A 238,747-nucleotide genomic window follows, 5' to 3' on the forward strand; every position below is an offset into this window, starting at 1 on the left:
TACGCACATCAACACACAGGGTCTCGTTCTGGCATGCACCGACAAACTCTCGCAATCACTATGGCCGGGGCGGAACACATGCTCGCCACCGCAAACACACACAAACCGACACACACACCTTGTGCCCAAGGGCATCTGTCCGCAGCCTAAGAGCTCCCAACTGTTGAGGAAAAACAGCTCAATTAAGCTCAGTGGAGGAACTAACGAAATACATCTATACATGCGCACACACACACCACCCACTCGCGTACACACAGTCGCTTTCGCATTGATCCTTTCCCAGTCTGTGGCTCTAATTGGTGTGTTGATGATACTGTGAGAGTGTGGGATCCTTCAGGCAAACATAGAATGACTTCCAGCTCTTTATTTCTCATTTAAAAGTTGAAATACACCCACAAACCTCTCCCGGTCGCATGCTGCAAACTATATTCCACCTGATATTTTTTCTTTTGAGATTCCTTTTCGTGTGTTTGGGGTTTAATCTAATTTCTCCCAGTATGTGATAATGCCAAAACCTGAGATCACTCCAGGATCACAAAAACCAAAAAAAAAAAGAAAAACACAGCACAGCAGCAGACACTCGGCAGCCTTCAAATCAGAGCATTCGTGTGCCATAAATATCTAATAGCTTGATGATTTTGTTGCTCCCAGTAGATTGAAGAGTTGTAAAAAAAAAAAAAAACATCTATCCATCATGTGCATGTCCATTAAAACTACACATGCCAATGTTTCAGTGCGCAACTTCGCTTTGAATGCACACACATGCATGCGCACGCAGAAGGTTGCGGTTCAAGTTATCGAGAGCAAATGGGGTATAGTTATTTCCATAAAGGGTCTCAGTGGGTCTCAAGGATCTCTACTCCCGCCGACTGGGAGCGATTTAGCGAAGCATACACTGGTATATTAGTAACTGAAGATGTCTGGGGACGAGGCTGCGCTCTCTAAAACCCTACCCCTCCTCTGTGACCTCCAGAGCATTCACAACTGGGACCGGGAGGCACTCTCCATCTTTTTGCCTTCTCTCTTTCGCTGACTCTCTCGGTTTTGTTCTCTCTTTCCGCTTTGACTTTTGGTTCCCTTTTTTTTTTAAATTCTTTTTTTTTACTTTCTTGAGAGGAGGGTTATCTTTTTTTGTCCATATACTGTATATATATTATTTTTCTCCTTTCTCTCTTTCCAGCCCAACCACCTTATTTTCCACATTTCTCTCACTCTCTCTTTTACATCCATCCTCTCTCTCTCTCTCTCTCTCTCTCTCTCTCTCTCTCTCTCTCCCTCTCTCTCTCTCAACCCCCCTCCCTCACTCCCTCCTTGGCCCCAGGGACGGACTGCTGATAGACTGTGTACACCAGCTGCCCAGGGGCTATTTTTAAGGAGCATTTGTCCTTCTCCTTCCCTCTGGAGACTGACTCAACCCAACAACATCTCGTCCGCGCACGCTCACATGTGCACACTAACGCACACACACACACACACACACACACACGGGCATTAACACATGCACTCATTAGCCCATGAGCATGCATGCCCCACACTTTCTCTCTCTCACACACATCCTCCGTCCAAGGGCATTCTGTAAATGTGGGGGCAGCTTGTAGCGCCGTAGCCTGCTGCTTAACTGCACAGGAGCCCAGGCGCTCCCCGGCCGGCCTCAGAGGGCTCATAAAGCTCCCCTCCTCCTCTTCCCAGGGCCTGGCTAATACTCTCCCTTGTTCTAACCCTGCCTAACAATAGTTTGTAAAACAATACTGTAAAAAACTGTTGCCGAGTATTGCGTCAGGCTGCTTTCATCACTAAACCCACAGCAGCCAATAGGGGCCCTTGAATAATGCATACAGGAAGTCGGAAGATTCGAGTTCCGCGACACCCTGCAAACAGCAGCTTTACACCACTGCGCGTCTGTCTAAATTGATCCTGCCAATTTAAAATGGACGGAAATAGACTCCTAAAGCCTAAAAATATATAGCAGAGAGAGTGGTCGAGGAAAATGTTCTGATTAATGTAATTGCTGCCGACACAATCCTGAAGAATTCAGAATTTATTTTTCGATTTTCATTTGTAACCTCGGTGATAATAGTAAAGGAATTTTGTTAACAAGCTGCTAAATTATGTTCAAAGCCTTGAGATCTAGGCTGCGAACCTCACTTCTCTTTGTGTCGTGTTCAGCCGCCGCCGCTCAAAGCAAATGTAAAATGAATCCTCAAACAACTGCTCCAGCAACCTCGTTAAGGCATTATTTACTTTCATCGTTAGCCAAAGAAGAGGACACTAAAAATCTGTCAGCAGCCCTGAAACGCCTGCTCGAGTGTCTGAGTACTGTTTAATTGTGCCATTTATCAGCCAAAAAAGCCTACACACTCATAAATAAACACAATGCCCGTGCAGAGGAATTATAAAAATGTCACGGCGAGCCCCACGAGTGAGGCCAGCGTTGATGCATATTAAGCGATTTAGTCGGTGAAGGAGTGGAGCAAAAAAAATATGATGGTTAATTTAAGAGTCATTAAAATTGTATGAATGTGCATTGCGCTTGCTTAGAGTGGGATTTTCTCTGATCGGTAACGAAGAGGGAGAAAGAGCAATACAAGCTGCCACACATTGTGGTCTATAAACTCACTGATTGATCATGGTGGAGGCGAGCGAACCTGAGAAGGAGGCCCAATCAATGTTTCTGAGACTGGGGAGATAGTGTGTGTGTCTGTTTGTGTGTGTCTGAGCATGTGTGGGTGCAAGTATGTGAGTGTTTTTTTTTGTGTGTGCACTGTTTTGTCTGTGTCTGTTTACAACCTTGTGAATTTCATGCATATTGAGGCGCATGCTTGTGTGTGAGTGTGTGATTGTGTGTGTGTGTGTGTGTGTGTGTGAGATTGTGTGATTGTGTGCTTTCCTTCATTTGAGGAAAGACAATGTTCTACATTCCACAGGGGAACAGAGTCATTACCGAAGCAGAAACTCAAGCCTGGAGGCCACGGCTCTGCATGTAGTGTGAATAGATCGAGCTAGTTTCTCGCTGAGACGTGCTGTAGAACACACACTCCGCCATTACCAGTGCCCTGCAGTTCAAACCTCACTCCCACCTTGTTGCGGCTGGGGGAAAATAGGTAAAGTTGACGGAAAACAAAGTCTCGCCGTCGCGGCTCTCTCGCTGAGGTTCAGGAGCAAACACCGCAGACTCCGTAGATTATTGTAAATCAGATCTAAAGTGAGTGTTGAGTGGACATTTGCGAGGTGACATGTAGATCCAGACGAGGATGTCTGTGGGATTGTTTGACCCACCTCCGAGGGGCAGCTCTGAAGCCCTCTGCTGCCCTCTGTTGGTCGCCGAACCTCTCCCCACACACCCTGCCCATGCAGCCAGCCAGCCAGGCAGGTATGGACATATGGCAGCTGTCTATCAGCACATTAACAGGTGTGTGAGTGATTCCTCCCTCTCCCTCTCGGCTCTTCTCCCCTTTGTGAATTTCCCCTCCTGGCATGAAGCAAACAAAGTGTGGCTTGGGTTAATTTCCCCTGTTGCTGACAAACACAGAATATTAGCATGGCCCACAGTAAACTATTGTTCCATCATAATAGATGGCAATCAGAGGTGAAGTCTGATAACGCCTGCTGTCACCTGATGCTCCGTCTGTTTTAGCTCTCGTTCCCACTTGCTCACTTTTTCCCATGTGTTAAAACACGAGTGCAGCTGCTATGTGATCAACTCACACTCACACACGTATTGTACATTTCTCAGTAATTTGTAGTTGTTGTTTTTTTCTTCTACTCTTGTACTCTTAGCCACTAAATTAGGCATGACATATCTGGGTTGCGATAGCCCTATAACACAATAGTTAATGCCTCTATACAGCCCTGAATCTCCTTTGGTAACACACACACACACACAAACACACACAATCACACACACACACACACACACACACACACACACACACACACACACACACACAGAGCGACTTCCTTTTATAACCTCCATCTGTGCCTGTTTTTAAAGAATTCTCTCTTTCCTTTCCACATACATCCATTCACATTTCAGACCTTTTTTTTACTTCCTTGGTCCAGATCCCTTTCTGCATTTTTCCCGCATCCTTCTAGTAGCACAGACGTGTTTCCAGGACCTGCAGTCAGAAAACATTGTTATAGACTTCCTGTATGCGCGCAGTGTGGCACAATAAGAGTTGATTTTGATTGACACCCTCGGTGATGTGTAAAAAAAAGATATGAATATTTACAGTATTAGTATTAGTCATGGTAAAAATTCCAGTCACATCACATACGTACGCTTAAACCACCCTTGATCTATAAACAGACTGAGAATGAAGGGCCTTGATTGGCTGAGGGGATGATTGACAGCTGAACGAGTGGAACCTTTGAATGTGAAACTCAAAGGAAAGATGGGAAGCGTGTTTGTGCGGGTCCCAAGGGGGGAAAAGCCTGGGTTTCACACACGCGCACACACGCACGCACACACACACACACACACACACACACACACACACACACACATTGTGATCTTGCTCTACTTTGGGCTGTGCTCCACATGAAAGCATCGATGCTTCCTGCTGTTTGAGACGAGCTGTGTGTTGCTCTGCAACAGAACATGCAGGTCTGTATATACATGTAGACGGACAGGTCTGTGTGGAGACCAGAGCAGGTGAGATTGTATCCATACACAGCTCCTTGGCCTTTGTGGAATACCTCATTTCCTGTTTCTCTCATCCTCTGTGTCTGTCTTTTTATATTTCTTTTTCCTCTCTCCTTCACTCTTCTTCCTCTTTCCTTTTTATCCTCATCTTCTTCTTCTTCTTCTCTCCTTTTCTTCCTCTTCTTCTTCTTCTTCTTCTTCTTCTTCTTCCATTTTCCTTTGCTTCTTCTTTTTGTCCCCAGAGAGAAACGATGAATGAGTTTCATTCACATCTTCGGGTAACTCAAAACAGCAAAATAAAATGTTTCCATTCAGCTTTTAGCATGTATCTTTCTCATGCTCATTCAAACATGAAGAAAAATATCCAGATGTTGTATCTACAGATTTAAAATCAGTAAAATTTCCTAATGCAAGGTTTCTCTCCGTCAGCCTGCTACTGACTCATCATTCCCTCAAAATACTATTTAATATAGGAAGTGAACGCATCACCGTGTTCTACAAATGGCCCTCCACAAATATGGAGGCTCTGTGCCCTTGACTATCCCCCTGCTGAAAGTAAGTCTTAGCCAATTAACAACGTCTTCCACTAGGTCTGCACGCACGCAAACACACACACACATGCACTCGCGCACACCCAAAACCTCGCAGCTCATGGGACTAAACCTCATTAACTGCTCTGAGACAGACACTCTCTCTTTAATCAATCCTTTTCTAAGACTTGCGTGCACATGGAGGAACGGTGACAATACAACACAAGCGTGCACACACACACACACAAACACACACATATGTGGGGAAAGAGAGCGATGGGGGGGGGGAGAGAGGCTTGGATACATTCACACCCAGATCTCCCAGAGAGAAAAACATGGTCATTTGCCAGGGTGATTCAACTCTAAAACACCCTAATTACATCGACAAAGCCACTTTGTTTTGGTGCTGGATAAAATGTGAATGATTTAGCATATTATTATTATGCCTCTGAAATATTAACCAACCCCGAGGGACTTTATCTGCTCTTTTAAATATATGCAAATTATTTTATTTTGGTTTGGTTTGTTTCCAGTGACTTTTGTGAATTGTGTTTGGATAATTAAATGAGTGCGCGCAGATGTAGAATCGCAGGCAGTGCCGGCACGATATGATGATCTGCCAGATTAGCATACAAAGTAGGAATGTTGCACCTCGACTGCTAATCGACTAACTTTTGTTTTCGCTTCAACCTTGACCTATTTGAAACATCCACCCGGCGTCTGGCCTTGGAGTGGGAATGTAAATACCGCTTCCCTGACTTTTAATTGATAAGACTCATTTGATATTGTCCTTCATTGCGAGCGCCTCTCATTTCACTTGTGTCAGGCTCTTCCAATTATGACTGTGCTCCTATCTCTCTCTCTCTCTCTTTCCCTCTGAGCTTTTTTATACAGCTCCACTGGAGATCTACTACAACATGCACTGACTTAGCACTCTCAACGCCGAGCGAAACACTCTCTGTGAACCAGGTACAATCATCTCCCATCCGAGGTTGAGAAGTTCTCTCGAATGACGTAGTGGACCTGGAACAGTTGATGTGCAGAGCGCCAACATTTCAGCTCTGTCTTACTTCACTGATTGCCTTGTGAATCCCTGATGGGTTCCGCTTCGTACATAATCATTTCCCTAACATGGGATAATTTGATTCTATTACTCTAACAACAGCGCAAACAAATTGCCTACGTAATTTATTGTGCCAATAATAGCAAAAACAGATGTGGTAATGGCACTGCGGCTTTCCAACCTCACATTTATATGGACTTAAACCAAACTGGATGTAATCGTTAAAATACATTTATGAACACATGACCTCAGGTTCACACGGAGCATTTTGTCTGTGTCCGAGCATGCAGGATTATGATTTTTGGGAAAAGTGGTCATCTTCAAGCGTCTGTTTCTTGATTCTTGCACCCAGGCAGCTCCAGGTCTTTTTCCCTAACAGCCCCCTTCCAGCCCGCCTTCTCTCCAGGTCTTTTATCACAACTTCCCCTCAGCTTTTCCACAGTTTTCTGCTTATCGGGATGAATTTCCTGTGAGGAGGTTCAAGGCACAAACAACATCCATGTATCTCCGCGGTTGCGTTATCTTTGCTCGTACTGCACTCCACTTCCTACCGTCCCTCTCCCGCACTCTCCCCTCTACCTCTCCATTCACTGGTGTTCCATATGCCCTCTAAAGCCCTCTGCTCTGTCCCATTTCTCCCATTGCCTCAGGTCCTTTTTGACACCCCTGGCACGTTAATGGGCCAATCAGAGACACTGTCCTTGAGAATCTCACTTTGGCTCATTTTCATATCCCCCTCTTCTCTCTCTCTCTCAGATTTATAACCTCTGCTGCTTACAGCTCCAGATGTTTTGTTCTGGGTTTTACTCTCTGTAATTGCTAATTCAATCTGGTTGTAAAGGAGCAGATGCTCTCAGGACTTGAGCATACCTGTGTGGGTCTCTCCGCGTGCATGTTCGTCGGCTTTCTCGCCCCTCGTACAAAAGCAACAGGATTTACTGTAACGTCCCGACTCATAAACATAAGCCATCGCAATTACACCGAGCTCATTTCCTCATGTAGAAGACAACGGCGGTTTCGACTTGCAAAGTATTGCACACTGGCATCAACTTCCATTATACTCTGAATTACTGTCACCCTTAAATCACCGCCACTGAGGTTTGCTGGTTTAGCAGGACTGGCAGTTGGCTTCGGAGGTCTAAACTGTGGTGGGAGCCTCTCTCATCAGCCTCCTCATGTTTTTTTTATCATCTTCCATCCTTTTTCTCACCAGGGAAAGTGGCAACCCGGTCCAGTCTGGAGAGAAAAATAAACAGACTGGTTATCCACAAGAATGTGAATGCTACTTTAGCCCCATTAGGAACATCTGTGTGTGCGGTTTGAGATCACAGCGGGTTGTCTGCGCGACTTTGAACGTATGACAAGTGGCCTCATTGTTTTAGCATAGTCAATACATACTGCGCCAGATATGCTCACACACATATTTACTTACACATTTACATGAAAGCACTCGCACTCACACATCGGTCTCCGGCTCACATGCCCACACACATGCACCGCAGTGGACCTGTCATGTGTCATGGAGACAGGGGTCAGATACTGTGTGATGTGTGTGGGGGTTATATCGCTTGGGAAAAGGACTAAAGATCTCACCGAGGCTGCAGGAGGGCCAACAATAACAGCCTGAAATATAACAGCAGCGAAAGAAGCCTCGCTCTGACAGGAGGGAAGCTGGGCCCCAGCGAGTGACTCCACAGATCTGCGGGCACAGAGATGGGCGGGAGCGTTAATTCATAGCTAATGTGCAAAACAAAGAACATTGTTTTCTAATGACATTGTAAATCTGCAAAGAGAGAGAGAGAGAGAGGCAGAGAGAAAAGAAGTGTTTCAAGAGATTGGAAGCACATGTTCGCGGAGGGAGAATAAAAGGGCCCAGTCTGTTTTGTGCACATTGATGTTCTGACCACATTTGTCATGGGAACTTCAGCCATGTAAACACACAGCCTCGACCCAGCGATCACACCGACTGACACACACACACACGTACGACATTGAACATGCTCACCCCTCCTGTACCAGAGAAGTCAGAGTGCCCCCTAGTGCTGCTTGTGTTACCATTACATCATGTTTATGTGGCTTACTTTTTCATCTCCTTCAACTCCAAAGTTGTTAGTGACAACTTGGTCTCGGTAGACCAAATTGATGATCAACCAAGGAGCGAGATGATGAATGGAACGCAGTTATAAAATATGAAATATCAAGGAAAGGCAGACGTTTTTGTTTTTTTTCCCCCCCTTTACAAAGACAGAATGTGGGTCTACAAGATTTCTTACAGAGAATGTTTTTGCTTCCCTCTTTTTTTTCTAAAATTAAAACTCAGCACAATTTAACCACATAAATATTGTTTGAGATCAGGTTTCCAGCTCGGTTGCGAAGGACCGTGCTATGTTCAAAACAACGGCCGGCCGCGGCAAACACACACACACACACACACACACATGCGCGCGCGTCCCATACATGAGTGTACAGAATTCTGATCTTTAAGGACACTTGGGGGTTTTTCAATCAAAGCTTTGATTGAATACTTTGCCGTCCTCAGCACTCACACACTCACAAATACACGCACATTGTTGACAGAGAGTGTCTTGAGCAACATCATTTGCCACTTAGGCCCCTCCCCGAGGACCGTGCCATTCTTAATGCGTGGCAGATAGGTTGATAGCTCTGGTTTCTGTCGAGAAGTGCACGTCAATCAACAGCTCGCGTCAACGTCACTGAGGCAAAGTGTTTCTGAAAGATCTTTTTACTGAGTGCCTTTTCCATCCATCCTCCTCCAACCCACACACTCACACATGCACAAACACACACACACACACACACACATACGCACACACAGCCATTTCCATCTCTGCAATCACTTCTCCTAGAGTTCTCCTCTTCGGACGTGTAACAGTAATTGAGGTTGCTCCCTTGGGTGCGGTGCATTCTGGGCCGTTAAGTGCTGTTTCTTGTTGTTTTTTTCTCAAATGGGTTGTATTTTGGCTATTGTGTTGTTTCTTCCTGCTCTCCTATAGAAGTGTAAGCCGTGGGCCATATTTACACGTATCATTAGAGAATAGAGACACTGTCAGATGCGAGGCCATCCAGGGGGCTTATCTCACCCACTGGAATATCAATCAATACGACAAAGAGTCTTAATACTACTTGTATACGCCCAGTCACAGGAGAATCAGGAAAACATCTCTGCCAGAATGAGTCGTTTAATTCTGACTTTACAAAAATGGACAATTGTGGAAAAACTGTTTTTTTCTTACCCGTGTTTACTTAAGATGACACTCAGTCAGTCAAGGGTGTTCTCTCGCCACGCTGACCTCCCTGTTCACCACATCAGGCCTGGCTTGAGTACACCCCGTGACCTTTGAGTGCGTTGATGACGTTGTCCGTCCAGAAGAGGGAGTGATTGATCTGGATTGACACAAACAGCCAGTGCCCTGCCTGGCCTGTCACACAGCATCACTGGGTCATTGTAGCATGCTTGAATGCCAGATGAGGAGGGATGGAGAACACACGGGTTGGCGACCCGCTGATGAGGATGCAAGCCCGCCTTCAGTTTCTGGAGAAACTAGAACACATTTGGACAAAAAGGACAGGTTTTACTGTAGAGCACAATGAGCAGCATGGAGGGAAAGTCAAAGGAACGCTGCTTCTACAGGGAAACAATAAATACAGAATTAAATGTTAGAAAATTGGCTGGTCTGGATAATACAGCCTAATAGGTACTTTATTTTTAAAGCAGATACAGATCTTAATATTTGAAAGTGTAAAAATAATCAACCTTTAAACATAACACATTTCTGATAAGGTTAAATGTGTTTTTTCTTATTCTCTTTAAAGAAAACATGACACTTTGAAATATAAACTTTTCAGTGCTCTTTGACTGAGGAACTAAATATTGTCATTACCATTTTGAAACTACCTAAAAATATATTTGGTTATTTCTGTTCTTCATTTTCATGTTATGGATCAGCATTTACAGCTGATACCAACGTACCTGCAATAACACAGTATCACTCATTTTCTACCGGCCACTTCATGCATCACTAGCACGCAGATAAAACACAACACCTGTACTCTGTCGTGTTAAGATCTATGCAAAACCACATCACGACTGCCTCTTGGCCTACAAACAGGTATTGCTGGCAGAAGCGAAAGAAGTTCTCAGATATGGTAGTTAATCTAAAGTAGCAATAATGTAGTGTACAAATAGAGCTCAGGCATGTACATTTTAAAGGAAAAGTACAAAAGTGTCAGCATCAAAATATACTTAAAGTACTGAAAGTGAAATTACACAATATGCAGAATGGCATATTTTAGAATTATGTATTTACATGTGTACAGTATTTTATTGGATTATAAACAATGACGCATTAATGTGTTCATCATTTTAATATTGAAGCTAGCAGTGTTGTTTAAGATATCCAAAAGTCATATTTGAGTACATTTTCCGTATATTTACATGTAAGTATATACTATTATCAGCCTGGCAGATTAAAAGATACGTTAATTTCCATTTTCTTTTCTGCAAAATGCAGTATAAGAAGTAGCTCGTAAATAAAGTTATCAGATGAATGTGGTGAGTAAAACATACAATATTATATTATAATTATATATATTATAAAAAATTTGACTTAAAGTACAATACTTACATTCCATTACTGGAAGATGATGAAGGTGGTTTTTTACTTTAGCTTAACTGCTGGGTAGCTTGAGAATTCCCCCATATGGATCAATGAAGTTTTATTGAATAATATTTTCTATCAAAATTTTATTTTGTATTATTGAATTTAATCTCCAGTAAATTACACACAGTACAAAGTACAATATTTGCCTCTGAACTGTTGTGAAGTAGAAGTGCACAAGTACCTCGAAATTATACTCATTACTTGAGCAGATGTTGTTGTTTACTTTCCTCCACTGATGCTAAACCTACTTATTCCAAACAAAAGATCCATGACATTGATTTTATAATAGGATATTTCAGTTTTTAATTAATTTTAATGTACATGTTGTCTAATCCAGTCGACTCCAGGGGTCCTTGATGGGATTCCAGGAGCTATTTAGAAAGTTTAATCTCACTATTTCTCTTCCAATATGTTAATCTCTCATGTTTTCATCTCCCCATGATAGGTTTAAACTGTTTACCAAGTTAGCTGAGCAGTTTCCTTTATGTGTTTCAACAGGTTAATGTACTTACAGTATGGAGGCACCTGAGTACTAATTAGAAAACTACAACTCCAATGCTGCTCTACGTAAAATGACGTTGCAGCGGCATTTCCCGTAGTAACCTTTCCTGTCTGTCTGCTGGTGCGTTTGCGCCTCCTGTCTTGAAAGAGGTGAAGAAGAGTTTACTTTCCAGAGAGTTCAAGGTTTGGTTTCGGTGTTCGTCTGGAGTAAAAGGGTTTGCCGAGGCAGAAAGCCCCTTTTCACGGAGCCAAGATGCTAAACATGTGGAAGGTTAGGGAGTTGGTTGACAAAGCGTGAGTATCACCTGACTATATTACCCACCGTGTGTTTGGTGTTGTTTGTGCCCTCACTTTACCTGTTTGAAAGAGACACGTACCCAAAACTTTGACGTCACGTCACTCTAACAAGTTAGCTAGCCCGAATGCTACTAGCGAGTTAGTTAGCTGACTTTGACAAATACTAGTTGCTTTAAGTGTGAGAAACTGCTCCTTCGCTCTCACAGCTATTACGATTGGTCTTGTGGTCAGTGTGAGGGGACATAGTCACTGCTGTGAGATTAGTGAGCGTGTTGTTTGTGTGTTTTTCGCCGACACTCCAAGCTAACACACTTAGCTAACAAGCGAGCTAATTACCTAGCCTTCTGGCGAGGTAACGTTTGCTAGCAGACCAGGCTAGCCGGCTAAGCTAGTTTGACAGCTCTCGAGCTGAACAATCGGCGGAGAATGTTTTTATCTTAAATTATTATACATCAGCGTACCTATCGTCCCATCTAGCTTGGCCACCACCGTGTGGACATCATTTTACAACTTGATTGAGTGTAGAAATGCTAAAGGTTACCCTCCGGTATGATTGTTATGACACTTGTAGCTAGGTTACACTTAACGTTACAGTATCTCTACTGTAAAAGTCGGTTGTTAAACCTATGATCACACCACATGTCTCTGTTACAGTCAAATTCTTATTTTTGTCTTACACCCCACACTGCTTGTCAAGTGCAACTAGTTACTCAGACAACAGAAACTCAGACTCGGGTATCAAAATGTCTGACTTTAAACGATACTAAAGATCATTAGCAGCGATTTCAAACGGCGACTACACACCCGTTAATCAAATCCACAATACATCTGTCTTATCACTGTTTGGTTAATCAGTAAGTGATATAATATTTGGTATGACATCGTCATTTTATTGTGATATGCGACATCTTTGAACGAGATAAACAGCATTGCTACAACAGGCTAGTTATTAACCAGTGACCCTGCAGTGTTTTGCAACTTGTTGATAGATTTCCAGCTGCTGGCTTAAGTGCAAAAACTTGATGATATATGTTTGACTAAAAAACAGTAGTTACTGTTTACCTTTTCCACACGCTGTTTGATCGGACTTAGGAGCTAGATAGTCATGCAAAATGTACAGGAAGTGACCAAAAAGCATGTGTACACTTTCCACTGAGTCTTTGCATTGTTTGTTGGTAGTAGTTCTAGTCAATGCCTGCGTATCTGGAAGCAGTAATTCAACACCTGAAATCATGTACCAGCCAGCAGTGTACTTTGGCAACACCTCTGGGATTGTGCATCTTTTGTTCTGCTGTGGTTTACTTTTAGCTGCTGACTAAACGTGAGCATGCTGTCTTGTACTGTAGGGCTGTGGCACACAATTGCACAATGTTCCTCCATTCAAGGGCTTAATAGCTAATTCTGCACACCCAGACAATAATGTGTTCTTAAGTCCATCCAAGAACACATTCCTGACGAACGCACTTGTCGTCCTGGAGTGTGACCCCCCTGAACATGGGTCACTTTCATGAGAGGGAGACAGAAAGAGGGGCAGACCTGGAGAGAAAAAAACAGGAGATGGACAAGTTTCAAATTTAAATTTTCATTTTCCGAAATGTTTTTTCAATGTCAACAGTGATGAAGGAGCTTGTGTTTGTGACATTCTGAAAGTTTTTTGTATTTACGCAATTCCAAAGATGATTTTCATGAAGTACCACCAAGCTGTAAGTCATTCATCGGTGTTGCATAATGCAACATTTCCTGTTATATGATGAAGGTTTTTGCTGAGTTAAGACATGAAAGCAGATGTTTTGTCCTGTTTTAAAATGGGTTTTGCAGTGAATGAAAGCAACACGTACTAAACTGGATTCATGAGAAACTACTAAGCAAATTATTTGTCAGATAAAGCACTACAGAAGTTTAACGGAAATCTGTGTGGTAGTGTGTCACTGTGAAAGCATCACAACTTCCGTTTTATCAAGCTGATATCTAGGGCAAGGCCCAATGCTGTGAAGAGATAAGAGTTTGCTTTACCACATCATTTCTTCTTTTGTTTTGCCTGCAATTCATGCAAACATTAAGCTCTGTGCAATATCGATGACATAGCTAAAGAGACTCGGTATGCATGAAGTTGACCTCAAACCTGAACTAAAATGTGACAGCCACTTACCTAAATGCACATTAAGTTTTCTGTGGAATTAAACTGACAGTAATATGAGGAACATTACCATCACAATTCAGTCTGATTCAGGATAAGGCTTCATGTCTGTCCAAGATCTCACAGCACATGAAGTTACTGTATGCCATGGCTCAACCTGGAGGCTTATTTTAATCAGCTGTGAAAAGCTACCTGGCATGGTCATTTTCAAATAATGTTGTTGGCATAGACTAAATCTTACAAACAAGAGTATGTTGTACAGTGGTAACTGTACCCTGCAGTAATACAGCCTTTCTCCAGAACCACAGAGACTATATCTCCACCCCTCAAATCAATGCTGCTCTTTCAGGCCCTGTGCATTTTACTGCTGATGTGGCAGCAGTGAGGGAGCGATGAGGAGGTGCAGGGTTCAAATGTTTTGGCTCACCATGTTTTGGCTGATGCTGTGACAGGGTTCATTTAATTATCTGGAGTAATAAGATGCTTGTTTGGTTATAGAGTACACTTCTGTGGTCCTGTAAGAAACCGTTCCTACTCAAGCTTACAGACAACAAATTCAAATGCACCGTGCTCATTTGCTGGAGAAAAAGGCTTGGCTATACGCTACACATGCTCTCAGGACAATGTCCTGGAAGTCTGCACGCTTTGCAGGAATTGGCCAGATAACCACCTTATTGAGTCATTGCTGAATAGATGTCAGAAAACATATTAGTTACGGTAAATCTTTTTTCAGGAATAGTCCAAGTTAGTTTGAAAAACATGGTTTAAGTAAACAGTAATACACCAGAAATGTTCCGCATCCTTTATGGTTTCTAGTATAAACATATAATCATGTGTTCCTCTTTTGTGACATACCTCCCAAACAGACTGGACATTAAATGGGGGGGGGGGGAATTCTCTCCTATAATAAGTTCTGGTTGTGACAGTGTATATGATGACATATTGTAGACCTACAAATAGAAGCTGCAGTTATTTTCTGTGGTCAGACTGAAAAGTAAAAGTTGGTGCTTAGTTTGCAGTATGTTGTTGCATAATCATCATGATCCCTGCCTAACATGGTATATGCATGATTTAAAAATAAATAAATATAGAAGCCCAGTTATTTAGAAAATAACCTCTCTATTAACAAGAGAAGCATTTCTTGTGGCCTTCACTTTTGAGTTTCTTCTTTCTTTTCTAGTCAGTTTCTTAGAAAGTCAACAAGCAAGTAAGAGCTCACCCATACTGAGCACAGCCCTGTATTACTTAGTGCCATTTTACGTCTTTTTAATGTGTTTATGGTGAACACAGATTTGTATTTGCTTGTTTAGTAACTTGTTTTTGGTGGTTTGGGGGTTAGATCAAGAGCACAGATACACATGCACACACAAAGAGCACTCCCCATTGTCCCACGGTCCATTTAGACTCTAAAAGGACAAGTGTCTGGGAGTGGCTGTAATGAGAGTACCTTTCATCTATTATTCTCCATGTTGTTGGTCTCATTGGAGGCCACATATTTTGAACTGAAATGCTAAATGCCTTGTAGAACACCTCACATGAGCATGATTAATGAAATTATGTTTGTATTTTTTCTTTCCCCCACTGTATAGAACCAACGTTGTGATGAACTATTCAGAGGTGGAGTCTAAAGTAAGAGAGGCCACCAATGACGACTCCTGGGGACCATCAGGACAGCTGATGAGTGAAATCTCAAGGTAAGAACAACACACAGTGTTGAACAACGTGCCCTGCTGAAAATTGCCTCCATTTCAACTATAGGAACTTATTTTAAGTTTAGGTTCCTGGCCGCCGCCCACAAAAGTCCAGAGTAGAAGTTATATGCCAGCCGGAAATCACGGCACTACTGTAAAGCAGTACTAAACACAAGTCTCACAACTGCTACAACATGTGTACAGTATGTCCAGCAAACTGCTGCATCACTGACTACTCATTGATTTGGACATTACAGTCACACAGCAGTAAATTACTTAAAATAAGACAATGACCTGACCTGACCTACTAAATTTACAGACCTGTTGTATTTACTTTGTCCAAGGTAAAGTAAATTATTAACTGATATCACTTTTTGATCTTTTATTGGTCTGATTTGCGTAATCCTTGCCGTTCTTTAGATTCAGTGGATATACAAACACAAATGTACTAAAGGAACCTGTAATTCCTGAAATCCATCACGTTTCATTCCTGGGGGTTTTGTTTGTATAAGAGAGTCGTCTGGTCAAAGGTTTTAAAAGAGCTAACAAGTCCAACTGTTGGTTATTGTGCATTGCAAGTAAAAATCTTGTCACTGAAAAGATGTCCCCCTCTTCTGTTGTAATCAGAGCCACCTTCATGTACGAGCAGTTTCCAGAAGTGATGAACATGCTGTGGGCCCGCATGCTGAGAGATAACAAGAAGAACTGGAGGAGAGTTTACAAGGTCTGCCACAGTGCTGTTGCGACATCCCACAAACACACATGCTTAATTATGACACAATGCTTGGATGCCTAAGCACTAAGTACAGTCGTGATTTGAGCTAAAATTTTTGGACCAGACCCAACTCAAACCAACAGGGCTTCGATGTGACCTGACTCAAGCTGGTACACTTTTAAATGAGCCATCTGTTTATATTTAACTTTAGAGTTTGAGCTCATTACTTACAGGCAGAAATTGGGTATCAACAACAAACTCTAATAAGAAAACCTTAGGTGAAGAGGGATGTTTTAATTGAAATTACATTTTTTTTATATATATATAATTCACAAAACAAATACAGTTGGCCTTGAACAGAAACAGCGAGACACCTCATGTCTGAATTAAGGGGGGAAAAGTTCTGGTGAATAAAATCATACCCGTAACAGATCCAGTTCAAGGCCATGGGAGAGAAAAACAGGTCAGATTGACTCCAAGACTGAAATTAAGAATCAAACCTCCAGCACTTTTTGTTCTAACTACTGTTATGTGTCTGTTTCTCAGTCGTTGCTACTGCTGGCCCATCTAATCAGGAACGGATCAGAGAGGGTTGTTACCAGTGCCAGAGAACATCTGTATGACCTGAGATCATTAGAAAGCTACCACTTTATAGGTAAGGTATCATTCTTTATTTTTTTCTCCAGTATACCATCTTTTTCTTTGCATGTTGTAACCAAACAAACATGCTAAACAAAAAGCACTTTTTCAGTTTTAGCTTTGATTTAGTGAAGCCCTCTTTTCACTCGAGCAATGTAGTGTTTCGTGTTTATTAACAAAAGCTTCAGTGTGAGCTCTGATGAAAGGACGGGGGCCCTAAGCACTGCTTAGTCACCAAACCCTTCACTCACACACACACGCTCACAGCCCTAAAGCTGCTTTCACTCCTCCCAGCCATGTGTGTAATCAAGGTGCAGTTTACAAACAAGAACATTCAACTTCCTCGTAGGGCAGTTTTCATGTTATTGCCTATGTGTGTGGTTTCAATACATTTTAAAGTTAACACAAAACATTGCTGATTCGTTTGAATAATTACATTAACGTCTGTGTTTCTGTCGCTAGATGAGAATGGGAAGGACCAAGGTGTGAACGTGCGTCAGAAGGTGAAGGAGATGGTGGATTTTGTCCAGGATGATGACAGGCTTAGAGAAGAACGGAAAAAAGCAAAGAAGAACAAAGACAAATATATTGGGGTATCCTCAGACAGTATGGGATACAGAGGTTACAGTAAGTTCGCTGTACAATGAGTAATATAAACCAACTGATAATTAACAGAATGTTTAGATTTTAATTCAATTTGCGTCCTCTTCTTTTTGCTCCTGTCTCCTTTACCTCCAGCGGGGGACAGGTACGACTCCAGCGATAGCCGGGGAAAGTGGGACGATGACTGGGACAGGAATAAAGGACAATTCCCCTTCAGTGAGAAGCTGGGGGAGATCAGCGACAAAATTGGGAGCACCATTGACGATACCATAAGCAAATTTAGGAAGAAGGAGAGAGATGACTCGCCAGATCGATTCAGGTGGAGAAGGACTAACTATCTTCTGACTATAAACAAAACAGAAGCCCTTGCAACCAAAAATGAAAATTGGCATCACTCTCACACTGTTAATCATTAAAGAACGAAGAGTAACTAGGCCAAAGTTATTTGTCTGATGCTGTTAAAGGTTCTTATATCAGCACAGCTTGAAAACACAGCAGTAACTGGGCCTTTATTTTCAGAGACAACTGGACAAAATGATTTTCTTAATCTATAAGGCTAAACTTTTCAATCATATTTTGATTATACCTGTAAATTAAGCAGTCTGACATGGTTCAGATATTTGCTCCTTTGGTTTTTTGATGGATATCTTTTGCACAAAGGAAATGTAATGTGTCCTCACATAACTTGTCGTCTTACCGGAACCGTTGTTGTCTCCATAGTGACAACGAGGAGGAACGGGGTCGCTCGTCTCACAATGGCCAGTCAGGAAAAGAATTCAAAGATGAAGAGGAGACTGTTACCACCAAGAGTGTTCACATAGTCCAGGCAACAGAGACCACAGCAACACGGAAGAGAGGAGTCCCGTCCAGGAAAGTAGACTTAGGGGCCGCAGCCAACTACACAGGAGACAACAGCCCAGACACCGCCACCAAACAGGTAGCAAGAGCACATGTGAGCATATGAGATAAGACTTCATTGGTATTTGTGTAGTAATGTATGCGCAGTGCCCTGATCTTTTTGTTCCTCCTCATTCCAGCCCCAGCCAGCAGCCCCTCAGCCCTCCAGCACAGGCCTAGCTGACCTCCTAATGGTAGACACAACGCCGAGTCAGCCAGCTATGACAGGTATAATGTAGTAATCAAGTAATACTTTGTCACTTTGTGAAATAGGAAATGGGAGCTAACTGAGAATATTGGTATCAGTTGCATTTTTGTGGTTCAGCATAGAAACTGATCTAAAACATGTGCACCAAAGGGAAATGACTAGTCTCTGCCTGAAAGGGACAATTTGACTTTCAAATAGCAAAACATTATTAATCTCCTTATATTTCTAGCTTGGAAGCTAGACTCCAGTAAACTCATGAATAACCTTTTTGATCAGCGGTACAACATTGTACAAAACAAGAAACTCCAGAGTGACTGCAGGACTAGACTAAGCAGTGACAGTGCCCAGCTGCTGATGCTAGCTTCACGTTTTGGGGACAGCAGTGGGAGGGAGTTGATGTATAGGAACTAAGTGCACCAGATGTTTTTGGAGCAGTCCCTGGTGGATGGAGAGGGCGGGAGCGCTGAACAGATGTTTGGTCTTCTCCACCTATCTACTGACACCACCCCTCCCCTCCCTCCTACACTTGTGACACTGAAGGAATGCTAACTATGGTAGAGTGACACCTGGAGCACACTTGTTTAAAATTGAGGTGTTTATGTTGATTTACTCATTGCAGACTTGATCGGCGGGTTCGCTGACTTCTCCTCGCCTGCTGCGTCCACCGGCCTCTCCTCGGGAACTGGTTGGTTTCAAGACTATTTCCTTTTTTTTGTTCGTGTGTGCATGTGTGTGCTATGCTGTTGCAGCCATACTGCTAGAATATTCAGAGGGATTCTGGGAGGAAGCCCTTGCCATATGGAGCCTGCTACCTGCTCTGCATAACAAGAACAGACACACATCAACTCCTGTTATGGATGACAAGGAGACTGGGACAGAGTAAGAAGTTGAAGGGGGTGGAGGCGGCTGAGAGATTGAGAGGGCGGATAGAGAAAACAAGCAGGGTTGCTTCAATGAAAATTTAAAATGTGGCACCAGTGGTCACTGTGCATGCCCTGGTTAAAGCTAGACTGGCCTCACTGAACACTCAGCTGCTTAGTCTTAATTGTTATGACAGGTTTGAATTTGCTTGCGTGACTTTTGTCTGCAACATCTTGCAATTATTTACACAGCTCACAATACAAACATCACCGTGTGGATGGCAAACATAAACATCCATGCTATTGTCTTAATGCAGCAGCACCAGCCTCTAGCAGCAACGGAGAATTTGGAGAGTGGAACGCCTTCCCTGGAGGTCAGATGCCAACATCTGCTCAGACTGTTGACAACAGTGGAATTGACCTTTTTGCAGCCATGACAGCAGGTCCTGCCACTGGCCCAGTCTCCTCTCCAGGCTCTGGTCCCGCCTCAGCAGACCTGTTCGACTTGATGGGGCCAACGCAGTCTCTCACCTCCTCCCAGAGCCTCAACTTTAGCATGAGCAGCACACAGAGCATGAGCTCCACAGTCCTGCCCCAGTCTAGGTCACAGGTATGCATGATTGCACTCACATACACACGCATCTGTTTTTTAATAATTTATTGATATACATATCATTACAAGACTCGAGAAGGGGGGGCTTAAATGATACAGGTGGAGAGAAAGAATCCTCAGGGAAATAACGACACACTTTATGATTTTACATTTCATGGATACAGAGATAGACTGATACGTTTTTAGAGGTTTTTTTTTTTTTTTTAAACACAGATATGTCTTGGCATGGCAAAACAGTTAATTCTATTGAAGTCATAATGGTTTACCAGTTGACAGCAGTTTTTAAGATATCCAGCTTAAACTTGTGCATTTAAACAAAGCAACGTTGAATGTGCCACTTGTGCATCATGTGGTGAGTAATACACAGCAAAGATGTTGGAGGTGTTCTGTGGAAGCCTGTTGGCAATCTCAGTCAGCCACTTGGAAAATGACACAGTACTGAGATTATGATAAAAATTTCAATGTGACAAAAATATGCATGAAATGCTTCCAGTGCAGTGGCTTTGTTCTCAATGAATCATTGAAAATAATAAGAGTAAACATCTACATAGTTTGGATGTTCTATGGATTTTTATCTAAATATGGGTCCAATGGGTGAAATGTACACCTCGGTGCATAGCGTCCACTGGGGTTTGGCAGAATTGCACACCTCATTTATCAGGCAAGGGAGGCGAAGGGATATTCAGGAGGAGTATTGTGGTCTGAGTGGTGTTTTGTAGCATCTCTCGTTTAGTTTGGGAGTGTTGTTTTTGCCTGTCTGGTTTTTGACATCTGTACAACTCCTTTAAAGTAATGTATATTGAAAAAAAAGTTATCTGCATGTTTTTGTGTAAATTTAAAAACAAAACTTGAAAAATGGATCAGACTTGGTCCGGGCACCTTGATTAAATGGGATCTGGGGATATATGTATATCTGTGTGTGTGTGTATATAAATATATTTGTAAATGTATGTATGTGCATCACCATACTAACTTATTTTCACTAACTTATTTTCACTAATTTATTTGATTGTCATTTTTATGATTATTAGTAGTATGAGAAGTATTAGGTTGTTTTTTTTTATCTTCACTATAAAGCAAAAAAACAAATTGTAAGAATGAACAACAGTATTGCAATATTAGATATGTAGAGTGCCTTTAACATTGGAGAATATACCAGTTAAAATGATTTATCAAATACAAGGGTGTTGTGGTTACAAGCTTTAAATACATGACTATCAGTATTTAAGCTCTGCATTTTGCTTGGAATATAATTACAGCCAAACATCAGTATTAGGCCAAGAAAATTACTCAAGTTATTTGTACAAATCTTGTCATCAATTTCAGATATCGGTTCAGAAATATAAGTGCTATGAGTAACCTTCTGGCATGTACACACAGAGACCCTTTTACCATTCCAAGCATGGAGTGGAAAATAAATACATTTGAACCATTAAGATACTGTAAACTTAAAGTAGTATTCAAATACAAATTGTGAAAGATTTCACAGATGTACTCATTTGCTCTGTTCAAACTCGCTCTTTGACCTAATCCATCAGTTTGCCAGTGTGATGAAGACGTAACTCGAGTGATTGAAAGATGGAGGACAAGCCTGATGGTAGAGGGTTAACATGAAGCCTCACCAGATGCTCATCTCCCCCAGAGACCACCTACTAACCACCCACTCCTCCTGTTACTGACATACAGAATGAGAAGAATAGGTTTTGAGTTACAAAAACATTACAAAAGCTTCTGGATGTCGACTTTATCTCATGTTAAAAGGTTGTTGACCTACTTAAAAAAAAAAAACTCAGTCTTTGTTTCACTGAGAAGACACCCACCACTGCTTTTTACTGTAGTTGTTTAAATGAGTTCAGAAAGAGACAGTAGATTTTCCTAAGATTGTACTGAGGTTAAGTGGGTCAGGCTTAAGGTTTAAGCCCTTGAATTAAGAGAAGGGACTATATTATGTTTTCATCGTGTATTTCAGGTTCACTGTATATTTGTTATTTTATCGTGGATTAGCTCTTTCTCTAACAGTGTATCTGCATTTGCCAGCCCCTCCAGAACATGGGGGGTTCTTTACAACCGCAGTCTGTCATGCCCCTCCAGCCTGTGCAGCAGGGAATGGCCCCTCAGGGTGTCGGAGCCAAAGCGTCCCTCCCCTCCACCTGGTCGGACACCTCAGTTAACATCAACCTGGATTTCCTGGGCCCAGGCATGCAGCCACCCAAGCCTAGCCTGCCCACCCTCAACACCCTCCAACAAGGTGAGAGGAATTGTAGAGCTGGCATGAGCCGTGACACTGCAGCCAGGTTCTCCTTCAAAGCACCCCGCCGATCAAATGTGATTTAAAATTTGGCACTTTTTGTTCATTGAGTTTGTTTGTCCTTTACAGGCAACCAGGTACCCGCCAACATGCTCTCCCAGGGATTTTCAGCCATGAGCCTTGGACCTGCAGCAGGAAGACCGGCTGGAAATCCCATGATGCACCCTGGTGCTGGCATGGGAATGGGCATGGGGATGGGAATGGGAATGGCCCCCAACCAGGGCATGATGGGGATGGGCATGAACATGGGGATGCCCGGTGCTATGGGAATGGGAATGGGAATGAACCCTGCAGCGACCCAGCAGCCCAAACAAGATGCCTTCGCTGACTTCGCTAACTTTGGAAAGTGATGGAGCCAGAGAGCAAATATAATATGGTGGAGTGGTGTTGGTCTCTCTCTCTGTCTCTCTTTCTCTCTGTCTCTCTCTCCGTCCATTGGTGAAGGATTGTTATGAGCTGCAAACAAAGAGTACTTGAATAATGTCAACTGTCACAAAACCAACTTCCCACAATCTCCTTCATTTTTTTAAAAGGTAATGCTGTGTAATAATCTGGATCTAAATGAATGTGTGTGTGTTGTGTTTGAACCAGTGGTCTGTCTTGTCCGGGGCCATGGTCAGACACACACTGATGACAGTGTGCCTTTTTTCGGTTCTTAAGCCAGTGAGAGGAGGGAAGAGTGTGCCACCAAGAGAACGTCAGGGGGACTTTGCTTTATAACCTCAATCAAGTGAAATCACCAGAATAGCAAAAAATATATAAGTAGCTGCATAATTTTGTTTTGACATGCATTCTCAGTAACTTTACTGATGAAGTTTGAATAACATGATCAGCCATTTTAACTTTCTAATGTACATTTAAGAATGTCAAGTTACCTCTTTTCCTGTGTCCTTGCTCTTCCTTTGACCTGTAAATAGAAATCTGGAGCCCTTACAGATAAGTTATGAAGTTGCTAAATGAGAGGAAGTGACGGTGTGAAGAGTTGTATCATGCAGACCAAATCTGATATGAATTAAGACCTATCACAAAGCACATTGACACCTTCTCTGTGTACATAAATGTCCACACACTCCACATGTGGCTTGACAGTGCTGCAGTTGGAGTGAAGAACGAGTGTTTGGAGTGAAGACGATTGATTAATTTGAGGAGTTTCTCCTTCAATAGACCATCATTTGTGGCCTTTCTTATTGGTATATATATATCTATATATTTTACTTATGAAGATTATAATCAGTTTGCATCCAAATGAGATAATCAGTAGGTAGAATAAGCCTCACCCAGGTTGGGGTTGTGGGTTCTTAATTACCGCACACAGAGTGCCTGAATGACCTTTTGCCTTTTCTCTTCAGTTAACCTCTTTGAACGAGACAATGTGACTGTGCAGTGTTGAGGACGGACCACTGTCTGTACTGTGTACAAACGTGTGTTTGTACTGATGCCTCAAGCCAAGCGTACTGTCTGTACAGATATATCAGATGCAATTGTGTAATTATTTCACTCACTCAGTTTTGTATTGTCCCATGCACAGTTCAGTTATTTCCACACTGTCCAGATTGGTGTTAACTTCAGAGCTTAAACAAAACACCTAAGTTCTTTAAATATATTTAAGCTCAGCTTAATCAACACCTCAAGACTGTTAAGATTCCACCATGCGTCTGTCTGTTAAATGTGCACCAGTTGTCTCGGTAAATGCTGCCTTCTCGTCCTCCATCTTTTTTAAAGGTCCCATACTTACACATTTTCAGGGTCGTACTTTTATGTTCTTTTACTGTTCAAAAACATTTTTTTCCTGCTATGGTCCTTTGCTGCAGCACCTTTATTCATCCTCTGAATGCTCAGTTTTAGTGTCTCCTTAAGGCCCCCCTCCTAAAAAGCCCAGTCTGCTCTAATTGGTCAGCTCTCACAAGCCTGAGCAGGATCCGCCAATCAGGTTCCTGCATCAAACCCTGACATTAAGGCCTTGCTGTGGGCGTGGCCAACGGTTGTGACTGTATAGTTGTGACATCACAACCTCACAGAAGTCCTGACAGCTCTTTTGAAGCACAGTTTCTGAAAATTGGCAGTGTACATTTGTCAATTGAGCGTTTTTATATTTTCAGAGTATTTATACATCAACTAAACATTTTAAATTAGAAAACAAAAATCATGCAGGAAATCTCACTTTGTACAATATGGGACCTTTAATGTCACACGTTATAAAGAGCCATCTCAAACAGTCTTACTGTCCTAACCCTCATCAGTCCAAGTCTGACTGTTTCTCAACTCATCAGGAAGATTGTGTGAGAGGAAGCACTTGAGAAGCAAGTCTGTACACACAAACTGTACATTATGGTGGCTGGATGAAGATGTGGTGTGGGATTTCGCATAAGCCGCGTTCAGCTGACCTGTTAGATGTACAAAATATTGCTCTTCAGTGGTTCAAGTGCCTGCCGACGGTTGTAATTAAGTGATTGATAAGTAAATCTCAGCTGCCTGGCATTTTTGGTTTGTCACAGATTGGATAAATAATTCACTGACCAGAGGAGAAGGCAGTGGATTCTGCAGCCCCAAGAGGATTTTAAGTTGTGTTGTCTGACTCTCCCTTACCCTCAAGAGGCTGAGCGCACTAACACGTAGTAGCCTTGCATCGAAAGCCTGGAGCATTAAAATGACCAAAATCTGTTTGCTGTTTTTATTTTATTTTTTTCTGAATTATATATCAGTAGTGTTTGTTTTATGCGTTTGTTTTCTACTTCAAATTATTTTGATCTTCTCTAAAATGGGATTGTTACTGAAACACTAGCATATGCAAATGTAAAGAGAAAAGAGATCCTTTGAGAAAAATGATTTTTTTTTTTTTGCATTATTCCCATTTTGATTTGATTTACACATCGAGATTCTTTATCTACAACATTAAACAGTTGATTGAAATGTGTTAATGGTGTGTGTTATGTGGTGTGCTGTGTCATTAGCCTCATTCAAAAGAGCTTCAAGCAGCAAAAGTGAAGCCACTGCCCTCGACTTTTCAAATTACATTTAGTTGACACGGGCTTGTTAATTTTATTGTTTGAGGTAATAGAGGGAGAGGCCCTTTAATAAATATATTCACAAGGCGGAAGAGTCAAGAGATTGAATACAGGGAATGTAAACTCTTAACACATACTCATCAGCTGTAAATGTGTGCGAACCTGAAGATCTGTGCAGAGAAAAGGCAGAACAAGTCAGCTGGTGTAGCGCTACTTAAATAAAGCGATACCTGATTCTTACTGTGACAGCTGCTGGGGTTGATCGAACGCCTCAGTGATTCAAGCGTTCATGTAACAGCAACTATCATTACCAAAACAGCTACTGGTGTTGTATTTAAAAAACTGTTGATACTCCGTGTCCTTAATGCTTTAATATTCCATCAACTGATTAAAATTACAGTTTGTCCCAGTGAGATGGATTGGCCTGATTACTCCGCTACAATACACTAAAGAGAAAGGTTGTGTTGTCTAATTGTGGCGCCGTGCCCTTCTCATATCGTGTGAAGGTTTGTAGGAGCACACTAGTGTGACAAACACCACTAAAACACAGCTTGCATTAAACAATTGACCCGGTTTTCACTCTCTAGAGAGGATGATTGTTAAATGGGCTATACTAATAATATTCTGTTACATTATATGAACAGTGTATAGATGCACAACAGCTCAGCTACCGCTAGAATTTGTCCTATTTAGAGATATATAGAAATAGGGTCAATTAAACTCTGCAGTCAAATTAAGAAAAAAATTTAAAAATTAAACTCAAATAAGCTACAACTCTGACTCAGACCCAGAAACATTGCAGCAACATATAATCACTCTGTGCCGCTCATCATCCAAAAGTAACCTCTGCCATTTAAAACAGGGGGAAAAAAAGCAACATCTTTACAACTTCCATGAGATGCAGTAAATTGTGCTTTTATGGGTAATGTGCCCATTAAAGAGTAAAAGCAATCTGAGACGTCAAGACAAATGACAGCTTTTGAGTGCCATCTGCAATCTCTAGCTTCACAAACTCAATTATTCATAATGCATTTATGAAGTCCGCTGAGACTGCGCTGTCATTCCTGTTCAAACTAACGGGGAAAAGCAACATAAAGGGACAAGCTCTTTGAGATGACAATGGCCTCTGAGATGGCACTAATGTGTTTATGCTGCCACCTGCTGGGTAATAAACATAGCACAAACGCTGCTATTAAAGCGGTGTCGAAATAAATATCCTTTAGTGGCTGTCGGACAAAAGAAAACAAGACAAAGAATTAGTGTAGTTAGAATTGAGAGGCTTTTATTCCTCAAAATAAAGAAAATGTCTCTGGAGTGCAGAGGAAACCTCCATATCAATGTGATATAACAACAGTCTTTCTTTGATTCTTCTGAATCTAAAATCATATCTATCTAGCAGTTCATCTTTAGCATGTCACACCTATCACCTTTCTTTTATCCAGGATGAATATCAAGCAGAAAACTAAAGTCAGAGTGGCTGTGGGTTAACCAGGAGGACGTTCTCACCCCGGATGAAAAGCTGGTTGATGTGCCGCGTGTGGATCTTGCCATACATCTGGGACTCTTTCTTCCGACAGACCTCTGGACCCTGAGCCTTCACCGAGACTTTGTGTTTAGTTTTAACAGAGTCTGACAGCTTGGACGCCGTCCTGCTGTGCCCTCTCTCGCTCGTGTGGTCAGCGGGCTGCTGCTCGGTGGCCTTTTCCCGGGCGTCGTGCTTCTTTTCCGGCTCGTCACCTGCTGAGCTCTCTTGGAGCTTTAGCTTCTCAAAGAGCTGTACAGAGATCAGAGTCACATTAATATTTGTGGATTCAATTCAGAGCCTGAAGTTCTACTTTTCATCAAATCAAAACAAATCCCATATTGATGCCATTCATGGTCAGCATCTTTCAGCAAGAACTGTTCAACATGTTTAGTTTCTGTAGGCAGCGTCCGCCATTCCCTTGCAAGTGATAACAGACTTGCAGTTTACTGAGCTGTTGTAAAGGGACAACTTATCCCAAAATCAAATATGCATGTTTCCTGTCACCCGCGGAGCTATTTATCCATCTAGACTGTTTTTGGTACAAGTTGTAGAGTTTCTGTCTGTCTGCCATAAGGATGTCTGACTTCTCTCAAATACAGTGGAACTAGATGGCTTGTGGCTTATTCAAAAGAGTTGTGAGCACTGTCATGTAGGAACTATTTTCTTTTTACCAACCGTATCAGCGCACTGAATGGGACGTGCATCCACTTATGGAAACGAGGCCTGAGTTCATCACAGCACAGTATGTAAACATTAGTAACGTCTTCCTCGGCTGAGCTGTAATGTTAGTTAGCATAGTTAGCTAGCTTCTCGTCCATGAGTAGACGTGTGCATCCTTATGTGCTGTGATAGGGTTGGCTTTTGTCAATGAGTTTAAACAAAATAGCTCCTAGATAGCTCCTAGTTTTTTAAATGTATTTTTTTTATGCAGTAGAAGGCAGATATCTTTAGAGCTCCTTACTCATCTCCAAAACTCACATCAAAGCAATTTGGGGGCATAAATAGCACCCCAGGTAAGAGGAGGAATATGTATTTTTGATTTTGGGATAAACTGTCACAGGGAACCTTTTACAGGAAACCAAATGAGCTTGTGTGGTAAGAGCTGACAGAGCGACCGCTAAACAGGCCAGGAGTTTCTGGTCTTTTTTGACAGCAGATCAATTTCAAATATTTCGGGGCCTAATGAAACAAGCTGCTTACATCAAACTCCTCAGCAAGGTGTCAAACTTTACTGTACCACCAAATCAAACAGGACTGGAATCTTACAGATTGTAACTTTATTCAAGTAGGAGGCATGAGCGGTGATAAGTAAAGTTCATGGCATGAGGTACAGCGAGTCAATTTCAGAAAACCTAGCATTTGTTTTTTTCAACATATTACCCTCCTGCATTTACACACTTGGTTCATGGGTCATACAGACCCCTTCTTCTTGGTCCACAGCAGGAATAACTTCATCATCACAGTCTAATTGGTATGGGCTTGTGGTCTGATTTAGAATAAGCGCTGTTGAGCAAGTTCAAAACTGCTTTCCTAGATGCAGCCATTACCCCCTGGGGAGTTGTGGGCTAGAGCATCATCACAGACAGTGATCACTTGCAGTATTCAGTCACAGTCAAAGAGCTGAATTGCACATTACGAGAGCTGTATAACTCCTACATGAGGCAATGAGCATATCACTCACCCCTTGTACATTTCAGTCAGATAAACAATGGAAACTGGTCCCTACCCGTGAAATGGTGAGGGCTTTCTCATGGTAGAATGCCTCTCCCAGCAGAGGCTCTCTGTATGTCTCGTCTACATCTACCATCGCCTGACAAAGAACAAAAACAAACAGTGAACAGATAATACGAAGACATCAAATTCATGGAAACCAATTCAGCATATGGCAGCTGTCATGTGAGAGAACGTGAGTGTGAGAGCTCACCATGTTCCAGAACTTATCGAAGGCCACGACAAAGCCAGAGCAAACTCCCCTCAGCCCCTTGAAGGTCCTGATGTGAACTTTGACCCTTATCCTCTCCTCGACGCATCGGTACAGCTCCCCCAATGGACTGCCTTTACATACTGAAGAACAAACAAAATACACAAATTACACAAGGAATTCACCTGAGGCACAAAATGACTTCTGCCAAGAAAAGGCTAAACATGCAAAAGACACTGCTAGATTTGAGATGTGCGAAGTCAGAACGTGAACATTTCGATGTGATGATGCACAAAAGTGTGTGGAGAGAAATGAGGGCGGCACAAGGGGTCAGTGAGTAGGTTGATGAGTATGAAAATCAGCACGAATCAACCCACTCATTGCCAATAGAAAAGGTTTGGACCAACATATTTGCCAAAGCTTTCAACCAACATCTTCAAAACACCAAATGAGGAGAAAAAGGTTCATTAATGAACAAATGAGGCATAATTTAGTTGTCCTAGTATTCATCATCCTTTATCTAACCTATCATTTATCTGTGAGGTTCCTGGTGAGGGGAATTAGCTGTGTTTTAGGGTGGTATGGTATTTTGAGCAAAGAGGACAGATATGTATGTATCTACAGATGTGTTGATTTGAATGTTTCTGATAAACTGAAGACTGAAGTGTTCTTTGAGGGTTGAGAAAATGTCCTCCTTCTTCAGATAAATAAATGCAGGGCTGTTTTTCTTACAACACACCTGTGGTTCTCACAGGACAACCGTGCTACAAATGTACGATCATATAGTATATGATGCATAATTGTAATTGAAAGTAGTTTCATTTATATACAATTACAGATTAATGACTTGTTTAGTCTAATGGTAAACATCAGCCCTGGTTAGAGTGACTGTATTCTGACAGGCCTTCTCAGCTTCATGATAATAACTGCAGGCATGGTAGAAGAAGAAGAATCAGTCAGTTGACAACTACACAAGAAGATTAGAAAATGTTTGATTTGAAGAGGAGGACATGCTCCCCTTCAATACAGTGACTTTATAGTGAAGAAGAGGACATTAAAGGTTCAATATGTAAGAGTTTTAGATGAAAACGGTTCAGACATTATGTGTTTTCTATTGTGTTGCAAAGCTTCCTGCTGAAGCATGCTGACTAGCTGGATCCAAAGCTCCTGTGCCAGCAGTGTAAACACCACCCCTGCTCTCCTGATCTGGACCACTAGCTCATCACCAAAACCCCTTCTTCCCGCCACATTACCCCTATCCTACAGCAGCTTCACTGGCTCCCGATCAAACAAAGAATTCAATTCAAAATCCTTCTGTACACTTTCAAAGCTATTCACAACCTTGCCCCTCCTTACTTGCCTGATCTCCTTCGCATCTCCAATCCAGCACGCTCCCTCAGACCCTCCTCTTCCCTCCGCCTCACTATCCCCCCTGTACACCTCCGCACCATGGGGAGCCGAGCTTTCAGTCACTCTGCTCCCTAGCTCTGGAACTCCTTTCCACCAGACATCTGTAATACCAACTCCCTCCCTGTTTTCAAAACCAGACTCAAAACCCACCTGTTTAAAATTGCCTATTCACTCCACCCCTAACTGTTACACCGCCCTACCTCTATTGTTGTTCTATTTAATTGTTGCACACTGTATGTTCACTGATGTTTTGAAATGTTGTTTATTGTATGTTTTTCTTTCTTTGTATTTGGATGTTTGAATGTTGTTTTATTGAATGTTTTAAATTGATTTTTTTTTATTCATTGTTTTATTCTGATGTCCCTCTGTAAAGTGTCCTTGAGTGTCCTGAAAGGCGCTTCTTAAATAAAATGTATTATTATTATTATTATTAGCTGCGCAGCCATTTGAGCTAACCGCTAACTACTGCTGCCAGTTAGCGGTTAGCTTACTGGCAGCAGCAGTTAGCGGTCACCCTAGTGATAAACTGCCCCCCCCCCCCCCCCCCCCCCCATTTGCTTTGAGTATGGATATGATAGGTGGCCAATTCTTACATACTGCACCTTTAAAATCCCCATTAAGGAGTTGTCACGTATTTTAAGATGTTTTCTTTGACACTGTGTTACTTCTGTATATTAGCTGCAAGTTAGTAAAAATACCAACTGTTCCTAAATATTGAAAAATGAGAAGTCAACCCACTTAATGACAGTGAATGGTCCCTCTACCGAACAACAGCACTAAGTATTTAGGTATTCATGTAGCAGCAGGAGCGGTGGTGGTAGTGATAGTAGTTACTGAACCTACAGGGCATCCTCGTCAGGACATTTTTCTTGGGCCTCTGCCTCCTCCGCGCGGTGCCGCTGCTCTCGCCCTCCTCTGACTGAGGCGTCGGGTTGTTTACCATCATCTTCTTCAGCCTCTCGATGCGCTCCGGGTCCGCCATCCCCTTCATCGCCTTGAGCCGCTTTTTCTCCACATTCTCCGGCTTGGCTCTGCCCCGGCCACCCCTCAGAAAGCTCTCGTAGGCCGAAACATTGTTAAAGCACTTGACATTTGGAAACGGAACCTGTACGGTGGGCGAGTACAAGGCCAAAAGAGGGTCAAACTTATCCGAGCAGACATCTGTCTTGTCTGCGTCATCGTCCCCGGTTGCACCGCCTGCCTCCGGTCCACGCTCCGGTACTGATGGCGTGCTGGAACAGGATGGAGCTGCCGTTTCTTTACGGTTTGATTTGACACTTTTTCTTTCCCTCTCCTCCATGTTTGAAACAACCGCAGATGAGCACACGGCGAAGCGAGGGATTCTGGGAAGGTTATGTCGCCGGTAGAAGCTGAGGTGTCACTCCGCACCAATTTCAAACACTTTAAACATCCTACAATACATCATGTCCGTCATGTGCTGCATTTTAATCCCGGAAGCGCTGTTTTGTGTTTTGTTTGTTTTACTCCAGTAATTTCATGAGTAGTGACTCATTTATGCACACATATCTGTTAAAACTCAACGAAAATCCAACAGAAAAGAACCAAACCCACAACCGGACTACAAGTTTCGTGTTTTCTGTCATCATCGCTTCCTCATACACGATCTTTGGTAACATTCTCTCCTTCTTCACCACAAGATGGCGCCGAAACACAGACCGTGGTTGTAGCTTAAATGTAAATCGCCTCGTTTTGATAGATTGTCGAATGTAGCAGCACAATAATACATGGATTTATAATAATAAATGTTTAAAGATGGCGAACAATAAGCTATTTGTGTATCATAAATTGTTTGTTAATTTTAGACACCGGAACTTATGTTCGCCGAGTCTCCGGTACCACTACGACATAACTCATTGACGGACTGTACACAAACCAACACATGTGAGCTGACAACTGTCTTGATTAAATGTATCTATCAACTGATAATTTATCTTTCATACCTTGTTAATCGTGCTAGAAATATTGGTCTCTGCCTAACTAGCGAATTAGCTTGATACAAGCGCATAAAGTGGCAAACTTACTGGCTGGTGAAGAGGACAAACACAACACATGACATCTAAGTGTAAGTAATAACTAATGTTACAATAGGGCGGAAGAAAATGTAATACTAATTATCCCTTGTCATGAGTTAGACTTATTTTTAATTTAGCTTTAACGCCCCAGTAAAAGAAGTTATGGTCCTGTTTTGTCCGAAAATATGACCAATCAGTTCGTTCTGGTAATGTGTTAGCTTAACTTCCATATTGAATGTTCTTTTCAGGAGCATCCTCATGCTGATTGCAAGAGCCTGCAGATTTGGTGGACGTGTCAGGTCTTGTGTTGTCAAATCCTTAGCTTGTTTTTCCACTAGTTCCAGCATGGCCAAGAGTAAGTTTGAGTACGTCCGCAGCTTTGAGACGGATGACAGTTGTCTACGAAACTGTTATATTGTCGTGAGACTGGATGGACGCAACTTCCACAAGTGAGTTCCCTTTTTCCCAGCTACGCATCTGTCATGAGTGATGTTGTGAATCGATAGGTTGATGCATCATTAGTTACCTTACTGTTGTTGTTATTATTGTTGTTATTGTTTTAGGTTTTCAGAGCAGCACAAGTTCACAAAGCCCAATGATAGCAGGGCCTTGGGCCTGATGTCCCGGAGTGCACACTCTGTCATGGCTGAGATGGAGGACATTATCATCGCCTATGGTCAAAGTGATGAGTTCAGCTTTGTTTTCAAGAGGACCTCCAACTTGTTTAAGAGGAGAGCAAGGTACCACAATGATGTAATTCTCACACATGTGTTTCACGTGTCACTAGATTTTGTCTCACTTTATTTCTCCTTGTCTCTCTCCGGACAGTAAGCTGATGACCCACGTGGCCTCCCAGTTCTCCTCCTCATATGTGTTTCACTGGAAGGAGTTTTTTAGGGAGCAGCCTCTCTTGTACCCGCCAAGCTTTGATGGACGTGTGGTCCTGTATCCTAGCAACCGCAACCTCAGAGACTACCTCAGCTGGAGGCAAGCAGATTGTAAGTGCATACTGTCCTCGACCTGTTTCACACATTTGACCTTTAGGTGAATACGTTCATTAAAAAGTCCAAATGTAAAATATGTGAGACTGTTCATGTGTTTCTGTGTCTTTCAGGTCACATTAATAATTTGTACAACACAGTGTTTTGGACGTTAGTACAGAGGGGAGGACTCACCACCACCCAGGCAGAGGATCGCCTAAAGGTTAGAGCAAAAGACAATCTTCAGTTAATTAATGTGAGTTTGTGTTTACATGCATGGATGCATGCGTTCATGCAAATGCGCTGCATGTTATAATGACATCACAGGGTAATACCACCGCCTTTGCATTGTTATTTATTTTGTGTAAAGAAGTCAAAAAGCTCTAACACTTCTGGAGTAAATAGAACAACTTTATTAGACCTGTGCTTTTCGGCTTGTAGCCTCATTCAGGGTCATCGAGCAGCAAACAATATTGACTTAATATGTTTATGTATATGAAATACAATCAAACACATACATCGACACACATGACAGCTAATGGAGCACTCACATAGTTAGGTTGGTTATGTGGTCATGTGGCTTCAGGCCAGCCATCTTTAAAGACTGACAAAGTGAGGGAAGTGTCTCATAAGTAACATGGATGATACCATATTTGGTCCATAAACTGAAGTAGAGCAACCAAGAGGTGGTACTTAAATTTGTACCAAGTAGAACTTTTGATAAAGTGCCATAAATAGACAAGGTAGGAAGAGCAACAAGAAACTTCATTAAAAGCATGGTAAGATGTTCCGTGATTTAAAAAAATAAGTCTATTTTCATTAAACAGTTGACTGTAAAAACACACTACAAAACTACATTGTTAATGAATTATCTAAGAAAATGGAAATTAACTTTTTAAATTAAAAAAAATCCAAAAAGCTCAGATTTTTCCTGATAAAAATAACATTATCATCTCTCGACTGCACTTGATCACTTCTATTGGGGTGTTAAGATCAGGAGAAGATCTTTAAAAGATGATGAATTAATTAATTAAGAGGAAACACATATTGTTTATATACAGCAAATTAAGATGTTATATTCATGAACAGATTAATTTAGATGCAACTCTGTCTACTCATGATCATGAGCATTTAGTCCAGAGAGCATTTTCCAAAACAGATACAGAACAGTTCTCCAGATAAAGAGCGTTGTGGGTCAGGATCTCAATCACAACACGTTATAATTGCATCCATATGATTATAAACAGTTAGTGGGTACATGTTTAGATTAACGGGTGGACAACGGGGGAAACATTTTGAAGAAACCTCACAGATCTCAACGACATGATGTGTACTGTCACACCGCTTTTGGAGCTGCAGCACCGGAGTGCTGTATGAGTTGACGCACTGGTGGGCTTTACACCGGAGCTACTTGGTTCAGTGTGAACAAACAAAGGTGTAGAACTTACAAGCTGTCCTCTCAGCTGTTGGTGTGGTGATCAAAATGTAATTTCCAGAATTACAAAGACTTACAGGGAGATGATAACATCTATCTCTAGAACATCAGGCCTGGCCTATTCGTGGAAGCTGCCACTGACTGACACAGCTGTTCTCTGGAAGTCACCTCATTCTCTAGTGGGCTTTGAGGGAAATCAGATGATGTGATGACAGCTGATGAGTTGTGGAAATTTTCATTGTGGCTGGATGTTTGGGCAGCATGAGTCATTCACAGCCCATCAAACCTTTGCACTTGCTACTTCCTTTATCGCTATAAAAATAGTAGAACCTGTGGGTTGCGTGGTAAATTGATGGTTTTGTGGATGGTAGGAACGAACAAGTTGTACTCTGTGCGCCCAGTGAGGCATCTAAAATGAGCTGATGTGTGTATGATCACATCCTTGATACAATTACACGCATATGTCTGACTGTGTGGTGTCTCCTCCCAGGGAACATTAGCTGCAGACAAAAACGAGATCCTGTTCTCCGAGTTTGATATCAACTACAACAATGAATCTGCCATCCACCGGAAAGGAACCGTTCTCATCTGGGAAAAGGTGAGCTACTTCCTACCCTTTATTAGTGGATTTGGGAGGAATGACAGATGGACTCCAGCCCTGTAATACGTGTGCAGCCGTCCATGCTACCAAAACAAAGAACAGAATATGCTCGGATTACGCCACACACAGAGGAAGTTGGGCGTCATTCTCTGTCCAGGACGCCATTACTTCACTATATCTTCACATAGCAAGTAGTAATCAAGTATAGCAAGTATATCAAAGATACACTATGTAGTTTTGTGCAAGACATTTTAATCAGAGGAGAAAAGGTCTTAATTTCTTTATGCCTAAACAAACTAAATAAACCAAATCTTTCTTAAGTTATGGAAAAACAACTGTTTGAGTTTGCATTATTACTTTATTAGTATTAAAATTCTGAGTTTGAATTTCTTCACCAAAACTACGTAGGCTTTTGAGGTTTATTTTGTGTCGTTTTGGTCATAGACTGCCCTCTCACATTCCTGGATTTCTTGATTATGCAGGACGCCGTAATACATGTAAGGGATAATGCCCGATGAGGTGTCCATAAACAGGAGTTAATTGCCTCCGCAAAGTCCATTAACTCCTGTTTATGGACACCTCGAAGGGCATTATCCCGCTTATACCATGGTCACTTGCCAAAGAAAAGAAATTCGGACCATTAATTTACATTTTCATGCGTTTTACAATCAAAATATAAAGGTTTTCACAAGCCATAACTTGGTTTCCCTGGTAACGCCTGAGGGTTTGACTAATACCTGGAACAGTCATTACTCTCCCATAAGATTCTTATGCAACGGAGACGTTGTTCACTCCTCCAGTAAATAGGAAGGACCATAGATACAACTTGGCAACGGGAGATATTGTAGTCTGCTCAGCCATAAGCCAGAAAGCTAACGCTATGCTAGCAAGATTCAAAGTCAATAACATTTCATACGGTTGACAAACAGTAAATATAATTTGACAGTATGCTAGCTAACACAATTAGCTAGCTAACCAGTCATGTCATTGTCCCCAAATCAATATCAAGATTTTCACGAACAAATGACCGGCCGTGTGTAACGTTACTGTGACCGCAGCCTGAAGCAGAGAGTTGAACAGCGACCGGGATGTGAGATTATTCGCGTATCAGTAAGTTTAGAGGGGAAGTGAACTTTCTGCAGCTTGTGTGTTACAGTCGCAACCCTGTGGTGTTCAGAGGATAAGACACTGAAGGACTGACGGACTGCACTCAGTGTTGGAAATAAAATATTCAGATTTGATACGCTAGTTAGCACATTGATTTACAGCAGTGAACAGTCAATTTGACTGGAACTACTTAGTAGGTGTCCATATATCAGGGGTTAATGGACACCCTGCAGCCAACCAGAATCGAGTATTCCCCCAGACCATGGTATAAATGATTATAAGTCATGTCCACGTTGCACATCCATGCTTGTGGTCATGCATTAGCAACTATACTGTACCAAAGCACAGCTCTTCCAACCGTGCCAGGGCCAAGGAAGTGTACCGTGCATGGTACAGAGCACTCACATGTCAAACAAACTGGACTTTGGGGATATCGATTGATCACTGTGAGTGCGCTTTAACAGGGCAACCTTGCATGTGTGGAGGACAGCAATCAGCAGGAACTGGGCCAATCTCCCTACCTCTTTTTGTCCATCTGATTACCAAGGCCACAAGAGTTTTTATGAGCTACCAGGATCATACGAAAACAATAGATGCAAGCCATTCAAAAGCAGAGTACGGTGGGTCTTACAAGAAAAGCGTGAAACCAGCAGCAGTTTGTTTATATGGCTCTTTATGGATTTTTATTTTAAAGGAATTGTTTGACAATTTTGGAATAGCGCTTATTTGCATGATTAAGATTGACTCGACTCTATTAACTGTCTTAAACATGAAGCTACAGTCGGGAGACAGTTTGCTTAGCATAACTTAGCATATCTTCTTTGTTTGGCCCATACAAGAACCATCATGTGGTTGTATGAGGGTCATGTGCTGGACTTTTTCTTGGCCGAGTGCTTCCTATAGTCCGGAGGATTTCAGGCAACCAGCAGAAACACAAGACAAATGTGAAACCTACAGATGTTGGAGTGGTATATTCAATGATGATGATGTAACTGTTCCTTTAGTTTACCTTTAACTGTATTGATCATATTCCTCATTCTTTGTGTCCAGCGAGATGAAACTGTCACTAAACGCGTGAAGCTACCGAATGAAGAGGAGAAGGAAGTGCCTGTGACTCGCAGCCGGAGGAGGGTGCAGGACCACCACTGTGACATTATAGGAGATCAGTTTTGGGAGGAACACCCGGACATCCTGGAGGACGACAACTGCTAACGGCTCGTGTGCTGCTGGAGGAGAAGAATTCTGAACTGTGGTCGAACCAAAACGGTTGATGTGGATTCAAACAAGCAGTGGACGGCTAACAACACAAAGCTTAACACATTTGAATTCCTTGAGAGAGCTTTTTCTGAGACTGAAGCCTTTGATGATTGACTTTGTATGATTATTCTCTCACAGCCGGGACATTTTCTTACTTTCATGTATTATAAGCTTCTGTCATAAGTTTCCTTAAACATCGTAAGTTTTCTGCCTAAAATTGCATGATGTTGCCTGTCATTTTCAAAGGGAAGCAGATGATTTCATAATAAGCTGTAGGTATTGAGGACATGCACGTCAGTGTGATAGTTCATACTGTCACAACTTCTCAGGCATCTGCCCATCCCTCTCAAGCTTATTCTAGGATTGCTTCTCCAAATATATACCCTCATTTGATATCATGAATGACATTTATGATACTACCATCACTTGATCTTTCAGCTTGTTTCCTTTTGGCCCGCTGCCTGGTTTTGCGGAGGGGTTTTTATGTGTGTGTGTGGGCAGTCTGAGTCTCATTAGTCTCCTTTTTCCCCCAATGTTTTATTGATTCAGGATCTGCAAACTGTTCAGTATCGCTTCCAGTTTGACGTAATAAACAGCGCATCTGAGGGAGGAAAAGGCAGAGTGAAGCAGAAACCAATACCTTGGCAGTAACGAGTGGCCTTGTTTTGAAGCCAGGACACCTTTTAGAGATGTGAATGGATTTAACGGCCTGCACTGTCATCAGGGCTAAGAATACATCACGCCCTGCGTACACTCTATCCTCCTGACATGTGCTCCGTGGCATATTTATCATCACACTTATAAATGACCGGCTAAGTATGAATGGCTGCTGGGGGCTTGAAGTGGCAGAGGCCTACTGTATTTTGTTACTGTAGTAGGCTCGGTTACTGTCGGGTATTAGTGTATTTTTGGTTTGCTGTCCTTGTTAAAACCATGTAGCTTCTGTACTGTACTTTATATAACCAGGATTTAACTCTTCTATTCACATTTGGGATCAAGTTTCTTCAAAGAAGAGCTCTATAATGAGTTAATGCACTATTACACGGTAATAAACAAATTAATGACATAGCCTAACTTGTGTGCTTGGATCAGTTCACTTGGACCATCGCCAGACTCGCCACATACAGTGACTCAACATATGGCCCATGTATATAAACCATAGCCTGTTGAGGCAAGTGGTGCAGTTATTTAAAGAGAGCATGTGTTTACATGCAGGACCTAAACTTAAGCCAGTCGGATTACTGGATGGAATATACAGAGGAAGTAGTTTACATAACCTCAGTTTAATTATTCTTTGAAGGTGCTATTCGTAAGAAAAGTAGTGAGTCTCATTACCAACTCGTCAAGTAATGGCACTCTGGGATTGTAGGACGGGTCTGCCGCCATCCCGAGCTTCAGTTTTTAAATCTCTTTTAAAATATTTGTAGTCCTCAGTTGTAATTGTTATATAGCTGCTGAGATACATTATGCGCGCAGCGTCCGCATCATATTGGTCAGATGGCAATTACAATCAAACATCTATGATATTCACAAAAGATGGAATGAATTTCTGACAGCAGCAAAACTTTGTCGGAAGGTGATGCTAGCATGGCTGCAAAAACACTGTTGTTAGCTGTTAAATAAAATCGTCCGTACGTCATTATAGTTGATTTAGCTGATTAAAGCGCATATACTCTGTTTTTAACTGTTTTTACTTGTTAAAAAACTACTAATAAATACTTTACACAGCAAAAGTGGCCGATTGATGTAATTTAAAGGTGTTACTACTAAGCTAGCGGTTATGATAACCATCTATGTGAAAACTCTCCGTTCTGCCAGTATTGCGTTTCTATCCATACTGTGACAGTACAATCAGCCTCTACATGTTTAAAAGAGGACAGAGGTACTGTGATGTTCTGATCAGCCATTGATTACTGGACTACTTTTCTAAAGCCACAAGGTAGACCCGCCCTAAAGCATACCCAGCTTTATTTGTCTGTTCACTTCTGAACAGGATCAGAATTTACTAAATGAAAATCCTGCTGTGTTGAAGAAGACTTGAAACCAGCGACTAAGACCACAAACTCATTTTGTTTGTTGAGGTAATCAATCAAGTTGGAAGTAGGCTCATTTTCTCATAAGCTTACATGCAGTCAGACTTATTCTGGAAACCAGTAGAGTCACATCCCCCACTGGCCATCAGAATAGAATCAGAATTGCTCAGTATAGACTTAGAGACTACAACTTTGTGACATTAAGCTTGTGTTAAAGAGTGGATACGTGGAGGTGGTATGGTATGGGCATCAACAGAGAGCAGGGAGGTCGGATGGGGACAAATGTGGCATGATGGGAAATGTAGGATCCAGCATTTTTTTTTAGAGTTTAAAGCACCCCAGTGAGTAAAAGTAAGAATATCTTGGTCTCTGCTGCTTAAACGTGTTTTATACAAAAATGCTTGAGTGGTAGAAATAAAACCATGAATAGATTTTTTTTTTCTTTTCTGCGTTTTTTTTTTTTTTTTTTGTGTTTGTTTAATTGTCGTGTCGTGTCGCTCTTACATCTTTTCATCATATCCTGGCTGCTCTTGCCTCACCTCGCCGGCACTGGGTGTCTCTCCCCGTGTGTGTGTGTGTGTGTGTGTGCGTAATGAAGGGGAGGGGTTGAGAATGAAGGAGCTGTGCGCCCCGCGGTCTGCGAGCATCTCATTGAAGCAGCTTCTCACCATGTCACACCGGCGGCGATCCCTCCTCCCTCTGATGTGATCACACATCGCAGACCTCGTCCACTGTCACATTTATGTCTCAGTTCAGCGGATCTACTCGGAGCCTTTTGTTGTTAGAATGCGTCCAGGAGCGCGTCCTCTTCCTCCTTCTCCGCCTCCTCCTCATCTCGACGCGGCGCTGTCCTCCTCTCTGTGTCTGTGTCTCTTAGTTTTGCTCAGCTGTGTGGAGGCTGCCGTTTCTGAAGGCGGTGTTTACAATGGTGAGTGTGATCGTCTTCTCGTGGCTTTGGGATGATTGGGATGATTGGGATGTCTTTGGAGCGCGAGATCAGCATGGCATTGCATGAGAATACGGATCAATTGTTGTCTGAAAATGCAAACTTAACGTGTTTGCTGGGCATGCATTTAATGTCAATCAAATTGTTTTTGTGTTTTGTTTTTGTTTGTCTTAATAGCCTGTGATTCAATCACTTAAAGGGACACTGTGTGTCAGAATTTTACTATTTGCAATGTTAATGTGGTAATGACGCAAACATATTTATTGTTTCCATATTCCGCAGAACACTGTTTGAAGCTAGACAGGTGGCAGGGTCCGCCACACATAAACAAAGTGAAACAGTATGAAACTGTGTTGTCCTTTAAAATCAGTTTGTATATCCAGTTTATTCAGTCGTGAAAACAAAGAGAGTTCGTATACATAGTTTGTTTAGGCATAATAAATTAATAAATGTATTCCCCAAAACTACAGCGTGCACCTTTAAGTGCACATGCTGCAGGTCAGCTCTGACATGGTAGTTTGCAATGAGTCCTCCTTCTTGCACTACAATGCTTCGTTGTGTGTGAAAAATCTATTTGGCAATAAACCGGCTTCTGTCTCTGATTTTCATTCTTTCTGTTTTTCATTAGGAGAAAATGAGCAGGCTTCACTGAAGAGCATCCTCGAGCACGTTCACAGTTATGAGATCACTCGTCCCACATGGCTGCATCCTCACAGACGCAGGAGGTCCGCCAGCAAAGAGGTGAGTCCATCGGAGTCAAAATGATTTAAAGAATATGATAAAATATAAGTCAGCTTTCGTTTACACGATGGGCAATCTGTTTTTTGTCCTTGTAGCACCCATCAGAGGCAGTGGTTCAGATCTCAGCTGAGGGCCAGGAGCTCAGACTTCACCTGGAGAAAAACGAGTGAGTGCCTGAGTACACCACACAACACTGCAGTGAGTCATACGTATAATTAGAGATACTTGTTTAAGAGACTCTGGTAAAAGTAGTGCTTCAACCTCTTTACTTACATAAAGCAATAAAGTGACATTTCTACTAGCCATTTCTGTGCAAGGCCATCTGAGCGTCACGTCATGTTCACGCCATTCAAAGACTTTTAAACTCGAAGGTAGAATCAGCAGGATTTGTACGAGCTGTTCACAAACGCACCAGAAAGATGGCTGATTGTTGAGTCTCATTCTCAGGGCGTCAAATACCAACACTTTGGGTTGGTAAAGCGTCCCGAGCAGCAACAACCTGAGAAAATAAGAACAACCAAGCAGAGGGCTGCAAGTGTCTCTGCAAATACGAGTCACTAACACGCCTTTTCTCCCTTTCTCTCTGATTCCGTATCGTTACGTCTGTTTACACTGAAATGGTGTAAGGTGGCGTGCAATGATGCAAAATAAAAACAAACAAGACTATTGAAAATGTGAGGGGTAGAAAATACAGATTTTTCTGTTCACATTTAAGCAGTAAAAGTACAAAGTTGTCAGAAAGTAGTGATACCTGCAAAAAATATACACAAGTACAACTCTGGCAACTTCATGTGCTTAATAGGAAAAGAGAGACGAAACACCCAAAAGTATTCAAATCGTTATCTCTAACCAAATCTCAAACTCACTGTCCCCTGAGACGTCCACAAGATGCCCCAGCTCAGCCCCGTGTGTTTGACCAGATGTTAGCTGTCACATAGACACATTTATAAGGTCAGTGTTCCTGTGGGTGCAGAGAGGGGGATGAAGGGAGGAAAGCAGGGTGATGGTTTTGGGACGACAGAAGGTTGACACCCGATCCGTGCGCCTTGGGCAAACAGGAAGTCAGACCGTGACTCTGCACCTAACATCCTCTAATCTGACCGAGTGGTTCCTGCCCAGGAACAATGGGATGGCGATAGGAAGGGGAGCGGAGCATCTGACTCTTCTAATGGACAGTGCCATGGCCGGGTGGGAGATGTCGGCGGTGACAACAGAGCTGCGGTCTATCACTTTTGGATTCGAGCCAGCACACAAGTGGAACGGGAGGCTTTTATGAAGTCCATTTTTACCATCAGATAGGCTCTCTCTCTCTGTCGTCCATTCACTCACACATTAGCAGACCATGACTCCGCTGTGTCTGACCGACTGTCCCCCCAGGGACTTTGTTGCCCCCTCTGCGCTCCCTCCTCAGCAGGTGGTCACACTGTTAGATTTCCTTCTGGGCAAAGGAATTTTCATCAATCACTCACAGTGTTTAGAGAGAGTCAGAGACAAGGGGAGGACAGTTGAAAATATTATTACAGTTTTCTGAGTTGCCCAACATGAGATAGAGATGAATCAAGAACTGACCGTTTCTTTTGTTCTAAAGAAAATAAAAGAGGAAATAAAATCTAGTAGAGAATGTAATTCCTCGCACTCAAATAATTTTGAAATCACTTTTTGTGAAACTTTTCGACGGTTTCCTGGAACAGGAAATGTGTTAGTTTCTTCACTGGTGGGAAACACTGGTGCTACAGTTTCAGTACAGGATGAGTAAAGTGATGAGAACAATGTTTTTAATAGGATTTGAACAAATTAATGTAGAAATTAATCTTTTTAAAAAATGATAAAACATGAAAAGATTGAGTTAATACGAAAGAAAACACATCCTTAGTATTGATCCTTTAATGTATGTGTCTGAGAGCTTCATTGATCAGGATAAAAAGTCATGTAAATACTTATTTCTGCTCCAGTCTTTAAAAGGGGCCTATTAAGCTCATCTTCAGCAATATAATTTTACTCTGGGACTCTGTTAGAGTTATGTCCATAGACCACAGTTGATACAAAACGCTGCTGTCAGGCTTTTAATACATACAAAGAGAACTTGCGACCGCATTACACCGATCCTTACTGCCCCTCGCTCGTTTTATTTTTTATTATTTATTTATTTATTTATTCGGACACGTTAAAGACAAAATAAGACAATAAAATAAGTTTTAAAAAAATAATAATGATAATGATAATAATAATACAAAAGCAAACAGTTACCTGTGAGTCTTGCACCTTGAATGGTCAGGCTCCAGCCCATATCTGTGATGTTTTAACTAACGAGCCCGCTGGAGATCCTCTGTCACGGTCCCACTGATGGTCCCACAATATGGTTTTGTGACCGTTAAAGCCGTTAAACTCAGTATTTTCCTTAGAAATCACTTCTTAGAACTCACTTTCATCATATGGCTTTTTTTTTAACTGATGCCATTTATTGATGGTTTTATTGTTAGAGCACTTTGTAGCTTTGTTTTTGAATGACCTCATATAAGTAAAGTTTGTTTATCAGAGTAGCTTTACATGATGCACAGGTAAAAAAAACTCCTTATTTATCTTACGCTGGCCCTTTATGACGCCCCTGAGTTCATCCTCTGTCTGAAACACTCTAGCTGCTGTCTCTTTAAGGCCCACCACCAAGCCACCAGGAACAGCGCAGGGCTTTGAAGCCAATTTGACACAGAGGGGCCAGTATAATTACAACAGTATAATTACGTCACATGATGCAAACTGGCCAAATACGCTTTTTCCCTGTGAGCTTGCATCGTGAAAGGCTGTAAAACGCTGAATACATCGCAACCCCCATGGAATGAATCGGAATTTGAGCCGTTTGGTGTGATAACATTTGGAAAGTGTAAAAGAGCCATACCATTAAATTGTTTTATTGGAGGGCCAAACTGGAAAGTTAGTTGGCTCGACTGACAGAGGTCTTCAGTACGCATGCTCGATGGGATGAACAATGCAGAAGCTATGCAGAAGATCCGGGTAATTGAACAGCGAGGAAGTAAAGCTTTTTTTGTGTAATGCGTGTTTACAGAGTTGTCTGGTTGTCCTGAAAGCAGAGTTAAAAAAACATGGGAACCATAGGCCACACTTCATATGAATATCTGCGTTTGATATATGACCAAAACTTAATTTATGCCCTTTAGGGCCTCTATGAAAATGATTAGGTGAAGACAGGGGGTCAAAAAGGCGGAGGGTTATGTTTTTGTTCTCTTTTTCTTAATAATGTTTTTAGAAAGGACTCACTTTTATGTCCACCATAACTTCTAATATGCAATATGGGGCATATTATGAAAATTACAGTTCCATTATCATACTTAGTTTTTCTTTAATTGTGCAACATTTGAATTTCTGTGTGCACCTCAAGCGTTATGACCAAACAAGTTTAACAAGGTTATTGCATTTTGAGATTTTAAGGGAGAAAGTGTTTTTTCTTAGTCAGGGGAAGGATCCGTTGAATAATTTAGTAAAGCTTTTTTTAGGAACATTGCACCACAAGGGTTCAGAGCCCATCACTCCGTTATGTAAGTGTTTTATCGCAGTCAAAGAAAGAGCTTGCAGGCTTGTCGTTAGTTTGAGGTTCACAACCAGCCAGTGCTCTCCCACTGTTCGAGCCTAAACATCAATTCCCTGGGTTACTGTGATTCTTTCTCTGTCGGCCTCACATGGAGACAGATCTGTCTGTGTGAGACTATAGGGGGTCTGAAGAAGACAGCGGTTTGTGTCAATGAAGATCAATGGTCTGATCTTGGAGAGCGGCCAGAGAAAATACTGCCAGGGTCCATCTTTGAGTCCTGGCTACTCCCTCTTGTCCTCATTGCCCCCGCGAGTGTTTCTCTGACAGTCAGCAGATAAAGGAGAACCTAAACTCGCTGTGAGATGGTCTTGATCTCGTCTTTCTGTTTATTCTCCTGCAGCATTTCACATCTCAGTTTTTTCCCCCAATCTCCAGCGCACCTTATCTGCACTTCACTTAATCTATCACTTAAGCAAAGCCTGGAGAAAGACGGGGCTGTAAATTTTTTGCGGGCATCGGTACTCCCAGAGGCTGGAGTACACACTCAATCCATTTACGTCCTCCCCGGTCACACCCGTCCATGTACACGTGTGCTTTTTTGGGGGGGTTTTGTTCGTGCAATCCGTGCGAGTGTCTGCATGTGGCTGCTTGAGCTTTTACCTTAATGAAGGGCCGTGCCGGTGCCCGGGGAAGCTTGATTTGGTTAAGAGCCAGACAGAGGCTAGTGTGCTGACACAGAGTGCAGGAAAAGGGATGTGATAGAGGGAGGAAACAGTGTAAGAAAGTGAATGATGGACCGGAGGAGAAGGGTTGAGGTGAGAGAAGTCATGGAAAGAGGAAAGTGGAGACAGTTGGGGTCAGTTTGGGTGTGAGTTATTGTGCAGATACGAACCGCGTGGATGTCCTTGCTTCCTCCTCTGCATGACTTTCCCTGCTCCTCTGTTTAATGCCCCGCCGGCACAGCCTTAAGTGCATGAACCTGAATTAAGCACTCCCATGGGAAATGTGCACATCATTGTTCCTCCTCTCCTTCTCCTCACCTCATACGTCTTCCACTGTCCACTCTAAAAACGAGCACCCCGTCCTTTCTTTCCTGATCGGACGTGCCCCAGGGCCCTAGTACAAATATACATCTCCCACGCGCTCCCTGCGGTCGGGGGTTTAGCAGACTGTGGCCACACGCAGACAGGCGACACACTTGCAGACACACAATGAACACAAACAAGAGTAAAAGCGCGGACCTGATGGATCACAGAACCAGAGCAGGGATGTATTTGCTTGCCCTTGGTGTCTTTGTTTCTATGTTTAGTCTGCTTATATCTTAATCCAGGCCTGTGTGTTGGGGAAACACTGTCAGGGCTTCACACAACAGAACATTGGCCTCCCTGTGCAATAAAAGCCTCTTCATCATCCACTGCTGAGTGCTACTTTGACTTTGCGTCAGCCCCCTCTCCCTCCCTCCGCCCCGTGTGCGGTGATGTCATCCGATACTATGAGAGAATGCGACCCACTGACCCCGATGCATTACCCGACGTCCCCTTCTCCTCTGCTATCTCTCGAGTACATTAGCATTACTCCCCCGCCGCTTCTCTCCCCTCATGAGGCTGAACCGAGCCTTTGTCTCGGCCTCACTACTAGACAGTCCTGATTCAGCCAGTATTGCGCTCCTCAATCACAGCATCTGTCTGGACACTGGAAGACGTCCAAACTCTGTGCAGCACTCCCGCCATCCCACAGAGGCTTCTGCAGTCCCAATTAGAATGCTGTCGCAGCATTTACCAGCCTGTAATTAGACCCAGTGGCTTGGGATGTTCCAAAGCTGGTTGATTCAAAGGTTCAACATTTTGGGAAAATACACCAGATAAGAAAATTGAGTCCACTTGTATGTCTATTCCGTAAATATGACGCTACACCCAGCGGCGGGTTAGCTCAGCTTGGCACGAAGACTGGAAACAGGCAGAATCATCAGCCAGCTAACGTCTTATATTGTGTTTGTTTAATCCCTACAAGAACCAAAGTGTAAGAACAACATTTTTTTAGATTTACGGGCGGTTATTTGCTGGACTGTTTCCTGACAAAGTTCAGTTAGTTCCTGGAGTCTCAGCCTGGCAGCCTCAATGTGACTACAAATGCACCTCGCCAAGAAACAGTCCACAACCCCGATCAAACCGAATACACAATTACACTTCTTGTTTTTGTTCCCGAATATAACAAGCAAGATATTAGGGTTTTAATTAATGAGCTTTAGATATGCTGGTTGAAAGACATAGTCACCAGACAGAACCAGTCTATTCCTACTCTCTATTTCAAACTAAGCGACAAACACAAGTGTGCAACAGTTCAAGTACTGTTTTCACTCATTTCCTGTCCTTTAGCGCAGTCCTGAACATCTAGAATCATTTCTGCTGGTGGTTGGCTCCACCATGCAGAAGCATTGTCTCTTATTGATAAAAAAAAAAAGAACAGAATGCGGAATTTAACACATGTCATCATATTAAACGGCATGCGCATTTTTGTTGTCCTCATATTTTTTTAGCACCCAGTTACTCACCCATTTAGCTGAACTATATATTTTTTTTCTTGGTAGAACTTTTGAGGCAAATTGAAGCAATGCTGTGAGATCACACCTGCTGATTTTCGGGGTGGTTCCTGTGGTTGCTTCTTCATACCGGATGGCAGTTGCGTTGATTCATCTCTTGGCTCAGATAAAATTCCGGCACAACTACAGTGGTTATATAAAGAGATATCACTGAACCGACGAAAGCCGCTTTGAATGTGACAACAACTGTTGGATTTTTCATTGGCATGTTTAGTAATATCGCAATACTAAACTGGTATTGTGCCTTCAGCAGTGGTAATTGCCCTGTTAATGGCATGTTGTGTCTAAAATGTCACATGGTGGCAGGTCATCGGTCTAGCGTGCACAGCTGCTGACTGGCATGTGTGAATAAAGAAGCACGGAGTAGAGAAAGAGTCATTATGCATCTCCTCGTGGAAGAAGTGATTCCTGTATCGCTACTACAACTGCGAAAGAGCAGCAGGGTTAAGATGAGTCTATCATCAGCCTCTCTGCCATTAATCCTGTCTGTTAGAGTGACAGATAGCAACACAGATGAGAGGAGAACGTAGTGGGAATATAAGGGGAACTTAAATAAGGAAAGCTAAAGGAAAGCCGGATATAAATGAGGTTAGAGGGTCAAATCCCAACGCAGCGGGGGTTACCCCGTTTAGGGTGACACCAGCCGGATACATTACCACTGAGTGATCATTTTTAAGTTTTCTCATAGACTAGTCATGTGCGTGAGTCCCCTTCATCCCCCCCAACCCCAGAGTGGTAATCTGTTAAAGGATGAAGCAGCCGCCTTCTATCTCTGACTTGCTTTTCTGGATGATTGCATCAACAGGCTGTCATTGTTTCAAGAGGCTTGTCTCCTTCAGGGCATCTGATGGGAGAGAAAAGAAAAATCCCCATCTTCCTTTCATTCGTCTCCATCATCCTTTAAAAGAATAGTTTGACCTTTTGGGTCGCGTTCCTGCCAAGAGTTAGATGAGACAATTGATTCTGCTCTTATCTCTGTGCTCTAAATAGGCTATCTATAGCCAGCAGCCAGTTAACTTAGCACATGCTCGGCTTAATTGTTAATCCCTTTTCATCTTTGTTGGATATAATGAGTGTAGGTTAAAGTTTAATTAATACTGAGGCATTTTGAAATACATTGATTTGCTTTCCGGTGGAGAATAAATAGGACTGCCATGAGCTAGCTAGCTAAATTTAGCATTTAGACTGAACACAACGGAAAAGAGCTAGCCTGGCTCTGTCCGGCAATGACAAAATCTGTTTTTACCTTTTCATTTGTGTTGGATAAGCGTAAGTCAGTGGGATGAGGTTTGATAAATAGTTCAGCATTTTGGTAAAATACACTAATGCTTTCCTGCTGAGAGATGAGAAGACTGACCTACCACTTCAATGATCTTCCATTAAATATATTTAGGATAAGCTGCAGCCTAACTTAGTTGGCATCAAGACTGAAAGATGCAGCTAATAGCCTAGGCCTAAGTGCTAATGTTAACCTCCCCTGTAAAACCCACAACTTCTTGGTTTTACATTTTAGTTTTTGTATGAATTAAACCAAAGATGTGATCTGTTGGTTCATGGGCTTTTAAAGGTGCTGGCAGGTGTATTATTTACCCTCAGACAGAGTTCTCATCAAATTTTCAGTATCAAAGCAATTAAGTGTGTTGCCTGAGCTGTGTATTCAACTTCACTCAACTGATTTAGACTTATTTTTATCGATCATAGTTAGCTCAGTCATTACCCTGCGATAAAGCAGCAAGCTGAGACAGAAAATTATGTATGAAGATGCATGATAAATAATAAAATCCTAGCAGAACATCTTTGGTCTGTCTCATGTTTATTTCAGACTTCAGTTAAGTTTCGACCAGCAGCAGTAAAAAGGTTGACGTGTCGGTTCCTCTACAGCCTGATTTCACTGCAGTTACAGCCCGTTTAATGGATCTGAGTCAGACTGTGGGAGGAGAGATGAGAGGAGACAGAGTAAAAGCAACCCAGCTGGGAGGAAGAGCTTATGAATGAGAAACAGGAAGAATGGATTGAGACAGAGTTGGAGGAAGAAAGACAGGAAAATAAGCATCTGTACGAGATGTAAATATTGAGCCGGTACGGTGACAGAAGCTTGACAGAAACAGCCAAAGTCTGAGGACACTCACTCAATCACACACACACACACAGATGGAGAGGAAGAGGAACTTAATGTTTTCCAACAATGAAATAAATGTCTCTCTCAATTTGTGCCTGTTTTTGCCTTGATTTATCCGCCTCTCCTGTGCATGTCTGTAAACATATACTGATGGAGAAATTCCAACTTATACAGAAAAATGTGGAAATTGGTAAATGTCAAACAAAAGCAGCCTGGATATACCAAAGAACTTAAACTCTAAGTTTCCATATCCTACTTCAGCTAAAGTCAAAAGGGTCATTCAGGAAAGGTACATATGGATTTTATTACCGTCGCAACATTAGTCTTTGTATTCCCTCTTATCTCTGAGAGGATCTTTGTCTAAACCTTTAAAGCAGTCTGGTTTTGTAAAGTGTCTCTGTCAGACTAAATGTTTTACGACCCCTGAGCTGCTGGAGAGACTCTTCCATCTCCACTGTTTCCTGCAGCCTTTACTCTCCTATATTTTTCACCAATGCTCCACCATATTGCTGTTTCAGGAGATTGAATGTCTGGCGCTACATGTAATCTCTACAAATTGTCTCTGAGTTTGTGCCGTCTTCCACCAGGCAGCTGTTGGCCCCTGGATATCAGGAAATATGGTACACTCCCGATGGAGGCCGCAAGTCGTCGTCTCCCGCCAGCACTGTAAGTCTATTGGACAGTTTGATGTTCTTAAACTGCAGTGGGGAGTTATAAATGATCATAAAAGAGAAATAAATATCAATCCTTCTGTATAACGGGCTGAAAAATAACAATGTGGACATAAAGTTCTACATTTCTTTGCTTTCATAACAAGGTCCTCTGGGTGAATGACAGCCTCTGTTATCGCTGCCTCCCTACATGGAGAGCTGCATGTTGAGCTTTAATTGTTTTGGTCTTCCAGGGAAACTGTTTCTACCATGGGGAGGTTCAGGGCATCGAGGGCTCCAGTGTGGCTGTCAGCACGTGCTCAGGACTCAGGTATGTCAAACAAACATGTTGTATTCATAGGTTTCTATTGAGAGGACTTTTCTATCTCATCTCTTAAAAAGGAGTGAAGCGCTGCATGAAGTTTTCCATACATGCTCAAAAGCAGAAAGTTAGTGCTGATTGAATCACATCAGGGTGGTGTTATCGATCTTATTAAAAACTGTGTTTGCAACACACTGAATTGCTCACTGAATTAAAATCATTAGCCTCATTATGGCTAATTTTACAGCCTCGGTTTATTTGTTTCCAAGCTGACGTGCTCATTTTGGGCCAGCAGAACAAAATTAATGGATGCATAGCAATTTCCTCAGTGTTTTCTGAGTCGCTGATAGAATACCCAGGCAGCTCCTTTATAGTATACATAATTTACTGTTGTTCAATTGTTGTGTCTTGCCAAAGAGACAAGGAAATGTGTCCACATGCTGAACCATTTTTACTGCTTTGAACATCACCCCTTCTCTGTTATTTATGGTTAAAATGAAACCTGGTTACACTTATACCTGACTAAGACATCCTTTTATCCATGAGAAATGTAGCTGATGATCCCCTTCCCTGATTACAGAAAAAATATTTATCCTTTATACACAGCGTTTGAGACATCAGGTTGTTGCAGAAATCGGATTTAATACAAGCGCACTCTTTGCCCTTAAATAGTCCCATTTTCCATGTTGTGGAGTCATTCTTCCAACTAGGGTGTGTTCATGAGCTTTTAAGTCGTGTTGTGGAAACAACATGGGCGCAACGAAGTAGATGTGCCATATTTTATTGCCGTGAGTGTTTATTGGAGACCTATTAAGTTTAAATTTCCCTTTCTTTCAGTGTTCTTTTCTTTCTGTAGTTGTGCATGTAAACAGAAGCAACAGAAGCTCCTCTCTCCCACAGGAAACACGGCTCCTGAAATGCCTCGTTTAGCGTCCTACAGCTAGTTTGGAGCTTGAGATTTAATTCAACACAGCTGTTCTGTTGTTATTAGCGGTGCTGGCTCAGGCATGTGTGAGCTGACCAATCAGAGCAGACCTGGTTTTCAGGAGTGGGAGCTTTAAAGAGACGGAAGCTTAAATAGAGCGTTTCAGACAGAGTGCTGCAGCTGGACAGTCTGAAAAAACTGATGTGCTTTTTGAGCATTAAAGCGTGTAAACCTATTTTAGTAGTAACCCAAATTAAAAAAATGTTGAACCTGAAAAAGAGCCTAATATAGGAGCGATTTTGGCCGAGACTTGTTGCTGCACCAGTATATTTCCTCAAAGCACTGCTAAAACATTGCTTTATCTGACTTGTTATCAGGTTTTATGCTAATAAATACCGTTTCTAACTAATCCAGGTTAATCATACACAGTATGTTAATTAGTAAAAACGTTCTAACCATTGACTGGAGGAGGCATTCACATTAATTTTCCCAGTTTAGTTATTATTCTTAAGATTATTCTGACACCACGTGTATGCACTACGAATGTGCAAATGTAACATATTCTGCCAGTATCAGTGAATCACACTTTACAAGCTGAAATGCTATTGTGCGGATTTTGATTCCCACATGGACACGCTGGGATTTTCACAGTAGATGCCGACAGTCGTAAAATAAGGCTTAAGAGCTCTCCTAGAGAATCCAGATGTTTTAGATGAATGGAAGTTGTAACCACAGCCTGCAAAACTGTTTATCCTGAGATTAAACTGTAGCTCAATAGAAAATGTGGCAGGAAACAGTTGTGTGTAGTGTCTTGTGCTGTCCAGTAGGTTAGTAGGTCATTGAGTACAGCTCAGTATGGAGATCCTGTGTTGTCTTCCTGCTGTGGATCTAGGGCAGCTGATCTTTCCTATAGAGACAATCAGAGAGGAGAGGCCGGCAGCGGAGGAGGAACTGGCGAGCGCTGACAGAAATCGCAGTCATATGTGTGTTTTTGGGGTTTGAATTGGAGGACGGGTGAATGAATACGTCTTCCTACTAATGTAGATTCTCTGGAGAAATGCAAAGCAGCATAGAGGGACGCTGACATGTGGGCGTTCGACCTCTCCAGATGTTTTCTACAGCTGTTTGACCTGCTGCTGTGTGCACGCTCATGGGTTTTTGTATAGATGTGTTCATTCATGAGTGGTTTTGTGAAGGGGCCAGAGGATTGTGTATCAATCTGTCGGTCCCAGCTGATCTTCATTTATAAAGAGCAGTAAATCACCTGAGACACTTCCTCTGCTCCACCCATCCATGAAACAAGTATTTATGTCTGATGTGCAACCATATGGTTTTATCACGCTTCAGGACTACTATTAGAAATGGCTTTATGCTTGGAAAAGACGCACACTTTACGATATTGGCATTAAAAACAATAACTTCCACATAAACAGACAGCAGCATCATTAATCCACGTTGATTTCCTCGAGCTGTGATTGGATGGAACCATCAGCAGTGTCTTGTTTCCCCAGGGGACTGATTTCTCTGAACACAAGCGTCAGCTACCTGATAGAGCCTCTCCCGGCTTCCGCGGTTGCGCAGCAGCATGCCGTGTTCAGAGCCGAGAGTCTGCATCTACCCGGAGGTAGCTGCCTGCATCACCACGGCAACAAGGAGCACGAGGAGGGGCTTAATGGCTTCATCCATGGGATGATGTCGCCACAGAGCAGGAGGGTGAGTTCGGACAGGAATGACAGCGTTCACCTGCCTGTGATACTCCTTTTTTAAAAAGGCAAGAGTCCTCCCACATTTTCTGTTTTAAAGTCTTCTGTCTTCATTTTTAGGAAAAAAGGGACCTGAGCCAGAATATGAAGTATGTGGAGCTGCTGATAGTGGCAGACAAGGCCGAGGTAAAGACACAGATGTGGATGTGGACATATATGGTTACTTTATAAGCAGACAGAAACCATTAAATGTGGGTGTGCAGGATGTATCTTTGTGTGTTAAAATTATCATGAGCTGATGGATGGATGGATCGGTGTCATGAGATACATTTAAATGTGGTATAAAAAGTGTATATCAGCCTTTTTAAAGCTAGTTAAATTCAAACTCTGATTCACATCCTGTTTTTCATCTGAATTGTGAAGTTTGAGGTTTAGGAAGCCGTATTAACAAACGTGGGTGTGTCTATTTAGACTGTAAAAGTGCGGTTTATGTCGTTTGCAGTATGACAAACATGGGAGTAGTCTCGACAAGACAAAACTGAAACTACTGGAAGCGGCCAACTTAGTTGACAAGGTAACATTAAGCGTGAAAACCACAAACAGACACTCGCGCTTTTTATTTCGGTGTGACAAGTCTAATTCATTGTCTGTTACTCTCTCTTCCACTCCCACAGTACTACAAGCCTCTAAACATCCGTGTGGCCTTAATCGGTCTGGAGGTGTGGACCAGCGGGGACATGATCAGCGTCTCAGACAACCCTCATGGCACTTTGGCGGCATTCCTGTCCTGGAGACGCAAACAGCTCCACGCGCTCCCCAACGACAATGCTCAGCTCATCACGTCAGTCATTCCTCCTTCACTTTGTCTCTAACACTAGTCTCCCCTCTATATCCTCCAAGCCTCTGGTCCCCGTGGGGTAGAGCCCTTAAGTGATTTAATCTACATCGTGTGAGACAATAACCATCACCAGTTGTTGTATCCCGGTGAGCCCTTGTCCGGCTGGAACTAATCACCAGTGGCGTTTTGTGTCTCCAGGGGGAAGGGGTTCCAGGGCACCACCATCGGGCTTGCCCCTCTTAAAGCCATGTGCTCCGACTACCAGTCTGGTGGAGTGAACACGGTGAGAGACATGAGTCTAGACAAACAAGAATCCTCTGCATGCGCTTGAGTGGAAATGAAAACTCAACTCATATAGCAAAAAGTACAATCTAATATGGAACTTGAGTTCCTAAAATTTCAGTGGAATGCCAGTGTGTCAGATATTTAATTTGACATAACATACATTTTTAACCCATCTACCTAAAAGATCGAATTCCTACAGGTCTTAAGTTCTCTTTGACTCCTCTGTCGAACCAGGACCACTCGGAGTCAGCAGTGGGTGTAGCTGCCACCATGGCACACGAGATGGGCCACAACTTCGGTATGAGTCACGACAGTACAGGCTGCTGCCAGGCGAGGGCCGAGGACGGGGGCTGCATCATGGCTGCTGCTACTGGGTACGAAACAGACACCACTGTGAAACTTTGCCAGCTGATTACTTGCATCAAGACAATTATTTTTTGTATTTCAAATTTTCTGTGATTTTCTGTTTAAATACCCAAATTACATGTGCACCTCCCAGGTGATGAACAGTGCTGTTTTTTTGCTGTTTGGCCTCAAAGAGAAGGCAAAAAGGATAATTAAATTGGCAATCAGTGTCATTTCTCAACTTTTACACAGTATGTTTTTAAGAATTATCAACTTTCGTTGATGTGAATGTCTGAAAATCTGCAGTGTTACAAGCTGCATTCTGGATCTGTAATGTATGAATTTGCGTAAAGCCGTGCAGGCTGAGCTGAGTGTGCATGGTCATTCACTCATGAATTAAATCATATCTCTGTGCAAAGATTTACTGCTTAATTATAGTTGGAAATGTCTTTTTGGCTGTGTTAAACGAAAAAAAAAAAAAAGAGCACACAGCGGCAGCCATAATTTTATCTTTGCATTAATCTGATAGATCCCATGTGAGGGAAGCAAAATTGGCCGTGCAGGATAAAATGATATTTTCACCTGTAAAACAAGACATTTCTTACTAACTGTGTTCGTGCTTTTCCTCACCACAAACCAGGCACCCATTTCCACGCGTGTTTAACGACTGTAACCTGAAGGAGCTGAAGAGCTACCTGAGCTCTGGAGGAGGAAAGTGTCTCTTCAACATGCCGAACACCAGAGTCATGTACGGAGGGCAGCGCTGCGGCAACGGTTACCTGGAGGAGGGAGAGGAATGCGACTGTGGAGAAGAAGAGGTCCGTGTGTGTTGTGTCCCTTCGTTGTTGCAGTGTATATTCTCCCTTTATGTTCTGGCCAAGACTCACGGCTCTGCTCTCTGGTGTATGTGTTGTGTAGGAGTGCACCAGTCCCTGCTGTAATGCCAACAACTGCACCCTGAAAGCTGGAGCTGAGTGTGCTCATGGCGTCTGCTGTGAGAACTGCAAGGTACTATTCATCTAATCACAGAGAAAAGCAGAAATAACTTCTCTTCGTCTGGGTTATTTCCCTCCTAAACTTCCCCTTTCTCATCTTCTCTCTCTGTCCAGTTGAAGAGTCCAGGTGTGCTGTGTCGTGCTCCCTCGGGGTCATGTGACCTGCCAGAGTATTGCGATGGGAAGGCGGAATCCTGTCCTGCTAATTTCTATTTAGTGGATGGCACGTCGTGTGCTGGCGGGCAGGCATACTGTTACACCGGCATGTGTCTGACCCTGGAGCAGCAGTGTCGGTCCCTCTGGGGACGAGGTGGGTAAACTGCATGTTTATACTCTATAAATTGACTGTTCCAACATGGGATATATCCTCCATTTTGATCACGCAATAGCATATTTTCTACATTCATGCACACTTCTCAATGAATTCACTTTGGTCTGGTCTTTACAAAAGGAGCTTCCTGTTCTTCTTTTAATTTTCTATGCACAATCACATCAGTCAAAAAGGCTTTGATAAATATAATGTCACATCGTCTTTAAAGCAGTTAAACACCTGGTGCGTGTTGGAGCAGAGAGGCTGGGTAGAGTTAGAGCTGAGCCCTCAGTGGGTCACAGGATTAGGGACTGTTATTGGACAGTGTCCATGTTCACGTTGTGACAGAGCCTCCTGGAGAGCCTTTGTAGTACCACAGGAGCCACACAGAACAGTAAGGGACGCCATCTGGTCTCCGTCAGGTGGTCACATAACACACTGTGCGTGTGTGTGTGTGTCATTATTTGTGTCTGTGTGGCCAAACTGATGTGTTTCCTGTACATTATCTTCTTTGACCCGCAGAAGGCCGCGCGGCCCCTGACCTGTGTTTTAAGAAGGTGAACGAGGCTGGAGACATGTACGGGAACTGTGGCAAAGATCTGTTTGGGAAGTACAGGAGCTGTAAGGACAGGTGAAGATCGAAAACATTCAGGTTCATATACTCCAACAGATCTACGCAATCTAAACAACCTGATGATACCGTTTTTGTTATTTCTGCCAGGGATGCCAAGTGTGGGAAAATCCAGTGTTTAGCTTCTGCCTCCAAGCCCATTGAGAACAATGCTGTCCGCATAGAAACCACCGTCAGCGTGGGCAATAAGAAGATCCAATGTATGGGAACACATGTGTACAAGGTTGGGCAGGGGGACGAGGAGGCACAGGGAGACACTCTGGACCCAGGCCTGGTCATGACGGGGACCAAGTGTGGCGCTGACTCGGTGAGACTCACACTTATATGACGATATATTAAATGGAATTCATTATTGCATGCTTTAGATCTTTGTATGTCTTTTACCTGTCAGAAGTTCAACCTCTTATGGGAAGAACTCAGTCCTTTAAACTGTTCTTTCACTCTCCTCCTCACGCCCCTCCTTCTCTCAACAGATTTGCTTTAATGGAGAATGCCGCAATGCATCTTTCCTCAGGGCTGATGAGTGCAACGCCAAGTGCCATGGACACGGGGTAAGTTTCTATGTGCGTGAGGATGGATGCTGAGGAGAGGGATTTGGCTGCCAGCCCACTTTTATGGAGAGATGGCAAACTTGGCAGTGGCGCAAAAAGTATTTAGACCTTTTACTTAATTAAAAGTAGCAATACAGCACAGTAAAAAATACTGCAGTACAAATGAAAGTCATTGCTTTTCGAAATCTAACTTTAACTGGCAATAGACATGTTTTTTGCTTGAACTTGTCATTGTGAAGTTAAAGTTGTTTGCACGATGTAATGTCTATAGAATAAAGACATCATTCATGTTTAGATTTGTTCCATAAACCTTGCGTGCACCACACAGTCGTGTTCGCCACTGGTCTTGAAGTCTCCCTGGAAAATGATGTAGGCTGGCAGCCTGGCACCATATTTATCTGCTTTCATGTCTTAATTAGAGACTATATGAATGAAGAAACACGTGTACTAAAGTGTTATCAGAAAAAAGTATGTAAATTATCAAAAGTAAGAGCATTCATGATGCAGCAGAGTCCCCATAAGTGTTATTTCTGTAAAGTTACTACAGCTGTCACATGAATTGACTCTATTCTATGTAGAATGAGCCCTAAGATGTTATTCACATCAGTATTATGATACAAATCTTTACATTGTAAATTTAGTCTGTAATTTGTTCTTTCAAAAGCTGTGCAACAACAATCAGAACTGCCACTGTGACGCGGGCTGGGCTCCTCCTCTGTGTGACCAGAGGGGCTCAGGGGGCAGCGTGGACAGCGGACCTGTCATCAGTCAAAGTGAGACAGCTGTGTTTTTCTTAAACTGTTAATAGTTTCTGTAATTATGCACATTTCTGACTCTTGTCTTTTTTTCTATTTTCCAACAGGCAATTTCCTCCTCCTCCTGCTGGTCGTCCCACTGGTTCTCTTTGTGGTTTTTGCTGTCAGCCTGTGGTGCTACTACAGACATAAACTCCCAGTGAAAACCTCCGCTCCACCTCCAGTACCGATGTATGTAATTCTGATGGCTTAAAGGGGTCAAATTTTACAAACTGAGACTCCCTGTCCTCTTCTATTATAAAACTGTTCTGGCTGTCAACAAATGCTGTGTAATTTTTAGAACGCTCTATCTATGGAGAAATAAACAAAGCCAGTATTCAGAAACTGTGCGTTCATATGAGCCGTCGGGATTTCTGTTAGTTGTGATGTCACTGTCAAAAACAGCAACAGAGCTGATGCAGAAACACAATTGACGGTGCCTGCTCATGCCTTTGACAGCTGACCAATCAGAGCAGACTGGGCTTATCAGAAGGCAGGCCTTAAGGAGACAGGCACTTAGATAGAGGGTGAATATAGGAATGGACAGTATGAGAAAAAGAAAGTGTTCTTTGAACATTAGAGGAAACCCAAAATAAAAGTATGAACCTGAAAATAAGCCGAATATGAGATGCTGTATTTAAATACCAGCTGATGTTGTGCTTCTGCTTTAGTCTCTGTGTATGTTGTATGGATGGACCCATGACTGATGGTACTTTTGGATTTGTGTTTTACACCTCAGTGTTTCAGTCCCAGTCGAGGACAAGCCTCTGTGTGCCGACAGTCAGATGAACGGTCACGCCAACCCAACGTTCTTGCTGAAGAAACAGGACTCCAGTCACCTTGTAAGAAAGCTCTTCATGAACCAGAGAGTGCTGTAAATCTATATTGTTTTTTTAATATAAGACCAAGCCACTGAACTTTGTAATGGTTGCATTCTTGCCCAGGGGAAATCCTCTCCTCATCCAAGCCCGTCTTGCTCAACCCGGTCCAGACATGCCATTGTGCGTCCAGCAGTGAAGCCTCCTCCCGTACCTGCATATGCTGCAGAGCAGAAAAGGCAGATGGTTCATCCACGGGCGCAGCCTGCAGCCTTTCCTCAGAGGAAATACTCTCCTCAGGCAAACACCTTTAAATCTGAGCAGAGACGAAACCAGGCTCCCCCACCGCCCTCAGGACCTCCACCTTCACTGGACACCAAAACACAGCTGCAGAGTTCAACAGGACACAAACCCCTGCCAGACCCTCCAAACAGACCTCCACCGCCTTGTCCCGTCAAGCCATCAGTGGTGAATATCATTTGTATGTTTTCAAGTTACAAAAAAGCAAGTTCAGTTTTAGTGAACTAAAGGTAAAATGTTTGACTTTTGATTTTTTTGTAGGAACAGCAACAAATGAAAGGCCTGCTGGTGACTACTAACGCCCTTCAAAGCGGAAAGGCTTCTTTGGCTCCATCTGCTGGACAGAAAAGGCCAAACAGGTGAGTCATCTGCAGGTCATTTTGAATTTCAATGATTTCAAATTCTTTATTAACTTCTCTTCTTTCTTTTTTCTTTGCTTCTTTTAGATCCTAATAGCTCAGGGAAACATTGAAGAACACCACCTGCATTCAGTAATGGACTGCCTCAAATGTATTTTTATTAGCAGCGTTAAAAAGTAAAGGTGGCAATGTAGGAGATAATAAATACTTGACACTATGGATTACAATGTCTCGAAGGGTCGATATGATAGCGAATTATAGTACATATCACAAGGAGTACGTCTTAAGTCTTTAAGACTTAATCCATGTTTGGTAAGCAACTTGAAACAGCCCGAGCTGTGAACTTATGAACTTCATCTTTTGTTTTTATTGTTATTATTGTCCCAAAGGTTAATAGAAATGTGAAATTGTTCCATGTGTGCAGCAGTGTTGAAACACTGTTGCAGGAGTATTTATTCACAAGGAAAAAATAATGTTTACAATGTAGTCAATGTTCTAAACTTGGTGTCTTCTGAAGAGCATCAGCTGTAAAGGAATGTCTTATATTAAGAAAAGATGCCAATTATGAAGTGCTTACGCTTTGTATGTGTGAATATGGAAGGGGGTCTACCTGGGCTGATGTGGACCAGTGGAAGCCCTTCATGCATGCTTTGAGTATATGCTTATGATGAGAGCTACATGTGTAATATGTAGCAGGGAATGTTAGGGATTTTTCTGTCGTTTATTACTTGTTTTGTTTAATGATTTTATATTGGTTTGGTTTTGCACTTTGAGCAATCTTTTTAGTATCATGTTAGTATCGAATACCCTCTGATGGTGTCAGTCCGCAGTCACCTGTCAAGCCTACAGGACTTGCGTGTTTGACACCGTACAGATTTTGGGGAGACTTATCACTTTAAGGTCACCATTAAAACTCAGTTTAACCTTTAATGTGTTGTCATGTCTCTGACAATCAGTGAGTGGTCTTTTCAAATCATTTCAAGAAAAAGAATAAATCAAATGTCTCAAAATTGCAGCAAAAATATTTGACAGCTCAGTGGGAGTTTCCTCGTGACCAAAATGCTATGATGCTACACTTCTATCAGAGAGGACTATGTCATGTGACTGCAGGTTTTGTAACGGTGATCACTTTGGCATTACTGCAAGATACCATTAAAAATCATGCTCCATTTGACTGCTGAGGGGATGACCTGGTTTTATCTGTAATATGGAAATACGGTCTGTCAAGCTGCCATGTTTTACCTTCTTATCACACCTATGCAAACCCTGGCACAGTGCGACACTGTGTCTTCAACTGGAATTCAAATAAACACGTACAAAAATAAAAAATATATAATGTTTTAACTGGTTGTGTTTTGTGATCTTGTTCCCGCTCACGCAAGCTCACTGAATGAGCAACACTGGATTTGTTGCACTATTCAGTAAAGCTGCTGGAGAGCACGCTTTTCATTAAAGTCCGTGTAAACCAAAATCAGCCATTTTCTTCTAAACACATTAAACGGGTCATAAATGTGTTTACTTAAAACATGTAAAAGCCATTCGGCCATGTAGAATTTAATTTTGGAGCTAGGCTCACAAACAGTTTTTCAACATTTCTGTGTTCAGGATTTAATGGGTGGGTCAGAAATCATGCAAATCATGGCCGCGCTACGTAACGCGGCCATATGATTTGCATAAACCCCTCCCTGCTGCGGAAGTGGTATAAATACGTTCAGCGCATCGGCTTCAGCGGTTCTCCCACTCGCTCTCCAGTTTCGGTTTATTATTAAACTGCATTATCTGCTCTGAAATGTAAAAGTAGGTCAAATGGGAAAGAAGAATGATGTCTATTCATTATAACTGACTGTCATGGAGCTGCACGGCGTAACACTGGAATTTGTGTGTTTTTGTCTTCCCACCAAACGACCAACAGTCGTTATCTTAGGAACCTGAACCTTTTCCCCACATTTAGTCAATATTGGATCAACTTGTTGGAAAAGGCTAAATGTATTTGAAAATCATCTGAATTTTAGTTTCATTAATTTCTTAAAAATGCAACACCGACATATGGATGATATGCTTAATGTGCAAGCAGACAATGGCTTATTAGCACAAGAAGCAGGAATAGATATTAGCAACATTAGCGTTTATTTGGAGTTCCATTCTCTATCCATTGTCTAACAACTACTGAGGAAAATATCTTTGACTTACATTAAATTACCCATTTATCACCAGCTACATATTAACTTTTTCCTGTCTGTACCCGCCATACTTAAAACAGCATCCGACCCGTTTTCCAACAGTTGTTCAAATTACATTCTGCAACTGAGCCGACACGGTATAAATTGTTACCAACGCCTGACCTGCACCTGAAGGAAAATTAGACAGAATTATTAAAGTAAGCTAGCGTGGGGAGTGGGGGTTCTGGGAGTTCTAACCCATGAATAAGCTCGTATAAAATATAAATGCTTATCATTTTGAAATGGAGGCATATTTTTGTAGATGTGTCACTAATAATTATTCTTTTTTATTTTGCACATGACGCCTATAAAATGGCAATCGCAAAACCAGACCCGCGCTCTCCAGGTGTCCGACCCGATCCACACCTGTGACACAGTACATTATTTTTCACCCGTTTCATCCAGATTGCGCAAATTGCCTGCAGTTACCCAAACCCGTGCAGGACTCTGCTATAAGCCAAACAGGTTGTGTTTTTAGCCGATTGTTGGTTTGCAGTTTGTCAGCAGGATGACACAAAAACTACATAATGGACTTCCAGCAAACTTGGATGGACGATTTGGTCTCAGTCCTGAAAAAAGACCCCATTAACTTTTGGTTAGGATCTGGATAAAGGGACAGATCCAGGCACTCCACTCTATATGTGGTCATTTCATCCATTGTGAATCCAACCTTAAATTTATAGATCGAAGTTAAATGATCTTATTGAGCAAAACTGATAATGTGGTGAACATGTGTTGATGATCAGGTTTTTCTCCCCACTCAGATGATGTGATTGATGGCATCACCTCCTTTTAGAGCTGCAGTGATAATTGATCAGTCTATTAATAGTAAAATATTACTTCAGTGGAATCAGTTTGAGTACGTTCTTTAGGAATAAATCTAAATTCTCTGGTTCCATCTTCTTAAATGTAAAATATGTTCTTTTTTTTGAGGACGCCATCTTGGGTTTTTGGGAAGACTGACACTTAGACAGTGTCTTGAGGAGGCCTTTGATGTCGGTGCACATCCCTTTGCTTTTGAAAGTCATAAATCGATAGTGTATAGGTTTAAATGACACTCCCTCTTAGCACTGCTGGAAATGCTGAAAGGTGCCTGCCCTTTAATTCTCCACATCCTTCACTGAGATGAAAGCTATCTGATTTATTCTAATCAAAAGACTGCTAAATACCAAGGTCGGACCCCCTGAACCAACCTTCCCAAACACAAAAATAACCACACACATACACACACACAAACACACACACATTCACACACACCATGGCTGACTCTCTACGGACTGAATATCCAGGTTATCTTCCACAGGACCAAAGGGAGGGGAAGGTAGCTGTGACTCAGAGGGAGACGCAGTAGTGGCAGCCAACGGTTTTAGCATGTGGCTTAATTGCAGCCTCTCCTGCTGAGCATAATTAGTGTTCGCTGGCATGTCACTTCCTGTGGAGTTTCATTTATTAGAGATGATGATTGGCTGAGGGATAAAACGCCGGGGTGACACCCCCGCCTCCCCTCACAGCAGGAGGGGGAGCAGCCAGGAGGGCAGTTAGGAGAGGATCTCACCTGCTGAACGCTCCCCTGCCTTGTGTAATGACCCAATTAAGCCTGAGTTGTTTTTCAACTTGTAGTGTGAATTATCACACTCAAATTTGAGACCAATTGATTTCTCTCAATCAATCACTGCTTTCTCAGATGTTTCACCCTGAACTCCATTATCACCTCTTCATTATTACTCTGCATTTTTACAAGTCCTTTTTTTATTGGCTATGCTGCATAAAAATCTACACACTAATTTTGTTTTATAACAAGAGAAAAACTCAATTCCAGTTGTACATTTTGCATCTTAAGTAAGTCGTCAGTTTGTTTTAAGGGCTGTAGGCAGCAGCAGCTTGGGAAACTTGGTGTTGCAACTTGCCTGTAATGCAGAGAGTTGTTAGTCACACTTTGACCGAACGAGGTCAAGCTGGAAAAATGCCTCGTCACTCTGCACACCTGCACGGATGTTTACAATAATTCTGCTGATTACACTCAGCTTGTGTCTGGGCAGAGTCATGCTGAGAATGATATGAGCTCACAAAACTACATCGCCTAATGATTGTATCTGAAATCATTCCCTGTTTGCAGTTTACTTTCCATAGTTGCATCGACTGTTTGAAGTGTAAGATATATGCAACAAATCGAGGCAGTAAATCACCAGAGTAACTGTTAACGGCTGTTTACTCTGTTGTATTTGTACATAAATGACTGTAGCTACTGCTAGCTTCTCAGCTCAGTTAGCTGTGTGGCTAGCCTGATTTCCTAGAGAGTATTTTGTGGGAGTTAGTGAACACTGTTAACACAGGACCTCTGGAGCACTGCGAGGTTTCAAGCCTGGGTTTAGCTTGTTAGCATGCTAGCTTCAGTTGATATTTCTGCAACACATTTCTAAGATGTCTGTGACATAATGCCACTGTTGTTTCTTCAGATTCTGTCAATAATTTTTTTTTTTTTATAAAACAGATTTTTACCTATTGCACTTTTTAAATATCATGTAATAGAAGGTGTGATGTATTGTCCATAGCAGTGCCTTTGGTAGATTTGTGACACTACACCTGCCAGTGATGGTGCAAAATGATGGTCACTGTTATAATAAATCCTGTAGTTATTTATATTTATGGAGGTAACAGTGAGTGAATTATTTAGGACACAGCCAGTGTGTGGCTTTTCCTGCCCATACATGTGCAACCAAAGTATGAACAACGCGAGGAAGATGTCACTGTCTCATGATCAGGCACGGTATGTGTGACATAGATCAATCAATCAATCAAATTTTATTTGTATAGCCCTTTACAATATCCGGACGGTACCCAAAGTGCTTTACATCAAAGCAATAAAATAGTACATAAAAACACAAGAAAGTGCTACAGTGCTGCAAGAAAACACAAGAAAGTGCTACTAGTGCTGCAGGGTGTTAAAGGCCCTCTAAAAGTGCATAAAATAAAAACAGGCAAAATAAGTACACCTAAAAGCAGGACTACCCTAGTCAGAGTTAAATGCCAATTTAAAAAAGTGTGTCTTCAGCTTTGATTTAAAAAGGCTGAGGTCAGTAGTGGTGCGAATGTCAGGGGGCAGTCTGTTCCACAGCCTGGGAGCTGTGACAGCAAAAGAACGATCGCCCCACTGTTTAAGTCTTGACCTTGGGACCTCTAACAGGAGCTGGCCGGAAGAACGGAGGGCCCTGCCATGATCACGGACAGTTAAAATCTCTGACAGGTAGGAGGGAGCCAGGCCATTAATGGCATAAAAAGCAAACAATAAAAGTTTAAAATCAATTCTAAAACGAACTGGAAGCCAGTGGAGTGACGACAGCACAGGGGTAATGTGTTCACGCCTGTTAAAAATCGTGCAGCAGCGTTCTGGACAAGTTGGAGACGCGAAATTAAAGACTGGCTGAGGCCGACATAAAGTGCATTGCAATAGTCCAGTCTTGAACTGATGAAAGCGTGGATCGTGTAGGGGATATCAAAATCTTTGCTAACTGACTGAATCAAGTATATTCAAAACAGTTTGTATGCACACCATTATCCCATATTGCACTGTATAGGATATGAAATAGACAGATAAATAAATATATAAATAGATGATACCATCAGAAAATTCATGCACTTTTTCTGGCCTTTATTGTGGTAGAATGTGATATTGTGTTATCTCAGAAACCAAATAAAAGAAGATACTTTTGTTTTTAAATAAAGGTATTTATTCTAGTGCCAATGAATACATTTATTTAAAGGTCCTGTTGCTTATTTGTCAATTATGTTACCAGCGACTTACTCCATGTGCGAGGCATGGTCTGCTTTGGCACACTGATTAAGAACAAATTTGATTGGTGGATCGCTGTGCATGCAGAGCTGTGCATCCCCTATTGTTACGACCACGGCGTAGGGGAAACCCTGGCGCAAACACCACCAGCAGCGAGCGTTTTAACATAGTTTTTATTAGCAAACATTTTTTGTCCACAATCACACAAATGCTGGTAGTCTTGGACAGCAGAGGAGGAGAGCCCCCAGGAACTGGGTGGAGCCGGCCTTTAAACTTTCGGTTCCAAGGCAGCAGCCAATCAGCTCCCTGGGGCAACCTGCAACCACTCAAACACACCTGCAACCAGAGTCTGCATGCAAAGTGTGTGTCAGGTACCCTTGAAATTAGATGAGTTCATTTGCGTCCTACATCGCAGGCTCTGCGATGTGACTATTGCACGTACATCGCGATGGCGATGCTCAAAGGATATATAGTGCAGCCCTACTGTAGGACTACAAATCACTCATGTAAGGATAATCGTGATTATCCCAATTCACTAGAGTGTTTATCACTATAATATCTTTTTTTGTCCCATCCCTATTCTTTACAGTATATGATGATAGTTAATATGTAGTTGGTACTGTATATACGTATTATGTGGCGTTGATCCCACATTGATGTGAATGACTTGCCTTGTCTTATCTGGGAAAACACTTGGGCCGGTGTTCCAAATGTATGTAGGCGCTTTAAACACCATCCATTATGTTTTAAATAGAAGATGGCCTCGCCCCGGATTGCACCAGTTACCTTCCAGTGATTTGAAGCTTCAGTTCTTTCGACTGAAATCGGATAAAATCCTACTACTGCAGATTTACTGCCTCATTTACCAGAGTAAATGCCTTAGCCAGAGGGGTCAACCAGTCACAACTGTAAATAGTATCCCATAATGTATTTAAAGAAAATTATGTTAACAGTCACTGTTTTTGTGTTTTGCTGTACAATAACCCTTCAGTAATATGAAATATTATCTGTGTTTATGTAGTGAAGGTTACAATTTCAGACCAAAAATTAGTTCATAGCAGTTCGCCCTGCAGTGTTTATGGCCGGGTCAATACCTCTGGGACTGCTGGTGAGTTATGTAGTTAAGTAAGTGTTGCTCTGATTGAGGCATTTGCCTCTGGCAATAAAAGGTCAACATAAATGATTAATGAGAGGAAAATGTCATAAAGAGGAGGCGGAGGGGGCAAAGAAAGGTGTATAGTAACTGTGGTGCTTAAATTTTCTTCTGCTCTCTTCTGAATATATTCGATTCCTGTTCTTATGCTTACTTCATGAATATAAAGTAAATGTTAGATTTGTTTACATCATTACAGAAAACAAGTCATATTATTTCCACGTGGCTTTAATGTTCAGCACAGTCGGGTTGCTGTTGCATCAGACAGACAAATCGATAACAGATCATCTCAGGCACAGTTTCCTCATGTTGTTTATCCCTTTTACTGTGAGGTTCTGACCTATCGTGTGTATTCAGATCAATGCAGAGAGAATTCCTTATGAGACTCCCACTGAAACGCCTCCATCTGAGTTCACACCACAGCTTTTTACCTCTAATTAGAACCCATGGCAATTCTAATGGATGAAAATATATTTAATGACCCGATGTCAGCGGGAGATCATCCGTTCTATTACAGACTCCACTGTACGTGTGTGTTTGCGTGTGGGGGTCACTCATTTAACCAATGACAGGAACATTTGTGACATTGCTGAAAACCATACTGCAGTTGCTCTTGTATATTTCACTTCATCTTTCACATTGTTGACACCACAAAGACAAGTTTTATCACATACAGGCTACATTTTGAGAATTGTCTTTATTGTAAACACTGGTCTCACAGGAGGAGCACAAGGAACACAAACACGTTCATTATCCACAGGCGAAACACATTCACAGCTTTAACATCTACACTCAATTAGCATATCAAATTAAGATTCACATATTTTCCCAGAGGATTTTCTGCAGCAACATTAATTAAAGAGCATTATCATATCCATATACTTCCAGAAAACTGTGACTTACACTGTTAACCACATTATACTGAAGATATCCACAGTACTTTATTTATAGCCACCATCTTACCCTAATGATAATCTAGTTCGTCCTGACTACACAACAATAAGACCACATTATGTGATGTTTATCATATATACAGATGACACTGCTCTTTAGTCCACACTCATATTCCTAACTGATTAGACTTCTTACCTTTGAATAATATCATGAACACAGCTGACAGAATACAAATGATTTACAGTGGAGCACTCAGCCTGTCTGAAAATGGTGTATAAGATCATCTTGAAGGTGGTTGTTATTTTTTCTCTTCTTTGCTCTGGTGCTCCCATGGCACAGGATCATTCTCCTCCATGTGCAATCCACTCTCCCTCTCGTGCCAGAATTGCTCCACATCAGGCAAGACAATCCCATCTTTGAGGCTCACTGTGTCTACGTCTCTCCCTCCTCCTCCCTGCTCCGGCTCGGGCTCAGCCTCTCTGCTGGGATCCTGGCTCGATCCAAGGCTCCTCTCCCCCTGCAGCTGGCCAGAAGTCTCCGGTCTGGGGCAAGGCGACCGGTGAGCTGTGGGGTTGTGTGGTCCAGGTTTTGGCTTTGAGGGAGGTTGCTTGCGCAGGGTGAGGCGCCTCCACAGCCCCCTGTAGCCCTCTCTGAACTCCTCGGAGAGGGATAGGACGATGAGAGGGTTTACCAGAGACAGAGAGAAGGTGAGCAGCTGAGCAGAGAGGCTTAGAAAAAGGGGAAGCGGGGAGACGAGGGGCTGGGATCCTTCACTTTCCTTCTCTGCTATGTGACGCTCCCAAACCCACACGACCCACTGTGGAAGCCAGAGAATAGCCATGGCAACAGTCAGGCTGAACAGCATCAAGGTGAGCTTCCTGGATCGGATCTGTGTGCGCAGGTTCTGAGTCTTACTGGAGCGGCGCTGGCACTGCCCGTAAGCCTTCCAGAAATACATCAGGGCAAAGCTGAGAGGTGCACAGTAGACCCCCAGGGGGTATGCTTTGACGTACACAGACATGAAGTCCTTAGCTTCAGCAGGAACGATCATCACACACACCAGCCCGCGGATCCCTCTCTGCAGCCGAGCAAACAGCCACTGAGGGATTGTGACAGAGCAGGCGGACAGCCAGATGAAGAAGAACACCACCAGGATGGAGCCCAGGTGGATGCTCACCTGCTTTGTGGGGTTGGACACATGGCGGTAGCAAGCTTTGGCCATGACAGCAACTGTGAAGCTCTTTGCCGCCATACAGGACTGGAGGAACCAGTCAGCTGTTTTGCAGACCACCCAGCCCAGGTTCCAGCTGGCTGTGGAGTAGGAGGCAGCCCTGAAAGGCACCGTGAACATCAGCACCAGTCCATCAGCAAACATCAGGTTGAAGATGAGAGAATTGATGACAGATAGTTTGCCCCTATGAGCGTTGGAGAACAAGATCACCATCGCAGTGAGATTACAAGCCACACCCAAGACGCAGATGGTTCCCAGAATAGCCGGCACCAGCACCCTCAGCTCCCTAGGGTCCAGGTGTTGGTATGAGCCATGGTCACTGAGTGACCAGTTGTCTAAGGAGCTGTTCACCACTGTCGCGTTGTTCGCACTCAACTTGTCCATCTTTCCCAAAAAGGAAGGATCAGAAAAAAGAATCTGGGTGTAAGATCTCCAAAAACTAAAAAAGAAAGATTTGTTATATTGAATCTAAACACAACAGAATAATCGTATCAGAGAAGGGATTGATTGACGATCGATGATCACAGTGGAGCTCCTGTCTGTCCCCGGGCTTATCCTGAGACACAGTGATTCAGCTTCTGCAGCTGGTTATAAAGATGCTTTTTGATTGACAGCTGCTGTCCCCAGCTGACAAAATGTGCGTCGACTACAGCCTCATGGGGCCAATTAGAAAAACTCTGCATAATGTGCACAGTATGACAGATGAATGTATCGGAGTTCTAATTTGTGTAAATGTTTGTAAATTGGTGGTCATTAGAGTGAGGTGCTCTTAGATACTGACGCACAAATCTGTTTTTACAGCAAAGGCATTGAAGAGTTTGTTGCGAACAGAACATGACACGAGTCATCCATCAGCAGTCCACTCTGTGTTGTCTGATCATTTAAGGTTGGACAGCAGCCTTCATGTTGAAGCCTGATTTCTAATCTCAAAACGGTTCATTAGATGATGTGAATAAACATGGAAAATGAAAAGAGATTAAGAAAATTTTGACAGAGAGCAATTTGAAATCAACAACCAATTGTGTCCGGTCGATGAAAATCATGTTCCCCCCTCGCCTTATTTTTTTGCAAGACTTCCATGTGTCAGTCTTCATCCACAAGAGGGCGCCATTGCACCATAAGCAGCCCTTAACATAGTCAGGACATGAGTCAGTTCATTAACATTCACTTTGAGTCAGCAGTGTGAACAAAGAAAGTGCAACAATGTAGGCGTTCAACTTGCACATCTTTATTTTTTTTTTATTCAAAGAAAGTCCAGTAAGCATAAAGACTGCATGGTAAATTAATTGCATTTCAATACATTCTGAGCTATAAAAGGTTTTTTTTTTGTTTGTTTGTTTCAAATAGTGTCATGAAGGAGGTTGTTTAGAAGACATTACTGTTCAACAGAACCACACTTAATAATTCCCTGATTTCACAGAGTTCATTTAGACCTTTGACTGCTTTCCTTTAATGGGAGTTGGCTCTTAAAAGAAATCCGAGACGAGCGCTGAAACACAACCTGCTGCTGTTCAATGTTACCAAAAACACGTACAGGAAGCGCAGCAGTCCCAAATCAAACATTTCTACAACAGGCTACTTCTGTTTCTATACTTGCATAGTGCCTCAGATGATCTGTAGATGCTCAAACATCTATGTGCAGGCTGTCAATTTCGTCGGAATCAGATCCGACGCATGCAGAAAGAGCTACGCTAGCATTAGGTTACGCCCAAAAAAAATCTCAAGTTTAAGTTCAATAAATTCAACATGATAAGTTTACGCTTCTACCATCTACAGATCATTTTCAGGACAATGCAAATAAGGTAAAGAATGGGGCGAGGAGGTCAGATTTCTTTCCAAAACAGAAAAAAAACAAAATGTATGTGGCTTTGTCGTGTCTCTTGCAAACTGATGACATCAGACTGACTGCAATGTGATCAGAGCAACAATTACTTTGTACATATCACAGCGCCCTCCCCTGAACTCACAAAGCATGTAGCCGGTGCTATACTGAACTTTTGGACTACACTGCTTCAAGCACTTTGTCCCACTTTGGGACCTCGGTGAAGCATTTTTTTTTTTTTTTCGTTTTTGTTTTTGTTTTTAAGAGAAAGAGAAAAAAAAGAAAAGAAACAAAAAAAAAATATCCTAAGTTAACATTTTGTTTGAAACATTCACACTCCTGCCTTGTACTCAAGTCCCCTCCCCCCCTCCCTCCCACTCCCACTACATCAAACCCCCACATACCAAAAGAAGGCACCACAGCTTCTAAACAGACTCATCGACCGAGAGAAGGACTCAATAAAACAACAGCATTAAATAAAACCATTGACACAGCCTGGAAGGGCTTCATTCACATTACAGACTACAGCAGTCTCACCAGGTGAGGGAGACACACAATTGGTACTAGAAAGACTGACCACGTTGTGTTACAGGCGGAGAAAACTCTCAGTTTGTGGGGTCACAGATTAACAGTCTCTTCCTCATTTGTAGGAACTCTGCACAGTCCGAGACTCTGCCTCAGTTAGAGGCTGCGGGGTCAATCACATGCACTGTAGCATGAGCAGACTGAACGAGAGGGGGCACTGTTGCTACATGACAATGAGCCACCATCATGTAAGCTAGGTTTCTGTCTGTGTGCTCTACTTTATGTTCAGTGTGCCCCTTTCTTTACGGTGCAGAGGGCTGCTACATCATGGTACTCATGCAGCAATCCTCTTGTTGCATAAATGCACAGGGTTCACTTTCTTCTCCAGGTGTCCGCGTGGCTGAAATAAATTAAATGAGAAGTCAAATTGAAGAATGAAAGTCCATCCTTGATTTTTGAGGAGCTTTTTTTCCCTCGAAGTTGTATCCAGGTTGTGTCAATTCCCAAAGTTGAGTCACTGGATATTCATCTCTGCAGCGAAATTCAAGACCGGCAGCAACAAGACACAGGGGGAGGAGGAGAAGGATGTAGATAAGGGCTCCATCTCGCTCTTTCTCCAACCCACACCTCCCGTGTGTGTGGGGGGTCGGCGGGGGGCAGACCGCCCGTTAGTTGACCTTGTCTTGAAAGATGTAGAGGTTGTTGGTGGCCGCTACAGCGATGATGTTCTCATGCGGGTGCCACGTAGTGTGAAGGATCTTTTTGCTGAAGTCCAGGCTGTCAACACTGATCTCATCCTTACGACGCTTCCCACCTACACACACCTGGAGGGTGGCAGAAGGGATGAAGAGCAGTTAGGATTTGTTCACAGTTTTTAAAGCAGTAATTTGCTCGAACAAGCTGTCAAACACAAACTGACATATTATATTGAATCATAAAGTTGACTAATGTGTTAGCGAACAGTTGCCAGTTTACGGATCCAGGAGACACGAAGCAACATTAGCATTCATCTGAGTCGTGATTCAGACCACCCAACAAGTGAGTGTGATATACACCGTCTTCTAAGATCTTTTTGAATCCTATTAAGTTTGCTTTTAGCTGCTAAATGCACCAGCCAGTCACTAAATGTGTTTGTCTGCTGTGTGTTATTGTTTGTACCATTCAGCTGGTTTATCAGAGCTTTTCCTTTTTAACTTTTTTTTTAGGTTGTTCAGAGAGGTGAGAGTCAACCAAAAACCAAAACAATAAGCTGAACGATGCTAAAATGCCCCAGAGAGCTGAAAGAAACATCAGATTCAGGTGGTAATTATCTATGGATTCTCTATTTTGAGGTACTCCTTTCACAATAAAGGTAGTAATTTGACCCACTGGTCATGTGAAAATATTGATTTGTGCAGCTTTAATGATCATTTGGCCTTAGCTTGCTTTGCTCACGTTTATCGAGCCATTTATTCTATTCATAACCTCAGCCAAGGCAGTGTGTCTTTGTCCATCTGTTGGTCTGGGAGCAGTATTACACAATAACTACTGAACAGATTTACACGAAACTTGGATGGAGGTTTTTAACATTTTCATGAATTTCTCAGGGAATAATGTATGGGTCTTGGTGAATTCAGGTCCAGTAGACCTTATTAACATTACAGCCATTTTCCTCCCATGTCATGCTCAGGATGGGAAACTTAATTCATGTGATAATGTTATGCTGCTGTGTTCCAGGTTGCAAGTGGTAATGTAGGTAATCTGGCAACTTGTCATCATTAAACATGATGATGGATAGTGAACATCTGGAGGCACATTCAGCCATATTTCAGGGTAAACAACACATTTGATAACCTGTTAACTGGTGTGAGCATTCATCAAACCCCCTAGCTAACATTGCCAATTGATTACATCATGTGTGTTTCACTTCCTGGTTTAGACAAATGTCTCCAGGATGTGTTGATGATATTTCTGAGATAATTTACACCTTTCCTAATCGTATTGCATCAAAACAGTATCAAACAGTAATGTTAGCTACAATGCAGTTGAATGCTAACATTAGCTGTTGTCTAAAGGAGGCTGATTGGTTGTCAAACCTGTTGTTTTATATTGAAATACGTCTGATGTCCCTCTAGATTAAACGATCCATTGTCGTTTCAGTTGCTGATCAATCAGGAGGCCGTGAAATGACAACAATTTGTCAGATTGCCTACGTTTACACAACTTGCACCCTTGAACACAGCAGTACAACATTTGAGCTTCCCATCCTAGAGTTTGATGTCAGAAGAAAATGGGCGCCGTGTGAATATGGTCTGTGCAGTGGTATTTTGATATGAATTTTCAGGTCATATTCAACCATATTGTAGCTTATTCTGAGTCATCAGTATATTTAAAAATACAAATTTGAAGCCATCTAGAGGCCCCAAAGGTGTTTCTCAATGTAAGTGATACATAAAACACACACAGTGCCCCAGATGTCAGGTCACTTGTGCTGATGAGCAGTGCTGTACCTTTCGAGGCTTGAGAATGGCTCTGGGTTTGCTGTTCTCCCTGGAAGCTTCCAGTGTGACGTCACGTTTAGTGTTACGGTCAAACATTCGGAAGAAGTTGTTATAGGAGCCGGTCATTATGACGCTGAGGGGGGAGTAGAGCAGAGCAGAGCAGAAGAATTATAGAGACATCATGGATAGATGCATGGATGGGTGCATGGATGAATAAGAAATAGACCTTTACCTGTCTGATCCATTCCAGACACACTCAAACTTGTCAAAGATGCAGTCATTCTCATATAGAGAACAAAGTTTGCCTCGTAAATAGTCGTGAACCTGAAAAATAAATAAAACATGAAAGTCTGAAGCAGCTGATGGATTATTGTCACACTTTCCGAGCATCTAAAGTTCGTCATACAACCATAAGCTGCGCTGCCATATGCTCTACTTTCAGTAATCCCTCCAGACCTGGTGACCTACGCTAAGATGCTAAGGTAGCAGGTGGAGGCGGTGCTGGAATTGGAAGGAGAATCCCTTGAGCCCAGCTGTTGGCCTTATCAATCATGACCTGCCCCTAAGATGGCTTCCCCTGATCGGGCAGTGTGGATCTGACCCCGGTGACCACACAGTGGGAGGTTTCACCCTTCAGGTTGTAGCACTGCTATCTGTCTTTTTACGGACAGTCGGCTCAATAAGCCTTCCTGGGGTCATCGCTGGAGATGACACAGTTACAGATGGACAGGGTGACGGTGAAACAGGATTATGTTGAGTGATTAGTCTGAAATCAATACGTTTTGATTTGATCCACCGGCTGACAATTATCTTTGGAGCCTTCAAGCTTTCCAACAAGCACATAAAAGCATGACGGAAGACAGCTCACCTGGTACGTCTCTAGTGGTTTGTTCTCCATTTGAAGATCCCACACCTTGACAGTGAGGTAGTCCCTTGTCATCAGGTAGCGCCCGTTGTGGCTGAACTTCACGTCAGAGATGGATGAGATGATTTCAGAGAAGAAGGAGCGCGTGGAGGGATCCTCTGGCTCCTCAAAGTCTACAATAGCGAGAAAAAAAAAAAAAAAAAGCAGTTAAATTCTGAAACAGCAAACACATTTTACACTGTAGGAGGTCGCAGCTTCAGAGAGACGTTTCTCCTCCTCCAAGTCTTTTAATCACTCATGGTGTGAAATAACAGAGCACATTTTGTTAAGGCTGGTGGGGGCCGTCATTACTGAACGATAAGCAGTAGATGAGGGGTTTTGCTGCAGCAGCTGCATCTCCTCACAGTGTTATTTCTCTGTGTGTTTAGGGAGGCAGTCATGGGTCAGCATGCTGGGTAAATATTGGTTATGATTCATATTGATTCTGGCAGCTGCTGATCTGTGTGCAGGCCAGCACGCTGGGGATAAGAGCCAGGCATTCCATCGTTAGCTGTCAAGTTATTGTTCCTCCTCCGCCTTTCCACCCTCCCCTCTCTCTCTCCTTCCCATCTTTCCAAATATGCCCCCTCCCCTCCCCTCCCCCAGCCTCCCCTCCCTTTCCTCCTCCTCCTCCTCCTCAGCTGAGGCTCTGTGATGTGCCGATGGGGAGTCTAACTAGGGATGCGGCGTGAGAGATGAAAAATTGGGGGGATGAGGGAGGGATAAGAAAAACAAATCAATGTCAAAGTGTTGGGTCCATTTGAGCCCTGCTGGATTTGTGTGTGCGTGTGTGTCAGTGAATAAGTGTTAGTGTATGAGTGTGTGCGCATGTTTATATGCATGTGTGTGTGTCCCTGCCCTCCCTCCCGTTGTATAATAGGGTCCCCAGGGAGTCAGCATGGGGGCTGTTTGGTCCCCCTCTCTCTCTGTCCTGGGGCTCAACGCTTTGGCAGTCCTCCCCTAACCATCCATCCATCCTCCCAGATTTGCAGGTAGAATGTGTGTGTGTTTGTGTTGTTAAGGTAGAAGCTTCACAAAGTTGTGTGTGTGTGTGTGTGTGTGTGTGTGTGAGTGTGTGTGCTGATGTCAAGAGAAGACACACACACATGCACACACACACACACACACACACACACACACAGCCATGTGTGTGTGGGAGGGAGGGCATTATGCATCGCTCTGAGCCATCCACGTTCATGCAGTGAGACAGTAGGTCGCTATCAACAGACCTGTCCCGAGGCTAAAGAGAGCACCTGCCTGCTCTGTGAGAGTGTGTGTGTGAGCTTACGTGTGTGTGTGTGTGTGTGTGTGTGTGTGTGTGTGTGTGTGTGTGTGTACCGCAAGCAGCTGTCAAGTAAAGGCACGCACATGTCAATATCAAACAATCAGAGCATTGCTGTGAATGCTACAACTTTTTTTAACTCTTTTTTACTTTAATTATACTCCTAAACCCAAATGTTTCTCCTTTTCTCAGCCCCTCAAATAGACGTGAAAATTCAACAGGCCGTGTCAGCCTCACGGTCCAGCGAACGCATCAATATGTCTGAAGGAAATGAGTGACATTATTGAACAACAAGGTGTGTCCATGAGGGACTAATGCGATTGCTCTTAAGCCATTGATTTCCCAGCGAAAATGTCAATTTATTCATTATTCATTCATCCAAAGTGTATGCATGCCGTGTTAAGCTTCAGAAAAGGCCGTTCATTGTTTGAGACACACAGAGAGAATTATTGATGGGTTATCAATCCTGGCATATTGAGCAGGAGGGGGGTAGCAAAGATACACAAAGGTGGAGCTGAAGCAGAAACATTGAGTGCTGATTTGCTTCCATGTTGTGTGCATATATTTCTTTTTGCTTTCCCTGTCCTATCATTCTGATGTTGTCACAAGTTTACAAAGTTAAACCTACAGGACTCTTCACTTGTTTAAAGCTAATCAAACCAAAACCGCCTTTTTCAGAGATTGTGGGGGTTCTGATGGCCAGGAAAAAAAGTTTAAATTCAACAATCGAACGCAATGTGTCACAATTCTTCCAATATTTTTGGTACAACAGATCACCTAGTACCCTGAAATCTGATCATGTTTTTTTATTCCAGGATTTTATAAATAATTATTCACTAAAGACATGAGATGCGAGAGATAATTGGATGTTAATTATGTGAGTAAATGTCATTTTGTTATTACTCATTGTTGTGGACCCTATACTTAAAATGAAAACGACATGATAACTAGAGAAAAACTGAAAATAATAAAATACGAATTATATTTCAATTAACTTGTTAAATTAATTAACAAATTGTGTAATAATCACGCTAACAGTCAAAAACTGTGATCATATTTTGCTGGAGGAATGAAGTATGGAAAGAGGAAGAAATCTACAAACTTAAGTATTAGCTTCTTTGTCATATTTCCCATGATGCACTCTGCTGGTACTCACATTTGCAGTGTTTGTCGCAGAGCGCCGCCTGTCTCATGTCACACAGGCGTATTGAGCCTTTGCTGCTGCTGTAGGCGAAAGTGTGACAATGCTGGGGATGAAACTCCGCTGAGGTGATCACCTCCGTCAGCTCCTCCATGTTGGCCGGCTTGATGTCCACAATGTCTAAAGACGGCCGCTAAGGAATAACTTTCAGACAGCTACCGTGGCTATTTAGCAGACAGCTTCACACGACGCTGGGAGGAACAAATCACTACTGTTAACTTGAGCTGATATAAATAATAACAGGAACCGAGGATACTGAAGCTGCGATCGGTGATCTCCAGGTTCCACAGGTTCACCCTGAGGTCGTCCGTGGAGATGAACGTCTGCAGGTCGGAGTTGACAGAGATGGAGTTGATGTGGTAGGTGTGGGCATTGCTGAACACACGCCTGGCTGTCGCCTCCACCATCAAGTCCATCGGCTGCAGCACCGGCACCTATTGGTGAAAGACGGGTCAGTTAGAGAGAAGAACCGGAAGGAAACATTTGAAGGCTGTGGTGCGTTGCGTAACACAACATTTTGTGCACTTTGATGCTGCTCTCCTAGAGGCCCCCTTGGATATTTATCGTGTATGTGTGAATGTGCATACACATGCTTGCTTTAGTGTATGCATTTTATGTGTGTGTGTGTGTGTGTGTGTGTGTGTGTGTGTGCGCGCGTGTGTGAGTCACAGCTAGATGACTCCAGGGATTCATCTGACATTTACTCCACAAATCTTAATGAAACAGAGACAGCGACTGAAGGGCTCCGGGGCCGTTTGATGAGCCGGTTCAATCAGAATGCGAATATCTTTGGCTACACGGCTATTCAGTGATCACACCTCCCTCCCTCTCGCTCTCTCTCATTCTCCGTCAGTGTTGAAGAAGTTCCCCCCGTTCTCTTGTTTGTGTGAGAGAAAGAGAGATGGCCCGAGGGCATCGCTAGGCCCTGCTGAGGAATGATAACTGAACTCTGCCGAATTAAGACCAGCTCTCTCTCACACACACACACACACACACACACACACACACACACACACACACACACACACACACACACAAGCACAGTACTGCTCGGGCTTCAAAGACACCCAGCACCAGTCTGCAAGCAGCCCCCCGTTGGCCAGATAAAACCCAGACAAAGAGAGAAGGGAGGGGAGGGAGAGAGGAGAACAAATCGACTGCTTCTTCCCTTTTTCTCTCGTCCGTTGCTGGCACTGACAGAGAGACATGGCAGCCCAGCAGGCTGCTGTATCTCCATGGGTGTCACTTCATTTCCATGTCTTTCACTAGCTGTCCAGAGAGACACAGACCATATTAACCCATAACCCCCAACACTGACAGCTACACTGTTCAGCATGCTCCAAATGACCCCACAAACTCTCCTGCTCACCGTATGTAAAACAGCTGACCCAAAATTAAGATATATTTGCTTAAAAAGTGATATATACTCTTTCAATATATTCACAACACATAATTTGTAGGTTGTTGCCTCTTTTAAAGCAGCACAGAAAGGACATAGTTTGTGCTTTAAGGACAAACTGAATGAAAGACTTCACATAACACAATGAGGAGTATTTATCGTTTGTTTTTTTTCGGCTATATTTTGGAGTGATTTCTCTAAGCCCTTCCTTTCCTCCTCTGCTTTCGCCCCCTGCGCAGCTTTCACAGCCTCTAAACAGGATTGCCACAGTCCCGGCCTGTCCTCCAGGTTGCTATGATCCCCTGGCCAGCCAGACAAAGAGGGACAGACACGCTGAACACAGCATTAATCTACTATGGCAGACACACACACACACACACACACATACACGCACACACGCACACACACACACACACACACACACACACACACACTGTCCTACGTGCCTGCCTGCTTTGTGTGAAAATTAAGGAGGTAGTGGGGTGGGGGGCGGAGAGGATGATCCCTTCATGGTCTTCACATATCGATCACTCATCCTCACTTTCTTCTGCCAGTGTAACTTCAAATTTGCCCAAAGATTGTGTGTTTACTAGTGTTGTTCATCAGTACAAAGTAAGTTGAAAGTGAGTATATTACATATCTATATCTATATATATATATATATACATATATATATATATATATATATATATATATATATATATATATATATATATATATATATATATATATATATATATATATATATATATATATATATGTATATATATGTATATATATATATATATGTATATATATATATATATATATATATATATATATATATATATATATATATATATAATATATGTATGTGTGTGTGGTGTGTGTGTGTGTGTATATAAATGTGTGTTTGAGTGTCAGTGTGTGTTTCTTAGAAGTTCAGGGAGGATTAAAGGCTATCATGGTACAATGGCTGAATGCTATATATATTTTGCGTTAATCAGCTTAACTGCGCTGCTCTTATTGAGCCTTCAGACTACTCGCAGTGCAAACCTGAAGGTAGACCGTTTGTCACAGAAAAACATTTTGACATATCACAGTCTGAAAAAACACACGTGTTAATTATAAAATGAATGATGGCTGAATTCCATTTAGCGGCACTAGTTTAAATTTTCTGGTATTGTTCATGCTGGTTCACTGACACATTGTCATGACTTACAGGGACGCTGGAACAGAGAGAAGCCAATATACTGTTAGTAACACTTGTGCTTTTGCAACGAGTCAAAATGTCTTTCTTGGAAGACAGATACATCCAAATCTTTGGCACCTTCAGCCAACAAATTCAGATAATTCATTTTCTCTTCTCTGTCATTGTTCTTAACAGCTGTACCTTTAAAGGAGGGTTTGAGATTTTGGGAAATATGGTTAGTCACTTTCTTGCCAAGAGTTAGATGAAGCGATTGATATCACTTTTATATCTGTCATTATAATAGTTGGTTAGCTTAAAGGCTGAAAACAAAGAGAAACAGTTAGCTTAGCTCTAAAGGCAAAAATATTCACCTACAGCTCACTAGTATTACACTAATCTCACACTATATCTAGTTTGTTTTAGCTGGACCAAATTAAAGAAAAACGTAATTCACCAGTTTCATATTTTTCTACTTTGTTGGGCAGGTTGTGTTCTCTTCAGTGGGGTTGAGACTATCCATTTCCTTGTTTTCAGTCATCATGCTAAGCTATGCTAACCAGCCGTTCGCTCTAGCTTCATATCTAATAGATCTAGCACAAGCAGCTCTCTCTCTCTCTCTCGTGAGGTAACACAATTCACTGACCAGCTTTACTAGTTAGCACACCACTAGTGCTATCTAGAACTAGTACTATCTAGTTTTATTTTACATTTTTATTTGTGAACTTTAAACATGCTGGTGGGTGGATTTTGTTACATGTGGTGGGGCAAAGCTAGCTATTTCTTAACTTTCTGTCCACCAGCCGTTTGCTCTAGCTTCATATTTACCATCTCAAACATGAAACATCAATATCTTGGCATTTCCTCAATGTCAAACCCTTAAATACCACATGTCGGGCATATTTAATTGAAAAATATGCTCTTGCAACATCTACAAAATAAGACAATATAAGACAGATAATGAGACAAAAATAGATGACAAATAGATTGTAACATAAACGTATTCTATGAAAAGTGAAAACATTTAGACTGTTTTTTTTGAAAACACTGGGGGATTGTTTTCTACAGTGTGTGGTGAACATGCAATAAAGACCACTGGAGCGCTTAAACATACATCAGCATTGGTAGCATGATGACTTTGACAGCCCTGTAGTTCATAGTGCACTTCGGGGATTTAAAATCACCCACTTTGATTAAATATTTATGGAAATTGTTGCTTTATGTTTTCATATTTCACATTTATATCAAATTAACATCTTATATGCTCCCATTTTCTACTTAGAAGAGGCCCGAGGCTGCAGTTAGAAATGTTTTGTTTTTGTGTCTGTTCCGATCATGGCCTACTGTTTGACCTGGAGCCAGAGCAGTATAATTTTCATACACCAGCACGACAGGACGTAGAGCTGTTACCTGACTCAGTGTGACATTTCGGGTGGTGTTAGACCTGTTGGTGTTGTGTGACCTCTCACCCGTAGCGATGTGATGGTCGACGGGTTTCTGATCCGTCCGTCCTCATCCTTCAGGTTGTAGCCCTCCGGACGCTTGTCTCTCTCACTGATTTTCCACAGCTTCACTGTCTTGTCTGGGATGGATACATCAGACAAACACACACAGACACACAACATACAGTTAGATCACGGCTCACAACAGTGAATCTCACATACAAGATGGATGCGGGGGGTTGGGCGGCCAATCTGGCATGTAGCTGGGCAGGAGCCAGCGGGAATGATGAATGGCGGCTCCTGTGAACATTCTGATGTCACTGATATCAATCTACAACTTGACTACATTTCCCTGCTGCAGTGTACGCTCCGCCTGAAAAAGCCATCTGGGCGCCTTTTCAATTCTGCTTCACACAAACACCAGTTACATCTCATCTTGTCGGCCTAGTGAAGGGGGATGGCGGCAGCAGTTGGGTTGATGTTTTTTTTTCTTTTAATTTCCGCTGTGAATATTGGTGTCGGAGCAGCGAGGCCATCTCCACAGGACCCGCCGCCATCTGCTCAGCCACCGCTAGCACTTCTGTAGCAGCCATGCATGAAGTCCACAATCTGCAAGACGTCTATCCGCTGATGTGTGTGTGTGTGTGTGTGTGTCTGAGTGTTTGGTGGCACATGCTTTGATATGTGTGTGCGTGTGTGTGTCTGTGTGTGTGTGTGTGTGTGTTCCTGCTGTGGCAACCATGCATGAACTTCTTAATCTGAGACGCTTCTGCTGGTGGCACTTGCTCAGCCAAGCATAACACCAATACGTTCACAAAAAAGACATTTTCGTGTGATATTAATAACATCTCCTGTTACATCAGCTGTATATCTGTCCATTCTGCAAAGTGAGCGATAAATCATGCCTTTAGCTGACACCGTTAGTCATTAACAACAACACGGAGCCCATTTTTAAAAACACTCTCATGACAGGTCTATGTTTTTGCTGGACCGTTTTGCCCCTTCTGTTGCTTCTACATTAGGAGGGTTAGCTAACTTAGCTGACAGACTGACCGTTGGTGGACAGCAGGAAGTAGGCGGCATTCTGCTGAGGAAGCCATTTGATCTTGTTGATCTTCTCCTCAATCTCCAAACTCTTCAGGTAGTCAAACTCCGGCTCGTGGCTCTGGAATGTGCTGTAAACATTGTACTCCCCTCGACGCTGGGGCTGGCTCTTACTCTGCAGGAGACGGAGAGGACGAGAGACATAGTGAGACTAGAAGGTTAAATATTGGTTCACACCACTTTGTTATAATCAGTTAAAATACCGAACATAATGTCCTACATTTGAGCAAAAATCATCTTGGTGCAAATGTACATCTCCTCTTACATGTCCACATGCTGTACCTGCAAACTTTCTCCACAGCACAACATGTCTGGCTGCACCCATTATCATTCCCATCAAAGGTAAAAAAAATAAAATTAAAAAATCTCTGCCTTGTTTGAATTTATTTTAAAGCTACCACAATCATCTTAGGAGCCGCTAAGCCCAAAATGAAGGCAGCAGCACCCCTGCAAATAATGTCAGGGGACATCTGCACATGTGGAGACGAGCCCTGGAATTTAATGGCTAAAACCCCACAAAAGAAAAGTTAAGAACAGCTGACTTATTTATGTGCATACCATTAGCAATCAATAGGGTGACTTTCTAATTTCAGGATGTAGTTTGCTAGTTAGCTTGGAGGATGTTGCTATTGTTGTTGTTTCCCAAAGCTGGGAAATAATGGGGAAGGGGAGGACAATGTCGACTGAAATGGACAGTTTTATACCAACATTATACACCCGCTGATTAAGACTACTTTATGTGTAGTCCTAATCAGTAAATGTTAGCATGTGAACATCTCTAAACATCAGCATGATGTTAGCATTTAGCTGTGCCTAAGTTCAGCCTCACAGAGCAACTAGCTTTGTGTTGTTTTCACTCTGTATATGACTAATGAATATTTTGTGTTTTCAGCCGGTGCAGTTTTTGATTGGTAGGTTGGTTTGTCAGCAGGATTAACCAAAAACTACAGAGTGGATTTCTACAAGAATTTGATACAGGATGGGTCTCGGCCCAGAATAGACTGCATTAACTTTTTGGGTGGACCAGGATAAAGGGATGGATCCAGGAATTTTTCTTTAAGATCGCCAGATTTTGTGAATTTCTCTGGGAAAAATGGATGGGGAAAAAAGTATTCAGGTTGCTGGTATTTATTAATGAGTACACGTTGACGCAGATCTGATGATCTTAAATTATGGTTAAGCATTTATGAGTGGTTTAGAATTTAGAGTGATACAGGGCTATTGATTTTTATAATGGATATGACTTGATTGAATCGAAGGGGAATGTTGGGCCTTAGTGGAGTTGCACACTCTACTCAGTGCCGGTCTAGTTATTTGCTTGTTTAGCACTTAAAGCCAGGGTATATGAAACATTTAGCATCACAATTGACATTTTACGTTTTATTAACATTCATTTTTAAGATGCTATATTTTTATAGTTGCTCCATTAAATGAAATGTGACATTCAAGATTAGCAGGACACTGTTTGCACTGTCAGCCTGAAATACTTGGTGCCATTAGAAACCTTTAATTTTAACTGGGATTCAGAAGAAAAGATAAACAATGCTTCTCCATGTTGTATGATTTCATTTTCATGGCCGCACCAAAGCTTATCGGGAGAGTTTTTTTGTTTGTGGTTTTAGGAGATTTCCTGCTGAATTTCCGTCTTGCAGTCGTTTTTCAAATATACCACTAAAATAAAGCAAACAATCCTACTTTAGTGTTCCAAGGCTGTCAAATCCTTTCAGCAGAAGGGCAGCATAATTAGTGTTGCATTGTTGGCATTTCCTACCTCCTGCTCCCTCTGGAAGACAACCACTCTGCCTCCTTTATCCCCGGTGGCCAACAGCTCCCCCGATGAGTTAAACTCGACCGTTGAGATAATGTCAGCTGCAACACAGGAAGCAGAGCGGGAGAGGGGGAGAAAAATGTCAGCGTGGTCCTGCACAAAGCTGTCAAGGTATCAGTCAGACAACCAGAAAGAATTCAGAGACATCTGGTAGAGTTACTTGTAGACAACATGTCAGGGGAAGAATGGAAGGAGAATCTCGTGACAAACCCGCAGAGGACTCTACGGCACAGATACCCCAGTGTGGTGAAATATGGGTTAGGAGAAGCCACTCAATGACTCACTGCATGATATCAACCAATTCAGTCCCTCGTCTGATTGAAGTGAGCCAATCTGTGTCATTTAATTTCACTCCTGCTTTTCTGAGGACGCTGCCGCCGCCACGCTAATAACGCCATTCATCTCTCCCCTCCTGGCTGAGAGACCCCGTGCTGCTCAGTGACTCTCCTGCTCCTTCATTAAAAAACACAGTCATAAACCCTTTAAACCCTGTTCCTTTTATGGGGTGTGTGGTAAAAATGGAACAGCAAAGGGACAGAATTGCTCGCTTTATACTCGATCGCCAACGTTTCTCAAACCCCAACCCATCTCCAATGTTTCTCTAACCCTGACCCATCGCCACCATTTCTCTAACCCCCGAGCCATCCCCGACGTTCATCTGACCTTAACCCATTGCCAACGTGTCCTTAAGCCTGACCCATTGGCAATGTTTCTCTAACCCTGACCCACCGCCAATGCTTCTCAAACCCCTGAGCCATCGCCAACGTTTCTCTAACCCTAACACATCTCCTCCATTTATCTAACCTTAACCCATAGCCAACATTTCCCAGTGTCTCTGCACAGCTACAGTTTCACCAAAAAGTAAATAACAGACAACCTACCCTTAAGGTAGCTTTTCCTCTCCGCCTCAAAGACATACATCTGCCTGGATTTAGAAGAGGCTAATGGTGACTGTAATTATTATACAGCCCCGGGCTAAAAAGGCAACAGCATAATGTCTGTCATACACACACACATGCAAACACACACCAGAGCGAAGGTCTATTTAATAGTGACAATAATATTACACAGCGAGAGGAAAAGAGAGTGAGAGCTTGTTGTTTTGTACCCCCCACGCCCTCTGTGGACCTGCTACTGGCGGAGCGCTAAACAGGAGAGGGGAATGTTGCTATGGAGACCGTTTCCATCTCTAGCGGCAGTCGGAGGGGTGTATATGTGTGCGCGTGTGCCAATAGCTCTCAGACTTAGTTGCTGATGCTAGCTGTAATTCAGCAGACAGAGACAGAAAGAGAGTGCTGCAATGGAGTGAAAACCTGCTACTGCATCTGAGGGAGTGTGTGCAGTTCGATGCAGCGCACAACTTCAGACAATGGAGTCCCTGTAGACGGGCTCATCGCTTCACATAAAGCTGCTGTGCACGGTGGAAATGACTAAGCGGCATGTCTTCTAGTGAATGTGTGTGTATGTGTGAGGGTGTGTGCGAGTGTGTGTGTGTTCTCCCCTTGTGTCATTTAATTGTCGATGAGAAGAGCCTCATTCAACGACAAGGCCAGAGGGATTCTTACGGCCATGTGTTTATAATGACGCGAGGAGGTGGGGCCGAATCCTAATCATGGTTGAATCTAGAGGCTAATAATGTTCCACAGAGAAGACACACTCTGACCTAATTACAGCCGGGGAGCGCCCCGCCGACGCGCCATATTGTTTGTCGCACACACATCTCTCATTCGGCACTTATCTCTTTTTCTGTATCTGCATGCATTGTCCTCATGTATGCTCAAAGACGTGTTGTACAACCGCCCTCAGCACACACACGCACGCACGCGCGCACACACACACACACACACACACACACACACACAGACAATGGTTTCTCCAAACACCATCAAGTCGAAGCCACTGGTGTGAATCGAATGGAATCAGCTTAGCAGTCAGCTTTCTTGAATCAAAGCTTTTCTCTTCTCTCTCTTTTTTATCCTTCATACATTCTCTCTCCTCCCTCCTCTCCTCTCCCCTCATCATCAACACATTAAGCCACTGAGGAGAAACAGTAATTGATGGATGCCATTTAACGAGTTTACACACGGATACGTCCTTCAATCATCTCACTGAATGAAGAATCGGGGAGAGCCAGTGAAGCCGAAACTCTGCGGAACATGATGGAATGCGTCCCTAAATGAGTTTTTCTGCATGCAAATGTATTCAAACCAAAGGAGTCGACCTCCGCCGCTCACAGAATCCCATTTGAATGTTTTCAGATGAAAAATGTCATTACTGGGAACAAACCGATTAGCGGCAGAGTCGCAGGTGGGCGTGGCCTCTGCTTTAAATTTCCGGGTCAGATTTTTATTACGTGAGCATCAGCAGGTTCAAGGTGGCGTGGAATTAGCAGCCGGCTGGCGATTCGCCTGATCAAATGTGTGCTTACACGCACTCACTCACTCTCTCTCTCTCTCAAGCGCACACACACGGCTTCATCAGCAGACCATAACCAGATGAAGCCCATAAATCCTGTGGCCAGCCAGGTCTGACACAGACAGGTCAGCGCTTCTTGATGCATCAGAGGGGACGCTCGAGATAACACACATCCATCACTGGTATAACACACACAAGCCTGTTGGCCTGCTGCTGTGAGGTGTGTGTGCTTATAACTGTAAGTACGACTGAAATAAAACAGGCGCGGCTGTTATCTGTTTCTGTCGACCAATCTGAACCTTAATAACCGCCCTTCAGCCTGCAATATGGAGTCAGGAGTCCAACCAATTGGATGGAAACATAGATATGCATTGATTCTGGAATGAAAACCGAGCCCGAGGAGCCAGAGACGCGGGGAGCGGGGATATTGAATGTATTCATAGACGTCAGAGCATGCAGTATCTATCACGCAGAACAGAGAGGGCCACTAAAAGAAATGAGGAGGGGAAAGCTCGGGAAAAGGGAGTTTTGTTGCCTCAAGTAGGTCAATAAAAGCTCGTACAGTGAGTCTCGTCGGCGCAGACACACGCAAAGACCAAAATAGGAGCGCCCTGGCTAACCTCTAGACAACACATAATCCTGTCATTGGTGAAAAAAAACAAAAAACAAAAACAAACTGAGGCCTGATCCCGTGGCGTCGGAGGGGTTGTGTAAGACAGACACAGGCACAAAACGACTGCACGGAAAAGCTAGTTGCATAAGTGCCGTGCAGTAATTCCAGGTATAGGGAGGGACGTGAGCAACATGGTGTCGTGTAAATGCTTTGTTAGACGTGGAGGGGAGAGGATTACCGCACTTGTGCTGAGCTGCCTGCGTCAAAGGATCAGGCCGAGGGGATAATTCAGGCCCGTTCTGGTTCCTTCTATCGACAATGTGTGTCAGTCTGGACTTGTGTTTTTCAGGAACACGCGTCACAAATTCGGCGCGGCATTTCTGTGCTGAATGAGCAGCTGATAACGGCTTCAGCAACAATGGAGATCAATCAAATGTTTGAATAAACCCTGCTACCTAGTGGCCTGGTACCCGGCCATAGTGATTAAGGCTTTATTAGGCTTTATTAGCAGCACACAAAGCAACAGAGCACAATGCGGCTCCCTTCATCAGAAGAGCATGACTCTTTGTAAGATCTGGAGTGAACAAGCTAATTAACCTGGTTTCTCCAGGATCAGCCCCTCGAGAGTGAGACAGAATGCGTGCGTGTGTGTTTCGTCTTCATGTGTGCGCTCGCTTCCCTGTATCCCCACACTCCGGGGAGCTGAGGGTGAAACGGGCGAGACGTGTTACTGCCTCCCTTCTCACACTTCATTAACACGTCGCCGTGGCACACATCTGACTACAGACACAACACGGGACAGGACAGGACGAAACAAGCAAAAGGAGAAGACGAATGTGGTGAAGAGGAGTGAGATCAGCCATTGATTCCTGATCCACCGCAATGAGATGCCTACCAAGAGGGATCATTTCAGACGCTTGTTATTTGGTATTCTCTTAGAAATTGAAGATGCAGGAAGGGGGATGGGATGGTGTGTGTGTGTGTGGGGGGGGGGGGGCACATAGAATTATAATCCAGCAACAAAACAAAAGCTGTCTCTCCCTCTCTCTCCATCTATCTGTCTGTTTGTCTGTGTTGCTTTGGTGTGCAATCCCCTTTCATCTTCCTGTTTTTTCAAGGCTGTTGGAGAGAATCAAAGACGACGGGGCTGCCTCGGTAAAAAAAAATCCTGTATCTACAGTCACCTTATCACCGAAAACATGAAAGATTCCGAGCGACGCCGCTTCCTCGACAGGACACAGGAATTAGCTATCAAAAGTTACAAATGTATTCCATCATAAAGTCCTGAAAGGTCAGACTCTGCTCCGCCTGCAAGGCTGGCAGTGCACTGCCGCCGAATGTCTCGGATGGACATATTGCAGCAGCACCTTTAAATCTGGTCGAAGAAACAGGATATATTTCTAATGGCGCTACAGTAGCCACACCACGGGTATTCTTTAATAAATTCTCATTAAAATTTCATGGAGCTGCAGACTTAATAAGAAGCTAATCAGGGGATGAAAGCAGCTGCTGAATAAGGAGTGTGACTTGCCCCAACTTCACAGCTTGCCATTAAGCACCAGTCTCCACCCCCATACACACACACACATTCTTTCTTGCACTATGTGCTAAGGCGGGGTTCGGCCTTTTTGAGTGTTTCATAGTGAATAATGGATGGGACCTGGGGGTATGGTGGGCTAAGTCTTTTCATGCCGGGGTCCTAAAGTGTGGCCCCAGGCCGTTTGCCTTGGCAGAGGCAACCGGCCGCTGCTCCGCTCTCATCAGCGTCCGCAATAAAGGCTGTGAGCTCTCTGTTACGGGACTGCATCAGTATTCAGCGGTGCTTGAGGGGTCACATCACATGCAAGCTTGTACTTGCTTCAGAGGGAGAGAAGATGAGGGAAAGAGGGGGCAGGGGAGTGAAGGAGGAAGGGATTACATGTCCTACCAATAGATCTTTAGGTCATTGTTCCGGTGGCTAAATTGTAAAGGACCAGAAATCAATACCGCAGCAGACATTAGGTTAGGTCGTGCCTCACAGCGAGGAAGCTATTTACATTTTTACACCCCGAAGTGGTGCTCTGCTATTTGGCAATTTCGACCATTACAGATCCATCCAAGGTGCCGATGCTGAAAATCAACTGAGAGCCATGTTGAAGGAGCGTAACAGCCCAGCAGTGAGACACGAAACCATCCATCCTGTCACCATGAGAAAAGTGTCATCTGGAGAATGCAAATCAGACTGTGTAATGCAGTTTTTCCTGTCATCTAGACAATAACAGTGTCTCTGTAAACTTTGCCTTTAGGTTATGAAGACTTTCATACCCGACTACGGATGACCAGCTCTACTCACTAGTCGATGTATCTGCCCACAGACCCAGTGAGGCGTGGGATTGGTGCGAACCAAAGGTCAGCACCGGTGACATCATTAAAATGTGACATCATTAAAGTGTCCTGCTGATGTGGGCAAGCATGGCCTGAGGGAAATCCCTACCCGGGACATGTGTGTGCATATGTGTGCGACTGTGTGTGTGACAGTGTGTGTATGTGTGTGTGTGTGTGTGTGTGTGTGTGTGTGTGTGTGTGTGTGTGGTCTGAACTGATGGACCCAGACACCGGCCCGTATGATCTTTGGCTGCAAGCTGACATCACAGCACTTAGAAGACAAGGAGACACACACTCATTCATGATATATGAGGTGTGACGATCAGTCATAAATTAGAGCCATAAAAAACAACAAAAGTAGACACTTCTTGTCTGAAAAGAGCAGATGGGCCGCAGACCTGACAGTCGCTTTCGCTTTCAGGAGATGCATTTTACACCCTGCGCGACTCTCACGCTCATTCTCCTGACTGAACAAGTGCGACAGGAGAGAGGAGCTCGAAGAGGAAGCTCCCCTACTGTTTTTCATCTCAGCGCACACATGAAACAAAGATATCCATCACACCCACTCCCACCCCCACTTCACTTCCTCTCGTGCTGAACCAGTGAATGTGTGTTTAGCGGTGACAGGGAATCATCTGTACGTGCAGCGAACGATGATGCTCAGCCATATTTTAAGCCTTGACTTTGTCTCTCCTCTAACCTGTAGTGAGATCAGTAACCCGAGCTGAAGAAGCTCTGAGGCACCCTGCAGCCACACATACCCTCCAACAACCTGTGTGCCCTCCAGTCTATTCAAATATGTAGAAATCTGGTAGATTTGTGCTATTTGAGCGTTCCATTATTGGATTCTCCATCATATTTCAGGTTTAAATATGTTTGACTTTGTCAGATTTTCTATTTCCAAGGCTCATGGTATGTGGGAGGTGAAATGTGAAGGAATAACAGACTGTCCCGGAGCTGCAGAGACTATTATTAAAACTGACCGCAGTGCCAATAAAGCAGTGCTACAAACTGAACAATTAAAGGCGCTGTCACAATATCAGTTTCCACAACAAACTCACGATAACAATATTATTGCGATATCTCTGGAAATTTGAGCCATAACTCAAATCTATCTTTAACTTTGTTTACTGTATGTTTCATCTCTTATAACAAATAAATTACCCTCAAAATACGAGTGTAGGGATGCGGAGAGAGTCTGTAAGCATACATTAAAAAAGAAGTGTACACAAAGAACACTTTCATGTTATTACAAGTGAAAAGGCAAACAGATTAACTCATAAACAAGAGTCTAATTAACACGATAACAGTATTTTACTTTTAATATCAGGTTTATCATGAATAATGTCAATATCGTGATATCTCAAGACCCCTAGTCTGTACAATACATAACAATCAACTATTTGTTACTAGGGCTGTGCATTATATCGATATAGATCGTTCATATGATATGAGGCAATATATCATCCTACAATTTGGATATCATTATATCATGATGGCTTTATTGTCGTCTTTTCCTGGTTTTAAAGGTTTGTGAATGTTCTGACCTTTCTAATATCTTTACCTTGTCTTTATATCCACAGTACTGATGATTATTGATCAGAAGTCTCATTTCCTTAATATTTTGTGTACCCTTAGTGCCAACAGAAGGGCTGTAACCCGGAAATGTAAGAATACTGAGTTCATGCCCTCCCACCCCCCAACTACAAGCCTGTAGATTCAACAGAAGGTAAGTAAAAGCGATGGCTGATTTTTACTCCAAAGCGTATTAAACGTATTTCTATGCAAAAAAAAAATCGTCCAAATAATGTTCACGGAGAAACTGCATAGAACATATATAATATACAATTGCTTAACATACCGTTTATAAAGCATTTCATTGTCAACAGTAAAATAATAATTTACTGAACTATAAATTTGACATTTTCTAAAATGCTGGTTACCCTAAAGTGTTTGTAAACATGTATATTATAATATTAAATCAAAGACCCAGAAGAATATAGAGAACATGACGGCTGTGTCCTCAGTGGTAGCTACAGACAGCCAACACACAATGTTGTCACAATATCAAGGTATTTTGACAAATATATATTACGATATTAAGATCTATATTGTGTATCGCGATATAACCTAAGAACATTGTGATGTTATTTTAAGGCCATATTTGTTACAAAGGGCAGAAAGAAACACCTACTAACATCGAAGTTGACCGGAATCTTGCATTAATCTGTATTTTTAAATGTTTCCTCTTTTGTGTCACTTGTTTGAACTGAATTGAATAATGTATCCTGTATGAAACAAGTATGTTTTGAATGAGCATGATCAGTTCTAACAAAAAGCCCCTCAAGCCTTCATTATCTTAATGATATCAGAAGAGTTTAATGCCCATAACCGATCTGCATAATCAGTAAATGTGGAACGGGGTGGTTAATGAGATTAATGATATCTTCTCTACCTGTAAATCAATGTTTTATGTTGATCAATGATCAGAGCAGCTTGCGGAGGACAGGTTGAGCTGATTGGTGGAACATGAGGGAACTATTAAGCCTCAAACAGTAAACAGGATGATAATCACAAGGCTGGTGTGTGGTCAGTGAGGAGGAAACACACACAAACACACACACACACACACACGCACACACAAACACACAAGAGGAGCAGCATTTATATCTGTTGGGCTGCCGGAAAAAAAGCTATTGTTCGGTTATGATCTTGTACAGTAAACGATGCATGCTGTGTGGGTGTGTGTGAGGGATCCACATTTCAATCCAGCCTCTTAAAAATGAGGCCACCTCCCCTGCCTCGGTGTAATCATTCCAACAAGTCAACGCAGACTGATGAAAACACATTTTTCCCATCATTTTCTAACTGCATCACATGTTTTCGCTGTGGACTCCAGACCTCGAGGCAGCCGAACAGGAGGCTTTAGTCTGTGTAGTCCGCACAGATTAGAGCCCTGATTCCTCTTGGTCAGGATCCTAAAATAGCAGGGCATGATGAGAAAGCCACCTCATCATCATCATCATCATCATCATCATCATCTTCATCTTCATCATCTCCAGCTACTGACACCAGGGGCCCAACCTACCAGCTCCATGTTTATAAAAAGAAATGACTGGAATATTCCTCTAATACTCCTACAGCAGCTTATAGTGTCTGAGGTGATTAAATGGGATTTAATTGACCTTTACGCACTACGTGGCGGCCAGATTACATCCCTATGAAGCCAGATATAAGAATATATAGATTTCTGATCTTTTATAGCAGTTGAAATCTGCTTTATAGCTGTGTTTGCTTTAAAATTCCCTATTTTTGCTGGGATATCAGCATCCCTCTAGTCTGTCCCTCCCACCAGTATCATCGTTCCAAATACCTTCGGTTGCATAGTTGTGGTCGCGAAGGAAGCTGTTGTTGATTTTCCGGGTGTCACTCTCCTCCTCCATTGATAAATCGGCTGGTTCGGGATCCTGAAAGCGGCAGACCTGCTCCCATCATGCCCGGTACCGTCAGCAGGCGGGCTGTGGGACCAGCGGGGGGCCTGTCATGGCTCCAGATCTCCGGTGCAATCGATGCAAATCGCGATGAAATACCTGTGATGGTGAGGAAGGTGGTGGTGGTGGTCCTGTCCGCACCTCAGGGCGCATCCAAGAAACCAGCGACGCAGTGGGGATTTGATACCCTGATTATGAGCGACGCGTAATTATCTCCCCCCCTCTAGAAAAAAAAGACGTCGAAATGTAGTCCCCGATCGCATCGGAGCAACTGTAGAAGTGGTCAAAAACATAAAATATAAAAATGTAGGACACGTCTTCTTGGAGGTGGCTCGACCCGCAGCGGCAACAGCAGCAGCGCACTCCGTAAATCTCTAGTGGAGGATTTGAGTTTAGGCAGGCGAGATTTGCCCCCTCCCAGTGCCAGCGGGGCGGGTGGGATTATGCGTCAACAAGCCTACTCCGATCACCTCGGCGTCTCCCGTGTCAGACTTCACAGGAGCACCCTTTTTTTTCTTTTCTGTCTCCAGAATCCTGCAGCTTATTCCTCCTCTTCTTCTCCCCTTCTCCTCTCCTCTCTCATTCATTCATTCATTCGCCGGCGCCTTCTCTCAGCTGACTCACTGTGCCGGTCGGATAGCGCAGACTGGAGAGCTGCGCTGTAGTTACCCACTGTGCTGCTGCTGCTGCTGGGCCCCTCCCATGCTGCCTGGCTCTTTAAGAAAAAAAAAGGAAAACCCACAAGCTGCAAATGTGACGCTCACTCGAACCACCACCACCAGAGAAGAGAGTTTCTTTTTTTTTTTTAATTCTGCCTTCTTCTCACAGCTTGATGACCACCAAGAGAGTTTTCCTGCGCCTAAAGCCGACAGCTGCCTTATGGCCTGGTAGCAGGTTGCCTCTTAAGCCTGGCAGATCCTGCATCACCATCCCTCCATCCTGCTGCAGAGGCATCTGCACATCGTTGCAGTGCAGTTTTTTCCTCTCTGCCTCTATGTGACAGCAGCTTATTCATGCCGGGAGGAGACGGCTAAGCGGGCCTTTATACAGTAAAGATGTGTTACAGGAGGCACATGACATGGCACATTTCACTTTGAGAGGGAGAGAGGGCGTGAAGTTCAGACTCAGAGAGGGACACAAAGAGATAGAGAGGGAGGGATGAGTGGAAAGAGGACGGAAAGAAAATGAAAAAAACCCCAGACACTGATTAATTAGATTAGAAGGGCCTCTGTCTGCGCCTCTTTCTGGAAAGATCTCATTTTCATGCTGAGTTTAATAACGCCACACACACAACCATCCCTCTGCTGCTCAAACCATAATCTTTGCAGAGCGTGTGTGTGTGTGTGTGTGTGTGTGTGTGTCGCTGTGCTCGCGGTGCATCCCTGCCCTTATCTACTCACTTTACCCTAAATCTCTCAGGCTCCACAAAGGGACTGGGTATCTCCCCCTGCACGAGCCTCAACAGCAGCAGCAGCAGCAGCAGCAGCAATAAAGAGATTGTGGAGCCCCCTCTCCTAAATGCATTAGCTCTCTAATCCACAGGACCATTTGCACATCCAATCCTCTGCCCCTGTACTAATGGGGATCTGGCTGTGAGAAGGGGCATGCTGCTCATAACACATAAAAAAAATAAATAAAAAGAAACAGGGCCTTCCTACACATGCCATTTTACACCCCATCACCCTCCAACCTCCATCTCCATTGGAATACATTACAGGGCGTTAGCCATGCAGGGGGATAATGAAGGCTGGCGGAGGTGCCTGCGATTCACATGCTTCCATATTTACAGTCCTCTGCTTCCCTAATGAATTCTGCAGAGAAACTCTGCCATCCTTGACCCTCTCAGATCTTGACTGAGCAGTCGGCGGCGCTTCCAATCTCTATCAATATTTAAACAGGGTCTGCGAGGACAAAAGGAACACACAGCGTTCCCCTTTCCACAAAGACTTCGGCTAAGTTACAGCTGAGCAGCAGAGAGGCGATGAGATTGAAATGGAATCGGCGAAAACAATGGGTTTAGCAGAATGAAGCTGCTCGGATGAGAGGTTCAGAGGGTTTGTCAGATTTTTGTTGGGAGGTGTGTGTGTGTGTGGGGGGGGGGGGGGGGGGGGGGGGGGTCCTGAGGCAGAGAGACAGGCAGATGAAGGCCAGGGGTGGCGGTTAAAGGCAGGAAAATATTAGACTGTATAATGAAGGAATAAATGGGGAATGCTGCTTGGAGCCAGAGCTAGAGATCAATGCAGCCTCGATAATAACATCCATAATCCTCCTCCCTGCCTCTGTCCCAGTCCCTGTGCATATATGCCAATCTACTCTCCATTGCTAAGTCAAAATGAGAGCACAGTGGCTCCAGTGGAAAGAGCAACAACACTGACTGGAAACCAATGATTCAATCATGTGATACCTGGTCGATACGCACTCATTCTCAGAGCCTTAACTCAAAAGGCCTCACGTTTCTGCACCCTGTGTCTCATTTAAAGGAGACACATGCTCATTTTGTGGGTTCATAATTTTATTCTGTGATATTTCTAGAATAGCCTGACAGACTTTAATGTACACGCATCAGTATTCTCATACTGTCCTGTGCTGCAGCTCTGTGTTCCCCCTCTGTCTGAAACGCTCTGTTTTAGCTCCTGTCTCTGATTGGTCAGCTCACACATGCCTGAGCCAGCAACATTAACAACAGCAGAGCAGCTGTACCATATCAATTCCTCTGTGCCAAACTAGAAGCTATGCAAAAACTATGCAAGTATGCCACTCCTTGATGTAGTGTGATGTCACAAAGTCAAGGAATTAAAGGTGGGACTACTGATGATGCGTTTTAGGAGCAGTGTTTTCTGTGGGAGAGAGGAGTTTCTGGAGCTTTTTCTTTTTACAATAAATTTAAAACAATAAAGGAAAAGGGGGAAGCATTATAGGTCTCCTGTAACACTTCCCTCTTCTTCCTCCAGCCACTTGTTCTTCTCTGCTGCCTCACTTCTCTCGCTCATTACCCCCCCATCTCCCACTCGGCTGGCTAAGAGACCAGTGACGGCGCGTCTACAGCCCAGCTGCCGCGTGTCAGACTCGCAGGAAATGCTCGGGGGGCCCACCAGAATTGGAGAGCATGTCCTCAATTCTCCTTGATCGCATGGACAAAGTGGGTTAAATTAGGCTCTAGCAGCCCAAACATAGGGACACAATCACATGGCAATGATATTTTAGTCATGCCCAATTGCCTTCCTTGATGTGTGGTAATTGTTTGACCTACAGAGGCCGGTGTGGGGCTACGAAGACGCTGTCTGCATACCAAGCACCATACATGCACACACATGTACACGTGAGTATAGATATTTGACGACGCAGCAGCTGCGCGACACAATTATGGCCCACCTTCACTGCAGTTCCCTCATATCTCAAGATTGCAGTCAATGGTGTATTGATCAGTGGATAATGTCTGTTTTAAATAGGGTAAGATATTGATTACCTTCATCCAGTTAATCCAACAAATACAAAAAGATAATCAATACAAAATCGGTTTGAGACCTACTTTGTTAATCGTATTTTGAGACGGATAAAGTATAAATACTGCAACAACTAAGAGTGGAAACTTATCATGGTGCAATGAATTGAATTAACTGGTGGACAGAGAGTCAATCGTAAGTTGGTTTCCTGAGAAAGAAAAATCACCTCCATGAAATCAGTCCGTGAAATTGTATCAACAACCTTTAAACCTAAGATCACCCTAAAACACCTGATTTGTGATGTGGAGACTACAATTTTCTCTCAATATTAGTATAAAATGAAAAAAAAAACAACAAAACATTGCTTTTGTGTAAAAGTTGTTTTTCCAGATCAAAGTCACATGAACTATGTCTTCTGAAGTAAGTTTCACAGTATCTACAGGTGGGAACAGGAGTGGGCACTATCTTCGCCTTAATCCTTTTAGAGTATCTGTCATTTTTTATTGCAAAATGATGTTTATCGATATATAATAATCTTTCTGTACTGTCGGTGCTGCAGAAATCAGTTGGCATTTGTGGACTTCCGGTTCCTTTCCGGGTGTCTCAAAGTCAAAGGATTTTTTTGAATAGGTTTTCGGGTTGGCGATGGAGCTGCAGAAGACAAGGTTGCCAAATGGCTGACTGCAGTTTGTGTCCCCGTTTCAGCATTTGTAAGGGTCAAACTACTGGATATTTTAGACCAGGGACCATGGTGTTTCAACAGTGCACAGGACAATATCCAACCATGTTTGTGGCGACACAAGCCAATGTTTTTAAGGAGACTTCTAGCTGTTTTTGTAGCAGGCAAAACAGGCATTTTAAACCAAACCATTTTATTTTCCTGACTATAACAGAGTGTTTTCTGTGCCAGAACATAAGCACAGCATTGTGACATGAGAAAAATTTAATTGAATTAAATTATTAATTAAACTTTTGCAGGAACTTACTTAGCGAACACTTATTCTGGCGATTGGGTTGCTCATAAATACCCCTCACTTTTTGGATGAAATATATAAAATAATATTTCATCCAGCTCATGTGATGTGACAAGCTGTAGAAGCACAGAAGCTGAGGTACAAAGTCGCCACGGTTATAATTTTCACAGTTTTTCTTAAACAAATCGGGATGCTCATTCAGAGGCATGAGACTCTCCCTCCACACATTCATTGTCTTCCATTAGCCATGCAACCCACCCTGCCATTAAGAGCAGCTAAACAAATGGGGGTAATAGGATTGCCCCGGCAGTCCATCTGTCAGGGGAATGAGCGGCAGCAAACCCCGGGGACGAAGCACCCTGGCCCGGATACACCTGCTTAGTCTGCCCTTACTTTGCACTCTTCTCTGGAGACATTTATTCAGTGTTAAAACACAACCTTTGCCCAAGTAAAACGCACCCATTCAAGTGTGTAAATGCCAAAGGAAGTCAGTAAAATGCTGAGAAACACACACTCTGCTGGGAGTTTATTACCGTGTTGCTTTGAATATCATAAAGTGCAGCTACTGTTCTGTTAATAGAGTACAGATGGAGATACATGACAGCGGCTGCTGAATGAACGAACCGCGTGGCAGGGTGGGGGAGGAACACGGAGGAGAACGGCGGGCCTGGAGAGAGAAGGAAGAGAAAGATAAAAAGATGGATGTATAGTTTTGGTAGAGGGCATTAAATCAAGCCTAGAGGCTGTCCCTAAATCAGCCGGCTTTACTCTTGGTGTCATTCCAATTACATCAGGATGAGACTAATGCTCCATTGCTCGAGACTCCAGACCAGCAGGATTGGATTTTCTGTTTTCCCCCTCGACTCTCCTTTCCCCTTCCCCAACAGCTCCCCCCCACCTCCCTTGATAATGAATTAATTGAAAAGAACGCATGTACAATGATTAGCTCGGGACGGTGCATTTTGGATGAAAATTAATCAACTGAGAGGAATTTGTTTGGAGCAACACAGATATTTCAAAGGCTCCCCTGCGCCTCCAGGGTATACAGAAGCACACATGACCCATTTGGACGGCTACATGAGCAGGTACCTCGCCACAAAACACACACAAGCACACATGAACAGACCTTTTTCTGTCGCATTAACGTTTTTAACTGAAAGCGACATAAAACCGAAAGGTGAGGAAGCGTGCACACGTCGCAGATTCAGGCTTGTTTTGTGAACACATGAGTTGAGTCTGGCTGAGACAAAATGATGCCACTTAACAGAAAATCATTGCATTGTACCTCTCCGGTTGCTAGGAAACTGCAATTGAACAGGCATTGCAATGCAGCACAACAGCTGTCTCCATAATTGGACAATTAAGATCTTAAAACGTCATTATTTTGGTCATATTCATCTCAATAAAGGTTCAAGCGCGTCCCAACACGTTTTCTTCCAGTTGGGTTAATGGGCCAAACACGGGGAGTTCATGTTCGGGAGTGAGGCTGGATTTCATTAGGGAGATGATCGGCGAAGCATTAAGGGCGAGGATACAATGAGCACAACAAAGCACTGTACTATTCCTGTTGTTCAGAAAGCTTGGACGGACACTGTGTGTTGGTAAGTATGCTATATTTATCCTACAGCACTTTCTTCTCTGTGAACGGATGAAAGACGGGCAAGTAGAAAGTAGGTTAAGCAGGTTAGTGAGTGACTACAAAGCCACCTCCCCACACATGACCGGGGATCCATGCACAGTTTATGTTCAGCACCGTGGACAGCTCTTCACAGAGCAGACGCCGAGGGGGAACAGGAAATGTGTCTGAAATGGGTTAAAGGGAAAATCCACCCTCAAAACCGAACTCATGTCTGGAAAAGAGAGGAAAAACTGTTCTAATGGTGTCATCTAGTGACGAATGCTGGGGCTGCTTCACAGAGTAATGAATGATTTAATGAATTAATGAGCAAACTCCTATGATATTATGACAGCAACTGTAGGCCCCATCTCAAACAAAAGCTAAAATCTAAGCTAAATCATCAACATTAACTCAAGAAGTAACATCATCAATTCAATGATGGATGATTGTTGAGAATTGAGATGGTCTTTGTTTAAAGATACCAGTATTTACTGTGAAATTAATTGTTATGGCACAGTGAAACTTTAAAAATTGAATCATTATTCTATTCAAATATTAAGTATTGCAGTTGCTCCATGAACCTGATTGAAGACAATGATAATTTTTTTTTCTCAAGTATTATCCTGTCACAATTTTGATCATTTTTTTTTTTGTTTTAAGGGGGTATATTTAACAATTTGCAGAAACGTACATGTATTAATCACTTCTTTATTGGCCATTTGTGAGAAGGTTGTAACGTGACATGAAAAATGAGCCCTTCCCATCTCTTCCCTGTTGTTTAATGCTGCTTGACTGTGGATTTCTTTGTGAAGGACTCGGGTCAGATTTTCAACGACAGTATAAAGGATGTGACTTTAATCACGTTCTCAAGTGCCTTGTCTCAGGGCCTCTCTCCGCTCTGCTAACAAAGAGCAAGAGCAGCTGACGTTAGCTTAGAATAATGGAGTCCGCTAACATACACTAACAACTGGCTTCCAACACAACACAGAAGTACCACAGAGCTCCTTTAAGTGATATTTCAAGAAAAAGACAGTAAGTTTACAACATTCCAGCAGCTCTGTGGTGCTGTACAAGAGCTAAATGCTAACATCAACATGCTAACATCCTCAAAATTACACCCAAACTGCTGATGTTTAACAGAATTGATGTTTACCATATTCAACATTTGTTGATTAGCATTACACTACAGTACACTTTGCATTAGTTTTGCAGGTATATGGTCATAAACCAAAGTAGTGGCTGTATCACTGTGACATTGCGGTAACAACAAATAACTAACATTTCCGGTCCGAAATCTCTGATGTTTCTACTGGGCTTATTTTATGAACTATGTTTCTTTGTGATTGTCTTTGATATCTACGCAACAGCACATCTCAGACTAAGTGCTGGTTTGGGGTAAACTCAAGATGTTATTAACTCTGGTCTGTGACGTACAGTAAATTATGTCTCCAATGTAACGCTATCAAAAGTTTTGTTATTGATGAGATATCACAAACATAACGAACATGTATGTACATAGAATTACATACATACACTCATTCTGGTAATTCTGGAGAAGTGAAAGTTATAACCTGATGATGGCAATAGAGGAAATGTGAAAGATTGCTACAGATCATCCTGAAGGGGACATTAATGTATGTACCAATCAACAAAATCACTAAGCGTCATCCTCCGGGGGCCGTGAATGTCTGCTCCACATTTTGTGCCAACTCATGCAGCGGTCATTGAGATATTTCACTACGTAAGTGTAAACTTTTATCTGCAGGTGGCGCTTGACGGAAGTCAGGAGAACAACAGGAAGCCCTGAATTCATTGTTTTGTAACCATGAATATCTGAGCCAAATCTTAAGGCAGCCTTTATAATGGTTTTTGAGATGTATCAGTCCTGCAGAAAATCAGTGGACTGACCAACAGATCACCATGTGGTCGTGAGAGCTACAGCGCTGAAATGTTTGCTGGTTTGCATAGTCTCCTATACGCTGCCCCCGAAAGTTGTTGTGTTTTGTGAAATGTTCTCTTTCATGAAATGTTACGTGTGTCTTTATTATTGTTGTTGTGTTTTGTGAAATGCTGATGTGTTTTGTCCTTCAGGGCCAACATACTTCAATGATGAAAATACATTTGAGATTTGGACTGACGACATTAGACACAGCGAGACATAGTGAAGATGTTGCTCTGGTCTCTGGTGAAATAAAATGTCCTTTTTTTTAGACCAAACAGTTGATCAGGAATACTATCATGATTTAGTAACTGCTGCAGCCCTCTTCAATATTATAAGTAACATAACAAAACTAACATTGAACAGTTGACATATAATACAATCACCCTGTCCATTGGCTCATGCTGCTTTACAAGATAAATAAGGTCCATTCAACAAGGGTTTATGTTTTAGACCATTAGGCGTGTGGAATCAGCCTGACCCCACATCTGAGCACCTCCCCTCCCTTCTCCTTCCCACAGCTTGCCAGAGAGAGTTCAGTCATGTTTCAACCAGCCCCAAGTGACAACAGAACATGTTCTCTTTGCACCTCGGCTCAAGACCCCCACACACACGCTTAAACACACAGACAAAAAAAAACAAAAAACCCACAAGGCTTTATTACAAATAGTCCTCTCACGCACTCCGTCAACAACAAAGACAAACACATGCGAGCGTGTCACACTTAGAGGCTGTAATCTCCAGGAAAATCCCATTTGGCAGAGCAGCTGCCAGCGTGGATCACGGATAGACTGTAGTCGTGGTGCCCACAGGGTGGCAAGCTGTCCATCCACGCTCTCCTATCAACTACACACACACACACACACATTTGAAGGCGAGCTTAAGGTAGGATCAGGCCCTACCGCTGCGGTGATAAAATTCATGCCACTTGTTTTAATGGAAAAATGTCGAGCCAGGTTTTCATTTGAACAGGGCTTAATTTTTATGGCTCAGTGTATTGATCTGGCAGGAGGAATCTCTGTTGCAAAGTAGCCTCAGGGACTCTGCCATTTCTGACACGGTGGAGTTGGAGGAGACCGGCTTGCAGAAGCGGTCCGTCCATCTGTCTGTTTATCGCGCTGGCTGTCTGTCAGAAACATTTTCGTCTGCTAATGTGAAAATGATGCACAGGTCATGAGAAACAATGAATTAATACAAAGTCCGAATATCTAATGGGATCGAATATCCTCTCATACTAATACATTATAAAACATTCAAAGTGTTGTCTATCTATCTATCTATCTATGATATCATACAGTACACATGCATTTAGAATAAATGGAACTGAGCTTATTCACATGCGCAACCTCCCTTCAGCATTACTACAGCTGATCTTAGAGCACCGCCATGTGGCCAAATGAATTATTACATGGTTATCAACATATGAGTGTGTGTGGTGTTAAAAATCACAATCAGGGGCAATGTTTTGGTTTACACGCACACAAACACACACACATACATACAACTGCAGCAACATCTGGCACAAGCTCTAATGGTTTCAGCCTTTGTTGGATTTAAATTAAAATTAGATTTAAGGGTCATAGGCATGCACTGCTTAGAGTCCCGGACCCCAGGGAATAAACCAATCAAATCAGAGGAAATGCAGAGAAGAGCTTCAGGGATTCTGGACTGCTGAGGCTGATACATAGATACCAACATGGACATGCCTTGGGAATTTAAGTGTTTGCATTCTTCAAGCCTGTCCTAAATACTCACATGCCCATATGTACATCGAAAGAGTTTTTATTTGTTGTCATTGTTCCTGCTGTAAAGAAGATCCCTTCCTGCCGCAATTACAATGTAAATGATGGGGTACGAAGTCCACAGCTGATATGACACTAATACGAGGCTTCAGCAGTCTGAGTTAGGCAAATCAAGTGGTATCTTCCAAAGTTTCAGTCTCTTTAGTTAAAAAAAAATCCCTCTCTGTGGTTCTCTCCGTCTTTCATGGCTCAGTAAGCAAACACTCTCTGCTCAAGCAAAAAGAGGGAATTTTGTACTGTATAGACTGTAACTTTGCACAATTGCAGGCGCTTTATATTAACTGTGGCTGAACTTTGGGATAAATTTTTTGCACCAAATGTGAATTGTGCCATTGTCTTGGTGAGGAAGCTTTTTGCGGCCAGTACGAGCAGGGGGAACAATGCGAACAACCCCTGGGATCCATTGTTTCATGTTCTCTCTCTTTCTTTTCGCTCACTTCCTGTCAACTCGCTGCCGCTGATTCACTAATAACAGCAAAAATCACCCAAAATGAATCAATAATTGACACACACAAGCACAAAAAAAGGGTTAAAGGATACGTTTAGCCAAAAAATTAAATGTTTTCATTGTCTATTAACCGTCATGCCGATACAAAGTCAGGTGACATTTCGTAGTAAATGAAACATTTCTGGATCTTCACAGCAACATAGCGTTGCAGCTGTACAGCTGGAGTAGATGGGGACTTGTTTTAAAATGTAAATAAACAACTGAAAAAGAAATGAAACACTGGCGTAGTCCAAGGCCTTTAAATTCCAAATTGGGTTGAAAGAACTATATTTACACCCCTTTTTTAAGCCGAAATCTTGATTGTAGCTTGAATTATGCTGGACAAACAGTAGGGCTGGGACAATGCAACGATGTAGTCGAGGTAATCGACGACATAAATTCGTCGACATGAATAATTTGAGTCGACGCGTCGTCCCAAACAGGAAGTGGTAGTACATACGAAGGCTGAGAATAGCCCCTCTCACACAGAGACGCTGCATTAATGCCGCAGCAGCGGTTTGTCAATTCTCCACCGTTGGTCATTTACACAGAGTGAAGCATTGCTGGAATAAAGACGAACTGCCATGTAATTCACACAGAAAGCTGCGCTGCCGCTCCTAAAGAGACGTGACAGTACACGTCATGATGATGACGTCGGGGTGTTTCCCAGGTGTCCCCCCTGTCAATCTAAACCCGCGGACCGTTTATAATGTGTAGTGATTGATAACCCGGCCCCCTAAACATCCTGGAAGGTGAAAGAGTTACGTTTTTTGCGCTAAATTACATTATTACATAATCGCCATCAGTAAACAGGTTGCTGCGTGACTCTGTCACTTGCGAGGATGGAGGCTGTTTTCTGGGGGAAAGTTCACTGAAGGCTCGGTCGGGAGGGCTGACCATCGTGGTGATTTCTATCAACACAACCACTTGAGGGAGTTAAAGGATTTTGCCAGTGACAGACACTGTTTTCGGGCAGAAATGTGACGAAGAGTTGGTAGGACAGGCGGGAGGACAGACACTGCTCCGCCTACAACTGCAGTATTTTTTTCCTCATATAAGTTACCAACGACAGTTACAGTTACTACGTTACTTTTGTTTGGTCATGTAACGTTAAATTAATCGCTAGATTAGTCGACTAATCGAAAAAATAATCGCTAGATTAATCGTTTGAAAAATAATCGTTTGGGACAGCTCTAACAAACGGTATGAATTGTATCTTTTTTTGTCATTTTTTTTTGCGTTTAAAGCAAGTCCCAACCACTTCAGTGTTAAGGAGAATACTGCCATGCTGTTGTTTTTCAGATGAAAAAACAGAAATGTTTTGTGGACTACAAAAACTTCACCTGACTTTCCATCAGCTTGAGGGGGAGTAGATAGGGACTTAATTTTTATTTTGGTTGGTCCGTTCTGTTAAAGTAAGAAAAAAGCAAAAGCAGAAGACAAACACTGATTCATCCATGATCTGCAGTATCTGCTCTCATGTATCGGTCGGACTCGAATCGAATGACCCTCAAAATAAACTATTTCTAGCTCTGTGTAAGGACGAGACTCAGTTCGCATTTCAATCAATGCAGGAAATGCTTCTTTTCCACATCCGCAGACAATCTTAAAGCCATTATATCATACATAAAGGATTACCAGGGGACGATGAAGATTGTATTTATGTTTGTGCATCTCCCTCCATTTGATGTGACAGCATCAATATGGAATCCATATCTTGTCCACCTCTGGCCCGAGATGCCGAGCAGAACTAATTGCTCTGGCAACGCAGACGACGCCTCAACCTGCCAGCTGTGAGCTCTGAGCTGAACAGTCTGTGAGAGGTGGAGGTGCAGCCCCGCGATTAGTGCATTCACCACAGATGCATGAGGTCACAAGTGTGGAGATATAATGCACACATACTGTATATTTCTAAGGGGACGTCCATTTCCTCAGACAGACGAGCCCGGCGAAGCAACCAGGAGAACCAGGAAGAGCAAGACGGAGAGCGGGTGCCGCTCTACAGACACGCTTCAGTAATCATACAGTGAGCGGACAGACAGAGGGGATGTGTCTTCATGAAAACAGCCACTTCCACCTCGCCAAGATTCTCCCCACGGTGCATATCCAGCTCCTGGAAAGAGCTTTTCTCATCAGGCAATCATCAAATCCACCACTTCTCCTCTCTCTGTTGCTCATTCTTTCTTTTACTGCTACATATATTATCTGAATATAAAATAGAAATAGAGACGTGATGTCACACACACACACACACACACACACATGCAGATGCACACACTCGTCTTTCAGTGAATAGTTTAAGTTTGGGGTAAACAGTAAACAGCCCCTGTGCCAGGACAGCTTGGCCTCGCTGCACACCGTCAATACTAATGACATCAAGGACACAAAGTGTCACTATGGCAACCTGGAGCCCCTGGCCCGATCCCACACCCCTCTGTACTACCGGAAGGCCGGAGAAAAGGCCCGACAGGGGTGGAGAAAGAGAGCGAAGGTAGGGAAAATCAGAAGGAGGGAACCAAAGGAAGGAGTCGGTGAATGAGAGTCAGAAAAGATGAAGAGGGGGAAGACGGGGGTGAGCCAAAACGTCAGCGGGAGAAAGAGAGCGAGCGGGTGGGTTCAGGGCTATTGGTCGTTTTGAAGCTGGTGAGGAGCCAGAGCCGAGTGCTTGGTATGAAAACAGGCAGAGCAGTGTGCCACGGCCAAGCCTGAGATTCAACTCTGCCGGAAAAGAGCTCCTTTTTTTTATCCCCCCCCCACCACCACCATCACCACCACCACCACATCCCGCATATCTGCACTCTCATCTCCCCCCCCCCATCACCCTATCCATCACCCTCTCTGTTCCACCGCCTGATCGCCTCTCTTAGACTCAGCAACACTTTCAAACAGGCCAGATGGGCTCAATGAAATACACCCCACTGTCTGCAGCCGACTAAATCACTGTAATGCTGCTGCTCTCCTGAGCTTCTTTATTTCAGTGAGTGTCGACTACAAAGAGCCAGCACAATGTCACTTGGTACGCGGCGATGCATGTGCAGGTCGTCACACACACAAGAAAAGAAAACATCTACTGCGAGTCATTTACAAGTTTTAAATTAGCGGCTGGTGGGAACTTTAATACTTTGCCGCACACCGGGCCTCCGAGCACATTACATGCGAGGTGGGTCACAGAGCCATTTGGTCAGATCGATGTGAGCTAATCACTGAGAGCCGAGGTTGAGAACAAACTGAACAAAGCTCATTTTACATAACAGATTGGGAACAAATCTCTACTTATTGACGTATAAGTTAAAGAGAGACTATTACCCCTGGAGAGGACGGCAAAGTCATTTATTTAAAGGTTAACGGAGGATTGAAAATTAAAACAGTGCACTAGAGATCATAAATCCAGTCATATTTTTGCTGTGCACGATCAAACACTCTTAATTCACATCTCATTATTTCATCCCAAATATGTGTGTTAATGGATGTTTAACGTTGGGAAAAGGATAATGATACTCTGGACAGTATTTCACATAAGCTGGTTTTCTATATTCACCCTTTTCAGATTGTATATATAATGCTAAGTGACAGAATCTGCCTTTTCTCTTCCTCTTGCAGTCCTTGGCCTCTGACTGAAATCACTCCGGGAGTCTCTGTCTCTTGAGCCTGCCTGTGAATATGTCGAGCAAATGAGATAACCGGCGCTGATCCCGCAGAGTCTCACTCAGTCACGTCCGTGTAATCCCACTGGACGAGACGCAGGGGTGAAGCCAGAGTATGATAACAGTGTCAGGTGGTGGGATTTCAAAATCTGGTTAAGTTCCAGCGGGACAAAGAGTCAACAAGGGCTCTTCACCAAAAATGTGTTTGGCAAACGGGGGAAATTCTAACCGAGGAGCACACACTCAAAGTCTATGACGCATGATTGTAAATTTGCATAAATCTGGATCATACACGCAGTATTATATATGCACTACCATGGATTTTGCAAGTTAAGCAGATATTGTATCAAATGGCTGCCATTTCTCTTACTCCCCGCTCTACGACGTAATATGATTGGAGCAGTTTTAGATAAGAAGCTACAGAATCATTTCATTACATAAAAACTATTCATTACAAGAACATAGGAGATAAAGACAGCCTTGGAGAAGCTTTACAGTCAATAATACTTGAGGGAACAGGTCGCCATTGAAGCTTAGAGAGTGAACTGTTTTTGTGTGCAATGTGTGGTGAAATAACGGTGTGACTACTGATATGAAGCTGCATGATGACACACATTATTACCAGCTGATGGCTAAGAAGGTTCACACGGGGGGGAACTACAGCAGCATCCTCTCCTGCACAACAATAACAGCTATAAATAAGGTCTGTCTCACACACAGACGGTATGAATGCTCCCACAGTGTGACTCACGATAAATGCTGCATGCAGATGCTGTTATCACAATTGTTGATGTCAGAAGTCTTAGTGTAGAGACACGCACATAAAATATAAAGAGAACCGAGGCAGACGGAGACACCGAGAGAGAATAGCTTTGCTGATGTCATGTGACATCATGTGTCATCCATCCATTCAGAGAGTTGTGCGTTTTGTACCTTTGTAATTTGTGTGTGTGTGTGTGTGTGTGTGTGTGTGTGTGTGTTTGTGCAGAGAAAGTGAACAAGAGACGGCGACAGGAGAGACAGACTGGTACTTCATGTACTGCTGCTGTCTGCTGCCTCTCACAGTAGCATTAGGCTACATTATTTATCTGGTGCCATGTCGTATGCGTAGAACACCATTCAGACAGAACAGTGAAAGCCTTTAATACAGTGTGGCTGGAGGAGCGACGTAGCATCTCCCCCTCTCTCTCTCTCTCTCTCTCTCTCTTGTGGCCACTGTACTCTGTCCGTGGTGCTGACAGACTGAAAACACTACAAGCTGCTTTCTATCTATAGCCCCAGCTCTGCTCCCGTCTGTGTTTTGGTTTGATACCTTCTCCGTATTGATTAGCGTTACTCAGGTTTATTCTGTACAAACGGGACTGTGATGACTCTGCAGCCGTACAAAGCTATTTTCAGAGGGATATTTGAGAAAGTATGAAGGGAACTATAAAAGGGAACCTCAAGCGAGATCTAACTGGATGGCAGCCATTGCTCCTGTGGGTACGGTCGGGTTTCTATAGAGATAAACCCCCGGCAGTGACTCCGGCCCGGTAAATCTGCTCCTACGCCGTCCTGAGAGTGCCCTGGCACTGTTATATCTCACTTCTAATCACAGCCCTTGACTTCCTGGAGCATTTCATTTGGGATATAGTATATGTGCGTAATTATTGGGATGTGTGTGCCTCGCCTTTATTACCTTACAGAGCAGGATGGGAGCAACACCAGCAGAGGAAATTAAATTAAAAACACCGCCTGTGTTCGTGCTGCAGGACTTGAGTCAGGATGTATCTCATCTGTCTAAGGGCTCCTGTGAACCCTGGATAATGACCACCTCTCCCTCCCCGGGGAACACTAATGTCAGTCAGACCAGGGAAACCAACACCTGGGGCCTCATGCTCTCCCGCCTTTCAGTCTTTAATATTCAAATCTTATTAAAGGTGCACTATGTAGTTTTGGGAAAGCAATCAGAAGAGAACGATCTTCATTGACTGAGTTGTTATGCCTAAACAAACTAAATAAACTGAATAAACAAACTGACTTTAAAGGAGAACACACGCTTCATTCTGTTTTACTTTGTCTACATTTGGCGGACCCTGCCACCTTTTCAGCTTGAAACCGTGTTCTGGGGACCTTAATGTCCTTTGAGAACATCTTGAGTTTGAATTCAAACTATCTAGAGCCCCTTTAACATTTATTTATCCAATGAACGTCAGCTGAATGTACATGTTCTCCGTCAGGGACACCGCACATCCCACTCATTACATTTACCCAAGCTTTACATCAGGGACCTGCCTAGTGTAACTACATTTCTCACTTATGGAGGGAAGTGTTACTCATTCTTTTTCACACCCAAAGAGTGTCGTGGGACCACTCTGTCAATGCCCCAACATCTCTCATTTGTTTTTATTTTCCCATTAAATAAATACATATGCTGGTGGTATTCAACCGTTCTTTACCTCATGTGCACCCATAGCCATGTTAAATAAGCTTAAATGCTCCTGAAACAACAAAACACATCACATGCTCCAAGTGTGCTCCTACCTCCGCCAAGGAGGTTCTGTTTTCGCCCGTGTCTGTTTGTCTATTCGTTGGTTGATTGTGTTGTCAGCAGGATTACACGAAAACCTCTGAACGCATTTCCAGGTGACTTGGATGGAGGATGGGTCTCGGCCATGAATAGACCCCTTTAACATTGTGAGATTTTGTTAACTTCTCAGGAGGTAATGCATGACGCTTGTCGACTCTTGTTGGTATCCATGAGTGAGTACAATTTGATGTCTAGTGGATTTAACTGTTTTATTTGATACTGGATTAGGTTAGTTTATTTAGGGACTTTTGAGCCTCGGTGGAGGTATGCGCTCTACTGACTGCCATTCTCAGTTGAAGTGATTTTAGATTGCGTGTTATTTAAACCTGCAGTAACTGATGGTGACGGCTGAGACAGGCTGCGAACAAACAACATAATGATCTTGTTAACAGACAGTTAATTACACATCCCAGTTGACACGAAGCACATTAGCATTCATTTGGCGCCATGTTTCTGGCCACCTGGCAAGCCCAACATCCTTACAGCTCTTCTTGGTCTTCACTGACTCCTGGAGGGTGTATTTGGCTGTTTAGCTGCTGAACACTTCACTATGTTCATCAGCTAGAAGCTAACTTTGTCCCTCATGGGCAGGTAGCTTTGTTTTTTGAGCTGCCTGCTGTGGCTGGATAAGAATTTCTTTTTTTGTCTTTAAACCAAAATAGCTGAGCTACCACACGCTCTGTTTTTGTACCCCATGGCAACTTTAGAAGTACCCCCTGGGGTACAAGTGCCACTGGCTGGTAAACACTGCTCTACAGGGCCTTTCTGTTTATAGTATCTTCTCCGAGTACACATGTTAATTCAAATACATCTACCTAAACCTGCAAAACCAGAGATCCTTTCTTTCCGTTGCATTATTTAAAATATGTAACACTTTGCTCTAACTCTTTGTTTTATCGTCTTCAGCGCTGTTTGTTCTTCTTATCAACTGTAAATCCACTTCTCAGCAGCTGCACAGCCTCATTAATGTTTCATCCAAGCGAGTCTATTCTCCTAAACTCATACAACTTAAAAAGGCTGCGATGCAAACAAGGGGGAAAAAAAAGCTTTTCACCTGGGTACGCTGAGCACTTGTCATCTCTCAGCCTGGGTTTGTCTTACCTCAGGACGAAGGGCGAGTAAAAAGGATTGAGATTAATATGGGATGAGAGTCATAAAGCCACTCTGTCTCTAAACAAACGCTGTTTCACTACTTCTAAAAATAAATTACACCTTAATGCTGTTCAAGTCAGTTACTGTATATTTCAATGCTACAGTAATAACATAAGATGCACAAACATTGCCATATTCCAGGATTTAATGAATAGATGTTATTGCAGCAGTGCAAACCTGTCTCACTCAACACATCAGGAGCCTTTATAAAGCCACAGAGACAGATGGGCGGAGAGGGAGAGGCAGAGAAAGAGGAAGCCCATCCTGATGTTCTATATATATACCTCAATCCCAATAGCAGCCTCTGTCTCTGTGCTGGAGCCTGCCAGCCGGAGCAAAGGCCCCGCAGTCCGGCTCGATAAGGAGCCTCTTTGTCTGGCTCTATAGCTCCCAACAGGGGCAGTCGATGCTGCGTAACACAAGGTGTTCCAACAGTGGGTCTCACCGCCTAGTCACAGGCCAGAGGTGAAACATTAGCGCTTGTTCTACACATTGTGAAACAGCGATAAAGTAAGGCGAGAACGAGACCTGCGTCACAGTGTTTGCTGTAATAACACGCTACCTCCTGTGAGGCTGGAGGAGTGAAGGGAGTTTCAGCGGTACTGTAATTGCTCGCTTCTTTTCCTTGTTTTTCATGTCGACTTACTGCGGAGACCTGGCAGGAAGTATTTGTGGTAAAGTGAGACTGCGGATGAGAGCCGTGTGAGAAAAAGAAGCCTGTGGTTTTCGTCTCACCGTGTTCGTTTCAGTTCCCACAGATCCACCTAGACGGATTCAAAGGACATGTTTTATCCTTTAAAGTACCCATCACCTATCATTTATATTGACGTATCGTCTTTTATGTTGACTTCCTTCCTTCATTCCTTCCAGGCAGCCATTCATTCCCTTCGTTTCAGTAGGAAAATGATGGAATTGTGGGGGTCGTTTAAACCTTACAATGACTATGAATTCAATAGTCGTACTCCAAAATGAGCCATGTGTATTATTAATGTGGTTGGTTATTACGATCACACTGATCTACTGTTTCTCAATTCTCCTGCTATGAAATCTAGTCATTTTGTACAAAAGCCTTTTTTTTTTCTATTACAGGAAAGCAAATATGATCTGCCAAGTATTTGAAAGTTTACTGCACAAAGGAAGTATTTTTAGGGTAAAATTTGCAATATGGAAGAATTGGCCACCGTTTCAAATTCATAGTTTAAACAAACAGTGGACAGCACATCACCAGAAAATCACTGTTGAGTCACTAATTAATATATACTCTGTTGATTTTGTTTACACTGTCCAACCTGTTTACAATTACTGTATTATGTGTGAGGACTGGAAGTATCTGATCTAACCATATTTCATCCTAAGACGTCTGCAAACGTGACATTTCATTTGCATTTCTCTCCCCATTTCAGAGCGGTCAGTTCCTATTACACTCGCTGTCACTGCTAACTGTTAGCCTCAGGAGGGTACACACTGTATTGCAGACCATGTACTGCAAATGTCTGATGTAATACACATGTTGTTGCCAGCCACTGCTTTTCACATACCTGCGAGGCACTTTACCACCAGCACACAAGTGCCAAGGTCTCATCACACAGACACCGGGGCGAACAGAGGCAGGGACTAGATTACAATGCCCACACAGGTTTATCAACCGTATTAGAGGTCGTTTTTGTATAGTTTTTAACTGCGCATAGGTCGAAAAAGATTACCAAATGATCACATTTTGTTTTATTTATGTTTTACACAAGGTCCCAACTCTTTCGAGCCGGCGTTGCATATGAAAGCTAAAAGTGTTCAGAGCAACCGACATGATTTCTGTGTCTCCATCCCAGCGAACAAAAATAGATTTTACAAAAGAAAAAAAAACAAACAAGAAATGCCAGTTAATAAATATAAAAATAAAGCTGCTTCAAACGAACCTTTACCAGAACAGAAACAAATAGCTTATCTTGTCATTCCAAATCATTTCCATGAAGGGAAATTCTCTTCTCTTACAACTACACAAGAGAACCTGAAGCCAGCAGGCATTTAAAAATGTCTTGCTCGAGGGCACCTTAGCAGAACAGATGTTTACTGTCACATGAGCGTGTCTGGTGATTCCCCTCGACACATCAAGTTCAGTTTACTTGTCATGAGGAGCACTGTTCAGCCTGTCTTCTGTCTTTCTTAAAGGGTAACTCCACCATGTCTACACATTTAAGTGAGTTTACAGGTCATATGTGAAGAAATCAGACATAAATGATGTCATAGTGATGTCATCAGAATTGTCTCAGCCTGGGTGTAGAACAAACTTCTTTACAGAAAACCTGCGTTGGAAAACTTATGCTATGTTCATTCAAGGACATGAGCACCTATCAGGCAAGGGTCCAACAAAAAAAAAGGCTATTCGGGTGCATTTTGGGAGATAATAGGGTCCACTACAAGTCAGGACATCTCTGCCGCAGCTTTATTAGTCCCATCAACTTTATTATGGGAGTGCGATACAATCACAAGAGCGGGCTACTCCTTTAAGGACATTCCTCTCTCTCAACATCTCCCACTTCTGGTCAGAGTGATAAAGTATAAAGTATAGCTGAGAGGGCTAAACTAGGGTGGACTGACAAGTGGTTCTCTCGTTTCCCTCCTTCTCTCTGGTATCCTTTTTAGCACCCTTTTTGTTCCCCGTTCTCCCATTTTCCTCCCCTCTGAAGAGAAAAGCTGACCAAACCGAAACACACCATTCACGTGTACGAGTGTGTGGAAGCCGTATGAGTGTGCGTGTGTGTGTGTGTGTGTGTGTGTGTGTGTGTGTGTTTGTCCCCAGCGGCATGCAAGGACGGGGCGAATACCAGAAGTGTGTTCTGAGCTGTGAAGTGGGTGTCTGTCAGGATAACAACAACACAACGGGACGCATGATAACGGCACACATGCACACCAGCACACACACCAAAAAAAACAAAACTCCGACTTGGTGTCATGCTTTGTCAAAATGCCGACAGAAGTCCCCCTCAGGCACTGCCATGACAAGCTCGCTGCTCTCCTTATAAATAAAACAGCCCGAGCAAGAATGCAAAACACACAGACACACAAATACGAACCAGCTGAGATGACAAACGCCAACTATAGTCATTAATCACAGAGACTGTCTTGTAGCAGATCTAATCTTAAATATTCATCACTCGATTCTGACTTTTTTCTGTCACACTCAAACAAATAATGTATCACAGAGTCACCCTCAGACGCGACAGCAACTAAAAGGAGGACAACGTGGAAGAAGAAGCAGGACAGGCCTGCGTTGATTGATGGCAGCGTGTGATTTGACGAGGTGTCGGTCGGGGATGCACAACATTTTTTCCCTGACTCAAATGCAGGACAGCAGAAAAGGGAGAAGCACATACAATCACAAACCCATCAGAATCCTTTAAGACTTAATCCATCACACCACAACTGACAGACTGATGTGAAATGGGGACGAAAAAAAGAACACCAGGGGGACTGAAGGAGAGAAAAAAAATACATAAAAGCCAAAGTGAGAGTCATGCAAACTCAAACAGGGCCCCAAACTAACACACACACACACAAACAGACACACACAGGTTTAAAAAAGACACAGGCATTCAAGGCTGGCTGTGCATCCCTCAGAGACTGGACCCAGGTGAATCCGAGCGATGCTGGCACACTGCTCTCCACAGTGGCCCAGATAAACAAAGGGAACACACGCACACACAATATGGTCCAGTGCCGGGCTTATATAATGTATTTTCCACTAACATGGTAACTGCACACTCATCTTCCCTGGGGTGAACTCTGCTCAGCTGGAGCGGACGTGAACGCTGGGAGATGTTGAAGAGACGGAGGAATGATGAGAGGGAGGGAGGGGACTCAAGAGGAACAAGAAGGACCACAGCGGTGCACCCACCAGCCTCCTCGAGACCCAGCAGGTCTAATGGAGAGGCAAACCGCAGCAACAAGGTCACGGCAGGAAGTGCAAACAGGGGCGTAAACAAGCACGGAGGCGCGCACTTCCAGTGCGAGCGCACATTGACGCGCGCAAAACGCTCGCTTTCCCAAACACACAGAATGCCTGCAGAAGAGACGGCCTGTGTCATTTATTCACATCATATTTCCAAGGTCGTCTGCTGATGTCATCACAACCCCGCCAGGCCTCCATCCAGAACACGAGATCCGACGTCTCTCACTCTGTTCCCGCGTACAACTGTTTGATATTTCTCCACACAGAGAGTTGCGCGGGATCTCTTATCATATTACTGTGGCTGAGCTCTCCAGCCCCACATTTACTGATCTATCATTTCCTCTATTATACCACTCCCTTATCTGGGGCTGAGGCAGTCTGAGAGAGGGGAAGATTGTGTTTGTGGACCACACCTCGTAAATTAGAAGCTCACGTCTAGATTTAGACGATCATATCTCTGCACTTTGCCAGAATCTTTCTGGCTGTATGTTAAAGCAGAGATTATGATTGTGATGTGATTCACGATTAATGGCAATGATCATTTTTAGATCACAATTCTCCTTTTGATTAAAAAAAAAATAGTGAAATCGTGATGATGAGACATTTGTTGAAGTTTGTAACAAACAAAAATGTTGTCTTACATCTGGGGAACAAGATTTGTAGGCAGGGGCATCTCTGCAGCACTATAGTACTTGATTCTAATGCTTTTTGCCACATGTTTAACCTTTATCTAAAACTTAAAGCCCATTTAGATATTCTAAATGGACAGTGTATAGTGAAGAAAGAATAGGCAGCTGTTAAAATGGAGAAAAAGAAGCCAGAGATATGAAGAGAAAATCCATGAGAATAAATGTTTTTTGGCCTTGGAGAGAGGGCTTTACCAACAAAAATCACTTTCAAGTTTGTTCAGTTGTCAAAGCAATAGGCCACCTAGCAAATTCATATTTAAAAAAACGGCAGCATATTACAGGAGTAACTGCTAACTGCTAGTTAGCTCAGTTAGCAGTGCAGCTACAATTCTTACATACAGCACTTTTAAGCTACTTAAGATTTGTGTTTCGATGAGTACACCTTGTCATCATGACAATTTGACACCAGTCATCTAAGACAAAAACTAGTTTCTTTAATGTTTTACACTTAGAAATTAAAGAAATAAAAAATAAAAAACATTTCTGAACCAAGAATTATTTTATTGAGTGCACTGTCAATTTTCACACTTTCACACTGTTGGCTACATTTCCACAGACAAAGTTTATAAAAACCCTGACGAGGTTGACTTTTATTTCAGAAATCCAATAGCTCTTGCACTCTTAAGGTCACATACAAAGAAACTAAATATTCTTAAGACTGTCCTGTTATACAGAACTGACTAATGTAAACCCCTTAATTAATTCTGTAGATATATCTTTCTAGAAAGTGAATGTATTTAATCTTTTGTTGTTTGTTCAGCCCAGTCACCAGAATAAAATGTTAGCTTTGTACAGTTCTGCAAACCACAGATATGTTAGGTTTGTATATTTCATAAGTACCATTAGGCATCGGACAATATGGAAATTTCATATCCTGACCCAAAATGATTGCAATCCACAGAGTAAACATCAAAATATTATCAAAACTAAAAATTGTACCTAAACATACAACATCACTTGACCTTACATTTTGTAAAGAAAGAATCCTGAGCTAACGGAGTAGGAGTGCATTTCCACACATCCAGTGTAACTTTTGAGACATTCGTGGGGGATACCATGGGCAAGCTGTGCCCTCAGCCATGGTGGCAGGTTCAGGATGATGGAATGACTGAAACAGTTTGGGCTCCAATTCAAAAATAAACCATAAATTTACATAGGACTGTACGTTAGCGAGCCAGAGGTTTTTCCAAGTCATTCGTGTGAGGGAATTTATCAGTTATTCTGACAATGGAAATTCACCATGATTAACTTACCCTGAGTGTTTTTAATCGTGATCCTTAATAATAACTTTTGTTGTCCCATTACTATGCACCCTATCAATACTTGTGGCATGACACCAGGCTGAGAAGACCACTGTTTAATACCACTGCCTGGGGATTTCTTTCAGTGACATAGTTTTGACAAGACGCTGGGACAACTTCCAGTCAGTGTCAGTGGCAGCAGGGCCACGTTAACCAAAACATGATTTTTCCCAAACTCTAACCAAGTGGTGTTGGGGTCTAAGACTAACTACACTTTAAGCACAACGTTGTCAAGAGAAAATGGAACACAAACGAATGTAAAGAGTTCTGTGGTTTGCAGAAATGTACACTGCCAACATTTATTCTGGCGGACGGGTTTGTTGGTTTGTTTAACTGAAGCTCATGTTATCTTTTGTAAACTATACTCAGTATTTTTATTTGCGTCAACCTTGAAGGGTTGACGCATTCCTTTTTTTTAGCCTTACAAAGGCTTTATCTGACAAATCAATACAGAAATGCTCAGGAGGATAGTGAGAAGTAGACGGGGAGTGAAAGTTTGGAAAAAAAGGGAAAGTTAATGGGTGTGATGGAGCAGAAGAAGACATGAGCGAGTGAGTGATTGAGCAAGCGTGCATACGTAAACACCCTTCAGTACATCCTCCGGCCTACTGAGTACATACAGTATATAGGTCATCTCTGCAGGCTGTGAAGGGCCCTGGCTTTGACCAACACATACTCCACTGTAGATTGTACAACACTATCTTCCTTCCTGTGCCAGAGGGCTGAGGGGCAGTGCGCGCACAGGAAGGAGGGCAACCATGCAAAGCTAAATAATGCAGTGGCTCAGTCTCCACATTATGACCTAGTAAATGGCTGGTTATACAAACACTCAGACCCTCTTGCCCCCCCCCCCCCCCCCCCCCCCGCGTCTGACAGCACAATCAGCAGGATGGATCGCCCGGCTCTTATGAACTCATTCATTGCCATATCAGCTGGGGTCAATTCCATCAATTCGAGATTTCAAACTATGCACAACTCTGTGGCGATAACTCTGTTTGGACTGGGAAAGGTTAGGGGTGGAGGTTTGGGCATTTTGAGGAAACTCCATCCTCTATGTTGAGTGAATCGCAGGTGGATTGAGTCTAATATCGCCTCGAAAAAGGCCTGCTGCCGTGCACGTTGTCTGAAGACGGGGTAAAATTAATCAAAACACATATCAAGGGGCAGTAAAAAGATACTTGTCATGCAACTCCACCACCTGAGGGTCTCTCTTGGCATGCTGTAGGCCTGTGTTGATGGATCTGCCTTGAAGGGAAACGAGTGAAACAGGGAGTGCTACTCTTCAGAGCAGATGCACACACAACCTCTCTCTCTCTCACACACACACACACACACACGCACACACACGAATATCTCTCTTTTTGCATCAGTGATCTTTAACATCTCCCCCATCCCTGGGTGTGAGAATGGCTCCCACAACTTCATGCACAGTGACAAATCTGCAGTGTGTTGTTAGCAAGCAGCCCAACAAACTGGACCAATCCCTAACTTCTGCACACATGTAGCCCTGTTGGTCCTGCGTGTGTCAGGAGCAGCCTGAACATTCATGTCACACGCTCAAAGTAGGCAACTCGCAGCCCGTGACAAGCCCCCACCGGCGTCCCACCCTTACCTTCGGTGTGGCAAGTGGAGGAGAGGATGGTGCTCGGAGGGCGGAAGAGGTACGGGAGGTAACGGGAAAAACATTTCATCTTCTTCTCCGATGCTTGCCGACGGCTGAAGAGCGTTGCGTTGCGGGCTCCACATCCGCACTGCCGCCGCGACAGCCAGCCAGAGAGGAACCAGGAGGGGGTGCGGGAGGGGAGAGAGGCTCTCTGTCCGCGGCGCAGGGGGCTATGACAGCATCACTTTTTTCGCAGGCAGACAGCGCAAGCAAAAGGCAGGCAGCTGGCTCCGTGGGGGGAAACTGCGCGCCGGCTCGGGGGAAGGAAACAGCGCACGGTGTCAGCGCCTCTCCGCTTCCGTGTCGGTGGTCCAGTCCGGGTGTAGAAGCTTGAGTGAGGGCAGGACAGGAGGTCTCCTCCGTCCTCTCACAGGGGGGGAGGTCAGGGTATGTGTGGTCTGCCGGTGTAAACACCCCCCTCCCCTCGTGTGTCTGTGTGACAACTTACTGGAGCAAAAAAAAAGAGCATCCACAGACCACCATGATAAAGTGATAAAGATCATAGTGTTGTTTCAATGATTACTCCAATTAAAAATACAGCCTCACTAGAATTTACACATTTTATGCTGTCACCGTGTTTTGTCGTCCTGTATGTGTGTGTTTGTGTGTGTGTTTGTCACACTGCCAGTGTTAGTTCGTTATCCACAGCAGTAGGAAAACATTACATAAGCACACAAGCCAAAACTAGATGAATCATAGACAAAACTTGTTTCCCCAACTGCTGACCATGTTTATTGACTAACTGGGTTTGGCGCCATCTTGTGACAACATGTTATCTGGACAACGAGCGAGAGTTAGAACGGCGAGAAAAAAAACAGCAGGATAACAAGTGTACATTTAAAAAAAAAAAAAAGACCTGTAAATGTCACTATTATGTATTATTATTAATTATTATAAACGTGGGCCGTAAAATAGTCGTTAAAAATGAACGACAGGCTTTTAAAAAATCGCCCAATGTGTCGAATTCAACAATTATATTTAATTATCAGTGTTAAAATGGATCATTTAGTTTACTCGAAGTGTTTACGTCATATGTTTACGAGTATAAACGTTCATTTCTATTTTTTGTATGCGCTTTCCGTTGACATCTCGCGAGATTTGAGTGTCAACTAATGCCAGCGGAAGTACTAAGAGAGTCTCTTTTCCGCCGGCCATAGAGGAGCAAACGGCAGGGTAAGAATTCTTGGCCGATAATTTCACCAAAGTTATCACCATCCATCCTCCCTTCTGGTTCATTGTATATCCATGTAACAGTCTAAACACCTCGTCAACATTATCACAATCAAAATACGGCCGATATTGTTCCCATGTTGATAGTTTACCAATTAAAATCTATGAGTATTTGGTCTTGGTGTTAGCTCCTTCGGTATCCGCATGTCGGCTACTGAAGGCGTTTGATTCCTGGTGCTAGCGATTATTACACTGCCTTCTTTACAGTTACGGTGTGTACTTGATAGTCGGTAGGTCGCCCGACAATAACACTTTGTCAATGTTGGTACTAATACAACAGCTTCAACTCGTTTGTTACATTATGCTAACTCAGTAGCGTCCCTTTGCTAGCTTAGCATACACATCTGAAGAGCAGCCATACCTTAGCGAGCTAGCTGCTATATTCATACTGTAAACGTAGGTGTTTTATGTTGTTGCAATGTTGGTCTCTATTTGTCGTGTTTCAGGAGGGGTTGCATGAGGACGAAACTTAGTGCAATTTACTTTGAATTCGAGTTGCTGTCAAAGTCTCGAGAGTAGCATTAGTTTGCTAACCTACCCACATTTTACATGGAGCTCTGTCCGTGCTGGTTTCACGTTTTCAGCAGCTAAGAGGGCAATATTTGTCACTTAACTGCAGTGTTTTAAACAAGAAAAGGCTGTTGATGTTAACTGATGAATGAACTGTGTTCCTTGTTTGCTCACAGCATCATGAAGCTCAATCCATTTGTAACATCCTCGCGCCGCAAGAACCGCAAGAGGCATTTCAATGCCCCCTCACACATCAGGAGGAAGATCATGTCTTCCCCCCTGTCTAAGGAGCTCCGCCAGAAGTACAACGTGAGGTCCATGCCCATCCGCAAAGATGACGAAGTCCAGGTACTTTAATGTGAATTGCTTTGAGTTTGACTTATTTGACATAAGAGGACGCTTCATTTACTTGACTTGCTTGTGCTGTGTATGAACAGGTTGTCCGTGGACACTACAAAGGCCAGCAGATCGGCAAAGTAGTGCAGGTCTACAGGAAAAAGTACGTCATCTACATCGAGCGTGTGCAGAGAGAGAAGGCCAACGGAACCACAGTCCATGTCGGCATCCACCCCAGCAAGGTGAGCCTCATTTGCACCTTGGTAAAAAAAGTTGTGCAAATGTGCACACTCAGAGTCATATCACAGAGGCCGATGGATGCAAATCTATACCAAGAAGCTTAACATGGACCTGTTGACACTCAAACTTGTGTTGTGTTTTGATGTAAGGTGAAACAGAGGTTGCCACACACTGTTCAGCTTAATTATATTTGATAAATGCCATTTCCCCAAAGAAAGGGTTAGGGATAGTACCAGAGATACTTCATCATGGCCCAGAAGTTGTAAGATTTACTATTGCAAGAAGACTATAGTGCAGGTGTGAGAAGCATTTACCTGTGGTGAGTTGTCCTTTAACAGTAGTTTGTGCTGGCCCACACTTAATGTCATAGTTTTAACCCGGTGTGTATGCTAGGTGAAAAACGTATGATACACAAGTAGAATCTTACATGGTCAGTTTCAACTTTGTGGTGGTCTTTAAGGCTGTTGTATTGGAGTGGGTTCTGTGGAGAAGTTTTTATTTGTCCACAGCATTTACACACTACGTTTGAGACAGTGTTTTTGTGGTTTCTCTGAATCAGCTAAATGGTTACCTCCATTAGATAATCAAGACATTAAACCTTGTGCTCTCCATCTTGTATTTTAACGTGCTTACCTGGTAATTGTTTGTCATGATGCAATTGCACTATATTAAACTATATTGCAAAATATTTTTGAAGGCAATATCAAACAAGATGCATTAGATGGATCTGACTGTTGTGCAAATTACAGCAATATTAACTGGACTAAATATCATCTTGCTGCACAATATTGGTGTAGTTCTCACTAAAAGTAGAATGCTAAACGAAAAGTCAGAGTACAGATCAAGTTAGATGATTATTGAATGCATCACTGACCTGAAGCAAAGTTTCCACGTCTCTGAAGAGTTGTTTAAAAGTTTTGAGTGTAATGGGCTGTACTTTGTAACCAGAAAAGTAGAAAGCCACTGTACATTGTAATGCAATCCATTAGAACAGCCATGTAAGAATTACTGGTAGCTTTCAAGACTGTAGTTTTATAGTTCATTGCATTATCTTTCTTTTTTGATATAGCCTCAAAAACAGATAGCTGAAATCTCACGCTGTACATTAACAGGTCTTACATTAAGGTAGTTAATTGTAGAGCTTTTGTGGAACCTTCATTAATGAGTTTGACATGTCTCAAAAGAAAAGTCATAAGTTGGATGGGTGTGAAAAGTAAAATTAATGATGGCTGATCTTCATGTAGCTGCTTCAGTTTCACAGCATTAATATTGTACATGTTGGCTCACTGTTGGTGAATCGCTGGAGCACTTGATCAGTTTGGAGCCTGCATTATTAGTGACACCTGTTTTCCTTCAAGTCAGAATGTCTGCTGTGAGAAAAGTTTTGTTGGATGAAGTGCCTCCCCTGTGATCTTATTATTTAACCCACTGAAACACACCTGCCACTACTCCAGCTTGCCCCTCTTGACAATCTGGCACATTAATTTCTATTACTGACCAAATTGAAGCATGACTGTGCTGTAGACTGTCAGTGAGCATTGAGTAAGCTGTCCAGAGACAGCTGCCCAGCTGTGATGGATGAAAACTAAACGGCAACATTGTGCAGGGCTCTCACGGGTTCATGAGACCTGGCCAAAGCAAACTGCAAGGTTGATACTTGTAGTTGAACATTTGACTAAGCTAGTAGTCCATTTTCAAACATTTTGTCATGTTATAACATAAGTCACAGGTGCATCTAATGGCAGTAATGAGGGTTTCCATTCCAGTTTAGTGTTTGGACAAGTCATACGATTTTGGCAGCAATCAGGACACCTGGGACCCTCGACCTGGCACGGCCCATAGCGTGCAGCCAATTTTTATGTAATTAATTGCACCTGCACTTTTCTAGTTGGGGTCCTGTAATATCTTTAGAAAGTAGGGTAATTTTAATGGTGCTGTCAGGACAGTCTGACAGTAGTGGGTCACTTTCAATTTATGGCAACCTATGTAATTAAGATTTACATAAATTTACTCAAAGCCAAATTACCATCAAACATGAAAGGCCTTTGTAACTCTTCTTGTTGTCTGAAGCCTGCGTTGATGCTCATTAGGATTTTTATGGTTTCTACATTGTGCATTTCTAGTTGTCCACTGGTGACAATTCTCAGAAAAACTTGATTGGTACCAACCCATTTTTTTTTTTCCTTTACAGGTGGTCATCACCAGGCTAAAGCTGGACAAGGACCGCAAGAAGATCCTGGAGCGCAAGGCCAAGTCTCGCGCCGATGGAAAGGAGAAGGGCAAATACAAGGAGGAGACCATTGAGAAGATGCAGGAGTAAAAATGATCTTTTGCTATCAATAAACTGTATAAATGGACCACACTTTGTCTGTGTCGTGTTTTAATTGTGGAGTCGCGATGATTTCGTCTTTGCATGTTACAACTCTTTTGGAGGTGTTATCAGACATGTATACCTTTTTTATTTGATTTGGTCATAAATCATTGGTGGTTGTACTGTACATCGACTGTCATAGCAGAAAACTGGGTCATTGTGTCGGGTCTGTACAGACTGAAAAACCCACATAATAGTGCACTCTTTTAATCCAGTGCACATATTATCTTGCAGCAGCCAAGGGTCTAGGTGTTTATTTATGAATTTGTGCTGGCTGCACTTCAGAGAAACTAATTTTGGATACTATATTCTGTTTGAGGTTGGCATGCTATAGAGCAGTGTTTTTAAATCTGAGTCTGGGTTGCCTCTTGAACTGATTCAGATGAATGTGTTACAGGCTTCACCACAGCTTGATGAGCTGGTCATTGATGATGCTGATCACAGGTCCTTTTTTATAATGGCTGTCTTAAATTCTAAGACTATTAAATGGTCCTGTGTTTGAATTAAAGTCTTATATTAATGATTATTTTAGTCAAACTGAGCCAAGCTCTTCAGTGTAAAAGTCCACATTTCTAAGTCTATACTATTTACTTCAACTAAAAAGTCACTAACTATTCCTACATAAAACCTGCTATACTTAAATAAAGATAATGTGTTAAAGCTACATGAAAAGCATGTAATTTATGTGTCTTATAGATGTAGACAGACACTGTATAATGCAGGATAGGATGTCAGAAAATTATCCAAAGACAGCCAGGAGAGTGCAAGTTATGCATAGAAATAAGAATTTCATAGAACTTGTGTTGAATTTGCAGATCGCCTGAATGAAAGGCAACGGTACTTTGTCTTTGACAGATTGAATTGCTCATCTTTTCTCATGGTGTGACACTAAGATGAGCATCACCTGAAACTGACAGGCATTTGTTTGATCAACACATCAGTGAAATGAGACCGCAGGAGTCTGGTGATACCTGTATGGCGCTCATCATAGTGTAATTTTATTAAATGACCATTAGGTGTCACTTTTTGACCACAGTGAGAAAGTTTTCCAGTTGTAGGTGTAATTGTACATTTCAAACATGTCCAGTAAAAGTCTCAGAGTAACATAACTTTACCAAAACAAACCCTGCTGTCAAGTGAACAGCTGATGTTATTTATCAAAAAGAAATGTCATAATCATAATGATTAACAAGCTAATTTGCAAGGTTATATTTGTTTGACTCTAATAATGTATGATACAGTGCACTAATCTACAAAAGAAAAAAGCCGAATTGTTCATTGATGCATGTTTTCAGGAGGATCAAAACTTAAACCACCGACAATGACTGAACGAGTGAGTGTTGTGTGGCTGCAGCACAGTTTGGTTCCTCCCTCTGTGGCTGACGGTCATGTGATACGAGCCGCCTCTCTGTCGGTCTGTGTTTGTGTGGCAGCTGGGCTGTCCCGAAGTTACTAAAAAGTTTGTTTCTCGATATATTCTTAGTTTAAAACAAAACCCACCATGGCGGAGCTAAGTTTTGTGATCGCCATGTCTGTGATGACCCTGTTTTGGGGTATTATCGGAGGAGTGGTGCCCTGGTTCATCCCCAAAGGACCAAACAGAGGGTGAGTTTGTGAGCTAGCTCTTTGTAGCCAGCTGAAGGCTAAGTTTTTATCGTTTGTCCTGACTCTCATTTGATATATTTACAGTGGAAAAAAAAAGCTGCAGTGCCTTTTATAATAAGTGTATCAGCGTTACTTGAACTATTAAAAAAGTTTAAAGGTGAGCTGCTCGCTGCCGGCATCGGAAAGTAAAAGTAAAGTTTAGCTAGCTGAAGCTAATGTGACAGCCCTTCCGCCTGCGAGAGTCGAAGTTAACTTCACCTGTGTTACCTTTTTAATGCTGCAGTTGTTTGACATCAAGCTACAATAAGTCTAGATTATCTGCTTCTTTATATTCAGACTCCAAACTCGAGAGGGAATATACACATTTACCATCCCTGGAAAATGTTCCTAATGCAACTTCCCTTTTTGTGCCCGTCTGTCACTCACATCACGAGATCAGTCCGTGTTAAAGGATGGCCTCTATGTATTGTAAAACCATGTGTTCATTAAAGTGTTTTTATTTGACTTCAATCATTTCTCCTGTTCCCACAGAGTGATTGTCACGATGCTGGTGTTAACTGCAGTGTGCTGCTACCTGTTGTAAGTATAATTGTTAATCTGGACATGTAGCAGGATTTCTTTCACATGTTGAGGCAGCCTGTGCTTCAAAACACACATCAAATCAAACTGATGGAGGCTCAGTGACAGAACTATAATATAAAAGACTTGAATTATTGATCAGTAAATCCATTAAGAGGAAATTGTGTGGCATATATCCATGATATAATCCATGAATTCTTAATGTGATTCGTCATGCAGAAAAACCAAACTATCACTTGTTAGAACAAACTGTGTTATAATTAAGTGAATATTTGGGATTAATGGATTAATCTGATAATTATTTTCATGAGTAATCGATTATTTGTTTGTAAGATGTCAAAAAATATTGACACATGCTCTTCACAGTGACATCTTGAAATTGATTATTTTGTTCAGGCAGTTAAAAATCCAAATAATCTTTATTTACTGTCATAAATTAGAAAGAAAAGTAAAAATGCCTTAAATTTAAGAAGCGGGAACCAGCAAATGTTGGACTTGTTTTCGTGAAAAATGACTGAAACAATTAAGTGATTCTCAAAATGGTTGAAATTGATTTTCTTTTGATCGATCAGACCACTCACCTTTGTAGCTCTAGTTTTGATGTTGCCAAATATATTGACAATGAAAATATGTTGCAGCTTTAGTTATATTCATCATAGAACATAATATAGCACCTTATCTACAATAGTGGGTTTACATTTATGTAAATTACTCTCACAATTAAACAAAGCCTTTCATTGGAGTTTGTGCTGTTATGGATGTAGTATTTCTTTGTGCTGATTAATTATTTATATTCACAATTAGGTGCAAGTGTGCATATGGTGTCATGTTTCAGGTCAGATGAGTGAAAGAGTGCAGTAGAGACAAGCACTGTTGCAGCTTAGTCATTTCCCAAAGGATGTGTAGACAAATGCTAACAACTGGACCTGGGCCTGAATTCAGAATTACATTTACATCTTTAGAGAAAACAAAACAAATGACCTACATCACTGATTTTGACGGATGTGAGTAGAGTTTGTATTGACACGTGTGATCTAAACATCCTCTCTGTCCATCAGCTGGTTGATAGCAATTCTGGCCCAGTTGAACCCACTTTTCGGGCCCTCGCTGTCCTCTGATGTCATCTGGTACTTGAACTATCACTGGCCATGATCTGCCCTCCACGCAGGTAAACTTTGTCTTCTGGTGTGCAAATTATTGACCTACTACCTACTTTTGCGCAGCGTATACATAGACACTGAACTTATATGTAGCCTACAGATAATATCTGTTATTGCTTGGCTTGGTTTTGTCTAAAACTGTGTTGATTGTCATTTTCTCTCCACAGGACAGGACCTGACCCTGCTGCATACCAATGGATGTTTGCTGCTCACTGCTTTAATTGTCCTGTATATTGTGTTTATTGCTGCTGTTAATATGAATCACCTTGCCTTTAAGCCTTGATGTGCAGTGCGTTTGATGTGATGTCTTTCTGTCTGGTAATATTATTAGTGATGGCTGTAAATCCATTCAATAGTTGTTGATTAATAAACTAATAATCAACTCGATCGATCCAACGCTTTTGTGTTTTGTTTTGTCAAAAACATAATGACTTGATTTTCTAAGTGAAGCAAGTGATTGGTGATATAGTATTTGCTCCTCATAACTTTATTTTCATGATACATTTTTATTACTAATAGTAAAATATATCTTCAAAGGGGTATTATCATGTTGAAATGCCTTTACTCACTGAGGTATATATTTATATATTTATTTAAAATAGAAGTAGAAAAAATACGTTATTTCGTTTTTATTGACTTTTACAATAAATACATCAATTGATTTGTATATGGATTAAGACATTTATTATATTAAATTTTGTACGATATTATATTATATACAGGCTATATTGTAAATGTGGTAAATCTATCAGTGTGGCTCTACGGCCAAAGCCGGCAGTCGAAGCCCAAAACCGGCTTCCCGCTTGCCGTAGTTCGAGCCGACTACGTTGGCAACATGGCGTCTTCAGATGTCCACGTCCGAATATGTGAGCAAGAAATACTCAAATATGACTTGGAAATCAAAGCGCTCATCCAGGTGCGAATATTTATTTGGTAAGATTACTTAGTGCTGTGTTGCGACACGCCGGTTCATGAGATTGTCAGTGAGCTGAATCGTGTGTTCGTGTGATAGCTTTTATGCTACATCATAACGTTTGTGTTGTTTCCAGCCGCAGGCAGCCGGTGAACAGAGTCGCTCTCACACGATGAGCTGCCAGTGACGTGAAGTGACAGTGCTCAATGAAATGTCTGTCTCAGTCCAAATAACTCTCAAATATGCTTACCGCCAAGTCATGGTTGTTATAAGAAGTGGCACATGTAAAAAATGTTAGCAAAAGAACAGAGAAACTAACAATTTGTGATAAAATAAAGGTCACGTTACCTAATTTGTGTCGACAGAAATCTTCTTAAAGCTGCTTCCTGTCAGACAAAAACATGCTTTCAGTTAGAAAGACAATTCTTTGTTAAGCTTCCTTCACTATCTACCTTTTAAACATTTTATTTACGTATGTTGTTTTTAAAATTACCTTATGCAATGTTTTATTAGAGTTTAAAGTTCAAGTTCAAAAAAAGCTTATGTAGCCTACTTAGTGCTGAAATAAATCCATAAACCCATTACAGAAAATGAATACAGCATTTTGAGTTATGGTTAAAGTCATTTTTAAAACAATATTTCTTAAGTATTTTCTGATTCCACTTGTCTTTTCTCTGTTTGTACACCATTTAACATTCTGTACACTTAGGCTTTGATTCATCAAGGGAAAATAAAGGAATTTGAAGGCATCTTTTTGACTGTAGGAAAATGTGTTTTATCTATTCAACAAGCAGTTGATAATTGACTCTCATAACGAAAAACTGATCAGTAGATCAACTGATAATGAAGTGATGAAGAATAAACAATAAATTGAGTCACTGCAGGCCTGGAGTTGTTGGTATCCCATGTGAACCGGTTATTCCAACACCTCCAGTGTTCATCCTGAGGGAACAGTTCAGTCCGTCAGAACGGATATCGTCCAGCAGCGCGTCTCTACTTCACAAACAAGAGCCAGACAGACAGACACCAGTGACTTCACCTATTCCGGTGATACAGGAGCCAATCCTTGTTTTGATGTGTCTCACCAGGACATTACTGACTGCACAGGCCCTCAAAGCAAGCTGACGGAACTGAACGCAGATGTGAAAAAGAGTTTCCACAATCTCAGATTGCGGATTCAGGTAAGAAGAGCTATTTGTGAAATATCTCTGCTAGCACCCCGCTGATACTCGATTTTTGAGGCCAGATGTAGGGCAGTAAAAAATGAAGACATCAGCGTGTCAGCTGATATTTGTAGTTTTTTGCAGTGAGCCCTAAAATGTGTAATTATCAGACACTTCTGACAGATGTGGGGGAAAAGGCTGGATGTTCAAACTTTATTGTCTAAAATAACATTGGTGCAGTGAAGCAGTAGGTTTGGATATGAATTTAATAATTGTAGATTACTGAAGCACATTTTTTGTAATCTTTGAAAAACGTTTTCAATTCGGCACATACAAGACCAACTATACACTGATAACCGATACATCTGCGTTCTGCCAATATCTGCCCGCCGATATATTGTTCGGGCTGTAATCTGTACAAACGTGACAGAACATGCACTTTGCTTTATGGTTACACATGGCTCAGAAATCGTTTGTGCTGTTTTGTTTCTTTCACAGGACTTCGAGCAGATGGCTCTGGAGCAGGATAAAGAGTCAGAGAAACAAGCTATGATGGTTCAGGTAGAGGGCCACAGAAAACAGATGCTGAGGTAGCGCTTTCCTAGATTGGAATATTCTACTTTTCCCAGAAATGTTATTAACGTGAACAGTGTATAGTTCATCACACTTTTGTGTTAATGTTTCTGCCTCCCTGGTGGGGCAGAAGCATGTGAAAACTATCTACTATATGATTTTTTTTTTTGTTATCACTGCTGTTTTAACAGTAACCAGACGGTTTGGAGGAAAGCCAACCTGGCCAGCAAACTGTCCATAGACAACATGGAGAAGCAGGCACTTCTTAATGGAGCAGATAGTGCTGTGAGGCAGAGGTGAGCTCACAATGTGTTCCAAACAGTCTGATAAATAACCGAGAGCTTCGTTGACAATATCAGCTGAGTGTTTTGGTAATTCTTCTCACGGATTCTAATCAGAAAAATGCATTGTTTTTAAATCTTTGGTGTCCTCTTATAGGATAATTGGCACTTAGTATGTTTGGTTTTGTATCTCTTTTTTAGGAAGATGACCAAAGAGGGCCTGGCCCAGACAACCAGTGACATTACAGAGAATCTCATGAGCATCAGCCGGATGATGGCGCAGCAGGTTCAGCAGAGCGAGGAGACCATGACGTCACTGGGTTAGTGAGGGAAACACAACATGAAGAGGGAGAGTGTGTCAGAGCAAAATTCCTGATAATCCTTTTTGTACTTCAGATATGACTGATACTTAAATTGTCCCCTTAGATTAGTAAAACTTGTGTTGAAAACAGTCTTCTGTCCTGTTTGAAGCAACCTCCTCAAGGACAATCCAAGAGACCAATGACGAGTTTAAGACCATGACGGGGACCATCCAGCTCGGGAGGAAACTGATCACCAAGTACAACCGCAGAGAGCTCACCGACAAACTGCTCATCTTCCTGGCGCTCGCCCTCTTCCTCGCCACTGTTCTCTACATCCTCAAGAAGAGACTGTTCCCCTTCCTGTAGACCAGGTACCTTTTTCGAGGAGCACTCCCTTTCCCGCATACAGTGCTTTCCACGGTCAGCACAAATGATTTAAACAACTCTTAACGCCTTGTGTCGTATCACGCACACATCACATTCGAGTAACTGCTCGGTGGAATGTGGACCGCTCACTCTGCTTAAGTGACACACTGCAGAGAGGGAAAACTGTCCACAAAGAGGAAGATAAACCTGCAGAACTGTAGTTCCGTGCAGTGTATAATTTGTTTAGAAAATTGTGGTTCATCATACAGAAGAAAAGAGGAGGCACGACACGTGCACAAAATACAATGCTGTGCGTTACTTTTAATCAGATCAGTTGTGAGACGAGGTGGACAACTATTATATTATACATTCCTGTGGAAGATGTCCAATGCTATGTACTGTGTGTGTGTGTGTGTGTCTGTGTGTGTGTGTGTGTGAGAGAGAGAGAGAGAGTGTGAATCTGTGTGTGTGTGTCTGTTTAAATTGGGGTTTCTCAATTTCAATTCTAAATCAAAAATCAATCAAAAGCATTCACTTTCAATCAGCGAAAATGAATCGGCAGGAAACTCAAATTGTTGATTATTATGAAATATTGTTACTACATTATAGGTAAATTATTAAAACCTGACCGTATGGCCTTGAGGCCCCTACACACAAAACTGACATCAAAGACGTAGCTGCTACAAAGGCCGACTGTTGCGTTGCCTCGTATCTACTTTAACTCGGATAAAAAGCTGCACTTGAACCCACCGCAAAGACTCCAGCTTGTACATTCTGCACCTATTTTTAAAATACATACTACTCTGCAGATATAAATATGTTGTTATGATTAAGAAACACCACCCTTGCTAATTTAGTCGCTTCTGATCAAGAATACGTCTGATTTAAAGTTGCAGATGGCGCTGGCAGTGAGGCAGAGGAGGAAAATAAGGAGAAACTGCTCTAAATGGGCAAAGTCATGGATAACACAGTGACAGGCTCAAGGGGATTTGCCTTTCTTTTTTCCATTTCTCTTTTCTGCACTGATTTGCTTACCTGAACAGCCAGTCAGGGGGATTTTTCTCACACCGATTCTTCATGCTGAATCGGCCAAAAGGCCTCCGACAAGGGCCGTCCGGTGCCAGCAGTGCGGAACACACGAAACTGACTGTCCTGACAATGCCTAACAGCCGGCCGTCAGCCTGGTGTGTAGAGGCCTTTAGTGTGCTACATTTAAAAGACACATTTATATTGCAGTGGGAAAAAAAGGAAAATGTAATTCACAGTTGACAGACCGTGAGCCAATGCCGTGAAAAAAACGTATTTAAACCAAATATTGAATTGAATCATGGCCTTATAATGGAAAACCAAATTCAATTGTGGATTTTCGAGAATCTTGACCCTCCAAAAATAAACACATAGACTCACAGATTCAGAAGATAAAGGAAATAATTCTCAGACACAATAGTGACTCTCAGTTTGTTTCAGATGTGGCTGTGAATGCAGATAAGTGTGAGTGCTGACAGCAGTAAAACTCATGTTCATGTGTGACAGACAATGGGCTCCTAGAGACGGAAAGAATAAAGGAAAGGAAAATGACATATGATATCATTTTAAAGTAAATAACACAAAACAAGTGCACTTTTCATGTCAGTTTAACAGGCTTTTATTGGCATGCACGTCCTTAAAACAATAATATAGTGGTATACATACTACCAATTACTATTATTCAATAGTAAGATCAAAGTTTAATATAATGTATTGTAGGAACAATAGGACATTAAAAAACAAACATGTCTGTTTGCAGATGTTCCTCACTAACTGGTGTTTTAACCCGATATCATGAAGTCACAAAGACTGAACACACATTTTGGGTTATTGTTATTTATAATCATGTACTGTATAATTACTGTAAGGTTTAATTTATTACGGCCTAATAATGACTGAATGTCTCTTTATGGGAGAGTAGAATAGAAATGGATTTTAAGGTCGTTACAAGCTGAATGCATTCGCTCAGCTTGTGCTTCCCTAGCTGGAAAATCAGAACGATGCTCCTGCTTGTACATGTGCACTTCACGTATGTTTTATTCAGTCGGCAAAGCAAAAGAAAGCCTTCCTCAAGGGAAGAGTCTGCACACTTCCCCTCCATCTCTGCCCGTGTTCGCTCGGCTCCGGTCTGCAGCAGAGCAGAAAAGCTCAGAAAAGCAGTGGCAGCGATCACACTGGCAGAGATAGAGCAGCATGCATCCCTGCCTTTCTTCAGATAAGACCCGGAAAAGCAGATTATTCCGACCCGTTTCCCTCTCCCTTTCCAGTGTGGGTGGAGGGTGAGGGGGGATATTTTTAGGTTTGTGTGGCGCTGTTATCTGACGTTGCCTTTTCAACACCTCGGAGGAGAGGGTGGCCAGAGGAGCTACATGACCTTGCTACCCTTTTCCGCAATTGCCTGGCATTGCCATTTTGTCGAATACATGTAACTGTCTATTGATCATTAATAAACACAAAACCTTCCGGCTTCATGTTTGTTGTGTTCCTGAGTTGTGTGTTTGTTGAGGGTGTGTTGTTTGAAAAGAGATAGAAGAGAACAGAGCATGTGTGGAGAGACCTGAGAGATGCCTAAGCATCTCTTACTCATGTAAAGTGGAGGCAGTCGTGCAGAGCCACGCAGCTCCGAGCCTGCTCCTATAACTGCACACTTAGACGAGGACTCTGGCTCTCTGTCAAGCAAATTGGACTATTCTTGCATTTAGCACCGCAATAGTGTCAATCAAGTGTTCGGGTTCGTATCTGGACAAGTTGATGAGGGTCTCAGGGGACTGATGGAGTAAACGCAGCGACCTGACAGAGTCTCCACTTTGTGTCCATATATCAAAGGATGGGTTCAACCCAAAATTAAAGAGTGCTCATTATCTACTGCCGTTGGAAAGTCAGCATTCTCCTGTACAACTGAGGTAGATGGTGACCAGAAAAAAAGAAAGAAAGAAATTGCGCCATACAGCTTGTCAAGCATCACACAAGTCTCTGGAAGCCCCGAGATCCCAAATGTATGTGACCATTTTTTATTTACACCCGTTTAAAAGCTGAAATCTAAACTGTAGCCACTAAAAGCATGCAACTTTCTGAAGCGGATGCATGAGCTCGGCCGCCTGTTGAATGTGTAAATAATGTCTTTTCAAATCAATTTAGGATCTCCAGGCTTCAAGGGACGTGGATTGTGCCGAACGGGCTGTATCGAGCCATTTTATGTTTTTTATTTCAGTTATTTTATTTGTTTTAAAAACAAATCCCCATCTGCTTCAGCTTTCTAGCAAAATGTGCAACACTGTTTTGCTGTGAAGCTCCAGAAGTGTTTCACAGAAAACTTCACCCGACTCTCCATCTGTATGAGCGCGATTAGATGACGACATTCACTCTGAGTCCAGTTAACTTCTCAAATAAGATACACTAAGAGTCAGCCAAAGTTTCAAAAAGAAAGTGTTTAATAATCAAATGTCCAAAAATAGATGAATATCTTTGATCAGGTAACATCTTGAACTTGTCAACAATGTTGTCGACTCTCAGGAAGAATTTTGGACAGGTTGTACAGAAAAAGCATGTGTGCGCAACACGATTTGCAAAAAAATCAAAAGATTTGTGGTTCTAAAGAATTAAAAACACATTTCCTGATTAAATCAGCAAACCCTGACTTTAACAAAACCTTCAGTACTGCTCAAGGTCACGGCTCACAGCCGCCTCCGTCCCAGTGACTTTAAACGTGTGGAGTGTACATGTGGCTGACAGCGGGTTGTAAAATGTGTAAACTTTTAGCAACCTTTTAACCTTGTTGAAGCATATTGAAGGAAGCTTCCTAATAGCCACTTGAACATTTTAACCAGACACAAACCATATGAGGGCCGTACAGATGTTGGGCCCCTTCATGTTGATCTATTGTTTAACCAGTTCAACCAGTATGTGACCCAGAGACATGGATTACATGCTGTCAATATATTGTCATAATTACACTTCCATATTACATATTATATAATGTGGCTTAAATATATTTAGTTTCCTAATATTATTGTTTGTATTTTTAATTATTAATGGATTGACAGCCAGAGCAAAACTAGAGGCTCAGTATTACCTTAAACAATTTTAATTAGTTTTAATGTTAACTATAACAATAATAATAATAATAATGGCCTACATGAAATTAATAGGCCTATTTGTTGCAAACCTATTGTTCCAATGTTTTTAAAGTCGTTCACTGTCTGATTGATTGATCATTTTTTAGCGTGTCAAAAAAAAAAAAATTAAAATAGAAAATGCTGAGGCAAATTTAAGAAAACATTTAAAGCTGCAGTCGCAATTTTTGTTTTTCAGTTGTATAAATTTGGGCTGAAACGTCTTGTCTGTGTGCCAATCTTACGAGAATAAATAAAAACGTATCTAAACTATTTAGACAAATATTGGTGCTGAAAACAAAAACAAAAAAACGAAAAACTACCCAAGTTAAAATTATTAAATATAGGAGAAGTTACACAAAAAATCTAAAGTCTCGACACGTTTTTTAAAAAGCCATGCAGTCAGAACGCAGCCCGGTGAAGTGAACAGGTGACCGGAGCGTGCGGCCCGTGGTTTACCATGTCCTGATGCCATGTAACGGCCCGTTACTGGAGGGGAACGTGTTCTGCACGTTACTCAGCTCCCCCACACCGAAGTTCATGTAGTTCCCGCCGCCGGAGGATCCCTGCATAGTTTGCATCGAGGCTGCGGGGTAACTGCACGCATAGTTCGTGTTGCAGCCGGGGCTGGTGTAGTTACTGAACGCCGGGTAGTTGTTGTACGTGAAGTGGTTGATGTGGCCCACGCTGTAGGAGGACGGGTTGTAAGGGGCCGAGTCCGCCGCCAGGCAAGGCTTCCCGTCCCGCACCAGCACCGGCACCGACACCCTCCTGGGCGGCGGCAGGGACACCATCTCCAGGCTCTGGTCCTGCCTCTGCCGCTTGCACTTGTACCTCCTGTTCTGGAACCAGATCTTCACCTGGGTCGGGGTGAGTTTGAGCACGCCGGCCAGGTGGTCCCTCTCCGGTGCCGACAGGTACCTCTGCTGCTTGAAGCGGCGCTCCAGCTCGTACACCTGCGCCTGGGAGAAGAGGACGCGTGGCTTCCGGCGCCTCCGCGGCCTCGGTCGGTCCGGATCCTCGGGCTTAATGTCGTCCACAGGCTCGGCCGGAGGACTGAACTCCTCTGAGTACAGCAGAGAGAGAGAAGAGGGTGGACATTCAATATGACTTCAGATCACAGGGATGGATAGTTCTTTATCTTCACGGTTATTAAACGTATTTCCACTTCCTCTGCTGCTGACAGCAGCAGTGATAAATGCATCACGCATCTAATTTATTGTGTTATATTGTTATTTTGCTTTTGCACATTCTGCCCGTGTCGGTGCGTCAGTTTCCCTGGCCTCCCTGCGATGCGTTCAGTGAACCCTTAAAAAACACAATTTACATAAATGCAACACACGGAATCACGTAATTGAATTGAATTATAGGTATTTACATTTTTTAGTCTCTGCATTGATTTTCTTTTCCTACATTTCATTAAAAATTGTCAACAGGCCTGCAGGAAAGTGCTCACCACCAACTCAGCCTTTAGATTTGTTGGATTTTTTAAAAAAATATCTGGTATCAAAACCTGTTTTTTATACAAGACTATTCTCTGCATCAGCGTTATTTCTTTTAACGTTTTTGAAGCATCTGTTGTGTTTGGCACAACTCTAACAGGAGCCTGTGGGCCTAATTTAGCGCAGGCCTCCCCCAATTTATTATTATTATTTTTAAATCATCCTCTCTTTATCAACTCACCTTTTCTCCGTTTCCCCTCAAACACGTCTGATTTCCCGTCCTTGACCACGTCCATCTCCAGGAGAGATTTCCCATAAAAGGCGGCAGCGAAGCTGAGCGCATTGCCTCTGCCGGCCCTGGACTCGTGGAGCTCCTCTCCGAACAGCGAGGCGGCGGCGGACATGTCCCGGAGAGGCTCCTGCTTCAGGCGGGCCAGCATGCAGGAGGAGGAAGAGGAGGAGGAGGAGGAGGAGGTCGGCACGGTGCAGCAGTCCATGCGAGAAGACACGTCCAGAGAAGACACCATAACGTCATGAGTCTGCTCCAAGTTTAATATATCCTTTACAGAGAAGGGAGTGGACGTGCTGCCGGGGCTGGGAAACATGGCCAAGAAAGCTCCAAAAAAGTCACCTATTAACCTGTCATGTGGAGGCAGCAGGGGAGAAGTCAACACACTCTCTCTCCTTCCTGGCAATATTTACTGGATTTAAGTATTAGTTTGGTGTAGCAGGCTGATCTTGAGTGAAGTGTGCATTTTGAATGTCAACCCTGTCTCCAAACTTTTCTCTTTTTTTGTTGTCGCTCGGCCTCCCTCTCCTCCCGGTGACGCGGGGGGGAGGAGGGAGGGGAGCCAGTGGGACCCTCTGTATGGAGCCACTGGTACTCCCACTATATGACGTGAAGTGATGTCTGGTTATAGCTCTATGTGTGTGTGTGTGTGTGTGTGTGTGTGTGTGTGTGTGTGTGTGTGTGTGTGTGTGGGTGTGTGTGTGTGTGGGTGTTAAATCACTGCACGCACACCCAACCTGCAGCAGCCGAGAGCTTTTCATTCTCTTTCCAAAGCAAATTTTATTGTCAGAAATCTTGCTTTAAATCAGCCATTTTATCAAACATTGATGCTCCTCTGGTTTGTTTTTACTTAAAGATGGTTTATAAAGTTCATACAAGAAGTAAAGGAACTAAATAAATGACCTACAGGGTGGATTTGGAAGCTGTCGGTGCTGATGCAAGTTGTGTAAAGTGTTTCCAGTTAAAGGAGCACTATGTAGATTTGGGGAAGACATTTTATTCAAAAGGGAAACAACTCTTTTTTTATGCCTTATCAAACCAAATAAACAAACTCTCTTCTAAACAAACTGATCTTACAGGAAAACACATTGTCATGCTGTTTTTACTCTGTTTATATGTGGTGGACCCTCCCACCTTTCTAGCTAAAGACAGTGTTCCGCGGACCTTATTTCCCTTTGAGAACAGCTTGTTATTTCAGTCATGGGCACAATAAATATTTCTGAGTCAGTAATATTACCTCATTGATATCGAAAATATTAAAATTCTGATTTTGAAATTCCTTTCCAAAACTACACAGTGCCCCTTTAAATCTACAAGCGCAGACTTTGGGCGGATGTTTACACAAATCGTCAAGTACCCGGAAAAATGATTTATCTAACTGTATGTACGTGAACACGTGCCCTAATAACGACTAAGGAGGCCAAATCGACGTTATTTAACTTAAGGAGTCTGATTAGTCTGACGATGCGCGTGCACGTGCCGGCCTCGGACCCTCATCCGACGGGAAACGCAGCAGACGAGCGACAAGAAAAGACGGAGAGCTGACAGCAGGCCGGGGTCCCCGGACACGGAACCCGAAACCAGGATCGACACACACACTGATGTCTGCGTCCAAGAGATGATGGAGCCGCTGTCTGCGTTATCAGGACGTGATAACAGACGACAACAAACCTGCAGACACACACACAGACACCCTCCCACCCACGCTGCAGGCCAGTTTATCCTGAAGATGTGCCACATATGACACTATTTTTTTTTTCTTTGCAAATTCAAGACAAGCAATTACTTCCAATTAGTAATTTATAGATTCCCAATAACAAAGCACAAATCATTTCTCGTGGACGCAGTAAAACTGAGACAAGTGTGCGTAATGACGCATAGCCTTCATGTCTCCCCCCCCCCTCAACACGGTTGGCACTAAACCCGCTATTAATGCCTGTGGAGACGGTCACAGGAGACAGACAGTATTATCGTTTGTTTTATCTTCAGCGTTTAACACAGCCACGGGGTAAATGGGTCCCCCTGTCTCCGACCAGCGATAGTGTTTATAGTTTTAAAGACTATTTGTGCGCCTCGCGAGCTGATGAATGGCCGTAAAATCTCTCTCAGGCGCAGCGAGAGTCAACACTGGCCCGGCTCTTGCTGTAATAATTGGCGAAATAAAGTAAACGTGGAGTGGGGAGGGGGGGAGGAAACACGAGGGGGGGGGATGTTTTCATCATGATTGATTCACACTGGGCCCTGAGTGAAATGTTTTTTATGTCATTAATTGCAACAAGAAATTTCAAAATTCAAAAGATTTATCCTGCGGGGAAAAATTACGCGCGTCTCCAGTTCTGCCGGATGGTAAACGATGGAGTCGACTGTAAATTGAACATGACAGGTCTGGCATGTGTTTCATATCCCTAATGCTCCGAGCTGCAGCAGCCCTGCGGTCGCCTTTGACCCGTCTCTCTGCAGCACATCTCCAGCTCAGATAAAGCTGCAGATAAGGTTGCTTAAAAACTTCCGCTGCACGAACGCTTGGGTATTTTGAGGGTTGCGTGTCGGGTGCCTCTCCGTGTGTGTGTGTGTGTGTGTGTGCGTGTGTGTGTGTGCGTGCGTGCGACCCAAATTAACATTTTTGCCTCCCGTTTAAACGTTCCTGGTGGCGCAGGACGCCGCTGCTATTCTCTGCCCTGGAGGCCTTTTGGTGATTTAGATCCAGTCACTGTTTAGTAATTTGACTAATTAGGATATAATCCGGTCAGGAATGACACAGCAGACGGTTTACACTTTCTCCTCCAAAGCTGGTGAGCATCACTAGTTCAACACGGTCGGTGCGTTGCAGCGGTGGACGCAGGACGAGCCAGTGTTCTCGCATTCAAAATGTGTATGCAGAAGTTGTTAAATAACCTATTAAAGCCCTTATCCCGATGAACATGTAAAATCATTGTTACATTATTACTATATAAGCTTTATGTTGACATCTTGGTTAATTCGGCTGGCTTTACTTGTATCTACACACTGCAGGCTCATTTACACTGTTTTATCTCAGATTTTATTGGGTGCACTAAACATTTTAAAAGTTAACTTTACTTTTAAAATGTCAGGAAGCTGATTACCTCAGAATTACCAAGTAAAGTAGTACGATTACATTTAAGTTGTATGAGCTTAAAAGTTTTAACAACTTAAAATGATTTTTCAATTTAACCCGGTAACTTTGAGGTCAGTTTCCTCAATTCTTTTTAAAAGTAAAGTCGCCTTTTCAGCATCATATGTATTTTATTATGTGCTCCCAAATTGCAAACTAACTTTTTCTGTCAAAAGTGAGTGAAGAAAATTCCAACTTTGCGCTTAAAAAATTGGAATGGAGTTGAGGAGTGAATGAAGGAAGTCTGAGGAACTGTTAAATAAAGAACCAAGTGGCTCAAAATGTTGAAGTGTGACACACGAGGACGAGTGCGTGCAGTTACTTTCAGCCCCTGAAACATTCTCACGAAGCTTACATGAAAAAAAGAATCAATTGTACAATAAAAAAACAAAACGTTTAAAGCTCTGGGCCAGAAAAAGAAGCCAGAAAGTACATACAAATATGCAGTACATATTCATAAACATACACACATATATATGTTCCTGCGCAAACCTCGATATAAACACACTTATTACCATTGTTTTTAATATTCAACTTCATCTGTGCACATATACAGTCCTTCATATAAACACCAATTTACATGAATGTTCACACTCAGATAAAAATACAAAAATATAGCCATGCATAATGTAATCCATAAGAATAAAGTGACATTTAAACATAAACAATTTTGACTTCATAATTAAGATTCGAGAGTAGAATTTAAACAAGGAAAAAACTGTGGGGCGGCCCGGCGAGGCAGACAGGCTCCTCCGAACGCTGAAGAAATCCACTCCTGATGCGTTTAATGTGAATGTGCCTGTCTGAGGATGTTACAACACCGCGGTTCACACAGAGCCACCAGATCTGTGATGTTGAAATGTGTAAAAACTCTAAACTCCATTGGCAACCAGTGAGAGCAGTGATATGCTCTGTGATTTTGTATATATAGGGAGTCTGGTGACAGTCTGGTGATCAGAGAAGGTACGATCTGTGGACGTATTAAAGGCTTCTTTAGAAAGTTTTAAAAGATAATTCTCCTCTCTGGTGGACAGGGTGATCAGATTCTACTTTAAAAATGACATCAGACCACTTTGACATATTTTCTTTACATTAACTTTGTAAAAGGAGACTTTTTCCCAATAAAACAGTGACACATTTTATATAATATCTTGTATCAGATGTTCTGTCAATGAAATGTATAAACTGTGATTTTGTTGTTCTGTTCTATACATGTGACATCTACTGCATGTCTGTCCATCGTGGGAGAGGGGTCCCTCCTCTGTGGCTCTTCACTGGGCTCCTTCCATCGTTTATTCCCTGTTAAAAGGGTTTTTTTCTGTCAGTATGACAAGTTGTTCCTCACTCGAATCGAGGGTGTCAGGACAGAGGATGTCACTCAGTGTACAGATTGTAAGACCCACCGAGGCAATGTGATTGTGATTTTAGGGCTACATACATAAAATGTATTTAATTATCGACTAAATCACTCATGAAAATCGTGCAACAAACATACAACACTAACAAAAGGAGGATTGTTTAAAGGGGAAATCCAACAATTTAACAAATTGAATAAATACATTTTACACAAACATTAGTTAATGCAAACGTCTGAACACAAACAATACTTCAGTATGAATATGTTCTATGTGCAAGAGTCCATATGTGAAATATGTGTTTATATATATATATATGAAACAGAAAGAAAAACCTGTCCAGAAATTATACACATTTTGAAATAAAAAAGAAAAAGTAGATGTATGTATGATAACACATCAATGTAGTTATTCACAGAATCTGATAGACGAATGAAAAACTGTTCCTTTCTTAAAATATTCACTTTTTAAATTAAACCATAAAAGAGCTATTGATTTCAGTTGATGTCTTAAACCATAAGACAGTGGCTCTTTTCAGATTACCATCGCTGTCATTCAATCAGCTTCAGTCTGACTCTTAATTTAGTGTAAATGCTGACTGAATGATCAGCTTCAGAGTTAAACCTTTAACTGACTCCCATGATGTTCATGTCAGACATCACAGTTTCTTTCAGTATCCTGATACAAATGTAAATTCATATCACCAGCTGTGTTTTTCCATCTCGGTTTTCAAGAGATCATCATATATCATATTTCCCATCATACTTTCCTTGTCCAGCACGTATCAGTTCATGCTCTGGACTGTCTATCTTACTTCCACTTCAAGGCCATGTCTCTGAAACTACATCTCTACATTTTGGATTACACCTCTGGATGTTTCCTATAATATTAGTAACTGTGGTGGAGATGTTATGAACTGAACTCCTGTGTGGACATGACTGATGTGGTTCACTGTTGGATGAGTTAAATCTGTAGCCCACTCTGCCTTCTCCATCCCTCCCTAGGGAGCTATACACCACCCCCATGTGGCCTTTGGAAGAGCACACCTGATCTCGGTGGAGGTCCTGTTGTGGAAAAGCTCGTTCACACTGTATCATTCAAAGCATCCGCTGGTCCGGAGTCAGTTTGGTGTAACTGGACACTAACTACTAGCCATGTCAAGTGCCGTCTGTCTGTGCGTCGTTTGTCTTGTCTGTGATGGAGGGAGCAGCATCCCCTTCATCTACGCTCCATCATCTGCCTCTGCGCTGCTCACACAGACTCAAGCCAGGTCATGTTAACAGGCTTGGCAAGGCTTCACACAGTCCTCCACCGAGTTCAAGGTGATGTTAGGGCCCTCGGGGGACATAATAGGATGCTTCTTACTCCGTGCCTGCTTTAGTTTTGTCTACAGCTGAGGTTTGAGGTCGGCGGTGGGAAACTGCTGTGTTGTAGCTCATGAGCTGATGAATGGATTTTAAGGGACAGGTTGTGCAATGTTGATACGGTGGATATGAAGAAAGGATTTTGAAGGGCTGTTCCTGTAAGTACTGTATTTTCAGAAACGTGGAGGGCAAAATTGAAGAAACAGAAGCAGAGATATCCAGAATGTTAGTCCTTCCTTTCTGCATCAAAACGTCTAATAACTAGAACCTTTGTGAAATACTTTATGGGGTGTATAGTTAAATTATCCCACATTCAAACCCAGACAAATCTGTCATTTTATTCAAGGTAACGGTGTGTTTCGTTTGGTGGCCTGTCTCTATAACTTCTGGGAGAAAGACAGAGAGTGAGGAAGGAAGTCGGCGACCATGAATAAAAATAACGTGAATAAAACTTAAAAACGTGTCCTTGTCTGAGAACATTTCTGCCTGAGTCGATAGATAGATAGATTTTAATGAGCAATGGTGCTTGTTTACAGTGGAGACAACCACTCCCCTGGTCCCACTGATTTGATTGAGGGACCCCTGGTGGCCAAAAATTACATACCGTGTTTAAATTTATAGACTTGAAGTAATACGACACCTGAATGGAAGTGTAGGTGCCAAAGCAACCACCGATCAGAAGCAACAAGTCTTTACAATAAGGGTTAAAGAAAAATACTTTTTTTAGTCCCTGCTCGATCCTCTTCTTTACTCCTCCGAGGAGATAAAATCAAACCGAGACATCCTCCATGATGGCGAACCAGAATGAGGCAAATGAGAAGTCTCAAAAATAACCCGAGATGATGCTATGACATTGTTCCAACAGTCTGTTGCACCGAAGGCCCATTGCACTAAAAAATAGACACAGCACTTACCTTATTAAACTATTTGTTCTTATTCAAACAATGTTCTTATTTGAACCAAAACCACGATTTGTTCTTAAACTTTACCAGGTAGTTCTGGTGCCCTAACCGAACCAAAGGGTTGCCCCGACTTTGTTCTTTCATGCACATCCAAATACAAAAAGATGTGAAGGCCAAAAGATCTCTGGGCATTTGGAATTATCGACCTTGGAATTACTCTAATGACATCATGTGAGTTAATTTTCTGACATTAGAAAGATCAGAAGACATTATACAACCGATCCATCCTACAGACTAACAACGACGAGTCCTTCTTTAATCCTGCTGGTACAGTTTGGGGGATTTTCCTCATCTGTGAACCACACTTTTCACAAATCAATATTTTCCATGTATGAGATCAAAGTTTGAATCTCCAGGTCCCTGACACGTACACTTTATAAACTAAACAATACATCTGGATTTTAATTTTTTTCAATGTGACTTCTGTTGTGTTAGTTACACAAAGTGTCCAGAGGAGGGCAGCATCACATAGTAGTTTGCAGTAGTTTTCAAGTCGTCATGTCTTTTTGAATAGATGAAACGTCAAAGGATTATTTTATGTTATCATAAAATCACTTACAGATTGTATATTTCCAACATATGAGGCCGACCGACACATTGTTGCTTTAAAGCTCTCTCATCTTATCTGTTCTTCTGGACTTTTCGCACTCTGAATTACACTTCACTGGTGTGTTTGGAGCAATATAATTTCCCGAATGCTCAGCCTGTTTGTGTATATACAGTTCAACTCTGTGTCTTCCTTTGTCCACTCTTTAAATATTAGTTTCTCAGGCGCCCATCATGCGGCGAGCCTGCTTGTGCTGTATCAGCTGCCGTCGCTTTATGGCCCTTAATACACCCAGCTATCCCAGAGCCCATTTAACATGCTGACTGCTCCGTTTTCCATGCAATTGGAGTTGACCAAGAAATGAGGTAAGAGCATTGCTAATAGGCTAAATGACCAACATTGTAATAAGGCTTGCCGCAGCAGCTTGATTACCACACGTGGCCCAATGGATAATTCATGTGGAGACAAAGGCAGCGTGGAAACAGCACTGGTCTCTGTGCACGTCTCAGCTCAGGGATGAGCCACCCATCAGGTACTCTCTCTCACACACACACACACACACACACACACACACTGTTAGCTGTGACGTACATGTATTGCAAGGCAGGCCACCGAGTCCTTGGCATCATCATGTGCAAAAACTCTAGTGGTACACACACACACACACACCTCATTCAGTGACTCTGGGTCCATTTCCATCACTTCTAATTGTGTGGTAAGTTGTGCAGCATTTAGAGCATCCACCATTGTGTGTCGTCATCTTGGCACAGATCGGACACTTCATCCAACTCCGGCCCATTATTTTTTCAGGATTTGACCGTGGACTTCAGGGACGCCAACGTGATGGCCTGACCCACGTCTCGGGCACTCACTGAGACGTCTGTTGAGCAGGTCAAGGCACAGCTGAGGAGTTAAAAAACGGGGCTAATTATAACACACCATGCCACCGAGTCACCTTAACCAGTGCAGGGCTAAGTAAGGTTACTGTCCAGACACTGCGTGTGTGTGTGTGTGTGTGTGAGAAAGAGAGAGTTAATACGTGTCCTCTTCCTGTCTTTCCTCACTGCTGCCTGTCTCTCCCTCTCTAATGGGGACAGTATGAGAAGAGAGCTTGTGCTCCGTCTGGACCTTTCTAATTGCCCCTGCCACAGAGGCCTGATACAGCAAGACCCTGTGTTCCCAGCAGGTCAGGCGTGTGTGTGTGTGTGTGTGTGTGTGTGTGTGTGTGTGTGAGAGAGAGAGAGAGAGAGAGAGAGAGAGAGAGACTTGGGCAGACAGAATCATCACTCAGGTGGTGCTCCCTCTGCTCCACCAAACACACATTCAGGCCCCACACAGAGAACACCATTCATTATAAATTTCAGAGCAGAGCAGGAGTGGTGGGAAGAGATATGAGAGGGGGAGGAGAAGGTGAAGGAGGAGAGGGCAGGACAGATAGATGAGCACAGAAAGCGGGCGGAGGAGCGAAACACAGGTAGATGCTGGACATTTGCTAGATGATAGCTCAATACATTTTACCAGGGTAAACTTTTTTGTGTCTTTATCAACCCACTTTCATGAGATACACACACACACATATACACACACGTATTCAGCTCCATCCTATGGTAGCACATAATCTTTCCTGCAGCCCGAAAGGCCCTCTGCTATATACTGCCAGGCCAGGTTATGAAATCCACCCAGGGCCAGGTTACAAAAATCCTCTCTGTGGCATCTGCCAGGGAAGGCAGCTCCGTGTTGACAGATGGGCACAGCATTCCTGGGTCCCGGGCCTCGCCAGCGCACTGCTAGGAGGTGAACTGAGGGAGCCATGGAGAGGCTGACTGGCATTTCTTTACACCTATGTGCTTAATTTCTGTGGCAACCTCGAGGCACGTACGACATGACTTACATTCCCTGAATGCTGCTCCTTCAAACTGACACGTAGGGGCAGTGATGGGTGTTACTGGGGGAATGAATAGGGTAGTGATGGGTGTGGATTCATGTATGTGTCTGACTTAATTAGACCTGCACTAAAACGGGATCTATGAGGGTCATCTTGATTCGGTCACCTCTCCTTGTTAAAAATAAAATCAGAGAGGTGACAGAAGTGGGTTTACTCGCACGCTGAGCCAAGCTTACGCCGGTCTGAATGCTTAAGGGCAGTTTGTGCCTCCACAGCTGAGGCAGGCTCAGTCCCATGCTGGCCCAGTTATGTGATCCACGTCCAGGCAGGGAAGAAAAAAGTCCGACCCCTTCCCCCCACGCCTCACGCTGCTTCCACAGGGATAGTGTTTTACATGCTCAAGGTGAGTGGAATACCAGCGCAGCTCCCGTCAGCCCTGTGCTTTACTCGCTCAGGGTCCCCATCTCTCTGCCCTATCTACCGCTGACCACCTGCTCCAACGCCGTCCCCTATCCAGGTCACACTAATGAAACCTGCATGTGGCCACTTAGCAGCCGCTCAGACTGCTTGCACACAGAAAACTCCAGTGATTAGGAGGTCGTGATACATGTTTTTATAGGCTTTTTTTTGCAAGCTCTTCTTGGCACCCCCTAACACTTTTGCGGAGGTTAATCAGTGACACGTTTAAAGAAAGCTGTACTGCAAAATAAATCAAAGACCATCTTTGCTTCCTTCCTGTTAGACCCTCATTAGACTTTCTTGAAGGTCACAACCTTACGATAAAACTGTATCTGTGTGTCCTACCTATTAGACCCCCTTTTCCTTGCAAACTGAAGCCATTTTCTTGTGTTTTCATGCGAAAAAAATGTACAGTACATTCTACTTTGCAATTCAGCAGAGCAGTTGGAGCACAAATATAGCTTTGGCATGGCTGAACTTAATAGGCTGGCATTCTGCAAAACCATGCCACATTCTCCGCAATCACCACTCTTTAACATTTAGCACTGCATGTTCCAAGACGCAGTGCCCCGCCAACTCCTCCGACAGTGAGAGATTACAATGATTGCTCCTAAAGCAATCTCACTATGGACTGATGTATACACAGGGGTCAGAGAAAAGAGGGGGGTGGGGATGGGGAGGGGTGGAGTGGAGTGGAACAGGAACATTGGCGAGTTTCACAGCCGAGAACAAATAAGACCAGAGAACGTGAGCGAGTCGTTGACCTCGAAATCACTGTTAAAACACTGTGTCCCCATTTGGTAATTATTCTCCTCCATAGATGAGGTCAGGCTGAAAATCAGCTGAAAACAAAGTGGAATGATAACGGCATCGGCGACGACTGGAGCGAGAGAATGAAAAGGAGAGGGGTAGAGGACATGACAGGGTGAAAACGAGAGAGGGGAAAGAGAGAGGAGTGAGAGTGTGTGTGGTGGAACTCACTGCTTGGTGTGAGTGAGCATGGGAAATGCGTGGGACTTCTGGACCATCACTGGCTCCAAGGGGATCTGTTTGGTGACTGACGCACACGCTGGGGACGTACATATATGCATGGATATACACACACATACACACGCTAACACACACAGTGTAAGTGTGGAGCGATTTATTCACTTTGGCTTAGTCTTCTCAACAACCTTCCATTTAATGTTTGGCTGCAGCAGGCGTCCATCTGAGCTACTTACCTGCAGCCCCCCCCCCCCCCCTTAAATCTCCAAGCTATAAAATGTGGTTTTTCGTCTGGAGCACATTTTTGCATTTAAACAGTAAAAAACTCATCATTCATCTGCGGTGTGCAGCTGTTAGTGATGCTTTTCGCTTGTCTTAAACAGTGCTGCCCAGATTGAACCACCAGAGGGCAAAATCTGGTCAGAAACTATTATAAAGAGTCTCTCAGGCTCATGTGCATGTACACACAGACACACATGACTGTGGTGAGATGCACAGATGCATCCTCCCCACCATTCGGCACACATTTGAGCCTTCCTATGTCAGCATTTACATTCTTTCACTTGAGTATATACAAATCACAGCCTGAGCTGTTTACATTAGGCATTCTGTTCAACGTATAGATCTGGATATATATAGTACTTTAGCACAGAATGGCCCCTTACCACTGGAAGGCAATGATTGACCCTCTAATCCAAAACAAATAGTGTGTTTAGGGGGGGAAAATGTGTTGCATTGGCCCCAGAATTCATTTAATTGCCCAGCACAGGTAGCTGTCATCTCTGAGCTGTGAGGTCTTGAGGCTGACTCTCAGTCGATGAGCTCACCTCACGGTAGATTACGGGCCACCGGAGTATGTCTGCGCTCAAGCCAAACTCTGGCAGGATTCAACATGATGTGGTCTTCTCTCATGTCTAGGTTATTTTTATGGCTGAGGTGGTGGCGGTGGTGGTGGTGGAGCCATCGGGAGGTCTGATTACCCCTCAGAATAAGCCAATACAATCAAATCGCCCTGCAGTGGCCGATACATGGCACTGCTCTGTCAATCCAGCTTTGACAAAGGGAGACTTGCACAGGGCGGACACGAGCAGCAGCAGCATGTTATTAAGCAGCATTTATTGTACGCTGCACGTTCAGTGGCATTGTATGAAGCAAGCTATGCAGCCCACGCCTGTGCAGGTTTTTTTTTTTTTTTTAATGCTTTGTTTTAATGTTTCGTATGTGCAGAGAAGTTAGGCATAGGTGGTTTAGGTCAGCTGTTGTCAGGCCCACGCTGAGGCTGAGGGAAACAGACCCGCTGAGGGCCATGACGTGTGCTGTTACTGCATGCGTGTGCACTTTTATACGGCTTTAATTACAGACTGTGAACACAGACAGACTTGTTTATTCTGCTGCGTAGTATACACTGAGGCCTGGTTGGCACCACAAACACACGTGCCACACACACACACACACGCACACGCGCGCACACACACGTCGCTTTGTAGTAGTAAAAGTATCTATCCTGGACAGCGCAGCAGGTTGTACCTGCCAGTTGAGTGAGTCACTTGTATTTCATGTCCATTAATTCAGTCATTTATGGATATCTGAGCGCAGGACATCATCACTAACAGGCGAGGTTGTCTGACGTTAAAAAAGTCTTTGTTTTATCGTTTTGGTGATAAATAGCTCACATCTTTTTCTACTTTGCAGCATTAAGCAATTCAATGTTTCTTGGTTTGTTTTTTTGCCAGAATCATAGTAAGCTATCACCACCGTAAAGTTTTTTTTTCTGATTTCCTCAGCTTAAACAAACAGGCTATTTAAAGGGCATCAGCCTAACATAGGCTGCTTTATTTTGAGTAGACGAAGAAGGTATAAATAGACTTTGAGGACTGCAACAAGCGAATGCTTCATATGAAATGGCTGGCGTTACATCATTGCCTATGAGAGTGAAGTTCTGGAGAGGCGCTGGGCTCTCTGGGCCAGCCATTATGGTTTGTACTAATGTTCTGGTTTCACAATCCAAACATTCTAAGAGCTGTTATTTGCTCTCTTTTTCCCTTTTACTCAGTAATTCTGCTTCTTTTTTTCAGCCGAGCAAAGCTGTCAACAGAGAGGAGAAGCAGCTTTAAGTGGGAGACAGAAAAGGGATGGAGAAGGAGGAGGAGGAGAAAGACGGGAAGAAGAGAGTTAGATGGGGGAAAAGAACTAATAGTTAAACGACGCAAACAGGATCCACTTTCAAGTGTATAAACTGCATCACCTGTACATGCAACATGTCCATCTACATCTTAGTGGGTGTACATTTGTCCGTGCATGTGCAGAAATAAAAAGGATGACAGGATGAAAACCTACTGAATACCCCACCCCTCCCCAGCTTTCTGGCACGCTCTTCTACTCCTAATCATTCAAACAGTAAGGTGTACCTCTGTGCAGACAGTCTGAGGTCTGAGCAGGCCACTAGTAAGGCAGCGTCCACCATGTGGTTGGCATACTGCAACTTGTCATTACTGTTGGCTTCGGCTTGCGCTACTGAAACGACTTGTATAAGTGAATCAGTGCTGCTGTGAGACGGTCCAACTGGTAGCTAAATCACAGGATGAACCAATGTCTCCCATCAGGCATCTCTCCCGCATTTATCCTCCAGAGCCTGCTCCTTGTCAAACGGTTTAATGAAGACACGCTGACTCAGCATATTCTGACACCAATGTTGTGTCTCTAAGATGGCTCATGTGTATGACATCCTGTACATTGTCTGGTGTCTGAAAAGGGAAAAAAAGAACGTTTAATTTCGTATCGCAGAAATAATGAGATGAAAGCACCATTTGTGTTGGTGACGTGTGGTGTATTCCTGTTTGACTGTCGAGAAAACTGATTCCAAAATGTGAAAATTATAAAAGCCTTTAAAGGTCACCATGTACGTGAATATACCTTGTATTGTTTACTGTTGGCGCAACATGTTTCTTTCTTATCGGTAACCACGGCTCTACAGTGTATTTGATAGATTTCTTTTTAGGTGTGTGGAATTTACACACAGTATTGGACTCCTTAAAGGAAAACTTCCCATTTTGGGTAAAACGCTTACCTACTTCAAGCCAAGAGTTAGACGTGAAGATTAATACCACTCACACATCTGTGAGTATGAAGTTTCAGGCAGCTGCTGGTAAATTTTAAGGGTACGTTCACCCAAAAATTGAGAATGTTGTCATTATCTACGTCTCGGTTTGAAGTTTTGTAGTTCACAAACTTTTCTGCAGCATTTTTCGGAACAACTGAAAAAGGTCTAGACTGAAGAAACAAAAACAAGGAATGAAAATGGAAAATGAAATGGCTCCGTACATCATTGCCTAATCCAAATCTCTGGAAGCCCTAAGATTGCAAATTGATTGAAAAAGACTTCATTTACACACCTTTAAAGGCAAAAATCTCCACTTTGGCTGCTAAGCTAAAAGCGCTGGCTCTCACTCTGTCTTAAGTGGAAGCATGAGTTAACCGCATGTCCAGGGTGTAACTTGCATTTTTTTAAAATTCAATTACGGAACGTAGGGTTCCAGGGACTAGGATTAGCCGGACAAGCTGTATGGAGTGATTTTGTTGTCTCAAAACAAGTCTCAATCTACTTTAGTTGTTTAGTAGAATGCTTCAAAACTGCTTTGCTGTAAAGCTCCAGAAATGTTTTTTGGGCTAAAAAAATGGCCCCCAGCTTTCTATCGGCATGAGGGTCAAGTAGATAATGACCACATTTTCATTTTTGGGTGAACACATCCTTTAATTTAGCATCAAGAGTGTAAATGTGAAAATGGCTCGCCTGGCTGTGTCCAGCGGCAACAATATCTACCTGCATATGTTATATCTCATGTGTTTCATCTGTACAGAAACTCAGATGTAAACACGTTATGTTGCTAAGTCACTGCACCCAGCCAAGAAATAGTCCTGCTCATAGTTCTCACATTTTGATTTTTCTACAGAGTAAAAAGACTAGCTCTAAAGTCACAAACTAGGTTTACTGGTTCTGGTAGCTAGATTTTGTTACTTTCATCCAGAGCCAGGCTAGCTGTTTCCCTCTGTTTCCAGTCATTGTGCTAAGCTAAGCAGCTGCTGGCTCCTGCACAAACATGTGAGTGGGACATATCTTCTCGTCCCAGTCTCACCAAGAAAGAAAATATGTGTATTTCCCAAAATATCCAACTATTGCGTAAAGATTTTTCCGCCCCGACTTCAGAGCTGAGAAACACAAATATACGATTATAAATAAAAGGCAAATGTGTTTCAGTAGATTATTGAATGCAGCTTGGACTTCATGTGCTATTTGTCAGGGAGGCTGGTGTCTCGGCCGGTCCCATCTGTTAAGTTGTACCCGTGTACTTTGCTATTTATTGCGCAAGTGTTAGCATTATGCATGATTAGGAATTAAAAAACCACACATGACAGCCTCTGTTATTAAGCTGTGGCCACCATCAGTCAAGTCAACAACTCTGCTGGATACTCAGTGATTGTACACACAGTCAAACAGAAGAACTAGAAATGTGATATTTTGACTAATAGTGTGCGAGTTGAAGGAGAGTCAAATCACCTCTGGTTCACTGAAAAAGCTATTGGAACACAATTTGTTTAAGCTCTGTAGACATGGCAGGTTCACATCCCAAAGAGAAATCTTGGTCCATTACAAAGACAAATGAACCCGGTGTACCCACTGTGTTCTTTTCAAGCTGGCATGCTGTTAAATCTAACAATTGGTCTTTCACCAGGTGTTGGGCTGCTAGAGATGTTTTTGTCAATGGGCTGCCATTATTTCATTGACACAAGTCATGTTTTCTTAATCTATAATTACGCTGCAATTGCAAACCAGCTGTAAAATCACAAGGAAGGCTGTTCTCTATGTGCTATTGGTCCGAGTTGCTTAACTGTCCCAGACTGGAAGTCACGGAGAGAAGTCCCTGTTGGACAGTCCTGCTATAGTTAATAAAGAGCCCTGCATCCAGCCTTATATAACACGGCTAATGGGATCCATACCTAAACAGAGAATCCACTCGACAGCAACGAATACATGAACAGTCTCAATGTGAAATAGTAAAGCTCTGGCCAAAAGCCTGATAATGGATGGTCAATTCTTCCAGATGCTTGATTGCAGTTCCAGTGAAAACAGCTCATTGGGTAATTGTCCTGCCATCTCAGAACCTCCCCAGTGATACATTTTATGAGAGGGAGGCAGAAAGGATAATAAAAAAGCATGGACTTCTCGGATTGGTTACACAAAAACTGTGTGACAAATCCATGAAATTAAGAGTTACACAGATAGACAACAAGGGTTGAGGGCTTAGTGTTTCCCTGTTATCATTCCTCAAGCAAGGGACTATAGCCGACCACATCCAACACGGGGCACATGCAACAAGAGGCACCGAGGGAGTGCCTGGCGAGGTTGGCACGGTGCCGCGGCCTGTGCTGCCTGGTGCATGCCACTCATTTCTGTGTGAAGCTGAAGCTGTCGCCACATGGACAGCTGGTTGTGAGCTGCGGAGCCCTGCGAGCGCTCAAACCACCACATCCTTTTACACCGTCAATACGTTGGTGCATAATACTCCCAGATCCGCGGATCCATTTACCCTCTCTAAATCACTACCAAAGAAATTTGTCTGGAGACCGTGTAACTGACCTTAGACCAACGCCTGGAAACAAAATGACACCCTCCGGCGTTCCACAGCAGTGCAACAGGACCCTGTCCTGAGTTAGATGAGCCTGCTTTCAATCAGCACACATCAGGCTGTATATCAGGTCTAATTAGTGTACGTGGGCCTGCAGCACAGAGCTTGGTGTGAGACATGAGCTTTCCGTGCACTGCGAGCTCTCCCCCGCACGGCACGGCCAGACCTCGTGCCTATACGGCTTGCATTGCGTGGGATGTGACGCACAACTTTTATGGGCTCGCTTTTTCTCATCTTAACAGCACATGTGTCGCTCTCTGAGTAAGATTCCAAAACAACTGGATCAAAAACATGAAGCACCGACATCCAAATCCGTGCCGCCCTCAAACACACACACACACACACAAACATCTTGGTGCTCATGAGTGCCAAATGCCTTACAAGAGTGGATCGATTTAAGGCCTTTAAAAGATAACAAAGGGCTGTCGGGAAGAAAAGTTGTTAAGAATAATGAAGTTTGGGAAGTAAGAAAACAAAGGACGGTTAGGTTGTGGAAAATTGCATGAACGACATTTTAACCGCTGCACTTATCAATAGTTGAACATTAACAATAGATCAAATTGTGTTTAAAGTGGTTTCTGTGTTGACAAACCCACAGAGAAATTGATATAACTGCAGTTTTAAGTGTCTTTCAGCTTGTTGTACTGGTTTTATGGCCTGCAACATCACTGCTTTGATTCCGTTTCATCTCTCTCACCAACACTTCCTGTCCCAGCAGGCAGAAGTCCAACAGTACATTACCTGCTCAGCTCCCTGTCTGACAGCCAAAGTTAGTAACATGCTGAGGGGAACATAGTGGAGCATTAAGAGCCATATATTACCCTCAAGGGCTGAGTGGAGACCAAAACCAGAGCTAAAAGGAGAATGGATGCTAATGTTGCTTTGTGCTCACTCACCACCATAATTTGTTCCACCAAAATTAGCATGTATACACAGGTTATATAAACCTGGGTCAACCTATTGACCCCATTCCCATTTCTCTTGGGAAAGGCAGCCCGTCTGTGAAGCGCTACGCTGTATGTATCTGACGTCATGTTTCACATCACGAATGCACCGGAAACTGTTGTGACAGAGGGGAAAACAACAATAGACCCATTGTGAAAGAAGCTTCAAAACACAACTGACAGCTTTCACAGGAATAAACAGGGCTCCACCTCCAACACTGTCCAAAAATAAAACGTTCTTGAATAGGTCGCATCCAAAATTACTTATTTATTTACGAGCGACCAGCGGATGTTGATAAGGCGTCATCACTTCTGGGTCTACTGCAGAGTCAATTCATCCGGGTGTACACATTCCCATTGGACACAAAAGCCCGATCTTTTTCAGGTTTAAAGTGAAACTCGCGCCAAAATGCAACCTAGGGTCTTTTTGTAAATGTACCCGAATCAAACGTTCGTTTAAAAGCATAATTACAACGAAAGCCCCACTTTTAAGATTGACCATATTTTCGTTTTCGGGCCAAAATCATTTTCAGTGGAGTGCTAGAGGCAAATACTATGTTAGCATAGCTATTTTTAAAACACTAAAAAGGCTTGACACAACATGAAACTTTACTCTTAGTATCACCGGGGTCTCTACACATGACCACGAGCATTTAGAACATTTTTTGTGTACACAGAGTTTACTAAAAAAGTTTTTGAACAACTCGCAGTAGCAGTAGTTTTTTCTGCTCGCCGCCATCCTGCCAGTTGAGAATCTCCGAATGTGACTTAACCTGGAGGTGAGTTATGGTGGAACGCTCTTAAAGCTTAGTTCCATAGAAATGAGCAGATAATTCATTGTTTTGTCATTAGCGAAAAACAATATTGACCTTGAAGTTGAAAAAGGAGCCTCAAATAAGAAAGAATACAAAAATCAAAAGCCAGATAGTTCTCGCATGGATAGCCGATTCCCGGCATAGATAGTTGCCGGAAGACAGTAGCGTTCCACCTTAACTGTCCTCCATGTTACGTAAAATATGTAAAATAGCGATTTTGATGCTAAAATAGTACTGCATAGTACTAAAAATGATTTTGACCCAAAAACGAAAATACGGTCCATCTTAAAAGTGGCGCTTTTAAACAAACGTTTGACTCACAAAAAGACCCTAGGTTGCATTTTGGCGAGAGTTTCATATTAAGTGGGATTTATGACCAGTGGAAAAGGGGTATTAGTCCAGCCTATGGTATTAAATGCATTTCCCTCCTCGAAGAGGATTTTAAATATCCTTGGAACCCTTTAGTGTTGACATTTAAAAAGCATTGTTAAAAAGCGATTAAAGGAGCTCTTCTGTGGCGTTAATTGGTCTCATTTCCCCGTCACATAAACACCAGGTGTGCGCACGTGATACAAGCGCACAGAGCAGATAGCGGGAAGTGGAAAACCATCCTAACCAGGGAGCAGCGTTTGTGCTCCGAGCTCACCAACGTTGCATGGGCGAGACAGTGAAGGGGTCCAGACGTCTCCCTTCCTGTCCCAGTCCCTAATTTGTCTCGTTTTATTAGCAAAGTATAGCCTACAAATAAATAATGATCACAAGTTTGAAGAAAGTAATGATGGCCTGTGATAAATAAATATATTAAGGTTCAAAAGGGATCAAAACTTCCCACCGCACTGCATTATCATCTCTGCAGTCTGCAAAGATGTGTATCAGGTCACCAAGTGCATGTACCAAAAACATTTCTCAGACTTGGGTCAGATACAGACATATAGAGCCCTTCTTGAGCTGAGCAGGCCCACTTCTTGCTGCCAGGAAAATAATGTACTGAACCATGGTTTTTTTTGGTTGTTTTTTTTTGCAATGATGGGGGAAAATAGATCTTTTGGGGCATCGTCATGTGACCTGCAATTCCTGCTCTTGGGGGCTCAAGGTTGAGGATGGCAGGCTATGGTTGGGCCAATGAACAATGCTATTGTCCGTGAGCACCGGTTATCATCGACCACTGAGCCTGCCAGAGAACACTAAATGTAGTCTGTCCCTTCAGAGATGCCGTGAGGGAGATGTTTTTGGGGTTTGTGACATGAGAAGAAGCTCTTTGCTGCTGGTCAATACACTCAAGTCTCCATATCCAGTTTATCAACTTTAATCCGGCCAGGCGAACCCAAGACCTTAACTCACATTGGTGGCAGCGGTGTTTCTTTTCCTCAGGCCACCGTTGGTGTGGTGTTTTCAATCATGTGCTGTTGTTTTCAAAGCTCAGCTTCCTTAGTATAGCCAGCCAGGTAACTCTGTGTTACGCTTCAGAGGCTGAACACAACACAGTTATGGACATGTGGTGCAGAGACAAAGACTCAGGGATGTATGTCAGACACTTACCCAGCAGGGATACGAGAGCTGCCAGCTCCCCTCGCTGGTGATGGGAGCCAGACAGTCGGAGGTTGCACAGTGTCTCCTAGGGGACAGCCCCCTCACCCCCATCAAAATGTTGTGCACGTCTCTGTCTACAGATCGGTTGGGCTGTGTGACTGACTTGATTGGGAGAATTAGGGTAAGTGTTGTGGTGGTGAGCGTGTGGGCTAGGGAGAGGGGAGGTGGAGGGGAGCTGTTTGTAGCGGGGGCGAGTTACTGACAAGGGAATTTACTTACTGGCCCTCGGGAGACGTTCCTCTGTTACGTTGTGGCTGTTGAAAAACTAATCCTCGCAGTAAATCATGACATTATACATCCACACAGTTAAAATTATCCCGTGAAGGTCAGGCAGAAATTGTGACCAGGGTTTGGCTGCGTTCTGACAAAGTGCTAGCAATCCAGAAGCAGACAAACATCCAGATAAACATAGTTCTATCACTCTGGCAGCTTCGCGCAGCTCCCTGACAATGTCCAAACATTGCAATTTCAATTTGCACGCCCTGAATCATTACACAAAATACAGGTATTTTAGGTAGGCTGAAATTGTTTTATTATTTTTAACACAGTAATTGCAAGGCAAATGGTCTTAATTGTAACCCCAGCCTCTGAAATAAACAAGGCTGAAAAACGAAAGTGGTGATTATGGTTTCCCTGGGCCTGATGTGGGATTTGTGAAGCTGCTGCCAACTGCGTTTTCATGTCACTGTTTCGAGTTCCTGCCCAATATAGACACACTGAATCACTCATCAAAACACATGCCTTAATGGAGGACAGTTCGGACGCTCTGTCCAGCACAGGAGAGATACTGAATCCGTCCACCCCCATCATTCCTCCCTCGATGGAATGTTCCATAGGCTGTACCCTCCACAATTACCCCTGCCCCTGTGATGAATGGTGGAAAAACTGGATTTGACAAATAATGTCTACTAGTGCTGCTTTTTCCAAGAAGACAGTTAAATAGTTATGGTGTGACCAGAAGAAATGTACAAATGTCATTATAACATACAGGAAGGATTTCAATGCCTCAGTTTGAATGATGCTAAACGTCTGCGATATGATTCTACGTCGGTGCCAGAGCTCAGCGAGAGGCCAAACCAGACCTCTGCTTCTCCTCATGTAGATTTAACAGATGCTCGCATCACTGCATCTTATTTTTCTTGAATTACGAGACTGCATTGGCTGATATGAGCGTGAATGATGAATGCATTTGTGTGTTAATAGCTACCAGACTGAGATGGGTATCTGTCCGTCTAGCCCGGGCTGTAGGGCGGAGGTGAAGGTGCGACCTTTTAGTTTCATTGACTCGATTCTTGCTGCCTCAGCTTGGTGTTCTCCTCTCGGATTGCCCCTGCCAGGCGCTCGCTATGGCCATTTTGCTTCCATGCCAGTGTTGTGCTTGGCCAGACGTGGGTGGAACTGAAGTGTTGGCAGCATGCAATCCTCGAAACGTGCGCACACGCACACGCACACGCACACACACACACACACACACACACACACACACACACAATACCCAGAGAAGTCAAAGCCTGTCACACACAGGTGTAATGATTTAGGACCCAAATTAGGTTTTTCATTTGGCTTCTGTCTGTTTGAGGTGGTTTATGGATGACTTACTGACTGATGTGGCTGGTCTATTTCGAGTTCTAGGCTGGTACACAAACACACACATGCACACACAAAACCTTCATGGTTATGCTTTACAATTACTAACTAGCCTTACTATGTAATAGATTAAAGAAATAGTTCTTCTTCTCAGAGTCAGAACAATAACACTCATATTTGAACACTAGCTTTGGAGCTGGAGCCATGAGGCTGTTAGCTTAGCTAAGCATAACTACTGAGAGCAGGGGAAACCAGCGAGTCTGACTATGTCACAAGTATAAAAGTTTGCTCACCAGCACCTCCAAATCTGACAAATTAATACTTTTTTATGTTTTCTTGTTGTTTTGTTTATAACAGGAATTTAACAAGAGTCACGAGTTGACAGAGCCAGGCCAGCTGTTTGCCCCGTCAGTACCTGATGCATACGATAAAGGTGGTCCTATCAGTCACAGGTCACTGACAATATGCCTGTTCAAAATATTTGTACAATTATAAGACAGGAAAAGTTTATGTAAAACATTGTCACCAAAGGTAGTTATTCATTTTATCTGTATCCGTGCTGGGGGTAAAGTTTATTTTGGTGTTCAAGTCGATGCATGCAATGTATGAAAAGTACATGTTTCAGATACTCATTTCGAGAGTTGCTGTAAAAATACATTTTTCTTTTACTTTTCTCCATGCATTTAAATATGGATGGTATAAAAACACGTTTGTTTCTCAATAAACTCTCAATCTGTTGAATTTCATTCTACATTTTTAACTTCAACCTTTCCTTTTAGATACATCTATCTATAAATACAAGGAATCTCTGTCTGTGTGTGTGTGTGTGTGTGTGTGTGTGTATGTGTCTGTTGGTCAAATATCTCTGCGGATCAGGATCACACTGACCCGAGACTTTCAACATGGCTGCTGCGTGGTTCAGTGGTGTGCATCTAAGCATTTGTTTGGACTGCAATGATACCATGAATAAATTATTTCATAAATGCTTTACAAATTCCGCCGAGCATTGTCCACCAGAGCAACCACAGTCACGTGCGCACCAGAGCCAATCACTGCACACCGTGGCCACGTGCGCACCAGAGCTAATCACTGCAGAGCTCAAGCCCACGACATACCTGAAGAAACAAGCGGATTTATACCTGCAGCGGCGCGAGCCTGACCAGGATTTTGCCGGCGGTCCGGTCCATTCTGTTCTGTTCTGTGCATCTAAACTGACTGTTGTGGATTAATGAAATTAAACGAGTCCGGACCGAGTCTGTTCGGGTCTGAGGAGATCTGGAGACGCGCGGACAACAAAGTGCAATCGGCTAGCGGCTAGCTAGCTGCTAGCCGCTAGCCGCTAGCTACACGGCCCACCTCTCGAGGCGACGGACCGGACGCATCGGCATGTCCAAAACCGGACCTGGGGTAAATAATATCCGCCACGCTTTTTCGCGAACATTGCCGTCACGTTTGCTTTGTGTCTGGTGCAGGAAGAAACGGTAAAAACAGGCTTTTGTCACGAAAGTGTCCAAGCAGCAAGTTTGGTTGTTGAGGAACAGGAAGTTGTGGGATGGACCTAGGCGGATGATTGACAGGCAACGACGGTCGGTGTGTAGACAGCAATATTGAGAGTTGAGAGATTTGTGACATTTAGCGTGTTTGGAGTGTGTAGTTAGTGTGTTATGTAGTGTTTGGTGTAGTGTGTTTAGTGTGTAGTGGAGTCGGTTTTTTGTTTAATGAGTCAGAATAATGAGGAGAAGCTGAATGTGAAGCAGGCAGTCCAGCTATTTATTCAGCTGGAAGGAGCTCAGGCAGACCTGAGCATTGCCTGCATTTAAATGTAAATAGTTACATATAACTTTGTACATTTTTTAAATGTATGCACAAATTTAGCAAACAACAATTTATATTTGCATTATAAGTAAAAAAAAAAAAATGGTTTGTTAAACATATTTGTGGTTTTCACAGTAAAAAAATCTAACTTTTTCTACTCGAATTGTATGTTTTTTTGTGATTTTAGGTCCATTGTGTTAATACAGTATATCAAAATGAAAAAAGAACTGTGCAGTCACACATGTGAGGTTGTGCTGAAAATAATGACACCAAGTAAATAGCTTTTAAGGTGAAATATAATGGCAAAATCAAAAATAGTCAAAAACAGCCAATTATACCCTGGAATATCGGATTTCACAACAAACCTAAATATCCCTGACGCCCCACCTTCAAACACAGCCTCATTTGGCCATCCATGAAAAAACTGCTTAACCTCCCACTTTTTTTATAGGAATACACTTTTCTTACGGGCACTGCACTAGTCTTGTTAAATTGAATTGTACATTTCCTGATTTTAGTTTTGAGCAATTCCCAGTACCTTGTATAGTAATTGTTAGAATAGTCAAATTCCCAGTACTGTCCAATAACGTTTCAGATAGCTTCTGTAAAGTCCATCTTACATAATAGTGAACTTTTTAAATTGAAAATGACTGAAAAACATTTGGTGATCTTGATTTGAAAGAGTTCTTTTGAGTAGAGTTGTTTGATGATCAGTCGTTCATGCCACAAGTCATTTTGAACAGGCGTACGTTGGCTGTACCTTCTTAACTGACTGGACCATTTTCACATGTGCAGAACTGATTGAGCAGTCGGTGCGGCTCAGGTACTTACACCCCTGTTTCCTGTCTTTTTGCTAAGCTACGCTGAGATAAGCTGAACCGAGATATGCTAATTGTCTTGTGTCTTATTATCTTTTTATCTAATGTTTAAGCAGAAAAGCAAATTAAAGTATTTCCCGAAATGTTGGACTGTTCATCATTAATCGGGAATAAGAATTTGGACTGTGAGGTGTGAAACATTCCTGTGGCTGTTTATCCTCCTCTAGCATGAATTTGTGCTTTTTTAATGCAGCTCTATAATTCAGGAAAATCCCTCTGTTCGTTAAATCACATTCCTTCTGGCTGCAAACTATAATGTAAAAATTATGACTTACACATCAAGTCTGAACGGTTTCAATGGCTGACTGATTCTTAAAAGTTAATGGTCAGGATAATATTTTCAGTGACATTAGTGACAAGCGCTAGCCTCTACGGTTCCACATTCACACTATGATTAATGCGACCGAAATCATAAAATGCGTTAAAATTGAAAAGAAACTGTCTCTTTGGAGCGACTGTCAGCGCGCCAGCCGCTCCAACCGTCCAAATTCAAAATCCTCCCATATTTTTCTTCCTAGAAGTAATTAAGAAAAAGTCTGATAATAAAAATGGAATCTTAGCAAATCCCTCAACAGCCAGTGGCCGCTTTATTTCCCTCAGTGGGAACTATTTTGAATAAACCTCTCACAGCTTCTCTCTCTCTCCACACATCAATCCCTGTCTCTGCATAAACACACTCATGCGCATGCATGCACACACACTATTAATCTAATTTGGATCTGATATCAAGCCTTTAAAGAGATTGCCGTCACACCCTGAGCCGAGGACGAGGTTCATCCTGTGAGGGAACACTGATCTACATACAGCAGCAAGCAGGAGGGCGTCAGACATTACCTCAGTTCATCCCTCACACTTTCACACTCATTTCTCATGCATCTCCCTTCCTGTCCCTCAGGCTTTGTCAGAGTTCATTGGCTGCTGTATGAAAACTGGTCATTATTTTTACTTGGCCGTCATTATCCCCTCACTACTCCCCTCCCTTGTCAACCTGTGTTCCACCTTTTTATCTCTTCAGTGTAGTAGAAAAACAAATCCAGGCCAGTCAGATGGGAGGCTTGGTAATAACTTTGTCTGACTGGGCCGGTGCATGTTTGTCCAAAAGAAGAGAAAAGCTACTCTCAGTACTTTACACAGGGTCGCTCAGGGGCGGCCAGGGTCAATCCAGGGTTATTCGTGCCCAGTCTGTGGTTACTTTTTGACAACAAAAGCTCTTAGATAGAAAGATATGGTCAGGAACTTATATTTTCATTCCCTCTGTTTTGCGGGTTCAGGTCCAGGGAAAGGGTGTCCCGATTCCCATTGGGATAGACGGGGCAGGGTGAAGTGTTTGGGCTATATGGACCTCCAAACAGAGATTTTTCAGAGGGTTGCAAGAACTCTCTGCCGTTTCATTGTATTACGGTCTTGCCATTGTTACAAGCGTAAAACAATCGCGACCAGTTCACTGATATCCAGTTAGTAACTAGCTTCCTAACGTTAGACTGTTATTGTTGATTCGTGCAATGTTAGCTAATGTTAGCCGCCGGTAACAAAGCAGTCTTCATTTTCATTTGATGGCTTGATTGATAGCATGGAGTTGTGAACGAGATGCGAACCTCTGCGCTTTTTTATGTCCATCAGATAAATGGCATTGTGATAATACCGGGACTGACACGGACAAACGCCATGTTGGAAATGTCCGGTTGTAACGTAACTGACGAGGTATGAGGGCCTTGAAGGGTTTTCCCATTTCACAGGGGGAGATTTCAATCACTATCCCTCCTGAGTCTGTTCTGAGGGGCAAAGGGTTCAGTTGACGACTAGGAATAGGGGTGAAACTTTAAAATGTGATCGCAGCATCTTTTCATCCAACTCTGAATAACTTTAGAAATGTTTCTACATTCGTCTCAAGAATGGGAGCTAACTGTCTCCACACGTACGGTTGGTTTACTTTTGACCCCAACAGAAATAAGAGAGCTGAACAAAGAAAAGGCAACAGAAAGAGACAAAGGCAGCTGTCATTGCGATCTGATGTGACCCGAGAGCTCAGATTCAGGTATGAACGATGAATGGAGTGAGGTAATCTTGGACCTCAGTGAGTAACACAGAGCAAAAAGGAGTGAGTGCATTCAAGCACTGTCCCCTGACTGAACTTTAGTTGATCAATTAACTCCATTATGTTAATCTGGGATGCACTCCATGTTCCCTGTTGCTCCCAGTCCACCCAGGAACCCGGGGACGAGCCAAGACACAGAGGATGGGGAGACGAGTTCATACGGTGAATGAGGTCATGCAATGTGGAGCCTGGGGGCCATTCGTGCTCCTGCGAGGTCACCTCAGGGCCCGCCGCAGCCTGGAAACACAACACATGTCCTGTGAGTGACCACTTTGATGTCTTTAAAGAATACACGCTCCAATGAAGATTCATCAGTCTATTTTTATTTGTGTTTTCATTTGCCAGCGCTTTAATGGGGCCCAGACTCTTTTGTGCAAGATAACCATTTAAACCTGATGCACTGAGTCAAATACGGAACGCACTCTGACATGTAATTAGCCACCCAAACAAGAGCAGTCGCACAACAGAGCGCAGAAACACAGATGAAGCATTCTTGGCTCCACCACATGCAGGTGAGTGGTAACATCTGCAACGTTTAGAAGAGGAACAAAGCAACACGAAGCAGTTTCTGTGCTGGTGCGAGATGTTGTGACTGCGGTCGAGCACGCATACCAAAGGAGATTCATGACAGTTTAGGGACCCAGGGTCTCATTGCTTTGAGCTGACACACCACATCAAGACCACTTCAATGACCCAGAGAAGCAGCCGTGACTAAAAATAAAGAGGCAGAAAGGCCAAGAATAGCCTCGGCATGAGAGGAAGCAGTGAATTACTGCTGCGATAAGCCATGATTCCTACACATGCAGTTGGATCACGATGTGGCGGGGGCACGCAAATTGGTACCAGCTGTGTGGCCTTGGAGTATGCTGCTGCGGACGGGAGACAGGCTCCAAGTATGCGGATTAATCATTTACTCATATGACACAGCCACGTTGGAAACCTCAGGCACTCACTGCATTTATCTCCATTCATGTGTGGTGGCACTCATGCTTGGCGTCGCGCTACAGTGTGTGTGCGTGCGTGCCACTCAGAAAAACAATAGCGGCCTCAGTGCCCACCACCTAGCCCACTAAGGTTGCCGAGTGGCGAATGCTCGCTTGGTGGATCAATCATCTCAGCACCCCCCCACTTCCTCCTCCTCCTTGCCTTGTGCCCCCTCACCGTCTACCACTACAATGCTCTCTTTTGCTCATCCAAAGAGTCTCTGTGTCGATCTGTTTCCAAGTTTGGCTTTCGTAGAAACCATTTGGCCCATATTTTGGTTACAGACACATTCCTGAGATTTAGCACCCAGTTTTCTAGGAACAACATATTCTGGGAACACTTCCACTATACAGTATTTTCAGAGAACTATACCTCACTGGAATTTTTGATTTAGGAAAGCGTGATTTTCAGGATCGGGCCAGTGGGAGATGCGGCCAACATATAAAGTTTATTGCCATGAGAAACACAGACCTTCAAGGAAAAACAGCTGAAGTCGTCGCTACCACGGTGCAAAAGGAGACTACGTCCAGGCTGGATGCTAGGGATGTGCAGCTCTAGCAAACCGCTGAGTTCACATGTATAGAATCACACACCTCATTTTACAGATGGGGGGGGGGGGGGGGGGGGGGGGTTAAACACTCATGATGACAGAATTTTAATGGCTGCACACACATATACACCAAAAAAATCATTGCCTCTTTGAGTTGTTGGTTCACAGGACAAGACCCCCATGTGTTACTCAGTGAAGCCTCTGTTTATGGTGCTGTTTTTACAGGTCTGTAAAATATTAGTCTGACCCACTCTGCTCTTGTGTGTGTGGAAAAGCCACATCTGAAGCCTGCTGGTTTGTCATGAGTGGCTGTGGGGAATAAGAGCTAATGCCGTGGCTTGGGACCCTTCCTATAATAACACAGACTCCTTCAAGGGTCCCACCACGACAGCCAAGACCACTGCTCGGGCCCTGCCTGCTGTATATGCTTCGGACATCAAACGCGCTACAGGGGACCCGAGCCGTGTTTACTGACTGACCTGTCTGGCTCGATGCCAAGAGTAGCTCTCAGACAGAAGTCAATCCTCTGACATCACCGCGTGTCTGAAGCCACGAGGGGACGGTAGGTAGACCTGCCTGGCAAGAAACCATCTCAAACCAAAGCGGCTGTGCATGCACGGGCATCGATGGACGGAGGGAGAGGTTCGATTAAAGGTGCACTGTGGAGTCTCAAGGAAGAGATTCAAACCAGAGGTGAAGTATCTACTTTGACTGATATGCCAAAACAAACTAAATAAACAAACCGTCTTTGTTTTCATGAGTAATGTTTTTTAATAAAAAAACTGATCTTAAAGGAAAACACTGTTTCATTCTGTTTTACTTTGTTTATAGGTGGCAGACCCTGCCACCTTTCTAGCTTTAAACAGTGTTCTGGCGACCTCACTGTCCTCTGAGAACAGCTTGTTTATTCAGTTACAGAAAAACTAATTATTTCTGTGTTTGTATTGTTACTTCATTAATATTTTAAATCTGACATTTCTGAGTTAATGAGTTGAATTTCTTCTTGATAACGACATAGTGCCCCTTTAACTTTCCTCATGTCTTGAGCTTTATTGTCTTTTACAGGCTTCCATCACTCTTGGTAAAAGAATATCTTTGTTATCTAACTGGATTATAACAATCCTCCAAGTCTGTTCCACGGGCACCGCATCAGGACCACTGCTCCTGTATCAGACAGCAAGAGATAGAGCCATTATTCATCTGTGTTCATTTATTCATCACTCCCTGCAGTCAAATCAGCTCAAGCACAAACTTTTAATCAATTTCTACCAGCTATAGAAGAGCACAAACTGGAAACTGAAATGCCCATATAAGCTCTCCAAAGATTTCCCCTGGTAAAGCCAAGAACCTTTGCCCAAACCGTGGAGGTGAGCTCAGCTCACATCAGAGCAGGTACACTTAAAACCAACAGCGAAGACAAACTCAACCTCGCAGATATTCTTATTTGTATTTCTTGGCAAGACTGTGGGTAGCTATACAAACCAAAAATTGCCATAAAGGATTTTTGTTTGTCTAACGGGAAGCAGTCACCCCCAGTCTGTCTGCAAACACACAAACACACACACACACACACACACACACACACACACACTACTAATGCACCTAATGCTTTGCGCATCATTACAACGAGAATGTTTGGAATCTAACATACACACAACACATAAACAGACAGAGCTATATTTGTATATTCAATGAATAACTGCGTCTCTGAAAAATGTAAATAACTCAAAAAGACAAACTGAATCTGTAGAGGAGACATAAACTACGAGAATGAGAGAGGGGGTGGGAGGCAGGGAGGGAGAGAAGAAGAATTGGACAATAAGGTATTATGATGGAAGATGGCCTGGGGCGTAGACTCTGGTGCATACACCATATGCAACACTTTGTCTACTGCATGCATGCATTAACCACACGCACACAAACACACATGCACGGCACAAAGTGCATCCCATCCACCCACCCGGCAGGAGGAATGTGGGTCCAGTAAATATCTAGAAGGGGAGAGTTGACAGATGGCAGTCCTGAACACAATAATTACCACATACTTCCCACCACTGTGCATGTCTGCTACATCCTCAGCTCCTCAGGCCAACTCCCTCTAACCCAAACCAACGGCGCAAAGAGCCCACACAGCAACTTCATCCAGTTTAGGTCCCGCAAAGAAGCCTGGCCTTGGGTTCGCAGCTCAGTGTAGCCCACAACACATATAGACTGGCTAGCTGTTAACCAGAAGCATTAGCCCGCAGACATATAGGTTTAAGCTAACTCGAATCATCTGATACCGCAGCTTAAGACAAGCCCCCACCACAGAAGCCTATAACCACAGAGGAGGCACCGGAGGAGCCATTGTCTGTGTCTCTCACCAAACCTACCGTGACAGACTCCACCAAGACCACGCTTAGACCCCGGGGCTGCTTCTCACACCATAAACGCTCAACTTCAATTCACTAGCTGTCTGCAGCTCCCATCCAACCCACAGGTATGACTACAGATGCTGCGATGGCCAAGACAGCGTAATCATCAGATTGGGGGTTGGAATCCGCAACCATGAAGACGAGTGGCGCCCACCATCGCAATGTCATGAAAACTAAGCTGCACCTCGCTGCGCTGAGGCCGCCCGGACCTTAAAAATGTCTCACTGTGCCATGTGGTCGCCTTTGATTGAGTGTTTAGAGCCAAACAAGAGGTTCACGCTGGAGGAAGACATCAACATTGCAACAAGTACTTACGGCTCCAGTTTATTTCAACTTGTTGCACAAGAGCAGCAGAGCTTCAAAATGTTTACACCAGTGTACTCAACCTCAGGGTCGAGATGCTATTTGTGGTTGTTTAATATGCAAACAGGGTTGGAGGAGATTTGTCAAACCGATACATGGATGTCTGGTATATTTAGTTTATACTATAAGTAAGAAGCTTTAAATACATCAGAATGTGATTTGTGATAACATGTAGAATTTGGGGACTTTAATTCTGGGTCAGTAAGGTTCAGAAATCCTGATTGTTGAATAACAAATAACTTTTTGCCTCTTGCCTCAAAGTCCAACCGACCATGCAGAGAACAGATTTATTACATGACTCAATAAAATGTGCTCAGAGGCAATGGATAAGTGAGGGTTTAAGGGATAGATAAGGGATTGTGAGCTGGATAAAAGTGTGTTCTGTGTGTGCACACAGCCTGCTCCCTCTCTGTTACTGTGATCTTTCAGCACAAGGTAATGATGAAGGATGAACCGGCCTTCCAGGGTTCACTGAGTTGGTCTACAAGCACTCCCCCCCCGTGCACTCAGCTCTTATGCTTTGCCATGCAAGGAATGTTCACACATACGGATACAAACACAAACACTCAGGCATGCCCGAAAACTGGTAGCAGGTTATCTAACATTCCTGACCTGGAAGACATCAGCTAAATTTGGAGCCTTGGTCCTCACGAGAAAAGCTGCAGCCCTGCTTGTTTGTTCCAATGCCTGAAATGACCTCTGTTTATGATTTTCTGAGAAGGACCTTGTGGGCCCGTGCGAATTATGACTGTTGTCTGTCAGAAGCAAAGGTGGAAGCAGCGTGATGTTGTTAAAGCACCGCAAATAATCTCTTTGGGACGCTGTCTGAATGGATGGTTGGGTGACACCAGTAACTGCTGTTTGCGTCCCTTTTACTACCAGCTGCCAATGTTGTTTTCGTTCTAGCGTGATCTTCGTCTAAACTTCACCACGTTTTTTTTAAAATCCAAACCACAATATTTTTCTAACCTTGACGAAGAGGTTTTTAGCCATGCTAGTGGCAGGGAGATGGAAAAGTCGGTCCATTTGTTGTTCGGTCTACTAATTTGGTCCAGAATACAAAATATCCGGAACAATACTGCACAGATTGCCACGGAATCTCCAGAGGATGAATCCTTTTAAACTCAGTGATCCTTTGACCTTTTACAGTTTGTACTTGTTCAAACAATTATCTCAGTATGTACGAGATGGACATCAAATTTGCTCCAGACACTCCTGGTTCCCAGATGATGACTTCTAATGACTTGATCCCCTGACTGTTCTTGCATAATATCAGACTGAGTCTGAATTGTCAGCTTGTTACATCCGCCAAAGAGATTATGTGTTCAGACTACTGAGCGGATTTTCACAAAACTTATATGAAGGATGGGTCACGGGCCAGAAAAGACCCCACTAGTTTTTGGTGCGTATCCAGACAAGGAGACAGACCCAGGAATTATCATTAATTTCTCAGGAAATAATTCATGGATCATAGAAGAAATCAGGGGACTGTGGGGAGTTGATGGAGGTATTTGCTCTACTGAGTACCAACACTCTGTTACCACCAATTTATGGTGGAGGGGGGTTCTACTTTCTTCAACCAGTCACTAAAGACAACATATCTGCCATACTTTAAGGTAATTTCAAGTCAAAATCAAAGCATAGCCATGCTGGTTTTGCCAGGGTTAAAACAAGTTAAAACAAATTGATGATGTTGAGCGATACTGAAAGATTGTGTAAAAGCAGCGTCTATCTTGTCTATCGCGGTCAACTATTGTTGTTATTAAATCTCCTTGTTTCCTATGCTTGACATCAGTTCTGCCTGTAGCTCTAATTGTTTGTTTTCAGACAAGAAACCCCTGTTGTTGTCACTGATGTCACAATGCCGAACAAATCTGTGGATCTACTCTGTGGAGTCGATGGTTTCAAAGGAACAAGACAATCACTTATCCTCATGGAGTGGAACGACTTGACAACTGTTCAATGGTTCGCCATGAAATTTGTTACAGACATTTAAGGTACCAAGAGGATGAACCTTAATTCCTTTGACAACTCCTTGTACACTTTGTGTTTAGTGCTTATTATAAAATGTCAGCATGCAATCTCTCTAAATTAATATCAATAACAGGGTAAGCATTTTACTGTACCTACAAAACATCATGCTGTCATGCCCTGACCTTACCCCAGTATATGATCCTATTCAGTCCCAAGAGGTGTCAGATCAGTGGTGATATGTGGTGATAATATGGATTTTTCATTTGAACAACACTGACAAAGGTGCCCTCCTGCTGAAAGGGGTACAGGATCAGACAACACTTGTATAAGTTGTTCTGGAAATACTTTTCTATAACACATTAATAAAGTCAGCCAACACCTCTGATGCAGACTAATATAGCACCGGCTAACAATGATTAGAAGCCCCCTCAGAGCTTTTATATGAAGTACATGGTGTTTATCCAACTGCTCCTGTGTGTTATTAGTCCAGCATCCCTAGATTTTGATTCTCCCCCTTTCTCCTGTTCGTGTGTTTCTTTCTCCCTTTTTCTTTCTCTTCATTGGAGAGCAGCGCAGAGTGGAGAGAAAGTGAGTAACAGCAAGCCTCCCAACCCCATAAGAACGGACTCCATCAGCCTCAGTGATGGAACCACAAGCATTGGTAAGCAGACTCACTAATGCTTATGTCAGATGTTATAAAGTGCCCATGTGGGCCTTATGAAGGACCCCTGTGTGCCATCTCTAATAAAGGGCCCTTTTATCCCCACGGTGACTCACAGAGTGGTCTAGCCAGGGGCTCAATCCTAAAAATAAAGAAACATACATATGCATTTCAGGAATTGGTATATTTGTGTCATAGAGAATTCATGCACACTCACCGATGCTACACCAAAGATTTATTTAGAAGAGAAATTAAAAGAAAGAGAAGGCACTTCATGGTTTGTAATAAAAGGATTCATTACAGTTTTGCAGTCTGACAGCAGCACTAAAATAGGCAGTCTTCTGACCCTCTTTTTTTCAGACGGCATTGGGATGAGGTTGGGAACATGTTGGTCAGCGATGCTGTTTACAGAACTGCCAAGCACATAAATTCATCTTCACTCCCTGTGAGTTGACATATTGTCAAAATAGTAGCACTTAATCAGTGAGATTTCCCCCAAGGAACAAAATGTACAGAGCAAACAGAAACACCCCGGCCCGACTCGTACCTCCCATGAGTCACACCAGAGGATTTGTGACCCAAAGCACTTCTGGCACACGAAATGAAGAGGCTGTACATAAAGCCAGGCGGACAACCCAGTTAAACAGTCCTATAACTGTGAAATGTGGGAGCATGAGGGGTTGACGATTGATTTGTTTCAAGAAATGTGAAGATATTCGAAGTGGCTTTTATTAGAGTTGTTACATCAACAATGGATTACATGACTTCTTTTATGGTGAAGGGGTCAGTTGTAGTGATGAGTAGTTATCGTCTGACTCTGCAGATGTTGTTTGGGTTTTCCATAGCTGATGGAAATTACAAAGTCAGGGGGTCATTCGAAAACCAAACAGTAATGGGGAAAACCAAAACAACAAGCTGAAAGATGCTAAAATGTCCATTTGAGTATCTTTCAGGTCTTTTCAGCTCGCGGCATTACTGCATGGTTCCCTCTCATCATTCTCATACCTTACTGTCACTGCTTGGGTAGAAATAGCAGCTGTTTTAACTCTCTAAAGCTCTAAACTAACTGATCTGGCTCTATCTGGCTGACAGACAAAGGCAAATGGCGACTGGTGAACACGGTGGAGCGTTTAGCAGCTAATGAGCCAGATATTCCCCCCAAGAGATGGCAAAGACATAAAACAGGGCCAAAAACAAAGTGAATCCAGGAGTTACAGTCTTTAGCCTGACCAGACTGACGACTCTATATGAATGGTAGCGTGTTTCTATATCTGCAGGATGCGCAAATAGGCAACTGTTTGCTAACAAGTTCACCACGCTGAGTCAAAAGCTGATAATATCTCAGTGTTGTATTTGGAGCTTGTTTCTGCTGCTCCCAAGTGGCCAAAAATATTAGTTATTCCAGATTTAACTGGATAGAAAATTATATAAATCTGCATCATCTTGACTGCTGACATTAGCCTAGCTTAGCTCAATTTAGATAAATTAGCAGCTCTGCTCATGTATAGAGCATAATTCACTCTTTCTGATGGATTGTTATTGATGGTTTGTTAATTCTAGTGCACTTACACAACATGTTCATATACTTTCAGTTTCATTTACTTAATGCCAGGACGGGTGATTATGCATGTTCAGGATTTTTATAATTTTGTACAAACCTGTTGGAGTTTTGTGAACAAAGTATTAAACCATCAAATGTGGAGACGACGTATTTCCTTACCTTTAAGAAAACCTGTTATTTGACCTCCAGGAACAAGCTGAGGTCTGTTTACCAAACCTCTCAAAACTGAAGCAACTCTCTGCCTCCTCATCCATCGTTGCCGTCTTGTCTCCCTGTTTCTGCGCCAAAGCTCTCCATCCTCTCCATCCATTTCCCTGTCAATTTCTGTGTCTCCACTGTGATGATGCCCGCAGAGAGTTAATTAGAATATGTGTGAGTGTTTGTGCGTACGCGCACGTGTCCACGCAAGTGTGTTTGTAACGCTGTTTGTGTGTGTGTGTGCGCGCATGTGTGTGTGGGGGGGTCAATGTTGGGCCTCTGCTCCGTGGATGTCATAATTAGGAACTGGAATTCTGGGAATTCCTGGGAAGGTTGGACGGTCCTGGAAGACTTTTTTTTATCTGCAGCAGCCCAGCCCCCACCCTCCAGCCGCTGGCCTTTACGGAAAAATACAACATGTTCCAGCACACACCATCGCAGCAATCATTTACCCCTAACTGTAGAACACACATCGTAAACAACAAATATCCCAAAACATCCTACAATTGTAACCTCATGGCACTGAGGTTCACAGGCATCTGTGACATGTTGGTTTGATCTGGACCCAACCACTAATTCATGAGCTGGCTAATTAACCTCAACTATTCTAAATATATCATGTTTTATTTATACCACTATCAGAAAATAGTTCCTGTCTTTAAGATTTGTATTCCAGACAAGGCAAAAAATGCTAAATGCATATGGTACTCCTCAACAGTACAATAAAGTGCATTCTGTTTTACAGACAGGTAGTCTTATATGAGGCTGTTATATTATCAACATAACAGTCCAATGCTATTTTCTGTAAACACAGGCGCCAGTATAGAAACAATGCTTTCCAATCAAGCCATGTCAAACAACACTTTTCTAATGAGCTACCTAAAAGGCTTATTATTGCTCACCAATGCATACTTTGCGCAGGGTCCAAAATGTGTCTGAGGAGCACTGGATAGTCTCAGACACAAATAAAAGCTGGGATATTTCTCCCTCAGAGTCTGACTTCTTATATAACCAGGACTTAAGAACCACATGAAACAAAGTCAACAAGTTGGTGAAATTAAATATTGTTATTTTGGGGTTTTGGCCCTCAAACAGAGCAGTGACTTTGCGTTTCTTTAGCTATTGTTAGCAGCTGGTTCTCAATTTAAATGGGGCTTTGGTCAAAAGCCTGAAATTATGCTGGTGGTTAACACGAGTTTAACTCAATTTCTTGCTTCATTCTGAGTTGACATACTCCATCAAACATACCATTTGTGAATTTTGGAGTTATGGCTTTTGGCTGGAAATGGAACAGCTCTGGGATTACTTGAGAACCATTACATTAACTTGACCTTAAAGGTAAGAATTGCCCACCTGTCAAATTCATACTTAAAACGAAATATGGTGAACAACATATCACCAGAGTGACAGCTAACTGTTGCTGACTGTAGTTGCCATTAGCTACTTAGCTTAGTTAGCTGTGCAGCTAGCGGTCCAGACTGGGAGCTCTGGGACTGGGGTTTATTGGTGGTAACCTCATTATCACAAGAGCTCTGGACCGTGATGGACAAGGGCTAGCTGGTTAGCATGCTAACTTCAGTTGACATCTCTTTAAGAGAGAACAGAGACACCATAACATCAAAACTGTTAAGAATTTTAGTTAATTAGTCTTTACAACTAAAATTCTTTAACGTGTCCACACACTAGTCACGTTGCTCTTTTCAGTACACTAATCGTTCTCTTAAAGGTTTCCAATTTAGAAGATTAATTGAAGAGTAATTGCACACACAAGTTAATTGTATGTAGGTTAGCATAGCTTTAGCCCAAATTTGATGCTATGGATCTGCAGCTGTAATAAAAAAAAATCTAACCAGGTGTGCATGCATGGATGAAACTGCATGATGCAACCATTCAAGTCACTCAAGCTTGTGCAAAAAATTTTTGTACAGCCTTGTTCAGCATCCTGCAACAGGCCCTTACCTGCAGTTAGTTAATAATGTCATGTGACTGAGTGCAGTGGCAGACTCAGGATGTTTGAGCAATACACAGAAAGTCATGATACATTTATTGTGAACTGGACGCAATCCTAGAGGGCATTTTCTCATGTTGTATCTACCATTGGGGCCGAAAAAGGACTTTGATGTCATTACATTCAATCTTTTCAGCCTGGTGTAACAGGTTTCGTCTCCTTGATTACTTCTTTTGATTCCTCAGTTACTCAGTACTACAGTTTGCAGCAGTTAGCGGTCACTGGTGATATGCTGCAACCTCTTTTCTATTAATATGAATTTGAAAGGTGGCTAATTCTTACATGTTGCATCTTTAAAGTGAGACTACAGCTGACGAACGGTGGAGATGAGGACATAAAACTGACTATTGACCAATGTCATACATGATGAAGGATTCAAGATGGGGCAGATGTTTTATGTGTGTGTGTGTGTGTGTGTGTGTGTGTGTGTGTGTGTGAGAGAGAGAGAGAGAGAGAGAGAGAGAGAGAGAGAGAGAGAGAGAGAGTGCGTGTGTGTGTTGCAGGGAGGCAGCCACTTGTTTCTGTCATGATAGGATCGCCGCCAGGAGAAGTGGTTTGCTCGCTTGGACAGGTGAAATGGGTGGAGCTGAAGAGCCATACATGCTGTCCAAAAAATGCTTCAGAAGCTATACTCGGACAGGATGAGCTCACAGCGAACACATTACACACTCAGTTTATTCATCTATTTTCCATATGACCAGCGCATGAAGAAGCAAGTGCATAACTGGATGACGAGGCTGCCGTATGCCCTCTCGAACACGTTTAAACACCAGAGCCCACATTTTGGTCTTACAGTGGAGCGAGGCATTGTTCCACCGCAAGAATACCGTGAGCCAGCTTGTCTTCTAACACAGTCTAATGAGGCAGGAACAAATGACTATCCACTCTAACACTCTTTCTCTACGTGCACTTCTCTGAACATTGTCAATTATCCCCCATGTCTTGGCTGACCTGACTCTGAATGTGGGTCACAGGCTACACAATCACCTGGTAATTACCACAGAGTAAACAAGCCAAGCCAGGGGAGAAGTTTTAATGATTGTCAGGCTGCCACAAAGGACCCTTCATCTCTAATGAGGGGTAAGTGTGTCATATTATGTTGCACAATTGTTGGACCTGACCAATGATGATAAATATAGCATCCGTGGATCCAATATTATGGGATCTAGGAAAATTTGGGGGATCAGTGTGATTAAATAGAAGTGTAACCCAGAAAGGCTCCCTCTGCCTCAGTGATGTTGTCTAAACTGATCTTACATAATAAGCCCTTTGCCCAGTTCTTGAATCAGATGATTAATTGCTCACCGGTCTTTTCAGCGGCTATGACACTATGTGCCACCCACGGAGTCCGCTCTGGCCTCATGTCTCACTCTCATTAAATGGGGCCTTTGTGTCCCAGCTGCTCGCTTTTGTCCCAGCATGCCCACCTATCAGAGGGGTCGACCCCTGTGTCTCTAGCCATGATGACATCACCTCTGCCCTCATCGAAGCTAGAGCAGCCAAGGTGAGGGCTCTCATGGGCAGCTACGGGCCATCTCTTTTCCCTTATCACTCAATCACTCCTTTGTGCTGGCGAGGCCTGCGGGCTTATATGGACAGTAATGAGACGGAGCACTTTGTAATCTGCCAGCGCTTTATAACCCATACAGAGCAAACTCTATAATAGCACATTGTTTGAGGCGAGTTAAGTGAGGGTCTGAGATGTGGCGCTTTCACACCGGCTGGAATCAGAGCCCAGAGCTGGCCTGCTGAGCTGGGCCAGTAAAACCTCTCTTTTCACGAGTCAGGTGAGTTAACACACCACGGAGCGTGGTAATGGGGAGAGAGAGGGGTTTTTGCAGCTCGATCTTGCAAAATTGCGTCTTTTTCTGTTAAAAACATAAAGGTTACATGCTCCTTTTAATGAGTTGAGACAGTTTTTCAACTCCTTGCGCTCATAAAACTCTGTTGGATGAGGCTAAAAATGCACTGTCATCCTGCTAAAACAGGAATGTTTTCTTAAATGCGGCTCGGTCAACATTCGGGAGATACAAGGTTTTCACCTGACTGCAGCAACACACATACACACACAAATGCACACAGTCATAAACTGAGCCAAATTTAGAAACTAAGATATCATCTTCAGGTTCCTCGAAGACTTTGGTATTTGATATTTCACGGCTCCTGCTTCTCACAGCCCAACACTGCTCCCTTCTCATGCTCTTTCTCCTCCAGGGGTTTTAGAGGTTAATATTTACCCTGCCAGACTCTCTACTGCTCAGACTTTCTTCTTTAGACATTATGTTTTTGAGGCCGTACCCCGCGTCAATCCGAGCCATCTAATTCCAGATCACGACTACGATATAAAAATTTAACACCCGACATTCTTGAACAGTAGTATGCAAGTGAAATAGGAGGGCCATGTGTCATCACACAGATTAGTGTTTAACTGACACATATATTTATTTTTGTTCCAAAGTAGTGAGTCTTGAGAGATTTGGGAAATATTCTTATTCTATTTCTGCCTGAGCGATAAATAAGAAGAATATTACTGCTCTCATGGCTGTCCAATGAATATGAAGCTACAGCTAACGTTTTTGCAGTTTTTTTGCTCTTGTTTTGGTTTGGATCAGATAAACGGAGATATGTTGTGTTAACATGAGAGCTTTAAAGGTGCAATATGTAGGAATTTTAGTTGAAAATGTTTTTTAAAAATGTGCAAAAATTATGGAGAGTCTGGAAAAAATAGCTGTTTTGATGTTCTAATGTGTATGCTAATTGTGGTCTGAACACTAACACCCCCCTGATGCTCGAGCCGGAAACCAATAACTGCACCGCAAACAGAGCTAACTAGCTAACACCAGCTATAGTTAGCAGCAGTCAGCAGTTACTCCGGTAATATGCTGCCCCTTTAGGAGTTTTCAGTATGAATTTGGCAGGTGGCCAAATTTTTACATATTGCACCTTTAAAGACAACTTTCAGATGGCAGGGCTAGCTGTTTCCCCCTGTTTATACTCTTTTTGCTAAGCTAAGCTAGAGGGTCTGCTGGCTGTATTGCCTCATTTTTTAGCATACAGGTTTAAGAGTGGTATCAATCTTTTCATCGAAATTTCAGCAGGCCAATGAGTGTATTTCCTGATATGTCACACGACTGCTTTAAAACAAATCAAAAGAGTATTTCATTTCTACCATCAATCAAAACAAAGCAAAGTACAGAAGTAGCACGGGATCATGGGAGTTGTTGTCTTCATTGTTAAACAGCCACTATTGCTAATAAAGACTTGTTAATGATGTTGTCAATAGATGCATATTCAGTTACGTTTAGTCGCGTTTGCCAATTTCCCCTCTCAATCTCTGACTCTCTCCCGCAGGTTATAGCAACAGGGGACCAAATGAAACACAGTGTTACCTTGAATGAACTTATGGATTTCTCTGAGACATCTGGGATAATATAGGTAAACAACCCAATAAAATATCAGGGACATTTTAATGCAGAAATATCATATACAATATATCTGTGAATGTGCTGGTAAATAGATTTGTTACCCGTATTTTCTGTCTTTGTGCGAAACAAACTCTGTACTTGCCAATTGTTTGCTCTTTTCCCACTAGTTATACCACATGGAGCTTTTTTTGCATGTTTCTTTGTTTGTTTGTTTACTTTTTGCATTGAGGCCAAATTACAAATTGCATTCCTCCACAAGGACGCATTCAGACAGCTCAATTACAGCTGTGCATTGTCTTTTTTTTTTTTTTCAAATGCACATGCAGTTTCATGACACATTTTGCAGGGAAGTCACAATTTCCACATGAGATACGTATCAGATTTAGGACCACAAAGAGGAAACGCATGAAAATGTAAAATTTGTTTTGTTTCAGTCGCTGTGGAAAGGATTTGACTCATGTGTGAGGAGGAAAAAGGAAGGAAAAATATCAGATTTGGGCCACTTTTACCTGCCTTGTGATCATAGCAGTGTCACTTATCTGACAACAGATACCCACTGTGTGAGTGGAGGACTTTGAGTTTTTGAGTGTCTGTGGGGTCACTCAAGAGTTATTGTGTGGATGTTTTTTTTCGCCACTGAGCGCTGAATTACACTCACACGCTTCCAGCAAAGTACTATGAGGAGTCTGTAAACTCCTAACATTAATTGCTGTTACAGAAGCCTCCCTCCCGGTGAAGCGACCCCCCATTCACACACAAATACGCACACACACACACACACACACACACACATACACACACACACACACACACACACACACACACACACACACACAAACCCCAGCCTGGCCTCTCTGTTGTGGTTTCATGGGTTGATCACTTGCCAGGGCCCCAGGGGTCCCAACTCAGAACACATGTCCGCTTTCTGTATGTTTACTGTACAGCAATCAGAGTGAATGAATGTCACTGCTGTCAGAGCATACTTGTCTCTTTTCTGGACAGTGTCACCAAAAGGAGACAATGGCTTAATGCAACATAAACATGAAATAGATTCTGAATACCTCTGAAAACAAACAGATTAAATACGAAAATAAATAACATATCATGCTGATTGTCACGTGACCAACTGCGGCAACTAGCCTGCAGCAATCCTCACACTTTAGATACAGAATTGTCATCATTTAAGGCAGCGACAGCTCTGCAACATGTTCACACGAGCCAAGTGACAGACGCAGGCGAGCTGTGAATGACAAGCGCTCAAAGGCTGAAGGTCGTCATATACTGCGCAACATCACCCTGTGACACTCTTACATACTTACATACTCAACATACAAAATTTAGTTCAACTCAACCGTTACAGCATGGATGAGATGACAGAAAATGGGAATTACCCACAACTCCATCTGCTAATGGCGATCATGTAACGTAATTGAAAGTTCTGGAAAAGCAGATGAATGGAGGTTGAGATGAGATTGTGTTTAAACTTACTTTAAGTGAATGTGGTGTTTGTGTGTTTCAAAGTAATAATTTTGCCACTGGAATACACAAATTCAAAGATTATTTTACACCTTGTGAATAAAGTTTTAAATCATGGTGTCCATCCATCAGAAAGCCACACCGTAGACTGTATAATAAGTAGTGAGGTTGAGATTAGTTTCCGGGTCTGAAAAGTGAAGCCAATGTGGCAGTGCCTTAAAAAAGCATTGTTTCTAACGGCCAGGAGGGTACTTGTTCCAAAATATGTCCAATTTCATGTGAGCGTATACGAAATTGACGCTACTCACTTGATTTATAACCCACATAAACTGTTTTCGTTTAGTTTTTTTGGCTTTTTATAGTGGTATTGACGGGATGGTTCAGAGCGGTTTTCTAGTGAGTTTATGGTCTCAATCGCAAGTTTGAAGTCTTCGTCAACACAGTATGATGTTCATTTAGTAAATTATGGCCCTTTTTAGAGTAAAATACACCATAAACCAGGGTGTGCTTTATGGTGCGGCTACCTTGCGATTGACAAGTACTAACCACAATGGGTCTTCATGGTCTCAGTCATACCCAGTCAGCATCCCCTCCAGCAACATCCGCTCGCCCAAATATGGTCACTTCCAGCTGCGAAAAACCAAGACACCGACAGCCAAACACGAGGCTTTAAAACAGTAGTCCACAAATCAATGGGTGACGTCACAGTGGCTCCGTCCACTATTTATTATGCAGTCTATGGTCAAACCACTGAATGTTCTTATTCTCATTGCCAGTGCTTGGTGCTTTTGTGATGCATTCAAGTAAAGTAGTAAATGTAAACGATACTTAAAGTACCACTTTCTACACCTTTCAGCAACTAACTTAAAACTTAAAAAATTCTTTGTTCAGAGTTACACCCGTATTTTCAGCCTTTAAAAGTGTCCTGTGGAAAAAAGAGGTATGTTTACATTCCCCAAAATGTATATTTTGTGTGTATCCTTGAATGATATGAATTGTGTAGAGTTTGAAAATGTTGGTGTCTTACCACCACCTGTTCTTCAATGGAACTGTTTGGCACCATTGGCAGGATTGTATTTAGTCTCTAAGCCTCACCTCAGAAAAACAATTTGAAAAAACTAGGTGTTCATTATGACCCATATTTGTGTTTCTTGTTGGTGGCGAGCTCTTCCTCCTCCGCAGTAGTACGTTTTACAGCTGTGGACCAAGAAGTGAGGAGATGTAGAATAAAGAGTAAAAATCTGTATAAAAAGGGGACGCATGGTGGATGGATCAAACAAGGACAGAACCTTGATTCAGGAGGCCGCTTTTTGTGTCCAGTGTGAAACCCAAAATCTAACAGTGAGCTCTTTTAACTTAGTAAGTAGTGAAGTCATGTCCCATACATAACATAAGTTGCTCAATTAATGTAGGTACAGTTGTAACAGAAGTTTCAGAAGTAATGTAGTGACTCAAACCCAAACCACAATGTTTTCCTAAACGTAACCAAGTAGTTTTCTTTCCTAAAACCAACCAAACTACAACTGTTTGACAAAGGCCCGGTACATGTGTGTCGATGTTATGCTGCAACAGCCATGTTGTTTCTGAAGTGGTGATAAACGTTGTTTTTGGAGATTCTGATAAACGACCTATATAGTCGACTGGGTATGAGGATGTGCTGCTGTCGGCGATCGTGCGAGAGACAGATGGTGACCCAGGAACAGAAGAACTGCCCATAGCACGGCCAGTGTTCAAAAATTCCACAGATTAGCTGAATTTTAAATGTGAATTGAAGAAAATGTGCTTATTGTATAGTGCAGTACGACTGCTCTGTCTTGTTCTTGGAAACAGCGTCAAGGTCCACTTACCAGCTGTTCCTGAACAGATCGCTCTGTTATCATGGAGATAGATAAGTCAGGAGATATCAGACGTAAGTGACTGAACTTTCTCCATCTGCTGAAGAACACATGTGGTTGTCTGGTCTGATAAATGTATATAAACTCTGGAAAAATCTGGTAAGTGGACCCTAAGAGTTTAATTCAAAGATAGTAACTGTAGAGAAATAATTGATTTCTTCATTAAGCATCTGGTCTGTTGTGAGCTCACTAATGTCAGCAAGATGCTAGAAAACATATGACAGGGACACTAAAAGTCTCTGAATAACTGTGATACTTGAATACCTCCAGGTCGTTGGTGCTGGTTTTGAAGACCACCGGGCAGTTTTTTTCCCATAAGACTTGAATGCAGCACCCGTCGGCAGCGGTGACGCAGCCTATTACGAGCCTGTGGTCCACTGCAGCACACTGATTGGGCCAAATCGAGGGTGTGTTCACAGCGTGGGCAGCCTTTAACAGACGCGGATTGAGCAGGAGATTCCAGTTTGTGGTATAGGCAACTGGAACACCAAGCCCATCTCCAGACGCGTGCCACGGTACGCTACACCCGCGTGGGTGCGCCTGCTGCAAAACCTGTGCACTCTGAAAAAATAAAAAATGTAATAAATAAATGCTGCATTGCAATTTCCTTTCTGTGCTCGGCAGGCTTAAGCCAATTTGTGGAACACTGAGTGGAACAACTTTTTTTTATTGAGGAGAACAAAGTCTATAGTGATGGCATGGTAAATTTTAAGATTGCACTAATTATTTGACATCAAAGCTGATCTTTGTGTCTTTGAGTAACGTCATGAGGATGGAGGACAAAAGTAGGACAAGATCATCATAAATTCATGAGAGAGAGAGAGAGAGAGAGAGAGAGAGAGAGAGAGAGAGAGAGAGAGAAAAGACCACATCCACCATAAGAATATAATGGGAATATTGAAATGTTGAGGTTTTCTACGCTGCATCATCTGCTGGCCAAAATACCTCCCATTTCTCAGCTGTGGTGACTTGTCCAGAATTCATTCCACTCACTCAAAACCTCAATTAAACCGATAGATACTGCAGTCTGAGGATGATAATTATCTATATTTAGAGCCATAAGTGATCGTCATTTTGGTTAGGTTAGGCTAATTTCATTGATGGTCTAAATATAGCCTGGGTTTGAACAATTTTCCAGCACACGGAGCCAGAGCCTACCATGAAAAAGGATTTTATGAAAATAAATGAAATGTTATCATAAACAGATTTTAAAGTCACAGATCTATGAAATTCGGTCGACCGCAATCACATGCCTGTTTGTCTGTCTCTTCACACTAACACGCGCGCACACACACACACACAGAGGCACACACACCATGCCCAATCGTTTCCCTATGTTCGTTTATGGGGCGCCTGAGCAGTGCCGTAACGTATCTGTCTATGGGTCGGGGGTTTACTCGGGCCCCTCGCACACAACCAATCACGTTCAGACACTACACCACCCTTATTGCTCCTCTTTGTTCTGCCACCCTGAGAAACAGGTTGAATGTGGTTTCAAATCTGAGAATTACCTGCGATAAGAAGGTTGAAGGGAGACGGGAAAAAAAAGGGAATCGCCAGGAGACGTGAATGCATTGATCCGTTTGAAGTCTATACGTTTAAACAGTGAGCTTGCTCCACTCTGTAATTAATGAAACTGTTAGTATCAGTGGGCCCCCTAGAGGCTCGGGACCCGAGTGCAGCCGCCCACCCTGCACCCTGATAGTGACTTCCTGCCACCGGTGCCGCTTCCTGTCCACCAGCAGGCCCCTGGAGTGGCGAGCGTGGCACCACTGGCTCCTATAGACGCACCATTAGGTCACTGGAAACATTTCGCAGACAGAGACTTTATGTTCCCATGAAGCAGCAGTTATTCCACATGGCATCCTCAAGTGTTGCTCTTGACAAAGATTCCTCTACCGTCTCCAAATGTGCTGCCCTGCCAATGCTGGTCCTCTATTCTTAGATCACACTCTGTAGTAGTGGTTAGCAGACCTCATTGTCACAGACTAAACTGGGCATTGTGTAACAGACCTCTTCATATTCACTTCCCCATAAAAAAAAGTTAGTTTGAGGCATTGTGTTTATAGAGGCTTTCAAGTGTCATTACGCAGCGATTATAGCATGATCTAAAAATCAATATAGAGTATTTATAAAATTCTGACACCCTGCTTGTCTGTGTGACATTTTTATTAAAGGATTAATTGCAGGATGACACTGCGCTTATTTTCTTTTAGTGTTCTGTGACTTTTCACCCACTTTCTGTGAGAGCACTGGCTGCAGACACCTTTGGAGCTGCTGCTGATTTAATCACCTTGCATTAATGACCAGCTAAGCCTATTTTATGTAGAGCACTTGGACATCATATGCTTAAGTTTTCTCCAGCTTGTTGGCAAGCTTGGCACTTCTTGATCCTCCCATTGCTCTCATGCTTAGACCTGTAGTCTAAATATGTGCTCCAGTTTTTATGGTAAAAACAGACTTTCTGTGGAGTTTTCACTCTTGCAACAAACAGGAGCTGGAAGGTGTCTTGCAGTATATGCAAAACATGTGAGCTGGTGGGGGGATTGTAATTACGCCTGTGTGTTATATGAGGTCTATATTGGACAATATGTGATTGACTTGTGTAGATTTGGTTTGTGAAACACTCATCCCAGAGCTGTCACACGCAACTTACTCATGAATATTGCTTTATGGCGCCAGTTTTATTGCAAAAAGGGGACTTTCTCTGGACACTCCCCTAAAACCTTGGACGTGGATGTCTGCGTCTCTGATTGGTTGTGAAGCCTCAACCGACAACACCTGCTTAACTCCTTCATCCAAATTGACACCAGAGTCTGAGAAATATAGGCAGCATCCCTTGCAGCTCATGCATTCAGTCCCACAGCTGCCCCGTAAGACACCAAGCCGCAGCTGCGCTGATCACTGATCCAAGGTGAACCCACACACACACACATACACTCACACGCACACACACTCACACTCACACACACACTCACACTCACACACACTCACTCACACACACAGACGGATACACACACGCACACACGCTCCGCACACTGCCGGATCTTTGCTGGGAATCGAAGCGCACCGTCGGAGACGCAATGTTGGTGAAACTGGCCGTGGCGCTGCTGGTTTTGTCTGTGCTGGAGCAAGTAGTGGGATCGGATAATATTGACATCCATGACAGCCTCCCGGAGAAGCCTGCGAGCCAGAAAGGACGCCTCTCCTTGCAGAACACAGGTAAGAAATAAGTGGGGGAAGAATGTGGAGGTTTCTCGCTGCTCACACATCTACACGTGTTTCTGTGGCTGCAGATTAAACCACGCTGGGGGACTCGTGCGGGCGATTTGAGCAATCCGCTGTATTTAACTTAAACCCGGCGCGACGCTGCACACCAGTGAGCCTTTTCGATTACTCAGACAGACGATATTTTGTAAATACTCTCAGACAGAAATTCAATATGTTAGTAAACTATTAATAGAATGGCACAAGGTAATAGGTAATGTATACGGCAGCGCATCTAGGTGTGCGTGCGCGCTGGTGTGCGCGTGTGCGCGCGCGCCATGGATCACCGTTTCAGCGGCTTTCTGGACGAAATCTGGCTCTTGCATGTGCTGTCTCTTGAAACCAGTGTGGGCTGATGTGTTCAAGCAGGTTAGTAGAGCAGTAATGCGTGTAGCGGTGTGCTGGAGGGTCAGCGCCGAAAGCACGTTTATGTATCAGACCGGTCCTCGCGTAAATACCATACTAATAATAACAATAATAACAATAATAATAATAAAAAGCACGTTTAATTTGCCTGATTAACTCCAAGCGATAAGACCTCGCCGGACTCTTGCCAGAAACTTCTCCCGTGTCGGCTCATCCCTCCCCCTGCCTCACACACAGCATGACCTGCGCGCCGCCATGTGAGCCATGTGTCAAAATATTACAGCATAATTGTTATCTGAAAAATAGGGACGAACTCCAGCGCAGGTTTCCCCAGCAGAGACCTCGCTAACACCACTGTGTAATTCAATGCACGTTGCGGCCAAGCTCGTACGATCCAAGCACATTCCCGCGATGCCAAAACAAGCACTGCTGACAGCGGCTCACTTTTCCTGCGCACTAAAGTTCAACTCCTTGCCTACAAACCCCGCAGCAGCCCCCCGCCCCCTCCTACTACTGACCCCCCGACAGAGGCTCTTTGTTGACAAGCGTGATTCCTAATAAGCCACATTTAATCAGCGCTTTGCCGTCTTCTTCTTCTTCTCCTTCTAACGGCTTTTTTTCTTTTGCGCAACTGGTGCGCACTGACGGGGAAAAATGTTCCTTTGCGCGCATCAGTTATCAGCTCCGAGACGAATCACGCGTGTAATTGTGTTTTACTTAGGTCAACAGTTTGGGCGTTCGTAGCCAAAGTGAAACACTACGCGGCCTGCCGGCTCCGGCGTTAACCTAAGAGTAAAACACTCCCAACGATATCACATAGGGTGAGCTGTGACAGGCTCCCCTGCTGATGCTGCTGCTGCTGCTGCCGCCGCTGGTCACATGTCTCTTAATGCATGGTCTTACATGGCAATTAGGGGTTAAGAGAGAGACCTTCACTTTCCCCTGGTCATTTCTGTCCTCATATCATCCGCGTTATTCCTGTTTCTCAGGGCAACAGTAAAGAGACACTCGCCGGTGGTGTGCAGAGGCTGACATTATGTTTTCACATGACATATACTTGCATATCATATAAGTTTTTTTTGTTGTTGTTTTTTTTTTGTTCCCCTGCCTGCATTGCTGCTGTGCACCCCCTCCTGTCCCTGATGATGCACCCTTCTAATAATGTCATGCATCGCCTTCGAAAGCATTAATGAGAGACTTGTTGATGCACATGTAGTTGACAGACAGAAAAAAAAAAAATGCATTTTGTCGTCAAGGCTGTTCCGTATCTGCAATGCACCATCCCGTCTCCAACGCCAGGCAGTGCAGGAGGATTGTGCTGCAGAATGACACAGTAATATCTGTCACCAAGTGTTCCTCTGCAGGAACCCCCCTCAGGCTTTTTTTTTTTTTTGTGGTGGTGGTGGTGGTGGTGGTGGTGGTGGGGGGGGGGGGGGGGGGGGGGGGGGGGGGGGGATTAAGACTCCCCCCCTCACCCGCCCCTGCATCTTCCCCCCTCCATTTTTTCCCCTCTCCCTCCTGCGACCGCCTGTGTCTGTGGAAATAGTTACACGCCACATCAGATTTGTGATTCGTGTGGTAATCGTTCGCCGGAGTGGAGTTGTGCCCCTCAAGCCCCCCCTCGTAGTCTTCGTTGGCAATGCGTCGCCCTGCAAACAATCTGCCACCGTTCTCTGCTGCGAACAGATGATAAGGTCCCTCCCCTAACCTGTTCTCTCTCTCCAGCTGAGATCCAGCACTGCCTGGTGAGTGCAGGGGATGTCGGCTGTGGCGTGTTTGAGTGCTTTGAGAATAACTCCTGCGAGATACGAGGGCTACAGGAAATCTGCATGACGTTCCTGCACAACGCTGGCAAATTTGACTCTCAGGTACTAAACTTGTCTTTGTCTGTGTGTTTGCCAAAAAAAAAAAAAAAAAATGGTATAACCAGAGGCAACATTCCTTTTCCTTCTCACTTGTTCACTGCTCCAGCCTCGTCATCCATGAACAGATTTGTTTACCTTTTCTTCTCTCCACATACCTCAGAACACTGCATGTACAATCTAGAAAGCGAGACTGTACGTGCACTCGTCTCATAATCTCTTTTTTTCCTCTCATGGGACGTTTGCTTCCCTGTCAGCGGACCAATGTACCGATGTGCATGTACAGCACGGACCAAGGGGTCATGAGCCAGTTGGACACAAGCCGAGTCTGCTCCCTTTTCATACATAGCGGAGGCTGAAGCCCTGCCAAGCCAGGCCTGAGCAGGGGTCCGAACATACAGTCACATGCTTGAAACTCACATCTTTGGCTGACAATATCCAAAAAGATCATAGCTGGAGAATGACTTGATTTACTGTTATCCATTCAGAATTAACGACCCCAGAATCATATAGCCACACACCGCACGCCCAACACTGCTGAAACAGGTGCACAGAGTAATACAGAAGTCAAAATGACACACCAACGTGCCAGTGTTTTCTTTGGCTGAAGTCTAAATTCTCAAGTGTGAACTTCAAGGGACTCAACAGTTGTGTGTCTGTGTGTCCACAGGGGAAGTCCTTCATCAAGGATGCTCTCAAGTGTATGGCGCACGGGCTACGGCACAAGTTCAGCTGCATCAGCAGGAAGTGTGTGTCCATTAAGGAGATGGTGTTCCAGCTCCAGAGAGAGTGTTACATCAAACACAACCTGTGCTCTGCTGCTAAGGAGAATGTGGCCGTCATGGTGGAGATGATCCATTTCCAGGATCTCTTCCCTAAAGGGTGAGACAGATGGTTTCTCTCTTGATTGTTTACCCTCCCTGAACTCTTCTCTTCTCCCATGTTTGGTAATAATACCATGCTATGTCATTCAGCCCAGATGTAATGCTTCCAAATGTTAGATCACAACCTTCTGACTGTCTCTCTTCAGTCCATACGTGGAGCTGGTGAATATCCTGCTGAGCTGCGGAGAAGAGGTTAAGGAGGCGCTGACACGAAGCGTCCGGCTACAGTGCGAGCAGAACTGGGGGGCTCTGTGCGACAGCCTGAGCCTCTGCTCCTCCCTTGCCCCGTCTCCCACAGGGTCGGTCATCGAACAGCACCACCGTCGCCCCTTGCCCTCCATTCCCGAGCCTGAGCAACCTCGCCCACCGCGACAAGGCGACAAGGACAAACCTGGTAAGGCAGGCTTCAACGCTCACCCACGCAATCGCAGTCAGGGACCCCGCCGCCAGAGTCCAGCGGCTGGAGTGGTGGCCGAGCAGGAAGACCCCGAAGCCACCGACATCCGGAGGTGAAAGCGCAGGAGACTGTCCCGACCTTTGACCCCCTACAACATCTAACAAAACCACACTTGCAGACTTATGCACACAACCAAACACACACACACACACACACACATACACATATACACACACACACACACAAATTCCCAGAAAGACTTAGCGTAAGGAAACAAGCCCCGACATTTCCTGTCCTTATTCCGCCCTCTCCAGTCATTCCAGCAGCCCCACATGGTAAACTTGCAGGGTAATTGTGGTGTAGCTTGTACTGTTATGCCAGACTGTAGGCCACGATTTTTAAAAAAATGGAGTAATAATTGTTATTATCATGATTATTTCAACTGTTAGGACTATTTTGGCTCTAATATAGCATTTTTCTCAAATCATACTTACTGTAAGATTTGATTATATTTGTATTATTTATTTTATTCTTTATGCAATGTTGAAATATCAAAATGTACATAGAAATATACTTATCTATATTTATATAAACATGTATAAATATAGTTACAATATGCAATACTGATATACTATAGATGACATAGTATGTGGTGTGCTGTCTGTCGTTCTCTTCACAGTATTGCACCCATCACACATCGGTCTGTAGATATGTAACATACACCGTTTGTTGTTTCAGAGTGGGGGAATGTGTATTCTAATTATAGATACTTGATGATCAAATACAAATTGTACAGGTTTCAAGTCCAGTTCTGGCACATATGAATCGTAGTGCATGATGGCCACGAAGCCAACAAACTTGTGCGCATTCTTCAAGTGAAAAATCCAATTTTTTCTTAAAGAGGATGCAGATGTGATACTATGAATACGGACGGTTGTTTGACGCTTGTATGTAAAGATCGGTCTCTCGCAAAGCTAGACATAAAGAGAGCCAAGACTCGATCTGTGATGTCATCGAGCGCCGACGTCTGGGCAGCAGTGAATGAAAAGACGCGGTGACTAGTGTTGGCTGCAGGAAAAAGTGTCGCATTCATTGTTGACAGAGCCTCAGAAGCTGCGTCTCGGCGACATGACAGATCAAAAAAGTCACGTTCGTAGCTTCAGGAGACGTTATTGTTCTTTGTTTCACAGATAATAACCGAGCCGCCAGATGTTCCACATCCTCTCTGAGTCGCTTTTCCATACAGCTATCGGTGAACTGCAGCAAAGAGGGGACGCTCCATCACGTTCTGATGCCGAGTCCTCTCGCTTGTACGAATCACACACATCGAGGTGCCCAAAACTTGTTATTGTCCACGGTGACCGCTTCTCTGTGATTTAAGTGAATGGATGATACTGTGTCAGGGGGGAGGAGGAGGATTTCCTGTTGAGCTATTTCACGATGGTGTTGAGCCACAGTCTTAGATTTTGCACTTTGGATTGGATGATTGTCGGTTTGTGTTGGACTGCTGCAGGTTAAGACGTAAGACCAGGCCCTCTAATCAGACCTTACTGTACAGGATATTTCACCAACTCCTGTATCCCCACATGCTCCGGAGGACCAGACTGAGCCCCCTTCTTTAGAAGAGTAACATTACCCTTTTGTGGTGTCCCAGCAGGCAGGAAAGAGGCTTGACAGAAACCCTCCAGATCTCCAGCCCCTCTAAATTAGCCCTTATTTCTCTCTCAGTCCTTTACCTAGGTCGGGAGAGACATGAAGGCCTGTTATTCTACCCGGTAGAGCCGCAGGCAACGCAGCGAGGACCCAGGAACTGGGTTAAGTCCACACACGGGGGCTCTGGCGCTGTTATTCTAAATGTTATATTTACTGAGGCCACCAGAGAATTCCTCTGGGCCACAGCCAAGAGCCAGAGAGGCAGAGAGGAGCGGAGCGAGAAGGAAAGAGACATGCTCAACCTTTCTATCTTTCTTATTTCTTTTCTTTCTCTCTTTCTTTTTTAACGTGATGATTCACTTCTCCTCTTACTTCTCCTCGGTCTCTTCTTCTCTTCCTGCTTTCAGCCTTTTTTCAACCATTTCAGGCCAGTCACATGCTTTAGCTGTGGAGGTGCAGTCTGTGAGCGCACAACACCACATGCTGGAGAGCGACTGGTGCAACAGAGAAAAAGAAAAAAGAAGAAGATGAAACCACGTGCAGATTTTGTGGCTCTGTTAAGGTTTTCTTGGTTTTTTTTTCACTTTTTTTCTTACAGGAAGGTCACGCTTTTGCTCCCAATCATTTAGACACTATTATAAGCTCCAAGGGTTTGAATCATCAGTGAGGCGTTCAGGCTTTTCTTTTTTTTTTTTTTTTTTTTATTCTGTTGTGGAGATTGGGATTCCTGTGACATCCCGACACAAGACATAAGCTAATCCTATTGAGAATGTACTGTATGTGTGTAAAGTGACAATCTGTCTCAGCTCTCTGTCATTAGGTTTGATATGGCTTTTTTTTGTAATAATGTTGGTGGCTTGAATGGCTGTTCTTTATGTGCTCAGAGGAGAATGAAAACTAACCACGTTTCCTGTATTTCTGGCGCTCTGTCGCCACACATCACGTGTTTCCTCTGTCAGGCACAAGGACTCAGAACATGGTCTAGAAGTTTGTAACACACCTGTAAGACATTGGGCATGTGATCCTATCAATATCTTTGGACTCATGAAGTCAGATGTATCTTGTTATCATTAAAATAAGTTTGTCTGTATTTTGTACATGTTGTGTCTATCAATATAGCTTTTCTTTACTATTCAGCGTAAAATCATGACCAACACAGTGTCATGGACAAAAGGTACTCTCAGACATTGGACGAGCTTTGAGCAGATCAGCAGAGGAGGCCTCGTCGTCTCAGGTATACACACAAGTTAAAAGACACCCCATTCTCATTTGACCCGCCGCCTCCTCTCTGACAGTGAAATACGGGCTGTGTTTAAAGTTTCAGGGCCTGGAAATATCCTCCCCGCCGAAGGAACCTAAACATTTACGTCAGCCACTCTGGATTGTGTGCAATGCGCGAGGTGTGTCCATCGTGTCAGTTTTTACGAGTTGCTCCAGCAGTGTACATTGCCTCACTAAACATTTAGACAGTGCCCTGATTTGAAAGGTAGACTCCAGGCTGTTTTGAAGCTTTAACTTATCCTAGAGTCAACTTGAGCACACGGAGGTGCATTTCATAGTTGCCGTATACGGAAATTTGACAAATCCTTGTGTCTCTCTCCTCAATTAGTTTACAGTTTGACAGGGAGGAAGGAGGGCTACATGCCAGATCGTTACATATCATACACCTCCTTCAATATCAGCACCTCTGCAGTTCTTAAGCTACGCTTGGACATTCCTGGCAAGGCTCTCAGTGTGTAGTGACCCAAAGCGACCACTGGGTGGTGACATTTGTCTTTGTATAGACATGGAGGCAGAGGGTGGGAGCTGGTGCAAGCATCAGAATTTTAATACGAGTGAGAGGGGTTACTTGATTGAAGCTACAGATGCTTCTTAAAAGTTAAAATGAATAGTTGGTCAAATAAGTTGATGTCTAAAGTATCTCAGCTTCCTGTTATCCTCCTTAAACTTGTATTACAGGAATTACACCAGAACACTATGTGTCCAAACAATCTGATAAGGCACAAAAGATGCATTTCAGTTATTCTTTTAAATTAATTGAGGACTCTATCTATCAAAGTTTAACAAAATAAATGACCCCCTTGATGTAAAGGTTCAAGGATAATGAATTTGTCAATCGACAACACAGGGTTGTACAATGAAATGTTGTAATTCCTTTACACTTCCCAAGAAAACTACTTATAATGGCAAGGAGGGAGAGCCTGAGGAAAGGAGCTGCTTTGTAGTCCGGTTGTATGACAGCGGATACTTCTGTATCTTTTGCCAGAATGCGCTTTCCCTTTGGGCTCTGTGCAGACGCCTCACAGATAAATAAAGGCCGTGTCAGGAGGGTTATCTCAGTTTTAACAGACCGCCTGCCGTGGAAAGTGTAGGTGTGAAATGTAAAAGAAGAGGGGGTCAATATGTAGTAGGGGTCTAATGGAAAACATCAAGATGCATTATCGGAAATCCCAGCATGTTTGAAGTCCGACCCAGACTGGGATCTCAAAGTAAGAATAGCTTAATTTGTCACCGTACAAATATTTTGAGAGTATTCTGTCTTTGCAGAAGTGAAATCACTGGAGTGTCCCTTATACACTCAATAGCTTCAGCTTGTTGAGACAGAGAAGACACTGCTGGGACAATTGCATCTTACTTATATAACTAATTTGTAAATATGTTTTCTTTGATTTCACACACAAGTGTTAATTGCTGACCATATTCACACAGTCTCCTCTGACATCATGCTAGGGGTGTGAAGGTTGAATGCTGGAATAACATTGTAGCCGTCCTATTGTTTAACACTTGCTATCTTTCTTTGTTTTGGGCTGATTATCATAATCCCTCGAGACCAATTGCAGGGGATTCAGATCACCTGTGTGCAGGGTGGAGAGACTGACTCCTGATTGAGGAGTGGAAGCAGCTTGGGGCATTTCCTTCCCAGCCAATCACGGTGTGACAACGCCCTTTTTGTGGAGTGTTTAAAAGAGGTGGGGAATGGCACCCAGGGCACTCTCACCCTCATTTTGAATTTGTCCCTGACTCACTGAGAACCTCATCCCCTTAGATAAACAGCCAGAAACTCTGGTCTGTTATGAACCTATCGTGTTTTCTTGGCTGTCCCACATCATTCTAGGGAGGAAACTGTGTTTGTTCTGGCACCTAAGCAACTATACACCTTCAGTTTTGACAATTTTATATTTGTAAGTAGGTTGGGCTGGCCTGTAAGCATTTTACTGCCAGTACAACCACAACATTATGCTGCTGTGTTTAGGTTGTGAGCCATATAGACAGCAGAAGTCACACCCCTTCCTGTGGACCATATTTCAGAAAAAAATTGTATACTGTACAAATTTCAATGGGAAGAGACAAATTAATTAACCAGATAATTTTTGATCCTGTTTGAATTGTGCCATTAATCTGACTTGTTATGTTTGTGAATTGAAAAGAGAATTTTTCACATCAGTAAAGTTTGTTTGTAAAGATAATACAATATCATCTCGTTTCGGGTGACACCGCTCGGTGAGCTACATCGTATGGCTTAAACACGTCAAGTGCGCCAACATGGCCACTGAGTCAGCAAAAGAAAAGTAATAACAAAGGTGAAAATCACAATAAAACTGGTCATATTGACAGCTGCAGTTATGTGATACCTGTTAGCTAATGTTAGCATTCTGCCACTTCCTAGCTAACGTTCCAGATTGATTACACCCAGTATGTTTCACTGCCAGGTTTATATAAATTTGTCCAAGATGTGAGTAAGAAATACCTTATACCTTTTCTAAAGTGTTGTGTTACTATCAAACTGTAATGTTAGCTCAGAAGTGGTTGGATACTAACATTAGCTGCTGTCTAATGGTTGTAAGGGGTTTTTATCAAATATGTTGTTTTACCTTAAAATATGTCCCATTTCCTTCAAGATTTTCACTATTCATTGTCTTTTCGGTTACTGACTGATCAGGAAATGGTGAAATTATTACAATTTGTCAGATTCCCTATGCTTATAGGACTCACAACATTGAACACAGCAGTACCACATGTGAGCTCCCCACCTTCAGTGTTGTGTCAGTGGAAAATGGCTGCTGTGTGATTATAGTCTATTGCTTAGTGTATATGCAGACAGGTGAGAGCTTAAAGGAAGAACCTGGGTTATGGTTTACTAACACACTTAAAGTTGTGTGTAACTTTAATTGCATTCACATATGAGTATGTTATTGTGAAAATCTAAAGAAAATCTTATTTGAGGATCTATTGAGAGCTGTATATAAATATGAACCATATATATATATATATATACATATATATATATATATATCATGTCCTCTGCCCACAGGTAGGAAAGGTGGTTTGAGCTATATGCCAATACTAAACATTATGCTGACATCATTGCCTGCACACAGGAGCTGATAAGCAAGGCCACATGCAGGGTGCAGTGTGCTACATTCACTGTGACAACAGCTTGTGGGAGAAATTATGCTGTGTCACACTCACTCTGCTTGAAACAATACATCCAGACTGAGATGGATGACCTCCTGGTCAAACAATGGGCTTGCGGCTTGACCAGAAATCTCCTGGCTTGGATGGTTGATATGGCAACTAAGCCCTATCAATATGGAGGCAGCAGATAACACATCTGAGAGGAGGCTGACCTGCAGCAGAGGAGAGAGGGAGAAACCTGAGATAGTCACCCTCGGGTGCTTTGTGACCATCTATCCTGGGCTCCTGTGTGAACTAATGAATTAGTGACTGGGTGCCTAAGTTCCATGGATGAATCATTTAGGAACCATCTAAGTTGAATGGGTGCACCCTACTTCTGGCTCCTGTTGGGCCTCAAAAAGGTGAATATCCTGAACCTACCTTTTAATATATATCATGTCTACCTGTTCAGCTGCATTAAATGAGTGGAACCTCCGTAGCATGGTTTAGTTTCAGCAGGAATAGAGAGTGTGTTACTCTCAGGGAAGAAAACGCTGACACAACTCACGGTGCTCAAGTTACTCTCAGCCTCAAAAGACCTATAGCAGGCAGCAGCATATACAAGATGGTGGATCCTACACACAACCAGGCACACAAGAGAGTGCCACAGCAGTTAGCCAGTGGTTCAGTCAGTTGGAAGATACTGGCCTGAAAGCAACACCTGGAGTAGCTGTCTGTTATTTATATATTAAAGAAACCAGAAGATCAAGACACAAACCACTCTAACAGGCCCTGCAGCACATGGGAGTGGGGTGGGGTGATATGTGCTACTACTACAGGATACAAATTAAGGGTGGGTCTGCCTTGGGGGACTGGGGGACTTGTGTTAACAAGACTAACTCAACAAGCAAGTATCCAATAATACTCAGGAAGACTTGGGTGGAAAATAACTAAAAGTGGGTAGCTATTTCAGGTCCTTTTACACTTTTTTATTGCATTGTTAAACCAGTAAAATTACATTTATTTAGGTTGTGGTGTAATGGCACATTACACTTAACTTAACACTTAACAAGGCAACCTTTCAGTGAAAAAACGGCCATAGTCACAACAGCAATACTGAACTGCACATTAACCTGTTTTTCCGTGGACCCCACATGTGCCCTTTTATAGTGACCCCCAATTAGCTGTAAGAGGCTCTCTTTAGCACGAGTAATTTTACTCCTACTTCAGTAATGTATACTGTGCATACTTCTGTTGAAAAGGATCCTCTCCTGGTGAATGATCAGGTTTTAATGAACTGACTCCAGCAAAGGGGAAAAGCACATCTCTGTCAGGTTCAGGCTTGCAGCTAGTCGTCAAATGAGGGACACCACATTGCCATACATAGATGCTATTGGTGCTCTGCTAACTGAATTTATGATATGATGGTATGATCAGAGCACAGCACAGATCTGGTCAAAGCGAAATTAATCATGCTCTCGAGCTCTCAAGCTCGATTACGTGCTTAAAATAGCAGCAGCTTAATTTAATGAGATTGCTATGCAGTACTGTGAAACCAAATCCAACTAAATGATCTATGTATGTATCAATCTATCTAATCCTTTACTCTTCCACAGCCTGTCTGGTACACGACACACCACCAAAGCTACCGTTGTAGGTAGCAGTTGAGAAAAAAAAACATTTGCTTATCCAAATGTACTCATCTGCATTTAGAATGGTTGCAAATACTAGCTCTTGGATTTTAACCCTTTGTACTGCCTTGGCTCACAGTGGCTCATATTAGAATAAAATAATAAATAAAACATCTTGTTCCAGCCTTGGTTGAGGGATTAGAAAGAGATTTCCTTGGATCTTTAATGTATTTCCCTCAGAACAACTCCTCCCACTGATTTCAAGTCACCTTATTTGGGAGGAGAATGTCTTGAATACATGTGCCATTCATTGAAAAGGGGTGCTGTGGGCGTGACATCACGACAGTCAGCCAATCGCGTGTTAGATTTCAGCACAAGCGGGCGGGGCTTCTGAGGGAAATCCTGAAACACAGTGGCTGCTGCCTTAAGACGGGGGCGGGGCTTGTAGACGGAAGTGTCTCCCGACTGGTCCAGCTGTCATCTAGAAGAGAGAGGAGACCATTTACACCGGCTGCCTAGGAAATGCAGAAAAAGGGAAAACGCTATAATATGGCAACATCAAAACGATAAGGTCATGACGCCGAACTGAAGGTAGCTATGCCTGACATATCACCGAATTACACACGTCTCTCGATACGTTAGAGCAGCGGTCGAGGTTGTGTTACGTTATGTCGAGATGTAAAATGATGACAAGGATTGGTAGGCTGTGTGACATTGAACATACAGGACACGAAACAGACGAGGTCGTCTAAAGAGCCATACACCATTTCCAACAAGCTAGTCGTGTCCTGGCATATTTCACCGTGTTGTCGTCGTTAACGCTTTGACTAATAACTCGACGGACGTTGTAGCCGTTGAATTCGTTTATTGCTTCCAGGCTGGTTTGCAAATCTGCTACAACGTCTCTGCGGTATCGGCTATTATCCTAGCCTAGCGGCTCGGTGAAGGGAACTACCCTAGATTCAGAACAGACAGGAGACGTCATCAACATTTTCCTGTATTTAAATGGTTGCGTATGACGAGGTCATTGCTGAATAAGGGCAGATTATTCGGTAAGTGTCGGTCCCGGGAGCCACCGCGGTGCTCGAGCGTTCAAGGGTGCACTGTAATGCACAAACGTACTTTAAAATTGACTGCTGGGATCTGCATGATTAATGGGGCACATGGAAGGTGGCGGAGCAGCTGTTAGCTTGCTGCTAGCTGCGTAACGACCTTTGGAGACGTCAGCTTCACCAGCCCAGGCTGTTAGCTGCCTACGCTGGTTAGGCTGGGTGTTTTCCGTGGTTGCCTGCCTGCCTGCCTGCCTGCCTGCCATTCGAGTGTTATATTTCATCCAGGCCTCCCATGGCCAAGCGAGTCAATGATTTAATCTCATTGATTGCATCACAAGACCAGACAGGGTGCAGCCCAAGCACACTGACTGGGTTTGGCAAAGGCTTGGGGTTTTTTGTTTGTTTTTTTGTTCGGAGGCCAGATTAATTTGAGGTGTAATAGCCTTGTGTTTTCTGTCACCCCTCTCCTCAACCCACATTTTAGGATAAAGAAGCCGGTGACAGCCAAAAGTGAATTGAAGATTTACTGGGTGTCCTAAATGGGGGACTACGGGTTTGGAGTTCTGGTGAAGAACAGCAGCGGTAACAAATCTGCTTTCCCTGTAAGAATCCCTCCTCACCTCCAACCCCAGCACCCTCACCACCCCTCTAACCCCCCCAGCCCCCCTTCCTTCGTAAACAACACCTGCTCCACCAATGGGGGCAGTGCTTGGCTGTTCCCTGCCGTAGCCCAACACAGTAACATGCAAGATGAGATTCTGGAGTCAGACAAGTCCAAGGCCTTGGACCTCCAGGACATGCAGGAGAAGTCTCAGGTCCAGGCCCAGCCTCAGACTCTGTCTCCTGGCCAGCAGGAGGCCGGGGGAGGCCTAGGAGAGCTCGAGGGGGCTCTTCCCGAAGACAGCTCATTGGAGAAGGGTTCTCTGGAGAGCAGTGGCGGAAAGGAGAAGCTGAGAATGGAGTCCCCGGTGCTTAGTGGGTTCGACTACCAGGACAGCCTGGGAATGGGTACGAGCTGTGCACAATCCACCTCCTCCTCATCCTCGCTGACCAGCTTTAACAACTGGTCCCCTGCTGTCCCATCCACCCAGTCTCCAGTGGTCGGAGAAGACGTTGGAGGATTCTTTGGCCCGGCTGGCTCCAATGCCAACGGACCTCCCCTGCTGTTCCAGAACTTCTCCCACCACGCCGGGCCTGGTTTTGGAGCGGGAGGTAGTTTCTCCCCCCAGATTGGACCAGTCACCCAGCACCACCCACCAACACCTCACCCCCAGCACTACCACCCTCACGGTCAGGGGGTCCCACAGCAGCACCGACGCTCCCCAGCTAGCCCTCACCCACCCCAGCCCTCCTTCCCTCCGCATCCTCATCGCACCGGAACATTCACCCAGCTACCCCACCTCGCTCCTGCCCAGAGCAAACCCCCTTCACCTTGGGGAAGCTACCAGAGCCCCTCCACTCCTACATCCACCTCCTGGAGCCCCGGTGGGTATGGTGGCTGGGGAGGCACGCAGGGGGTTCGAGACTACCGACGGGGGGTCGGTGGAGGGATGACAGGTCTTAACTCAATCTCCCCATTGAAGAAGTCATTCCCTAACAACCAGGTAAATGAGATTCACACCTCCATTAATTAATATGAAGGCACACAATACGATTGGTCAGGAGACGTTTATGAACCTCATCCAACCATCCTACAGGTTCCCTCTCAGAAGTTCCCCAGAAATAGCTCTGGCTTCAATCACAAGGGCTGGGTGGAGGACAGTATGAGCCGCAGTGACAGTGTCTACCCTTTCCAGGTAAGCTTATCACAGGTAATATTGAAGCTGGTGTTTAGGAAATTTCTAGGTGTGATGCTTCATAGAACTAAGTTTAGTTGAAACACTACTTGCTTACTAATACTTACTTGTAAACAGCAATAGAATAGAGCTGTTGTTCTCTGTGAGAGTACATTTTAAGTTTAAATGGACAAAATGTTGCTAATCCTATTAAACACACTCATCTGTATCAAATTTAACAAATAAGCCATTGAGCAAAACAGGATATGTGATGGTTAAGTCAACTAAGCGGATGACTTGGAACTTATTGTGTGTTTTATGTCTGAGGTCTTATCTAGATCGTTTCATTGGAGAAGAGCTGCCTTATCATCTGCTCTGATCACATGGCCTTCCTCTTGCCCTGATTTGAGGAGTCTTGTGCTCGACTGCAGCTTTGCATGCTCTCAACCCATTTAGATACACAGCGAATAATCTTCTTTTGTGTTATGTATTACTCAACATAGCATTTGTGTTTCTTTGATTGTTTCAGATGCTAATATATCATATTACCGCAGGCTATTAAATTAGTTCAATTAGAATTTGTATTGCTATGAAAGGATGAAAGGATTTTTTTTTAGCTCTTTCAGCAGCATATGTTAATATCTGATGCGATCAAATACAGTGGAATGATGGGATTTGTGAAACATACTCTGTACTCCATTTTCTATTTACAATTATTTTACGGAGGGTCTCTACGGGTCTCTCTAGCTATTAGCATCATAGCAAAATATGTCAGCGTTCTTGCAGCTTGTGCTGCTCTAGATGGCGATGTGGGAAGTGAGGACACTAATTGTTGTCTTCCTCTCTTTCAGCAGGAGAGAACACGGTCCTTTGATGGTTTCAGCATGCACTCTCTGGAGAACTCCCTGATTGACATTATGAGGGCTGAGCAGGATTCCTTGAAAGGTTGGTTCCCACACTAACAATAGTGAGGAAAGGATAGTTTTTCTCACTGCTGGCTGTAGATAAGTACAGCCGTTTGTTGCATGTATTTGACAGCAAGTTGAAAATTGAGTATTATTTTAATTTCATTGTTGACAGTTGATTGTGTTGACAGTTTGAGCGTGAATGTAGTTTATTGACTCTCAAAAAGTGTGGTTTTTTTTGGCAAGACTATCAGGCATTTTCTGAGGCTGTAGTTTGAATAACCAATACACTTTTCTTTTAGTCAGTTTTAGTGAGCGTTTACTTTAGGGGAATTTTTTTTGATAAGGGTGAGACAAAATGACATTATAATGAAGTACTGTCCTAGTCTACAAATATCAACCTCCAGATGTAAGAAAATATGTTTGTTTGGTACAGACCCCATCAATTGTTGCCTCATCATCATTTAGTTTTTTAAGCAAAAATTAAGATTTGTGATGCTTCCCACTAACTGACCATATCATGCAGCCCTGGTTTAATTATGATTTTCTTCGTATTTGTTAATACAGTTTCATGTGTTGTCGAGTGACTTTAACTTTTTTCTTGTAAAACTAACACACTAATGGCACAAACGAAAACATAATGTTATTGAACTTCACTCAATTAAGTTCCTTGCCATGTTATTTGGGGTAGATATCACTATAAATGTTTCAGTGATACCTGACACCTTATTTTTGTTTTTATCTAAGTCCTTTGGGACACTCTGCAGAATAAACCGTTCATACTATGACTTGGAAGTATGACCTAAAATGTCAAATATATATAACTGTTTTGGGCCCCACCAAAATTTGTCCATAGCAGTGAGTTTCAAAAAGCACCAAAAGCTGGCATCGCATATCTGGAAAGATTCTTTGATCAGATTGTTCCTAGTTCAAATCACATTTTCAAATATATTTTTTGAGCCATTTTTAGAGTTCTTTATGTAGGCAGAGTTGTACTTTGATGGCAACTTTAGTTAAAATAGTCCACATGTAAGAAAAACATCTTCCTTTGTCCAGTGGAAAAAAAGGTTTACAATGCATTTTTCATTTTCTTGTTCTCCATAGCTTATGAACACAATGACCTGCAGCATTTTCTTGTGGAGACCTCTTTGATTTCAACTGACTCTCTCATTAATAAAACATTTCAGTTCAGTTTTGTTGCAGTCAGTCTTAAAAGAACCATTTTTCTATCACAGCCAGCTCTACTGATGCATATCTGGGACATCTTATGTTGTGCCGTCTTTTTATGAAACTTCTCCTTTATGGCAGTTCTGTCTGCCATCTGTCATCAGGGTATTTTCCATCACTTAGGTTGCAAGTTTGCTTTCTCAGTAGTTTATTATTTGCATAGTTGTCAAGTCTAACACACATTCTCGTACTTTTTATTGACTCTGATTTTACCCTAGCATGCACTTTTGTTTACCTGTGAGAACAACCTGAACTGCATTTGATTTGTCTGTTGAATGCCATCATGGTCCTTTTCTCAAACTCTTCCAACATAACTTGAATGGGTTGGGGAGCAATTTATAGACGAGGGGAATTAATTGATATAATTATTACTCCTGCTGGGAGTCGCTTTGTGAGGTGGTGTACTGAGGCCTCTTCTTTTTTGTCTTTTAGGACGCTACAGCTTCTCTCACCAGGGTGGAGATGGGCCTCTACCTATGAATGGTATGTAAATGACATGCACACAAAAAAATGCAGTGTTGTAGCAGAAGTTGGGCTTGAAATGAATGCTGCCAAATTCAGATAAATTGAACATTTTTAACCATTTTTTAAAACATAAAAACAACGAGAAACCTTGTGGATATACCATAACCACACACCATAAAACTAGTGCTAAAAGCATAAAATGACTTGAGTGATATCACTTGTATTATACCTTTCCAAACTGCTGTGGTAGTCACTGAGGAGCACGATCAAAATGGCTCACTGAATTGAGACCAGACCAGACCCGCTTCTTCAAATACGGAAAATAATGCTGTTGTCAGGGACCACAGAGAGCAGATAAATGATACCGCAGATATGCTGACAGAGGCCAATGACTTAATTTTTTGTAAGTTGTATTTATGTTTGTAGCGATATTGAAAATCCAGTCATCAATTCTTCTGTGCATAATGATGAGTTTTTTTATTTTCAAAGACATCAGTTCACAGAGTTGTTTCGCCAGTCAGATGAGAAGTTACTGAATGTTGTAGCACTAGGAATCTTAGTAGGTAAAAATGCAGGTCACCTTTTATTTTACATAAGTGATTAATGAGATTACTCTGGGGTACAATTACATGCCACGTTCTATGATTTATGATTTCAGCTCTCTGTGGTTTAAACACCATATAGATTTAGTCATACCATTTACAGTTGCAGTTTATGGATAGAGATGAAAACGGATGTGACAGATTTGCTTTCTTTTCTTTAAAAGCTTTTAGCAGTGGAAATTCAAAATGGAGTTACTTTAAAACACAGTAGCTATTTTGGCTGGTCATGATCCAACAATTAATTTCAAGCCCAGACAGAGTTTTACTTGTTTCTTATTGTGTGCCTTTTAACAAAAGAAGCCATTTCAAGAGTGTTTTGTGTTGTTTCACATGCAGCGAGAAGTTATGGCAGAAGACGAGGTAAAGCTTGTGAATGCATCTTGTTTTCTTCAGTGTTCTTTAGAAAGCAGTAATGACCCCTGAAATGATGACTTTGTGGTATTGCTTCTGTGTTTGTCTGCTTGCCTGTTCATTGTCATTGATTATTCTGCCTGGAGTATTGTCAGAGTTCAAGCCCCTTTTGCTGTAGGGCGTAAAGCCTTCCAAGGTCGCCTGCTAAGACCTAGTAGTGATAATACTTGTGCTTTTACTCTGCCATCAAAAATAGCAATCATGGCTGCTTTTGTTTGTAATTCTTGACTTTGTTTAATTTGTTTATATCTAATCAAATTCCCTGCTCATCGTAAGATTAATATATTCTCAAAACGATAAGAATTGTGGTTCAGCCCGACTAGTGTGTGTGTAATCCAGATCACCCTCTCCACCAGGCCATTCATCTCTGTTCCCCATGGAGGATGAGCGCTCTTTTGGAGAGGACGAGTCAGGTGACCAGGGGCTTGCTGGCCTTGGTTCAGCCCACTGTTTCCCCCACCTGAACGGTGAACGCGTGGAGAGATATTCCCGCAAGGTGTTTGTTGGAGGGCTTCCCCCAGACATAGATGAAGGTAAAGACACATTACAGCTACAGGGGATTCTTCTGTAGACCTTGTACTTCATTTTGTAGTATTTACAAATCTAGTGCCTCCGATCATGTCTGCTGTCTGTGGAATTCAAATTTAATACAATTACTGATTGATTTGATGATTGCATTTCGTTTTTTCAGATGAAATCACTGCCAGTTTCCGCAGATTTGGTCACTTGTTTGTTGACTGGCCCCACAAGGCAGAAAGCAAGTCCTACTTTCCACCCAAAGGTGAGTCAGAACAGTTGAACGTGACATTTCTAGCCAGTGTGTTGAATCTACAACAATTTGAGGATGTGCAAAGTCATTCTTCCGTATGTCGAACCTTTCCAGGATATGCATTCCTGCTGTTTCAAGACGAGAGCTCTGTTCAGGCTCTGATCGATGCCTGCATTCAGGAGGACGGCAAACTGTACCTGTGTGTCTCCAGTCCCACCATCAAAGACAAGCCTGTGAGTTATATATTGATTATCCATATTGTCAAAACTAACAGTTAACATAACAAAACCATTATTTACTTTACTGATTATTTGTTTACTCTGTAAAATGCCAAAAATTGTGAAAAAACCCCCCATAAAAGTCCTCATTTACATTCATAAATGACAAAGAAAAGCAGCAAATCGTAACATTTTGGCTGTAAAATGATTAATTGGTTATTAATTAGTTGGCATATAACAACAACAACAGACTAATCAACTGATAAACTAAGAAAAGCAGCTTTAACACAAATAATTAAATCATATACTTACACAAATGGTTGAGTGGGTCTGGTCTGAACTCAGATGTCTGTGAGGTTCAGTGCAGCTGCATTTGTTCTGGATAAAAGGGTTACAGTGATAATCCATCGTGTGTGTGTGTGTGTGTGTGTGTGTGTGTGTGTGTGTGTGTGTGTGTGTGTGTGTGTGTGTGTGTGTGTGTGTGTGTGTGTGTGTGTGTGTGTGTGTGTGTGTGTGTGTGTGTGTGTGTGTGTGTGTGTGTGTGTGTGTGGTTGGATATAGGTTTTGTGAACTGTTCATTTTCAGCGCAAATAATAATAAAAAATGACTGGCAACCATTTGTAATACAAGTAATCATTAGCCGTTGAAGGCTAACGTCAGCAGTAGTGTTTGTTTGGTCAATTTATTTATTCACTAACATCAGTTTCTCGAAATTGCTGTCTTTAGAAGCCTTTTCTGCCGCCCTCAGGTGTGACATGGCATGTGCATGGCAACCAGTGGTTGGTGTCACAGGGATTATGTTCTGTCATTAATGCTAGTGTTTTATTTTGGTGGACGACTCAGTAGTATAATGTGAGATGGAAATGCCACTACAGAATAAATACTTTTAGTCTAAATGGATAGAGTCTGGGCACGGGACAAAATGAAAATCTCATGTTGCTATTATCCTGTCCAATGTAATTTCGATTCACGATATTATTCCGATAATCATCAAAATTTTCTTAAAATGCAGTGGCACTAAAACATATTGAAAGCACTTAAACTTTACATTTTGTAAAGTAACAAATACATATTTATTGCATCACAGATGGGACACGCATCATTTTTTTTAGGAATAAAAGATTCTTAAATGAGTACATAAGGTTTACTTGCACATTAAAGGATAAATAAAAGCTGGTAACCTTATCTTCCTGTAATTTCATTTAGTTTGAAACCCATCTGATTCAACTTGTTTTTTATGGGGGATGTGATGTCTTCAGCCATGGTGACCAGCTTAGGCAACTCAAAATAAATCAAGCACTAATATAGGACTGTACGTCAATGAGACAGACCACGCTCAAGTCATTCATGTGAAAATATGCACAATTATCCTGATAATGAAAATAAAGCACTATCAACTTACTGTGTGAGTGTTGCTGTATTGTGATCTGCAATAAAATCTTTTGTCCCATCCTTAATCAACTCTTACTTTGTTAGATCTCAGGGGACAAATAAATGTTCTGCTTAATCTGTAAACAAGTGAATTTAGTGCTCAAGGAATTTAATTTTAAACACCATCATGACACTCATCATCAAAACAACCCCTGAGTTATATTATTTAGATGGTACTTTATTCTGCCCCACAGCACAGAAACATGTATAAATGTATTAATTGTGACCTCACCAGTTGGTTCATATACAGGATATCACTCCATGGTCTTCCTCTAAAAGCCTTGGTCACCACCATCAACACCCTGCAATAGTATTGAAATTGAACCAAAGAAATATGCTAATCCTTATTACATAAGCAACAAGCCCCTTTCATTTTAGAAATCCCAAAAGCATCTTGGACACTAAGAAGTAAAGCCTGACTGAGAGGAAATAAATGTTTTTTAAATGTTGATTTGTGCAGGTCCAGATCCGGCCCTGGAATCTTAATGACAGTGACTTTGTAATGGACGGCTCTCAGCCATTGGACCCGAGGAAAACGATCTTTGTAGGAGGTGTCCCTCGTCCCCTACGTGCAGGTGCGTGCGTGCGCGCATAATTCCAAATGAAGTAGTTTCAATCCCATTAACTTTATATTTTGTGTTGCTATTCCAGTGGAACTAGCCATGATCATGGACCGTCTGTACGGGGGAGTGTGTTACGCTGGCATTGACACAGACCCTGAACTGAAGTATCCAAAAGGGGCGGGGCGAGTAGCCTTCTCCAATCAGCAAAGCTACATTGCAGCCATTAGTGCCCGATTCGTTCAACTGCAGCATGGGGAGATTGATAAACGGGTGAGTCCATCGGATGTTAGCAGGTCTTAAAAATGAGGAGAGGATATTCATAAAATATTCATCCCACCTTTCAAGTTTTTCTCGACCTCCATTTTAACAGTTTTCTGTCATCCATTTTATGTCTTTTTCGCAGGTGGAAGTGAAGCCATATGTCCTGGATGACCAGCTGTGTGACGAGTGCCAGGGCACCCGTTGTGGGGGGAAGTTTGCTCCTTTCTTCTGCGCCAACGTGACCTGTCTACAGTACTACTGTGAGTACTGCTGGGCAGCCATCCACTCCCGGGCTGGCCGCGAGTTCCACAAGCCGCTGGTGAAGGAGGGAGGGGACCGACCACGACACATCTCCTTTCGCTGGAACTGAGGCGAGAGGGCGAGGGAGGGCGACGATGCAGGATTGGGGAGGGATTGAGAGAAAAGGGGTAGTTAGGGAAGGGGTACGGGCTATGATATGAAAAATAAATGCACTTTTCTTTTAAGTTAAAAAAAAACAACTTAATTTATTTTTTATTTTATTTTTAATTCGGCCTTCTAAAAGAAGTAAATGCTAAGAAGAGTGAAATCCCATTTATGTTTTGACTTTAAGTGTGCATGAGCATATGGATGCATTAGATTTGGATTTAGATGTTTTCTGACTTGACTGTACTTTTCTTTTCGTGTTAGCTGGCAAAGCTGCTTACATTTGTTGTCAAGAGTAACATAAAATTTAAGTGAGGTTCATCATACCTAAATCAGTATACTAACTATGGAAGTTGAGTTAAAGAAGGGTGCATTTTCTTACTTTTTGCTTGCAGGATTAGAGAACAACTGTACCATTTACCAAAGGTTGAGTGCAAATTGTTGGTTTAACAGAGGAGGAACACTGTTTTAGGTTGGTCGGACGATTGAGTTTTCCAAGAAGCTCGGTGTAAAGCATCAGGCTACGTCACAAAACAAAATCTCCCCTCAGTCTGGCACACATGTTTAGATTGCTGGCATGAGTTTTTAGGTCTTGGTTGAAAAGTCGACACTTTGTAACCAGAAAGGGCAAACCAAAGATTGGCCTAAAATACATCATCAAAAGCAGATGTTGATCTGAGGGTTTTCAGGATAACGTGTCCTCTCGTCATGCGGCGGAGGAAAGGCTGGAGTTGTCTGGAGTTTCGGTTTGTGGGTGTCGGCTAATAAAGACACAGCCCTCAGGGCTCAGGTATTGGCAGTAGTATTTTGCTCACTTTATATTGTCAGGGATATTAGCACTGGAAGCTAACATGCTAATGTAGTACAAACTAATGGGAATGCACAGTCCAGTCTCCCTGAGCTGTCCTCATGGTGTACCACTGCACGCTCTACCATGACTGGAGCTTCTATCACAAAGTGTTGTGGTTGGATATGGTAGTAGCTAGAATTTGCTGTCACAGAGATAAAGATATTATTTTATACATGGCCTGCTGATTTTTGTACAGTGTTTTATAGCTGATTATTTTGTCATGAACATATATACATTTATTATGCACTACTTTTCTAAATATTTTTTTCAATAGTCATTTTAGGCACATTTTTCACAGATGGGAGAACTCCTTTTGCAATACCTCATTTTTTTCACTTGGTGAAAAATAATTTTGTACCTTTGTTACTAAGAGATCTGCATTTATGGTAAACTTAATTTAAAAAAATAAAATGAATGATATTAATATAATTTTCAATTAGCTTTTATATATTTAAGTGCTGGTAAATCTGAAAATTGTCTGGTGCATCGGTGTGATTCTGTAGATAATTTAAAAAAATAACGAGGCTATCAGTAGCCAGTCATATATGGATTCTCCTCTGTCCTGATAAACATAATTACAGGATCCTAAGGCATGACAAGACCTTTCTAAACTGATTTTGATAGTCTTGAAAATATATTCTGACATTTCTCTCCTAGGTGTAGTCAATAAGATTATCAATAGGGTAAATGTTTTGGCTTTGGTCAATGTGAAAACTTCCCTTCTATCACCGGAGTGGATATCAGCTGTTTGAATATTTAGATCCTCTTTCTGGGACTGCCTGTAAGTTCTACTTATTCTTGGCATGCATAATGTAATACAGAAATAACATGGCTAGTGTTAATGCAGGACCTAATGTAATGCACTAGATCTCCTTTTTCCTTAACTTTCATTTCCTTATCTCTTTGAGATCACCTCTCTTGTAGCCTCTCTTTACATGATGGAGTCTGCCTTCCTTACACAGACATGATGTTTATGCAATCTACACAGTGACAACACTTTGGATGCGTTTTTTGTAATGTAGAGGACACTCAGTAGGACATAGGTGAGGAGACTTGATCACTTGACCCCCTTTGTGATGTGGCATGCTTTGGGACATAACCTGAATGTGATTTAATGTTGCAAGTTAACTTTGAGCCATTATGTGCAATACTTATTCTTTCCAGAAACAAGTCTCCGCAGTGTATGTCATTTAACCCATATAAACCATGCAGTCATTTACACATTATTTGTTTCCTATTGTTCATGCTGATGTCTGCAAGAAAAAAAACAAACTAATTTATACCTGAATTTATTTTTAAACATTAGTTTTGTGCTTATTGACTTATTTTGCTACTACCATGCTACTGTGATTGAAAACATTGTATATACTAGTTCGATAATGTATTTAGCATTTGCTATATTTTCAATTGAAATGTATAACTATCATTTTGATCAGATTTTTTGTTATATTTTTGGGGTGATGTGTTAAACTCGTTGATGTGTCTAGTTTTTCTAATTGCTGTATTGTGCTCCACATTTTCAGATGAAAAGAATATTGATTATGTCTGTTAGTATTACTTGATTGCAAAATTTCAATAGTTTTTAATTGTATGCTGGGAAGGTTATATTTATTAACTTTTTTTTTTTTTTTTTACCTGATATCATTTTGATTTTTATTAAGTCATTTCACATTTATATGTAAGTTCCAATTTTTATATTTTCTTCCTGATTAATTTACGCTACAATACAGAAGTCAGTTTTTATAGTTGGTTTGTAGTATTGAAGTAAAACAAAGATCTAATGTCATATATTCATTTGCTGCCAACTGTTTGTAACTGTATGCATACATTTGAAGTATTTGTAATGTGAAATGTTGAACGAATAAAACAGCTGTGAGGAAGAATTATATGCCTGATGATCATTTACAAGAATTTAGGTTTATTCCTTTTATTACAATTTTACAGAGGCCTGTGTGAATTAATTTATCCCCTGAAGGTTTTCTAGTGAATCACACACCGCTGTTGTGTGACCACTTTTTTGGCACATCTGGTGGGTTGAGTTGAATCAGGTCAGAGGTATTTATAGGCTGCGGCTTATTTCAGGCCTTAGTGAGTGCTATTTAGCTCACCTCAGCCTTCTGTCTTTTGTCCCAGCAAAGCTCGTCTACAAAAGGTGTGTGTGTGTGTGTGTGTGTGTGTGTGTGTGTGTGTGAGAGTGAAACACCTTAACAGAATTCCAGTTAAAGTAATACTGGCATGCTTATAACATCAGGGAGGTCTTCAAATAGATCCTGGTGCTGTCCTCAAAAGTGGAACCTCCAATCAGAACACACTGGAAAAAAAAAATGAACAAAGCAAAATATACTTGGCACTACAATTCACAGAGAAACGCACTTTTTTACCTCACTATATCTATTTATAGTTAATAGTTGTGCTACAACTTAAAATTTGACATAAAAAACTTGAATCTTATAAAATGTGATGCATTGTTTATAGATTAAGATGACGTTTATACAATTGTTAAAAGTATCTCCACTCTAACCAATCACAATAGTAAAATGCTACTTGAACATTGGCAGTAATGATCTAATAGCAAGCTAGGGACTGTTTTTTTTTCTTCCTTTGCCAATAATACCTAAGGACTAATACTGAAAGGACATTAAGTTTGCTCCACTAGGTCTTCTGCTTCATTTGGGCTGCAAATGTACCTGAGGGTTTTTAGATACAGGTTGAATTAACATAGGTAAAAAACAACAACAATTTAATGTACATAAATTTGGCCTCTTGGGATGTGAAACCTTTATACAGTGACTGATTGAGACTAACTGAACCCTGAACCTCATTTTGGACGCCATCTTATCCGGATATACTGCCACCTGCTGGCTGACAGCAGCACTACAAGCACACAAAAACAACAGATCAGGCAGTTGGCAAAGGTAAAAGCAAAGCTGTCCTCTGTCAGTGTCTCAACAGAGCTAAGACAGAAAAATATGTCTTCTGTCAGGACTGCGTATGAGCCCTGGTATGGCTCTCAGGTGGACTCCAGTGAAAGAGAGGAACCACCGGCAGACCAGAACATGGTGGGCCAGCCTCAGCCTCAGGGCCGGAGAGACAAGCGCGGGAACAAACGGAGCAAAGTTAAAACTCGGTCCGTTTTCAAAATCAAGTTACCAACACTCAACAAGAAGGTGACGAAGGAGGACAAAACACCGAGGAGAAGCACGTTAGAGCCCACTATAAATAAAAGCAAGCCAACTGCGAGCATAGGAGAAAGACGAGGAGGAAGAGGAGGAGCGCACTGTAGGTTACTGTGAGCAGTGTTAGCTACAACACGTTAGCAGACGTTAGCTAGCTAGGTGAGGCTAGGCTGTAATGCTCATAGACATAATTTATGTATATATGTCTCTGGTAATGCTAGTCAGTTGGCTAGCAGTGTTTTTCACCTGTGGACCAGAGCAAATCTAGCAAAATAAGCACTAGGTGGAACAATAAGAGAAACACAAGTTTAAAACTTGTTCAAAATTAAAATATTTTAAATATATTATTTTACAAAATTCAAAGAGAATCAGCGGTTATGGAGAAATCTGAGGGTTAACTTAGAATGAGCTTTTTGGCTAACACTGTCAGTAATGCAACTAAATAACACAAAACTGTTTTTATTTTTAACAACAATTTAATCTTGTGAAGTATTGAATCTCACTTTGGCAAGACTGTTGGTTCAGTGGTGTAATTGTAAGCTAAAATGGCCAGACACGAGTGTAATTCAGTAACGTTACAGTATTCCTGCACTGTACTACTATTGTCAAACATGATATATTATGATAGCCAATTCAATTAAAAAGAAAGTTTAGATTTTGACCCAGCTAAAGGTATTTTCTATGTTTGTGCTGCTCAGGGTCACATGAAATAGTTTTCAATTAAATGTTATTGTGCCCACCACCAGACTTAACATCGCTTTCACCTCATGTTTACCACTCAGATGCAGGTCAGTTACTTTATAATCACAAACAAAACAACAAAAACCCTTTTCAGACTGGCTTCTTAAGGTCAGAATCTAAAGAAACAGGTGACTGAACTAACTAAGCTAAACAAGCTATAACTGAATTATTATGGATACATGTGACTATTAGCAGAAGCCTCATATTCACATTTAGTTTGTTTTTTTTTGTTTTCAGGTGCTGACACTGTGGTGGACACTGTTGGTAGAGATGTTTTCTATTTCTCCCAAAGCACAACCAGCAAAGCGATAAATGAGAAGGAAAAGGTATGCCATATCATTTTTGTCATCAGTAACACCTGTGCTCTTCCGTTCACACGGATCAAATTTTTGAGAAAAGTCCTTTCGATAGATAAAACTGTAGACTTACAGGTACCCTTTCTTATCTGTACCCATGAGTCAACCTAAATTACATAGCTCCTTTATTACTCCTTCTGTCTTTTCCTGACAATGTGTCCCATAGCCCAAGCTTGCAGTTCTCAGGACCATCTCCAGGGTGCTGGAGGAGAACCAGCTTCTGAGGCAGAGACTGGCCGCCCTCAGCCAGGCCATCTGAAGCTGCATGGACCGACTGAAATGGCCAACAACAACCGTAGCAGGTCACTTACCATTATTTTATCATCAGTGTTCTTAGTTGGTGGAAACTTTCAGTTCTTGAAGCGTGGGGTGTTAAAAAAGCTGTTGTTACAGCAAGGCACAATTTGGTGGTTCAACTGTAAATGTGCTGTGAGAGCGTAAACCAATCTGCATAATATATGTATAGAACAATCTTCTACACAATGTTCAATGGACAGTGTTGTTTTATTAAAAGAGTCCATATTCAAATGGCTGTGATAAAGAGTTTATTCAAATTAGGCTGCTGTTGTATAGTATGACAGTCCAGCACAGTGACTTTACACGACATGACGCATTTGCAAAGATGTTACTGTTCAGTGTGGGCCGAGACAGTGTGAAAGCAGAACGGTGCATAAAACTGTAGTGTGTACATATTACTAGTTTAATAGTTATAATAGTTTGTGGAGAAATTGTTATGTATGCACTAATATGACAAACCACGTTCTCAAAAATATGTATTTTACGAGTTTGAACCATATTTTAGTCCATCAACCAGTACAGCACGTTGTAAGAGTTACGATGAGATTATCTCAAGATTAAACTCTCTTAATTATCCACCAGAGGGCACCACCTCCTCTAATATCAATTTCTGATGTGCCTTGGTAGATTTTATTTTTGGTTACACAACCCTGGTGACTCCTTTTTACCCCGCCGTCACAGAAACATCAGGAAACTAATGATGATGTGGACTATGAGTACAAACATTTGCAAAATAGAAAAAGTTTAATTTGTTACTTTGGTTTTACATTTGGAATAGTGGCTTGTTGTGATGTGTTTTGATGAATTGAGGAGTACTTCCCTAAGACTAAGAACTTCAGTGTAGTTTTTCTTAAAATGATCTAATTTGGCTGCTTATTTGTTTACAAAATGCAGTGAATATTATTGAATAATGGTTATTGACCTGAACTTGTTCACTAAATGTTGCAGTGATGTGTCTGCCAGAAGGTTTAAAGTTTTCTCCTTTTATTAGGATTTATATATAAGTTAATCAACTTGAGAGCAGCATATGACTGTGATTATTTTAACCGTAAAATAATTACTGTTTTTAAACCATGGACAATTTAGTGTAAATTGTTCTGCAGTTTCTTAATGTTTGGATTGATGAGCCTCATTGCCTTGCTTTGTGTTTAGAGGCCCTTATTTTACCCTTTTCACAACATGGCAGGCTTATCAGAGTTCAGAGAAGTGTTCAGTCTATAACTATGTGCTCTAATATACACCAGTGAAGTCCAACAAGCTTTTACATAGCGAGGAAGCATTATTTATGACTAAATATTTTCAACAAAAGTTTAAGAAATTCTTCATAGCTTTTCAGTATTTATAGGCCTGTCATATAGATGACTGTCACTGTCACTGCATTTAAGACAACTTGTTGTTATCCTGGCACCTGTGGTCATTAATGTGATTCCCTATAATGAAGTCCCTATAATGCAACATCTTTTACTTAGGGATGCACTTTCACAATGTGGATCCCTTCAGATGGTAGCTGTTCTCTGGTCAATACTGATAAGATAACTTATAATTCATACACAGTTTTGTATCTCAAAACCTTTGCACCACATGTGTTGTAAATTTAAATCATGTTGTTTTCCTCTGAGAATGTAAAAATGTCTCTTCTTCCTCTTCTTCTTTTTTCTCTTCTTTGTTTAATAAGGCTTGCAAACCCATTTTGGAGGAGCTTGTTCACACTTACTGTTTCAAAATACATGGACACTTCAGGGAAAGCAATTTGGGTTCATTTTATTAGCTTCATGTATCGGCTATAATTTATACCAATATAGATAAATTACCAATATCAGGCTGATATTTACCATGCGATACCATATCATAATATGTGCATATTTATCTGCACATAAAGTATATTATTTAAAACAAGTTTGATGATTAACATTTTAAGTGCTTTCTGAAAGTTCTGCAGCAAAAACTTCACTGTTTTGACCAACATGTTATTTAAATCATGATCAGTTCCCTTTATAAAGCACAACTACAAGCAGTTCAGATTTACTGAGAAATGTATGCATACCATGCTGGAATCAGATTGTGTGAACACAGAAAATGGAAAATGCTTTAACTCTGTTTCACAAACAGATCAGTTCATAGGCTGATGCGCGCTGCAGCAAAAAGAGCTGGCGGTTCTGAATTGGTAAATATTTGGTTTATAGAGTGTTTTTACAGCATCGAGGATAAATGGCTGTTGGAGTTGTGATTAGCAGTTAAGCAGGCCTTTCAATCAGTGCTGCGGTCTGCTCAGAGACTGGCAGACTGTGGCAGCTGTACCTCCAGACCACACTTTGAATCCTGTTGACCAGCATTGTTTACATGGACAGAGGCCCCAGGATGTTGTGCAGTTTGAAACAAGTTGGGTGTTGTTACACATGAACTCTTCAGAAAATAACTTAGTCAGCGGAAACAGTTGCAGAGAGGAGCCTATCAAATGTAATGTAAAGCAGTAAAGTATGTTGTGGTTGGTATTGTTTAGGCCTAGCTGTGTTATATATGTTTACATAAAGTCACCTTCTGTTGTTGCAGCTCTGAAAAGACTATTTTGGACTCTCAGCAGATTTGGTTGATGAGGTTGGGCTGTGTGTTGGTTTTATTCAAATGCAGGCTTCAGAAATGGCGGCATAGTGCTTCTGATAATGATGGATGAATCATTATATTTTAACACCTACTGCACCACTTCCTGACTGAAATGTCTCAATATAAGAAACCTGATAATGTCAGTGAGAGCCCTGGTAATGTCAGCAGATTTGAGAGCTCTGTTGTTACACTGCAGACTGCGGCAAAACAAACACAGCTTTATACAGAGCATTAATCACATGTCAGCCAAGAGCAAAATGAGTAGCAGGCGAGCTACAGTCACTCCTACAGTGACTAAAAAAAGTTCCATCTTACTCAGTCACATCCTCAGCAAAAATGCTAAGTCATTTTGGTCAAAGTTTTCCACATACGTATTTATGCCTTCATTGTGTCCATCTGCATTGACAGCTTTTTTCCCCAATCATTCAAAACTGCAACCTCTAGTTCAGTTTGATGATGAAACAGAACAGAGTTAACAGTATCAAAGGACTATAACTGGATTCACCTTTTCTTTGATTAACGATGTGTACATTTGTACATGTGTGCACCATTAAAAGCTAACACTGATAAAGTTGCTATCATATCTGTATCTGTTTTGCTTGTTGGCTGTTTGGTGCTGGCCTGGAAGTGCATTGTGGATTTATCTGACCATGTATGTTGAAAACTGTTCACTGCTGTGTCTGGAAAGGTTGCTTCTATTTTCCTACCTTTTCTGGCTGTAAGACCACAGCAATGATAGAAAGGATGCTAAAATGCTCCAGAAACCTGCTGTATAAAGTATACTGACAATAATGCTTTGTCTCCATGTGTATCACTTTCTCATCACACACTGTCATTTCATCCATTGTTGGAATAACAAGACTTTTAGTCTACAGTCGGGCTATTGGCTCTTTGGGGTTGTCTTTGGTAGAGCAGTGCATTAAGCTACATGCTAATTTCACCATGCTAACATTCTCACAGTGTCAATGCTAACATGTCGATGTCCGGTGTTAAAACTTTTTTGCAAGTATGTGGACATAAGCCAAATTATTGAACTGAAATTTTGACCTGATTGTGATGCTACAAGGAACGTCAGTCTATCACCAAAGTTATGACAGTTTTTCCACTGGGGACTGTGAGTGTCTGCACTAAATTCATCATTCTTTGATCCAATAGTTGTTGTTCAGTCTGGACCACAGCAGTGGAGAGACTGACAGACTGACGTTGCAAGCCATAGCTGCTAGCATGGCTACAATATTGATCAGAAAAGCTTCAAGGGAATTTTAGGCTGCTAGGCTGTGAGAAAAATTAAAGTATTGAAATGTTCAGAAAACTAAATCCAATGTGGTGGATGGAGATGCCTTCAATGCTCACCTTTTTAAATATTCAACACTCGATTTGGATGCAACGTTTTGCCTGATCTGAGGTTAAATCTAGTCCAAGTAAGGACAATCAAGCAGACAATTAGTAAAAAGTGTGTGGCTTGACAGCTCATTAGAACTTCCAGCCCTTTCATCCCTAAAATAAATTAGGAATTGTCACCATGACAGTTTGCTAAACCCCAATGTGATTATGGTGCCTCGTGTGTTTTATGTAGATACCAGCTCCTTAAGAGCACTTAATTAATTTCACTGTCAGACAGAGTTCAGGGTGTTAAAATATGCAGGAAAACAAACGTTGTCTCAGAGTTTCATCAGCCTTAATTGAGTCAACAAAACAGCATCCCTTTGCAAGCCAAGAGCAAACTGCTGTGAATCGCTGTGAAGACTTAATGTGTCTCTTTCAACTCTGGTGGCATCTGCAGAGAAACAGAAGACACATGAACTGACTAGGATACGGCACAGTGATGTTTCCCTTCGACCTGAGTTTACTGCTCTCTTTAATCTAGTCTCAGTCAATGTGAATATATAGGTTATTATTTGAGAGACTGCTCCTCATTTTAATGGCCCTTATCTGTAATGAATTCACTTTAGAGTATAATGTCAAAATCAGATCCAGAGGCCTTAACAAACGAGGGCAAGGTATTTTTGGAAAGGTGATGTTTGACCTGTGGATCACCTGGTTGTAGCCTCTCTACATGTGCAGCGTAATTGCTTGGCTGGAGGAGCCGACAGAGCCATGCAGAGGGATGCCACTCACTGTCTGCAGATGGTGTTTTCGTTAGGGACAGAATGTAAAAGTGGCTTTTTAAATGTGAAGGAAGCCAAGGACGTGGTTCACTTGTACTTTCTGTCTACATGTTGTAGCTCACTCATTCCATTAATGGCTAATGATGTTAACATTACTGTAGTCTAAATAATATTGGTAACAGAGGGGGTTCTTGCACCTGTTTATTTTGTAATATGCGACAAAACTTAAAACATGGTGGGTACACGTTTCATGTATTTAACTTCTGTAACGAAATGCTAGCTGTAATCCTTTTATGCCACTCACCAAACAAAAATGATGTGAAAGGTTGAGTAAGTACTCATAAAAGTTGAAACCTAATTCAACATTTTTAATTTTAAAAACCTAATTAAAAAAATGATTGCTTTACAGGACTTTAATGTTCAGCTCGATTAGATGTAAGCAACACAGCCCATTAACCGGCTCATACAGTCTTAACGACCACACATTAGCACATGAAAAAGTTCAGTGACAAGAAGTTGCTGTTACTTCCTCATTTCTGATAATATGCAGCGCCATACATAAATAACCCTTGCAGCCGCATGCTTACTCAATGTGGCTGTGTGTGTTATATTTCTGTCAGCTCTGATCTTGATAGCACGATGACTAACTTTTCTCTGAAGACACACAAAAGTGTGACTTTTATGAAAGCTGATTTTCAGGAAGAAGTTTTGAATGGTACATTTGTCAGATCCTTTGCCGGAAAAATCTTTCTGTGGTTTGCCTTTTGCATTAAATGTGAGTCGAGGTTAAAAAGTATGACATGCGACCAGACAGAGAGAAACTTTCACATCACATTCACATTTGCATAACTGTAATTTGTTATGGTGAGATTGGGATTTACTTTAGCTGCAATGCTTTTGTCCATTGGGGGAGAAGTCTAATTTGTTTTGGCTTTTCATATATTACATCTCACTTGCTTCAAACAACAGCGTATCAAAACAAAATGAAGCATTGAAAGATTCATAATCTAACCATGAATAGTGATTGCACCCGCTGACGGGCATGAAGAAGAAATAATGAGACTGATCACCTCCAGCATCCAAACAGATAATTACCTACTGAGATTAGAGCTGGATTCCCCTTTGTCCTTGTATGTTGCATTAAAAAGAGGACTAAATGTAGTGTCAGAAATATGTGATTTGCAAAAACGCTAATTAGTTCCCATCATGGATCCTTACTCACCTCATGAAATTGATTAGACTTTCATTTAAATCTGCTTCAGGGGTCGCAACTGATGAGTCTTGTGTTAAAGGAAATGTGTCACAGTCACACATTAATATGTAGAATAAGACTGCAGTTAAAGAAGGCACACCCTAACCACTGTCCTTCAGTAAATAAACAGTTTTGGGAGTGGTGGGTGTCAGCTTTTATAACATAGGACTCATCTGAAGTCACGCAGGCCGATATGCACACAGAATAAACTCCTCTCCTTAGATTTAGGAGCTCATTTTACTTTTAGCTGTAATCCAGCCTACTCTATACTTAAATTGACATTAAACATCAGTTATCTTGAAGTCATGCGCAGTTGGGCCTTCGTTTTTTATGGGTTGTTTATTTTGACTGTCTCCAGATGAAATATTGATTCTGTCTTGATTGGCCTGTGATGGCTGCAGTGAAAAAAGAATGTGGGTTGCTGTGTGTAGCAGTAGTTGGTGTGTCTCACTCAGCTTTGAACAAGATGACGCTTGTCCTGGAAACATAGACAGAAATAGACACAAATCTCAATTAAAAAGAAACTGAGGGTTATTTAACTATATTTAATCTGTAAGGCACCAACTTGTGGACCAAGGACAAAGATTTTGAATCGTCTAAATCGCGTTGTTTTCTTTGCAATAACTACAGGGTAGAAAACCGATTCATCATGCAGTTACTTACACACAATGTAATTGTCTTTTTCATGATGTTATTTCAAAATATATACATGTCATTCAGCTAAAATGCTTTAATATCTCAATAATGACAACACTTTTACTAATGTTAGGTTGGAGACCTGATTTGGAGACAATGGCTTGAATTCCCACCAAAGCTAGCACTTAATCAAAGATGTCACAGCTTGGTAGATATCAAAGAAGTTATCATAGCAACAGAGTGCATGAAATAAGCACAGTAGAAACTTCAGATTGGTTGAACCACCGTCATTATGGCAAAGTTTTCCAATTTCTCCACAATGAAAATCAACTGCCAGTTTTATACCTGGAAGCGACTGATGTTGTTCCATTAGTGTCACCATGAGTCAGTTTCATCAGGAATATTCAGCAGCACATGACCCACGGTTTATAGTGGATCATAAAGATTATAGAGAACTGATAAAAGGTATATCACTGTTCATGGAAAAAAGCACATAGCAAATATTTTACAGCTGTAAACTGTAGACATTAGAGCCATGTGTGTGTGTTTATGCATACTCCACACTGTTGCTAGCAGAACTAATGCAGGTTAAGCGAGGCGGAAGAGAGAGCAGTGCTAATTGGTGTCTGGGGCGATCGATGTGAGCTGAGGACCCCAGCTCTTTGGTCTGCTGCTGCTCTGCCCCATACAGAGACACTCTGACTCTGTAACCTCTGCTCGGATCGTCAGGTTGCACCAGCTCAGTCACTTCCCCTGTTTCGTCTGTTCTCCCACAATGGGAGACGGAGCCAGCAGGAGCTCCTGCAGCACAGAGACCAGTGGACAGCAGCGAGCTATGTGGGCCTGCTTACTGGAAGACAGACTACAAAGTGAGATAAGACTGGTGGGAGATCATAGTGGGCATCTAATGCACTGTGGATCACCCTCAAATTATTTTAAAACCAGGCTACTTTGGTTTACCTGAAATGTAAATACGTCCATTGTGTGGATGATGAAACAGAACTAAAATGCTGCTACTTCTTCCTCTGACGGCCTTCATCCTAAAATTAATATTTTTACACAACTGCTATTATTGTTACTACTAATCCTGCTTCTGCTGCAGATACTCTACTAGCAGTGCTTGAACATCATTCAGTCAGCGCTGAGATTGAAAGACAGACAGAAGTAAAACATATTTTAAAAGTAACCAGCGTTAGTGGCTTTCAGGTTTTTTAGCTGAATGATCTGTATTGCGTACGTGCATTTCTCAGCAGAGTTGAGGAAAAAGTGAGATGTTTCACTCCGTAGCAACTCCCCTTATCAATTTCAGAAATAAAGTTATGTCTTTTTCAGAACTGAATTGGTTAAAACCTTCGAAAACAAGTTTAAATGACTTCTGGATGCAGTCAAATGAGGTGTATGATCTGCTGCTTTCCATTCTCGGTTTTTCCGGTGCCTTCCTAGTGACGAAAGCAATGAAGAATGGCAAACCCGTTCATTGGTAATGGGAAAGAAGTCAAACACCTATTTTCAGCTGGTTTACTCCAGTTAAAAAACCTGCAAATACACACTAAATTTGGTGTAAAAGTGGTAGCACTCACACCCATGTGTCCTCCAAAAGCACGTCTGTAGGAAGCACACTGAATTGACAGGCTACTTAATTGATTTGCACGTATTTAGAAGAGAGTGAGCTCACGCTGTGTGAGCACTTTGCTTCATATGCAGACTAATAATGTCCAGGCAGTGGGGAGTCGAGCCCCTGATGTCACTGTAATCCTGTTGATTACAGAGAGCTCACAGGTCACAAAGCTCTGGAAGACAAACTCAAGTCATCTCACATGATGCCTGTTTTTGTGCGTGGACACATATTAGCAGACAAGGACGTAGACACAAGCGTATAGATAGGAACTAAGGGAAGACTAAAGGGCACATTGTGCAGTAAGCACATTAATTTTGCATCGGCTGCAGTGCATGTCTCTCCTCGGCTGAATGAACGTTAAATCTCACTCAGAATGACACAGAACCGTCTGCTGTTCATCTCTTTACATCACTTTTAACATCCGTGCCCTTTTTGGCTTGTTTTCAAGACGTTTCATCGTCGTATCCTGTCAGTGAGTGGTTGGAGGCCATGTTTAGAAAGACTAGATCTGCTGATACTTCTCATGATGTCTCATAACCCTGTGAGCCCTACAGGTATGGAGCTTCAAACAGGCATGAGACGCCTCTGTCTCCACCGACAGAGCAGAGACTGGGACTAATCGCAGCGGGCGCCACACACCTCAGGAAGGTAGCAATTTTCCATCATTACCGTTAAATCCTGGTTAAAAGAACCGGATTCCACAGGCCTAATTACAAGGTGTTAATAATGACAATGTAATGACAGTCATTTTAAAGCCTGCCCAAAACCATAATCCGTCTCCCAACTGACTCTCACATGTGAGTGTGCTGCACAGTTACATGTGACATTTAAAAGCAGCATGATTCTTATTGATTACCATTGTGATTACTCCCACAATTGGTGTGTCAGGTCTTGCCAGTCAGGGCTTGAATTAGGAGCTGTCAGCTTCTGTCACGTTGAAATTCAACCCTTCAGATGATTTCATCCTGTGCTGCTGATGGCGGGAGACACAGCCAGGACAATCCAACAGCCTAATTGCAGGATGGAGTAGAGTTTAGGAGACTGGGGACTGATTTACTGCTGTTACCAGGTTGTTTTTTCCTCAAAATACCAGGCCTGTCATCCGAAATGCCTTTGCATTAATTCAGGACATCAAGCAGGACTATATTATACCCGAGTGAATCAAATAAGGTCTGTTACTGTCAGTAATTATGATGAAACATCGTGAGCTATAAACAATCCGCTCCCTGCGTAATTACTGCTAAATGAGGCTGATGTGCAGCTGACCTCTGTCTAGTTGTGGGTGTGGCAGCAAAGGGATCCCGTGCAGAAACACACCGTCCAATCACAAGTCTTCCCATAACCCCGGGGATCAGGACAATCAGCGAGCACCTCCCAAACTTACTCCAACTCCAACCTTCTCAACTTTTCAACAACTTAACTCCAAATTCCCTCATTGTGCGCGCTGCGTGTTTGCACTCCGTGACAGAAAGTTATGTGTTCTCCGGATTGGAATTAGATATCGATCCCGGCCCCCAAACAAAGGCAGCATGTCTTCCCCTGGAGACTGGAGGGAAGAGTCCTCAACAGACGAAGAGGTGCAACCACCGCGGCTCCGGAATCGCGCGGCGCAGGTGTCCTGTCTGCCCTTCAGCGTGGACGCGCTCATGTCGGACAGGAGGCCGCCGAGTGCGACAGACAGAAAGCTGCGAATTTACTCTGTGGCCGATCAGCAGGCGCACAAGACGGATGGGTTAACTAAACAGTTGGTATCTATCAAGACGGAACCAGTGGAAGGAGCGGACTGTGCGTCCTGGATACCCAGAAACGTTATGATGACAACGCCAACCAGTAAGTGATCCAGGGTCATGTCTGCAAAAGATGTAATGGTTTATATAATCATCAGACGAACATTAATGGCTGGTACGTTTGAGGAGAGATATACAGGAGTCCAGCAAATATTTAAATTATACAGGTTCAGTCTTTTTTTTTTTTTATGAATGCCTAAAAGGCAGAACAATAAACAATTCGATAAAATAGTAAATTATAAGGCAACAACTTGTCGTTCTATGACTGTTCAGGGCTGCACCCAAAGATCATTTAGCTATATATTTTTTTACAATTTTAATTTGTTTTATAGGTGATTGATTGGATATGTTGTCTTAAAACAAATCAGAAAATTCTGGCCAAAATAATGCCCTTCCCAATCCCCCTGAAGTTAAAGTGACATTAAGATATTCAGGTACATTGATCGAAAATGGAAAATGGTGAAGGCAGTTATATTTGTAAAACACATTTGATTTACGAGTAAATATTAGAACAAAGAAAACTTAAGCACAAATATTAACTATATACAGCACTGTAAAAAGTATCAACAAGTCATACTTAGATAAAAGTAAAGATATCATGTTAAAATAATACTCTGGTAAAAGTGAAAGTCACCCACATGAATAGTACTTGAGGAAAAGTAAAAAAGTAAATGATATTAAATGTACTTATTATCAGGATCTGTGTTTTGTTTTTCTCATCTGATTATACGTTAATTTAAATATGCCCTGCTTTGGCTATGATGGAGCATGTGATCTCCAAAGTAACTAGTAACTAAAGTTATCAAATGATGTAGTGGAGTAAAAGTACAATATTTACCGCGAAGATGTAGTGAGGGGAAGTATAAAGTAGCAGAAAATGTAAATACTCAAGTAAAGTAACAGTAACTCAAATTGTCCTTAAGTAAAGTACTTGAGCAAATGTATTTAGTTACATTCCGTCACTGGGAATATAAACATGAGTGAAAGACAGAAACTGAATCAATGAATCAATACCTCCAACATACATTAAACATACCACACTGCAAACAAAGTAGAAAGTAGAAAACAGATTCAACATTTTTCCTTTATAAATTAATCAATTGATTATCAACATTTGTCGTTGTAATGTTTTCTGTTAATAGATTGACTGAATAATCCACTGATGGTTTCAGACCTTATTCAGTTATGTTTTCTCACGTCCTCTAGGGCAGCTTAGTCCAGCTGTCTGCCCTTTGAGGAAGCACAAAAGCAACCGCAAGCCTCGCACTCCCTTCACCACCACGCAGCTCCTGGCCCTGGAGAGAAAGTTTCGTCAGAAGCAGTACCTGTCCATCACCGAGCGGGCCGAGTTCTCCTCCTCCCTGTCGCTGTCCGAGACCCAGGTCAAGATCTGGTTCCAAAACCGGCGAGCTAAAGCCAAGAGGCTTCAGGAGGCCGAGGTGGAGAAACTCAAAGCAGCGGGCTGGCATTGGGCCCAAAGCTGTATTTCACCCGGGCTTCACGTCCTTCAGCTTCCCTCTCAGTATTAACCTGCAGGCTGGATCAGCAGCACTCTATGCACTGGGCTGCTCTTACGGCCGCAGCCCCATTCTGCCTTCTGCACATCTGGCCATGTACACTTCGCAGGTGAGACACAGCCTGTTCCATCTCTCCTGAGAGGGAGCTGCAGTATACAGACAAAGTGCTTTGGATCTGAGGAAGTCATGCACCTGATAAAAGACTTGATTAAGGACCTGACACGGACGTGATCCTTACCGGTCTTTAGTTACAAAGAGAATTTCCTCTCTTTTAACTTTCACAAGTGTCTCTATTGAAGGACAAAGAGACAGCATCTTAATGATCCTGTTTTGCTGTTTGCCAACTCTGATCCAGCCGAGGTCCAGCCTGATAATTAAGGGAATATTGATCAGACCACGTGTCTGATTGTTGTCCCGAATACAAGATTACATTTATTGTTTCCTGTTTGTTTTTTCTAAAAGATTCGAGCATTGGGAAGATTATTTTTACTTGTTAGCATTGAAATGTTGCAATGTTTTACATTATACTCCTCTTAGATTAATAAAAAGCTGCAGTAAAAGACATTTTGGCCTGGTGCTTGTAAGCCAAAGCATTCCCATTTGACACATACATATATTTATGATGGCCATATTATAGTGCTTATCTACATTTTTATACATTGATATTTTATTTTGTTTTCTTAACATTACATTAAAGCTTTTCATTGACTCTATGTTGTTCTCTTTGTTCTCAGAATACTAGTCAGCTATCTCTAGCTATCTGATGTTATCTGATAACAAGCTTTTAATGGTCATTGACTACCAGCTGCCTCCTCATCCAGCAAGATACTCTCTGGTTATCATGAGCGGTGGTGCCAGAAAAGCTCCTTGATCACATCTCTGTGGCCAGTAGACATGCTTGAGACCTTTTTTTTTCTGCGGTCCTCAAGCACAGGCTAATGCTGTTGAAACTTTCCCACCTGTCACATTACTGATAGCTCCACCAGAGAGTTGTTTTGTTGACATTTTGTGTTACAGATCCCTTAATTTCCCTCGATCTTTATGTTTTCAGAGCATGACGTTTTGACTTGTCATAGCAGAAGTGTTACAAACGACATTAGCGGTGGTTCTGTTCTAATTCAGAATCCTTGTTAGCCATGACATCGGCTGAAAGTTTGTCTTTCTGCTACTATGACTTGTCAAAAAGATCAAAAATTGTTCCATCTCAGACTGAAGTGAACTCTCTGCTCATAGCTGTGTAGACTGGTCACTCTGTCTGCATTTCCTTCTCTAGTTTGGATATATTGCTTAAAAAAGGATGCAAAACTTTAGAGTGTATTGTACTATGTAAGCAGATTAGGGGTTCACACTATACACTAATAGTAAATCGTTTTGGCCTAATGACAATGTTGCAATCTGTGATACTTAACATGTATTACATGTGGAGGGAGTTGCTGTGGTTTTATACTTGAGCTGGATTTAAACAAAAATGTTCCAATGCAGATTTCGGTCAATGAAACATTATTTGCTTTGAGTAAAATGACCAACACGATGCAGCCAAAACAATATCTCTAGTACCTTTTGAAAACTTTGGGTTGAAGTTTCTGTATCCATTAATCAAGAAAATCTGTGAAGTCAGGAAGCTGTGCACGGCGAACCAAAACATATTAGTTGAACCACTGAACTCTTTAGCTAACTAATCTGCTTTAGAGCTTTACACTGTTGATTAGGGTATGGCTGTCAGCACCTCGCATGTATAAAGGGGAATAAGTCAAGATCTGCTGTATGTATTGTGTGGGTGGATGTTCAACTGGGTGGCCGGGAGGTGTTGTACTCTTTAATGAGTATTTATTCTGACAAATTTCCTCTTAAAGATGTGAAATTATGTTTGCAAAATGAATGTTTTTGGCAAATAGCACATCACACGTCTAAATTGCAAACATGTGTTTCCATATCGCTCTTGGATATCAAAGAGGTTGAGCTTTATTTCGTTTGATGTGAGCTGTATTTTTAAACTGTATACTTTAAAAGAACTCTTCTCTGTGAACTTTGTAATACAGCATTATTCTGTACACCAGTCCATTGCTGTGCAGTGCCTGCTTTAATTGTCCTTGTCCCTGACTCCCAAACTCTGTGAAATTATTATGTGTAGACCCAGTGATAACAGCACAGGGCCTCTCTTTCTACCCCCTTTCTATAAACATGGGGAGAGCTTGTTACCATTAGCACATATTTCACGGTCCATTTGCTCCACTCCATTTTGAAATTAACTCAGCATTTGGCTGATAGTGAGGTCTTTAATGGATTTGATTGCCCAGTAACCCCAGCCTCCAGTTTCACATGTTTTCAACGTGAAATCTTCATGGACAAAATGGTCACTGCCCAAAATGGAGCAGCTGACTTCTGATAGCTAAAAAGAGAGGTTTTATAATGATAAGATACACAAATATATAAAAACACATGAAAGGAACTGAAATCAGCAGAACATGGACGTGTAAATTTGACAAAGAATTATATTTTTATGGTAATGTGCTTTGAGAAGCTATTTAAATATTAGCTGGGCTAATCTGTGTTTCACAGGCAGAATAGTCAATGGGGGTCCGAGCTGTTTAAACTTTATATCCTCAGATAAGAGTGCAAAGGGGCTCATAGAAACTTAAAGGATACGTTCCCTCTTAACTTGATTCCAGTGTAGGAGATGGTAGTTCACAGTTCTCGTTCTGTGCAAAAAAATCTCTCTGAAGTTCAGCTGATGATAATGAGTCTTGAGCAAACTAAACTAGATAAATCAAGTTCTTTTAGTAATATATTTCCTTTTTGTGTTTTCCTGACAGTGATTTCTTGCTCCATTAACTTGAAGAGGAAAAATCATACTAAAATGACTGGAACTTTGGCTGAACCGCAGACTACATTTTTGGAGGAGTGGCAATTTTGTTCCCCATTTCTTGCATTGTTTTCACTTTAGGATGTGCTCTATTCTCACATGAGGAACACCTGCAGTTAAGGCCTGTCATCAATACATTGTGATAAACATTGTGATATTATTCTCATTACAAGACCATTGTATGCCTCAGATATAATGGTTATTTAAAAGCATAACAATGCAGGTAAACCCTGTCAATGAGCAATGAGCTTTTGATCCTGAATATTCTGATATTGGAATAAGATATGTACATAAATAAAATAAAATCACATAAATAAAAGTGATTGACAAAAATTGCATGTGAACTCAACGGGTATTATCGAAGTCAGCAAAAGGTCCTGTACATATATAGATAAGTTGATAAGATATGTACAATAGGGTAAGAGATGTATGATAAGTCGATAATGTAATTGTTGTGACAGGCCTACCTGCAGCAAATGAAAACTGGTTACTCTTGATATATTGCTTTAAGATGGACAACGTAAGCGTATCTTTTAAAGGGGTATTTTTTTAAGAAATGAAACACATTTCGCTTTAAAACAATAATAATAAAAAACTGATATTTTCAACAGTATTTGAAGAAAACAACAGAGTTGATGTTACATCAAAGTCGTCTGAGAACTATGTTGCAAAAATTTATTCTAAAGTTAGCGTGCTACCAGCTAGCCCTGGCCCGCTCCTGTCTTTAAATACTTCTTTGTATCTTAAGAGGTCTGATAGTACCTGTAGCTTCAGCTGGGAGAAATAAAAGCAGTGTCTTTGCCACTTTCAATCCTAAGATATAAAAGACGACATATTTTTGCACCTGTATTTCTTATGAAACTGAACAATGCATCTGTACACTATTAGAAATCAAGTTTCTGTGTTTTACCAAATAAGATGAGCTTAATTAGTTCTTGTTGTTCTGTAGTAAATCCACTAGGTGTAGCAGCTTCCCATCTGTTGCTGATCTCTGGCCATGTACAGCCCTGACTGCTCTCATATTAATAAACTTATTCTTGGCATTGAAACGACATTTCCGAACACTTTAGGTAACAACAAATCGTCTCAGATAGAGATTTACATGTTAGCTTACTTGCATCTTACAAGCTCTTAGATAATGTCTGTTGAATTCCTCATGAGTGTCCCTGTGAATAAAAGATGAAACTCTTATGCCCTGTTCCATTGTGGCAGTGGTAAAATGGCACGAGTTTGAGGTTTGGGGATTTCCAGGGTTCAGTGTTGCGTGGGACAAAAGCATTCGGGTCCTTATACATGCATCATTGCAAAGCAGTGTTGCGTCACTCCTGCTCAGATTGAAAATAAGATTGAATCTGATTGAAAATAAGTGCAGTGAAATATTGTGCAGCCCTCCACTCTCTTCTCCTCTCCTCATTGTGATGTATGCAGACATTTGCAACAACTTGCAGTGGTCTAATTACCTCGATCAAACTGGCATTTCATTAGACACGACTGCACGCAGTTTATGAATCCAGTGAATGCGTTAAAATGTGTTTAAGGCAAAAGCAAGGCAGTCAGAGGCGCTGTGTTTAAAGCACAAGAGGAGCCAGTTTGGGATATTTTGCTGCCCTCTCTCCTCTCCTGTCCCAGCCTGTTAGGCAAAACTGCGATTCAGAGAAACATTTCACCAACTAACTGCACGCAGGAGCAAAGCTGAGATATAGTACGCGCTTCATCGCACAAAGGAAAAACACACATTTTGAGGATCGCCTCTTGCAAGGGTGGCAGTGACGTTAGACACGACAAGTGAAAGAGGGGGAGTAGATTTTGTTTGTTGCTCCACACACCTCACAGGCCAGAAGAATAAAAGCATTGATATTTGTGTTGTTCGAAGTGCTGTAATTAGAGGACACGCTTTCATCTCCTCTTCAAAGCTGTGGAGCAGGTGTGTTTGCTACGGACAATCCCTTTTCTATACTCCATCTTTGCTTTGGATTTTTTTTTTTAGCTTTTCCATCTCTGAAAGCCTTTTTTTTTTCTCTGCTTTTCTGTTTCAGTTGCACTTATTATATTCCATGTTGGATGAAAGGTTGACAATCATAATATGATGAGGCACCCAGTCAAACGCCGCCCATTCCCTTGAATAAAATGTTACATGTCTGTTAAAATATGGCTATGTTCAAAATTTGTGCATTTAATATAGCACATCCTCATCAGAAAACAACCATGTAGGTTATTACCATCTGATTTACATTTATTGTTTGGCGGCGACCTCCATTTACTCCATCTGCAAAAGATGAATTGAGGAGAAGTAATATAAAGAGCGAAAGTCTGTATACCTAGAAGGAAGGTTATTGAAGGTCGGGTTAAACAAACACAGGACTTTCATTCAGGAGAGCACTGTCGATGTCTAGTGTGAAACTGGACATGGACAACACTTTTAACTCACTGACAACATGATGTAACAAAACTTAACGTTGTTTGCAACTCAAGATACAGAAGCAACGTAATGATTTAATCCAGACCCCGATGCTTCCTTTGCCTAACCAAATAGTTTCCTTGCCTAAACTTCTTCAGACTGTGACTGTAAATGAAGGTCCGGTGAACCTGTTGCCGGTGCGCTGCTATAGTCGTGTTTAGTGAACAGTGATAGTGATATGCTGTATTTTGTTTTTGGAGTCACTGGCAATCGACCACAGAGCTTATTTTGACATTAGGCTGTGTTGGTTTCATACAATATGTTTCATATCACTTTCACATTACATGTATGTGAACTGAAATCCATGTCAGGATGAATGGATGTTGGTGGCTGAGTGTTTCTAGATTTTCCATATTTGTTAAACCACTGGATATTTCTTTCCAAGGCATTGGGACAATTTTCAGCCATGTTTTTGGCAACAGAACCAGGTAAGTGTAACCATGACATTTTCCTTTTTAAGTGTTTTTTGTGCCTAAACTTGACCAGACCATAACCACACCGTTGTCGAAACACAAGATAAAAAAAATTGAAAATAAAGCAGCGAAATGTTTTAACATATCCAGGGGTTTACTGAAATGCACATTGCCAACATTTATTCCGGTGATTGGGTTGGTCAGCCTTTATCACTGTGCTGTTGTGTGCTGATTATAAAGGAAAACAAGGGCGACCTGCAGAAACCATGTCACTGGGCTTTCTTACAGTAACAAGTTGACAGATTCCCCACTGGGAGAACTTGATCTGTACTGAAACACGCATGCTCTAACACACACACACACACACAGACAGGCTTTGAGGAATCTCACCTCTAGCAGTTTCTGTCTTTTGTTTCGTTCTCTCGACTGGTTTTCAAGAGACATTCCCATAAATCGGGTCAGCCAAACAACATGACCCATTTAAATATAAAGACACCTGAAAGCTTTGGCTTTTAGCTTCTGAAACAGAAAGCTTTCTCTCTAGTTATAGCTGGGTTTTTTTGTAGATCTGGGGCACTGATAGCAACAAGGGGAAGAAGTCATCACAAATATGAGAGCAATTTACTCCAGGATATTAATTTGTGTTTGTTCTGAGGTTTGAAGCTTGAAATAGACATGCATTTCTTTCTTGCTCACTCTCACCTTGTGTTTCTTTCTCTAACTCTAACCCCTGTGGTTTCTTTTTATATCCCAGGCTGTTACTGTAGGATAACTGTTCTCCCCCCTACGAAGCAGCAGTCCAGTATTTGTGCGCACTGACAGGATTGTTTGAAAGCCTGAGATGAAAACGAACACATCTGGGCTTCACACTGCTGCTGACCTCTGAGACTAAAGAACAGCATGAACTTACATTAGTTATTGTTTACAGTACTGTACAGTCTGTACATACTGTCCTCTTTTTCTACAGATTTGTTTAAGCCAAAGATTACAAAGATCCTCTAAGATTAGATATTTATTTTGTTCTGAAGTGATTCTTGAGCTAGAATGCACCAATGTCAGCTGAATCAGCGCCTTGCAATGACATCCATACATTGCCCCGTGGGAGTTTTTTTTTTTACCTCCTTGTTCAAGCCCTTCAGAGCGGTGCCATCTGTAGCCCTCACCATTGTCCATGTCTCCTCACAGATCTGTGCGTCCGCTCTGTCTCCTGAGATCCTATGAGTCATCAATCTCCCCCATGGCCTCTTTTGTACTGAAGGAGACCTAGCCCCCCAACACTTTCTTGTAACTTAATAACACTCGCTGTCAGGGGATATGCGCCCAGATCTGTTCAAATACTAATTCAAAGGGACACATGGGATGGGGATTAAATTCCATATATATTCTAAATACTGAAATCTGAGTTATGGTAAACATGGGAAAGAGGATCTGAGATGTAACTCTGCAGAGGCGCTGTTATATTATTATTTCCATTGTTTGAGAAAGGGTTGAGGAAATTTGATGGCATCTCTTCTAAAGTTGTATTCTTCACCAAGTTAATCTGTGAAGATATTCATCTTTTCCGTGGTGGATGAAAGAAGTCAAGATAAGCTGGCTACTGTTATCTGACATTCTCGTATTTGAGGTTAACGGATCTCAGAATCCAGCTTGAATAAGTACTTTGGCCCATGTTGTCCATAATTAAACATAAAAAGACAGTAAGAGGCTTGTGCATAACTTTTCCATTCACATTCATTCACATTAAAACACATACACCTGTACCAGATTTAATACCATTAAATATGCCCAGGGCGGTGTTGTAAAAGCGTATAATTCAGCAAAGCATGCTTGGCCCCCTGTCTGGCCACATATTGAATTATTGATAAACAGAAGGTGAACTAAGCAGGGGAGCAGACTTCCAGATGGGCCTATTAAAGAAGATTAACACGGTCCTCAGAAAAACCATTCATGTCCACTTCCTCTCCTGCACTTTGTCTCCCCAATGTTGATGTAAACCCTCTGAAGCCTGTTTAAATAGTCAGGCTAAAGTTGAATGCAGGGCCATAGACAGGGGAGGCACTGGTCGCAAAAGGGTTCTCTAACCCTTCAAATAATCTTGGGGGTTGCTAACAACAGGTTAAGTTTGTTTGTTTTTGTTTTCTGCAAAATATCTACCGGATGTATTGGCCAAAAATATGTAAGCTGAGATTGGCTGTAGTCACAATTATTTCTTTTTATACCATATTGACGAGATCACAACTTAATAATTGTGTAACTTATGATAACAAAGGTTGTTTTCTCATGAAAACGGGTTATTTTATTTTATTGATTTTCTTGAGAAATCAAGCTTTGTTGTCTCGAGCCAATGAGATAATCAATCCATTACTATGAGAAACAAACTGTTGTTTTCCGTTCATCAGTGATCACTACATTATGATATGGTACACTAAGTTAATATATTCGTATACAGACATTCGTGATCAGTGTATCCTAATGAATTTGGGAATCCCCTGACTGAGTAAAATGTCTCCACAGTTATTGGATGCTTTGCCATGATGTTTTAGTTAAGTCGCTCAGTGCATGACTCTGGACTCGTCGTTTTTTTTTGCTTATAGATAAAATTATGATTTATGCGTAATAGCTGATTAAATAACAGCTATACCAAGTAGGACATAGTTAAAATGTGCTGCCACGAAATGAAGTGTAAACAGAAGCAAAAGAACCTGAGATGAAGCTCGTAGGGACATCTTCCGATTGCTTTGAACAAGATGGTAATCCACTGACTCCAAATATAAGAAAATGTAATGAGGAACTAAATATTTAAAAGCCTTTATTGGAGTAGCTAAATAATTCAAAAACTTATTTAAATGATTTCTACGAAAAAAGGCTTTTTATTTTTTTGGTTTCCTTTTTTTCCTTACATGGTTTTGTTTTTTGCCTTTTCTTTCTGACACATTCTTGATCTACGTTAGATTTTATAGGGCAAAGATTAATCTCTATAACCTCTCAGGATTAGTTGACGAGTGGTGTTTTAATCATAGGACGAACTGTGCTAGCCTGTGTTCAGACACTGATGTGTCTGTGGTAGATTAAGACACAGCTGAAGAGAGATCTGTCAAAGCGAAAAAGCAGTCAGCTGCTCTATGAGCTTTCCTTGAAAGTCCTTGTTGACACACACTAGAACTGTCTCTCTGGTAAATGTGGCATCAGGGTGGTGTAATGAATAGAAGGATTCTGGGTTCAATCCCACAAGCATCCTCCCGCTAGGTTGTCCCTGAGCAACACGCTGAATCCCTGTTGGCCATAGGAAGGCTCTTCAGTGATCGACCCCGACCACTGACCTCTGCGTGGACGAGATGTCTTCCTATGGGGGTAAAATTACATCATTACATGGGCAGTAAGCCCTTAAGTGGCTTACTACAGGTTACAGGGGTTAGAGTAGCATTTGGTCAGCTGGAGAATTGTGTTTTTTTTTTCTCAATTCATGGCTTTATTTCCTGTTATGTAGCGGCTGTGTAAGAGTAGAGGACAGATGTTATATGAGTGGCGGGCTCTACTACTCGTCTATTGATAAAAGACAAAGAGACCACAGAAAAGCTGTGAGCCGTCCTCTCTTGTATGAGTTTCTCTCTCAATGATATCACCGACAGTGAGAGAAAAGACCTGATTTTTTTTCAGATGATTGGATTGTGATGCCCAGTTGAACAGTTATGTGACTGAAACAGAGGTGGTAAAATGTTTTTGGTTCTCTGACAGCAGCCAAATGAAGGAGCCAGAGCCCTTGTTCCCACAGTCTCCCAGCTGAGTCTCTCTTGTATGTGTTCTGTGTGTGCCTGAGAGCACGTGCTCGCGTGGTCCCATCTGAACTTTCCAGAGGGTAAAAGACACTCCCGCTGTGCTCCTGTTTGACAAGACCCTTTCCTAAAATAGACAAAATTTTGTCTGCTGTCTGCTCCCCTCCTATGGAATTGAAAGAGCAGCACAAATGCACACAGCCACAGACACATCCTGCTGCAATAATGAATGTTTGAGGTGTTTCTATTCCTGGACCCTCTGGGTGAAGCTGAGTCGTCCTGACCCTACTGGGCCATGTGTTGTTCCTTGTTCATTATTATTGTTACTGGTGTAATGATTTATACATTGCATATAATGAGTTACTTTGGCTTCAGCAATGAATCTGGTTGAATCAAGTTACTTGATGATAAACTAGATAATAAAAGCACCTCATGTTAGTGGCGTACATATATTTATGTGAAATGAAACTCTGTACTCACATCTCCACTCCACCAGCACTTCGAATTGAATGAATCTCTCCTTCTCTTCTCTATGCTTAATTTTTACTTTTTTTGTTGTTGAAAGAATCGGTTGGTCATTACAAACACTACATTTTACAATTTCATGCATGGCAGAGGAAAGCAACCCTGCTGTTGATGCTTTGTTGATCTTGTGTCATTCAAAGCATAAAGGCATTTTGACTTCTGAGAAATAGTCAACTCTGTAACACTTCTGTGTAGGGTTTCTAAAACGGCAATGTCAATTTGTTAACCAATTTTAAAGGCAGCATTGTATTGATTCTTTCCAACCTTTAAAGGTCCATCGTTTAGGATTTGGGAGTATTTATTGGTAGAAATGGAATATAATAATACCAAAAAAAAAAGAACAGGCAAGATAAGATTGTGTTGTGTATGTATGTATTGGACATGCCCTCTACTCCAAGCTCCCTCCGCATGTCCAAGCTCCTCACCCTACCTCTAGAGCTGAGCCCACCCACCCTATGGAGGAAACTAATTTGGGCAACTTGTATCCATGATCTCGTTCTTTTAGTCGCTACCTACAACTCACGAAAATATATGAGGGGTTAGAATGGCGATGGAGTGGTAAATCAAAAGATTTGCCTTCAGACTCAGCTCCCTCCTCAGCACAACATCTGGTGAAACGACCACAGCACTGCAGATGCATGACCAAACCACCTGTCCATCTCATGCTCCACTTTCCAATCTCTCATGAACAAGAACTCCTTCGCTTGATACAAAGTACCGGCTTATGCTCGAAGGTGATGTTTGATGGCCAATCCATGATGAGCACAGAAGTCCAGTAACAACAGTTCAGGAAAGCATCTCATCCTGGGCAACTCCAGGAAAGGAGAGAGTCCGGCCCCATTCTAGGACTTCGGTTCCAGAACCGGCTTGTGTGGAGGTGAGTCCAAGTATATGTAGTTGTACCGCTCTATCGCCTGCATCAGCTACGGTTCCTACCCCACCAGTTTGAGAAGCTCAGGGGTAAGGGGCCCTACCAGGAGCTATTGCCCCTAACAACAGTGCTCCCAGGATAACGGGGACACGCAAACCCCTCCACAATAGTAAGTTGGCAGTTCTTTGGGGGGGTTTGTAGTCCTCCAAAGCAAACACTCTTTGATGGTATAAAATATGTTAATTGATAACAAGCAGCTAATGCCTCTCCTAAATGCAAATAAACAACAGCATGTTTCAATGTCTTCCTGAGACTAAGTTTTAGTTAGTTCAAGGAGAAAATGTAACTGCTTTAAAGTTATTTTTCTTATCATCCACCTTGTCACAGTTTCTTCCTGAACTCTCAGGCGATTTTTTTTTCTCTCCCGCCGTCCTTAAAGGCTTATCTGCCTCCTTTCTCTTCCTTCCTGTTCTTTCTGTCTCTCTGCTGGGGATGTTATTTCAGCTTGTCGCTGTGCCATCACTCAAGTGGGATGTCTGTTGCTGAGTGGTCTGCTGTACTACCCACCCGCTCTGTTAATCCCCTTTTCAGATGCACAGAGCAGAACCTAAAAAATATGCCAGGCTTTTATATTCTACTTCCGTGCCTGATCTGTTGTTCTGTCCCTGCCTGACATATTTTACTCAGTGATTCACTGTAAGATTACATATTATTTGGGTTTTTCAACCACCTGTCACATAACGCCTGAGCAATGAAAAATAGCCTAATATTTGACCCTGTTATAAAATTACTGTATGCACTTAAAGGCTAGGCCTGGATTAGCCCCTCGTTCTTCCTGTTTGTGCAATGCATTATGGGAATCATGGAAGCAATCACCTGCCGCTGTGTTTGCTGATTTTCAATCCACGAAACATCAAATTGTTTTCAGGACAAATAGGAAGAAAAAGCCCCAAAGCTAACCCTGGTCATCACTAGATTTCAGCAAAAATCCAATGTCATGCATCTCAAAAAAGTGTGAAAAATGAATATATGGAATGGACTTGAGCCAAAGCTCTGTTCTCGTCATGATGGCTTCAAACTGAATACATTTTGCCAGATGTTTGTCAGAGATCATAGTCCAGACAGTGAAGGAGGAGAACTTGACACATTTCTATGAAGTTGCTTCACCACCTCATGTGGCTGTGAGCACTGAAAACTGAAACCACAAGAGCCACATTATAACTACTTGCCACCATGCGAGTCATCTAATCTATCTATCTCATCTGGTGATGCATGGTATTTCCCAAGCAGCCGCTAGCAAAGAAGCATTACATGTGACATGCTTTGTTTGTAATTTTCGTTCAATAAGGCCCTTTCAAAAGGTCTCCTAAATAGAACCGTGACAATTTACAATTTACATACATATATTAAGGCTAACATAATAACTCTAATGTTATTCTAACATTGTATTTACCGGAAAAAAGCATATATATATAACCACATTAAAGTCATAAAGGGCATCTATTCTTTCTCCACTGCTGACACAGGATGTCTCTTGCTTTACTGTAAAGACCATTTTCAGTGTTGGAGGCTTGAGGCTTCAAGTTTCTACATCACACTTGTGTATGATGAACATTGGACCTGGGGTTTCAAACTATTTGTGATGTCACAAATCATGCTTTTAGGCCCGCCTCATCAGTCAATCCGATTTTTAATGAGCACAGAGAAAAATTACACTTTGATCAGAGATTGTGAAAACAGTCTTGTGCACATACATCGTTCTACACAGTGAAGCTCAAACATTCAACTTCAACTTCAATTCAAGAACAAGACGAAAAACACTTTTTTCATGACGTGGGGGACAACATGTTTTTACAAAGAGTCCGAGCGTGCATTGACCTGTATCAGCTACATCCACTCTTTACTAACACACTAGACAGGCCAGACAGGACAGCAGCTTTCACCTTTCTTTGGCCCAGGTGGAAAGGACAACTATCTCACAGTTTCCCTGCATAGTTGTCAGTTTCTGTCAGTCTCTGCTGCTGCTGATGTTGTGGTTTTAAAGAGATAACACACATCTGCTCTCCCCCACAAGCTAGCTGATTAGCATTCGCATCGTCACGATTTACCCATGGGCGTTTCTACCAGCACGAGCATTAACATTGGCATCATTAATAGCATGCTCTCCTCTCAGAGCCGTCGCCGCCAGACAGCACCTCTCTCCAGCTAAGCTCTGGACTGTGGCTTGAATCGACCCGTGTTGAAAACTGTATTCATCAGCTAACCTCATCTGCACCCAGCGTAATATTCATTGTATAATTTGATATGGCTCGACAGACTTTACTCTGTGTCCATTTTACATGCTTCAGTGATGATTTCTACTTTGCCTCGGTGTCACTCTGCTATCGTCCAGAGATGAGGCCGATAGGAGCAATTATGCGGCCAATACATCAAATCTGTCTTTATTTCTCAAGAGGATTTGATTGGGCCGAATTTAGCAATGACCCAGGTCAACTCATCTCCATTTTCGGCTCATCTCCAGTAGAGGTCACTCTATGACACTGTATGACACCGCAAACTATATTGGTTTATGATGAGGGATTATATTCTCTAATATTTTGTCTGGATGATTTAGGATTCAATACAGGTAGTTTGAGAAAAGACGAGACAACAAACAGATGAAGGGGTAGTTTCATTTGAAAGTAAAAATCAGATAAGTGAATCGATGAGGATGTTTTCCTTTGCTTCGACTGTGTGGGCAACATCGTCATTTCTTGCTCTCAGTCACTCTCACTTCCTGCCACTTACAGATGGGCGCAACGCTAGGGACAAACCTAATTAAACAGGCGAAGCAACATAATGAATGCAGATGCATCCACACAGAACACGAAGGGTCACTGAATGGTGTAATGAAAATGGTGTGAATCAGATGAGCTGGCCATCACAGCTGCTAGAACAAAACAAAGGGGGGATTAAACCGGGCCCTACATTTACATGTTTGGGTATTTAATGAGACTTACTTATCAAAAGTTTGGGAATCTATCCAGTAGCTCGCCCAGGCCTGTCATGATAACAGATTTTAACGACACAATTATTGTGGCCGAACAAATTTATAATAAAATTATTATGGCAATGTTTATCGAAATTTGAAAAAAACAACAACAAATGTTGGCATTCAATTTAATCTTTTAATGTTTACGATTTTTTTTTCTTCTTCTCTTTTGTGGCAAATTAAATTACACTCAAAAAAGCTGAGTGTCCCGAGAAAAAGGTCTGTCTCTCTGACAACCTCAGCCTGTCTGGGAAAAACAAGTGCTTTTAGTGGACATTTGACGCCTGGAGTTGCCCCGAAGGATTATGTTGCAGCCATGTCACGGCTGCCAGCTGAGGTGACCTACTGGACCAATTCCAAATCTCTTGGTCAGTGTCACTCATTTACGCACCCGAACATTCAAGTAAAGGGCCCAGGCTTAAAAATAACAGAATTCCCCGTTGACATATGTGAACACATATGCAAGAATGTTTGTAGACACCAAATATTTATCTCAAGTGAAGCTTTTCATGTGACTTGAAGTGGCTCAACATTTCCATAATCACATTATATAGGTATTTCCTTTAAGCTGCAGTTTATCTCGATATTGCAATCTATATTTTGACCTATAGAAAAAGCACTAAAAGCCAGGAAATCCCAGATTGTTGAGCCCTCCCCCTGTATCCTCTGTTGTAATTATATTTCTCTGCTCTCATCTCTCTCTTCTGTGACTCTCCCTTCCTCTCATTCCCTTGCTCCTTTCCCAGTGGTGGGGTCAGAGGGCCTGTCCTCTCCACTGGAGCCAGTTGGAGTGACGAATGGCAACAAGGCAGTGCCAGCGGCCCGCAGCACAAACAGTAAACAGGGCGAGGGGTGGAGGAAGAGAGCGGAGGGGTGTGATAGGAAAGAGAAATCAAGAGCAAGAGTAAAACTAGGAATGGGAATGTAAGGACTTGCTGCAAACGACGAACACTAAAGGTCAAAAGACGTGCAGGGTGATCTCATGTATCTATTTTTGAAGCTCTGGATGAGGTACCCCATTGCTTAGATCAGACTTGTTCATGTACTTTTTACATTTATTCCACAGTTTACAAAAATAGCCTCTTTGCATTCTCAATAGAACAAATTTCCCCAGATGTGGCAGCGGTGTAGGTCTCTCCCTCCTCTATCAGTTTGAAAATTAATACAGAGCAACTCTTAACCTCATCAGGGAGAGCAGATGCGCACAGACAGAGCGACAGCAGACTTAAACATGCAAAGTGCATTCCCTTCTGTCAGCATAGCTGCGTTGACGCACTCTGGCTGAAGCCACCAACTAGCGCGCTCTCAATTATGCTTATCTTGGCGTCGTTTGAGGTATTAAAAATGCATTAGACTCGAGCGCAATTATGATAGCTTTGCCAGTTGTGAATAATACATATTTAATGGAGAGTAATACAGATAATTGTAAACTGTTTAATTGCCTTTTAATTCCCCAAGAGAAGAGAAAGGGTGTCGGGGAAATCATTTACAGCATTAAATATCCACCCTCACATTAGCAAGGTGTCTATAAGCAAACAACATGATGCTTCATTATGGGTGTGACAGCACTCTGACTTTGGTGATACTTGTGGATTATGTGATATTTACAGAGCATCCTTCCAGTCTATTTTTTTTTTTTATGTTGGCTGGATACTTACATAAGACCATTCTCTCTCCTTGCCCCTTTCCTCCTTTCTCTCTCCGTCTCAGTAAATCATTTCCCCAGGGCCAGTCATTAGCATCATCTGAAGCTGCCACGTCTAACGTCGCTCCCTCCGACGTGCCAATCTAAAAGGACAGTATCGCTTTGAGAACCTCACTGGAACAGAAAGATAAACAGGAAACAAATTCTTTGAGTTTAACGGCGCGCTGCCGACATTGCAGGGACTCTGGGTTGAATGCCGTAGCAGGTGATAGTTGCGCTGCTTGGCACACATGCACACACACACCCCGTCTTGTCGCCACCTCAGCCATCACTCTGAATGATGTCAGTCAAATTAATTGCTGTTCCGTTCCTGTGGCACGCTTGAGGAGGTTTCACAGAGGCAAGGACAGTCCGCGGCCCAGAGAAAGCGGGCTTTAAAGGACAGCTCTGCCTGCCTGCATGTGTGTGTGTGTGTGTGTGTGCAAGTTATCATCAGTATTTACACATTTTCACATTTCTGATGAGCATAGACTTACTTTGATTGAAAAGTCTGTCCTCAGACCATATATTGAGACTTGCTGTATAATGAGAGTTGCTCGTGACTCTTTAATCACTGTCAAGCATTTATGTGATAAGCCCGAGCACCTTTTCCACACTCACACTCATCTCTTTCAGATTGTCATGGGTCGATGAAGAGTGAGCACATCCACGGAAATATTCATTAGCTTCAATAAACAGACACTGAACTCAGAATCAACTTAGGTTTTGATTTACGAGGTAGCAGGCAGATCTGAGTAAGTCTTGCACAGCAAAATCCATCACACGTCCTTGCTCCGCTCTCCCTCCTCACTTGAACTACCCTGATCTCCCTCTCGCTTCGATCAAGCACCTGAATAGATTTAGGGTGTGTAGCTTCTCTTTTAACCAGAAAGTCGTGTTCTGTGTGAAATCAGAAGTAAATGTTCACTTCCTTTTAAGACTAAAAATTCTGTCTTCATCTACCCTCCCTGAGAGCGGAGGGGTGGAAAGAGAGTGGAAGTCAACTAGGAATAGGAGTGGGGGCAAAGGTTTTCACGACAGCTCCAACCTAGACATACAAAGTGACCGAGCCCACTGAGAAGTGAAGTTTACGATCACCCTATTCAGCTGTGACTCTCGTTCAGTTGTTGGGTATTGTTTTGAGAGTTCAGTCAATTACTTGAGGACGAAAAACTACTTCAGCGCAATAACTGAAAGATGCAAAGTCGACAGTAGGGATAAAGAGGTGCCACAGTGGTGGCTTTACTTTATTATTCCAGGCTGTTCACGACTCCAGATCGGGCCTTTCACGCTGCTAATGAAGGCAATACATCACTAAACTGAGCAGAGACATGAACACCAGGGAGCGAGAGTGAAATGTTGGATGTGAGACACAGCTGGGCCCGTTAAGTTCTACCCTTTAGACTCTGGTGTTAGAAGTGCTTCAGGAAGTTTGATCTGCAGAGGGCAAAGCTGTACAACACAAACAGCACACACGTGGACTCCACCGAAATGGACAGATACACATTTATTAGGCTGTGCGTTGAGATATTTCCACATCACGGCTGAAGCAGACAACTGTTTCTTCTGTTCTGAATGTAACATAACAAAATGTATTTATTCGTCAGGCCTCCAGAACAACTGCATATTCTGAAGAGACTGTTTTGGGCCAAGTACGAACACCTACAGCCGTCGTTTCTGTCATCAGTAGCTAATTGATGAAGCAAGTTCGAACATTGAAAAATAAATACAGCACGTCAAATTGGAGGTAACTGTTAATGATCCTGTTCTTCATATTATGCAATGCTTCACGGACTATTCCTGGATTCTGTTTTAATAGTTTTGGCCATCATTTCTATCAGACATGAGGATATTGTACTATGCTGTTTGCTTTGTTGCAGAGCATCACAGCTGATTCAATCTGTGTACATATGACACAACCGTACACTTTCAAATTCTGTGCAGTACAAACACCAATGTTCAGTGTTACTGATACATTGGTCGTTCAAGTTCTGTGGAAATCAGTTTTGTACGAATACCACACACAAAAATGCCTTGTGATGAAGAGCAAAAAGTCCAAGTAGAATGGAGAGGAGGTTGATGGAAGTGACCGATGACTTAACCAACCACAAGACTTTTAACCGAAGACTCATGTTAGTGTGAAACCAGAAGGAAATGAGCTCGTCCTTTTAAGAATAAAAATGTTGTCTTTATCTACCCACCCTGAAACAAATGGAAATTTGGGGGAAATTTCAAAGTCCACAAGACATTTCTGGAGCTTCACAGCAAAATAGTGTTGCAGAATTATTAAAAACAAATAAAGTAGACTTAAGTAGGATTTAAAGGTCTTAAAATGTAAAAAAAAAAAAAAAAAAAACAGGAAAAAGAAAAACATAAAATGACTCCATACAGCTTGTATTGCATCTTCTCTGTAAGTCTCTGTAAGCACAGAGATGGCAATTTCATTTGATTTGAGATTGATGATTGAAAGACAAATGACTGAGAGGAAATCACATATTAAATGGATATTCCAGTGTAAATTTA

The 238,747-nt window shown here is 42.5% G+C and overlaps 12 protein-coding genes and 1 pseudogene across 21 annotated transcripts; 9 read left to right on the plus strand and 4 right to left on the minus strand.

Annotated features, from left to right (window-relative positions):
* Positions 1-11,482: 11,482 nt before the first annotated feature.
* clint1a (clathrin interactor 1a) lies at positions 11,483-25,296 on the plus strand. 2 transcript variants are annotated; one of them, XM_030397230.1, is made up of 12 exons: positions 11,483-11,712; positions 15,442-15,546; positions 16,171-16,267; positions 16,805-16,913; positions 17,360-17,524; positions 17,636-17,819; positions 18,221-18,452; positions 18,538-18,625; positions 19,225-19,290; positions 19,783-20,075; positions 22,116-22,326; positions 22,456-25,296. In XM_030397230.1, the coding sequence occupies exons 1-12, from the start codon at positions 11,672-11,674 to the stop codon at positions 22,734-22,736; spliced, it is 1,872 nt and encodes a 623-aa protein (XP_030253090.1). In that variant the 5' UTR covers positions 11,483-11,671; the 3' UTR covers positions 22,737-25,296. The 2 variants fall into 2 exon arrangements, with proteins under 2 accessions (XP_030253090.1, XP_030253091.1); XM_030397231.1 differs by having other exon boundaries at positions 11,484-11,712; positions 18,221-18,437.
* A 1,351-nt stretch (positions 25,297-26,647) lies between these two features.
* Positions 26,648-31,607, minus strand: lsm11 (LSM11, U7 small nuclear RNA associated). The gene is made up of 4 exons (XM_030397240.1): positions 31,091-31,607; positions 28,841-28,980; positions 28,643-28,726; positions 26,648-27,165 (listed from the first exon to the last, which is right to left on the minus strand). The coding sequence occupies exons 1-4, from the start codon at positions 31,545-31,547 to the stop codon at positions 26,860-26,862; spliced, it is 987 nt and encodes a 328-aa protein (XP_030253100.1). The 5' UTR covers positions 31,548-31,607; the 3' UTR covers positions 26,648-26,859.
* A 39-nt stretch (positions 31,608-31,646) lies between these two features.
* Positions 31,647-38,734, plus strand: thg1l (tRNA-histidine guanylyltransferase 1-like). Of its 2 annotated transcripts, none has more exons than XM_030397241.1 (7): positions 31,647-32,330; positions 32,529-32,729; positions 32,844-33,020; positions 33,109-33,278; positions 33,395-33,483; positions 35,186-35,293; positions 37,454-38,734. In XM_030397241.1, the coding sequence occupies exons 2-7, from the start codon at positions 32,539-32,541 to the stop codon at positions 37,613-37,615; spliced, it is 897 nt and encodes a 298-aa protein (XP_030253101.1). In that variant the 5' UTR covers positions 31,647-32,330; positions 32,529-32,538; the 3' UTR covers positions 37,616-38,734. The 2 variants fall into 2 exon arrangements, with proteins under 2 accessions (XP_030253101.1, XP_030253102.1); XM_030397242.1 differs by having other exon boundaries at positions 32,619-32,729.
* Positions 38,735-40,297: 1,563 nt separating this feature from the next.
* adam19b (ADAM metallopeptidase domain 19b) lies at positions 40,298-60,812 on the plus strand. The gene is made up of 23 exons (XM_030397428.1): positions 40,298-40,621; positions 41,268-41,380; positions 41,476-41,546; positions 50,230-50,308; positions 50,547-50,623; positions 53,051-53,252; positions 53,363-53,428; positions 53,745-53,816; positions 53,917-54,083; positions 54,279-54,363; positions 54,600-54,739; positions 55,351-55,528; positions 55,629-55,718; positions 55,820-56,015; positions 56,538-56,646; positions 56,737-56,953; positions 57,120-57,197; positions 57,862-57,970; positions 58,060-58,183; positions 58,731-58,833; positions 58,936-59,277; positions 59,371-59,468; positions 59,556-60,812. The coding sequence occupies exons 1-23, from the start codon at positions 40,480-40,482 to the stop codon at positions 59,560-59,562; spliced, it is 2,865 nt and encodes a 954-aa protein (XP_030253288.1). The 5' UTR covers positions 40,298-40,479; the 3' UTR covers positions 59,563-60,812.
* Positions 60,813-67,308: 6,496 nt separating this feature from the next.
* Positions 67,309-69,847, minus strand: gpr151 (G protein-coupled receptor 151). The gene has a single exon (XM_030396266.1). It carries the CDS (start codon positions 69,137-69,139, stop codon positions 67,823-67,825), a length of 1,317 nt encoding a protein of 438 aa, XP_030252126.1. The 5' UTR covers positions 69,140-69,847; the 3' UTR covers positions 67,309-67,822.
* A 116-nt stretch (positions 69,848-69,963) lies between these two features.
* Positions 69,964-118,048, minus strand: ppp2r2ba (protein phosphatase 2, regulatory subunit B, beta a). Of its 3 annotated transcripts, none has more exons than XM_030396262.1 (10): positions 117,970-118,048; positions 83,854-83,951; positions 82,032-82,197; positions 81,006-81,118; positions 77,226-77,403; positions 76,925-77,089; positions 74,451-74,620; positions 73,815-73,906; positions 73,592-73,715; positions 69,964-71,926 (listed from the first exon to the last, which is right to left on the minus strand). In XM_030396262.1, exons 1-10 carry the CDS (start codon positions 118,046-118,048, stop codon positions 71,771-71,773), a joined length of 1,341 nt encoding a protein of 446 aa, XP_030252122.1. In that variant the 3' UTR covers positions 69,964-71,770. The 3 variants fall into 3 exon arrangements, with proteins under 3 accessions (XP_030252122.1, XP_030252123.1, XP_030252124.1); XM_030396263.1 differs by lacking the exon at positions 117,970-118,048 and adding an exon at positions 92,676-93,506 and having other exon boundaries at positions 71,771-71,926; XM_030396264.1 differs by lacking the exon at positions 117,970-118,048 and adding an exon at positions 84,792-84,938 and having other exon boundaries at positions 71,771-71,926.
* Positions 118,049-119,042: 994 nt separating this feature from the next.
* rpl26 (ribosomal protein L26) lies at positions 119,043-122,698 on the plus strand. The gene is made up of 4 exons (XM_030396267.1): positions 119,043-119,193; positions 119,937-120,108; positions 120,198-120,338; positions 122,528-122,698. The coding sequence occupies exons 2-4, from the start codon at positions 119,941-119,943 to the stop codon at positions 122,654-122,656; spliced, it is 438 nt and encodes a 145-aa protein (XP_030252127.1). The 5' UTR covers positions 119,043-119,193; positions 119,937-119,940; the 3' UTR covers positions 122,657-122,698.
* Positions 122,699-124,054: 1,356 nt separating this feature from the next.
* Positions 124,055-126,442, plus strand: atp6v0e1 (ATPase H+ transporting V0 subunit e1). Its single transcript, XM_030397281.1, has 4 exons — positions 124,055-124,312; positions 124,844-124,891; positions 125,950-126,059; positions 126,219-126,442. The coding sequence occupies exons 1-3, from the start codon at positions 124,209-124,211 to the stop codon at positions 126,041-126,043; spliced, it is 246 nt and encodes an 81-aa protein (XP_030253141.1). The 5' UTR covers positions 124,055-124,208; the 3' UTR covers positions 126,044-126,059; positions 126,219-126,442.
* A 375-nt stretch (positions 126,443-126,817) lies between these two features.
* On the plus strand, positions 126,818-132,147 carry bnip1a (BCL2 interacting protein 1a). Of its 2 annotated transcripts, none has more exons than XM_030397279.1 (6): positions 126,818-126,967; positions 128,053-128,145; positions 128,626-128,717; positions 128,892-128,996; positions 129,183-129,301; positions 129,453-132,147. In XM_030397279.1, the coding sequence occupies exons 1-6, from the start codon at positions 126,887-126,889 to the stop codon at positions 129,647-129,649; spliced, it is 687 nt and encodes a 228-aa protein (XP_030253139.1). In that variant the 5' UTR covers positions 126,818-126,886; the 3' UTR covers positions 129,650-132,147. The 2 variants fall into 2 exon arrangements, with proteins under 2 accessions (XP_030253139.1, XP_030253140.1); XM_030397280.1 differs by having other exon boundaries at positions 126,878-126,917; positions 129,453-129,649.
* A 938-nt stretch (positions 132,148-133,085) lies between these two features.
* nkx2.5 (NK2 homeobox 5) lies at positions 133,086-135,908 on the minus strand. The gene is made up of 2 exons (XM_030395800.1): positions 135,472-135,908; positions 133,086-134,854 (listed from the first exon to the last, which is right to left on the minus strand). The coding sequence occupies exons 1-2, from the start codon at positions 135,833-135,835 to the stop codon at positions 134,244-134,246; spliced, it is 975 nt and encodes a 324-aa protein (XP_030251660.1). The 5' UTR covers positions 135,836-135,908; the 3' UTR covers positions 133,086-134,243.
* A 46,036-nt stretch (positions 135,909-181,944) lies between these two features.
* stc2a (stanniocalcin 2a) lies at positions 181,945-188,654 on the plus strand. Its single transcript, XM_030395344.1, has 5 exons — positions 181,945-182,350; positions 184,487-184,629; positions 185,294-185,505; positions 185,654-186,016; positions 187,095-188,654. Exons 1-5 carry the CDS (start codon positions 182,212-182,214, stop codon positions 187,096-187,098), a joined length of 861 nt encoding a protein of 286 aa, XP_030251204.1. The 5' UTR covers positions 181,945-182,211; the 3' UTR covers positions 187,099-188,654.
* Positions 188,655-194,016: 5,362 nt separating this feature from the next.
* Positions 194,017-206,401, plus strand: LOC115568896 (cytoplasmic polyadenylation element-binding protein 4-like). Of its 5 annotated transcripts, none has more exons than XM_030396616.1 (12): positions 194,017-194,174; positions 195,120-196,239; positions 196,333-196,431; positions 197,262-197,355; positions 198,975-199,025; positions 199,946-199,969; positions 200,377-200,553; positions 200,712-200,801; positions 200,904-201,022; positions 202,899-203,013; positions 203,090-203,271; positions 203,405-206,401. In XM_030396616.1, exons 2-12 carry the CDS (start codon positions 195,175-195,177, stop codon positions 203,630-203,632), a joined length of 2,244 nt encoding a protein of 747 aa, XP_030252476.1. In that variant the 5' UTR covers positions 194,017-194,174; positions 195,120-195,174; the 3' UTR covers positions 203,633-206,401. The 5 variants fall into 5 exon arrangements, with proteins under 5 accessions (XP_030252476.1, XP_030252478.1, XP_030252479.1 ...); XM_030396618.1 differs by having other exon boundaries at positions 197,265-197,355; XM_030396617.1 differs by having other exon boundaries at positions 194,026-194,174; positions 195,078-196,239.
* Positions 206,402-207,371: 970 nt separating this feature from the next.
* Positions 207,372-222,625, plus strand: LOC115568263 (homeobox protein MSX-2-like; annotated as a pseudogene).
* The last annotated feature ends 16,122 nt before the right edge of the window (positions 222,626-238,747 follow it).

This window comes from Sparus aurata, chromosome 18 (genome assembly GCF_900880675.1).
Source record: "Sparus aurata chromosome 18, fSpaAur1.1, whole genome shotgun sequence".
Taxonomy (NCBI): domain Eukaryota; kingdom Metazoa; phylum Chordata; class Actinopteri; order Spariformes; family Sparidae; genus Sparus; species Sparus aurata.

Excerpts from the sequence above, each read along its gene's own strand:
- lsm11 (XM_030397240.1), bottom strand. The coding sequence starts at position 31,547 with ATGGAGGAGAGGGAAAGAAAAAGTGTCAAATCAAACCGTAAAGAAACG. Across the intron at positions 28,981-31,090 it reads TGTCCTGACGAGGATGCCCT|TATGTAAAGGCAGTCCATTG; the intron begins GTAGGTTCAGTA and ends TTTGTTCTTCAG. Across the intron at positions 28,727-28,840 it reads TCGATAAGTTCTGGAACATG|GCGATGGTAGATGTAGACGA; the intron begins GTGAGCTCTCAC and ends GTTCTTTGTCAG.
- gpr151 (XM_030396266.1), bottom strand. The coding sequence starts at position 69,139 with ATGGACAAGTTGAGTGCGAACAACGCGACAGTGGTGAACAGCTCCTTA.
- nkx2.5 (XM_030395800.1), bottom strand. The coding sequence starts at position 135,835 with ATGTTTCCCAGCCCCGGCAGCACGTCCACTCCCTTCTCTGTAAAGGAT. Across the intron at positions 134,855-135,471 it reads TGAGGGGAAACGGAGAAAAG|AGGAGTTCAGTCCTCCGGCC; the intron begins GTGAGTTGATAA and ends TGCTGTACTCAG.
- bnip1a (XM_030397279.1), top strand. The coding sequence starts at position 126,887 with ATGGCGTCTTCAGATGTCCACGTCCGAATATGTGAGCAAGAAATACTC. Across the intron at positions 128,146-128,625 it reads ATCTCAGATTGCGGATTCAG|GACTTCGAGCAGATGGCTCT; the intron begins GTAAGAAGAGCT and ends TTTCTTTCACAG. Across the intron at positions 128,718-128,891 it reads CACAGAAAACAGATGCTGAG|TAACCAGACGGTTTGGAGGA; the intron begins GTAGCGCTTTCC and ends CTGTTTTAACAG.
- ppp2r2ba (XM_030396262.1), bottom strand. The coding sequence starts at position 118,048 with ATGAAATGTTTTTCCCGTTACCTCCCGTACCTCTTCCGCCCTCCGAGC. Across the intron at positions 73,907-74,450 it reads AACCACTAGAGACGTACCAG|GTTCACGACTATTTACGAGG; the intron begins GTGAGCTGTCTT and ends TTTATTTTTCAG. Across the intron at positions 71,927-73,591 it reads CCATTCTCAAGCCTCGAAAG|GTGTGTGTAGGTGGGAAGCG; the intron begins GTACAGCACTGC and ends GCCACCCTCCAG.
- LOC115568896 (XM_030396616.1), top strand. The coding sequence starts at position 195,175 with ATGGGGGACTACGGGTTTGGAGTTCTGGTGAAGAACAGCAGCGGTAAC. Across the intron at positions 196,432-197,261 it reads ACAGTGTCTACCCTTTCCAG|CAGGAGAGAACACGGTCCTT; the intron begins GTAAGCTTATCA and ends CCTCTCTTTCAG. Across the intron at positions 199,970-200,376 it reads AAGTTATGGCAGAAGACGAG|GCCATTCATCTCTGTTCCCC; the intron begins GTAAAGCTTGTG and ends CCTCTCCACCAG.
- thg1l (XM_030397241.1), top strand. The coding sequence starts at position 32,539 with ATGCTGATTGCAAGAGCCTGCAGATTTGGTGGACGTGTCAGGTCTTGT. Across the intron at positions 33,021-33,108 it reads TTGTTTAAGAGGAGAGCAAG|TAAGCTGATGACCCACGTGG; the intron begins GTACCACAATGA and ends CTCTCCGGACAG. Across the intron at positions 35,294-37,453 it reads CCGTTCTCATCTGGGAAAAG|CGAGATGAAACTGTCACTAA; the intron begins GTGAGCTACTTC and ends CTTTGTGTCCAG.
- rpl26 (XM_030396267.1), top strand. The coding sequence starts at position 119,941 with ATGAAGCTCAATCCATTTGTAACATCCTCGCGCCGCAAGAACCGCAAG. Across the intron at positions 120,109-120,197 it reads GCAAAGATGACGAAGTCCAG|GTTGTCCGTGGACACTACAA; the intron begins GTACTTTAATGT and ends GTGTATGAACAG. Across the intron at positions 120,339-122,527 it reads TCGGCATCCACCCCAGCAAG|GTGGTCATCACCAGGCTAAA; the intron begins GTGAGCCTCATT and ends TTTCCTTTACAG.
- clint1a (XM_030397230.1), top strand. The coding sequence starts at position 11,672 with ATGCTAAACATGTGGAAGGTTAGGGAGTTGGTTGACAAAGC. Across the intron at positions 16,914-17,359 it reads AGAAAGCTACCACTTTATAG|ATGAGAATGGGAAGGACCAA; the intron begins GTAAGGTATCAT and ends TTCTGTCGCTAG. Across the intron at positions 18,626-19,224 it reads GAGTCAGCCAGCTATGACAG|ACTTGATCGGCGGGTTCGCT; the intron begins GTATAATGTAGT and ends TACTCATTGCAG.
- adam19b (XM_030397428.1), top strand. The coding sequence starts at position 40,480 with ATGCGTCCAGGAGCGCGTCCTCTTCCTCCTTCTCCGCCTCCTCCTCAT. Across the intron at positions 53,429-53,744 it reads TAGTGGCAGACAAGGCCGAG|TATGACAAACATGGGAGTAG; the intron begins GTAAAGACACAG and ends TGTCGTTTGCAG. Across the intron at positions 55,719-55,819 it reads TCTGCTGTGAGAACTGCAAG|TTGAAGAGTCCAGGTGTGCT; the intron begins GTACTATTCATC and ends CTCTCTGTCCAG.
- atp6v0e1 (XM_030397281.1), top strand. The coding sequence starts at position 124,209 with ATGGCGGAGCTAAGTTTTGTGATCGCCATGTCTGTGATGACCCTGTTT. Across the intron at positions 124,313-124,843 it reads CCCAAAGGACCAAACAGAGG|AGTGATTGTCACGATGCTGG; the intron begins GTGAGTTTGTGA and ends CTGTTCCCACAG. Across the intron at positions 124,892-125,949 it reads GCAGTGTGCTGCTACCTGTT|CTGGTTGATAGCAATTCTGG; the intron begins GTAAGTATAATT and ends TCTGTCCATCAG.
- stc2a (XM_030395344.1), top strand. The coding sequence starts at position 182,212 with ATGTTGGTGAAACTGGCCGTGGCGCTGCTGGTTTTGTCTGTGCTGGAG. Across the intron at positions 182,351-184,486 it reads CCTCTCCTTGCAGAACACAG|CTGAGATCCAGCACTGCCTG; the intron begins GTAAGAAATAAG and ends CTCTCTCTCCAG. Across the intron at positions 184,630-185,293 it reads CTGGCAAATTTGACTCTCAG|GGGAAGTCCTTCATCAAGGA; the intron begins GTACTAAACTTG and ends GTGTGTCCACAG.